General features: G+C 42.9%; 1 protein-coding gene and 1 long non-coding RNA gene across 2 annotated transcripts; one reads left to right on the top strand and one right to left on the bottom strand.

Moving 5' to 3' along the window:
- Nucleotides 1–49,280: 49,280 nt before the first annotated feature.
- Nucleotides 49,281–272,351, top strand: slc6a11b (solute carrier family 6 member 11b). The gene is made up of 15 exons (XM_063068174.1): nucleotides 49,281–50,015; nucleotides 50,279–50,514; nucleotides 50,725–50,859; nucleotides 50,952–51,092; nucleotides 51,231–51,321; nucleotides 79,632–79,764; nucleotides 146,863–146,997; nucleotides 214,220–214,323; nucleotides 228,068–228,192; nucleotides 233,572–233,684; nucleotides 243,740–243,877; nucleotides 255,172–255,274; nucleotides 257,653–257,753; nucleotides 260,351–260,521; nucleotides 271,255–272,351. Exons 2-15 carry the CDS (start codon nucleotides 50,295–50,297, stop codon nucleotides 271,411–271,413), a joined length of 1,869 nt encoding a protein of 622 aa, XP_062924244.1. The 5' UTR covers nucleotides 49,281–50,015; nucleotides 50,279–50,294; the 3' UTR covers nucleotides 271,414–272,351.
- Nucleotides 79,931–118,269, bottom strand: LOC134356923 (uncharacterized). The gene is made up of 3 exons (XR_010020464.1): nucleotides 115,315–118,269; nucleotides 102,363–102,525; nucleotides 79,931–83,099 (listed from the first exon to the last, which is right to left on the bottom strand). It is a non-coding gene; the product is annotated as an uncharacterized LOC134356923 (long non-coding RNA).
- Nucleotides 272,352–288,358: the final 16,007 nt, after the last annotated feature.

Here is a 288,358-nt window from a genome sequence, read left to right as displayed (position 1 = left end):
TAAATAGTCATCACTTGTAACCACAGCTGGCAATTGGCCAGCTGGCAAGACAGGACCATTGAGAAATCTGAGTTTCACACTCACAGCGATGCCATTCATAACATGGCCTGGCTGAGTCGTAATCTTCAATCCAAGTTCCACCACTGAGGTATTATATTCCTTTGTGGGGACTACCACTGCTGTAAACATTGGCATTTGAGAATCCCAATTAATTTTTAAAACAATAATTTTCAGAGTCAAAGATAAAATTATCTATTTCTAATGACAGGTAGATACACACAATTTCTGCATTTTATATGTACCTTGTGCTAGGTGTGATCTAGATGATTGATTTGCACCCAGTAGTACAGTATAAACAACAAGTTACATTTGATGCAAGAGGGCTGCAGTAGGTAATGCTATCCAGAAACACGTCTTACTTGTTGGGTGTTAACCGTTAATCCAAACACTGAGATAACTGCTGCAGCCTTGTTAATGTCAACCACAGGTTTCAATTGAATCTTGTGAAGGAGCCAAACGGAGGACTAATTACTCAGCCCCTATTTTGTGTGAATGACATTCAATGAAATTCAACCCCTTTGTATTCAACTGGAATGAGCAGCATACTCCTCTGAGCCGCAGCATTGGAGTAGATCATTCATCCTATCAAGTCTATCCCAGTTCTATGTGCAAGTAACTGAACTGCCATCTCCAAATAGTCCATATGAGATCAATTGATTTTGTTTGTAACTATATTTATTATTTTATAAATAAACTTTTAAAGATGAAACTATAAGCTGGCAGGTTTATGGGTTGGGCATTCTGGGTTGAGAAATTATTGTCACCTGACCTCTTCCCTTGTCCCTCTGTGATCTATTGGTTGCTCTACTTCAGGATGCTGCTTGAGATTTGCTTTAATCCATGGAATGGAAATGCTATTTCACCAGATTTTACCAAAAAGAGAATGCTACATTCAGTTATGATAGATCAGTAGTTTTTAGCTTACCTGCCCCTGGGCTCCCAGAACACATCCCCACTGACCCTCCCTCCCTCTCCTGCCATTACATAAAACTATAAAAACTTTGATTTACGATGCACAGTGATAGAAAATAGGAACAGTAAATTCAAAGCAGTGACAAACAATTGGAAAAATAATTCACAAACACAAGGAAATCTGCAGATGCTGGAATTTCAAGCAACACACATAAAAGTTGCTGATGAACGCAGCAGACCAGGCAGCATCTCTAGGAAGGGGTACAGTCGACGTTTTGGGCCGAGACCCTTCGTCAGGACTAACTGAGAGAAGAGCTAGTAAGAGATTTGAAAGTGGAATGGGGAGGGGGAGAACCAAAATGATAGGAGAAGACAGGAGGGGGAGGGATGGAGCCAAGAGCTGGACAGGTGATTGGCAAAAGGGATATGAGAGGATATGGGACAGGAGACCGAGGGAGAAAGAAAGGGGGAGGGGTGAAGCCCAGAGGATGGGCAAGGAGTATAGTGAGAGGGACAGAGGGAGAAAAAGGAGAGAGAGAAAAAAAAACGGATGGGGTATGAGGGGGAGGTGGGGCATTAACGGAAGTTAGAGAAGTCAATGTTCATGCCATCAGGTTGGAATCTACCCAGACGGAATATAAGGTGTTGTTCCTCCAACCTGAGTGTGGCTTCATCTTTACAGTAGAGGAGGCCGTGGTTAGACATATCAGAATGGGAATGGGACGTGGAATTAAAATGTGTGGCCATACAATTCAAATCTCTTTAAAGCTACAAATAAAATTATTTCTTTATTTAAATACAGTTAAAACAGTTTTCATGAACAATTTTAGAGCATACATTAGTAGTCCAACTATTAACTACTTCATTGCTTTTTCACTTTCAGCGAGGTGGATGTGCTTGGGGCAACGTTATCATCTTCTCAACATCAGGCTGAATGTCCGTCAGGAGTCTCAAATCTCCACGTTCAGTATTTTGCAGACTATTTTGTTGCTTTGAAAGATGTTGGGCGACTGCACTGAAACCGTGCTAGAGTAAATATTGGAAAGGCAATGAAGAACATTTTGACCTTCTTCCACAGTGCAGGATAGCATTCAACAATTTCTTTCAGCAGACAAAAGCCTAGATATGATTATTTTGAACCTCGGCTTCATTTTGTAGCGAGGTCAGTTCTTCCTTCATCGTGCCTGTTAATTTCTCATTGCAGGTGTTCAGGAATTGACTCATTATCCAATCTGGAATTTGGATCAAGAGAAGACCCTGAAATCTCTCTGACATGCCTTTATGCAGCTTACCAAGGTGGTCACAATATACTTGAAGATCATCAAAGGTCACGATGGCCAATGTTTCACTTAAATAGGGTTAATTTGGACGAAATGTGGAGACAACTGATTTCACTTTGATAAGAGTCTCATAATTTCCTTGTAATCAAGGATTGATTTCATTAAACTTTGCAAATAATTCTGGCAAATAAACAATGTCATGCCTAATATTCTTGAGTTGATTACCAAATGAAGCATTCGCATCTTCAAAGAATTTAATCACACAGTTTCAAAAAAAGCGTAAAAGCATCTCAGCGACGCACACAAAATGCTGGAGGAACTCAGCAGGCCAGGCAGCATCTATGGAAAAGAGTACAGTCAACGTTTCAGGCTGAGACCCTTTAGCAGGACTGGAGAGAAAAAGATGAGGAGTCAGAATAAGAAGGTGGGGGGAGGGCAGGAAGAAACACAAGGTGAAAGGTGAAACTGGGAGAGGGGAGGAGTGAGGTAAAGAACTGGGAGGTTGATTGGTGAAAGAGATATAGGGCTGGAGAAGGGGGAATCTAATAGGAGAGGACAGAAGGCCATAGAATTAAAAGAAAAGGGAAGGAGCACCAAAGGGAGGCAATGGGCAGGCAAGGAGATAAGGTGAGAGAAGGAAAAGAGAACGGGGGGCGGGGGGGTGCAATACTAGAAGTTCAAAAAATCAAATTTCATGCCATCAGGTTGGAGACTACTCAGACAGAATATAAGCTGTTTCTCCTCCAACCTCAGTGTGACCTCATCGTTACAGTAGAGGAGGTCATGGATGGACATGTTGTAATGGGAATGGGAAGTGGAATTAAAATGGGTGGCTACTGGGAGATCCCACTTTTTCTGGAGGATGGAGCGTAGGTGCTTGTCAAAGAGGTCTCCCAATCTACGTCAGGTCTACAAGAGGCCACACTGGGAGCACTGGATACAATGAAGTGTCGCCTCACCTGGAAGGACTGTTTGTGGCCCTGAATGGTAGTGAGGGAGGAGGTGTAGGGGCAGGTGTACTACTTGTTCTGCTTGCAAGGAGAAGTGCCAGGAGGGAGAGTGCAGGCTACCCCAAAAATAAGCCTAGTATAGCAATAAAGCCCCTTGTTAGTGTTTATGGTGAGAACCACTTTGGATTCTTCTTCCATCTCCATCTGGAGGGAGGCCTTAGCTAAGTATGCTTTTCTACAATGTATCCATCCAGAAAGGTTTGCAAAGATATCCTCTATCCTGGTCAGAGGGTCTAAGTTTACTTTCAGTACTGGGTTAATGGTGATCTTAAAATCATCACAGATCATGACAGATCCATTCGTCTTGGCCACTGGGATCACTGGTGGTGCCCATGGGCTTCACTCAACCTTGGAAAGAATTCCTTCAGCCTCCATGCCATCTAGTTCATTGGCTACATTAACACAGGTGGTAGAAGCAACCAGGTGGGCTTTGTAAAGCTTGAGTGTAGCATTTTCATTAACACTATTTTACCTTTGAAATATCTGAGTTTTCCAATGCCATCCTTGAACACTTCTGTAGGATCATCCAATACCTTTCATAATTTGTGTTCATTTGACTCTGTTGCAGGTGATATGGCATGCAAACGGTGGATGGATCTCCAATCAAGTTGTAATTGTCTCAGCCAATCACGACGAGGCTTGTTGGCCATTGTGTTTCACTGTTATGAATGACATTCCCACATGAGTTATCTTTTTTTCCATCATAGAGTTTTAGTTGGATATTTAGAGGTTTCATTTCAGAAAAGCCATTCACTTTTGGTGTAAGCCATATTGCTTGTTTCCCAGGATCTCCCAGTGGCCACACATTTTAATTCCACATCCCATTCCCATTCTGATATGTCTATCCATGGCCTACTCTACTGCAAGGATGAAGCCACAATCAGGTTGGAGGAACAACACCTTATATTCCGTCTGGGTAACCTCCAACCTGATGGCATGAACATTGACTTCTCTAACTTCTGCTAATGCCCCACCTTTCCCTAGTACCCCATCCGTTATTTATTTATATACACACATTCTTTCTCTCTCTCCTTTTTCTCCCTCTGTCCCTCTCACTATACCCCTTGCCCATCCTCTGGGTTTTCCCCCCCCTCCCCCTTTTCCTTCTCCCTGGGCCTCCTGTCCCATGATCCTCTCATATCCCTTTTGCCAATCACCTGACCAGCTCTTGGCTCCATCCCTCCCCCTTCTGTCTTCTTCTATCATTTTGGATCTCCCCCTCCCCCTCACACTTTCAAATCTCTTACTAGCTCTTCCTTCAGTTAGTCCTGACGAAGGGTCTCGGCCCAAAACGTCGACTGCACCTCTTCCTAGAGATGCTGCCTGGCCTGCTGCGTTCACCAGCAACTTTGATGTGTGTTGCTTGAATTTCCAGCATCTGCAGAATTCCTCGTGTTTGCTTGTTTATTGTTAGTTTTCACATTGTAAATCATTATGTCACTCTCATCAACATTATCAGATTTTTCATCGAAAGCATTCAGATTAGTGCTCTTTTTGAAACTGCAGCTTGATTTTTTATCCTTTTCTCTTCCCTGTGCAGTCCATTTATTTTTTGTCTGCCTGATATGCTCTTCATATGTGTCCCACTTTGCTACACTTTCTCCAGGTTTTCCCTTTAAATCTGCATTGGTCTGGTGTATGAGTCGAGCCCTTGCCATAAAGGTAACACAATTTGTTCAGCCAGGCAGATTTCTGTATAGATGTAATTTTTATTCAAGCTCTCTTTCATTCCTGACTGCAACTCAATTGTGTCTCTGTCTGCTGTTTCATTGATACAATAATTTCAACTGTACTTTTAGATGCCAGCTGTGCTTCAGTTAGGACCCATTTTTAAATGGTTTCCTGTGAGATTCCACAAACTAAACCATCTCACAGTATATCATTAGACCCATTACTGAGCCGACAATGCTCAAACAAACACTTCAATTCAGCCATGTAAACTGAAATGGACTCTCCTTCCTCTAGATTCTGCTTATGAAACCTAAAGTGTTTTGCAATCAACAATGGTTTCAGTTCTAAATGTTCCTGCATTACTTTCATGATATCAGCAAAGCTCATTTCAGCTGGTTTAATTGTTGCATTTAAACTTCTAAGCAAACTATATGCTTTTCCACCTAATGCACTCAGGAAAAATGGTACTGGTTTCTCATTGGCTATTTCATTTGCTCTATAAAATGGCTCAATTTGCTCAATATAAATATTCCATTTATCTTTTGTGCAATTGAATTGATGTAGCCAGCCATTTCTGCTTTAAAAATTGATTATTATCACCCAGTATCACTGTTTACGAACCCATGAGTTTAGACCATTCTCTACGGCTCTGTCCTCTTGCAAAGGAGCACATGCTGCACTGCTTTTTTTTAAGACTCAAATGCCTTGCGACACATTAACAGGTAGGTAGTGGTCTCGGGTTCATTTGAAACGGCCTCGTTGCCACTGTTATATTTTGTAACTCCAAACCATTAAACCAATTGAAAGGAAACATGGAGACAGGACATAACGCATTTAACTTTGTTTTTTTTTCTTCAGGCAACATCTGCGCATATGACATGGTGGTGTAATTACGTATTCCATTCACGTACTTTTACATATAATGTGTAATGAATTATTTAAACAGCAAAGAATGCTTATACAATATACTTACAGTACTACTCAAATATTACTGAAATATTAAATCACATCAATAAAGTCATGACATTTTTCCTTTTCAAGCTCATTCCAAACTGTCTAAACGGACATCAGCAGAATCACACTGCATGACTGATGAAACCTACTGTAGCCAATCTAGATGCATTGTTCCCAAAGGACTATATTGTTTCTCTCAGCCTCTTGCCTTAATCCTGATCTCAAACTAAACTCCCAGAGGCACAACATAATAAATGATCTGTGCCTTTACCCTGGAAGTTACCAGCCACTGCAACAGCCAGCATGTACTCGAGCAAACGAACAAGCACTTTGCAAGCGTTTTATGGTCAGTTTGAGCATTCACTTTTTGCAAAAGAAAACATAACATGAGATTCAGTAATAAATGAGATTGAAGTGAGCACAGTTTGCATGCATTTTGAGGACCTAACTTGTAACCTCAGAAATGAATTAGCAGGGGTGAGAGGAAACATTCTGAGACTTGTACAATCTGATCACTTATTTTTTTTAAGTGAAGTGTTGGCTAGCCTTAATTTGGCAGACTTACGGAGGCTATTATTTTTTCACATTGGCTCCCACACCCTTTGCCACAACATTTAATCTCTCTGCTTTTTGCTGCCAAGCGGAGGGTCCAGTTCTACTGTGGAGAGAGAGCCTGGATCCTCAAGCACGACAAATATCTTTTGCTGAAGCAGTTCTTGCAGGGATTTTATGTAAGAATAGAGCTGTTCTCCATCATTGAACAGCCCCATTACACTTCGTTCCCAGCATATTTTTAAAGGACCAGTAGCTGTGGTGTGCAACATTTTAAACCGCTTTCCCTTGAATACCCCCTGCCTCACTGACAATAAGTCCCTGGAATAGACCTGTAATGGGTAAGCACTTTCTAAATTGGGACTACAACCAGTTTAGGAATATCCTACAAAGCTGTCCCTGCATCGACAATGCCAGCCTTGCTGATCCATTAAGTACAACTATTCTTTAATGTTGTGTTTGCTGCTGATTCCACCAGTAATTTTGCTTTGAACTAATCCGGTCCTGCTTCATTAAGATTATTGATTGGACAATAGGTGGACTATTTTATATTGATGCTGCTAGGGAAAATGGAAGTTTTATTATAATGACTTCAAAGTTCAATGTTCACTACTACCTGAAGGAGGAGTATGTGGGATGGTGTGGTGTGGGGGGTGGGGGATGGTGGTGGTGGTAATAGGTAGTATTTGGTTTAGGGCTGGATGCTGCTGCTTATTCATCCTAGTGGGCTGCAATTTGGAACAGGCCAGTTACATTGGATTCAAACCAAGCTCTAAATTCCTCAACTAGAAATGCATTTGATATTTACTGTGTTATTAATCCAAACCCCTGATATAGTGTTGAAATAACTGTATTCTATATCCAGGTCATTAATAAAGGTTATGAAGAAGTCCCAGCATTAATCCCCAGTCAACAATGAGCATCACCAAGGTGACAAATTAATTATAAAAGGGAATGACAGAACAAAACAAAGTCTCTGGCTAGTAAGTTGTGATGAATATTTGCTTCCTAGGTTAGGGGCCTCATGTTTAGCCAAGCCCAGCTTTCTAAAAACAGAAGCTGCCATTTCTAAGATCAAATAGTATAAGTTAAATTTCCTACTACATAGCTATATTTAGCTTCTGGTTGTAAATGAGAAGCAGTTTTAAGTTTTTAAAATTGAGATGGAAAACAGTAATCAGCATGAAGTTCAAAACAGTTATGTAAACAAGCTCTGTCTATGGAGCAGACTGCCATCCCATAATACCTGGTTTATTGTTGCTCAAGAGGTGCAGTATAAGACAATGGGTTATTTAATTTGACTTGTTTCAAAACTGACAAGCTGGCTATGTTGCTTAATTTAAGAATGCTTACAGACCAGATGGAAACAAGCACTTAGCACATCACTTAGCATAACAGATCTATTAATAACTTGGGAGTTTTATGTCCTGAGAGAAGTGAGTATTACAGCATTAATTGTGAGTACCTGAGGTCTGTCTCTCCAAGAAGTTTTTAGACTGTGTAAAACGAACATCTGAGGAAATATATTCGTATGTAATGTTGAATTTGTATAAGGCATTGGTAAGGCCAAATCTGGAATATTGTGTACAGTTCTGGTCACCGAATTATAGGAAAGTTGTCAATAAAATTGAGAGAGTACAGAGGAGGTTTACTACAAGTGTTTGTAAAATGTTGCCTGGGTTTCATCTCCTAAGTTACAGAGAAAGGTTGAACAAGTTAGGTCTTTATTCTTCGGAGCGTAGAAGGTTGAGGGGGGACTTGATAGAGGTATTTAAGATTATGAGGGGGATTGATAGAGTTGACGTGGTTAGACTTTTCCATTGAGAGAGGGGAAGATTCAAACAAGAGGACATGGGTTGAGAATTAGAGGACAAAAGTTTAGGGGTAACATGAGGGGGAACTTCTTTACTCAGAAAGTGTCGTTTAAAGTTAAATTGGATAGATATATGGACAGGAAAGGAATGGAGAGTTATGGGCTGAGAGCAGCCAGTGGGACTAGGATAGGGTAAGAGTTCGGCATGGACTAGAAGGGCCCAGATGGCCTGTTTCCGTGCTGTAATTGTTATATAGTTATACGGAAATCACCTAAGTGGCAGAAAAAGGGGTGTGAATGGAGAGAGCAGTTCAGGCTTATTAGAGAAAACCAGCAGATGCTAGAAATCTAATCAACACATACAAAATGCTAGAGGAAATCAGCTGGCCAGGCAGCCTCTATGGAAAAGAGTACAGTCAACGTTTCAGGCAGGACTGAGAGCCGAGTCACAGGCTTATTAGGAATGGATTTAGGAACATCATGAAACATGAAAGAAACAATAAGTGAGCTAGAATCCATTCAAAATGTGACGGACGATTCATTACTCTGCATCATTGATATATTATCTAAGTTTATAGGAATTGTCCTTATGTTTTGGAAATCCTTTCTATTTTAGAAATGCTTTGTGATTTGAAAATGTTTAATATAGAAATCTTAATGAGTTTTAAATGTGTTTTAAGAACATTGTTTGGATATAGATGTGTATCATTGAAAATAAAACTGTGTTTTAACTTCTCCTTGGCAGGGAAGACGGATCCACCACTCAATTAATGGGTACTGGCAGTTAAACTCGCTGTGGAGAATAGCAGGGAAATGAACTAGTCTTTGAAGAATGGGTAGTCATAGTATAACTTCCCTTTAGCGAAAGTAATTGCAGCTATTTATATCCAATAAGTCTAAGGTGTTGCAGTTTAGAACTTGGCGGTCAGCAAAGCCAAAACCATCACAAAGTACTTTTTCACGTCATTTTGATTCTCTCGACCAACATTTGATATTTAGCTTTCCTAGCCCAATGGACAGAGCATTCGTTTTAGATGCTCTGACTGTTTTAAGGGCGCTTTTTTGATTGAGGAGTGGCATTGTGGCACAGCAGCTGGCATAGCTGCCTTACAGCTCCAATGCCCAGACTTTGATCCTGATCTCTGGTACTGTCTGTGTGGAGTTTGCACACTGCCTGTGACCACTAGGGCTTCTGCCAGATGCTCCAGATTCCTCGTTCATCCCAAAAGTGCACTGGTAGATTAGCTGCTTACTGTGAAGGGAAAATGATGGGCATGCAAGCGAGAAACCAAATTTAAGACTACAGAAAATTATGGAAAGGGGATGAAATGAGACTGCCAGGATTACTCTGTTGGAATCAGCATGGACCTGATAAACCAAATGGCCTCCTTTTCTGTCATAATGGGAAAGATGTCATGAAATCTTTTTCACTCAGATGGGGGTGAGCATATGGAATGAGCTGCCAAAAGAGATGTTAGAGACAGGTATCATTTAAGAAGCACTTGACGGGTATGTGGAGGGGTGGTGCTCAGAGGGACATGGTCCGAACACTGGAAATTGGGGTGAGTTGGGTGGGTATTGTGGTTAGAATCACCTCATTGGGCCAAAGGGTCTATATCCATGCTGTATTGTTCTATAACTTTTAGATCTTTCTAACGCTCTATGCCCCTGAAGTCAGCATTCTCTTCACAAAGTGCTGCTTTCAGTCTTACACTTGCTTACTGGCAGTGCACCTCTTGCTGCCCCTGGCTCATCAAATGATCCCCAGTGTTTCTATGCAAATGCAATAGCCATCCATCAGCTTATCTTTTACAGAGCAGGCTCCCAGACATCCAGGCCTGAGACTGAGTTAGCGAGATTGCGAATTAAGTGTCTGTCTGAATGCAGCTGGAGAACAACTCCCCACTTCGATAAAGGCAAATGGAAAAGTACAAACAAACTTTCTAAGAATTCTTGCTGAGAAACTTATTTTCTTACCAGTAAGACTTCAATAAATGTGATCATCTTCAGGGATGCACAAAGAGCACCAAATAAACAAATGTTCAAATCACCGAACATATACCAAATGTTAAAGTCAATAGTCATTAACTTCTGGTTAAGAAAACTATACCACTCTTTAATTTAGAAATAGTATGGGCAACAAAGTGATTTGTTTTGTGAGCATAAAGTACCATGAAGCATAACTATTATGTTTAAACTGATATCATAATCAATTAAAAATATTCCTGTTGAAAGAAACACACACTTAAAACTGATCCCCTTACAGTTGTTATGAGGTGTCAACTTCAATACCAAGGGATTTATACTGACAGCATGAACATTGCTGAGTGACATTTTCACACATGCAGTGATAAAGTGTTTTGAAAATGAGATATGTGTACAAAATAAGTGCCAATATTTGGGCCACAATAACGCTGGAACAGAACACAGCACAAACACAGTGCGTTGCAAGTAAAACATGAAACAAAATGAAATGGGGAAAATTAGTTGCATTTTAATATCTTTCCTGGCTCGAAGTGCTGGAGGGCTAACTCCATGCTGTCTTTTTAAATAATTAAAAAATAAAAAGAATATTGCTGTTTTAAACTGTTAACATTTGGCAATACAAAAATGTATCTTATATTAATTGTGTTGTATTTAAGTGGGCTTTAGTGAGAGGTATGATTAAAATAGTCTAAACTCAAATTAGCTCATAAAACAAAAAAAAATACTGAAGGAATTCAGCAAGTTAGGCTGCATTGATGGAAAGGAATGAAGGGTCAATGTTTTGGACCGAGACCCAGCATATATGGAAAGGAGTAAAGAGTTGACATTTCGGGCTGATGCCTGATGAAGGTTTCTGGCCCCAAACATCGACTCTTTATTCCTTTCCGTAGATATTACCTGACCTGCTGAGTTCCACCAGAATCTGGCATGTGTTACTCTGGATTTCCAGCATCTGCAGAATCTCTTGTGTTTATGATTAGCTCATAAAAGACTCATAAATAAAATTAATGAATGCTTTACCAAAGGGAATAAAGCAGAATGGAAGGGATTTTTTTTAAAATGCTGATTAATTGGTATATTCCAGACAAGAGGAATATTTTTCACCATTTGCGTCAGGACTGCTAACTTTATCAATAAAACTATTCTCTGTTTAGGCACGAAGGTGCAATCTCAAAATGAGCACCAGAAACAAAAATTGTGAAGCATGGGCAATTCAGAAAGAATGAAAATGAGTGCAGGTAATAGACAAGTAGAAAATATATAAATACATATAGATTTACATTTCAAGTGTAAGACAGAAGAGATGAACCAGAAAGGAAGGGATCTCTGATACATAAGTCTTCAGAAGCTTTCAAAAAAATCTGAGGTCTTAGGTTTTATATGTTAAAACACTGGAGAGAAATTCCTGTAAAATACTCCCCAATCTGTTTCCATAACCAGCAGGTGGTGAAGATCCTCAAGAAACCAAATTATTTTTCTGGGGTTTCATTACAAGGTGACAGTGGGGGATCAGAATCAGGTTTATTATTGAGAGAACACCATCAGAAATTCACAAAGATTGGGTACAAAAGGACATTCCTAAAACCTTTGACCTACTTGGTTGGGCCCTAAATAAAATATTGGGTCCACAATGGACAGTTGCAACAAAGTCATTGTGAGGTCATTGAAGAGAATTTGCAACTGGGTTCCAAATGTGCCATACATTGGTTGCAAGAAGAGGTTAGAAAAATGTTTATTTCAACGAAGAGAATGTTTCATAAAATTATGCTAAATCAGGAGGAGCTATGATTGAGGGATAATTCATTAGCGAATTAGATACTTTCCAAATTTTTTTTTGTATCGGAAGTCATTGTGGAGGAGTCCCTTCCAGCTCTTTAAGCCACACTTCCCAGCAATCCTATGATTTAATCCTAGCCTAATCATGGGACAATTACAATGACTATCAATTGGTACATATGTCTTTGGACTGTGGGAGGAAACTGGAGCACCAGGAGGAAACCCATGAGGTCATGGGGAGAATGTGCAACCTCCTCAAAGGCAGGAGCAGGAGTTACATCCGTGTCGCTGGGACGGTAAAGTGCTGTGCTAACCATTACGCCACCATGCACCCCGGATTTAAGCATACGATCTTTAAATACTTGAGTGTTCCATGTCTAAAGAATGGAAGTAGAGGTTACAACGTTTATTTGTGAAGTTTCCTGTTAGCAATGTTTCCTCTAATTTGCACAGACCAAGCATTGTTCTGAGTGGAAAGTTTTTATATGGCCTGAAAACTGTGTGGTACTTTAAATTAACATTATATAAAAGAAAATTCCAGCTGCAAGGCAACAAGGGCTATGTGCATGGGAATATTTCACTTACTGAGCAGTCCTGCACCCATGAAGCTTAGAGAGAACTGTGCCTGTTAGAAACAATGGCGCAGGTAGGATTCATATCACTATCACCATTATGTGTCATGTTATATGATGTAGGCAATCGTGGTCTTGACCATGGTTGTTCTTGGCAAATTTTTCTACATTAGTGGTTTGCCATTGCCTTCTTCTGGGCAGTGTCTTTTCAAGACCCTGTCCATTATCATCATCAATTGTCTGCCTGGTGACAATGGTCGCATAACCAAGGCTTGTGATATGCACCAGCTGCTCTTGCAGTCCATCACCTGCTCCCATGGCTTCGCATGACCCTGATTTGGGGGGTGGGGGTGGGGTTCGCTGGTTTGCTAAGCAGGTACTACACCTTGCCCAAGAGTGACTTGCAAGGCTAGTGGAGGGAAACAGCACCTTACATCTCCTTTGATAGAGACATATTTCCACCCCGCCACCCTAGAATCCAGAACAACTGTTAAAAAGGAACCAGGAAAATTACTACAAAAATATATGTGTTTGGGAGAACATTAGAGAGAAATGGCTTATCCTTTTGAGTTGCTAAGGTACAGTGGGAAAATATAAGCAGGAATAGATCACTTGGCCATCTGCCTCAATAAGATAAAGGCTCATCTGCTTTCCTGTTTACTCAGAGTAACAATACACCCTCACACTTTTGAGGTAATTGTCTACCTCTATCTTAATAAAATTCCAAGACTGTGCTGACACTATCCTTTGAGGAAGAGTTCCAATGGCTCATGACACAGAGAAGACAAAAATTAACTTCATCTCTGTTTTATATCTCAGCTTCATCTCTACTCCATACTTGCTTAATTATTGCACATTGACATTTAGAGCAGCAATGCAGATCCTCCATCTCTGTCTGCATAGAAGAATTCTTCATTGCTGTTTTTCCACCTGTAACGGTTGTTAGCCCTGAGTTGAACCTTCGAACCTAGAGGACAGGTGGACCACTCTTCTTCTGGCCTTTACCCTTTGACCTGTTTGACCTGGGTGACTCTATCAGAGCCAAAGCATAAGGCCCTGCCTCTAGCCGACAGAGCTCTCCAGGTCACTGAGGCACACAAGCCTCCAAACTGCTATGACAAGGTACTGGTCCGCTGCATGATCCCATACTTCCCCTGCACTAATTATTTTGTTTCTATTATGTTCAAGAAAGAGAAACACATTCTTACTAAGATATGAGTGGCATGGTAGCGTAGAAGTTAGCACACACAACACTTTACAAGACCATCAACCTGGGTTCAATTCCTGCCGCTGACTGTAAGGAATTTGTACATTTTCCCTGTCACTGCATTGATTTCCTCCAGGTCCTCCGGTTTCCTGCCACTGTCGAGAGATATACCAGTGGGTAGTTAATTAGTTATCATAAATTGCCCTGTGATTAGGCTAGCATTAAATCAGAGGATTGCTGGGCGGAGCAGCTTGAATAGCCAGAGGGATCTTTTCCACGCTGTATGTCAATAAATAAATTAATTTATTAAACTTAGTATACTAATCATCATTTAGCTTGAGGAAGGAATGAGAAACAAGCTGAGTTTGAAGATTTTGAAAAAATCATTTATGGTATAGCAACACACATCAAAGTTGCTGGTGAACGCAGCAGACCAGGCAGCATCTCTAGGAAGAGGCGCAGTCGACGTTTCAGGCCGAGACCCTTCGTCAGGACTAACTGAAGGAAGAGTGAGTAAGGGATTTGAAAGTTGGAGGGGGAGGGGGAGATCCAAAATGATAGGAGAAGACAGGAGGGGGAGGGATAGAGCCAAGAACTGGACAGGTGATAGGCAAAAGGGGATACGAGAGGATCATGGGACAGGAGGTCCGGGAAGAAAGACAAGGTGGTGGGGGGGAACCCAGAGGATGGGCAAGGGGCATATTCAGAGGGACAGAGGGAGAAAAAGGAGAGTGAGAGAAAGAATGTGTGTATAAAAATAAGTAACAGATGGGGTACGAGGGGGAGGTGGGGCATTAGCGGAAGTTAGAGAAGTCGATGTTCATGCCATCAGGTTGGAGGCTACCCAGACAGAATATAAGGTGCTGTTCCTCCAACCTGAGTGTGGCTTCATCTTTACAGTAGAGGAGGCCGTGGATAGATGTGTCAGAATGGGAATGGGATGTGGAATTAAAATGTGTGGCCACTGGGAGATCCTGCTTTCTCTGGCAGACAGAGCGTAGGTGTTCAGCAAAGCGGTCTCCTAGTCTGCGTCAGGTCTCGCCAATATATAAAAGGCCACATCGGGAGCACCGGACGCAGTATATCACCCCAGCCAACTCACAGGTGAAGTGTTGCCTCACCTGGAAGGACTGTTTGGGGCCCTGAATGGTGATAAGGGAGGAAGTGTAAGGGCATGTGTAGCACTTGTTCCGCTTACACGGGTAAGTGCCAGGAGGGAGATCAGTGGGGAGGGATAGGGGGGACGAATGGACAAGGGAGTCACGTAGGAAGCGATCCCTGCGGAATGCAGAGAGAGTGGGGGAGGGAAAGATGTGCTTAGTGGTGGGATCCCGTTGGAGGTGGCGGAAGTTACGGAGAATAATATGTTGGACCCGGAGGCTGGTGGGGTGGTAGGTGAGGACCAGGGGAACCCTATGCCTAGTGGGGTGGCAGGAGGATGGAGTGAGAGCAGATGTACGTGAAATGGGGGAGATGCGTTTAAGAGCAGAGTTGATAGTGGAGGAAAGGAAGCCCCTTTCTTTAAAAAAAGAAGACATCTCCCTCATCCTAGAATGAAAAGCCTCATCCTGAGAGCAGATGCGGCGGAGACGGAGGAATTGCGAGAAGGGGATGGCGTTTTTGCAAGAGACAGGGTGAGAAAAGGAATAGTCCAGATAGCTGTGAGAGTCAGTAGGCTTATAGTAGACATCAGTGGATAAGCTGTCTCCAGAGACAGAGACAGACATAAAGATCTAGAAAGGGGAGGGAGGTGTCGGAAATGGACCAGGTAAACTTGAGGGTAGGGTGAAAGTTGGAGGCAAAGTTAATAAAGTCAACGAGTTCTGCATGAGTGCAGGAAGCAGCGCCAATGCAGTCGTCGATGTAGCGAAGGAAAAGTGGGGGACAGATACCAGAATGGGCACGGAACATAGATTGTTCCACAAAACCAACAAAAAGGCAGGCATAGCTAGGACCCATACGGGTGCCCATAGCTACACCTTTAGTTTGGAGGAAGTGGGAGGAGCCACTGTTGTTTGTATTTGCATTTATCGTATATACTACTCTCACTCATTCTCAACTCATCAGAAAGATTCCAGCATCAAACTATAAATTTCCTCAATGATTTCATGCTATTTATGTAAGGGGTTTCTTCTTTTATGTTATTGCTAAGGCTAATAAAATGGCTTCTTTGTTATCTTAAAAATAAAATGGCTTCTCTGTGATGTTAACTGCTGAGACAGTGGTTCTCTCTCTAGCAGCTTGTTTGGGTTATATTACTAATAACGAGAATTGTATTCATTTGCTAACCAATTGGGATAGGTGTTATCCTTTCTTGTGTGTCTGTAAGCTATTGTTTTCATGGGCTTTGGGGGAGAAGGCGAGATAGGGACAGAGAGAGGAGACATGATGCTGTAAGCTGGGCGACGGAATGGACCCCGAGCAGGAGACCGAGGCCCAGGGTCTTCGGCGAGGAGAGGAGACGAGGACAGAATCGTGTGGAGCATCTGGTCGACCACCGTGGTTGCTCCCAGGCAGTGGGTCCAGGAGGTCGGAGGGGATCGAATGGTGGAAAGAAGACTCTGTTAATTGACCCCCAACGGTTGTGCACGAAGTGGTTGAACTTTGATAAGTTTGGCACTTTTTACTTTCGTTTTATATTTTATCTCTATTAATTACATAGTTCCAGTAAGATCTATAAAGTGTGATCATTTAATTGCATATGGTGTATTGTCTGTTATTTGGCAGGGTAATCCACACAAACTTGATTACCCAGTTTGGCGGGCTGAAGGCTGCTCCCCCTAGACGAAAGCAAGCTGAGTGAGCCTGAGGCTTACCAGGGGGCTACATTTAGAAGAAGTATCACTTTTTCATTAACAAGAGTTCCTGACAGCAACTCTAAATTTATCAGAATGCAATATTTATTGAGCGTTTTACAACTGTGAAACACAACAACACCATTGCATGAAATTACTCGGCTACTTTAATAATATAAATCAGTTTATCTTAAATTGGCTAATTCCTTTATAAGAAAAAAACAAAAGTCTCTGGAAAATCAACCATTTCATTACAGCTGTGACCCATGATGCCACAGATTAGCCTTGTGACGCCTCCCCACATTTCCAGACATGAATGGCTCCTTTGTGCCTGAGTGACCCGATTGGGCATGTTACTTGAGCAAAATCTCCTCCTCTGCATGTTGTTACTGAATCATTTACATTCAACTAAAAAAATTCTTATTCACCCGTCATAGTGAAATACAGTGATTTAAAACTGCAGCACAAATTCAATACACATACTTTGGTAATTTCATTTAAAATTCCTTCTATTTGTGGACGGCACTAACCAATTCTGGCCGTGTTGTCCATCCATTGTTGCCCGGGAACAATGGGCCAGATAGGGCTGACTCCAAACCATTGACTCCACTCACGTTTTCCCTGGCACATCCAGCCCATCTGCACCTTGGCTCATGGCTAATCAATTACATTCGGGGCAGAGATTCTAACATGTGCAGCTTAAGACAGCAGCCAATGCACAGCAACTTCCCAAACTTAAAAGAGCAAAGAATGATTGGTTATGTGGAACTGACTGAGAGAAGAATATCAGTGGAAGCATCAGCTGAGCATTGCCAGAGTATCTCACAAAATCCATAAGAACCTGCAGACAGGGCCTTGGTGTAATGCCCCCTCAGAAGGGCAGTGCCAGAAACCTTGGATGAATTACGAGGTCAAGTCCCTTTTAAAGGCTAGAGCTGCGGCTTTTAGGTCCGGGTCACTACACGGAATCCAGGTGTGAACTCCGGAAAGCCATTAAGGATACCAAGAGGCAATATCGAGCCAAGTTGGAAGCCCAGGCTAACCAGGGAGATGCCAGTAGACTACGGCAGGGTCTAAATGAGATCACTGGGCGCAAAGAAAAGGCTGGGAATATCAATAACTGTGGCGCTTCTCTTTCTGAGGAACTTAACGTATTCTACACAAGATTCGAACAGAAGAGGAGCGTCCCACTCCCTCCGGATGAACCGGACCTGGTGTCATCGAGATTCATCGTCACCGAGGAGGACTTTAGAAGGGCCTTCCTGAAGATAAATCCAAGGAAGACGACGGGCCCAGATGGCATCCCGGGACGGGTTCTCCAGACCTGTGCAAGTGAGCTAGCTGGAGTGTTTGCTGACATCTTCAACTGCTCCTTGCTTCAGTCTAAGATCCCCTCGTGTTTTAAGAAGGCAACGATAATCCCAGTGCCGAAGAAGAGCAAGGTGGCATGCCTGAATGACTATCGACCTGTGGCTCTGACATCAATTGCTATGAAGTGCTTCGAGAGATTGGTTATGGCACACATCAACCACAGCCTACTGGTCAACCTCGACGCTTTGCAACTCGCCTACCGGAGCAACAGGTCAATGGCAGATGCCATCTCTCTGGCCCTACGTTCCTCCTTAGAACACCTGGAGAATAAAGACGCATACGTAAGGCTCCTTTTCATTGACTACAGCTCTGCCTTTAATACCATCATTCCAAATAAACTGATTCCTAAGCTCTGGAACCTGGGCCTTAGCACTCAGAACTGCAGCTGGATCTTCAACTTCCTCACAGACAGGACCCAGGCTGTAAAAATAGGGGACAAGCTCTCCTCTACAATCACTCTGAGCACCGGTGCCCCAAAAGGCTGTGTACTCAGCCCCCTGCTGTACTCACTGTACACCCATGATTGTGTAGCTAAGTTTCCACCAAACTCAATATATAAGTTTGCTGATGACACAACAATTGTAGGCCATATCTCGGGTAATGATGAGTTTGAGTACAGAGAGGAAATTAAGAACCTGGTGGCAGGGTGCGAAGACAATAACCTATCCCTCAACGTCAGCAAGACGAAGGAATTGGTTGTTGACTTCAGAAGGAGTAGCGGACCACATGACCCAATTTACATCGGTGGTGCGCAAGTAGAACAGGTCAAAAGTTTTAAGTTCCTCGGGGTCAATATGACAAATGACCTGACTTGGTCCAACCAAGCAGAGTCCACTGCCAAGAAGGCCCACCAGCGCCTTTACTTCCTGAGGATGCTGAAGAAATTTGGCCTGCCCCCTAAAACCCTCACTAATTTTTATAGATGCACTGTAGAAAGCATTCTTCTAGGGTGCATCACAACCTGGTATGGAAGTTGTCCTGTCCAAGACCGGAAGAAGCTGCAGAAAATCTTGAACACGGCGCAGCACATCACACAAACCAATCTTCCATCCTTGGACTCACTTTACACCGCACGCTGTCGGAGCAGTGCTGCCAGGATAATCAAGGACATGACCCACCCAGCCAACACACTTTTCGTCCCTCTTCCCTCCGGGAGAAGGCTCAGGAGCTTGAAGAATCGTACGGCTAGATTTGGGAACAGCTTCTTTCCAACTGTGATAAGACTGCTGAATGGATCCTGACCCGGATCTGGGCCGTACCCTCCAAATATCCGGACCTGCCTCTCGGTTTTTTTGCACTACCTTACTTTCCATTTTTCTATTTTCTATTTATGATTTATAATTTAAATTTTTAATATTTACTATCGATTTGTATTCCAGGGAGCGTGAAGCGCAGAATCAAATATCGCTGTGATGATTGCATGTTCTAGTATCAATTGTTTGGCGACAATAAAGTATAAAGTATTGTACTGTTGTAATCCCAACACTTACTCTTGTCTGCACTGCTCCAGAATATGTGAATCCTGCATCAGCATCCATAGCCACCTGAGGGCGCACCAATACACAACCCCTTAAGGCTGATTTATACTTGTGCGTCAAATGTCTGCCGTAGGTAGGGCGCACCCTACGCTGTAGCCTAACGCGCACCTCTCCCAAAATGTAACTATGTGTCGCGGCAACGCAGACCGAACAACTGTGATTGGTCCGCTTGGTAGCATCGCATTTCCTCCTACGCTGCAATAGCTTCCCATTGGGCGACTGAAGGGCAGGGAAGGAACTCTGGCTGCAATGCTTCCCATAAAGCTTTACAGACCTCCGAAATTATGAAGGACTCTGTGCTTGACGCCAGTTTGTAGCTAGCTGCTACAGCCTGTTGACTTCCTCCTGAAGCTAAAACTCGAATGGTGATTGCCAGTCTCAGAGTATACTGTGCGTACACTGATGCAAAATAAATGGTTGGAGACGATGAACCAAATCGTCAAATCTACCTGCCGACATCCGAAAATATTTGAAATGCATTTCCTCGTCTATGTCTCTCAGTGGCCGGACAAGCACAGAAAATTCACCCTCCTTCAGTTTCAGTCGCCATTGTCTGAAGTTTGAGTTTCTTCATGTTGAGTTTCAACATGAAGAAACTCAACACAGTGGCATAGAAACCCCACCGCCAACTAGCGTTTTGGCAGTGAATTGCAGAGTGACGCGGACACACAAACGCACAAGTATAAATGCTCACAACGGCGTAGCCCACTTGCGTACGCTGCAGCGTAAACTAGTACGCACAAGTATACATCAGTTTTAAGGAGAACATCATACTCCACTCAAGTGATCACACTTACTATTGTAATCACTGAAGTTGCAACCGGAGATTTGCATAAGCTAACACCTCTTTGTCAGTGGTGGAGTGCTACCCATCAGCAAACCGGAAGCATCATCAATTGCATTTCTGTTACAAGAGATAATTCTCCTTCTGTTCATTATTTTTTTCAGTTCTACTATTGTCAACTCAAATGTCCATTTCTAACTTAGCCCGTTCTTAAAACATCAACCATTTTTTAATTTCTTTGTTTTAACTCCCATGTTTTCTTTTTAGCCAGTTTATGTTTTTCCGCAAGCTAGACCATGTCCTTTTCCTTGTGACTGATGATGGGTTGACTTCCAGTGAATCTGCTGACTCCTACAATTTGACTTTTGCTTCTCGGAGCGCTCCGAGTTTCTGCCGTAGGCTTCTAAGCACCTTTTATGTGCCCTTGACGGGACTGTTATCCAATTACACGGCTGTTCAGTCTGATGTTACCATAAGTTTTAGGATGTCATCAGGATTAAACGGTGACAGGATTTTCCTGAATGTGCAGCATTTTAAGTCTGTCAAAGTGGTGTCAGTTAACAAAAGATTCCTCCACTCCAGATTGTACAGGAATGCTGAACTGTTGTGCCCATCGACATATGGTCCAGTGAATGGTTACAAAGTTGAAACAGATCTGTATAAAACATTCAACACAGTTTTTCTCAGTGCCAAGGAACATAAATGGGATTAAGATTTACTATAGGTATCTGCAAAGACAAACAATCTTAAATTGGAATCTCATTCTCAGAATGGAAGACAGATAATTTTAGTATGTAAAATTGATACAATATATAAACAATGCAAGGATGATTGGTAAAACACTATGGAGACTATTTTTAGAGTATCAGGTGCAAAGACACTGTTTCAAACTATGAAAAAAACTCTACAGGGGTGTTTCCCAACTTTTTTTTAAGCACAGTGCCCCCTTAAAGCACAATATACTTTCCGGTACCTCCAGAGTGTAAAAACATGTTTACCAAATGCTAATATGAGAAAAGTGATTCTGCTTTCAACTTTTGTTTGCCTTTAAAACTAGCTTACACAGTACCTGTGTGCTGTACACCAGCTTCCATATCAATGTAATCCTTGAGCTTGAAAATTTTTAGCATGAGTTGAAATATCTGATTCAAGTTGTGACAGCGAAAGCCTTAAGTCCCCATGCATAACAATGTCCAAGCAGTTTCTGTTTTTCATGAGTGTGTGATTCATTGCACTGAAGCCTCTTTCAACAAGGTAGGAGGATGGAAGTGAAATGAAGAGCAGTTCGGTTCTTCTCCAAAGACCTGGAAACTTCATATGACAATGTAGCCACACACCACAAAAGCTGGCTTTTTTGAAAAGCATTTTGGCTTCTTTATCATTGTGAATTTTGATAACTTTTTCCTGCAAGCTCTTTTCCTGTTCCTCCATCCTACAAAGAAATGGGTTAATTACCTAGTCCAGAATTTCCAGATTGAATCAATTCTGAAAATCCTCCTTCAATGTTTGCAGGTGTAAGCAGTACTCTTGCAAATCATCGTCTGTGAAAGTAAGTGCCATACTTTCCATGTAGGGAAACTGTGAGAACATTCTTCTCCCAATGTTTTGCTTCTATATTTCCAAATTTCTGATAAAAGTGGACACTGCACTTTTGGCCTGGATTAAATTGAAATTCTCAGCCTGCAGTTTCATATTTAGAATGTTCATTTTGTCAGCTAGGTATGCCACATCTCCACGGAGAAGTTCAATCTTGTTTCCCAAGCTCTTGTTGACTTTGAGTAAAAATTCAACCAGTGTCAAAAAGATCAAAGAAACATTTTAAGCAGCCGCCTTTTGACAGCCAACATACTTTAGTGTGAAGAAACAAATGTTTCAACTCTTCATTCTCATCTTGGCATAACAGGCAAAAGATTCTGCTATTTAATGGATGAGCTTTAATTTTACTGATAGCAGATATTACAAGAGTCAACCTTGCAAAAAGTCGCTGGCTGAGGTTTTCGGCTGTGAGACATTGACAACAAATTACACAATGGAGTGCAAACAGACTTGAACTTTCTTTTTTCTTAATTGCCACTAAACCAGCATGGCAACCTGTCATATATGGTGCTCTACCTGTTGCACAAGAAATCATGTTCCTAATTGGCATTCTTGTATCATCAATATATATCTTGAGCTAGATTGATTCTCCGTTGGTATTTGTTTTAAACTTTTTACAAAAGTGAGTCTCTTCATAAACTTTTCCATTTTTGATCAGCCATACTTATGCCATTAGCAAAGCCTTGTTTTCTCACATAGTTGACTCATCCATTTGTATCCCAAATTTTGTTTTTTTGGTAGCTCTGTGCATAGTTGATACTTAATGCCTTCACTCATTTTGCCAATATGGCAGGTTACAGAGTTATAACTCTGAGGAATTGACTTTAACATACTGGTATCCATATTGAGGACTGTGGTGAGCATTTTTGATACAGCAGGCATTATTAATCATTCACCAATTGTATGAGATTTATCACACTTTGCTATCATTTTGGAAACGTTATAAGAAGCAATGAAACCACTATCAAGGTCATTTTTAGCTTTCTTGGCAAATGACTTGAGTGCACAATGCTTTTCAAATGCTTCCTTCATCTTCTGGAACTGAGTAATACCCTAAGGAGCCTTTTCATGGTGTTTTTCACAGAAGTGTTTCTGCAAACTTGACACTTTCATGGCTTCATTAGACAGGACAGTATTGCAAATAAGACACTTGGGCTGTCGCTGATCTGATGGGAACAGAATAAAGCCATACTCCAGGTATGTAACATTGTATTGTCACACTTTCTGTAGTTTTTGTTTCTTAGCAGGATTGGAATACAAGACTTCGCTGCCTTCAGACTCATAGAGATTGCACCGTCCGTATTTATCCATCATTAACGGGGCTAAATTGAAATAAAAAAATTAACACAAACTGGGAATGCCTATGGGATGTTGACAACAGTGGTGAGTTGACACGGATGGGACGATGGTAGCGGAACGCAAAGGTGAAGTGAGGCGAAGATGAAGATGATCACAATAGCGAAAATTACATTGATAAGGACTCAGACTGGAATCTGAATGTTAGTCAGGGTAGAGCTGGTGTTCGGCAAGCTACCTTTATACTATTCCTGTAAGTGCGATTGCCCAATCATGTAAGGTCTCATAATCCCCAAAGATGGTTCCTGACCACATATAAAGCCAAGATCACTTTGAGCGTCTCAAGAGGAATCCTCGGGGTCGGCAGGTTCACTGATTGGCTCCATTTCGCCATTAGGTTCCGGCCAGTGCTGTATCGTTATGCGACCTGTTTTCCATAGATCTGCAGAGAAGTTGAGAGGGTGTACTTGACCTACCAACTATTAAATTGCATGAAGTTGTTCTGTTCCACAAGTCAAGGGGAACTGTTGGGCACCCTGATGCTAATTTATGCATCCTCAATAATATCTGTTTGGTTGCTAAGGTCGGATGAGATTGCCAAGTTTCAGATGCATAGTGACAATGAGTGCTCACTGCCTGCAGAGTTATGCTTCTTCCTGTGTTCCAGGGTCTCATCCTTTTACCTGGAAGTGCCTGCAATGCTAACGGTCGGTCTGATCTCGTGCCTCACGTTAGGGTGCCATTTCCCACCCCACTTCCAAGTATCTTGAATGCTCCCTGACGACTTCTTTCTCCCTTAATGCCTCCTTAGGACACATACTGCCCCCGTTGGGAATCACTGGTCTACACTGTTTCTGGCTTCCCTATATCTTGATACACTATGGTGAATTTAAGCTCTCCACCAGTTGGAAAGTAGCACACGATGTCACTGGCCAGGCTTCAGAGAGCTTTAAGAAATTGCACTGCAATACTGAGAGCAGAAGTGATCATTAAAAATAGAATTTTCAAAGCAATTGTGGGAGCAGCCAGAGAGTGGTAGTAGGGGTTTGCCTCTCTGACTCGAGGTTATGCCACAGGGATCAGTGCCGGGTCCATTGTTATTCGTCATCTATGTCAACAATCTAGATGATAATGTGGTTAACTGGATCAGCAAATTTGCGGATGACACCAAGATTGGGGGTGTGGTGGACAGCAAGGAAGGTTATCGTGGCTTGCAGAGGGAACTGGACCAGCTGGAACAATGGGCTGAAAAATGGCATCTGGAATTTAATGCCGACAAGTGCAAGGTGCTGCCCTTTGGAAGGACCAGCCAGGGTAGGTCTTACACAGTGAATGCTGGGGCACTGAGGAGGGCGGCAGAGCAGAGCGGTCATTGAAAGTGGCGCTGCAGGTAGATAGGGTTGTACAGAAAGCTTTGGGCACATTGGCCTTCATAAATCAAAGTATTGTGTACGGGAGAAGGGATGTTATGATGAAGTTGTATAAGGCATTGCTGAGGTCTTATTTGGAGTATTGTGTGCAGTTTTAGTGACCTACCTAAATGAAAGATGTACGTAAGGTTGAAAGAATACAGAGAAAATTTACAAGAATGTCGCCATGTCTAGAGGATCGGAATTATAAGGAAAGATGGAATAGGTTAGGACATTATTCCTTGGAATGTAGAAGATCGAGAGGAGATTTGATAGAAGTATACAAAAGAATGAGGGGTATAGATACCATAGGGTAAATGCAAGCAGACTTTTTTCACTGAGATTGGGTGGGACTACAACTAGAGGTCATGCATTAAGGGTGAAAGCAGGAAAGTTTGAGGAGGACATGAGGGGAAACTTCTTCACCTCAGAGGGTCAAGTGCAGAACAAGCTGCCAACGCGTGGTACATGCAAGATTTATCTCAAAGTCTAAGCGAAGTTTGGATAGGTACATGGATGGTAGGGGTATAGAAGGCTATGGCCCGGTTGTGGGTCGATGGAAGTAAGCAGTCTCAATGGGTCAGCATGGACTGGAAGGGCTGAAGGGCCTGTTTCTGTGCTGTACTTTTTTATGACTCTATGACTGTGTGGCTCCAAGTTCTATCCAGGAGAAGAATTGGATAGTCTTTGGCAATTTGCATCATTTTAGCAGATTCGAAGAAAAACTCTTGACTAGCTGGGAGGAAATTATCTTCTGTACGGTGGCCAGTGCAAGGATTAGAGACACATTTAGCCTTGTGTTATCCATGGTTATCAATCAAGATTTTGACAGCCCTTATTGGACCTTTGAGAATCTCATGCCAGGGCCTAAAGGCTGTCTTTGCACCAAACACTGCAAGCTCACACAAGCCTTATAGTTCCCAAGAAAACGCCATATCTTGCCTGGTGAGGGCCCTTAATAATGGATGACGTCTTCGAGAGCCACCAGCTTTGGCAGCTGTTCTCGGTGGTGGTGAGGCTAGTGCCCATGATGGGGCCTGAAGACAGCTATTTACCCTGTGCCATCAGATTTCTGAATAGTCCATGCACACTACTTTACTATTCCTCTTTTGGTGGGGTGGAGATACAGATACATCTCTAGCAAAGAAGGTGTAAGATGCTCCTTCCCTTTGCTAGCCTGCAGGTCAATCTTGAGCAAGGACTAGCATCTGCTTATCCCCGGATTAGGGTCATGTGAAGCCACGGGAACAGGTGTTGGATGGTCGTATGGGCAGCTGGTGCATATCAAGTCCTAGTTATGTGACAGCCCTCTGAAGCCTTAATATCCTAAATGTTGGTGCCTCCATGCAACCAGTCAAGAATGCTCTCCACCGCCCATCTGTAGAAATTTACTAGTCTTTGGTGACGTATCAGAACTCCTCAAACTCCCAATGTAGTAAAGCCGCTAGTGTTTCTTTCATTATGGTTGAATCAATACGTTGAGCCCAGGGTAGATCGTCTGAGATCTTGTTACCCAGGAACTTGAAGCTGTCACCATTTCCACTGTTGACACCTCAATGAAGGCTGGTGTTTGTTCTTCCAAATTCCCCTTCTTGAATAAACTCCTTGGTCTTCCTGACATTGAATACAAGTTGCTGTGACAGTCATAGTTGTAAAGAGAGCAGAGGGAATACAGCAGTAATATTATTATTGAGGATTCTTAATGAAAGTTGTGAACTTTATTTTCCAAATGGCAAGTCCTTGACTCTCACTCAGAAATTCAGTTGGATTAGACCAAAAAAAAAGAGGGTTCTACTAGGCTCTGATCAAAAGTCTTGTGAAGTAACCAAATGCGAGTTAGCTAACCTAGATACAGAGACAGAGGTTGGGTGACCTTCAGACCTTGGGATCTTTGACCACCTTGCAGCTTTGCTATTTAAAATAGCTGGGGAGTGCTTCTGTTAAAATGTCCCCCTGTTCTTCCCTGTGTCTGATTTGCAAACATTGTTACTACTGTCAGTTAGCATGAAAATTCAGCACATAGGATCAGAACTCAGGAACTTAGTGAGCTCGGGATATTGCACCATTGTGTCTATGCATCTAAGGGAATATTCCTCATGCCCTCGACAAACAGTTGCATCATTGGATTTTGATGTTTGGAGTTTGACTGAGCTTTTAATCAGTTTTAATAACTAACTGAAACAGATTATGACAATCTTTAAATCTCTGTTGAAACCCAGAAGCTTAAAATAGTCCATTCACAGCTAAGTCTGCTGGTCAAAAGAATTTTAAGCTTTTCTGCTTGTGGTTATATTTCTAAATAAGTCTGGAAATAGACGTGAAATTGCAGGGGAAGGCAGGGGTGCTGAACTTGCACAGTGTTCAGTTAATTGGCCGGTTTGTTACCAGCATGCCTGATAGTACTGTCTACACATACTGTACACTCAGGCTGAGTGGGACTTCTCTTCTTTTCCCCGAGCCAGTCCCACTTGCTCTGGATATCAGCTCTCCAGAGAAAAATAAGTTTCATAAGGTTGTTACAACCGGGAAAGGTGGTGGAAATCAGCTCCCACTACCTAATAAATGATCCCAATGGTGTATATCTCAAACAGCCTCTGACAATCAAGTCCAGCTCCTGGCTTTTGTGTGTGGCTTAGCTACTAGTTCGGTGGAACCATTTCTACTGACAGGAGACGGGGCAAAGGTGTGTTACTGATGCCTTAAAACTGGTTGCTTTGGGCATATGGGGCTCATCAGCCATGGTTGGCAGCTCATCTAGAATGAAAAAGTTCCAAATTAGTTGAAAGGCGTGGAGAGAGTGGATGTGGCAAAATTGTTTCCCATGGTGGGTGAGTCTAGTACGTGAGGGCATGACTTAAGGATTGAAGGGCACCCATTCAGAACAGAGATGCGAAGAAATTTTTTTAGCCAGAGGGTGGTGAATCTGTGGAATTTGTTGCCACGGGCGGCAGTGGAGGCCAAGTCATTGGGTGTATTTAAGGCGGAGATTGATAGGTATCTGAGTAGCCAGGTCAACAAAGGTTATGGTGAGAAAGTGGGGGAGTGGGACGAAATGGATCAGCTCATGATAAAATGGTGGAGCAGACTCGATGGGCCGAATAGCCAACTTCTGCTCCTTTGTCTTATAGTCTTATAGTCATGTGTGTGTGTGTGTATATATATATATATATATATTCTGGTTAAATGGGAGACATGGGGACCGGTACATATTGACCTAATTAAGTGGCTGCCCCAATTAGCAAATCATGGAAATAGCTAAAAAAGTAAAAAGAATACAACCTACCATTTGTCCTAGCATGCGAGGTCAGATCCGGAGAATTGGACAGACAAGCTCAACAATGAGATCCAACAGGCAAGAAGGCAGTTCTGTGACGCTTTGAGGCGAGCGAAGGGCATAATACAGCACAGAAGTAGTCGTGGTTATCCACTGTAACCAAGGAAGACTCCAGTTTGTGATGACTACTCATACCACTGGACCCAGACTTCTGAGACAGAGAGAGTGGAATTGTCCCAGCGTCATAGCTTTTCCATTTTAAAAACACTCCCACACAGGTTTCACTGTCATCATCAGATATGACAGACAACCAACATGCTACCATGTTCTTTTTTTAGTGTAAATAAACATGAAAATAAGTGTAGACACCCAGTGACAATAACGGACTGCCTTCATACAATGCTTTTGATGATTGCATCCTTCATATCTTCATTTTTGTTGTAACATTCAAGATGATTGTTGCTGCCTTCAAAGTCTTTGTAGTGCCTAATTTGTAACTTGTACAAATTTTGTAATTTTGTAAGTTTTTGTAACTTGTACACTTTCTTTGTACGTAGTGCCTAACATTTTCACTCATGGCCGTTTTAGGCATCTTCAAGCCCGATTGCTTGATACCACAGTGAGCAAACCAATTGTGAAATTCGCACCGACAGTCAGTGACAAAAATCACTGATTTTTGAACACAACACATGCAACTGACCGTCATTTAAAAAATGCAAACAACAGGAATTCTGCAGATGCTGGAAATTCAAGCAACACACATCAAAGTTGCTGGTGAACGCAGCAGGCCAGGCAGCATCTCTAGGAAGAGGTACAGTCGACGTTTCATCAAACAAAACTTTCCATAAGATGTACTTTCAAATCTCTTACTAACTCTTCCTTCAGTTAGTCCTGACGAAGGGTCTCGGCCTGAAACGTCGACTGTACCTCTTCCTAGAGATGCTGCCTGCCTGCGTTCACCAGCAACTTTGATGTGTGTCATTTAAAAAATGTTCACTCAAAGCATGGTGTAGTGTCTGATGGCCACACAAGTGCACGTGATTGACATGAGTTAGAAACTGTTTGGCAACAGTCTCCTGTTCCAATTGAGCAGCATAGTGTCGCAAATAAACAAAGGGAATCCTGGCTATTTCCTCAATTAGTTTTTGTTCTTTAAGAGTTGGCCCAAATGAGTGGATGCCTTGATTAACTGATGGTGCAATTAACTGGAATCCACTGTATATACATATTTCTTTTCTCCATTTGTAAGGGGTTTGGGAAAATGCATTGTTTAGAGAATTGCCACAATGCATCCAAGTCAAGGAACAATGCAGAATGTTGTGCCCAGGTCTCTATGAATAAGCCAATTTCCTAATGGGGCCTTAAACTGGAAGCTACGTCTCTCGGGAGATTCATGACCCAATGCCTTATGATCCTTGAACCAGATTGTTTGGCGACAATAAAGTATAAAGTATAAAGATAACAGAAATCATCGATAGGCAATAAATAAATTTTGCAAATGTCTTTAATGTCTGGGAATGGACCCACAAAATGGGCAGTTCTGGCCTCTGTTTCCCACTCACTGAATAAATGCAACAATCTCCACTGTCCATGCTAAACTGGTTCTATCTTCCAGCACCAGTTAAACATCACGTTGTTGGGCATTTTCCAGGAATTAGATTTTGGCCAAAGAACAAACATACTGTAATCTTATATAGAAAAATCGATGGCTATGTGGGAGGGAAGTCTTAGATTGATCTTAGATTTCATATTTCAGCACAACATTGTGGGCTGAAGGGCCTGTACTGAGTCATTATATTCTACGCTATGATATATCCCCAAACATAAGCATGTGGGCGATTATGTACATTAAGCAGAGACTTCCTTTAAACTTAAAATGTGCAATATACTGTATAATCAGTGGATTAAAACATTTAATGAATTACCTGAATCTCCTAAAAAATCTATAAACTTGTTGCCAACTATTTTTGATAATAATCCATGTTTAATAACATACAGTAGGAAATTCCTTGCATTTAAGATATGATAAAACCTTATTTATCACAAAAGAAATTATTCTTGCAGGGTTGCTTAGTCAGAAATATATACTTTATAAAATAAAATGTAAGCATTGAGGTGCGAAAAAGAATACAAACTATATGATATATATGTACGGTATCTGAAATACATCTTATGGAAAGTTTTGTTTGATGATGAACTTGAATAAAAAATAAATTACGAAAAAAAGAAAAAAGTAATAGTGCAAAATACAGATGAGAAATAGAACTACAAGGGGTGATTGATAAGTTCATGGCCTAAGGTAGAAGGAAACAATTTTAGAAAACCTAGCACATTTATTTTTCCTACATTTACACACATAGCCCAGTGGTCATGGAGCATACGGATCCCTTCTTTATAGAAGTCAGCGTCATGGACCTCCAGAAAATGGTCCACAGCAGGGGTGATTGATAGGTTCAGGGCCTAAGGTAGAAAGAAATGAGTTATTAACTTCAAACTTTCTGCATTTTCACTCAAAGAGTTGAACTGCACGTGCATGTAACAAGAGCTGTATAACTCATCTCCTTCTACCTAAGGCCATGAGCATCAATCACCCCTGCTGTGGACCACCTGGAGGTCCAAGACACTCTCGTTACATGCACGTGCAGTTCAACTCTTTGAGTGATAATGCAGAAAGTTTGAAGTTAATAACTCATCTCCTTCTACCTTAGGCCACAAGCTTATCAATCACCCCTGCTGTGGACCACTTCTACAAAGAAAGGATCCGAATGCTCCACGACCGCTGGACTAAGTGTGTACATGTAGGAGGGGACTATGTTGAAAAAAAAAATGTGCTAGGTTTTCTAAAACTGACTCCTTCTAGCTTAGGCCATGAACTTATCAATCACCCCTCGTATATACAGTACTTATACTGCATATTTAAGGAGGAGGAGTTGTAGTGTCATATAGCTACAAGGAGAAATGATCTCCTGTGGTGTTCAGTGGTGTACCTAGGTGGATCCAGTCTGTTATTAAAATTGCTCATCTGCTTGTCCAGTATGTCATTGAGAGGGCGAGAGGGATTGTCCATTGTCCAGTTCTGGTCGCCTCACTATAGGAAGGATGTGGAAGCATTGGAAAGGGTACAGAGGAGATTTACCAGGATGCTGCCTGGTTTAGAGAGTATGCATTATGATCAGAGATTAAGTGAGCTAGGGCTTTACTCTTTGGAGAGAAGGAGGATGAGAGGAGACATGGTGTACAAGATAATAAGAGGAATAGATAGAGTGGATAGCCAGCGCCTCTCCCCAGGGCACCACTGCTCAATACAAGAGGACATGGCTTTAAGGTAAGGGGTGGGAAGTTCAAGGGGGATATTAGAGGTTTTTTACTCAGAGAGTGGTTGGTGCGTGGAATGCACTGCCTGAGTCAGTGGTGGAGGCAGATACACTCGTGAAGTTTAAGAGACTACTAGACAGGCATATGGAGGAATTTTAGGTGGGGGCTTATTTGCGAGGCAGGGTTTGAGGGTCAGCACAACATTGTGGGCCGAAGGGCCTGTACTGTGCGGTACTATTCTATGATCTATGATCTATAATGCTGTGTAGCTTCCGCAGCATCGTCCTCCAAGAGACAACCACCAGGGAATCCAGTTCCACCCCCAGAACAGAACCAGCCTTCCTGACGAGCTTATCGATCTTCTTGGTGTCAGCTGCTCTCACCCTGCTGCCCCAGCCGACTACAGTGCGCAATAGAATGCTGGCCTCCACTGAGTCGTAGAACATCTGCAGCACAGTACCGCAGACCTTGAATGACCGGAGCCGCCTCAGGAAGTACAGTCGGCTCTGTCCCTTCTTGTACAGAGCCCCTGTATTTTGAGTCCAGTTCATTGCCCAGGTGAGTTCCCAGGTATTTTTTCAGCATCTCTTCCTGATAGCCTAAAAGCTATCCCTCTGAAAATGAATGACAACTAATAAATGGATTCACCTTTCAGAAACTACTTATACTGTAGTTCAAGCATAAATTCACTGGTAAATTATGTACCTACTGTTAACTGCCCTACAGTGTGTTAGTAGCCCAAATGTGTTTCCTCCTGCTTTTGAAATTAATTCTGAGAAAAGAATTTCACATTGCTTCAACAGATGAAACTCCTGAGAACTGAGGCAATAGAAAGCTTTGCTTTCCTCTCTCTACTGGACGGTAACAGCGTTGTCTTTGCTATCATTTTCAGGTCACTTCTGAGCTCACCTGGCCTTTCAGTCTCATCACAACCACCACTGAAAGCAGATTGAATAAAGCCAGAAGATAGGGGCCGAATTTGGCTAATCAGCTCATCAAGTCTGCTCCACCAATCCACCATGGCTTTCTAATCTATTCTCCCGTCTTCTCCCCATCTTTGACACCCTGACTAATACCTCCGCCTTAAGTATACCCAATGACTTGGCCTCCGTAGCATCCATGGCAAATAATTCCACAAATTCACCATGCTGTAGCAAAAGAAAGTCCTCCTTATCTCTGTTCTAAAGGTACATCCATGTATTATGAGGCTGTGTCCTCTGGTCCTAGATTCCCCCACTACAGGAAACATCCTCTCCATGTCCACTCGATTTAGGCCTTTCAATATTTGATAGAATCCTTTCTGCTCTATGTGTAAGGCTCAGGGCTATCGGCTCGTGTTTGTCCAGGGGAAACCCCCGTCTGCCTGCCAAACCATGTCTTGTGTTTGCATAGTTGCCATGTAATGCACCCTGGATCAAACTCACATATCAAATATCAGACAGCACACAATGTATGATTTAGAGATTACACTTTATAGATCTTACTGGAAGTATGTAATTAATAGATATACAATATAAAAGGAAAGTAAAAGGCGCCAAACTTATCAGAGTCCAACCACTTCGTGCACAACCCTTGGAGCTCAATTAATGGGGTCTTCTGTCCACCAGTCGAGTTCCTCCGACCTGCTCAACCCGCCGCCTGGGATCACCCACGGTGGTCGACCAGAGCGTGTCCTGCACGTCCTTCCTCTTCGGATCTCCTCCCGAAAAACCCATGCACTCACCCAGGTTCCCACACATACAGATAGAATAACATAGCTTCCATTGGTTAGTTCCTCTGTTATCCATAACTATAACCCAAATATTTCAGCTACAGAGAACATTACCTCATAGTTAACCTTGCAAAGAAGCCATTTTATAATTAGCAGTTATCAGTTAACATTACAGTTAATATTACTGAGAACCCTACATATGTTTTGTTAATGTCTCCATCTCCCTGACCTTACTTACCCAATGTGAAGCAGTCATTGCAGAATAATACAATGAAGGGAGACATACTGTCAGTTTGAGGGCCACTTCACAAAAATATACTGATTGGATTGACTGCTTTCAGGTTAGCTATACCTATCAGTAGCTCAAGTCTGCTTGAAGTATCAAGAGTAGAAAATCTTCTCTTGGCTCCTAAAACCCCACCCCAGCTTCCCAGCAGTCATTCTCAGGGAGGAATCTGAATGGTTGACAAAGGTAGCCTGTTGCCAAACATCTTGCCAAGATAGGAAGTCCTACTTCAAATCAGATTCGGGGGCTTCTGTCACATACACTATACCGCTTCCCTAAAATGGCTCAAAAGAAATATGCACCCCTTACCTATCACAATGACAGACATCCCACCTCTGCCGGAAGTTCCGGGAGTCTCCCGCATATTAATAGCTGCTCCTTGATGTCCACAAATTATATACAATATCCCGGAAATGAGAGGGAGAGCAGGAGTGGGAGTGAGCATCCTGATTGGTCTCTCTTTGTGCTAAGTAGACCTATCAGTTTTCTCTGTGGGCGGGCTTTACAGTCCACCTCTGTCCCTCCATCAGTCCAGTTTAGTGTCCTGCACTGCCATGGCAGAGTGTTTCAAAAAAAGAAAATATAAAACGCATTTCACCCCAGACTACACTAAAGTGTACCCCTGCCTAATAGGGGTCAAAAATAATGACAGTGTTGCTCGCTGCACTGTTTGCAACAGTGACTTTTCTATTGCCCATGGTGGGTTAGGACGGTAAAAGACATGTTGAGGTGAGTTTAACATGTGTGGTCTGCTAAGGAGCTACTCTATTGATGTCCTACGTGATGAGGCCAAACTCCCTGTTGACTTGCTTAAAGTTGTAATAGAATTAAAAATGACTCCATGATAACATATAAGTACTTATTTTAATGTCATATTTTCTGCATATACCTAGTTTACAGATTACAGATTGGTTTACAGATTAGGCAAAATCACTAAACGAAGTATTACATAAGACAATATAATAAGGATACACCTTATGCTTTTATTTCTTTTAGGGACCACAACATATTAGGGAGGCTAATCGCAGGGAAGACTGCTCAAGTATTTCACAGTTCTTTTCAGCAGAGCCACATCACAGTACAAGGAAAGTTTGCAAAAGAAATAGAAAAGCTATTTGTATTAGCAGTGAGATTGCCAACAAAATACTCAACAAGGAATATATATATATATGTGTGTGTGTGTGTGTGTGTGTGTGTGTGTGTGTGTGCGTGTGTAAATAGTTTCAATATGTGTCAAATAAATTGTTCTGCTCTTTCATAATCAAACGTCCCGTATATGCGCCCTTGGAGGTCGACCAGGGGTGGGGGTGCTACCTCCCTGAAATGGTGGTGCGACCTCCCTGAAATAAGTTTTTGCGGGGTGGGATGTCTGCAATGAGGAGCAATCTGTTCTACAAAATTGGTCAATGAATAATCTTGGCTGGGGTACTGAGGAGAACACTTCTGCTCTTCTTTGAGTGCTGTCAAAGATCATTTACATCCATCATAGAGCACAGATACTACATCTGATTAACACAGAATCTGACAGACCCTCTGACATTGTAGCAACTGCTCTATGCTGCACTGAAAATGTCACACTTGACTTTTGCCCAATTCTGTGAAGCAAGACTCAAACCCGTGGTCTTCAAAGATGAGAATGGTAGCTCTGAGACATGATTGTAATTCTGAAAAAGAAATGGGTTTATTCATATTTATTATCTAAATTCAGTCATTGAAACTGGGATTTAGGCAGACAAGGCTTCCCAAAGGGTTTCAGCCCAAAATGGGACTGCCCTTTTTTCCAAAATGCTGCCTGGCCTGCTGAGTTTCTCCAGCATTTCGTGTGTGTGGCTCGGATTTCCAGCATCTACAGATTTTCCCTTGTTTAAGGCTTAACTGAATTCTACTTCAAAGTCAGTTTCTTTATAATTGGTATAATTTTACTCTATTACTACATAAGCACAGATATAAATGTAAGAAATCCTACAGATGCTGGAAATCCATTGCAACACATAAAATGCAGGATGAACTTAGTAGGCCAGGCAGCATTTATGCAAGGAAATAAACAAGTTAATGTTTTAAGCACAGATATTGTCCTTTAGATATTATTTATGATTTATCTGAGTGATGAGGTGGAGATACGTCTGTAGCAAAGGAGGTGTAAGGCGCTCCTTACTTCCAGTAATCTGCAGGTCACCCTTGGGCAAGGTGTAGCACCTGCTTAGCCCCCCCAGTCAGAGTCACGTGAAGTCGAGGGAGCGGGTGGTGGATGGTCGTACCAGCAGCTGGTTCATTTCACAAGTCCTGGTTATGCGACCACTGACGCCAGGCAGACAATCTCCGAAGAGTATTGATAATGGCTGGGGTCATCCGTCTTGTAAAGACACTGCCCAGAAGAAGGCAATGGCCAACCTCTTCTGCAGAAAAACTTGCCAGAACAATCATGGTCATGGAAAGACCATGATCGCTTATGTCATACAACACATAATGATGACGCTGATGATGAACGGTCTGGAGGAGTATGCACTTAAAATTTAAAAATCTGTAAGTACATTGTACCTACTAACAATTTATTTGTCTAGCTTGCACTAATTTTGTCAAATTAAAATGTAATTATTTATTTATTTTAGAAGACTAATGCATTAAGAAATGATAATCATATTGTTCCATTGGCTGTTTGGTAGGAATGATGACAGTTCTTCCTGTCAGTAAATAACACTCACATTCTGCCTCTGCTATTTATACACAGGGCTTTTAGACAACCTGGTAAGTGTTGATTTTCTCGAGCAGGTGGAGCATCTGTCATTGGCGCATACACCTGGAGGACTGCCAACAGATTCCAGCAAGATAAAGTTTCTTCATATCAGATTGCCACTAGGCCCTTATTTAGACCTACCCTCAGAAGTCCAAATCAATCACCTTGCCCAACAATGAAGGATATTTTTAGTGATTCATCTTTAGTGAAATATCATCTAAAACACTATCTTAACAAAAGATTTAAAGCGAACACTGCTGCATCTGGAGTTTAACATAGTACTCTTTCTAGCTACCACTCCCCAAAATTTTTTCCAATTGCTTACAGGTAATTCTCTCATTAGAATGACTTAGAAGTCTTCTTTCCGAAAAAAAAACAATATTCTTTCAAAAAACTGTGAAGGTGTCCCATTATGAAAGGTCAACATCAAAATGACAAAATTAGTTTCCAAGATATAAGATACAACTGTACAACTGGGCATTAATGCAATTATCTAATCAGACAATAACGTGCAGGAATTCTATGCATAAAAGCATGCAGACATCGTCAAGAGGTTCAATTGTTGTTTAGGCAAACATCAGAATAGGGAAGAAAAGTGATTTAAGTGAAATGATGGTTTGTGCTGGACGGGGCAGTTTGAAACTCCCGATCTCCTGGGATTTTCACGCACAACAGACCCTAGAGTTTACAGAGAATGGTGTGGTAAAACAACAAAACAAAAATCCAGTGAGCAGCAGCACTGTGTTCAAAGACCCATTGTTACTCAGAGATGTCAGAGAAGAACAGCCACACTGGTTTGAGCTATGAAGAAAGATTGAGCCTAAGCAGACCTAGAATGAGAGAAGGCATGATAGAAGCATTCAAAATCGTTAAGGGCATAAATAAAGTGGATGCAAGCTGGTACTTCAAAATTAATCAATCATCAAGGACACGGGGCCACAGGTGGAGAACGGTTCAAGGGAGATTTCAGACTATCATCAGGAAGCATTTATTTAGATAGAGAGATATACTTTATTGATCCCGAGGGAAATTGGGTAAAAAACCCAAATAAAACTCTCTCTACCAGCATGTTAGAGAGAGTGCAGCTTCGACGTGTTACCGTGAAAAAAAATACAAAAAATAACGTAAGTTAAAAAGTAAGAAGAAAAAAGTAAGAATCTGATCGGAATGGCTGTATCAGGCTGCATGCGAGTTGTGGACACATGGAACAAACTACCTAAATGAGTAGTTGAGAGTAGCACCTGAGAGACGTTCAAATCTAAACCCAGTAGTTATTTCAGCTCACTATGTGAATAAGAATTTGGTAAGCTTTGCTGAGCCAAACGACCTGCTTTGGCCAAAACACTTACTAATGTTTTAAGTGTTCTGACAGGAAGGTAACAGTAACACAAATAACTACGTGTAACAATAGTGGTGTGCAGAGGGGCATTTCTGAATGCACATGTCAAACCTTAAAGTGGACGGGCTGCCGCAGCAGAAGGTCATGAACATACACTCAGTGGCCACTTTATTAGGTACAAGAGGTACCAAACAAAGTGGCCACCAAGTGTATGTTTCACATGCCCATCTCCTCAGTGTGGAGAAAAACTCAGGGAGGGTGGTTGTTCTGCTCAGATTCAACCTTCAGCAAATTGGTACTTTAATCTGAGATTAAACAGTGGAAAAATACAATTTAGAAAGAAACATCAGTGGTTTGTAAATGAATGTTGCTCAGAACAATTTAATGTGTGATTTTTCTGTGGATCTGTGTGTCTTTAGCCAAGGCTTCAGAAAATGGGCAAATTTCAGGCAGAGTTCAACAACTGATAGAGTTCTGTCATTCTGAACACGTAAGAAACAAGATGCAGTTTTGTTGGCATGTTTCTGTAGATCATTTTTGTTGTGATTTACATGTAACGAGACTGTAAGGTTTTTCATTAGGAACAGGTCCACAATTTTGTTGTCTGCACAGTGTTGAGAAAAATTCTCAACCCTTACTGGCAATGGGAATGGAAAACTGCTCGGACTAGATGCTAAAATACACTTAAGTGATTTAGTGTCCTCAGGAAGCTTCACTCTACTGTGCCATAGTCCAAAAGTTTGAATAATCTTGTTGCATGAGGACCATAAGTTATAGTAGCAGAATTAGGTCATTCAGCCCATTAAGCCTGCAGTGCCACTCCATCATGGCAGATCCCAGATCCTACTCGATCTCATAAACCTGCCATCTCGCCATATCCTTTGATGCCCTGACCAATCAGGAAATGATTAACTTCCACTGTAAATAAACCCACAGACTTGGCCTCCGCCGCAGTTTGTGGCAGAGCATTCCATAAATTCACTACTCTCTGGCTAAAAAAATTCCTCCTTACCTCTGTTCCAAAAGGTCACCCCTCAGTTTTGAGACTTCTGGCTACCCCTACCATAGGAAACATCCTCTTCACATCTGCCTTATCTAGTCCTTTCAACATTCGGTAGGTTTCAATGAGATCCCCCAGCATTCTTCTAAACTCTAGCGAGTACAGGCCCAGAGCTGCTAAACACTCCTCACATGTTAAGGCTTTCATTCCTGGAATCATACTTATGATCCTCCTCTGGACTCTGTCCAATTACAACACAACAGCTCTGAGGTATAGGGCCCAAAACTGCTGACAATACTCCAGCTGTGGCCTGACCAGTACCTTATAAAGGCTCAGTATTATCTTCTTGCTTTTATATTTTCAAAAGGCTTTTGACAAGGTCCCACACAGGAGATTAGTGTGCAAACTTAAAGCACACAGTATTGGGGGTAAGGTATTGGTGTGGGTGGAGAATTGGTTAGCAGACAGGAAGCAAAGAGTGGGAATAAACGGGACCTTTTCAGAATGGCAGGCGGTGACTAGTGGGGTACCGCAAGGCTCAGTGCTGGGACCCCAGTTGTTTACAATATATATTAATGACTTGGATGAGGGAATTAAATGCAGCATCTCCAAGTTTGCGGATGACACGAAGCTGGGTGGCATTGTTAGCTGTGAGGAGGATGCTAAGAGGATGCAGGGTGACTTGGATAGGTTGGGTGAGTGGGCAAATTCATGGCAGATGCAATTTAATGTGGATAAATGTGAAGTTATCCACTTTGGTGGCAAAAATAGGAAAACAGATTATTATCTGAATGGTGGCCGATTAGGAAAAGGGGAGGTGCAACGAGACCTGGGTGTCATTATACACCAGTCATTGAAAGTGGGCATGCAGGTGCAGCAGGCGGTGAAAAAGGCGAATGGTATGCTGGCATTTATAGCGAGAGGATTCAAGTACAGGAGCAGGGAGGTACTACTGCAGTTGTACAAGGCCTTGGTGAGACCACACCTGGAGTATTGTGTGCAGTTTTGGTCCCCTAATCTGAGGAAAGACATCTTTGCCATAGAGGGAGTACAAAGAAGGTTCACCAGATTGATTCCTGGGATGGCAGGACTTTCATATGAAGAAAGTCTGGATGAACCGGGCTTGTACTCGTTGGAATTTAGAAGATTGAGGGGGGATCTGATTGAAACGTATAAGATCCTAAAGGGATTGGACAGGCTAGATGCAGGAAGATTGTTCCCGATGTTGGGGAAGTCCAGAACGAGGGGCCACAGTTTGAGGATAGAGGGGCAGCCTTTTAGGACCGAGATTAGGAAAAACTTCTTCACACAGAGAGTGGTGAATCTGTGGAATTCTCTGCCACAGGAAACTGTTGAGGCCAGTTCATTGGCTATATTTAAGAGGGAGTTAGATATGGCCCTTGTGGCTACGGGGGTCAGGGGGTATGGAGGGAAGGCTGGGGCGGGGTTCTGAGTTGGATGATCAGCCATGATCATAATAAATGGCGGTGCAGGCTCGAAGGGCCGAATGGCCTACTCCTGCACCTATTTTCTATGTTTCTATATTTTATTCCCCTTGAAATAAATGCCAACACTGCATTTACCTTATTTACAACAGACTCAACCTGTAAATTGACCTTCTGGGAATCTTGCATGGGGACCCCTAAGTCCCTTTTCACCTATGATATTTAATTTTTCTCCCCATTTAGATACTAATCTGCACTATTGTTCCTTTTACCAAAATGCATTATCATACATTTCCCAACACCGTATTTCATCTGTCATTTTTTTGCCCATTCTTCCAATTTATCTAAGTCCTGCTGCAATTGCATTGCTTCCTCAGCACTACCTACCCCTTCTCCTATCTTTGTATCATCTGCAAACTTTGCCACAAAGCCATCAATTCCATTATCTAAATCATTGACAAACAATGTGAAAAGCAGTGGTCCCAATACTGACCCCTGAGGAACATCACTAGTCACTGGCAGCCAACCAGAAAAGGCCCCTTTTCTTCCCACTCACTGCCTCCTGCCTGTCAGCCATCCTGCTATCCACGCCAGTGTCTTTCCTGTAATGCCATAGGATTTCATCCTGTTCAGCAGCCTCACATGTGGCACCTTATCAAGTGCCTTCTGAAAATCCAAGTAAATGACATCCACTGCCTCTCCTTTCCCCATCCTGCTTCTTACTTCCTCAAAGAGCTCTAACAGATTTGCCAGTCAACATTTCCCTTGACAGAAACCATGCTGACTTTGACTTATTTTATCATTTGACTCCAAGTACCCCAAAACCTCATCCTTAATAATACAGTCCTAGACTTTCCCAACCACTGAGGTTAGGCTAACTAGCCTATAATTTCCTTTCTTTTGCCTTCTTTCCTTCTTAAAGAGTTGAGTGACATTTGCAATTTTCCAGTCCTCCAGGACTATGCCAGAATCAAGTGATTCTTGAACGATCATGACTAATGCATCTATTATCTCTTCAGCAACCTCTCTCAGGATTCTGGGATGTAGTCCATCTGATCCAAATGACTTATCCCCCTTAAGAGCTTTGAGTTTGCCTGGCATTTTTTCCTTTGTAATCGTAATAGGAGTCACTCCTGCTCCCTGACACTCACAGATCTCTGGCACGCTGCTAGTGTCTTCCACAGTGAAGACTGATGCAAAGTGCTCATTAAGTTCATCTGCCATTTTTTTTGTCCACCATTACTACCTCACCAGCATCATTGTCCAGTGGTTCAATATCAATTCTCATCTCCCCTTTAATCATTATATTGGATAGACCATATAAACTGGGTGTTAACTGTGCTAGATACAATGCTGGGCTTTTACGAAGTTAAGATACATGGAAGAACACATTGGCAAAAAATTTCCTAGAAATTGACACTGGGTTCTCTCAAATGAGTTTCATGCCACAGGCAGCCTTGTTACACAGGTCTTTTGAGGGGAAGCAACACACACAAAATGCTAGAGGAACTCAAGAAGTCAGACAGTGGAAATGGATAAATAGCTGAAATTTGGGCCAACACCCTTCTTCAGGAGTGGAAAGGAAGGGGGAAGATGCCAGTATAAAAAGGTGGGAGGAAGGGGAGTAGGGCAACTAGAAGGAGATAGGTGAAGCCAGATTGGTAGGAAAGGTAAAGGGTTGGAGAGGAATGCATCTGATTGGAGAGAAGAGTGGACCATAAGAGAAAAGGAAGGAAGAGGGGACCCGTGAGGAGATGATAGGTATGTGAGAACACATAAGAGGACGGACCTGGGGAATAGAAGCGGGGAAGGGGTTTTTTTTTTGATGAAAGGAGAAATCAATATTCATGCCATCAGGTTGGAGGCTACCCAGATCGAATAAGAGGTGTTGCTCCTTCACTCTGAGGGTGGTCTTGATAAGATGAGGCCGTGGACTGGTATGTTGGAATGGGAATGAGACTTAAAATATCTGGCCACCTGGAATTTCTGCTTTTGGCGAATGAAGAGGAGATGCTCGATGAAGCGGTCCCCCAATTTACAACTTTGGAGGTGGATCCTCATTCATGGGGCCAAAGCAGTTCGGGAATGCATTGTGGCTTTGGGTAAAAGTGCCTGGCAGAAACAATCCTGCTCTTGTTGGCCCACAAGCAATGATGTAATAACTTAATCTCATGAACTCATCTCTGTTTACAACTGCTGGCCTGGCAAACCTGGCCCCAGTGGCAGAAAATAGCATAGTTAAACTGAAGGCAAATAGCTTTATCACAGTTATTCCTCTGAGTGAAATTGGCTACCTGCCCTTCCGTCTGCCTCTACCACCTTGTCTGGCACCCTTAAATCCTGGTGGAGTCGTCGGGGCGCCGTCATGACACGCTTTGCACCAGTCTGTTCCATCTGTCGCGGTCGTTGTCCATCCATGTTTTCCTCTGTCTACCTCTCCTTCTTTTCCCCTCCACAGTTCCTTGTAGAACAGTCTTTCCAATGCCACTGGATCTTGTTACGTGGCCATACCATCTCAGCTTTCTTTTCTTCACTGTTGTGAGAAGGTCTTCATGGGGGCCAACGTGGTGCTGGATGGTCTTGCGGACCTGCTCGTTTGTGATGTGGTCCAAGTATGAGATGCCCAAGATGTTACGATGGCATCTCATTTCCAATGCCTGTCTCTTCCTCTGTAGCTCTGCTGTGTACAGGAAGATGGAGAATTCCAATGTGTACAGGAAGATGGAGAATACCAGTGCACGCAGGAGTCTGATCTTGTACTTCATGGTGATGTTGCTGTCCCTCCATATTGTCCTGAGTTTGGACAGTGCAGTCATTGTCTGTGCGGTTCTTGCCAGGACTTCTGGTCCTGATCCTTCATCACTGATGATTACCCCCAGGTATTTGAACTGCTGCACTGTCTTAAGTTTCTGACCATGGACTGAGATGTCTGTTGTGATGGCACCGTTGGCATTTGCCATGAGCTTGGTTTTCTCGGCACTTATTTCCATTCCAAACTTTGTGGAGGCTCTGTCAAGATGGCTGACCAGGTTGGCCAGTTCATCCTCTTTTCCTGCAAGTCCATCAATGTCATGAGCAAATCTTAGGTTTGTGATGTTCCTCCCTCCGATGCTGACTGTGCCCACATGATCTTCAAGGGTAACACTCATAATCCATTCCAGGAAGACGTTGAAGAGAGTGGGGGAGAGGAGGCAGCCCTGATGGATTCCTACAGAGGTATGGAACCACTCCCCGATGGTGCCCTGAGTGAGCACTGCACTGGTTGCCTTGGAGTACAGCTGATGGATTGTATGAATCAGCTTCTGCCCCAAGTTGAATTTCTTCATGGTGGCCCATAAGGCATTACGCTAGACTCTGTCAAATGCCTTCTTGAAGTCTATGAAGACATGGTAGAACTCTCTCTGGTGCTGAATGAAGATGGACCTGGCATACCCCCAGTGGTCAACATCACCCGACTGACTACATCCTAGTGCAAAGACAGCACAACTCTGGTGTGAACAGACCGAAGACCAGAACATTCCCCGGAGCAGACGTGGGCAGTGACCATGACCTTGTCATCATGAACATCAGAGTGCGCTTGAGGAGAATCAACAAGCCTCTACCACATCGAAACATAATAAAGCTACAGGCCATCTGGCCCACCTTCAAGCCTCCTCCTATCTTTGCAAATCAGAAGTAGAAAGGCCGGCTCTCGTTCCAGATATTTTTCCACCTCAACCCACCTATTTTTTTTCTCTATTAAGAATCCATTAAGATTCATCCTTAAGTCACCTTTGAGAATAGTTTTGCTATTTCCAAGGATGATTTGTGACGCTTCAATCAAATTTCTTCTGGAAAGAAATAACTTGCATATATTAGGCATTCCAAAGAGCTTTACAGCAGACAAGGTATTTCTGTCTGACCTCTGCTATCACTCTGCACACAGCAAGAACCCACTCACAGCAACATGATTAAGATGAGGAAATGTTTGGCAACAGGACAATTACTGATGTGCACCTTAGATCAATTATCAAAATAAGGTAGTAGTATCTTTAGTGTGCATTTCAAAGGAAGCGGGAACTTATCATTGCAACTAAAAAGAACAGCTTTTCTTTTTCAATCATAAAAAATTCTCATGTTCATTGGCCTGCAGTAGTTTGAACGTAAACGGAGAGAGTTTGTAAAAATTTCTACTCATCCCTATTAGCAAAATTGTAAAAAACATTCTTAAAGATTTACAGTATCATTCAAAAAAGCAAATAGAAGAGACATTTACAATGTTGCTATATACAGTACAGCAACCAAAGGGATTCTGAAATGTCAACTGTTTACTCTTTTCTATAGATGCCTGGCCTGCCGAGTTCCTTCAGCACTATGTGTGTGTTGCTCCTCAACATCTGGTTGAGTTACTGAATATCAAGAAGCTCACAGAAGGGCCACCAAAGACTGTCATTGAGGACAAGGGAAAATTACACGGAATTAGATAAAAAAAGACCATTTCAGAGAAAAAGGCTAACAGGAGATAACATATCACCAGAAATGTGGCAACCTAAAAGTTAAGTTCTCAAAACTAATCTCCAGTTCACCAGTCAAAATAATTGAATGGTGGGGGTGGGGTAGGTTCAGATAAATTGTATTAATGCAAAAGTCACTGATTGTTCCAAGTGCTTTTTCATCTGTGGTTTGCATTGGTTAAATCAACTGGTTATTGGTTTAAGTGTAACCAGTTAAAACACACACACACACACACACACACACACACACACAATAGCGTCATCTCACTGTAGTTATAGTAACAGTGTGGAATTCTTTGTTTTCCTGTGGTACTCACCCAAGATTGGGCCCAAGTGAACAAGTGAAAGTCAGAATCTTCCGTGAGAATAAAGATTCTTGCCTTCTGGAATTCAGGCCTAGGCATTCCTTTTCTAGGAGTCTAATTGTTGACTTAAAGTTCTTCGACCATGCTGGGATTGATCATTTGTTCCAGGCCCTATTACACCATACTCATTAATAATTAACTTTATGATACTTCTGTCCAGCCCTCCCATTTGGTTAATACTAAGTTTCTGATTATGGGAGCAACTTCTGGGGCTGATGTAATTGTGGTTTCAGACGAAAACATCTCCCATTCTGCTATGCCTAGTCTGATTTGTTATTGAAGCAGTAAGAAGCTGTTTCGCCTAGACCTGGCCTGCAAGACTAAGATCGAAATTAATCTGTTCTGAACTGTAAAGGTTTAAAACCATTCTGAAGATCTAAAGTAAGATGCACTTGCGAATCATCATTTTTAGGTTTCTGGTAAAACAATATTCTGCATTCTGTTTGATAGACCACTTGTAGTCAACCCAATGCCCAGCCTATAGCTGAAATGCCATTCGTACTGCCAACGTGTTTGTATGCACTTCAATATACAGGGCAGATTCCCAAACTGTTATTGCTCTGCTTTGCTTAAGGGAGATCTGTTTCTTTTGGTTACCGCTCCCCTCCACATCACAACCATCGCAACTATTAATTAACTAATTAATTTTATTATTAGTGATTCAGCACAGTAACAGGCCCTACTAACTGGTACATCTTTGGAATGTGGGAGGAAACTGGAGCACCCGGAGGAAACCCACACCATCACGGAGAGGATGTACAAACTCCTTACACACTGCGGCAGAGTTACACCTGAGCTGCTGGCACTGTAAAAGTGTTACACTAGCCACCATGCTGCTGTGCTTCCCCTAAACTAGGGGTTCACGACCTTTTTTATGCCATGGACCCCTACCATTAACCGAGGGGTCTGTGGACCTCATGTTGGGAACCCCTGTCCTAAACACTAACCAAAATTATTCATTTTTATATTTTTCCCCCTAACTTTGCAATGCCCTCCGGTTTTAATAATTAGAATCTATACCAACTATCAACAATTGGTTTCTAGGTCATAAAATCTTCAGTTCAAAAATAGATTATAAAATAAGGTTTTGTCCAATTTGACACACCAACCCAAGCCTATGCATTCTGGCTGCCGTATGTCTTACTTGAAGAATATGTTTCCCTCCAATTTTAATAGGCTGATAAATAGATTTGAGAGGCAATGATGTGAGAGTAATCAAAAATTCATTTTAAATAATTGGATGATAGAGCACCTGAAGGTTTTTCAAAACATCTCTTTATAATTCATCATTATATTTCTAGTCTAAAGATCCAACAAAGTATTGGTTTGAGGGTCTTCTGGCCATTGTACATGATACTATTATTTCTTTGGAATTTAGTGATACTGTTTTGGAAGTCTTGTGAAAACTGTGTTAACTTCATGATTACATGCAGCTGGGGACTTCCTGCATGTTTACACATTGCATTTGGATACATGGTAATAAAAGCATAATTATGCCTTGAATCGACTGACAAAGTCATTTATGATCTGAAGAACACAGACACTTTTTGTCTTGTCTTTAAAGATCTGAAATTAATTCCACAACCTATGCAGGTAAAAAGTGAATCAGTTTGCTGCTTCTGTGAGGATGCAGGGAAATCCCTAGCCAAATGGGCTTTCCATAGCGCCCAATTAGTCAATATGAAGGTAACTTTGGCCCTCAACTCTTTCTACTCATTCACTAGAGTAATGCTAATAACAATAATAGATGGGGTATTGGACTTCACCAACAACTCTGTGGTCACCAACTGATTTGCTTCTCTGAGGTGAAAAGCCGAAGTATATTTATCAATGCAAAGTGATTCTATTTGCTAAATGCAGATTAGTTAAAGCAAATGGTATTGGTATATTTAAGGAGAGGATGAAACATCCATAAAGACAAAGGAATAGAATCTTGCAAGGTCAGGGATGTAAGAAACAGCAAGGAACCATCTTTACAAGGAGACTAAGGGAGACTGCATGTTTGGTGGTCCAACTCAGAAGAAAATGCAGGTACACGCAAACATCTATAATGCAGAAGGGGCTGTCAACCTCTGTTCGTAACATTATTTGTATAGTAATTTACAGTTCCTTATGAGGAAAATATCAGATACCTGTGCATTGCTACTGAATGCAAGCTACTGACCCCTCATCTGAAACAGATGCTTGGTGGCTATGTACACATGCTGACATGTACTATGACTCCAACATACAGCTTTACTTTCACAAGCTCCACATTGCGTCAACTTGTATCATGGCACAACTTACTGTTGGCATTCAGGCCATCCTGGGTTAGAAACATCTAACTTATGGACACCCTTACATCTGAACAAGCTCCCATTATATCATTAAATTGAAAAGTCTACTGTATGTATACACCGTATGTTCGCTCCTGTAAATGGCAGATGTAGTTTCCTCTCTCTCTGTCTGTCCACTTTTAATAACTCTTCTTTCTTATCAGTGGCTTGTGCTTTTAATGCTATTCATCACACACTGAGGGGGCATAGTTGCCAAATCAAGTGATGATCTTCTGTATTTTCTGACTTACAGACCAAACCAACTGATGGTCGTCTACAAGAATGGAACCTCTTCGTTACCCAGTTTGGCCTGTATGTGACTATCTGCCTCTGCTATACCTAAAGGGTATGCACTGAAACAAAATTCAAAGCAACAATATTTTTGAATTCTTCTATCAGGGCTTTTTTTGTGATTGTGCCCTAGGTTAGCTGGGCACTGGGCTTGGGTTGGTTCCAAAGAACTTTGTAACAGCAACAACAGAATCTATGAGAAGATGTCCCATTGTGCCTTAGCCTAAAATACTGGGGCCCAGGTAGAATGTTTCCCATGTTCCCATGTATTCTATTGCAGACGTGCGCACACACCATAGCTCTATAACTATGCTCACAGAAACTAATATTAATGCCCCCTTGTGCTACCCTTTAAATGGTGAAAGCTCGTCTATATCTGCATCTACATTAAACTGGACCTCAGTAATGCAAATTTAGTCACACTGAGATCTCTTCTCACAAATCACATTGTTGCCGTTATAAATGCCTTGGAGACCAAAGTGCTCATATAGACTATGACAGCAGATGGCTCAAACAGAAGAATTCCATCTCTTTAGTATGTGTATTATCTTCCTAAAGCTGTGTCTTTCAACACACTTCTAGGGCCTGGAACTGCAAGATGTTACATGGTTTTATATCAACACAACTCAAACAACATTAGTTTCTTGACAGTATCCTGAATGGTTCTTATTTTTTGATACTATTATATAACCCACTTATAGCTTGGAAATGTTTTGTTTTTACTTTTTCTCAGTGGCTGTACATTGCAAATAAAGATCGCCATGGCCATGAAACTTGTGGCTCAATCAATTAATCCCGTTGATGCACACACAGTGGCCACTTTAATAGGTATAGCTATACACCCGCTCATTAATGCAAACATCTAATCAGCCAATCATTTGGCAGCAACTCAATGCATAAAGCATGCAAACATGGTCAAGAGGTTCAGTTGTCATTCAGACCAAATATCAGAATGGGGACAAAATATGATCAAAGTGACTTTGACTGTGGAATGATTGTTGGTGCCATGTGGGATGGATTCAGTATCTCAGAAATTGCTGATCCCGAGGGATTTCTACACACAACAGTCTCTAGAGTTTACAGAGAACTGTGCGAAAAGCAAAACAAAACATCCAGAGAGCCATAATTCTGTGGCTGAAGACAATTCGTTAATGAGAGAGGTCAGAAGACAATGGCCAGACTGGTTCACACTGACAGGAATTATCACGTGTTACAACAATGGTGTGCGGAAGAGCATCGCTTAATGCACAACACGTTCCTCCAGCATTTTGCATTGCTTTCATTTCCAGCAATCTGCAGATTTTCCCTCGTTTGTGGCACAGCGTGTTGAACCTTGAAGTGGGTGGGCTACAGCAGCAGAAGGCCATGAACATACACTCAGTGGCCACTCAGGACGTACCTGTACTTAATAGTGAGTAACTTGACTGGAGGTACATTAGCAACTCGGATCAAATAATCAAGACCAGTGCTGCCCAGCAACACACATCAAAGTTGCAGGTGAACGCAGCAGGCCAGGCAGCATCTGTAGGAAGAGGTACAGTCCACGTTTCAGGCCGAGACCCTTTGTCAGGACTAACTGAAGGAAGAGTTAGTAAGAGATTTGAAAGTGGGAGGGGGAGGGGGAGATCCAAAATGATAGGAGAAGACAGGAGGGGGAGGGATGGAGCCAAGAGCTGGACAGGTGATTGGCAAAAGGGATATGAGAGGATCATGGGACAGGAGGTCCGGGGAGAAAGACGGGGGGCGGACCCAGAGGCAAGGGGTATATTCAGAGGGACAGAGGGAGAAAAGGGAGAGTGAGAGTGCTGCCCATGAGTTTCAGTTAATTTGAATTTGGAAAATAAATGTGGAAACTCATTACTTCCTTAAAGTTTTTCATACGTTAATAAGAAGCAACCTAATTTGGAACCAAACAATAATTAAACCATTTTCAACAATCCCGATTCATTACAGCATTGTACAATCAAGCACCTGAACTCTGTGTCCTTAATCTTAACAACGGTGCAAACACTCTTCTGGTAAATGGTGAGATAAAGTAATTACACTTAATTAAGTGCTTGTGAAACTGGAAATAATTCAGCTGTTAGCAACTGCCATGACTGACTTCGCTGCATTTGCCACAAGCCCTCTCTAAGATATGGGGGTGCTGTGAGCTGAGGCGGCTTTGCAGAAAGAGTGAAAAGAAAAATCAATCTCCCTTTTTGTTTTGATGCAGGATTTGAATCTATCCCGCTCTCTTACCGACACCCCCCGCCCCGAACACAACATCCCACACTCCCTCCTTCCCCCCGCCTCCCCGGCGCTTCAGTGGAGAATGTGTCTATGGTCACCTCCACGGAGCTGCCGACCGGACTCCGCTCCGGAGTTCCACGTTCCATCACATTCAGAAGTGCTACTTTGCTGATAGCTACATTTTTTTTTATTAGCAGTGGCATTGCTCCTCACGCCCTCTCCATTCCCCACACCCCCGCCTCTCTACGCTTTTTAATCGGCCAACCGGCAATCCAGCCTCGCAGCCCGTGTCCACGACGAAGATGCAACAAATGCCTTTGAAGCTTTCCTCACCAACTTCACCCACGGTGTTGCGCCATTAATTGATACAATCTGTACGGCAAGCTAGAGGGCTCAGTTAGCAGCACATGGCTCGGATCCAGTGCAGCAGCATCTGAGAAAAGAGTGCGTTTGCTTTCTCAAGTCATTCGTTTCGCTGAAGGCATCAGCGGAGGACCAAGTGCATCTGGACCGATCCACGCACCGAGCAAGAACGCCACTGCGGAACTCCCTCGGCGAGACATCAGTGCAGTTACGATCTCACTGCTAGTGGAGAAATCCAGGCAGCCGGGTGAACGGCGAAACTCTCACCGTGTGAGTAATTGACCGTCTTGTCATTTTCAGCAATCGGTTGCACCATGGGCAGATCTCATTAATTTATCGGATGTAAAAATCTAAATAAACTCCACGCACGCCTTTTCCATTTCATTGCTTGAGCCGTTCTCAGTTTAATTGTCTTTGCCCACTCGGACATTCATCAATTTGCGCGGCTTTAAGATCTGGAAGTTTTGGAAGAGGCACGGAATAAATAGCGAAAATCAATGGTCGGCGTCCAAACTTTCCGCTCTCCTTTGCAGGTGGCCTTAGAACGTCATGAGAGCGGAGAAAGCTATTCCGATGATCAATGGGAAGCCCGAAGATACGATGGACATCGAAGCTTCCAACGTCAATTTAGTCCGTACCAACGACAAGAACGTGTCAGAAAGAGGCCACTGGAATAATAAAATCGAATTTGTCTTGTCTGTGGCGGGGGAGATCATTGGATTAGGGAACGTGTGGCGGTTTCCCTACCTCTGTTACAAGAACGGAGGCGGTACAGTTATATCGTTTTTTTAATCTAAGTATTTTAAAATAATACAGTTAAAACCATTCATCGAGATTTCCTTATGATTAAATGAGCAAAATGTGCAATTTCAGGAAAGTACCCTTACTTTCGGGGTAAACGAGGGGAGATGCGTTAACTTTGTCTTCGAATCTTCCTGTCCAGTTCTCAGTTAAAATTATTGCTCTCGTTCACTTTCAGGGGCTTTCCTCATCCCATATGTGATTTTTTTCGTCGGGTGTGGTATACCCGTGTTCTTCCTAGAGACTGCCCTGGGCCAGTACACCAGTGAAGGGGGGATTACGTGTTGGAGGAAAATTTGCCCCCTCTTTGAAGGTAACTGTGAAACCTTAGTCCCATTTTTCCAAAACATTATCAGTGAATGAGAAAGTTTACACATAACTAACAGCAAGTGTATTCATTGCCAGGTATAGGATATGCCACCCAGGTGATTGAGGCTCATTTAAATGTGTTTTACATCATTGTTTTGGCCTGGGCCATATTCTACCTGTTCAACTGCTTTACAACAGAACTCCCTTGGGCCACCTGTGGACATTCATGGAACACAGGTAAGATGTGACTCTGTCACTCTCCTCTCTTATCACTGGTTAAAGAAAGCATTAAATGGTCATAAGTCTAATGTATATGCATCAACCTTCACATAATTACTGTTTTAATCACGGATTGTTTCTTTAATCCCCTTGAAGAAAACTGTTCAGAATTTGTGAAGACGAATTCTACAAATAGCAATCATACAGCCCCACCAAATGCAACTTCGCCTGTCATTGAGTTCTGGGAGTAAGTATAGGACAACCTGATTAAAAAGTGAATACAATCTACTATGTGGTAACATAAATAATTTCATGTGAAGTATAAACTTGGATTTTTTTTTGCATGTTTAGATGAAAGTATGTATATATTAAACATATTAATAAATTATATTTTCTTTGTAATTCTAAATGAAATTGGCAAACTGCATTGTTTTTCTAGAATCATAGAGGTCTGAAGCAGGGATGGTTGGCTAATGTTTCAGTTAATAATGGGTGTTCTTGTACATAGAAGTTTACTCAGTGCTGTTTCCACATTGTTTTATGGACTTAAGTTAAAATGACTAGTATAGATATGGAGACCAATAATATTTAAGCTAGTTTTGGCTAATTCCAAACTTTTATAAAGGACTTATACCCAATCAGGGCATTTGTACTCATTATTATATATTGGAATAGATAGTAGAAACATCTCCATTACTTCATTGCTAATACGTTCTATGGTTTTCCCTGGAAAATGTAAACTTTATGACAAAATTATGAAAATTCACATCAGGAAAAGAGTTATATGAAATTATCGAGGCTAAAGCAAACAGAAACGTGCACATCTGTGATTAAGCTTTAACCGTTTATTTTTTCAGTAAGTCATTTATAAGGTAATCCTGTTTAGGGAGAAATTGCTGCCACTAAACATTGGGCCAGATTATGCTTAACTCATCAGTCTTCATGTTGGCTCCACCTTCTGCCACTACCCCCCGGCATGATCCCTAAGGTTCTCTGACCCCATCGATTGAATTGAACTCAAAATCTTGATGCATGTCTGTTTTGCGAAGCAGAGCATTTCCAGGCAGCTATTTGTTCACATCCAGGTGAAAGCAGAGGTCCAGCTCTGCTCCACCTCGTTATTTCACATATTCAAAAACAGTAGGATGAATTTCAATGATTTTAATAAGTTAGAACATATAAAAATAGAAAATAATTTATTTTGAAACACTTTTAATTGTTGTGAATTAATTAATACATAAAGATGACAGTACTTACCTTCTCCATCCATATAAGCTTGTGTCTGAAGATTCAGTGCTAAATCCAGAGACAGAGATGGAGGTCAAACGTGCTGGAATTCGACCTTCAGCTCTTTCTGTATCTTTTGCTCCATAGTGCACAGATATCAAAGGCAAAGATTTGCTCAGCAGCTCTGGGGGGAGGAAGTACGTTGAGCAGCATTGCCATCACGCCGTTCAGAGAACGATGCAAGCCAGTCAAATAACCAGTTTGTTCCCTTCTGTATTTTCTTTTGATATTCTGCTCATGTCATTGTCATTGTCTAAACTTACTGGTGAAGCAGGCTCACTGGTGGAAGTGCTAAAGAGGTCTTGGTGGCATTGTCAGGTACTGCAGACTGGAGTTGGCACTTTCAGAAGAGGCGGGAGAAAAAAATTAACATTGTTTTGAAGGATTCAGAACCAGGCTTGTTTATTGCTCAAAATTTACAGCAAGCAAAGTATGGTACTGTCAAAGAAATTCAGAAGGACTTGTCGTGTAAGTTGAAACTATTGGACAACTTTCATTGTTGTATTGGTGGTGCTGTTTCATATGAAATATTTTAGCTTAATGTTTTCTGAATAATAATTCTCTTAAATGTGACAAGTAATATTTAGGTAAATTAAACCTTGTCTTGCTAATAGAATGCTTCAGCGTGGTGACAAAGGTTCCACGTGAGGTAGGATGAAAAGGATGAATGATTAGGGTGCCCAAATTTGAAATTGAATCTTTTTAACATTTGCATTAGGGATGGTTTGTCCATGTTGCATTCTCGGGAGGAATCGAAAATCTGTTTTCATTCTTTCTCGTATTGCAAAAGCAGCCTTTGGTTTATTAACCAAAAAGTAGCATTAACGTGTGATGATACTAGATTTGCTGAGTTGTAAACTCTAACAAAGATCTTAAGCCCTGTCTGATATAGATAGCTATGGGTAACCTCACTAAAGGGACATTATGTTGTAACTACCTAGTCTTCAAAGATAAGTTCACTTCCCTGTTTATTCTTCACAGTGAGGTTAGTTGTCAATACCCATTACTTGAGAAGTACTCCCTCTCTACCAAGGGGAAGATACTTCCAGCTAACAAAGTAGTTTAAACAAAGTACATTTATCTTTAGTGATAGACGTTTAAATTTAGATAAAATCATTAAAATATGTTTAAAGCTCACAGAGGATTTCTATCTTTTAAAAGATTTCCAAATTACAATCGATTTCTAAAACATAAAGGATTCCTAAAATGTAGGTACTGTTCCTATAATCTAAAAGGACATACCATTGAGTTGCAGACGAACGAGTCATCTGACACAGAAATCGACGGCAGGGGAATTGATTCTAGTCACCCGTCTTTCTGTCATTCTTCTTGTTGTTCCTTGATCATTCCTAACAAGTGTGTCTGTTCTCTTACATTTATACTTTTTTTTTAAACTTGAGTAAGTTCATACACGTGAAAAATTTTTGGATAGCTTTTCACATAGATGGTCTAAAAGCATCTGAGGACAGGGTTAACAGATATCCATAATTAATTTGGTGAAAGGACACTGTCTTCCAACTATTGAAAGATCAGCTATTTGATTATGTAAATCTGGTCTGCAAGCTTCCTGGAACTAAATAACTTAGCCAGTGTTGTCTGGTTCGATTAAAATTAACATCACCCCATTGTCTTACTCTGAATCTCTTGAGCAACTAGCCCTTTGCTGTGGGCCAACATCCTGTGCTTTTATAAACAGTGCTGTTTGTTTGCAAAGCTGTGGTTTTAACTTCAGACTGATTACTGCTTTCCATTTACATTAAGAACTGAAGGTTGGTTCCTGTTTACGACAGGAATCTGAACAAAGAATATTAGTTGGATGTTTAACTTACTCAAAAACAGCTCTTTGATCTCTAGAAGCTCACAGCTGAGCTTGACAAAAGTATCCATTGCAAATACAGCTGGTTGAGAATAGTTAATTAATGAAGAAAATGTGTATATTGGAGGTTGGGACTTGGGATTGAAAGACTTGTCATATGAAGAGCATTTGACAGTTCTGGGCATGTATTCACTGGAATTCAGAAGAATTGAAACCTATCTGATGTTGAAGGGCATCAAATGGATGTGGAAAGGATGTTTCCTATGGTGGGAGAGTCTAGGATCAGAGGACACAACCTCTGAATAGAGGGACATTCTTTTAGAATGGAAGTGAGAAGGATTTTCTTTAGCCAGAGAGTGGTGAATCTGTGGAATTCTTTGCCACAGGCAAGTGTAGAGGCCAAGTCACTGGGCATATTTAAGGCAGGTGTTGATAGATTCTTGCTTGGTCAGGGCATGAAAGGATATGGGGAGAAGGCAGGAGATTGAGGTTGAGGCGAAAGTTGGATCAGCCAATGGCAGAGCTCACTTAAAGGGCAAAATGGTTTAATTCTTTAACGGCCACAACAAGCCTTAAGTTGTGACCGTCAGGAGCAGTGAGTTATTGTGCCTTTCACAAGTGTGCCATTTATTCTACGGCACTTAATTTACCCCTCAGTGGGTTCTAAATGCAATGGAACAGGTTGTAGACTACAGCTCCTTTGTATGATTAATTAACCACTGCTCATCATGATCTTATTTCCCAGCAAGTGCAGTTTTCAGTGCAGCTAATTATTGCATGACTCTCAGAATGGCCACCAATGTAAAAAAAAATTATAGTGGTGTGAATGGTTATATGCATTATTTCAATAATGATATATTAGGTGGCTTTTCATTCATGATATATTAATGATTTCATTCATTACATATGAAGTGGTTTTCAGTATGTAATATATTAATCCACGTATGTCATCTTAAAACTAATTTTGATGTAAGAGATTATTGATCCCATCTAGTGCATCCTTACAGTAAAACGGTGCAAATCTTGAAGGTGATTTTCTAATTTAGTGGCATTCTTTCAGAATCCAATTTAGCCCAATGTTATCAAGGGCACACTATTGACATTGAACATGGCCCCAGTGACAGAACACATCCTAATTACAATGAACTGAATGACAGTAATAGATATCCACTGTACTGTCTGCCATTCAGTTTGTTTGTGAATTAACAAAAGTTACTATGAAAGTTGTTTGATGTCATTAGCAGTTTAGTGGTAGATTCATTGACTAAGGGAGGAGAGGAGGTTGAAGTCCCAATGTCTATGAGGCTGAGAGTTGGGGGGCAAGGACTATATTGAGGAAACAGGTAGAATGCAGAAGGACTTAGACAGATTAGGAGAATGGGCAAGATAGTGGCAAATGAAATGCAATGTTGGAAAATGCGTGGCCATGCACTTTGGTAGTAGAAATGTGCGGACTATTTTCTAAACAGGGAGAAAATCCAGGAATCTGAGATGCATAGGGACTTGGGAGTCCTTGTGCAGACCACCCTGAAGGCTAACTTGCAGGTTGAGTCGGTGGTGAGGAAGGCAAATGCCATGTTAACATTCATATCAAGAGGTCTAAAATACAAGAGCAAGGATGTGATGCTGAGGCTTTATAAGGCACTGGTGAGGCTTCACCTTGAATATTGTGAACAGTTTTGGGCAGCTCATCTTAGAAAATATGTGCCGACATTGGAGAGGGTCCAGAGGAGGTTCATAAGGATGATTCCAAGAATGAAAGGGTTTTCATACGTGGAACGTTTGATGTCTCTGGGTCTGCACTTGCTGGAATTCAGAAGGATGAGGGGGGATCTCATTGAAACCTTTGGAATGTTGAAAGGCCTAGACACAGTAGATGTGGAAAGGATGTTTCCCATGGTGGGAGAGTCTAGGACAAGAGGGCAGAGCCTCAAGAAAGAGGGGCACCCTTTCAAAACAGAGACGCAGACAAATTTCTTTAGCCATAGGGTGGTGAACTTGTGGAATTTGTTGCCACTTGCAGCTGTGGAGGCCAGGTTATTGGGTGTATTTAAGGCAGAGATTGATAGGTTCTTGATTGGACATGGCATCAAAGGTTATGGGGAGAAGGTTGGGAACTGGGGTTGAGGAGGAGAAAAAAAAGGATCAGCCATGATTGAATGGCGGAGCAGACTCGATGGGCCAGATGGCCTAATTCTGCTCCTATGTCTTATGGTCTTTCAGAACCTTCTGTGCTTTCTTTGTATTTTAAATGTGTTTCTGGCACTGTTAGAGTCTGTGACATACAGTTTGAAGATTGATTGGGCGATCTGGTGCTTTGCTGTCTCAGAGAGCATTCCAGAGGGCGAGCGGCCACTTGGCCCAGAAGCTTAGAGATGAGGTGCAAGCCCATGATTGACTCCATTTTTCGCCGATCTCACTGATTAAAGCGTAGAGGAAGATTGAGACACCGAGGCGAGTGAGTATTCAGTGTTGTCTGCCAGTCCCTTGCTTTTTTACTACGCGAGGAAGCTGTCTGCATGTGACAGTCTTTCACCTGCTGCTCCCGGGGGAAGGCCCCTGCATCCAGATGGCCTCCTTCTCCTGCAGTGCTGTTGGAGGATGTTACTGAAGTTCTGGGTCTCTGATTTATGGATTAGACTGGTTCTCTTGGACTTTACCAGTTTTGTGTCTTATATTCTGTTTTATCATCCTTTTTTTTTGTTGCTGCTTGTGTGATTCCTTTGTTCTTTGGCATGGGGGGTTGTTGGGGTTCGATGGTCTTTTTGCAGTTTGCGAGATTTTTTTGCGTGGGAGTTCGGGGTTTAATGTTCTTGCTGTTCGTATGATCTTTTTGTGCACAGGGGTTGATGTTTTTGTTGTCATTTGCGATATTTGTATTTTGTTTTGTGAGGAAGGCTTTGATGGTTTTCTTTGTTTCATGCCGATCTGGAGAAGACGAATCTCAGAGTTGTATACTGCATGCATACTTTGATAATAAATGTACCTTGAACTTTGAGCCTAGGTAAGAAGGCTGGAATCATGGACTGTCCTTGGGTTTGGTCATATCAGGCTAGTGGACTCAAGCCATTACTGAAAGCAAATCTGATAATCTAAATGAAGACTTTAAGGCTTAGCAGTCACTATAGTCTATACTGAATGCTGGAGCTTCAGTGCCAGTCCATTTTCAATTGCTCATGTCTGTATTGCAATGGTGCTAATGCTTGGTTCCAGCTAAGTATTGCATTGAAATCACCACTAAAACATTGGGTGCCAATAAGGAAGAGAAAGATCTTGCTACGAGGAAGATCTTGTTATACTTGTGAGTTTTATGTTCACAGAGCTTGGACACTAACACAGTGTTCACCAAACATCTCTAGCACAGCTGAAATACTATGAATTTATAGATGCTTTCAGTGTGGTGAAAGACACGGAAAGGAGAATCTATCTGCAGTTGGTGTGTTGACCTAGTTATCCTCATTCTCATCATCAATATGAGGCTGGATCAATTCCCAGTGCCTCCTTTTCCTTGTCAGGAAGGACAAGTAGACGGTAGGGCAAAGTCGTAGTCAATGGGATGAGTTCCAGTGCAACATGGGGACAACTTCGAAAAGGGTGATAAACACAGGTGTGAAGGTGTTATATTTGAACGCACACAGTATATGGCATAAGGTAGATAATTTTGTACCACGTTTAGAGATTGGCAGGTATGACGTTGCAGGCATCACTGAGTTGTGACTGAAAGGAGATTATATTTGGGAGCTTAATGTACAAGGATATGCATTGTGTTGAAAGAACAGGCAGATAGGCAGGGGGTTGGTGTGGCTCTGTTGATCAAAAATGAAATCAAATCATTAGAAAAAGGTGATAAAGGACTGGAAGATACAGAATACTTGTGGGTAGAGCTAAGAAAAGGGAAGGGTAAAAAGATGCTGATGGGAGATATATACGGGTCTCTGAACAGTAGTTAGGATGTGGGCTACAGATTACAATGGGAGATAGAAAAAGCTCATCAATGTTATGACAGTCATGAGGGATTTCAATATTCACATAGATTAGGAGAATCAGGTTGGTGCTAGATCATAAGGGAGGGAATTTGTAGAATACCTACAAGGTGGATTTTGTACAGAATATTGTGGTTAAGCCCAGGGAGCTGAACAGCTATTCTGGATTGGGTTTTGTGCAATGAACTGGATTTGATTCGTGAGCTTAAGGTAAAGAAGCCCTTAGGAGAAAGTGATCACAGTATGTTAGAATTCACCCTGAAATTTGAGAAGGAGAAGCTGAAGTTAGATGTATCAGTATTACAGTAGAGTAAAAGAAATTGTAGAAGCAACACAGAGGAGCTGGCTGAAGTTGATTACAAGGAGACGCTAGTAGAGATTATGGCTGGACAGCAAAGGCTAGAATTTCTGGGAACAATTCGGAAGGTGCAGGAAAGATACATCTCACAAAAAAAAGACATATTTTAAAGGCAGGATGATGTAAGTGTGACTGGCAAGGGGAGTCAATGACAAGATAAAAGCAAAAGAGAGGGTATATAATAGAGAAAAAATAGTGGGAAATTAGAGGATTGGGACGATTTAAAAAACCAACAGAAGACAACTATAAAAGACATAAGGAGGGAAAAGATGAAATATAAAGGTAAGTTAGCCAATAACATCAAACAGAATACCAAAAGTATTTTCAAATATATAAAGAGTAAAAGAGAGGTGAGAGTATATTGGGCCACTAGAAAATGACGGTAGTAATGGAGGAAAAGGAAATGGCAGACAAACTGAATAAGTATTTTACATCAGTCTTCACTGTAGAAGACAGTAGCAGCATGCTGCAAGTTTGAGAGTGTCAGGGAGTAGAAGTGAATGCAGTTGCTATTACTAGAAAGAAGGTGCTTGGGAACCTGAAAGGTCTGAAGGTAGATAAGTCACCTGGTCCAGATGGACTACACCCAGGGTTCTGAAAGAGGCAGCTGAAGAGATTGTGGAGATTTGAAAATCAATAGATTCTGGCATGGTTATGGAGGATTGGAAAATTGCAAATCTTACTCCACTCTCCAAGAAGGGAGGGAGGCAGAAGAAAAGAAATTAAAGGCCAGTTAGCCTGACCTCAGTAGTTGGGAAGATGGTCAAATCAATTATTAAAGATAAGATCGCAGTTTACTTGGAGGCACTTGTTAAAGTAGGCCAAAGCCAGCATGGTTTCCTCAAGGAAAAATCTTGCCTGACAAATCTTTTGGAATTCTTTGAGGAAATAACAAGCAGGATAGACGAAGGATAATCAATGGATGTTGTATACTTGGATTTTCAGAAGGCTTTGACAAGGTGCCACACATGAGGCTTCTTGACAAGATAAGATCTCTTGGTATTACAGGAATGATACTATCATGGATAGTGGATTTGCTTATTGGCAGGAGGTAAAGAGTGGGAATAAAGAAAGCGTTTTCTGGTTGGCTGCCAGTGTCTAGTGGTGATCTGCAGGGGTTGGTGTTGGGATCACTTCTTTTCATGTTATATGTCAATAATTTGGTCGACGGAATTGATGGCTTTGTGGATGATATGAAGATAGGCGGAAGGGCTGGTAGTGTTGAGGAAGCGGAGGCTGCAAAAGAACTTTGACAGATTAGGAGAATGCGCAAAGAAGTGGAATACTGTCGGGAAGTGTATGGCCATGCACTTTGGTAGAAAGCGTAGACTATTTTCTAATTGGGGAGAAAATTCAACAATCTAATATACAAAGGGACTTGGGAGCCTTCATGCAGAACTTATGAAAGGTTAACTTGCAGGTTGAGTCAGTGGTAAAGAAGGCAAACGCAATGTTAGCATTCATTTCAAGAGGTCTAGACTACAAAAGCAAAAATGTAATGCTGACAACAGGAATTCTGCAGATGCTGGAAATTCAAGCAACACACATCAAAGTTGCTGGTGAACGCAGCAGGCCAGGCAGCATCTATAGGAAGAGGCGAAGTCGACGTTTCAGGCCGAGACCCTTCGTCAGGACTAACTGAAGGAAGAGTGAGTAAGGGATTTGAAAGCTGGAGGGGGAGGGGGAGATGCAAAATGATAGGAGAAGACAGGAGGGGGAGGGATGGAGCCGAGAGCTGGACAGGTGACAGGTGACCACCCCCCCCCCGTCTTTCTTCCCGGACCTCCTGTCCCATGATCCTCTCGTATCCCCCTCTGCCTATCACCTGTCCAGCTCTCGGCTCCATCCCTCCCCCCTCCTGTCTTCTCCTATCATTTTGCATCTCCCCTCCCCCTCCAGCTTTCAAATCCCTTACTCACTCTTCCTTCAGTTAGTCCTGACGAAGGGTCTCGGCCTGAAACGTCGACTGCCCCTCTTCCTATAGATGCTGCCTGGCCTGCTGCGTTCACCAGCAACTTTGATGTGTGTTGAATGTAATGCTGAGTCTTTATAAGGCATCGGTGAGGCCTCACTTGGAATATTGTGAGCACTTTTGGGCCCCTTATTTAAGAAAGGATGTGCTGACATTGAAGAGTGTTCAGAAAAGGTTCATGAGAATGATTCTGGGAATGAAGGATTTATTGTATGGGGAGCAATTGATAGATCTGGGCCTATACTCATTAGAATTTAGAAGAATGAAGGGAGATCTCATTGAAACCTATGAATGTTGAAAGGCTGAGGTAGACTGGATGTGGAAAGGATGTTTCCCTTAGTGGTAGAGTCTAACCAGCGGGAATATCCTCAGAATAGAGGGATGTCCATTTAGAACAGAGATGAGGAGGAATTTTTTTTTACCCAATGGGTGGTGAATCTGTGGAATTCATTGCCACAGGTGGCTGTGGAGGCCAGGTCATTGGGTGAATTTAGAGTGGAGTTTAATAGGTTCTTGAATAGTCAGGGTGTGAAAGGTTACTAGGAGAAGGCAAGAGAGTGGGGCTGAGAGGGAAAATGGATCAGCCATGAAATGGCAGAGCAGACTCATTGGTCTGAGTGGCCTAATTCTGCTCATAGCTTATGGTCTTATGGTCTTTTCCCCGTACTCTTGGTAATTTTCCTTTTCTTTCTGGGCCGTTTTTAAATTTCTGCAGTGGGTCAGCAGGAAAGAAAGTGTAGAAGAAGTGGGGTAAGCATTCCTTTCTGAAGCTTAAGGAAATTTCCAAAGTGTATTTGCATTCGAAGAATGTATAAATTATACAACCTTGAGATTTGTTTGCTTACAGTTGCAAACAAAGCAAGAAACCTGAAAGCCCACTTCCAAAGCCCATAGAGAAAGAGAAAAAAAAACATGAATCAAATCATATAAAGAATAGAAGCGAGCAATAACAACAGAAATCCAAACCAAATTGAGTCCTTAGATCCAAACCCGCCGCCCCCTGGATCAATCATATTACAAGGGTGATTTGTTGCAAAGCTCGCAGATACAAGGCACAGCTACCGGGGGCAGCCTCACAGCCTTAGCGTCGTGGAGAAAGAAGCCCCCAGACTGTTTGGGGTGGCGTTTAAATTGTCTGGACCTTGCACTATGACCCAGCTCTGCTACTGGAGAATCACTCCGGGTCTAGAGTTTGCTGTCGAAGAGACCGTTCTTGACCTCTCCAAATCATCTTGGCACCCTGAGCGATCTAACCTTACCCGACTCTCAGCACCCTGCCTTTCCAGTCTGTGTGGGCTGGCATTTAGATTGTCCAAACAGAAGAATGTACCCTGCATTGGGACCTGGGCCTTGCCGGGGCGAGACACTCCAGACTTTCAACATACCGCCCGGCGATTCGCTTTGGACCTGGATTTCGCTGCCAAAGGAGGCGTTCTTGACCACGCCAATTCGGTCCAACGCCCAGAGCAACCCACCCTCATACCCGGATTTGTTGGATGGGCATCGGAACTCCTCTGTCCCGTCTTCTCCCCTCCAAATTGTTCACTCCAACCAGCTTGGCTCCAACTCCAAATGCGTTGATTTTGCAGCGCACCAACCGGGCACATCCTGTGAATTCACTTTGTCTTCGCTTAATTCTTCATTGTTTGCGATGATAGTTTACCACGATTTCCTTTAAAAAGTGTCATTAATAATTCTTTTAATCAAATTCCTTTGTTTTCGAACTACCAGTAAGCTGCCACACGTCTTCAGTAGCACCATCTTAAACCTGGAGATTTGTGAGCTTCAGAGAAATCATGGGATGATGGCATCAATGCCCCTTTGCTAAACCAGCCTGAAAAACTTGCAGCTGACAACAGGCTAAATGGGTTAACAGCTGAGGGACCCAGGGAAGAAGGCATAGGTTAAAATGGAGGCAGTTGCTATAGCAACGGGCCCACCCATTGTATGCGTGAGTGCCTTGCAAAATCTTAAGCAAATCACCCTAAAATATTTTTTTTGTATGAAGGACTTTTGGAGAACTGAGTCAGATACATGAGGGCATGAGAATGTCAGAATGGGGGAAGAGATCCTGTGGTCACAAGAACATGCTTCAAAGGTTGGTGGGCAGGTAGAGCATGTGACAACAAATGATGAAGGGTCTCGGCCCAAAAATATCAACTGCTTATTCTCCTCCGTAGATGCTGCTGAGTTCCTCCAGCATTTTGTGTGTTGCTCTGGAACAAGTATCTGCAGAACCTCTTGTGTTTATGTGACAAAAGGTTCAGCCTATTCTGCAGTGTGAAGTGTAGTTCATGGAAACGTTTTTTTAATATGGAGAGCGATCCGCCCGTTAATGAAATGATGTGAGCCAACTATGCCAAGTTGCCAGTCCAGGTGAGGTTGCTAAACGTCCAATGAAACTATTTAATTTTTATTTTTATTGAGATACAGTGTGGGATAAGCCCTCCTGACTCTTTGAGCCTCTCCACCCCACACCCCCCCGACTTAATTCTAGCCTAATGATGGGACAGTTTACAATGACTAATTAACTTACCAATCGGTACTTCTTTGGACTGTGGGGAGAAACCGGAGTACCCAGAGGAAACCCACAAGGTCAAGCTCCTTATAGGCAGCTGCGGGAACAGAACCTGGATGGGTGGTACTGTAAAGCAGTGGTCCCCAACCTCTGGGCTGCGGACCGATACATTGTCGCGAAGCATGCAGTGGCGCAGCGGTGGCCGGAATGCACCCAGCGCATCTTTAAGAAAAAAAAAACAAAATAAACAAGCTAATTAATTAGGTGCCGCCCGGCACGTAAATGCCAGCCCAGATCAGAGGTGATTGCCGATTGCGTCGCCTCTGATCTGGGCCGACATTTACGTGCTGGGTGGCACCTAATTAATTAGCTTGTTTGTTTCGGCTTTTTTTTTAAAGATGTGCTGGGTGCGTTCCGGTCACCGCTGCATTGCTGCATTCTTCGCGGCCCGGTATCAGTCCGCGGCCCGGAGGTTGGGGACCACCGCTGTAAAGCGTTGTGCTAACCATCACGCTACTGTGTCGCCCCATCAGAACTAGGATAAGAAAAGTAGTACTCGTTTGTTGGGTCAGGTTCCTACAGGTGCATTCCCAGCTGGCTTGTTGGCACTTACACCAAGGCTACTGCCTTTCGCTTCCATCTTGGACATCTGAATTGCTGAGGCTCTGCTGTCTTTCTCGCTGATCCACAGTCATGGCATAGACTCAGATGGGGTTGTCCAGGGACTGTCCCGGACAAGTAAAGTATTAAATGGTGCCAGGTCAAATACTGAAAATCACTGAAAATGGAATGGAAGGCCTGATCATTTTTCCCTCTCTTCCCAGTCTGCCTCCTCTCTCCTTCCTCGACCCCAAATGGGTTAAAAATGTTAACTTTCGAAAGGGAAGTGGTGTCTGACTGAGTGTGCAGCAGGAGTTAAGGGAATAGGTTAAGGATTGTTTGCAGGATGTATGAAAGTTTCACATCATCCAATTTACATTGCATTTCACAGATACCCTGTCAAAGGGAGTGAAATGGTCAGAACCATCACCTCACCAGGAGCCATCATCTGGGACCATTTTAAAAAAATCTGTAGACTATTTAACTGATTTTACAAAAGTAGGAGTCCATATTTTTTGTCCACTTCAATTCGATCAGTGCGGTTTTAGTATTAGCAAACAAACTGAATTTATGATGACATTTCAGATTTATTGTGATCTATCCCAGAAGTGCCTAACTCTAGTTTTACATAACATCCCAAGGTAAAACTCTGCAGTATTTTTCAGGCTGACATAATAGGAAAGCTGATTAGAACAAAGTAAGTAAAGCATCAGCCACTTTAAGAATTAACAAAGGAGTGACTGACAGTTCAATTGTGAAAGACTTCCTTTGAACACCATGGAAACACGGTCTGCAAGTGTGGAAGTGCTCCACCGAGGATAAAATATCGACTTCTCATCCTTTCAATGGTTCTTCAGTACCTATTTGGTGGACAGGATTAATGTTTTAGTCCTCATTCAGGAAGGTAGTGTGTTGAAAGTCCTCAACATCAGTTCCAGGATTCAGGAGTATCCTGACAGCAGACAAAGGCAATGAAACCTACTCATGTCTATCTTCTGGTGTCATTCAGCTGAAGTGTCTTTGCTGTGGCATATTGATTACCACTTGGGAGAAGCAATGATAAGTAGCGAGGGCAAATGAATGCATTTTGGGCTCACAAGAAAACAAATTCTCCCATTTATATACCATCTTTAACGAAAACAGTTTGTCAGAGAATGCTGGGGCAGTCACTGTGGTAACGTAGTAGATGACCAGATAATATACTGTGCTTCAGCAACTTGAGAGGATTTGAAATCTTACCCAAGACCTTGAGGAGAAATGGTTGACTTTCGAAAAGGAAGTGGTGCCTGAGGGACAGAGGTAAACTTACATGAGGTGATCCTCACCAGCGTAGCTTTCTCAAGTGCATGTGTCTATGGCACTGTCAGTGCCAGTGCCAATGCCAATGCCTACTCTGGTGATGTGTGTTGCACTAACAGAATCAAAAGACAGATGGAAAATATTGGAACTTAAGAACTAGAAGGAAGGAATATGCCATTGTATCTGCTCTAACATTCAACAGGGACATTGATGAACTTTAACCCCAGTGCTACTTCCCTGCACTAATCACATATTTCTTAATATCTACAAATCCAGTAGTCTCTTCCTTAACATACTCAGTGCTTGTGTCACGACACCCACCTGACCACGCCGGCCTCCGGGGTTTAGATGCTCCAGCTCTTTGCAGTATGGCTAGTTGGTGTGTTCCCTTTAAAAATTCAGGCCCGCCCCAGTAATTGGCAGCCATGCTTTGACGCCAGGATTTTAATATTTAAAGTCCACATGAACTGAGGTTCAGTGCTCAATCGTCGGTTCAACTTTGGATTCTCGTCTAGCATCTAGTTTAGAATCCTGTCTTCATTTCAGTCTTGTATCGTGCCTCGAGTCTAGTCTCGGATGCTCCAGGACTTCGGTCCTAACCATCCTCACCTAGGTCTCTTGTCGCAACCCGAGGCACCACGACCATTCTGGGGGCAAGAATTTGAAAGGTGTACTGGCCTTTGCAAAAATAAATCTCTTCTTAGTTTTGACTTACCACAGTCAAGGGACATATCATCAACGACTTTAGAGATCAATTTTTAAAAAATGAAACAGTGTACAGGCCCAGTTTACTTAAGTTCTCCTCATACAACAAACCCACCTTCCTCATAATTAATCTAGCGAATGTTCACTGCATTCCATGATCACAAGTACATCCCTGTTTGGATAGGACAAGGGCACCTAAATCTATCAACACCTTTCCCTGCTTTTAACCAAACTTTCTCCACATTCTATTCTATCTTTATGTATTTGCTTATTCAAAAATCCATTTATATTTTCCTGAAACATCTCTACATCTGCCTCACAACCGACTAGATTAGTATTGTCAGCAAATGTGGATTATAACTTGGTAGGTGCCTGGATTGTATTGTCAGAGGTAATAGTGGAAACAAATACTATACGGGCATTCAAGATGCTTTAAGATATGTATTATGTGTGGGCAGAAATGTTTAGTTAAATTTGACATCATGTTTGGCAAAGACATCATGGGATGAATGGTCTGATCTTATGCTGTTCTGTGTTCATGATACACTGTGAACCAGGCTTTTGATGTAGACTGCAAATAGCTTGAATCCTAGCACTGATTCCTGTGGTGCCTCCACATCCAAAGCACCTTGTTATTCTTATGTATCGGTTTCTCCCTCGTAACCAATCTTCGTTCATGTCAGTCTGCAATCCTTAGGTCCATTAATTTTTCCAGTATCACGTGCCCTAATCTTGTTTATGGTATTATGGGTGGTGGGATGGAGATACATCGCTACTGAAGGAGGTGTAAAATGGTCTTTCCCTTTGTTAAACCATAAGACCATAGGACATAGGAGCAGAATTAGGCTATTTGGCCCATGAGTTTGCTCTGCCATTCAGTCACGGCTGATCCTTTTTTTCCTCCTCAGCCCCACCCCCTGGCCTTCTCCCCGTAACCTTTGATGCCATTTCCAATCAATAGCCTATCGAGCTCTGCCTTAAATACACCCTATGACCTGGCCTCTACAGCTGCCTGTGGTAACAAATTCCACAAATTCACCACCCCTCGGCTAAAGAAATTTCTCCACATCTGTTTTAAATTGACGTTCCTCTGTCCTGAAGCTTTGCCCTCTTGTCCTAGTCTCCCTCACCATGGGAAACATCCTTTCTACATCTACTCTTGTCTAAGCTCTTCAACATTCGAAAGATTTCAATTATATCCCCCCAATCCTTCTAAACTGCAGTGAGTGCAGGCCTAGAACTATCAAACATTCCTTGTACGATAACCCTTTCATTCCCAGAATCATCCTTGGGAACCTCCTCTGAACACTTTCCAATGCCAGCACATCTTTTCTTAGATGAGGTGCCCAAGATTGTCCACAATACACAAGGTGAGGCCTCGCCAGTGCTTTATAAAGCCTCAGCTCACATCCCCGCTCTAGTATCCTAGACCTCTTGAAATGAATGCTAACATTGCATTTGCCTTCGTCACCACCTACTCTGCCTTGCAAGTTAACCTTTAGGTTCCCAAGTCCCTTTGTATCTTAGATTTTTGGATTTTCTCCCCATTTAGAGAATAGTCTGCACATTTATTTCTACTACCAAAGTGCATGCCCATGCATTTTCCAACATTGTATTTCATTTGCAACTTACTTGTCCAATCTCCTAAGCTCCTTCTGCAGCCTACCTGTTTCCTTAACACTACCTGCCCCACCACCAATTTTCATATCATCTGAAAACTTGGCAACAAAGCCATCTATTCCATCATCTATATAATTGATATACAGCATAAAAAGAAGCAGTCCCATCACTGACCCCTGTGGAACACCACTAGTCACTGGCAGCCAACCAGGAAAGGATCCTTTCATTCCCACTCGCTGCCTCCTACCAATCATCCAGTGCTCTAAACATGCCAGTAACTTTCCTGTAATACCATGAGCTTTTAACTTGGTAAGCAGCCTCATGTGTGGCACCTTGTCAAAGGCCTTCTGAAAGTCCAAATTTACAACATCCACTGCATCCCCTTTATCTATCCTACTTGTAATCTCCTCAAAGAATTTCAACAGGTTTGTCAGGCAGGATTTTTCCTGTTGGAAACCAGGCTGACTTTGTACTCCCTTGTCCTGTGTCACCAAGTTCTCCATCACCTCATCCTTAACAATTGACTCTTAACATCTTCCCAACCACTGAAGTCAGGCTAACTGGCCTATAATTTCCTTTACTCCGCCTCCCTCCTTTCTTGGAAAGTGGAGTAACATTTGCAATTTTCATTGGACTCTGGCACCATGCCAGAGTCCAATGATTTCTCAGAGATCATTACTGCAATCTCTACTGCTACCTCTTTCAGAACCCTAGGGTGCAGTTCAACTGCTCTGGGTGACTTACCCTTTGGTCTTTCAGCTTTTTGAGCACCCTCTCCCTTGCAATAGTAACTGCACTCACTTCTCTTCCCTCACACCCTTCAACATCTAGCACACTGCTAGTGTCATCCATAGTGAAAACTGATGCAAAATACTCATTTAGTTCATCTGCCATCTCCTTGACCCCTGTTACTATTTCTCTGGCCTCATTTTCTAGCTGTCCTATATCCACTCTCATCTCTCTTTATCTTTTGCATACTTGAAAAAGATCTTACAATCCACTTTGATATTGTTTGCTCGCTTGCTTTCATATTTCATCTTTTCCCTTCTAATGATTCGTCTAGTTGCTCTCTGTAGGTTTTTAAAAGCTTCCTAATCCTCTGTCTTCCTACTAATTTTTGTTTTGTTGTATGCTCTCTTTTACTTTTACATTAGCATTGACTTCCCTTGTCAGCCAAGGTTGTACTATTTTGCCATTTGAGTACTTCGGTGTTTTTGGAATACATCTATCCTGCATCTTCCTCATTTTTTTCTAGAAACTCAAGCCATTGCTGCTCTGTTGTCATCCTTGCCAGCATTTCCTTCCAGTTTACTTTGGCCAACTCCTCTCTCATACCACTGTAATTTCCTTTACTCCACTGAAATACTGCTATGTCAGACTTTACTTTCTCCCTATCAAATTTCAAGTTGAACTCAATCATAATGTGATCACTGCCTCCTAAGGATTCTTTTACCTTGAGCTTCCTGATCACCTCTGGTTCATTACATAGCGCCCAATACAGTATAGCTGATCCCCTAGTAGGGTCAACAACAAACCGCTCTAAAAAGCCATCTCATAGGCATTCAACAAATTCACTCTCTTGGGATCCATTTCCTAATCAACCTGCATGTTGAAATCTCCCATGACTATCATAACATCGCCCTTTTGACACGTATTTTCTATTTCCTGCTGTAATCTGTGTTCCACCTCCCAGCTACAGTTGGGAGGCCTCTATATAACTGCCATAAGGGTCCTTTTACCCTTGTAGTTTCTTGACTCAACCCACAAGGATTCAACATCTTCTGATCCCATGTCACTTCTTTCTACTGATTTGATGCCATTCATTACCAGTAGAGCCACACCATCCCCTCTGCCCACCTTCCTATACCTCCAATAAAACGTGTAACCTTGGACATTCAGCTCCCAGCTACAACCATCCTTCAGCAACAGTTCATACCTGGCAATCTGTAATATTGCAACAAGATCATCCACCTTATTTCTTACACTATATGCATTTAGATACAACACCTTGAGTACTGTATTTGTTATACTTTCTGATTTTGCATCCCTAATGTTTTGATACTCAGCCTGTAAGCTGCAACTCAGTCCCATCACCTGCCTACCCTTCCTGACAGTCTGACTGCATACTATCTTTGCTTTTGTACTATCTGTTCTATCCTGAGTCCCTTCACTGCAGTTCCCACCCACTTGGAAAATTGATTTTAAACCCTCACCATCAGCTGTAACAAAGTGGCCCACAAGAATATTGGTCCCCCTTGGGTTCAGGTGCAACGTGTCACTTTCATTCAGGTCATATCTCCCCCTGAAGAGATCGCGATGATCCAAGAACCTGAAGCCCCACCAGCTGCTCAGCCATGCATTACTCTGCCAAATCATCCTGTTTCTACCCTCACTGCAGATCATCCTTGGGCAAGGTGTTGCACCTACTTAACCCCACTCACCCCAATCGCCATGGAGCAGGTCGTCTGAGCAGCTGGTGCATATCACAAGTCCTGGTTATGCAACCGCTGATGCCATGCAGGCTATCTCTGAAGGGTATTGATAATGGCTGGGGTCATTTGTCTCGTAAAGACACTGCCCTGAAGAAGGCATTGGCAAACTACTTTTGTAGAAGAATTTGCCAGGAACAATCATGGTCATGAGATCATTACTGTATCACCCACGTCATGTGACATGGCACATAATAATGATGTCATATGTCATGGCACATGATGATGATGATGAATCTTGGCTTTTGTGTGTCACCTTATCAAACACTTTCAAAGATTCAAATATACCAGTTCTACTTGTTTCCCCTTATGTTCTACTAATTATGAAGTCAAAAATTCCAACTGATTGGTCAAGCTTGGCTTTCTTTTCATAAATCCAAGATTACTTAATCATAATTTTATTTACAGAGTGTCCTGTTTCTATGCATTAATAATAGATTCCAAACTTTTCTTGACCACTGTCAACCGGCTAACGGGTTTTCTCCCTCCTTTATTAATCAGTGGAGCTACAATTGCTAGCTTCCTGCTGCTGCCTATAAGGAGATTATACGTTCTCCCCATGACCATGCAAGCTTCCCCTGGGTGCTCCGGTTTCCCACAGCCCAAAGATTAGTAGATTAGGTTAGGATTAGATTGGGAGATTGCTGGGTGGCGCCACTTGAAGGGCCGGAAGAGCTTCCTCCACTCTGTATCCCAGTAAATAAATAAATGCTATGATCTATAGAAATATTCAAGTTGACAGTCAGTGCATCCAGTATCCAGGGATGCAGGAAATAATTCTGATATTTTCCTAATCCTCAGGCTTACTGCATTTTGGGAGCGTTGTACTTCTTCTCGGCCCAAAACATTGACTGTACCTCTTCCTAGAGATGCTGCCTGGCCTGCTGCGTTCACCAGCAACTTTTGTGTGTGTTGCTTATCCTTAACTTCTCTTTTTGGCCATGTTGGTTCACTTGTACTGTTGTGTTACTGTACCTGGAAGGGACATACACTCAGCGCCCACTTTATTTGGTACCTTCTGAAACTGATAAAGTGGTACTGAGTGTATGTTCGTGGTTGTCTCTTACTGTAGCCCATCCACTTCAACTTTTGACTTGTTGTGCATTCAGAGATGCCCTCCTATACACCATTGTTGTAATGTGTGGTTATTTGAGTTACTGTCACCTTCCTGTCAGCTTGAACCAGTCTGGCCATTCTCCTTTGACCTCTCTCATTAACAAAGCATTTTCCCCCACAGAACTGCTGCTCACTGGATGTTTTTTTTCTTTATTTCACACCATTCTCTGTAAACTCTAGAGACTGTTGGTGGTGAAAATCCCAGGAGATCAGCAGTTTCTGAGATACTCAAACCACTCCATCTGGCACAAACAGTCATACAATGGTCAAAGTCACTTAGATCACATCTTTTCCATTCTGATATTTGGTCTGAACAACAGCTGAACCTCTTGACCATCTCTGCATGCTTTATGCTTTAAGTTGCTACCACATGATTGATTGATTAGATGTTTACTTTGTTGTCGTTGTTGTTCGTCCTTCGTAGTCGAAGATGACCATGGCTTCAAAGCCAAATGGGAGATTGGTGGCTGTGGGTCCGGAGGTGACTGATGAGGCCAATCCGGGCCCTGAAGGCTTGCCCACATGTGGGACACAAGTGGGTGGGTGCTGTCGTGGCAGTGGATGCTGCTCGGGCCTTGCGCACAGCTTTCGGTGCGCCTCGATGATGCGCCTGACTTCAGCTGCACGGGCTCCTGTGGTGATCTTGCTGCGCCAAGCTGGACGATCGAGGGCAAGCGTCTCCCACGTGTTGATGTTGACACCCAGGCCTTTGAGGGACGCTTTGAGGCAGTCTTTGTAACGTTTCTTCTGCCCCCTGACTGAGCCCAGCTTGTTCCAGGATTTCCGTGTCGGGGACTTTGTCCTGCCACCTGATGTGGAGGAGTCTGCGGAGACAGCTCAGGTGAAAATGGTTGAGCTGTTTGGCGTGTCTGCTGTAGACAGTCCAGGTCTCGCTGGCGTAAAGGAGGGTGGTAAGGACCACTGCACAGTAGACCTTCAGCTTGGTGGTAAGGCTGAGTCCTCTCCATTCCCAGACGTTCTCACGGAGTCTCCCAAAGGCGGCGCTGGCTTTGGCAATCCTGTTGTTGACCTCAGCGTCTATATTCACTGCGCGAGAGAGTATGCTGCCCAGGTAGGTGAAGTTGTCGGCTGCCTGGAGGTTCTGGCCCGTTACCGTCATGCGCGGCTCCTGGTATGGTTTTCCTGGGGCAGGCTGGTACATAACTTCGGTCTTTTTGGTGCTGATAGTGAGACCGAAGTTGTCGCAGGCTTGTGAGAAGCAGTCCATTTCACGCTGCATCTCCTGCTCTGTGCTGGCGTTGAGTGCGCAGTCATCAGCAAACAACAAGTCTCTGATGACAGTCTCTCACACCTTTGTAACTGCCTGCAGGCGCCTAAGGTTGAACAACCTGCCGTCAGTCCTGTATCTGACGTGGATTCCTTCTTCGTAGTTATGGAAGGCATCTGTCAGCATGGCAGAGAATACCATACTGAACAGAGTCGGGGCAAGAACGCAGCCTTGTTTGACGCCATTTGTCACTGGGAAGGCCTGCGACTCGTCGCCGTCATCCAGAACTTTCACCATCATACCGTCATGGAACTGCCGGACGATTGTGATGAACTTGCTGGGGCAGCCAAACTTCTCCATGATCTTTCACAAGCCTTCTCTGCTGACCGTATCGAAAGCCTTGGTTAGATCGACAAAGGTCACGAAGAGGTCGCTGTGTTGCTCCTGGCATTTTTCTTGGAGTTGGCGCGCAGCAAAAATCATGTCCGCGGTCCCACGTTCAGCACGGAAGCCGCACTGGCTTTCTGGGAGCAGACCTTGCTCAAGATGTTGGAGAAGGCGGTTGAGCAGGACGCGGGCCAGAATCTTCCCCGCAATGGACAAGAGGGAGATGCCTCGGTGGTTGTCGCAAGACTGGCGGTTGCCTTTCCTCTTGTAGATGTGGACTATGCTGGCATCTTTCAGCTGTTGCGGGACCTGTCCCTTTTTCCACATGGACTGGAAGAGTACAGTCAGCTTTTGCATCATGACAGGGCCTCCTGCTTTGTATACCTCAGCAGGGATTGCATCGGGTCCTGGCGCTTTGCCACAGGAGAGTTGCTTCACTGCCTTCCTGACTTCATCTACTGTGGGAAGGGTGTCGAGGTTCTTGTTGATCTCTACCTGGAGCAGGCGGACGATGGCCTCGTCGTTGATGTCGGCAGGGCGGTTAAGGACGTTGTTAAAGTGCTCAGCCCACCGATCCAGAATTTGCTTCTTCTCCGTCAGCAACTGCGTCTCATCTGTGTTGAGGCGGGGTGAGGAGCCTGAGGACTGGGGTCCGTATACAGCCTTAAGCGCATCATAGAAGTGCTTTATGTCGTGGTTGTCTGCATAGCCCTGGATTTCATCAGCCTTCTTGCTGAACCAGCTGTCCTGCATCTCGCAAAGTTTTTTCTGCACCTTTCTTCTTGCGTTGGTAAAGGCATCTTTCTTGGTTAGCGACGTGGGGTCGTTCTGATGCGCTCTGTAATGTTGATGTTTCTCCGTTAGTAGTGCCTGTATTTCTTCATCATTCTCATCGAACCAGTCTTGGTTTCTTCGGGTTGCTGGTCCGAGATGTTCGAGGGCGGTAGTGTAGACAGCGTCTCTGAAGGCCGTCCACTGTTCCTCAATGCTGGTCCCGTCTTCCTGTGGTGTGTCTGGCAGTCTGCCTTCAAGGGCATCGACGAATTCTTCTGCAACCCTGCTGCTTTTCAGCTTGGAGACATTCAACCTCTTTGCAGTCTTCTGCCCTTGGGGTCTTCTCATGGGCAGAATGCGAAGCCTGAACTTGGACACAATGAGGCGGTGGTCGGTCCAGCAGTCGGCACCACACATGGCTCTCGTCACTCTGACATCCATCCTGTTCCTCTTCCTGGTGATGATGTAGTCAATCAGATCCCAGTGCTTCGAGCGTGGGTGCATCCATGACGTCTTCTTACGGGTGGGTAGGCGGAACAGGGTGTTGGTGATGACAAGGTTGTGTGTGGCACATGTCTTGAGGAGCAGAAGGCCGTTGCTGTTACACTTGCCAGTGCCGTGTCTTCCAATGATCCCTTCCCAGGTTTGGTAGTCTGTCCCTACTCTGACATTGAAATCCCCGAGAATGATGAGCTTCTCTGACTGTGGGATTGCTGAGATGAGGGCGTCGAGTTCTTCATAGAACTTGTCTTTAATGCCATCTGGGTTGGTCATGGTGGGAGCGTAGGCACTAATCAGCGTAGCACTCTTCTTGTTTGCAAGTGGGAGCTGAAGTGTCATCAGGCGGTCGTTGCTGCTCTCTGGGTGCTTGGTGAGTTTACGGGCGAGGTTAGAATTGATGGCAAATCCCACGCCTGCTTCTCGTCGTTCAGCGCTGCTGCGACCGCTCCAGAAGAACGTGTATACACAACTACGTTCTGTCAGCTGGTCCTTGTCTGCTAGGCGCGTTTCGCTGAGAGCTCCTATGTCCACGTTGTAGCGAGCTAGCACTTTTGCAACCAGTGCAGTTCTTCTCTCTGGTCTGTCAGCCTTGATGTTATCTCGCAGAATTCTCACGTTCCATGTGCCAAGGTTGAGCACCATCACTTTCTTCTGCACTGTTGTAGGTCCAGTAGAGAGTGACCCTATGCCCTGGGCCACCTGTGTGCAGGTTTGTGACTACAGCTTCCAGTGTATCCGTACCTGCTGCTTCGCCACTCCCCCATCGCCACAGGACTTTAGGTTGCGCGTTGGGTTTGAAGTCATGACTTGCGCTTGACTTGGATTAAAGTGAGGGAGAGTTGCGCAGGTCGTCAGCCTCACTGTCTCGTCCCGGCCTATCTGGACCCAGTGGCAAGACATAGTCGAGACGGCTGGAGATAGGTCAGGATGCAGTGGATGGCCAGCAGTGTTCTGTGTGTCTCACTGTGCCCTCTTAGCGCTCCACGACGCATTGCTGGGAATCGCCTTTCTGCCCGTTGAACCAGTGATGGTTTCTTCCACGCAGTCCGCTGAATCCAGGCTTCACACGCTAGGTAGACAAGCCCTGAGTGTTGTGGGTCTACGGCGGTTCTTGCGGCGTGCTCGCAAGCCTCCCTACCCATTGTTGGACATCCTCATCCGCCTTTGCAGCCGTTGGGAGATGTCTCCTCTTCCGCCTGCTCCGCCGTTGGGATGATCACCTAGTGGTGTGGTAATGACACCACCCCCTCACTTGTTTTCGCCCGCTAGCTGCTCCACCTTCGCTGGGTCCTGCAGCTGCTCCCAACCGTACCAGGCGGAGGGGGCGGGTGGTGGCGGTCGCGACAAGCGGCAGGCTAGCTCCACACCTCGGGCCTCGACCCCTCCGCCCGCCGCCGCCTCGCCTTATACCTGTATAATAGGTCCAGTGTCAGTTCGGCGGCCTCGTACAGGAGTCTCAGCACTCACGACCCAGTGTCGGCTCGACCTCGGCGCTCACGGCCCGGTGTCGGCTCGACCTCGGCCGGGTGTCTCGGCACTCACAACCCAGTGTCGGCTCGACCTCGGCCGGGTGTCTCGGCGCTCACAGCCCGGTGTCAGCACGACCTCGGCCGGGTGTCTCGGCACTGACGGCCCGGTGTCGGCTCGACTTCGGCCAGGTGTCTTGGCGCTTACGGCCCGGTGTCGGCTCGACCTCGGCCGGGTGTCTTGGCGCTCACGACCCAGTGTCGGCTCGACCTCGGCCGGGTGTCTTGGCGCTCACGACCCAGTGTCGGCTCGACCTTGGCCGGGTGTCTCGGCGCTGACGGCCCGGTGTCGGCTCGACCTCAGCCGGGTGTCTTGGCGCTCACGGCCCGGTGTCGGCTCGACCTCGGCCGGGTGTCTTGGCGCTCACGACCCAGTGTCGGCTCGACCTTGGCCGGGTGTCTCGGCGCTGACGGCCCGGTGTCGGCTCGACCTCAGCCGGGTGTCTCGGCGCTGACGGCCCGGTGTCGGCTCGACCTCGGCCCGGTGTCTCGGCGCTGACGGCCCGGTGTCGACTCGACAGCCGGCCGAGGTTGAGTCAGATGTTTACATTAACAAGTAGGTGTACAGGTGTACCTAATAAAGTGGCCACTGAATTTATAGCATGTGAATTATAAGCTATGTATTTCATCCTTAAATTTAACGTTGACACCTACATAGGGTTAGAGAAGCATGTTGAGGAAAGCGGCAAAGAAATTAAATAAATACTTGCTTTCACAGAAGAAGAATGCTTGAATGCTTGTCAAATTTTCTAATGTAGCTTCCCAAACTACCATAACCAATTTACAGCTCATGCCTTGGTAGTTTGCTTTATTCAGATCTCAGGTGTGAACCAAATTACTTGCAAATTTTATTTGACCCTTAACGTCTATTTCAGCTGCGTATAAGCACTCCAATTAAATCTGTTCCCTTCCCTCTTCCCCTAACCCTGCATATTCTGTCCTTTCAAATATCAATCCTACTCTCCTATAAGTGCTACAAACTGCTTCAACTTCTGCGTTTGCTGTAAAAATAATTTTCTTCATGCCAGTTTTGGCTCTTTTACCTTTATTCCAAACCTAGTTTTTCCAAAGGAAGCGATTTCACTCTTCCAGCACCATTAATGATTTTATTTTGCTGTCAGGTATTCTGAAGCATAGGAACAGCTCTACAACTGAGCTCACACCTACCATCAAGTGGCCATTTACCCTAATTTCATATTTGCCCTCTTTGATTCTGCTGATACAACATCTCCAGAGGTAGCATGGTAGTGTAGTGGTTAGCACAACGCGTTACAGTACAGGCAACCCGGGCTCAATTCCTGCTGGCGCTTGTAAGAAGTTGGTATATTGTTGGTTTCCATCAGATGCCCTGGTTTTCTCCCACAGTCCAAAGAGATACTGGTTAGTAGGTTAATTGGTCATTGTAAATTGTCCTGTGACTTCTGGGCAGTACAGCTTGAAGGGCTGGAAGGGCTGTATGTCAATGAATTTTTTTAAAAATCTATCTGTCACTAAGGGGCTATTTGCAGCATTGATAGTTCTTGATTAGTAAGGGTGTCAAAGGTTATCGGAAGAAGGCAGGAGAATGGGGTTGAGGAGGATAATGAGTCAGTCATGGTGGAATGGCGGAGTCACCTGGTTACAGAGAAAATGTTTTATTTCCACGTGGACAGCACCAGAAGTCAATATTGAACCCTGTTTGCTGGATTTGTGAGACAGCAGCAATATTAACTCTGCCAACAGACCACTCATCTCCTTTGTTCCTAGCAGCACTAAATGAGGTAGGTTTAGAATATAAATGTTAGCTCAAAAAACTATGCCTCTTCAGCAGAGCACAGCATATCCCTCCTTATACCACTATCATTAAAATAAGCAACGGGTTCAAGGGGAGTGTAAAAGATCATGAGTGGAGCTCTACAAGGCTTGTCGGAACAGGTGATCCCACCTTGGTGAAGCTACAACACAGGACTAAAAGTGCACTAAGCAACCAAAGCACAAAGTTCTTTAAATAGTTAAGGGATGTCACAAACGATGTACCAGATCAAAGTTACACAGTTCTGTCATATCCTGCCAGGAATGGACCATTCAGATCAGAGCAGGATGAGGCCCCATGATCGTCCCAATCCCTGACGAGTAAACCCAGCTGGAGAGTACACAAGTAGGTTGAAATGAAGACTTTGGGCCCTGACAATATCTCATCAATAGTTTTCTTTGAGAGTGTTAGGGCATTTTCTAGATATATAATAAATATTAAGTTTAACAGCAGCCAATCTTCAGACATGAAGGTGAATGTTAGATTAAATTTGAAATTTAGATTAAATGTGAACACTAGTTGATTGAAAACCAGATTATGCTGATTAATATTCATTTTGGGTGCCTGGAGTGTGGGTGCAAAGAAGGAGGTGTGTGAAAAATATATGTAATTTAAAGGAAGCATTATAACTAGAATTGTCTTGCTGTTATCTTTGATCTTTAGCCTGTAAAATGTCTTGTAAGATTGGGTCAAGCAGGCTTCTTCCTCTGAGAGTGTCTCATTTTTTGAATAAAGTACTTCTGTATCCACTGGTTTTAGTGTCTCTCTGGTGACTTTGTTCACATTATAATAGAGGGCATACTCTGGAACTACCCACACCTCCAGCCATTATGCTGCAGTACAACCGTGCAATGTGGACAATTGTCAACTATTTCAACCATCAAGCAAGTGTTAGAAAGTGACTGAAATGCAAGAAACAGCAGGTTCCAAAAATAAAAACAGAAAATGCTCAACACGCAGTAGGACAGGAAGCATCTGCTGGAAGAGTAACAGTGATACCCGGACCAGATGAACTGCACCCTAGCGTCCTGAAGGAGATAGTGGTAGAGTTTGTGGAGGCATTAGTGTGATCTTTCAAGAATCATTGGACTCTGGCATAGTTCTGTAGGACTGGAAAATTGCAAATGTCACCCCACTTTAAGAAAGGAAATTATGGACTAGTTAGCCTGACCACAGTGGTTGGGAAGATGTTGGAGTCAGTTATTAAGGAGAGTACTTGGTGACATGGGACAAAGTCAACATGGTTTCCTTAAGGGAGAATCTTGCCTGATGAACCTATTGGAATTCTTTGAGGAGATTACAAGTAGGATAGATAAAGGGGATGTAGTGGATGCTGTATGTTTGGATTTTCAGAAGGCCTTTGACTAGGTGCCACATATGAGGCTCTAATTGGTGTTGGAGGTGACACATAATACACACATGAGCAAAAATTATGCAATAATCTTCAAATAGCAATGATGAATCTTTGACCAGAGGAACAAGATAATGAATTGTACTTTCCTTGGAAAAATTCTCATGTTTCTTCAAACATAAGAATTTTGCTCTTTGTCAAGTTTTTCAGGTGTGCATGTATCTCAGATAAACTTAACTTTGATAAACTTACAGTCATTAGTCCCCAACACTCTGGCATCCTTGGATTAATAAATAGTTGAACATGGTTGAAACATTGGAGAGTTTCAACCAATTCTGACCATCAAATTTAGAAAATATATGAAAGTCGTAGAGTGTAAAGAATACCAAAATGGTTCTATGGATGAGGGATTTCCACTAGAATGACTGAGTAGAGAAACGGGGATTCTCCTCGGAGCAAGGAAAATGAGAGAAAATTTCATAACAATATCCAAGGATATTACTGACTTGGACTACATGCAGACCCTTCCTTAAGGCAACCTAAATTTTATATTAATATGCTAAAGTCCTACATTTAAAAGCTATAAAACCTATATTGCATTTAGAATCAAGATTGCAGCTGGAGTTTAGAATCATCAAATTCAGTATCATATTATAGAAATCTATATTATATAAAATATTTAATATAGAATTATTGTAGAATAATAGATACATTATTATTATAAATAAACTTGTTACTTACTACATACACCAGATAGGGTGCAATCTGCAGTTACCTTATGAGGTAACCGTAGCCTTCAGCCAGGAGCAGATGTCATCAGGCGGTTCCCAACCTTCACCGAGTGTTTTGACCCTTAACCAAGACACTCTCCAGTTAGCGGGCCAGCAGTGGTGGCCAAATCACTGCCCATGGCTTCCAGCTTCCCTCCTCTCGCCTACTCGAAATCCAACAAGAGGCTCGTTCTGCCTCTTCTCCCATCCTACGAGCTGCTTGTTTTTTGCTCCTTTCATCCAGGCCCAGATCTGACAACAACCACCATTTAGGGTGTATTAACTTCATCGAATAAGTCACACCAATTAAGTGTATTTATAGAGATGTTATATATACTGTTTTCAGTTATAATTTCTGGCTAAAAATGACAGTTGCCAAATTGTTATCTGGTACTTTTTACAGCAGTTTATGAAAAATATATTTAAATATGTTTTTTTTGATAAAATGTTCTTGATAATTCTTAGACGTAGAGTGCTTGGATTATCAAAAGGAATTGAATATATTGGACACGTACGATGGGAACTGGCTCTGTGTCTTCTTGCTGCTTGGATAATTTGTTATTTCTGCATTTGGAAAGGACCAAAGTCCACTGGAAAGGTAAGCTTGAACCTTCATATTTAGTCCTATTAAAAACTTGAGACTGAACTACAGGCATCGTTCAATGCTGCTTTAAAAAGTAGATTGGAGAATCCAGTTCTCTGATAGGAATATGCGTTGGCTTCTTAGCAATGGTATTTAATAAAGTTTGACATCACTGAATCTAATTCTACTGCAAAATTAGTTATTTATTTTAGTTTGGATTAAAACTAATAAATGATATGCATTGCTTCCAAGTAAACACAATAGGAATATGCTAAGCTACTATCCGCCTACCTTATAAAATTGTACAACTTATGCAGAAATAACTGATTTTGTCTTTAAAACTATTTTCTTTTATACCTACCTCATTATTACTAGTTTTTAATCTGAAAGGTGATGGGTTATGTACAGTTTTCTCAGAGACTGGCATCTCTTATATTTAGTTTTGTTACTGTATTTGGTAGGCCCCACAATGCTATTATTCACTGCCATACTCCCCTCTTTAGGTGAAAATGAAGAATTACCACAACTGAGCATTTATTCATTGCTGTAATAAAAATAATCAATGGTTACAAATTTAATAGAGTAAACGGGTGTTCCCCATTTGCCAATTGAGGAACATCCCATTTTGTGCCTCGTTCCCTCTGGAGGCATATTAAGCACCAAGAAAACACATTCAATCGGAGAATTCTTGGCTAAAGTTGAAATATAATTGTCTAACTTATTGCTGTCATTGGTTGTTGGCCACTAAATTTAAATGGAAAGCTGTACATGTAACACAAAGTATTATGGATAAATATTTTTACAAGATGTATAGACATCAGGGAGGAGGTATAGGAACCCGAGAACATTTGCAGATGCGGAAAATCCAAAGCAACACCCACAAAATGCTGGAGGAACTTGGTAGGTCAGGCAGCATCTATGGAAAAGTGTAAACAGTTGATGTTTCAGGCTAAAACCCTTCAAGACCCTTCTTTGAGTCCTGAAGGAGATACAGGAGCCTGAAGGCACACTCTCAAAGATTCAGGAACAGCTTCTTCCCCTCTGCCATCAGATTTCTGAATGGACATTGAACCCATAAAGACTACCTCAATACTTTATTGCACTAATGTACTGCTGCTATACAACAACAAATTTCACAACAATTGCTGTTGATATTAAGCCTGATTCTGGTAATAATAATCAGAGTAGTGATAAAGCCAGTACCAAATTATAGCAATGTTATACTTGCTCAGGATCTCCAGCATCTCTTGTGTTTATGAGCAAATTTATTATTTGCTTCTGAATTCACAACAAATAATTGAGATGGGATGGTGTCTTAAATCAGAAACTTTTACAGCATTCGTAGTCAATGTCGAAGTAAATTTTATTATCAAAGTACATGTATGTCACCACTTACAACCCTGAGATTCTTTTTCCTGCGGGTATACTCTGCAAATCTATGGAATAGTGACTATAGCAGGGTCAATGAAATATCAACCAGAGTGCAGAACACAACTGTGCAAATGCAAATATAAACAAGTAGCAATAAATAATGAGAACATGAGATGACAAGGTAAAAATTCCTTTAAGTGAGATCCTTGGTCGTGGGAACATCTCAATGGATGGGCACTGAGAGTAGTTATCCCCATTTTGTTCAAGATCCTGATGGTTGAAGAGTAGTAACTGTTCTTGAACTTGGTGGTGCAGGTCCTGAGACTCTTGTGTCTTCTTAATAGGCAGTAAAGGAAGTTTATAATAATTAGCTGAAACCTCTTTGGTAGCACATTTAGAAATGAGTGTAAAGACACTCAGTCATCATACCTGTATAGAGGAGTGCATAAACCTTAGTTTAAGATAATTCCCCCTGTGTGTTTATAAGCACAACCCAGTCTGTGTTCCACATGGGATGTGCTGTGCTTTTTTTAAACAGTGGAAAAAAACAGGTTATGCTTGTCAAGCCTTTGGAATAAATAAGTTTGTTTGAATACTTTTGTAAGAATAATAGCAAAATGTGCAAACCAAGCAGACGTTATTTTTGGGCTGGCCTCATCTTCCTTACATTAACGCTAATTAAGTTGCTACTTTATCCATAAAATGGCACGCTCATTGGAGGGGGACAAATATCCTAGCAAGGAAATTTGCTTTTGCTGCAGGGAGGTCTTACAGTAGTTTTGACACAGGAGTGAGACCCGAGAAAGCAAAGTCAGTGAGAAGACAGAGGTGTAACGGCTAAAGAATGTAAGCATAGCTATCAGAATAACCATGTTTACAGTAAAAGGGTACAGAGTCATAGAAAAGTACAACACCAAAACAGGCCCTTTGGCCCATCTAGTCCATGCTGAGCCATTTATAATATAAGGCCACTGCTTTATAAGGCCACTGCTTTATAAGGCCACTGCTTTATAATACCACTGCTTTAAATTTCATTTATTTCAACGTATGCAGCTTAACAGGTACAGCAGATGAACCGAGAGTGTGGAATTCTTCTAGCGACTGGGGTATTGTGGCCATGAGAAAAAGGTGGCCGACAGAAGGGGAGGCTCAATTTTCTGGGATATCGATGTTCTGGGCATGACAGAAGGACTGATAGGAGTGGAGGGGTGTTGCCTTTTTGATAAGGAAAGACATAACTGTAGTGCTTACAGAAGATTCTCTTGAGGGATCATTGAAGGAGAATGTAGAAATAAGGGGATGGTCACCTTTGCAGGGCTATGTTATAGACACCACCCCAATAATCAGTGGGATCTTGAGAAGCACGTATATCAGGGAATTTGCATGAAATAGCTTCTGACAACCAGGCCCAGCCCCTAGCCTTCAAGTGTGGCTTAGCTAGTAGAGACAATTCTCCTTTTGTTAATTTTTTTTTTCATTTCTACTATTGTCAACTCAAACATCCATTTCTAACATACCCCGTTCTTAAAACATCAATCATTCTTTAATTTCTTTGTTTTAACTCCCATGTTTTCTTTTTAGCCAGTTTATGTCTTTTCCCCCCTTTCCACAAGCTAGACCATGTCCTTATCCTTGTGACAGATGATGGGTTGATTCCCAGTGAATCTGCTGACTCCTACAATTTGACTTTTGCTTCTCGGAGTGCACCGAGTTTCTGCCGTAGGCTTCTAAGCATCTTTTGTGTGCCCTTGACGGGACTGTTATCCAATTACACGGCTGTTCAGTCTGATGTTACCATAAGTTTTAGGATGTCATCAGGATTAAACGGTGACAGGATTTTCCTGAATGTGCAGCATTTTAAGTCTGTCAAAGTGGTGTCAGTTAACAAAAGATTCCTCCACTTCAGATCGTACAGGAATGCTGAACTGTTGTGCCCATTGACATATGGTCCCGTGAATGGTTACAAAGTTGAAACAGATCTGTATAAGACATTCAACACAGTTTTTATCAGTGCCAAGGAACATGAGTGGGATTAATATCATGTTGAACAAACAGATTTACAATAGGTATCTACAAAGACAAACAATCTTAAATTAGAATCTTATTCTCAGAATGGAAGATATATCATTTTAGTATGTAAAATTTATAAAATATATAAATGTGCAAGGATGGTTGGTAAAGAGACCATGGAGGCCATTTTTAGAGTATCAACTGCAAAGACACTGTTTCAAACTATGAAAATACTCTACACCAGTGTTTCCCAACTTTTTTTGCCCAACACCCCCCAAAGCTTTCATACTTGCCAAAGCCCTCTCTAAAGCACCTTCATACTTGCCAATGCCCCTCTTAGGCACAATATACTTTCCGGCATCTCCATAGTGTAAAAACATGTCTGCCAATTGCTAACATGAGAAAAATGATTCTGCTTTAAATTGTTACTTGTCTTTAAACCTAGCTTACACAGTACCTGTACGCTTTACAGCAGCTTCAATGTCAATGTGATCCATGAGTTTGATGGTTTTAGCAAGAATTGAAATATTTGATTCAAGTTGTGACAGCAAAAGTTTTGTCCCCACATGTAACAATGTCCAAGCGGTTTCTGTTTGTGAGTATGTGACTCACTGTACTGAAGCCTCTTTCAATAAGGTAGGAAGATGGAAAGGCAATGAAGAGCAGTTTAGCTCTTCTCCAAAGACCAGGAAACTTCATATGACAGTGCTGCCACACATCACAAAAACCACCATTTATGAAAAGCATTTTTGCTTCTTCATCATTCTGAATTTCAATGATTTCTTCTTGCAAGCTCTGTTCCTGTTCTTCCACTTTACAAAGAAATTGGTTTAATACCCAGCCCAGAATTTCCAGATCATTCAAATCCTTGAACATCCTTCTTCAGTAACTGCAGGTGTAAGCAGTACTCTTGCAAATCATCGTCTGTGAATGAAAGTGCCATACTTTACATGCAGGGAAACAATGTGTACATTTTCCCTCCAAAGTTTTGCTTATATATTTCCAATTTTCCCATAAAAGTGGACGTTGCACTTTTTCCCTGGATTCAATACAAATTCTCACCCTGCAGTTTCATGTTCATTTTGTTAAACAGATTGGCTAGGTATGCTCCATTTCCATGTAGAATATCAATCTTATTTCCCAAGCTGTTTTGGTGACTTTGAGCAAAAAATCAATCAGTGTCAAAAAGATCAAAGCAACATTTTAAGACAACCAACACACTTCAGTGTGAAGAAGCAAGCATTCAAACTCTTCTTTGTTATCTTGGCATAACTGGCAAAATATTCTGTTATTTAATGGATGAGCTTTAATTTTGTGGATATCAGATATTACATGAGTCATGCTTGAAATAAGTCACTGGCTGAGGTTCTTGGCTGTGAGATGTTGATGATCAACTGCACAATGGATTGCAAGGAGACTTGGGTGACCTGTTATATATGGCACTTCACCTAATGGAAAATAAATCACGCTCCTAAGTGGAATACTTTTATCCTCAACATACATTCTTAGCTCATCCTTGATTGATTCTCTGTTGATATTTGCTTAACTTTTTGCAAAAGAGAATCTCTTACATAAACGTTTCCGTTTTTGATCAACAATACTTATGCCATTAGCAAAGCCTTGTTTTCTTGCATAGTTGACTCATCCATTTGTATCCCAAGTTTTGTTTTTTGGTAGCTCTGTGCATACTCTTCACTTATTTCATCAGTATGATGTGCTACAGAGTTATTACTCAGAGGAATTGATTTTAACATACTCATATCCATATGGAGAACAGTGGTGACCATTTCTGATACACCAGGCATTATTAATCTTCAGCAACTGTGTGAGATTTTCCACACTTTGCTATCATTTTGGAAATGTCATAAGAAGCAATGGGACCACTATCAAGATCATTTTTAGCTTTCTTGGCAAATGACTCGTGTTTGCAATGCTTTTCAAATGCTTCTTTCATCTTCTCGAACTGAATAATAACATAAGGAGCCTTTTCAGGGTGTCTTTTACGGAAATGTTCCTGCAGTCCTAATGGTTTCTTGGTTTCATTAGACAGTACAGTATTACAAAACAAGACAAATGGAGCATCGCTGATCTGATGGAAATGGAATAAAACTATATTCCAGGTATGTAACATTGTACTGGCGTGCTTTCTGCAGTTTCTGTTTCCTAGTAGGGTTAGAATTCAAGGCTTCACCACCTTCACACTCATAGAGACTGCGCTGTATGTATTTATCCATCATTAAGAGGGTTAAAATAAAATGAAAAGCCTATCGGATATTGACGAAAAAATGAGTTGACACGGATGGAACGATGATAGCGGCACGCAAAAGAAGGGCAAGGCGAAGATGAAGACGGCCACAACAGTGAAAATTACGTTGACAAGGATTCAAATTGGAATCTGAGTGTTAGTTGGGATAGAGCTGGTGTTCGGCAGGCTACCTTTATACTCTTCCAGTTAGCATGATTGACCAATCTCTTAAGGTCTCATAATCTCCAAAAATGGTTCTTGACCGCACATATGATGCTGAAGTCGCTTTGAAATCCCTGGTGTTGGCAGGTTCACTGGTGGCCTCTATTTCACTATTTCGTTCTGGCCTAAGTTGTATCAGTGTGCGACCTGTTTTCCATAGATCTGTAGAGAACGTTGAGAGGGTGTACTTACCAACTGTTAAATTGCATGAACTCGTCAAGGGGAACTGTTGGGCACCTTGGTTGCTAATATATGCATCCCCAATAATGTCTGTTTGGTTGGTAAGGTCGGATGAGATTGCTGAGTTTCAGACTTGTTGTGATGATGAGTACTCACTGCCTGCAAATCTATAGTTCTTCCTGTATTCCAGCTCATTGTTCTTTTTTTCTGGAAGTGCCTGCTTTACTTATGGTTGGTCAGCTCTCATGTCTCAAGTTAGGGTGCTGCATACTGCTCCCCCAAGAAACTTGGACGCCTCCTGATGCCTTTTATTTACCCTAATGTCCCATTAGGACACATAACCGCTCCCTTGGGGGTGGTACCGTTCCCTTTGGGAATCACTAATGTCGAGGAATCTACTCAGGAAAAAGAAAAGCTGGATTTAGTGAACGAAGTGGGCCAACTAACTGAAGAAGAAGCTGGGGAACACTTTAGATCCAATAATCACGATTTTATTAGTTTTGTATTGATTATTATCATCATCATCATAATCATTATGTGCCATGTTATATGATGTGAGCGATCATGGTCTCATGGCCATGATGGTTCTTGTGCAAATTTTTCTACAGAAGTGGTTTGCCATTGCCTTCTGGACAGTATCTTTACAAAACTGGTGATCCCGGCCATTATCAATACTCTTCAGAGATTGTCTGCCTGGTGTCAGTGGTCACATAACCAGGACTTGTGATCTGCACCAGCTGCACACAGGAACCCAATTCACATGGCCCTGATTGTGTGGGGGGTGGGGTGGTGGTGTTAAGCTTGAGCTACAGTGCTAGCGAAATAAATTTTCTAATGTGGCATAAATAGGGCATGTAAATCAGACATGGACTGCGAAGTAAAGGTAGCTTTAGTCATGATATTGTGGGGAGTGGAACTCCAAATAATACGGAGAGCACAGTTCCGTATATACATATACAGATTGATTGGCAATGCAAAGGCTGTTCGATTAACGTTATGAATTACAGAAGCTAAGCTGGGTTCATATGCAGTTCACTTGTGATAAGCTATACTCTTAGTAAGAGGCAAAGTTAAAAATTCAGTCCTGTTTACAGCTTTGTATTAACAGAGAGTTTGTCTTATATCCTTGAGGTTAATTCTTACGAGATAAGCAACTGCAAGCATTTTTTCTAGGAACTGTCTTGGCTAAAAGCTAAGGCCATATCTCCCACAAACTAAGCTGCAAACTGGTTTCCGTACTCAAAAAAGCCAATATTAACCCTTTGTCTATCAAAATCTTTAACTCACACTATTTTCCTCCACAATCCCCTCCTTTTTGATCGCAAGTTGAGCCGTAAATATCAAGAGTTAGTGAATGGGGCCTCATAACCTGGTGGTAGGGGTCTCATTTTTAAACATCCCTCTTCATTATATTCCGTGTCAGACGTTTCAGCGTTAACATGAGGGAACATGGAAACAGGGTGATTAATCAAAGGGGGTATGGTTGCACATATGAGTCGAGTGGCTAAAACATATACTATTACTTTTTTCCTTCTTTCCCAATACACTGTCGGACTCCGCAAGAGAGGGCTGATCCAGCTTACTTAGTTCCGTGCACCCAGCCGGCTTTGCCTTGAACTTTACCTCCGTTAGTAGCACTTTGTAGGGTCCCTTCCAACTAGGAGAGAAGGAGTCTTTTCCAGTGATTTAATATATACATAATCACCTGGCTTAAATGGATGTGCATTTCCCTAACCAGGTTTGGGCAGGGTCGCCGTCACTTTTCCTTGAACAATAGCTTCACCTAGAGCTTTTGCTGTTTCCAGGTTTGTCTTATCAATCCACCAAAAGGGCCAATTTGGTGGTCCTGTTAACATGATTTCTCAAGGTATGTAGAGCGATCAGGCCATTTCAATCCTGCCTCCTGGCATACTTTGGCCAGAGTGTCTTTCAGTACACCACTCATCCTTGCCACCAATCCCAATGATTGTGGTTGGTAGAACACAAGCCACTCCCAGGAGAAATCCCCAGGCTTGCTTTAGTTAATTTCCTTGTAAAGTGTGTTCCTCCATCACTATTAAGCTTACAAGCAATTCCAAGTCAAGGAATAATTTCCTTCATCAGTAATATAATGTCTGTACTGGTGTTATCCTTTCATGTGGGAAAGGCCTCTATCCTTTTAGAAAACATGTCTACTATTACTAGCAGGTATTTATATCCCCCACTTCGTGCTGGCTGGTACAAAGTCTCTCTGCAGATTCATAAATGGTGTAGATGCAAGCTCCAGTGAGTGCAGATATCTCAGCGGCTTGGCGGATGTTCCAGGAGGGAAGGAGCGCACTTCCACTACCTCATGAGGAGTCACCACGGCACATTCAGCCAGTGTCTCAAGATCATTGGGTAGAAACGATGAACCATCAGTGAAAAGAATCAGATCTGGGTTATCTAAAGGGGTAGAACTCAAATCAGGACGAGCGGAAGTAGTGGCTTCTACAGTCAACGTACAATCATGCCATAGGATGTAACTGTGAATGGGAACAAGGGTGGCCAGATTAAGGGCGCGTGCTCTTTTAAAATCAAATTTGGCTTTGATAATAGCATGGTCTCATACCCTGCTCACCTCTCTGCTGCGAAGCATTGTGTTGCCGCTGAATTGAGGAGTAGCATTATTGTGTGAGGAGTCGATACACTGGAGGAGTGTCCCAATATTATAGGCATTGCCTTTTCGACCATTGCTGCTGTCGCCACCAGAGCTCGTGGGCAGCCACGCAGACCACGCACCACGGGCAGTATTGAGTGGAGTGATATGCCACTGGCCTTTACAAGCTACACACATCAAAGTTGCTGGTGAACGCTGCAGGCCAGGCAGCATCTCTAGGAAGAGGCGCAGTCGACGTTTCAGGCCGAGACCCTTCGTCAGGACTAACTGAAGGAAGAGTGAGTAAGGGATTTGAAAGTTGGAGGGGGAGGGGGAGATCCAAAATGATAGGAGAAGACAGGAGGGGGAGGGATGGAGCCGAGAGCTGGACAGGTGATTGGCAAAAGGGATACGAGAGGATCATGGGACAGGAGGTCCGGGAAGAAAGACAAGGCCAGGGGGGGACCCAGAGGATGGGCAAGAGGTATATTCAGGAGACAGAGGGAGAAAAAGGGGAGTGAGAGAAAGAATGTCTGCATAAAAATAAGTAACAGATGGGGTACGAGGGGGAGGTGGGGCCTTAGCGGAAGTTAGAGAAGTCGATGTTCATGCCATCAGGTTGGAGGCTACCCAGACGGAATATAAGGTGTTGTTCCTCCAACCTGAGTGTGGCTTCATTTTTACAGTAGAGGAGGCCGTGGATAGACGTGTCAGAATGGGAATGGGATGTGGAATTAAAATGTGTGGCCACTGGGAGATCCTGCTTTCTCTGGCGGACAGAGCGTAGATGTTCAGCAAAGCGGGTCTCCCAGTCTGCGTCGGGTCTCGCCAATATATAAAAGGCCACATCGGGAATACCGGACGCAGTATATCACCCCATTCGACTCACAGGTGAAGTGTTGCCTCACCTGGAAGGACTGTTTGGGGCCCTGAATGGTGGTAAGGGAGGAAGTGTAAGGGCATGTGTAGCACTTGTTCCGCTTACACGGATAAGTGCCAGGAAGGAGATCAGTGGGGAGGGATGGGGGGGACGAATGGATAAGGGAGTTGTGTAGGGAGCGATCCCTGCGGAATGCAGAGAGAGTGGGGGAGGGAAAGATGTGCTTAGTGGTGGGATCCCGTTGGAGGTGGCGGAAGTTACGGAGAATAATATGTTGGACCCGGAGGCTGGTGGGGTGGTAGGTGAGGACCAGGGGAACCCTATTCCTAGTGGGGTGGCGGGAGGATGGAGTGAGAGCAGGTGTGCGTGAAATGGGGGAGATGCGTTTAAGAGCTGAGTTGATAGTGGAGGAAGGGAAGCCCCTTTCTTTAAAAAAGGAAGACATCTCCCTCATCCTAGAATGAAAAGCTTCATCCTGAGAGCAGATGTGGTGGAGACGGAGGAATTGCGAGAAGGGGATGGCGTTTTTGCAAGAGACAGGGTGAGAAGAGGAATAGTCCAGATAGCTGTGAGAGTCAGAAGGCTTATAGTAAACATCAGTGGATAAACTGTCTCCAGAGACAGAGACAGACAGAAAGATCTAGAAAGGGGAGGGAGGTGTCAGAAATGGACCAGGTAAACTTGAGGGCAGGGTGAAAGTTGGAGGCAAAGTTAATAAAGTCAACGAGTTCTGCATGCGTGCAGGAAGCAGCGCCAATGCAGTCGTCGATGTAGCGAAGGAAAAGTGGGGGACAGATACCAGAATAGGCACGGAACATAGATTGTTCCACAAAACCAACAAAAAGGCAGGCATGGCTAGGACCCATATGGGTGCCCATAGCTACACCGTTAGTTTGGAGGAAGTGGGAGGAGCCAAAGGAGAAATTATTAAGAGTAAGGACTAATTCCACTAGACGGAGCAGAGTGGTGGTAGAGGGGAACTGATTAGGTCTGGAATCCAAAAAGAAGCGTAGAGCTTTGAGACCTTCCTGATGGGGGATGGAAGTATATAAGGACTGGACATCCATGGTGAAAATAAAGCGGTGGGGGCCAGGGAACTTAAAATCATCGAAAAGTTTAAGAGCGTGAGAAGTGTCACGAACATAGGTCGGAAGGGATTGAGCAGTGCTACACATGCCGACTCCCTTACCACCATTCAGGGCCCCAAACAGTCCTTCCAGGTGAGGCAACACTTCACCTGTGAGTCGACTGGGGTGATATACTGCATCCGGTGCTCCTGATGTGGCCTTTTATATATTGGCGAGACCCGACACAGACTGGGAGACCGCTTTGCTGAACATCTACGCTCTGTCCGCCAGAGAAAGCAGGATCTCCCAGTGGCCACACATTTTAATTCCACATCCCATTCCCATTCTGACATGTCTATCCACGGCCTCCTCTACTGTAAAAATGAAGCCACACTCAGGTTGGAGGAACAACACCTTATATTCCATCTGGGTAGCCTCCAACCTGATGGCATGAACATCGACTTCTCTAACTTCCGCTAATGCCCCACCTCCCCCTCGTACCCCATCTGTTACTTATTTTTATGCACACATTCTTTCTCTCACTCTCCTTTTTCTCCCTCTGTCCCTCTGAATATACCCCTTGCCCATCCTCTGAGTCCTCCTCCCTCTGTCTTTCTTCCCGGACCTCCTGTCCCATGATCCTCTTGTATCCCCTTTTGCCTATCACCTGTCCAGCTCTCGGCTCTATCCCTCCCCCTCCTGTCTTCTCCTATCATTTTGGATCTCCCCCTCCCCCTCCAACTTTCAAATCCCTTACTCACTCTTCCTTCAGTTAGTCCTGACGAAGGGTCTCGGCCTGAAATGTCGACTGCACCTCTTCCTAGAGATGCTGCCTGGCCTGCTGCGTTCACCAGCAACTTTGATGTGTGTTACTTGAATTTCCAGCATCTGCAGAATTCCTGTTGTTGGCCTTTACAAGCTTCCGTGTTCCTGAGTCTGCATGGCGCTCGCAAATTCCTCCTTTTCATTAGTATATAACTGGAAGGATTTTGAGCAGTCAAGAATGCCTAAGGAGCTGTTTTTTCCAGAGCCTCAAATGCCTTCTACATTTCAGGGGCCCATTGCATCTGCAGAATATAGCCAAATAGGTGACAGTTGTTTGGCAGAACTGTGACTTACGTAATGAGACTTGCTGTCCATGGACCGTCAGGTGGTTTAACAGTGTCAAGGTTCGGGCTTTGTTTTGTTGTCAAAGTATGCATGTGCATTACAACTCTGATACTTGTCTTCTCCGGATAGCCATGAAATGCACATGAAAAAGTAAAAGAAGCAAAATTCACAGACCCCAGAATCCCTATCCCCCTCCCCACAGAGAAAGAACAGTGACAATAACAATCTCCGACCTCCTCCTCTGTAGAAAAAAGCAGCAACAATACAATCCTCGACCCTTTCCCCCCAGAAAAAAAACAACAGCAGTACAATCCTTGACCCCTTCACTTGCAGAGAAAAAAAACAGCGACAATAGCAACACGTCCCCAACCCCTCCCACGCAGAAAAGAATCAACGATCAACCCCCTCACTCGCAAAAAAACAGCAACAGTAGCATCAAGAACCCCCTATCCCCCTCCCACCCACACACAAAGAACTTACACAGATCACCCACCCGCCAATCGGCCACAAGAAAGAAAATGCTGAGAAACTGAAGGAGACCAATATAAAGTACAGTCCAATCACGTAAATCTCAAGAGTATGGAACAGTTCTCGCGCCTGGACCGAACGGCGCCCACCATTGGGAGCGATCATTAACACTCTGGCCTCCATTGAGAGAGATTGCTGGCCAGGTCTGAGCACCTTCACCTCGGCTCTTCTGTCTTCCCCACTGCTTCGAGATGGAGTCGTTCATGACCTCATCTTCATTTTTTTTTCCCACGAGTCAGCTTGTGTGGTTCGGTCCTTTTCGAGTCCTCGACTCTGATCACCACCAGGCAGCTCTCTGAACATACCACAGCACTGGATCCTTTGATTGAAATCCAAACCGTATAGCACAGACTCCAGCAGTTTTTGTAACACAAGCAATACAAAAATAACAAGTAGAAGATATAGAAAAAGTGAAATAATTTAAAAGATTTGCTGCCTGGAGGATGTCACCCGAGGAATCATTGTTCGCTGGTGCCATCTTGACCGGTCTTTCTGGCAATCAGCCAGTATCTTGGACGCCAGCAACAGATCATCATCATATTATAAAATGACACTAGAGCCTGGCAACAGGAATGTACTCAAATCGTCTCGTACAGGAGCTGCATATACAGCTGGACTCTCAGTATTGCCCTGAGGCAACCTTGTCCAGGGGTACCGTTGTGCATTATACGTCAAGGCAAATGGGTATTGACTATCTCATGCAGTGGGACCCAGAAGAAGGCAGAGCAGAGGTCAGTCACTGTGTACCATCGAGATTCCAATGGTATAGAGGCTAAAATGACAATTGTGTCCAGTACAACCAGGAAAATGGGCTGTACTACCTGGTTGACAGCCTGCAAATCTTGCATAAACTACCATTCATCCTGCTTGCCTGGTCTTGGGATTGGCAATGCCCACAAAGATGGTCCATCACTTTCAGTCGTAGTGGGGGTCTTCCCTGTCTAAGGATACAAGAGATCCTGATAAGGAGAGTCTTAAGCGGATTTATCACTATCTCTCCAGTATCTGGACAAAATAGATTACACCAATCAGAAGGGTGCCCTGAATTTGCTCTTTTAACCATTTCACCATCAGATCCAGATCTTTGGGCTTAGTGGGGGCTTCATTCCCAGGGATAGGTGAGGTATGGAGTGGTCTCCTTCCAGGAGGTAACTTATCTGAGAAGGGTACAGCTTTATTTTGGCAACTGTCCCTTCAGGGCTAAAAAATATTTGGCCCTTAAAGCACACATTACAACAGTCTTCGTCTTGAGCCTCAGCTTTTCATAATATCCATCAGCAACCTGAAAGAGTGTGATACTTCAGGTCGCAAACAATTTTTTTAAAAGCTTGCACTCCTAAAGATCCATTCTGTTCCACTTATATTCCTGCACTCTTTTCCCACGCATCTTTAAATCGGGAAATGAAATCTGCCACAGACTCACCCTTTTTTTTTGTTGGCATCTTGTGACCTATGCTGTCTGCCCCTGCTAGGATTGTTTCTTTGGTCTGTTCTAACCATGTCTGTCAGCATACTGGGGTTGCCTTCATCTCCATGTGCATTCGGTACCCAATCATCACCTCCTACTATTGTTCAGGGTACCTGCGTATGGATTGTACTATCAGGCAGCTCACTTTCCCTGTGGCTATCGCTAGGTCCTGCTATAGAGGGAATGCAGAGGAGATTTACAAAGATGTTGCCTGGATTGGAGAAGGTGCTTTATGAGAACATGTTGAGTGAACTTGTCCCTTTCTCCTTGGAGGGACAGAGGATGAGAGGTGACCTGATAAGAGGTTTATAAGATGATGAGGGGCATTGATCCTGTGGATAATCAGAGGCTTTTTCCCAGGGTTGAAATGGCTAACACAAGGGGGCTTAGATTTAAGGTGCTTGGAAGTAGGTACAGGGAGGATGTCAGAGGTAGGTTTTTCACACAGGGGAGTGCTGGGTGCGTGGAATGCACTGCCAACGACGGTGGTGGAGGCCCATACAATAGGGTCTTTTAAGAGACTCTTAGATAGGTACATGGAGCTTAGAAAAATAGAGGGCTATGCGGTACGGAAATTCTAGGCAGTTTCTAGAGTAGATTTCTTGGTGAGCACAACATTGCGGGCTGAAGAGCCTGTAATATGCTCTAGATTTCTATGTTCTTATGTTCTATGTTCTATGTATCTCCACTTTGCCACCCAATAGTTATAATAGTTAATAAAAAGATCCATCAGGTCCACAGGTTAAAGTCTGACCTGGAGCAAGGCCAACTTTGAGGACGGTAGAAAGGATCCAGCTGGGGTCAACTGGGTGACTCTATTTAAAGGTAATGAATGAGTTGGCAACTGGGGGGCTTTTACAAGGGTGATACCAAGAGATCAGGAGCGGCATTTCCCTGTAAGACTCGAGTAGACAGGCCACATATATGAAACCTTGACTAACGAGATACCAAGGCGGTGGTCAAGCGCACATTGCTTTTAGGCAGCTGGGTATGAATGAATCACTCGATGATTATAGAAAGTTTAAGAGCAGGCTCAAGAGGGAAATCAGGAGAACAAAGAGAGTGTAGGATGGATTTGGCAGGTAGATTTAAAGATAGTCCCAAGAGTTTCTTCAGTTACCGTAGCAGTTAAAGGATGATTAAAGGGAATATAGTTTCTCTTAAAGACAGTCAAGGCTGCCTTTGTGTAGAACCACAGGAGGTGTCTGAGATTTTTAATATTTATTTCTCCTTGGGGTTACTAAGGTGAATATCACAGATGCTGAAGAAATTGGGGTAATAAGTAAAGAGTCTTGGATCATATATATGTTATGGGGAAGGATGTATTTGCAGCTGTGAAGTGCATTAAGGTGGGAAAATCTCAGGGCCTAACCAAATGCACCACTGCACTTTATGGGAGGCCAGGGAAGAAAGCATGGAGCCACTTGTAGAGATATTTGCTTTGTCGTTAGCCACTCACAAATTTCCAGAAGACCGGGGGTGGCGAATGTTCCATTGTTCAAGAAAGCGAGCGAGGGCAGGCCGGGGAAGTGCAGGCTTGTGAGCCTGACTCCAGTTGTCGGGAAGTTACTGGAGAGAATTTTGAGAGGGCAAGATCTGCCATCACTTGGATAGTTGAGGCCAGATCAGGAAGAGTCAGCATGGGTTTCTGTGTGGGATGTCATGTCTGACAAGTCCTTTGGTGTTTTAGAAGAGAGAATAGATGAAGGTAGGGTAGTTGACGTTGTCTGTGTGGTTTACCCAACCTTTGGCAAGGTCCCACATGGAAGGCTGATCTGCAAGGTTAGGTCACATGGGTGTATTCAAAATTGGATTGAAGATAGGAAGCGGAGAGTGATGGTTGAAGGTCGATTCTCTGTCTGGAGGCCTGTGGCTTGCCCCACAAATCAATGCTGAGGCCTCTGTTGTTCATTATTTATGTAAATAACTTGGATGTGAATCTATTTGGCATGATTTAGCAAGTTTGCTGACGCTGCGTCAGAAAAATGAACAGCTTCACATAGCTTCAAATTGCCAGTAATTTTTTAAAGTCGCTGATATTGTGAACTTTCAGAATTAATTTATAATACATTATTATACATTAATACTTCACATGCTCTTGATCTCCTCACCAATTTTCACTTCCCTGACCCTGATCACCTCATTTTCATCAAGGATGTCTAGTTCCTATACACTTGTATCCTCCATCAAAAAGGCCTTAACTTCTTTCTCAACAAAAGGCCCAGCCAGTTTCCCTCAAACATCACCCTCCTCCGTCTGGCAGATCAGGTTCTCACTCTCAACATTATCTCCTTCGGCTCCTCCCACTTTCTCCAGACTCAAGTGGTAACCATGGACTCTAGCTATGCCTGCCATTTTTTTTTTAGAAAAGTCCATGTTCCAAGCCTTCCATGTTAATGCTCCCCAACTCTTCATGTGCCACATTGACAACTGCATTGGTGCTGCTTCATGAGCCCATGCTGAGCTCGTCAATTTCATAAACTTTGCTTCCAACTTCCTCCCTGCCCTTAGATTCACTTGGTCCATTTCAGACATCTCTCTCCCCTTTCTTAATCTCTCTGTCTCCATCTATAGAGGGAAACTGTCTACCATCATTTTTTATAAAGCTACCAATTCCTGCAGCTATCTTGACCATACATCTTCCCATCCTGTCCCCTGTTAAAATGCTATTCCCATTTCTCTGTTCCTTCATCTCCAAAATATCCGTTCCCAGGATGAGTCTTTCCTTTCCAAGAAATCAAAGGTGTGCTCCTTTTTCAAAGAATGGGATTTCCCTTCCTCCACCATTGATGCATTGACCTGTATCTCCTCCATTTCCTGGACAATTGTGCTCACCTCATCTTCTAGCTGCCTTAACAGGGATAGAGTTCCTCTTGTCCTCACCTACCACCCATGGGCCTCCACATCTAACACATCAGTCTCTGCAACTTCCATCATCTTCAATGGTATCCTATCACCAAACACATCCTTACCTACCCCTCCACCCGACTCTCTGCTTTTGACAGGGATCGCTCCTTTCATGTTTCCCACGTCCATTCGTCCCTCCCCACTAGTCCCCTCCTGCAAGCGACAGAAGTGCTGAGGCTGTCCATTTACCTCCTCCCTTACGTACATTGAAGGCCCCAAACAGTTCTTCCAGGTGAGGCAACACTTCACCTACAAATCTGTGGGGCTGTCTATTGTGTCTGGTGCTCCCCATGTGGCTTCTTCTTTATTGCGGAGACCCGACATAAATTGAGGGGCTGCTTTGTGGAGAATCTCTGCTCTGTCCACCAAAAGTTCAATTTCCTTGTGGTCAGCCATTTTAATTCCTATCCCGACTTGTCGGTCCATGGCCTCCTCCTTTGCTACTTTGAGGCCACTTTCAGTGTGTAGGAGCAACACTTCATCTTCTGTCTAGGTAGCCTTCAACATGATGGCATGAATATCGGCTTCTCCTTCCACATATTTTTCCCTCTTCCTTCCCATTGCTTTTATTCCCCACTCTGGCCTCTTACCTCTTCTCCTCATCTACTTATCTCCTCCCCCGGTACCCCTCCTTCTTCCTTTTATCCCATGGTCCACTCTCCTTTCCTATCAGATCTCTCCTTCTTCTGCCCTTTATCTTTTTTAGCTACCTGTCTTCATCTATCACCTTCTAGCTAGTCCTCTTTCCCCTCTCCCTACCTTTTCATTCTGGCACTTAGAAACCATAGAAAAACTACAGCACAGAAACAGGCCTTTTGGCCCTTCTTGGCTGTGCCGAACCATTTTCTGCCTAGTCCCACTGACCTGCACACGGACCATTTCCCTCCATACACCTCCCATCCATGTATCTGTCCAATTTATTCTTAAACGTTAAAAAAGAACCCGCGTTTACTACCTCGTCTGGCAGCTCATTCCACACTCCCACCACTCTCTGTGTGAAGAAGCCCCCCCAATGTTCCCTTTAAACTTTTCCCCCTTCACCCTTAACCCATGTCCTCTGGTTTTTTTTCTCCCCTTGCCTCAGTGGAAAAAGCCTGCTTGCATTCACTCTATCTATACCCATCATAATTTTATATACCTCTACCAAATCTCCCCTCATTCTTCTACGTTCCAGGGAATAAAGTCCGAACCTATTCTTGTCGTGAGAGGCCCCTTGGGTAAGAGTGACCATAATATGGTGGAATTCTTCATTAAGATGGAGAGTGACATAGTTAATTCAAAAACAAAGGTTCTGAACTTAAAGAAGGGTAACTTTGAAGGTATGAGACGTGAATTAACTAAGATAGACTGGCAAATGACACTTAAAGGGTTGACGGTGGATATGCAGTGGCTAGCATTTAAAGATCGCAAATCAAGGAAGGTAGTGCACCTGTGGCTGACAAGGGAAATTAGGGATAGTATCAATTCCAAAGAAGAAGCATACAAATTAGCCAGAAAAAGTGGCTCACCTGAGGACTGGGAGAAATTCAGAGTTCAGCAGAGGAGGACAAAGGGCTTAATTAGGAAGGGGAAAAAAGATTATGAGAGAAAACTGGCAGGGAACATAAAAACTGACTGTAAAAGCTTTTATAGTTATGTGAAAAGAAAAAGATTGGTTAAGACAAATATAGGTCCCCTCCAGACAGGAACAGGTGAATTGATTATGGGGAGCAAGGACATGGCAGACCAATTCAATAATTACTTTGGTTCTGTCTTCACTAAGGAGGACATAAATAATCTTCCGGAAATAGTAGGGGACAGAGGGTCCAGTGAGATGGAGGAACTGAGGGAAATACATGTTAGTAGGGAAGTGGTGTGAGGTAAATTGAAGGGATTAAAGGCAGGTAAATCCCCAGGGCCAGATGGTCTGCATCCCAGAGTGCTTAAGGAAGTAGCCCAAGAAATAGTGGATGCATTAGTGATAATTTTTCAAAACTCTTTAGATTCTGGACTAGTTCCTGAGGATTGGAGGGTGGCTAATGTAACCCCACTTTTTAAAAAAGGAGGGAGAGAGAAGCCAGGGAATTATAGACCGGTTAGCCTAACATCGGTGGTGGGGAAACTGCTAGAGTCATTTATCAAAGATGTGATAACAGCACATTTGGAAAGCGGTGAAATCATCGGACAAAGTCAGCATGGATTTGTGAAAGGAAAATCATGTCTGACGAATCTCATAGAATTTTTTGAGGATGTAACTAGTAGAGTGGATAGGGGAGAACCAGTGGATGTGGTATATTTGGATTTTCAAAAGGCTTTTGACAAGGTCCCACACAGGAGATTAGTGTGCACACTTAAAGCACACGGTATTGGGGGTAAGGTATTGATGTGGATAGAGAATTGGTTGGCAGACAGGAAGCAAAGAGTGGGAATAAACGGGACCTTTTCAGAATGGAAGGCAGTGACTAGTGGGGTACCGCAAGGCTCAGTGCTGGGACCCCAGTTGTTTACAATATATATTAATGACTTGGATGAGGGAATTAAATGCAGCATCTCCAAGTTTGCGGATGACACGAAGCTGGGCGGCAGTGTTAGCTGTGAGGAGGATGCTAAGAGGATGCAGGGTGACTTGGATAGGTTAGGTGAGTGGGCAAATTTATGGCAGATGCAATTTAATGTGGATAAATGTGAAGTTATCCACTTTGGTGGCAAAAACAGGAAAACAGATTATTATCTGAATGGTGGCCGATTAGGAAAAGGGGAGGTGCAACGAGTCCTGGGTGTCATTATACACCAGTCATTGAAAGAGGGCATGCAGGTACAGCAGGCGGTGAAAAAGGCAAATGGTATGCTGGCCTTTATAGCAAGAGGATTCGAGTACAAGAGCTGGGAGGTACTACTGCAGTTGTACAAGGCCTTGGTGAGACCACACCTGGAGTATTGTGTGCAGTTTTGGTCCCCTAATCTGAGGAAAGACATCCTTGCCATAGAGGGAGTACAAAGAAGGTTCACCAGATTGATTCCTGGGATGGCAGGACTTTCATATGATGAAAGACTGGATGAACTAGGCTTATACTCGTTGGAATTCAGAAGATTGAGGGGGGATCTGATTGAAACGTATAAAATCCTAAAGGGATTGGACAGGCTAGATGCAGGAAGATTGTTCCCGATGTTGGGGAAGTCCAGAACGAGGGGTCACACTTTGAGGATAAAGGGGAAGCCTTTTAGGACCGAGATTAGGAAGAACTTCTTCACACAGAGAGTGGTGAATCTGTGGAATTCTCTGCCACAGGAAACAGTTGAGGCCAGTTCATTGGCTATATTTAAGAGGGAGTTAGATATGGCCCTTGTGGCTAAAGGGATCAGAGGGTATGGAGGGAAGGCTGGTGCAGAGTTGGATGATCAGCCATGATCATACTGAATGGTGGTGCAGGCTCGAAGGGCCGAATGGCCTACTCCTGCACCTATTTTCTTTGTTTCTATTCAACCTTTCTCTGTAACTGAGTTTCTTAAGTCCCAGCAACATCCTTGTAAACCTTCTCTGCACTCTTTCAACCTTATTAATATCCTTCCTGTAATTTGGTGACCAAAACTGAACACAACTGAAAGACATCCTTGCCATAGAGGGAGTACAAAGAAGGTTCACCAGATTGATTCCTGGGATGGCAGGACTTTCATATGATGGAAGACTGGATGAACTCGGCTTATACTCGTTGGAAGTTAGAAGATTGAGTGGGGATCTTATTGAAACTTATAAAATCCTAAAGGGATTGGACAGGCTAGATGCAGGAAGATTGTTCCCGATGTTGGGGAAGTCCAGAACGAGGGGTCACAGTTTGAGGATAAAGAGGAAGCCTTTTAGGACTGAGATTAGGAAAAACTTCTTCACACAGAGAGTGGTGAATCTGTGGAATTCTCTGCCACAGGAAACAGTTGAGGCCAGTTCATTGGCTATATTTAAGAGGGAGTTAGATATGGCCCTTGTTGCTAAAGGGATCAGGGGGTATGGGGGGAAGGCTGGTTCAGGGTTCTGAGTTGGATGATCAGCCATGATCATACTGAATGGAGGTGCAGGCTCGAAGGGCTGAATGGCCTACTCCTGCACCTATTTTCTATGTTTCTACAATACTCAAGATTCGGCCTCACCAATACCTTATACAACCTCATCATAACATTCCAGCTCTTATACTCAATACTTTGATCAATAAAGGCCAATGTACCAAAAGCTCTCTGTATGACCCTATCTATGTGTGACGCCACTTTTAGGGAATGTTGTATCTGTATTCCCAGATCCCTCTGTTTTACTGCACCCCGTCCTTTCTGGTCCTGATGAAGAGTTGGCCCAAAACGCCGACTGTTTATTCATTTCCAGAGATGCTGCCTGACCTGCTGAGTTCCTACAGCATTTTGTGTGCCTTCCATCTGCAGAGTCTGTCGTGTTCAGAATTAATACTTGCCTTGTATTTAGGATTGGTTGACGTGGTGATGCAGCTGTTAGTGTTCTGACCTGTTGGTTTGTGAGACCCTGGTTCAGTCCTGTCCTTGGCTATGTGGAGTTTCCACATTCTGCCTGTGACTGTGGATTCCTGGTAGGTGCTCCTGTTCCGTCCTCTGTGCGGGTGTGTTAGTGGTTTAATGTAAATCACCCTTCAGTGAGGTTAAGTGCCAAAATGAGTTGAAGGGCATGGGAGAGATATTAAGGTTCAGAGAAATAAGGAGAAGGGAGCATGGGGCTTATGGGATTGTCCTGCTGGGAGTCCATCCTAATGGGCTGAATGTCGGTCTTCTGTCTCCTCACCTGTATGTAAAGTATCACTGCCCCAAGTATAACCCACGTGGTTTTGAACAGCAAACCACAGTGAAAACTGAACTCCAGCTGTCGATTCCTTCTACCTTTATATTTGTCCTGTTTCTCCCACATCAGAAGAAACCTTCCCTGCCTTGATGCCAGCAGCTGAGATTGGCTGCGTTCTGAAGGGTTTTAGAAAACACACCATAATGAGCCTGATGGATTCAATGAGGCATAAAGGAACACTGAAGAAAGGGAAAGAGATGTGTGAAAAAAAGGAAAGAGCTACATTGCAATGGCCGAGGAAAAGGAGCTCGGCAGCAATGATTATATCTCCTGAAGTGTCTTTTGTTTCAGTGTGCAGTAACAGCAAAGAATGGCCCTTCAGGGAGAGCCATTAATAGTAGGGCAAAGATTGATCTCTGCATTCACAGGAGGGAAGAAGGAGGCTCATGAGATGCATGCAGAGTTCCTGCACTCCAACCTCCCCTGTGTGAGGAATTAAAGCAGCCAGTGAAAGTACTTTCTCTCTCTCTCTCTCTCTCTCTCTCTCTCTCTCTCTCTCTCTCTCTCTCTGCTGAGATCCAAATATTCAAGGCAGTACCCAGGCAGTTTGCTGGACGTCTTTGTATTTGTGGTTGGAAAGGCTTTGCATATTTGTTGACTGAGGAGTAACTGCTAATCTGAAGCAAATAACTCGAGGGTTTAGCAGAATATTAGTCTAAAATAGAATGATATAGTAGCATCATTCTGATTACAGGGGATGTGATGAAAAGCTGTTTTGCACCGGGAGTGGCTTTGATCATTCCTCTAAATTGGTGGAAGCAAAGTCAATCAGCACCTTCATTGCTAATTGGAGGAGAGTTTTGCAGGATTGCAGAGAAGAGGGGTTGGGAATTGGGGCCGGCTGGAATGCAACACGAGCTGGCATTAACTCAGTGGGTTGAATGGCCTACTTTTCTGCATCAATGAATCTAAACAGGGCTCTGAAAACATGGGTAATAATTATTTTCTAACGTAAAGAAGTTATGAAAACAGAACAATGTAGACTATAAAACTGTAACATTCCATATAATGGTGAACTAAAAGTGCAGATTTTTAATAATTTAATTTACTATGTCTCTAAAAGAAAGGAAAGTTACTCAATTAAGTATATTTGAAAGAGGGAGCGGTAAGGGATTATGCAGCTGCTTGATGCCTTCTCTGCCATTTGATTGACGCGGATGCAGAGCCCCAGGCTCACCTTGTTTTCTGATCCCCAAGTCCACGATTTCTTTAACAACCACACTCCATCGATCTCAGTTTCGAGTGACTTGATGGTTAATCATTCGCAGCTGTCTGAGGTGTAGAATTCCAAAGGCCTCCAAGAAAGTCTTTGTTTGTATTACAGTATGAAATGGCAGGTCCTAGAGATGGATGCCTATTGGTTATCATCTTGATTTCAGACAAAGCAACACAAGTTAGAGTCACAAGAAAGTTCAAGAAAAGTTTTACTATGACAACCTGATTAGAGGTATTCCATCTTTGGCAATGCATAGCAATGAAATGCTTGATCTCTGAAAATATTAGGGTTCTTGATTGTGATTGATTAGAATAGTAATATTTTGTTGCTTTGCAAGTCAATTTATGATGGAAGGTGGAAGGCCAAGTGAAGGAGCTCATTAGATATTGTTAGTGAAGTTCACAAAGCTGGTTTAGAAGGGATTACCTCAGTTAATGCAGCCTTCTGTAATGCTCAGTAATGTATATTCTATATAAACAAGAATATTTGTGATCACCCATCCAACAGCTGAGGATTAGTTTTCAAACTTCAAAGTAAATTTTATTACTAAAGTACATATATGTCAAAATATACAACCCAGAGATTCATTTTCTTGTGAGTATACTCAAAAAGTCTATAGAATGGTAACTATAACAGGATCAATGAAAAATCAACCGGAGTGCAGAAGACAACAAACTGTGCAAGTGCAAATATAAGTAAATAGCAAGAAATAATGAGGACATGTGATGAAATACCTTAAAATGAGATCATTGGTTGTGAGAACATTTCAATGATGGGGCAAGTGAAGTTGACTGTAGTTATCCCTTTTTTTTCCCCAAGAGCCTGATGGTTGACGGGCAGTAACTGTCCTTGAACTTGATGGTATGAGTCCTGAGGCTCTTGTACCTTCTACCCAATGGCAGCAGCGTGACCTGGGTGGCGAGGAGCCCTGATGACGGATGCTGCCTTCCCATGATGCCGTTTCATATAGGTGTGCTCAATACTTGGGAGGGCTTTACCCATGACGTACTGGGCCGAATCCACTACTTTTTGTAGGATTTCCCATTTAAAGGCATTGGTGTCTTGATACACCATACAAATTCAAAGGTGATATGCAGTTCCACGCACTATGACAGAAAGCTGTTTGTATCAGACAGTTACAAGATGGGACAGATTGAGGTCTTTTTCTACCTCTGAAGACTTGGTGTATCTTTCATTCTCACTTCATTGATGAGGATTTGCCAAACTCATTTGTGATTTGTGAATTCAGTCCATAGCTATATGAGGGTACGAAGATTATACAGCACAGAATCAGGCTGTTTGACCCACCAAGTCAACAATACCCATCAACCACACTAATCCCACCTTATTCTTCCAGAAGTTCAATCAGCTGTCCACACCAGGTTTTATGCTCACCTAAACATCAGGAGCATGTTACAACAGCCGATTACCCCAGCAGCCCACATGTCTTTGGGAGGTGGAAGGGAACTAGAGTATCCAGAAATCCATATAGTTAGTGGGAGAGTGTGCAAACTGCACCTAAGGTCAGGGTGCAACTGCGAGACAGAATCGCCATTAATTACACTTGAATCTGACACCAGGCAAGCCTGACACTGTCAATTCAGTGGTCCCCTGTTATAACACTCTTGCAGGAAATTCACCATCATAATAGTCCCCATTCTCAGATATACTGCTAATAGGTCCTTACTGGGTGTAAACTGAGTGCAAACACACAGGAGAAACGGTCTTGTCTAGTAAAGTGAAGACAACACATATAATATGCAATCAAAAGGAAGAACTACCATAAACAGGATAAAATCTGTAGATGCTGGAAATCCAAAGCTGGGAGGATGCTGGGAGGAACTCAGCAGGCCAAGTAGCATCTATGGAAAAGAGTGAACAGTTGACATTTCAGGCCGAGACCCTTCATCATGACTGGAAAGGAAATGGATAAGTCAGAGTAAGACGGTGGCGAGGGGAAGGGAGGAAGACGTACAGGGTAGTAGGTGTCAGGTGAAACCAGGAGAGGGAGAGCAGGTGAAATAAAGAGCTGGGAAGTTGATTGGGGAAAGAGATAGTGGGCTGGAGAAAGGGGAATCTTATTGGAGAGGGCCGAAGACCATGGAAGAAAGGGAAGGGGAAGGAGCACCAGAGGGAGGTGGCCAGCAGGTGGGAAGAGAAGGTGTGAAAGGGAAACAAGAATGGGGAATGTTTCACTTCATCCCCCTCCCCCTCTCCCAGTTCTACCTCTCACCTGCCACCTTGTACTTTTTCCTCCACTCCTCCACCTTCTTAGAAGATGCGCGGCAGCTGTACCGGCTGCCTGTGTTTCCTCTTTCATGTAGTGACAATTGCCGTACCAGACTGAGATGCAATTAGTGAGTATGCTCTCAATGATACAGTGGTAAACGTCTGTCAGTATCCTGGGACAGAGGTGAGCTTTCTTGATGCTTCGCAGGAAATAAAGGCTCTGTTGTGCCTTTTTGATCAGGATGGAGGAGTTCAGGGACCAGGTGAGATCCTTGGAAATGTGGACACCAAGGAATTTGAAGCTTGATAACATGCTCCACTACAGCTCCGTTGATGTAGATGGGGACGTGAGTGTGGCTCCTAGCATGCCTGAAGTCCACAATGATCTCCTTGGTCTTCTGGGTGTTAAGGCTGTTAAGAACTTCCACCATCTCCAACAGGATCCCATCACCAAGCGCATCTTTCCCTCCCCCCTCACTTCTGCTTTCCATAGGGATTGCTCCCCACACAACTCCCTTGTCTATTTGTCCCTCCATACTGATCTCCCTCCCGGCACATATCCTTGCAAGCTAAGTAAGTGCCACACCTGTGCCTACATCTCCTTCCTCACTACCGTTCAGGGCCCCAAGCAGTCCTTCCAGATGAGGTGACACTTCACGTGTGAGTTTGTTGGGGTCATCTACTGCATCCAGTGCTCCCTGTGTGGCCTCCTGTATATCGATGAGACCCGAAGCAGATTGGGAAACCGCTTCACTGAGTACCTATGCTCTGTCTTCCAGAAAAAGCAGGACCTCCTGGTAGCACCCATTTTAATTCTACTTCCCATTCCCATTCCAACATGTCAGTCTATGGCCTCCTCTGCTGCTGCGACAAGGCCACACTCAGGTTGGAGGAGCAATACCTTATATTCCATCTGGGTAATTTCCAACCTGATGGCATGAGTGTTGATTTCTCAAATTTCCAGTAATTGCCCCCTCTCCTCACCATTATCTCCTTACCTGCCCATCACCTCCCTCTCCCCTTTCTACCATGGCTATCTGTCCTCTCCTATCAATTCCCTCCTTCTCCAGCCCTTTAACTCTTTCACCAATCGACTTCCCAGCTCTTTATTTCACCCATCCTTCACTCCCAGTTTCACCTTCTACTGCCTACTGCAGTTTCACCTATCACCTACTGCCTCGTTCTTCTTCCTCCCCTCCCCCCACCTTCTTACACTGACTTCTCAACTTTTCTCCAGTCCTGATGAAGAGTCTCGGCCCGAAACATCGAGTTTTTGCTCTTTTCTATTGATGTTACCTGGCCTGCTGAGTTCCTCCAGCATTTCGTGTGTGTGTGTTGCTTTGATTTCCAGCATCCACAGAATTTCTCTTGTTTATGATTCAAGGAGCAATGCAGATCTGGTCACAACTATTCAGTATTAAAGCTATAAAATTAAACTTTTAACAGACCGGGTGAACTTTTGTTTGCTGTGAGATTGTTCAAGATCACTGGCAAACAGCTCTCAATAGTGGAAAATCGTTAGACTATGAAATTCTATTGAATGAAATGGAGTCTTCTTACTGGGTGATGTGACACCAACCTGTACCTTATCCACAATGAATGGAGGTTGAAGATGTCATCAAAGACTCTAAATAATGTTATATAATTCCTTAGAAATAAATCTATTTCTGATTCAATTCACCACCTTCCTATTGTCTGGTAACCAGAACTACACACAATACTCCAAGGACTGTTGGACTAAGATTTTATATAACAATTACATGACAACCCAACTTTTGTACTCTGTGTTACAGCTGATAAAGGTTAGGATGCCACATAATCTTCCTCACCACCCTATTTATTTGTGTGGCCTAGGGGTACAGGAGCTATAGTATGTACTTGTAACCCAAGTCCACTCTGTTCAACTACACCTCAGTGAAAATGATGCACACTGCAAAACAGGTGACACTGCAGAGAGAAGGTGCTAAAACTTGTAGAGGGACCTTGCTCGGCCAGGTAAGTGGGCCAAGGGATGGCATGTAGAGTTTAATTCAGAATGAGGTGCCATGTTCCATTTTGGATAATCAAATCAAGGTAGGTTTTTCGTAACGAATGGTAGGGCCCTAGGGTGTGCTGATAGACCGGGAAGTACGGGAGCATCGTTCCGCGAATGGGGCAGCATCGTAACGTAGTGGTGAGCACAGCACTTTACAGTACCAGCGACCCGGGTACATTTCCTGCCACTGTCGGTAAGGAGTGTGTACGTTCTCCCCATGACTGCGTGGGTTTCCTCAGTTTTCTCCAAAGACTTACCAGTTGTTGGTTTATTTGGCTACTGTAAATTGTCCCGTGATTCAGCTGGGGTTAAATCGGGTTGTTAGGTGGCGCAGCTTGAAAGGCCATCAGGGCTGTATCTCAATAAATAATAAAAAAAAAATGAAAGAGGCATCACAGGTAGGTAAGGTGGTGAAAAATGCTTTAGGCATGCTAGACTTCATCAGTCAGGGCATTGCGCCTGGAAGCTGGGAGCGTACAAGACAATGGCAAGGCCATAACTTGGAGTATTGTGTTTGGTTTTGGCCACCCTGACATAGGAAAAATGACATCAGGCTGGAAAGAGTACTGAAAAGATTTATGTGGATGTTGACAAGGTTTGAGAAATTGAGTTATAGGGAGAGATTGGGCAGGCCTGGACTTTATTCCTTGCAACATCAGAGACTGAGGGATAATCTTATAGAGGTGTATAAAATCATGAAGGTCTCAGAGAGGGTCTTTTTCCCAGGCTTGGGGTATCATGAACCAAAGGGCATGGCTTAAGCTGAGAAGAGAGAGATTGAGTAGGAACTGAGGGGAAGTTTCTTCACTCAGGGTGTGGTACTTGTATGGATTGTGCTGTCCGAGGAAGTACTTGAGACAAGGTAGTAAGAATATTTAAAAGACATTTGGACAGGTACATGGATAGGAAAGGTTTAGAGTCTCGAAGGTGGGCAAATGGGACTAGCTTAAATAGGTGTTTGATCTGCGTGGATGAGTTGGGCCAAAGGCCCTGTCCTCCATCTGTATGACTTCATGACTCTCACACCCTGCAAGGCCCTGGCATTCACTGTGCAAGTCCTGAACTAGCTTAACTTCCCAGACTGCCACACTTCACACTGGTCTAAGGTACATTCCATCTGCCATTCCCCTGCCCACTTTCCCAGCTGATCAATATCCTGCTGTGACTCAGAGGGTTGTGGATCTGTGGAATGCTCTGCCTCAGAATGCAGTGGAGGCCAATTCTCTGGATTCTTTCAAAAAAGAGTTAGATAGAGCTCTTAAAGATAGTGCAGTGAAGGGATATGGGGAGAAGGCAGGAAAAGGGTACTGATTGTGGATGATCAGCCATGATCACAGTGCTGGCTCGAAGGGCTGAATGGCCTACTCCTGCACCTATTGTCTATTGTGACCTTAGATGACCTTCTTCACTGTCCATCCTACCACCAGTTTTGGGATCTAGTGTAAACTTTTATTAGAAACATATTGGTTTATCTGCAAAAATAGAGTCATACAGTACAGAGCCTCTTCAGCCCATCTAGTCAATGCTAAATTGTTATTCTGCCTAGTCCCATTGACCTGCATTTACATAGAAACATAGAAACATAGAAAATAGGTGCAGGAGTAGGCCATTCGGCCCTTCGAGCCTGCACCGCCATTTATTATGATCATGGCTGATCATCCAACTCAGAACCCAGCCTTCCCTCCATACCCCCTGACCCCTGTAGCCACAAGGGCCATATCTAACTTCCTTTTAAACATAGCTAATGAACTGGCCTCAACAGTTTGCTGTGGCAGAGAATTCCACAGATTCACCACTCTCTGTGCGAAGAAGTTTTTCCTAACCTCGGTCCTAAAAGGCTTCCCCTCTATCCTCAAACTGTGACCCCTCGTTCTAGACCTCCCCAACATCGGGAACAATCTTCCTGCATCTAGCCTGTCCAATCCCTTTAGGATCTTATACGTTTCAATCAGATCCCCCCTCAATCTTCTAAATTCCAACGAGTACAAGCCCAGTTCATCCAGTCTTTCTTCATATGAAAGACCTGCCATCCCAGGAATCAATCTGGTGAACCTTCTTTGTACTCCCTCTATGGCAAAGATGTCTTTCCTCAGATTAGGGGACCAAAACTGCACACAATACTCCAGGTGTGGTCTCACCAAGGCCTTGTACAACTGCAGTAGTACCTCCCTGCTCCTGTACTCGAATCCTCTCGCTATAAATGCCAGCATACCGTTCGCCTTTTTCACCGCCTGCTGTACCTGCATGCCCACTTTCAATGACTGGTGTATAATGACACCCAGGTCTCGTTGCACCTCCCCTTTTCCTAATCGGCCACCATTCAGATAATAATCTGTTTTCCTATTTTTGCCACCAAAGTGGATAACTTCACATTTATCCACATTAAATTGCATCTGCCATGAGTTTGCCCACTCACCCAACCTATCCAAGTCACCCTGCATCCTCTTAGCATCCTCCTCACTGCTAACACTGCCACCCAGCTTCGTGTCATCCGCAAACTTGGAGATGCTGCATTTAATTCCCTCATCCAAGTCATTAATATATATTGTAAACAACTGGGGTCCCAGCACTGAGCCTTGCGGTACCCCACTAGTCACCGCCTGCCATTCTGAAAAGGTCCCGTTTATTCCCACTCTTTGCTTCCTGTCTGCTAACCAATTCTCCACCCACACCAATACCTTACCCCCAATACCGTGTGCTTTAAGTTTGCACACTAATCTCCTATGTGGGACCTTGTCAAAAGCCTTTTGAAAATCCAAATATACCACATCCACTGGTTCTCCCCTATCCACTCTACTAGTTACATCCTCAAAAAATTCTATGAGATTCGTCAGACATGATTTTCCTTTCACAAATCCATGCTGACTTTGTCCGATCATTTCACCGCTTTCCAAATGTGCTGTTATCACATCCTTGATAACTGACTCCAGCAGTTTCCCCACCACCGACGTTAGGCTAACCGGCCTATAATTCCCCGGTTTCTCTCTCCCTCCTTTTTTAAAAAGTGGGGTTACATTAGCCACCCTCCAATCCTCAGGAACTAGTCCAGAATCTAACGAGTTTTGAAAAATTATCACTAATGCATCCACTATTTCTTGGGCCACTTCCTTAAGCACTCTGGGATGCAGACCATCTGGCCCTGGGGATTTATCTGCCTTCAATCCCTTCAATTTACCTAACACCACTTCCCTACTAACATGTATTTCGCTCAGTTCCTCCATCTCACTGGACCCTCTGTCCCTTACTATTTCTGGAAGATTATTTATGTCCTCCTTAGTGAAGACAGAACCAAAGTAATTATTCAATTGGTCTGCCATGTCCTTGCTCCCCATAATCAATTCACCTGTTTCTGTTTGCAGGGGACCTACATTTGTCTTTATCAGTCTTTTCCTTTTTACATATCTATAAAAGCTTTTACAGTCCGTTTTTATGTTCTCTGCCAGTTTTCTCTCATAATCTTTTTTCCCCTTCCTAATTAAGCCCTTTGTCCTCCTCTGCTGAACTCTGAATTTCTCCCAGTCCTCAGGTGAGCCACTTTCTCTGGCTAATTTGTATGCTACTTCTTTGGAATTGATACTATCCCTAATTTCTCTTGTCAGCCACGGGTGCACTACCTTCCTTGATTTATTCTTTTGCCAAACTGGGATGAACAATTGTTGTAGTTCATCCATGCAACCTTTAAATGCCTGCCATTGCATATCCACCGTCAATCCTTGAAGTGTCATTTGCCAGTCTATCTTAGCTAATTCATGTCTCATACCTTCAAAGTTACCCCTCTTTAAGTTCAGAACCTTTGTTTCTGAATTAACTACGTCACTCTCCATGTTAATGAAGAATTCCACCATATTATGGTCACTCTTACCCAAGGGGCCTCTCACGACAAGATCGCTAATTAACCCTTCCTCATTGCTCAAAACCCAGTCCAGAATAGCCTGCTCTCTAGTCGGTTCCTCGACATGTTGGTTCAAAAAACCATCCCGCATACATTCCAAGAAATCCTCTTCCTCAGCACCTTTACCAATTTGGTTCACCCAGTCTACATGTAGATTGAAGTCACCCATTATAACTGCTGTTCCTTTATTGCACACATTTCTAATTTCCTGTTTAATACCATCTCCGACCTCACTACTACTGTTAGGTGGCCTGTACACAACTCCCACCAGCGTCTTCTGCCCCTTAGTGTTACGCAGCTCTACCCATATCGATTCCACATCTTCCCGGCTTATGTCCTTCCTTTCTACATCCCTCCACATCCCTCCATATCCCTCCTATCCATGTATTTATCCAAACTTCCCTCCATATCCCTCCTATCCATGTATTTATCCAAACTTCTCCTAAATGTTGAAATTGGACCTGCATCCGCCACTTCCTCTGGCAGCTTCTTCCACACTTGCACCTCCGTCTAGCTGAAGAAACTCCCTCCAGGTTCCCCTTGGCAGGACTCTTTCAGAGCTCGGGGCATTCCTGACTTCCGAGTCCAATTCTGGCACCGTTGGTACGTCCTCCCTGTGGAATGCATAAGTTTTCCCCGGCGCTCCGGTTTCTTCCCACAGTTCAAAGGCGTACCAGGTAGGTTAATTGGCCGTTGTAAATTGTCCTGTGATTAGGTTAGGGTTAATTGGGTTTGTCAGGGGTTGCTGGGACAGTGCGTTTCAAAGGGCTGAAATGGCCTATTGCACACTGTATTACTAAATAAATAAATATTTCACATCACTCCTAAGCTATGACCCCCAATTTTAGTTTCACCCAACCTCAGTGGAAAAAGCCAGCTGGCATTAACCCTATGTATGTCCCTCATAATTTTACACGTCCCTATCAAATATCCCCTCACTCTCCTACATACACTCTGGGAAGTAACGTCCCAAACTATTCAACCTTCTCCTCTAACTCAGGTTCTTAAGTACTGGGCACATCCTTGTAATCAATGATTTTAAAGAAATAATTGATTTTAACACATTTTTATGCATGATAGCATTTGTGAATGAAGAAACATCGGCAGAAATACCAGCAGGTGTTATGTCGTAGTAGCCACAGGGCGCTCATAATGTCTGTTTCATACTGTTGGAAAGTTTTAGTCTTCCAGTTCTGCCTCCCGTATTTGATAAATCAACATATTCCATAATAGTTGCGGTATCTTTTTGAAGTTCATCAACTATCACAATAGTTTGTTAGAATGATCTTGGTAGTGTAGTGGTTAGCACAACGCTTTATAGTACCAGTGACTGGGGTTCAATTCCTGTCACTGCCTCTAAGGAGTTTGTACATTCTCCCTGTGGCTCTCGTCCAGGTGCTCTGGTTTCCTCTCAGATTCAAGAGACGTACTGATTGGGAGGTTAATTGGTCATTGTAAATTGTCCTGTGATTAGGCTGGGATTAAATCGGGGGTTGCTAGCAGTTTGGCTTGAAAGGGGCAGTGGGGCTTTCTCTGTGCTGTTTCTCAATAACTATATAAATAGGTACATATACATAACTGTCAGCAGATCTAAGAGTCATTAAAATTAATAATTAAAAACCTGTTAGTTGCAGCAAAACTGTCATGAAATAAATTGCAAGACCAACAGTTTGTTACCTGAAACAGATTAATTGTGCTGCACTTGGATATTGTCATTGGGTTATTGAACTTGGTAATCAATAATTAAGAGGTGCATTTTATTTTGTACAACATCAAGCAGTGTGACTTGATATATGGCGCCAGAAGGCAGCGTAATAAATTATATCACTGTGTTTACCTTCTTTAATCTCAGTCAGTACTAAAAATATTAACTATGATTACAAACTCATTGTAAACCCTCCACTAAGAATATATATCTATGTTTGCAACTGAGCAACATTTTTCATGGGCAATTTTAATCATGATTTAATCCTGGGGGAGTCTAGCACCAGAATGCATAGCCTCAGAATAGATTACAGGGGCTTCCATCTTGGGTCCACAGACCCTTTGGTTAATGGGCGAGGTACATAGCATAAAAACAAGAATGGACACCGTTGGAGAAGGACATCCCTTTAGAACAGAGATGAGGAGGAATTTCTTTAGCCTGAGGGTGGTGAATCTGTGGAATTCATTGAAATAGATGGTGTGGAGGCCAAATCATTCAGTGTATCTAGAGAAGAGATTGATAGGTTCTTGATTAATCAGTGCATCAAACATTACCAGGAGAAGGAAGGAGACTGGGTTTGAGAGGGATAATAATTCAACCATGATCGAATGGTGGAGTATACTTGGTGGGGCAAATGGCCTAATTCTGCTCCAATGTCTTATGGTCTTACGATTGGTAAGGTTGTTAGCAGTGAGCAGTTTCTGATACACACAAGATTGTGGGATATCAGATTTGGCTGTGGGGATTGTCTTATATAGAGACCAAAAATTGGTCCTAAAGTGAAACTCTGAAGGTTCACTATCTGATTCTTTGGAAAAGCTGGCAGTTCAGAAATTGGATCACCAGGTTAGAAATGGAATTGGAAGTGGACTTGGTTAATTATTGTCGCATGTACCGAGGAACAGTGGAAAGCACGTCTTGATACTGCTCACACAGATCACAGTGCACTGAGGTAGTACAAGGTAAAACAAGGCACAGGTGCTGATTCCCTTTATAAAAGTGGAGCACTAATTCCTTCATTCCCTTTAATACACCAGGGACTTAATTCCTACAAAGAAAATTTATTATCAGTGTACATATATATCACCGTATGCAACCCTGAGATTTATTTTCTTGTGGTCATACTCAATAAATATATAGAATAATAACCATAACAGGATCAATTAAAGACTGTCTTCTGCACTAGGGCATTGAGCCAGAGTGCAGAAGACAGCGAACTCTGCAAAAGCAGAAAGAAGGAATAATACTAATATTAATAAACAAATAAGTAATAAATATCAAGAACATGAGATGAAGAGTCCTTGAAAGTGAGTCCATTGGTTATAGGAACATTTCAATAATGGGCAAGTGGAGTGAAGTTATCCACTTTGGATCAAGAGCCTGATGGTAGAGGGGTAGCAACTGTTCTTGAACCTGGTGCTGTGAGTCCTGATGCTCCTGTACTTCCTTCCTGATGGCAGCAGCTCTGGTTCCTACACTTCCTTTACACCCACAAAGTGTTGTTTCCACACTCCCTTTACTTAACCTTACCAGGGCCCCGTTTCCCACGGTTCCTTGAAACCTCTGCGTTTGCTGTAAAATTTATTACACTGATGTGCAATGTGTAAAATGAAGCAAGTGAAAAGGAATTACATCCAATAGTCCAGAAAATCTGCAAATTTGCCTCCAGCTCCTAAGAAGCTTGAATAAAGCAAGACTTCCCCCCCACCCCCACCATGTTAACTGCATTGTACAGGAGCACCATTGAGAGCTTCCTGACAGTTGCATCTCCTTCTGTTATGGGAGCAGTTGAGCATCGGACCTACGAAGGACTCAAAGGACTGTGAAAACAACTGAGAGGATCATGGGGCTCTTTCTGCCACCCATCGGGGACATTTATCAGGAGCGCTGCTTATGCAGGGCCCTTAGCGTTATTAAGGATCCATCCAACATCCTCTTTGACCTTCTACCATCAGGCAAGAGACTACGATGCATAAAAACAAGAATAGTCAGGATGAGAAACACCTCTCCCAGGCCATTAGACTTCTGAACTCCCGGTCACATCGTATTTGAAGTGTCGTTGGTTAATCTGTTCTGTACCTTACAATATTTAATATTTATGCACTTTAGTTTGTTATTTATGTGAGATTCAACTATAGATTTTGTCCTTACATTCGTAAGTTATCGTGTGTTATTTGTACTCCTGTGCTGTACACCCTGGTTCAGGAAATGTTGTCTATATATATGGTTATATGTGTTATATACATGTAGATAGATAGATACATACATATATACTTTATTGATCCCAAAGGAAATTACAGTGTTACAGTAGCATTATACGTTCACAGATATACAATTATTAGAAGAGAAGTAAGAAAAAATAAAAAACTACCTCAAACAGTGTAACAGGAGAGGGTCATCACTTCCCCCGGCTATAGGTTGACTCATTACAGAGCCTAATTGCCGAGGGTAAGAATGGCCTCATTTTGCGCTCTTTGGAGCAGCACGGTTGTCTTAGTCTATCACTAAAATGCTCCTCTGTTCAGCCAAGGTGGAATGAAGAGGGTGAGAAACATTGTCCAGTATTGCCAAGATTTTCCGTAGGGTCCTTTGTTCTACCACAGCCTCCCGTGTATCCAGTTTGACTCCTGTAACAGGGCCAGCCTTTCTGATCAGTTTACTGAGCCTGTTGGCTTCACCCGTGTTGATGCCATTGCCTCAACACACCACCACATAGAAGGTTGTACTGGCGACAACAGACTGATAGAATATGTGAAGGAGAGGCCTGCATAGTTAAATGACAATAAACTTGACTTGATATGGCTTAACTTGAAATGCAATACTGCCAAAGTCCTGATCCTGCTGGATTAACAAAGTTTAACTGGAACTTGATTTGCATATAATTTGTCCCTTTCATAACAATACTCTGCACAGAATAGTACATAGCTGGCATTTTGTAAAACATCAAATTTGTTGTATGTTTTTAAAAGTCTTTCAAGATAGTAAAAAAGGAAATCATTGCCGAAGATATCAGCAGCTGAATGATTTGTTGACCTTTTTATTAAATACTCACCTCCGCAGGTCACTTTGCTGGAATTTGCATTTCTCCCAGGCTTTTGTTGGTGCGGGCAGAGATTAATTTGAGTAAACCATTCCCCCACTCTGCTTAGTGGGTGTTCTCGAGCAGTGTCTTTCTCGAATTGAATGGTTTATGATTTGTTTTCCTTTCTTCACAAATTTGGACAGCAGCCATAACTAGACCATAAAGCAGTGCTTTCATCAGCGGGAAAGGGTAGCGTTTTTTTAATGGGACATCCTTAATTATATTTTGCATTGTGGGTTTCACATTAAGATAGTACAACTCAGTAAGGCTTCCTCTCAGGTATTAATTAGGTTACGATTTTGGATTTCTACCTTCAGATGAGAGGAACTTGTTATCGTAGTAGAGCAGACAAGTACTGTCGTTTTGTTCTCCTCTCCATGACAGAGTACGGGCTTAGCTTGGAACTCTAATCCTTGCAATCAAAGGAAAGGGGTTTCTTCTCACATAGCTCTTAAAACTTGTTGGGCTGTAGCGGGAGTTCTTGTGGTTGCCTGGGACTTTTAATATCCAGTGATGTACATGTCCTGTGACTGTATTCATCAGGGACAATGCCAGTACTCATTGTCATTCAGGTAAAGGTCAAATTGCAGCCTGTAATTTCCATTTTGATTATGTGGTTTTGGGCTGACTGAGTGATCCGGTGCTCTCCTGTCGCCTGCGGAATTTGACAAGGTCGAGAGGGGAGGGTGCGGCCGTCACGTCCGAATGGCGGAATGTGAACCAGTGGTTGACTCCATTACTCCTCGATGATTAAAGCTCTGTGCAAGACTGAAATCAGTGGGGACAAGAGCAGAAGGCGATCAAATGTTCAGTGAGGTCTGCCTGCGTTTTACCGGTTTCCCTCTCGCTGCTGCCGGAAGAAGGTGTAGATTCCATCACCTCGCCATGGTTTGTGGCTGTGGGACTCATCTTTTGGGGGGACTTTGTGGTTTGATGTTTAATAGCCTCAGCAATGAACGCACTCTACAGTTTTGGACTTGTTCTTGGAGGACTCTGCAGTCAATGCTCATGTGTTTCTGGTTACTCATTTTTGCTATTTGCGCTATTTGATCGAGACACTTTGGAGCGGAACTGATTCTGCAGTTGAGGCCGGCAGTCATGATAGAGAGGAGACATGATAGAGGTGTACAAGATAATAAGAGGAATAGATAGAGTGGATAGCCAGCGCCTCTTCCCCAGGGCACCACTGCTCAATACAAGAGGACATGGCTTTAAGGTAAGGGGTGGGAAGTTCAAGGGGGATATTAGAGGAAGGTTTTTTACTCAGAGAGTGGTTGGTGCGTGGAATGCACTGCTTGAGTCAGTGGTGGAGGCAGATACACTAGTGAAGATTAAGAGACTACTAGACAGGTATGTGGAGGAATTTAAGGTGGGGACTTATATGGGAGGCAGGGTTTGAGGGTCGGCACAACATTGTGGGCGGAAAGGCCTGTACTGTGCTGTACTATTCAGTTGTTCATTGACACAGCGCTAAGCTGAACTGACTCGGTGGCTATGGCTCCTGGGCCATTTCAGGGACTCCGCAATTTGAAAAATTTGAAATTTACTATTCTGTGTGATATTTGCTCGCTCTTTGCTGTTTGCACAATTTGTTCTTCTTTTTCGCGCACTGGGTGTTTGATGTTTTCTTTAAATGGGCTCCATGGTGTTTCTTTGTTTCATGGCTGCCTGTGGGAGGACAGATCTCAGGGTTGTATACTGTACACATACAATACTTTGATAATAAGTGTAGTTTGAAACTTTGAAACGTTGGTAGGTTTGGAGTTGCAGACAGATCTTTCAGGGTAATGCAAATGATAAACATGAGGAAGCCTGCAGATGCTGGAAATCCAAAGCAACGCACACGAAATGCTAGAGGAACTTAGCAGGTCAGGCAGTATCTTTGGAAAAGAGTAACAGTCGATGTTTTGGGCCGACACCCTTCTTCAGGGCTGAGAAGGAAGGGAGAAGATGTCAGAATAAAAAAGATTGGCGGGGGGAGTGTGATACTTGCAGTATTGTGTTCAGTTCTAGTCACCTCATTATAGGAAGGGTGAGGAAGCTTTAGAGATGGCGCAGAAGAGGTTTACCAGGATGCTCTCTGAATATCGTTGTCGTCCATCGTTGACGTCGATGAGGACCTCGACACCATTATGATGGTGTCGAGACTAGCGCGTGATTTGGATTTAAGTGAGGGAGAGTTGCGCAGCGTCAGCCTCACTCTCTCTTCCCAATTCCCATCTGGATCCAGTGGCAAGACAGAGTCTAGACGGCTGGAGATGGGACTAGGCGCAGTGGATGACCAGGACATCTTCTGTGTCTTGTCCTGCTCTACACGTTCCACAACGCTTGCAGAGACCGCCTTCTTGACCGTTGGACCTTCCATAGGTCTTGTCCGCTCAATCCGCCAGAGTCTGTCTTCACATACTGGGATAGACAACTCCCTATCACACCGAGGGTTTGAGACCCGTCGGCTACCCTCACCTGGTTTAGCTGGCTTGTCGAAGCTGTTGCCCGGGGTGTGGCCGCTGTCACATGCAAACAGCTACGGGGAGCCACAGGTGAGAGCTGAGTGCCAGGTGGGGACCAAAGGTAGACTAACCGCCCTGAAAAGGACGTGACATGTTCCCCCACCAGAGATGCTACCCCTCCCTGACACCCCATACACCCCTCTCTGAATATATGTTTCTGAGGAAAGGTTGAGTGAGCTTGGGCTTTCCTTTTCGAAACGAGGGAAGGTGAGAGGCAACTTGATAGAGGTGTATAGGTTTATAAGAGGCACCAATAGAGTGAACAGTCAGCACCTTATTCCCAGAGTAGCAGAGGACATGCACTTAAGATGACTGGAGGAACATGTAGGGGATATGTCAGAGGTAGTTTCTTTCACACAGGGCGTGGTAGGTGTCTGAAATACAATACCAGGGGCAGTTGAGAGGATGATACAGTAGGGACATTTAAGAGACCCTTAAATAGGTACATGGATGTAAGAAAAATGGGGGGGGGGAGCAGTTATGGGCTATGTAGGAGGGAAGAGATACTTTGATCATGGAGTAGGTTTATATAGGTTGGCACAACATTGCAGGCCAATGGATTCTGCTGTCTTAGAAACATAGAAACATAAGTCTTGTACTGCTCTTTGTTCTGTGCAAGGAGAACAGTTGTTCTTCCCTGAAGGAAGGGCAGTGATGAATCGCGGTTGGTCCAACTCACACTACTTATACCAACACACATTAATTTTAATTACAATTATTCGAATTTAAATTTTCCAGCTGCCTCAGTGGGAGTTGAACTCACATCTTTGAATCAGTTAAACATTCCTTGGGATGCTACTCTAGAAAGCTAACCACTATGCTACCAATCCCCTTTCATGTACAGTTTTCACTCCTTGCCTAATTAAATGATTCAATTGACCAGACGGTTATGGAATTTCGAAGCAGAGGCACAGCCAATGATAAAAATAGATTTGAGTTCAGGTACACAAACACAGAATCAGTTACATCAATGAATTTTTTTGTATATGATGCAAGTCCATGTTGAATTGCCATGTCATGCTTGTCACAGACCAGTTGTTAAAGTGCGTAGGGGTTTTCTAAACCACCTCCATATTCCACAATGATAGCAGTCAGCAAATGTCAATGCTTAACCCTGGTGGTGCAACAATTTGTTGTAAAATCAGAAAATAAGACCAAAAGACACAGGGGCAGAATTAGGCCATTCACCCCTTTGGGTCTACTCCGCTTTTCTGATTTATTATTCCTTTCGACTCCCATTCTCCTGCCTTCTCCCTGTAACCTTTGACAAGAAAATACTGCGATACCCAGCCTCTGTGGAGAGAGAAACAGAATTAAATGTTCACCTCAAAAGTTAACCCTGTTTCTCTTGTCTGACCTGTTTCCAACATTTTCCTATTTTTCAGTTTCAAGAATCTGCAGTTTTACACGCATTTGTAACTCTTTGTTAGTCATTCACTATAGCATTAGATAAAATTAAATGAAGTAATAATCTTCGCTATCTTCAGGAGTATCTAGGCCAGTGCTGTTCGCTAATGCAGTGGCTGCCCCATTTCATTTGAGTATCAGATCACCACAGGTAAGAGAGGTGTGTCCTTCTGATGAAGAAGACATGCCACTAACAGATTGGCCTGTTTTATGGTCTTACCATGATCAAGAGCCAGCTGTGCCTCATTTGGTAACCCAGATGCCTCTAACTCAGAAGTCTCTGGGCTCAAATTTCCCCCCACAGACAGAAAAGTCCAGACTGTGAGAATCCTGCACTTTGCACAGTGCTGTCTTACACAAGGTCTTGTCCATTCTCCGGGATGATCAAGGGGGTATGGCATGCATTGTCTCAGAGAGAAGCAAGGGATTATTCCATGTCATCCTGGCCAAGACTTATCCCGTAGCTACCATGATAAGAAAACTAAGAATAAGAATATGGTAGCATAGTGGTTACCACAATGCTTTACAGTACAGGCGACTGGGGTTCAATTCCGGCTGTGCCTGTAAGGAGTTTGTACGTTCTCCCCGTAACTGTGTGGGTTTCTTGTGGGTGCTCTGGTTGCCTCCCACAGTCCAAAGATGTACCAGACGGTAGGTTAATTGGTCACTGTAAATTGTCCCATGATTAGGCTCGGATTAAATCGGGGGATTGCTGGACACGTGGCTCAACAGGGCTGGGAGGGCCTACTCTGCGCTGTATCTCAAAAAATAACTAAATAATAAATAAGAGAAAAGGATTATCACATTGCTGTTTGTAGGAGCTTGCTGAGTACAAATCAGCTGTTGTGTGTTCCACACTGCGGATGTGGTTACACTTTTTAAAAAAAAATTCAGAGGTCTGTAAAGCAGGTTGGGCCATTGCAGGAGGCGCCATAGAAACACAAAGTCATCCTTTCCTTTCAAGGTAATTGAATGAAATTGCCACCTTAGTCTATTCAGCTAAAGAATAACACTATTCCCTGAGCTGAAGGGCCTGGATTGGGGCTCACAACATATTAAGGTTTTTGTTCAGTTCAGTGGTACTTTCATTTCAAAGATGATAAGTCCTTTAAGTTTGATGAAAGAATTTTCCTTCACCTTGTATTTCTGAAGAGCTCCATTCCTCCCTGGGACCAAGGTCCAAGGGCAGTGTTTGTCCCTTCCCTCACCTAATGATGATGAATGAGGTTTGGCTAATTTTGCTTACTTCATTTTACACTGATGAGAAAATTAATTTGCAATTCCACAGCCATGGAAAGATTAAATACTTGTTGCCTGGCAACCGCAAAAATAAATCATGTGGGTATTTGCAATTTTTCTGTCTTATGTCCTTGCTTATACATTCAAATATTCTCGGCATAAGCACTCCAACCTGGACCTGTTTATTAATATTAAATGTAATTTTCACAATCAAGCTGTGCTATAGCTTTGAGATTGTAGGGTAATTAAATGAGAGCGCAGACACTATGAATCATGCAAGGAAAGTTATAGAAAAAGACAGGTTCACTTCAGGTAAAGGTACTTCAGCCAGTAACTTACTTGAGACACAACCAGAGACAGCTAGAGAGGGAATGGGAAGGAGATTCTCTAGGATAAGCAACATACACACAAAATGCTGAAGGAACTCAGCAGGTCAGGCAGCATCTGTGGAAAAGAACAAACAGGCGACGTTTTCGGCCGAGACCCTTCATCAGGAACTTTAGTTCTGGGGAGAGATTGACTGGGCTTGTTTCCCCTGGAGTGAATGAGGCTGAACAATGGCCCGATAGAAGCGTATTGGATGATGAGAGGTATAGGTGGGTAGGATAGTGAAAATATCCTACCCTACCCAAAGTAGGGGTATGACAGCAACATTGTGATAGATTTAAGTTGTGAGGAGGGAGATTTAAGGAAGATCTGAGGAGGGAGTTTCTTATACAGAGAATGTTGCTAGCTGGCATGCACTGCCAGAAGAAGTGGTGCTATCAGGTACAATTACAATATTTAAGGGGCATGTAGACAAACACTAAGTAGGAAAGGTAGAGAAAGATACAGCCCTAATATAGACAGATAAGATTAGTGTTGATGGACAAAATGGAGGACATTGAAATTGTAGGCCAAAGGATTCATTTCTGTGCTGCACAACTCTGTGGGTGGTGGAGTGGAGATACGTCTCTACCAAAGGAGGTGTAAGGCGCTCATTTCCTCCACTAGCCTGCAAGTCACCTTTGGGCAAGGTGTAGTAACTGCTTATCCCCTCCCCACCCGATCAGGGTCACATGAAACCATGGCAGCAATGGTGGTTGGTCACATGAGCAGCTGGAGCACATCACAAGCTCTGGTTATGCGACCACTGATGCCAGGCAGACAATCTCTGAAGAGTATTGGTAATGACTGAAGTCACCCATCTTGTAAAGATACCACCCGGAAGAAGGCAATGGCAAACAACTTATGTAGAAAAATTTGCCAAGAGCGATCGTGGTCATAGGCCATGATCGTCTACATCATACAACACGGCACATAATGATGACGGTGGTAACTCTGTGAAGTGAACTGATAGGTCAGATTGAACTGGTTTGACGCAGGTTTCTCCTGCTACTGCACATTTCAGCTGTGCTCTGCAGGCCCAGTCAAAGTAAAAGCCTGGCTTTCACACCGTCCCTGCAAAGTGGGCGTTGTAACCAAGGCTCAGGCAGCGGATTGTCAGACCTTACCTCTGACATTGCGGCATCTGGCTGCTGTCTGAGGCTTTTAAGCTGTTTTTTTAAAGTGTATCTGATAAGCAGAAAAAATGAGAAGAAAATGCATCAGAATAATAAAAAGTATAAATGTACTTTCTGCTGTTTAGTCACAGATTCAGATAAATTTATCACATGTACTCTACATCAGAGCACACAGTGAAATGCGTCATTTGCGTTAACAACAAACCCAGTTTAGGAATTTACTGTGGGCAGCCTGCAAGTTCAAAGTTCAAAGTACATATAAGTCATCATATATCACCTTGAGATTCATTTTCTTGCAGGCATTTACAGGAAAATAAAGAAATACTGTAGAATTTATGAAAAATACCCAACATTGCAAAAGAGGACAGATCATGTAAATAATAAATTGAAAAGTAGATAAATAATTCTGAGATACTGTATGCAGGTTGTGGAGTCAGTTTGATATTGAGGTGAATGAAGTTATCCATGCCAGTTGATGGTTGTAGGGTAATAACTGTTCCTGAACCTGGAGGCGTGAAACCTAAGGCTCCCGTATCTCCTGGCCGATGGCAGCAGCAAGGAGAGAGCATAGCCTGGATAATGGAGGTCCTCGATGATGGATGCTGTTTTTCCTGGTGCCAAAGAGCAAGAAGTTAAATGTATAGTCGACGTTTCGGGCTGAGACTCTTCATCAGGACTGGAGAAAAAAAGTTGTGGAGTCAGAGTTAGAAAGTTGGGGGAAGGGAGTCCTGATGAAATGTCTTGGCCCGAAATGTCGACTATTTTCTTTTCCATTGTCGCTGCCTGGCCTGCTGAGTTCCTCCAGCATTTTGTGTGTGTTGCTTGGGTTTCCAGCATCTGCAGGTTTTCTCTTGGAAGTTAAATACATTGCTATCTGATGTCCAATTTGTTCTCGATGTCTGTGTTGCAATGCTGTTGAAATCATGCTACAGGTGGCCAGTGAGGAGTTCATAACCAGTGGCTCTCTGCTGTGCTACCAGGCACAAGTGAGGAAGTTTTAGCACAATGTTTAATAATACATGTTTGTATGAATGAACTGAATTACTGCAAGAAGCTGGTTACAGCAACTTGAATTTCCATCGGTATCTATTGCATTTTTAATATCAATGCTATAAGGCCCTGATTTGACTTGACAGAATGTTCCTGAAGCTGTGGTGGGTGCATGTGAGCTGTAGCCCACCATTAGTATTTCTCTGACTGATAGCTGATCCTTGTACACAACAAGGGATAGCTATAAAATAAAAATTTACAGCCCAATTTTGACAGGGGCTTCACATTCTTTTCTTACTTTTTACATAGAACTTAGAACAGAAATCTACAGCACATTACAGGCCCTTCAGCCCACAATGTTGTGCTGATCATGTAACCTACTCTAGAAATGGCTTATCCGTGTAAGCGGAACAAGTGCTACACATGCCCTTACACTTCCTCCCTTACCACCATTCAGGGCCCCAAACAGTCCTTCCAGGTGAGGCATCACTTCACCTGTGAGTCGGCTGGGGTGATATACTGCGTCCGGTGCTCCCGATGTGGCCTTTTATATATTGGTGAGACCCGACACAGACTGGGAGACCGCTTTGCTGAACATCTACGCTCTGTCCGCCAGAGAAAGCAGGATCTCCCAGTGGCCACACATTTTAATTCCACATCCCATTCCCATTCTGACATGTCTATCCACGGCCTCCTCTACTGTAAAGATGAAGCCACACTCAGGTTGCAGGAACAACACCTTATATTCCATCTGGGTAGCCTCCAACCTGATGGCATGAACATTGACTTCTCTAACTTCCGCTAAGGCCCCACCTCCCCCTCGTACCCCATCTGTTACTCATTTTTATGCACACATTCTTTCTCTCACTCTCCTTTTTCTCCCTCTGTCCCTCTGAATATACCTCTTGCCCATCCTCTGGGTCACCTCCCCCCCTTGTCTTTCTTCCCGGACCTCCTGTCCCATGATCCTCTCATATCCCCTTTTGCCTATCACCTGTCCAGCTCTCGGCTCTATCCCTCCCCCTCCTGTCTTCTTCTATCATTTTGCATCTCCCCCTCCCCCTCTAGCTTTCAAATCCCTTACTTACTCTTCCTTCAGTTAGTCCTGACAAAGGGTCTCGGCCTGAAACGTCGACTGCGCCTCTTCCTATAGATGCTGCTTGGCCTGCTGCATTCACCAGCAACTTTGATGTATGTTGCTAGAAATGGCCCAGTGTTTCTCTACTGCATATCCCTCTATTTTTCTAAGCTTCATGTGCCTGTCTAAGAGTCTCTTAAAAACCCTATTGTATCTGCCTCCACCACCGTCGCTGGCAGTGCATTCCACGCACCTACCACTCTCTGTGTGAAAAACTTACCTCTCACATTCCCCTCGACCTACTTCCAAGCACCTTAAAACTATGCCCTCTCGTGTTAGCCATTTCAGCCCAGGGACTTAGCCTCCAGCTATCCACACGATCGATGCCCCTTATCATCTTATACACCTCTATCAGATCACAGCTCATCCTCCATCGCTCCAAGGAGAAAAGACCAAGCTCATACAAGCTGTTCTCATAAGGTACGCTCTCTAATCCAGGAAACATCCCTGCTTTTTGTCACAAAAATCATTCTCCTGCTGCTCTTCTGGAGCCATTTTTTTGAAAATTATCATCTTTACATCGAGCTTAGAAAAATAAAGGGCTATGGGTAATCCTAGGTAGTTCTAAGGTAAGGACATGTTCGGCACTGCTTTGTGGGCTGAAGGGCCTGTATTGTGCTGTAGGTTTTCTATATTTCTATCTCTCATCAGCTTTTAGAAGCAATATTTCATCTTCCGTTGGTACAAATGGTACAATCTGCTGAATTCGAGTAAGATTGCTCCATCGATGGATCGCTTAGAATTACAGACGTGGAAATGAGATCCCTACGTAAGGCCTACTCACCATAAGACCTGGATTTTTGTGACATGCGCACTTCAGGAGGCGCGCTGTGCGTTTAGAGAATTTCATTCGAAATGCCAAATTCGTGATCTTAAAAGCAGTCAAGTGTCTGTAACGTGTTAGTTGTATGTGCCATGAAGTAGACACGTTATAGATATAGTCACAGTGTTGTGAGACAGGTGGCCAGAACTTAATCACACAACACTGTCAGCTCACTAGCTGGCCAACTGGAGACCTAATTAACAGTGACAAATTAAAGTATTCAGATTCAGAATCAGAGTCAGGTTTAATATTACCGGCATATGTCATGAAATTAGTTGTCATTGCTTCAGCAGTATGATGCAATGCATAATAGAAAAAAAACATGAATTACAGTAAGCATATATATATTAAATAGTTAAATTAAATTAGTAGTTTAAAAATAGAAATAAAGAAGTAATGAGGCAGTACTCATGGGTTCAATGTCCATTCAGAAATCGGATGACAGAGGGGAATAAGCTGTTCCTGAATCTCGAATGTGTTCCCTCAGGTTCCTATACCTCCTCCCTTATGGTAGCAATGAGAATGAGGCAATACATGGGAGACGGGGGTCCTTAATGATGGATGCTTCCTTTTTGAGAAATCACTCCTTGATAATGTCCTGGAATACCTCAGAGCCTAGTTCCCATGATGGAGCTGACTAAGTTTACAATTCTCTGCATCCATAACTATATGGCAATATTGTAACATAGCCGAGACTGTGCAAAATGTGAATGTCCTGGTACATAATTAGAACTCATGACTGAATTTTGTTGAAATGTAGTAAACTGTACGAAGATTTGCCAGCCAGGAGTTGGAGTTCTGACTGGCTGCATCACCGTCTGGTGGGGGGAGGCGGGGGCTACTGCACAGGATCGAAGTAAGTTGCAGAAAGTTGTAAAATTAGTTAGCTCCATTACGGGTTCTAGCCGCCTTGGAATCCAAGACATCTTCACGGAGCGGTGCCTCAGAAAGGCGGCATCCGTCATTAAGTACCCCTGTTACCCAGGACATGCTCTCTTCTCATTGTTACCATCAGGAAAGAGGTACAGTAGCCTGAAGGCACATAGGCAGTGATTCAGGAACAGCTTCTTCCCCTCTGCCATCCGATTTCTGGGTGGACATGGAACCCATGAACAAAACCTCACTATTTTTCTACAATTTATTTCTGTTTTTGCACTACTTATTTTAACTTAGACCCGGCTGGTGGCGTAGTGACATCAGTGCCGGACTTCGGGACGAAAGGTCCCGAGTTCGAATCCAGCCGGCTCCCCTGCACGCTTTCCATCCGTGCTGGATCTCTTTGGAAACTCACCTGGCAGAAGGCAATGGCGAACCACTGCTGTAACTTGCCTCGTACGCAGTTCCCCACTACGTCAGAGAGGTGTGGAGGGAAATCGCCCGCTAACCGGAGAAACTCCGAATGTGACGTACCTTTCCTTTATTTTAACTTAAGTATTTAATATAAATGCATATAGCAACTGTAATTCAGTTTTTTCTATAGTTATCATGTATTTCATTGTACTGCTGCCGTCAAATTAATAAATTTCATGACATATGTTGCTGATATTAAACCTGATTCTGATGAAGGATCTCAGCCCAAAGTGTCAACAGCTTACTCTTTTCTGTAGATGCTGCCTGACCTGCTGAGTTCCTTCAGCATTTTGTGTGTGTTGCTTAAGATTTGCGAACCTTTCAGTCTAGCTTTTCAAACCAGGCTGGTTGGAAGATTGTGTGGGTGGGACTGGGAACAGCTCCTTACATTATGACACAGAAAGTAGTCACTGGGCTATCAGGTCCATCCTGGCCCTCAGTACAGCAACACCATCTGCCCCTTGCCCTTTCTTATTTCTCTGTAACTCTGCAACGTATTCTTGGTCTCACATCAGCATCAAGTCCCCTTTGATTCTTATCTGCACTAAAAATTAATGTACAGCTAGTTAACCTACCAGCACGTCATTGGGATATGGAGGGATATCAGAATTCCTGCTGGCTCTCGATGAAACCCATGCAGCCACAGGGAGAACGTGTGAATTCCACTAAGGCATCATGTCTGGTTGGTACAGCCACAAGGCAGCAACACTAAATTCTGCTCCATCAGACCACCCTTATGGATCTCCCAGCCTTCCTAACATACTTGGTGATTCAGCGAGTGTTTGACTAATTATCATCAACACTGTGCAAAGAGAGCTCTTATGGGATGTCCTCCTCAGGTTTGGCTGTCCCAATAAATTTATTAACATCCTCCACCAGTTCCACGGTGGGATGACTGCTCGGGTGACCATAGGACAAGAGTCCGAGCCCTTCCTTGTACGCACAGGGGTGAGGCAGGGGTGTGTACTAGCACCAATGCTCTGTAACATCTTCCCCTTGTGTGTTACCAAGCTTCTCCACAACGAGATTGAACACAGCAGCGATGTGGCAGTGGACGTCAGATTAGATGGCAACCTCTTTGACATCAGGAGGCTCCACGCAACCACCAAACTCCGTTGAGAGTGGGTCCTGGAGCTGCAGTATGCAGACGACTGTGCTCTTGTGGCCCATATGCTGGAAGATTTTCAGACTGTCCTTGCTGTGGCAGTGAGTGCGTACAGCAGGATGGGGCTGACTGTCAATACCACCAAGACAGAAGTGGTTTGCCAATGGAGTACCAGTGTCCCACCCACTCTACCTGCCTTCACTGTTGGTGATGAAAAGCTGTCAGTAGTGCCATCTTTCAAATATCTGGGGAGCATTCTCTCTGAGGATAGCGGCACTGACAACGACATCCAGAGCCGCATTAAACAGGCATCAGCTGCCTTTGGGAGACTTCGGCGTAGAGTCTTTCAGAACAGGAGCCTTTGTCCCTCCATAAAGGTCGCCGTATACCAAGCAGTCTGTGTCACCAGCCTCCTTTATAGCTGTGAAGCTTGGGTAACCTACAGCCGTCACATCAAGTCCTTGGAACGCTTCCACATAAGCTGCCTCCAGCGCATCCTGGGAATTACCTGGCGTGAGCGGGTGCCTCACACTGAAATACTTGTAAAGACCAACTGCAGGAGTATTGAGGCCATGATCACCCAGCATCAGCTGCAGTGGCTGGGGCACGTGATAAGGATGCCCCCATGTCGGCTACCCCGCAGAGTGTTGTACGGCCAGCTACATCATGGTCGACACTCAGCTGGAAGGCTGAAGAAGCGCTATAAGGATCAGATGAAGAATGCTTTAAGGAAGTGCAAGATCAGACCCGAGGACCTGGAGGATGTTGCTGCTGACCGTACCACTTGGTGACAGCTGTGTAGGGACAGGGTTCATATTCTGGAGATGGAAAGAACAACCAGAAGACAGCAGAAGGGAGCCAGGAGAAATGCAGCCATGGTTGCCACCACTACTACATATACATGTCCCACCTGCAATAGAGCTTGTGGGTCCAGGATAGGACTGTATAGTCATCAAAGATCTCACCGTTAAAGGAGTGGATGTCAGCATTGGATTTCAATGGACAACTGAAGAAGAAGATCATCTACATAATCTGTTTCTGACCCCTGTTCCGTGACACCTAGACCTATCAAAAATCAAACTTGGTCTTGAAAAGTTTAAATTAACTCATCATCTTACTTGGCCTAAACCTGCTGCCCTTCTAGAATAAAGGTATCACAGTTGCTCTCCTCCAGTCATCCGGCACCTTACCAATGGCCAGCAAAGAATTTAAAACCTGTGTCATGGCCCCAGCAATATCTTTCCTTGCTCTCCATATCAGCTAATTAAATGTCATGCCAGGTAATAATTGAACAGCTAGTCGATTAAAGGAGTGCTGATTTCTCTCCATGCAGCAGTGTTTTTTTTAAAATTTTCTAGGAATTTAAACTCCATGTGATTCTGACTTTTGTTACGATTGAATCCCCCACCAGTCTCCTGGTTTCATCTCTCACCCCACTTCCTGTGCTGCCAAGCCAGCTTGGTGCCACATAGTCGGATTTTGCTGCTATCCCGTGGGACATACCACCCCTTCCCCAGCATGGCGTATCTGTCTGAGAGGAGGAAGGTCGCTGGGGATGTCCTACCTGTCCCTGCTGCTTCGTCTAGTGGTCACCTGGTAATACAGATGTATAATTCCTTGAAAGTGGCATCAAAGGTAGGTGCGGTCATAAAGAGAGCTGTAGGCACATTGGCCTTCATAAATCAAAGGCCCAAGTACATGAGTTTGCATGTTTTGTTGAAGTTGGTGAGGCTTAATTTGGAGTACCGTGTACAGCTCTGGTCACCTGCCTACAGGAAAGATATCAAAAAGATCGAAAGAGTACAGAGAAAACTTACAATGATGTTTCTGCGACATGAAAACCTGAGTTATAGAACTTGGTTGAATATCTGAGGACTTTATTCCCTGGAGTGTAGGAAAATGAGTGGAGTTTTGATTGAGGTGTTAAAATTATGAGGGGTATAGATAGGGAAAATGCCAGCAGGCTTTTTCCACTGAGGTTCAGTGAGACAAGAGCTAGAGGTCAAAACTTTTCCATGGATGGCTTCCAGACTGTTCGGGCTGACCGGAGGTGCACTGAGAGCGGTAAGCGAAAAGGAGTTGGGGGCTTACTGTGCTGGTTAACACGGAGGCCGTGGATAGATATGTCAGAATGGGATTGGGATGTGGAATTAAAATGTGTGGCCACTGGGAGATCCACGGCCTCCTCTACTGTACCCGTTCTGACATGTTTATCCATGGCCTCCTCTACTGTAAAGATGAAGCCACACTCAGGTTGGAGGAACAACACCTTATATTCCGTCTGGGTAGCCTCCAACCTGATGGCATGAACATCGACTTCTCTAACTTCCGCTAATGCCCCAACTCCCCCTCGTATCCCATCCGTTATTTATTTATATACACACATTCTTTCTCTCACTCTCCTTTTTCTCCCTTTGTCCCTCTGACTATACCCCTTGCCCATCCTCTGGGTTTTTCCCCCCCCCCTCCCCCTTTTCCATCTCCCTGGGCCTCCTGTCCCATGATCCTCTCATATCCCTTTTGCCAATCACCTGTCCAGCTCTTGGCTCCATCCCTCCCCCTCCTGTCTTCTCCTATCATTTTGGATCTCCCCCTCCCCCTCCCACTTTCAAATCTCTTACTAACTCTTCCTTCAGTTAGTCCTGACGAAGGGTCTCGGCCCGAAACGTCGACTGTACCTCTTCCTAGAGATGCTGCCTGGCCTGCTGTGTTCACCAGCAACTTTGATGTATGTTGTTTGAATTTCCAGCATCTACAGAATTCCTCGTACTCACTTAGCAGGTTATTTCTGACTTCCCATGCACAGCGAAACATTGAAGCATGCAGTGAAGTGCATCATCTGCATCAAATCCAATCAGTGAGGATTGTGCTGGGGGCAGCCCACAAATGTCACCAGACGTCCAGTGCCAACATAGCCTGCCCACAACTCACTAACCCTCACCGTATATCTTTGGACTGTGGGAGGAAACCGGAGCACCTTGAGCAAACGCACACAGTCACGGAGCGAATGTACAAACTCTTACAGGAATCCGGCGGGAATCGAACCCGGATTGGTGATTGCTGCCACTGTAAAGCTGAGGGGTGGATGGTGTAAAGGTTTGCATGGAAGCTGGAGTGAGTTTAGTCTATTTTTATCTAAAGTGGAAGATGTTGGCAGTCTAATGAAATGTCATTAGCAACTTTATAATCCTTACAAATAATTCTCACATTATTAGTTTGCAAAACAGAAAAGAAAACACTCACAGATAAGTGTTTGTTACTTTCTTACATCTCTGGTTTGGTCCCGCAGTGTCTAATTTTTCCTCTCAATCGACGTACTGTTAAGTAATTGTGTGGAAAGGAAAGAGCTTTATTCAATTACATAGTCGAGTTACTCTAAAGTAAAGAAGTCAACTGATGTGCAGTGTTTTGTTGTTAAATAATTTCTCATAAGTTTCATGCCAAGCATGCAGTGCTGATAAATAATTAAATATGATGAAGCCAGAACCATACAGATTAAAATTTGCCAAAAGCTTAAAGAACACTATCGCCTGAGAAAGTGAACTCTCATTTAATTCTCTGCTGTCCATCGTCACTCAACTATTATCTTGCATGGCTTTTAATTTAGATGTTTGTATATTTTTTGGATTTTGTTTAGCATACTGGAATTAGAGTGAGAGGCTGTTTTCAAATCAAATCAAGTTTAATTATCATTCAGCCATACTTGGATACAGCCAAACGAAACAGTGTTCCTCTGGGGTCAAGGTGCGAGACTCAAAATAGCGAGCGAAGAAAACATATTCCCATCAAAAAAAGCATATATAGTCCAAGACACTGAGTGACATATTGATGGTACAATTTCCTGGCAACGCGCAGATGCAGGCAGTCCAGCCTGTCATTTCACCGATCGAACATGGGAGAACAGCACCCAGCCGGGCGCGTATGCCACACTGCACCGCCTCCAGCATCTCCTCACTTGATCTGCAGCAGCAGGCAAGCCCGCGGCTTGAGGCCCAGTACTAGCTACTGCCGAGGCTACATGGCTCCCATGTCGTCTGCCACGCCACCAAACTCGGGTACCAGGCCTTTAGCATCTTACATTAACACTGTCCAAAATCTGTTGGAGTTTTTCGAGGAGGTTACCAGGAAAGTGGATGAAGGGAAGGCAGTGGATATTGTCTACATGGACTTCAGTAAGGCCTTTGACAAGGTCCCGCATGGGAGGTTAGTTAGGAAAATTCAGTCGCTAGGTATACATGGAGAGGTGGTAAATTGGATTAGACATTGGCTCGATGGAAGAAGCCAGAGAGTGGTGGTAGAGAATTGCTTCTCTGAGTGGAGGCCTGTGACTAGTGGTGTGCCACAGGGATCAGTGCTGGGTCCATTGTTATTTGTCATCTATATCAATGATCTGGATGATAATGTGGTAAATTGGATCAGCAAGTTTGCTGATGATACAAAGATTGGAGGTGTAGTAGACAGTGAGGAAGGTTTTCAGAGCCTGCAGAGGGACTTGGACCAGCTGGAAAAATGGGCTGAAAAATGGCAGATGGAGTTTAATACTGACAAGTGTGAGGTATTGCACGTTGGAAGGACAAACCAATGTAGAACATACAGGGTTAATGGTAAGGCACTGAGGAGTGCAGTGGAACAGAGGGATCTGGGAATACAGATTCAAAATTCCCTAAAAGTGTCGTCACAGGTAGATAGGGTCGTAAAGAGAGCTTTTGGTACATTGGCCTTTATTAATCGAAGTATTGAGTATAAGAGCAGGAATATTATGATGAGGTTGTATAAGGCATTGGTGAGGCCGAATCTGGAGTATTGTGTTCAGTTTTGGTCACCAAATTACAGGAAGGATATGAATAAGGTTGAAAGAGTGCAGAGAAGGTTTACAAGGATGTTGCCAGGACTTGAGAAACTCAGTTACAGAAAAAGGTTGAATAGGTTGGGACTTTATTTCCTAGAGCGTAGAAGAATGAGGGGAGATTTGATAGAGGTATATAAAATTATGATGGGTATAGATAGAGTGAATGCAAGCAGGCTTTTTCCACTGAGGCAAGGGGAGAAAAAAACCAGAGGACATGGGTTAAGGGTGAGGGGGGAAAAGTTTAAAGAGAACATTAGGGGGGCCTTCCTCACACAGAGAGTGGTGGGAGTATGGAATGAGCTGCCAGACGAGGTGGTAAATGCGGGTTCTTTTTTAACATTTAAGAATAAATTGGACAGATACATGGATGGGAGGTGTATGGAGGGATATGGTCCGTGTGCAGGTCAGTGGGACTAGGCAGAAAATGGTTCGGCACAGCCAAGAAGGGCCAAAGGGCCTGTTTCTGTGCTGTAGTTTCTGTGGTTTCTATGGTTCTATACAAAAGAGTCTTGCAATCACAAGTGAAACATTCAAGACAATCATCCACAGTCGTATAGTTACATTCCTCAGCGAGGATGAAGCATAAGCTCCCTTGCATGAAGCATGCTCCCTTACCTATAAGTAGTTCAAATCTGCTAGCTAATTCAAAAATGTTTTCCTGCCTCATAATCAGCATAACACAAACTGGAAAGTAGCTTTAAGTGGTCAGTGGATGTATTATCAGTTTTGAAATCTTTTGCTATCAGTCTCACTGGAGTTCCGTAGCTAGAAACTGTATTCAGACACTTGCTTACCTGCACGGTGAATATGACGTTATTGTATGGGGTGCAGCAGACAGGTTGCAGACAGAAGGCAGCTGCTGCAGCTATTTGTTCCTCTGAGTTAACCCATTATTTTGAGTATTTTTCCAGCTGTTGCTGAAACTGAAAAGATAAATTCTCCTAGGAGGGTGCAGCAGTGAAGAAATATTTCTGTATATACCCAACAGCTATAAAAACACATAGCTGCCATTCAAGGCCAGGAGAATTTTATTTTGTTCATCCCATTCACAAGGGAAAAGCAGGAATGAGTAGTAATTCCTCTGCCTTTTGATGAGCTGTAGGGTTTATACAGTTGTCTTCAATAATAATTAAGGTTACTTCCTGGTCCGGCAGAAAACCAGAATGAAAACTTGCCAAGGGCCTTCACAGCACTCTGCTCGTTCTTCTTCCATTTTAGCCCAGGGCTGGCAGTCTTCAACTTGGCTTTCCTGCTGTGGTTCATCTATAGCTCAACTGCATCCCCCTTCCCTCTGAGCGAGTAGATTGTAAGCTGAAGTCCCAGCTGAGCATAAAAAATGTGTTCACCTAATCTTCCAGTGCTGTCTTGTTAGAAATGTTGTAAAATTAATGGTGATTCAATTCTGGCTGCTGTCTGGAAGGAGTTTGTACATTCTCCCTGTGACCGTGATTTCCTCTGGGTGCGTCCTCATTCAAAAGACAAATGGGTTGGGGTTAGTAGGTTGTAGGCATGTTGTGCTGGAGCCAGAAACATGGCAACGGTTTGCGGGCTGCCCCTATCACATTCTCAGATGTGTTGGTCGTTGAAATACAATACATTTCACAATGTTTCGATGATTACCTGTACTAACAGTTCCTCATTCCATCAACTGGGAAGTGCCACACGTGTACAAATGTGATAGCACGGCTTTGCAAATATATTTACAAAATGCAGACAATTCCTGGCTTCTTTTTCTTAAAGTCTAGGTTAGTGATAAGGCTTTTATTAACTGGATATGTATGGAGGAAAATGTACACTTTGTTAATGTTGTAATTTTGAAGCAGCTTAGCTGGAGTTGAAACAAGTTCCTGGCTGTTAGATCTGGAGACGAAGTTGGTAATGGTGTTGGTGTTGGTTTATTATTGTCACATGTACAAAGATACTGTGAAGAGTTTGTCTTGCAGATAGAGATCAAATTGTTACACAGTGTATTGACAAGGTGAAAAAAGAACAATGCAAAATAAAGTTCAGGGCTAACAACCCCAGCTGGTCAAACAAACTGTTGCAGAAACAAGAGCGAAGGAAACCTACACGCAGTGGTATTCTGGAGTCTCCAGCCGGGACTTACATAGCGGAGACTAGTGAAAACCATGAGGAAGCTACTGGCATCCTGAGCACCACCAAGATGGCCAAGGACAGACAGAGATGGAGGACCTTCATTGCTGCCCTGTAATCCAGCAGGTGTAATGTGCAGTGAGTCAGTCAGAATAAAGTGTAAAATCCACACCGGAAGTGCAGTGCAGGTCAACCAGAACGGTTCCTTGGAAGTCAAGAATGAAGTGAAAAGCTTACGGTTACAGCCGTCTTGTTGGATGTTCGTGATAGTACAGGTCAGACAGGGTCAACCTGTACCAGCAAATAAGGCAAGTAAAAAAGTTACAAAGGAACTTTAGCACATGATTTCTTTTTGTACTGCAAACTGCTTTGAACCGGTTTACCTAAGGCAGTGCTCCCCAACCACTGGGCCGTGAGCATTTGCTACTGGGCCGCGCGGAAGCGATATCATTTGGCGATATGAAACAATATGAGTCAGCTGCACCTTTCCTCATTCCCTGTCACGCCCGCTGTTGAACTCGAACCCCGCCCCCCCATCGGCCGGTCCGCAAGAATATCGTCAATATTAAACTGGTCCGCGGTGCGCAAAAGGTTGGGGACTCCTGACCTAAGGAATCTGTGAACACGTACTGATTCACACTTCCATCTTTGCAGACAAAGGAACTGCAGAGGTATAGAATCAAATATAATACAATTCACTTAAAGTTTCCATATACTGTAAACAGATGACTATAGAGACATGCACTCATTGGCCACTTTATTAGGTATACCTGCTCATTAATGCAAATACTAGCCAATCATGTAGCAGCAACTCAATGCATCAATGCAGGCGTAGTCAAAAGGTTCAGTTGTTGTTAAGAGAAAACATCAGAATGGGGAATAAATGTGATCTCAGTGACTTCAACTATGGAATGATTGTTGGTGCCAGACGAGGTGGTTTGAATATCTTAGACACTGCTGATCGCATGGGATTTTTATGCACAACTGTCCCTAGAGTTTACAGAGAATGGTGCAAAAAAAACATAAAAAATATTCAGTGAGCTGTAATTCTGCGAGCGAAAGTGCCTTATTAATGAGAGAGGTCAGAGGAAAATGGTCAGACTGGTTCAAGCTGACAGGAAAGTGACAGTAACTCAAATAACACACATTACAACAGAGGTGTTCCAAAGAACATCTCTGAAGATTCACTTCAAGGTTGAACCATAATAAAAGCAACAATCTGGATGTTGATTCAATGTGACATTGTTGTTCAGCACTGAAGTTGAGTTGGTAGCACTTCACCATTCCACCGCACTAACCTATTCTTTTGAAGTAAACAGAGAGATACAAGTTCCCTTTGCAAATATAGAGAATTCCGGTTAGTGGGCCATGGGATAATCGGGGCAGCTGCTTATTTGGGACAACTCTTAAAGAAGAAAAACTAACTGAGAAAATAGCCCCGATTCCCTTAATTTATTTGGGACACTATGCCACTTAATCGGGACTGGAGACTGTTGCCGAACAGTTTCTAATTCACGTCAGTGGCATGCACTTGTGTGGCCATTAAATACTACACTGTGCTTAAAGCGAACACTTTTTAAATAGCATCAGTTGCGTGTGTTTGTGTTCAAAAAGCAGTGATTTTTGTCACTGATAGTTGGCGAGAAATAAGCTGTAAGACAATTCAGAATTGTTTTGCTCACTGCGCTTTCAAGCATTCAGGCTTGGAGATGCCAGTAATGGCTGGGAGTGAAAATGAAACGATTTCACAACTTCAGCAATTTAGGAACTACAAAGAGTTTGAAAGTATCAGCAATTATCTTGAATGTTTCAATGAAAATGAAGATCTGGCAGATGCAGCCATTGAAATTATTGTATGTGGGCAGTCCATTATCTGCACAACAGTCTGCACTGATTTTGTTCATTTATGGTCAATGTAAAGTACACGGCAGCATACACTGAATGAGTTCCTCTGTCAATAACTATTAGGAACTAATACATAATTTTTAGTACTGTAGTGGCATTGACAGTATTCTAATTTATTCTGATAGATAGATAGATAAATAGGTAGATATACTTTACTGATCCCGAGGGAAGTTGGGTTTCGTTACAGCCGCACCAACCAAGAATAGAGCATAAATATAGCAATACATAAACCACAAACAATCAAACAACAATATGCAAACTATGCCAGATGGAAATAAGTCCAGGACCAGCCTATTGGCTCAGGGTGTCTGACCCTCCACGGGAGGAGCTGCAAAGTTCGATGGCCACAGGCAGGAACAACCTCCCGTGACGTGCAGTGTTGTATCTCGGTGGAAGATGGCCGAAGTCCAACAGTAGAAAGTTCAATATCCAGTCTACAAACATGTTCCTCGATCGTAATATGACCCAGATTGCACCATCTGTTGTTAACCAGGACAGTAAGCACCGAACTCCTTTACGCTTACCCCTCATTCTGTATTTCATTTTAAACATATACAGTAATTTTTTACTCAGTTATACATTGGTTTGTCTTTTTATATGTTTTTAACTATTTCCAGGAAACTTCAGCTAATTGGGTCAAAATGTACTGGCCCCGAAGTGTTCCAATTTACAAGAATTCACCTCATTACATCGGTTATTTGGTCATCGGTTCTTTACAGGGAATAGCCCTTTAAATATGCCCTTATGTCCTGGTGGATTATTTCCAGCAGAGTAAATGAGAAATGTGTGTTCAAATAGTACCTCAAAACAAATGACAGTGCTGATAATTCTGCACTAGTTGGCACTTCATTGTCAGTCTTCCGCACGGAAGCTATAAAAACTCGTGGCTGGAAAGTTTTGCTGGAGTGGGCAGATTTAATTTTGAAGGTGGCTTGAGGGAAGTGAGACCTGATAACAGGGTAACAGGGCATCTGGGTGAACAATGAATCAGCAATGCACTTTTCAAAAGAAGAGTAAATTGGAGTGTATAAAGCCAATATTAAATAGGGTGTGTAAAAAAAAGGATGTTTGGGATAACTGGATTAATTGAGAAGGAAAAGAATTTAGAAAGCAAAATATAAAAATACAATGTACTATATAGTATGCGGTGGTGTAAATGGACTTTGATAATAAAATTTACTTTGAACTTTTGAACTTCAGATAAATTTCCATTACATTTGCAGTTTTTTTTTGGAATTCAGCAACTATCACGATAATTGGTTGTTAGAATGATCTCTGTATTTTCTAAATATAACTGCCAATTGATATAAATGTCATTAAAATTAATAATTAATCTGTTAATTGGAGCAAAACTGTCATGAAATAAATTGCAAGACCAACAGTTTGTTATCAGAAACAGATTAATTGTGCTGCACTTGGATATTGTCATTGGGTTGTTGAACTTGGTAATCAATAGTCCAAAGCCTGTTTATCATTTAATTAAGAGGTACATTTTATTTTGTACAACATCGAGCAGTGTGACTTGATATGTGGTGCCAGAAGACAGTTTAATAAATTGTATCACTGTGTTTGCTTTCTTGCTTACTCTCAATCAGTAATAAAAATATTAACCATGATTACAAATCATTGTAAACTCTTCATTCAGAATATATAATCTATGTTTGCGTAAGCCAATTTTAATCATGTCATGATTTAATTGCGGGAATCTAGGACCAGAGGGAACAGCCTCAGAATATAAGGACATTCCTTTAGAACAGAGATGAGGAGGAATTTCTTTAGCCAGAAGGTGGTGAATCTGTGGAATTCATTGCCACAGGCAGCTGTGGAGGCCATGTCATTGGATATATTTATAGAGCTGGTTGATTGGTTCTTAGAGTCATAGTATCATTGAGGTACAGCACAGAAACAGACCCTTCAGCCCATCTAGTCCATGCCAAAACCATTTAAACTGCCTACTCCCATCAACCTGCACTGGGACCATAGCCCTCCATACTCCTACCATCCATGTACATATCCAAAGTTCTCTTAAACATTGTATTCAAGCTTGTGTGAACCACTTGTGCTGGCAGTTCTTTCCACACTCTCATAACCCACTGAGTAAAGAAGTTAACCTCTCATTTTCCCCTTAAACTTCTCACCTTTCACCCTTAACCAAGGAAGGTGACGGGCCCAGATGGCATCCCGGGATGGGTTCTCCGGGCCTGTGCAAGTGAGCTAGCTGGAGTGTTTGCTGACATCTTCAACTGCTCCTTGCTTCAGTCTAAGATGCCCTTGTGTTTTAAGAAGGCAACGATAATCCCAGTGCCGAAGAAGAGCAAGGTGGCATGCCTGAATGATTATCGACCTGTGGCTCTGACATCAATTGCTATGAAGTGCTTCGAGAGATTGGTTATGGCACACATCAACCACAGCCTACCAGTCAACCTCGACGCTTTGCAATTCACCTACCGGAGCAACAGGTCAATGACAGATGCCATCTCTCTGGCCCTACGTTCCTCCTTAGAACACCTGGAGAATAAATACACATACGTAAGACTCCTTGACTACAGCTCTGCCTTTAATACCATCATTCCAAATAAACTGATTCCTAAGCTCCGGAACCTGGGCCTCAGCACTCAGATCTGCAGCTGGATCTTCAACTTCCTCACAGACAGGACCCAGGCTGTAAAAATAGGGGACAAGCTCTCCTCTATAATCACCCTGAGCACTGGTGCCCCACAAGGCTGTGTACTCAGCCCTCTGCTGTACTCACTGTACACCCATGATTGTGTAGCCAAGTTTCCATCCAACTCAATATATAAATTTGCTGATGATACAGCAACTGTAGGCCATGTCTCGGGTAATGATGAGTTTGAGTACAGAGAGGAAATTAAGAACCTGGTGGCAGGGTGCGAAGACAATAACCTATCCCTCAACATCAGCAAGACAAAGGAATTGGTTGTTGACTTCAGAAGGAGTAACGGACCGCACGACCCAATTTACATCGGTGGTGCGCAAGTGGAACAGGTCAAAAGCTTTAAGTTCCTCGGGGTCAATATCACAAATGACCTGACTTGGTCCAACCAAGCAGAGGCCACTGCCAAGAAAGCCCACCAGCGCCTTCACTTCCTGAGAAAACTAAAGAAATTTGGCCTGTCCCCTAAAACCCTACTAATTTGTATAGATGCACCATAGAAAGCATTCTTCTAGGGTGCATCACAACCTGGTATGGAAGTTGTCCTGTCCAAGACCGGAAGAAGCTGCAGAAGATCGTGAACACGGCCCAGCACATCACACAAACCAATCTTCTGTCCTTGGACTCACTTTACACCGCACGCTGTCGGAGCAGTGCTGCCAGGATGATCAAGGACACGACCCACCCAGCCAACACACTTTTCGTCCCTCTTCCCTCTGGGAGTAGGCTCAGGAGCTTGAAGACTCGTACTTCCAGATTTGGTAACAGCTTCTTTCCAACTGTGATAAGACTGCTGAACGGATCCTGACCTGGATCTGGGCTGTACCCTCCAAATATCTGGACCTGCATCTCGGTTTTTTTGCACTACCTTACTTTCCATTTTTCTATTTCCTCTCTATGCTTTATAATTTAAATTTTCAATATTTACTATTGGTTTGTAATCCAGGAAGCGGGAAGCGCAGAATTAGATATCGCTTTGATGATTGTACGTTCTAGTATCAATTGTTTGGTGATAATAAAGTAAAGTAAGTAACCCACAACCTCTGGTTATAGTCCCACCCAATTTCAGTGGAAAAAACCTGCTTGCACTTACCCTATCTATACCTCTCATAATTTTGTATACCTTGATCAAATCTCATCTCAATCTTTCTAACCTATTCAGTCTTTCCTTATAACTCAGGTCCTCTGGATCCAGCAACATCCTTGTAAATTTTCTCTTTCATCCTTGTTCACAGCTTTGCTGTAGTAAGTGACCAAAACTACACAGAACACTCTTAATAAGGCCTCACCAACATCTTATACTACTTCAACATAAAATACCATCTCCTGTACTCAGTACGTTGACTTATGAAGGCCAATGTGGCAAAAGCTTTCTGTAGGACCCCATCTACCTGTGATGCCACTTTCAACGAATTATGGATCTGTATTCCCAAATTTGTTCTACCATATTCCTTAGTACCCTACCGTTCACCGTGAAAGACCTACCCTGGTTGGTACTGCCGAAGTGTAGAACCCGGAACTTGTCTGCATCAAATTCCGTCTGCCATTTTTTTCGGCCATTTTTCCAGCTGAAGCAGATCCCTCTGCAAGCCATGATAGCCTTCCTCTCTGTGGACAAATGTCACACCCCCAATCTTGGTGACATTTGCAAATTTGCTGATCCAGTTAACCACGCAGTTGGCAATCAGTGATGGACCCTGTACTGATCCCTGCAGCACACCACTAGTCACAGGTCTCCAGTAAGAGAGGCAACCATCTACTACCACTCCCTGGCTTCTCCCGCTAAGCTAATGTTTACAACCTCATCTTGAGTGCTGAGCTACTGAGCCTTTTTGACCAACCTTCCATGCAGGACCTTGTCAAATGCCTTGCTAAAGTCCATGTAGACAACATCCACTACTTTGCCCTTTGCCTTCATCCACTTTCCTGGTAACTTCCTCGAAAAACTCTATAAGATTTGTTGGGCATGACCTAACATGCATGAACCCATCATTAATCAGTCCATGTCTATCCAAATACTTATATATCCAGTCCCTTAGAATGCCTTCCAGTAACTTTCCTACAATTGACGTAAGACTCACCAGCCTATAATTTCCTGGTTTATGTTTAGAGCATTTTTTAAACAGTGGAATAACATCGACTATCCTCCAATCCTCTCTTAACTCTCTTGTCGTTAAGGATGATTTAAGTATCTCTTAAAGCCCCGGCAATTTCCGCATTTGCCTCCTGCTGAGTCTGAGGGAACACCCTGGGGTTTTATCCACCCTGATTTGCCTCAGGGTAGCAATTGCCTCCTCCTCTGTACAGGACCCATGAAGTTGATGCCACCTTGCCTCACTTCTATAGCCTCTGTGACCATCTCCTGAGTAAATACAGCTGCAAAGGAAATAATTTAAGATCTTCCCCATCTGTTTTGGCTCCATACACAGATTACCATTCTGATCTGCCAGAAGGCCAATTTTTTGTCCCTTGCAATCATTTTGTTCTTAACGGATCTGCAGAATCCCTTAGGATTCTCCTTCATCTTGGATGCTAGAGCAACTTCATGCCTTCTTTTAGCCCTCCAAAATTCCTTCTTACGTGTCCTCTCGCATTTCGTCTACTCCATAAGCACCTCATTCTTCATTAGAAAGTGCATCAAGAAGGCAGGAGAATAGGTTTGAGAGGGGAAATGAATCAACCATGATCAAATGGTGGAGGAAACTTGGTGGGCCGATTGGCTTAATTCTGCTCCAATGTCTTATGGGTTTATAATGTTTTACACTTCTTAAATCTTCTAAAGCAATTAATACCTTAATGAATCAGATCAGTGCTTATATTTGTTTACCTCCTGAGCAAGTGAGATTGAGCAGCAGTCACCAACATTCAAAATGTTTAAGAAAGTACCGATATTACTATTACTAAATGTTATTATTTGGGAAATATTGGAAACATGCTGCCAGTACCAGAGGACACCAGTTTAAGTTGAGTGGAGGAAAGTTTAGGGAGATGTCAGTGGTGGGTCCCTGGAATGCACTGCTGAGAGTGGTGGTAGAGACTGATACAATAGGGACATTTAATAGACTTCTAGATAGGCACATGGATGTAGAAAAAGTGCGAGGAGAGGGGGTTTGGGGTTGATGTTCTTGTTCCGATATGTATGGGTGAAGAGGAGTTTAGGGGTTGACGATCAGGACGCTGTTGGCTTTTGTGCGGGGGTTGGGTTTGATGTTTTTCTCTGAACATTTTTAATGTTCTTTCTTTGTTTTGTGGCTATCTGGAGAAGATGAATCTCAGAGTTGTATATGGATACGTACTTCAATAATAAATGAACCTTTGGATTACAGGCTATGTAGGAGGGGAAAGTTAGATCATGGTTTTGGTTTATATACATTGGCAGAACGTCCTGGACTGAGAGATCTGTATTGTGCCATATAGTTTTATGCTGTACATCTGGCTGAAGGACTAAGATTGGAAACATGAGCAAAAAAGTGGCAAATAAATTATAGTGTAGGGAAGTGGATAGTCATGCACTTTGGTATAAGGAATAAAAGCATAGACTACTTTCTAAATGGGGAGAAAATTCAGAAATCAGAGATGTAAAGGGACTGGGGAGTCCTTGTGCAGGATTCCTGAAAACCTAACTGGCAGGTTGAGTCAGTGGTAAGAAAGGCAAATGCAATGTTAGCATTCATTTCTAGTGAACTGGAATATAAAAGCAAGTATGCGACACTGAGTAACACACACAAAATGCTGGGGGAACGCAGCAGGCCAGGCAGTATCTATGGAAAAAAGTAGAGTCAGCGTTTTGGGCCAAGACCCTTCATCAGGACTGATCAGATTTTCTCGTCTTTATGTAATACTGAGGCTTTATAAGACATTGGCCAGACCACACCTGGAGTACTGTAAGCAGTTTTGCATCTTATGACCCAAGGGTGTGCTGCAATGATGTACTGGCTTTGGAGAGGATCCAGAGGAAGTTCACAAGAATGATTCCAGGAATGAAATGGTTAATGTCTGAGGAGCGTTTGATGGCTCTGGGCCTATACACGCTGGAGTTTAGGAGAATGAGGAGGGATCTCATTGAAACTTATTGAAGATTTTAAGGGCTAGATAGAGTGGATGTGGAGAGAATTTTTCTATAGTGGGTGAGTCTAGGACCAGAGGGAACAGCCTCTGAATAGAAGCAAGTCCCTTTAGAACAGAAATGAAGAGGAATTTCTTTAGCCGGAGGGTGGTGAATCTGTGGAATTCATTGCCACAAATGGCTGTGGAGGCCATGTCTTTGGGTATATTTAAAGCAGAAGTTTACTAAGGATGTTAGTAAGGGAGAAGGCAGGTGAATGGGATTGAGAGGGATAATAAATCAGCCATGGCAGAATGGCAGAGCAGAATCGATGGGAAGAATGGCCAAATTTGCTCCTTATGGTCTTATGTTCTAAAATATAGTATCTGTTACGAAATTGACTGTAAGTTCTGGAGTACAAATGGAAATATGGAAATTGTGAAGCTGTTGCTAGTGGCTGCCTGATTCTCCGCTACTGTGCTGAGTGTCAGGACGATCCCCACGTTTTCTCTCCCAGAGCTGTAGCACAGATCGGTGACAAGTATTGGTCTAATTTGCCGTATAATAAACTACTACTATTTTTGCCTCAGCCACGTCCTGCCTTATAGCATTAGACACTCCTGCAGCCTGACCTGGGAAAGGAATTTCACCTAATTCAGAGTTCAGGGGAAAAACTCTCTAAATGATAACTGGATGAGTATGTAAGATTTTCTGTTATTAATATTTTCTGGTACTGATATGGAGGGAAATTGCATTAAAATTCATTTCTCAATGAGTGGTCCCATAACCAGTCTACATGTATGAGCACAGTAGAATTTATACTGATTAATATGCTATTGGTGCAATATAATTGTACTCTGCCTCCCAAGTTCAAGGACAAGCTTATTGTCATTCAACCCATATACATGTATACTGCCAAACGAAACAACCTTCCTCTGGACCAAGGTGCAAAATACAGTACACATAACTCATACACAACACAAGAGTAATTTTACCACAAGTCACCATCATTATCATTATGTGCTGTGCTGTGTGACGTAGGTGATCATGGTCTTTCCATGACCATGGTTGTTCTTGGCAAATGTTTCTACAGAAGTGTCCAGTGTCTTCTCCTGGACGGTGTCTTTACAAGACAGGTAATCCCAGCCATTATAAATACTCCTTGGAGATGGTCTGCCTGGCGTCAGTGGTCACATAACCAGGACTTGTGGTATGTACCAGCTGCTCATACGACCATCCGCCACCTGCTCCCATGGCTTCACGTGACCCTGATTTGGGGGGGGGGGGTGTTTATGCAGTTGCTACACCTTGCCTGAGGGTGACCTGCAGACTAGTGGAGGGATGGGGTACCGTACACCCCTTCTGGTCGCGAAGTCCCTCCACCCTGCCACCAAAATTACCACAAATAAATTAACAAATAGTAAGGTGCATTTATGACTTACAACTGAATCTATTGAATTCATTGGGACTGGATTTAGAAGGAGGAGTATAAAGTTTAGTGCCATAGGTGATTTTCTCTTTGGCAATGGACTCTGGCTAAAAGGGAAAGTCAGCAAAATTGTGCAAATTTGAAATCTGATTCCCTATTGTTACGCATTTCTGAATAGTAATGGAATGTCATTACACGTGCAGTGGAATTTTATTTCAATATAGAGGAATTTCTATCAACTTACACAACAGTTGCAGTTTTTGAATTGGGAGCAATGTAAAGTTGTCTTTTTAAAGTAAAGTACTTCGACTTTAATTTTGTCTGCTAACAAATAATGCAGATCATGTGTGAGGTAGAACAATCAGCAGGCTGGCTCCCACCTAATTGGGCACAACCTCAGACGAGAGATATCCATTTAGAATGGAAATGAGGAGGTATTTCTTTAGCCAGAGAGTAGTGAATTTGTGGAACTCTTTGACACAATTCTCAAAAAATTGTCAGCATTTGGGGCCCCTTATCTCAGAAAGGACATATTATCATTGGAGCGAGTCGAGAGGAAGTTCACAAGGATGATTCTGTGAATGAAGGGGTTAATATATGAGGAGTGTTTGGCAGCTTTGGGCCTGTGCTCACTGGAATTTGGAAGAATATGTGAGGATCTCATTGAAACCTACTGAATGTTGAAAGGCAAACAACAGGAATTCTGCAGATGCTGGAAATTCAAGCAACACACATAAAAGTTGCTGGTGAACGCAGCAGGCCAGGCAGCATCTCTAGGAAGAGGTGCTGCCTGGCCTGCTGCGTTCACCAGCAACTTTTATGTGTGTTGAATGTTGAAAGGACTCGATAAGCTGAACGTGGAGAGGATGTTTCCTGTAGTGAGGGAATCCAGAACTAGAGAGCACAGCCTCAAAATTAATGGGCGACCTTTTAGAACAGAAGTAAGGAGGAATTTTTTTCTGGCCAAAGACTGGTGAATCTGTGGACTGCTCTGCCACGGACTGCTGTTGAGTCCAAGTCCGTGGGTATATTTAAAGTGGAAGCTGACAGATTCTTGATCGGTCGGGGCATGAGAGGATATGGTGAGAGGGCAGGTGTATGGGGTTGAATGGGATCCGGGATCAACCATGATGAAATGGTGGAGCAGGCTTGATGGGCTGAATGGCCTAATTCTGCTTCTATATCTTATGGTCTAATGGACACAGGCAGCTGAGGAGGCCAGGTCATTGGGTATATTTAGGGAAGAGGTTGATAGATTCCTTATAAGTTAGCATGAAAGGTTACAGGGAGAAGGCAGGAGAATGGGTTTGAGAGGGAAATGGATCAGCTGTGATAAAATGGCACAGCAGACTCATTTGGATGACTGGCCTAATTCTGCTCCTATGTTTTATGGTCTTAATGTCAAGTGCAGAAATCCAAAACCTGCTGAAGGTTGTGTCTGATTGACCGCGAGACTCGAGACACTGCAGATGCTGGGACCCTGAAGCAACACCCGTTGAGCTGGAGGGAATGGGCAGTTCATGCAGCATTTGTCCTAGTGCAGGGTGTGAACTCCAAACTGCAACAATTTCCCTCCTGCCCACATGACCCATTAAAGTCTTCCTGCATGTTGTTTGATGCACCAGGCTATTCTACTGCTGGACTCACCATTGTGTCCAGTGATGGGGCAGTGATTACTTGAGGGGATGGTAGGGGGGGGGACCTTGGCACATTTTGCCCCCATCTTTCACTTTCAGGGCAGGCAGAAATGGCATAATCATGGAGTCTCCATTAGTTTGAATGGTGTTGCCAACTCCGTGGAAAAGGTTTAGTAGGTACATATGTGTGTTATTTATATTTAAGCATGTTATTATTCATTTTACTTTATTTTCTTATTTTCAATGAATTAAATCTAATAGCTTTCAAGTTTATCAGAGATACGTTAAAACATCTGTGACAAACAGCAAGCTGTTGAAGGCTGTTAGGACCTCTTTGGGTATTAGGATATACAAACTGAGGCTCACTCAGAGTAGAGAGCTCACTCTACCTCAAGGGGCACCTATCAAGTGTAGACAGTTCTATTGTTCATCCTACTCAGGCAGTGAGCAATGGGGACTGAAGATCTTTATTTTTAATTGAGATACAGCATGGAATAGGCCCTTCCGGGCCTTTGAGCCAAGCTGCCCAACAATCCTACAGTTTAATCCTAGCCTAATCACTGGACAATTTACAATGGCCAATTAACCTGTCAACTGGTACGTCTTTGGACTGTGGGAGGAAACCCACATGGAAACGGGGAGAACATACAAACTCCTTACAAGCAGTGGCTGGAATTGAACCCGGGTCCCTGGGACTGTAAAGCGTGGTGTTAACCACAACGCTACCGTGCGGTGAGCCTGGCTCAGAATGTCAGTCCGTTTTGCTCTTTCTGGACAATGGTGCAAACACAGAGCTCATATGTTGTACCTTCTATTCCTAGGTGGTGTACGTAACAGCGACATTCCCCTATCTGATGCTGCTGGTTTTGTTGATTCGGGGAGTGACCCTTCCTGGAGCTGCAGAGGGAATAAAGTTTTACCTTTATCCGGACATCTCACGTCTGTCAGATCCTCAGGTAGGACAGACAAGCTCAAACATTATTTGTCAGTTCCCACTTTCAATCTGCAAGTAATGAACAGAGGGTAATACAGCCCTATTATTAGGTTGCAGAACTGATGACACAAATATCGTAAGTAATGTTTACTGAATGCACAATAGAATCAAAATGACAGGCAATTAATCACTTTTTTACAGGGTTATCATTATTAGCACAAAGCCTAGCTACAGAGGAGCATAATTCAACATAATTTTTATAAATTGTTCATAGTAAGTTCCTGACAAGTGGATCCATTAATTCTCATTAAGATTCTTGGTCAGTTAGGAATTTTCTCTGACAGGATTCTTTTGTTACTCTTAACTGTGACTCGCTATTCTGTTATGATTCTTGGAGATGTAAGTATTTTGTCTTTGTTGATGGTTTTAATTGAGTCTTAATTAGTTCGTTCCTTCATTACGTGCTGTGTCATATGACGTGGGCGATCACAGTCTTTCCATAACCATGATAGATCTTGGCAAATTTTTGTACAGAAGTGGTTTGCCATTGCTTTCTTTCTTTCTTTCTTTTTATTAAGTTTCAAAATTAAACATAACAATAATAGTAAGGGTACATAGAGCATTGCCTTCTTTCTGAGCAGTGTCTTTACAAGACGGGTGAGCCCAACCATTATCAATACCCTTCAGAGATTGTCTGCCTGATGTCAGTGGTCACATAAACAGGACTTGTGATACGCACCGGCTGCTCATACGACCATCCACCATCTGCTCCCGTGACCTCAGGTGACCCTGATCAGGTCGGGTCAGGGCGGGGGGGGGGGGTTGCTAAGCAGGTGCTACTCCTTTCTCAAGGATGACCTGCAGGTAAGTGGAGGGAAGGAGCATTCTATACCTCCTTTGGTAGAGACATAACTCCACTCCGTCACCTACTTAATTAGATCATTTAAATGGAAGAACCAGAGAGCCACTGGCAGGTAAAATCTGTGCTTTGGCTCAGTGTAGGTTGTAGCCTGGTCAAAGACAAAGTACAATCTGATGAAATAATCCAATGAACTAAAGAAACAATTGTTCTTAAACAGGCATTTAATGGCTCAAGTTCAAGTTTATTGTCATTCAACCATATAAACGTATACCGCCAAATGAAACAATGTTCCTCTGGATCAAGGTGCACAACACAGTACATATAACACATACGTAACACATAAGGTAATATTACCACAAACAACTTAACAAAGAATGTGCAATTATGATTATGATTATGAGGACACGCAGTCCCCTTTTATTGTCATTTAGTAATGCATGCATTAAGAAATGATAAAATGTTTTTCCAGAATGATATCACAAAAACACATGACAAACCGACTTAAAAACTAACAAAAACCACATAATTATAACATATAGTTACAACAGTGCAAAGCAATACCGTAATTTGATAAGAACAGACCATGGGCACGGTAAAAGTCTCAAAGTCTCTGGAAAGTCCCATCATCTCACACAGACGGTGAACCTCCAGCGCCGCCAACTTGCTGGTGCAGCATCCTGGAAGCATTTGACCACAGTCCGACTCCGAGTCCGTCCGAAAAACTCCAAGCCTCCGACCAGCTCTCCGACACCGAGCACCGAGCACCATCTCTGCCGAGCGCTTCGACCCCAGCCCCGGCAACAGGCAATAGGCAAAGCCGAGGATTTGGGGCCTTCCCCTCCGGAGATTCTTGATCGCACAGTAGCAGCAGCAACAAAGCAGGCATTTCAGAATTTTCTCCAGATGTTCCTCTGAGCTTCTCACGGCTGTCTCCACCAAATCCAGATTGTGCACGGCCCCTAATTACACATAATCGATACTTATTCGGAACGGCTGCGCGGGCTGCGTCATGCCGCCATCTTCTCCTCCCTCCAGTTATGACACATATTAAAAAGTAAACAGTATGACATGCTGAAATCTGGGTGGTGGTGGGGCGTTCAGTAATCTAGCGGCATGAGGGATGAAGCTGTTTCCTATCCTAAGATTCCTTGTGCCTAATGCTACGGTACCTCCTATCTGATGGTGGGGGGGGGGTGGTCAGAGAGATTGTTGGACAGGTGGGAGGGATCACTGATAAAGCTATGGGCTCTGCATATGCAGCACTCTTGAAAAATATGTCAGGTGGGAGGAAGAGATACCCCAGTGGTCCTCTCAGAAGTCCTCACAATGCTTTGCAGGGCCTTGCTGTCAGATGCCCTGCGAATCCCATTCTCGACGGTGATGCAGCTGGTCAGGACACTCTCAGTGGTTCTCCTGTAAAAATGGCTAGAATTGGGGGGGGGGGGCTTTGCTCACCTCAATCTCCTCAAGAAGTGGAGACGCTTCTGTGGCTTCTTGACTGAAGAGATGGTGTTGAAGGACTAGATGAGATTGTCTGTTATGTGCACTCCCAGAAACTTGGCGCTCCTAACTCTTCCCACATTGGAGCCGTGTATGTGCGGTGACGAGTGATCAGCACTAAAGTCTACACTCATGTCCTTAGTCTTGTCCACAATGGGACTCAAGTTGGTGTCCTTGCACCATTCTACCAGCCGCTTTGCCTCCTCTCTACACCATCTCATCGGCATTATTGATGATACTGTAGTATCATCAGTGAATTTGATGCAAACAACAGGAATTCTGCAGATGCTGGAAATTCAAGCAACACACATCAAAGTTGCTGGTGAACGCAGCAGGCCAGGCAGCATCTGTAGGAAGAGGTGCAGTCGACGTTTCAGGCCGAGACCCTTCATCAGGACTAACTGAAGGAAGAGTGAGTAAGGGATTTGAAAGTTGGAGGGGGAGGGGGAGATCCAAAATGATAGGAGAAGACAGGAGGGGGAGGGATAGAGCCAAGAATTGGACAGGTGATAGGCAAAAGGGGATACAAGAGGATCATGGGACAGGAGGTCCGGGAAGAAAGACGGGGGGGGGGACCCAGAGGATGGGCAAGAGGTATATTCAGAGGGACAGAGGGAGAAAAAGGAGAGTGAGAGAAAGAATGTGTGCATAAAAATAAGTAACAGATGGGGTACGAGGGGGAGGTGGGGCCTTAGCGGAAGTTAGAGAAGTCGATGTTCATGCCATCAGGTTGGAGGCTACCCAGACGGAATATAAGGTGTTGTTCCTCCAACCTGAGTGTGGCTTCATCTTTACAGTAGAGGAGGCCGTGGATAGACATGTCAGAATGGGAATGGGATGTGGAATTAAAATGTGTGGCCACTGGGAGATCCTGCTTTCTCTGGCGGATAGAGCGTAGATGTTCAGCAAAGCAGCCTTCCAGTCTGCGTCGGGTCTCGCCAATATATAAAAGGCCACATCGGGAGCACCGGACGCAGTATATCACCCCAGCCGACTCACAGGTGAAGTGTTGCCTCACCTGGAAGGACTGTTTGGGGCTCTGAATGGTGGTAAGGGAGGAAGTGTAAGGGCATGTGTAGCACTTGTTCCGCTTACACGGATAAGTGCCAGGAGGGAGATCAGTGGGGAGGGATGGGGGGGGCGAATGGACAAGGGAGTTGCGTAGGGAGCGATCCCTGCGGAATGCGGGGGGGGGGGAGGGAAAGATGTGCTTAGTGGTGGGATCCCGTTGGAGGTGGCGGAAGTTACGGAGAATAATATGTTGGACCGGAGGCTGGTGGGGTGGTAGGTGAGGACCAGGGGAACCCTATTCCTAGTGGGGTGGCGGGAGGATGGAGTGAGAGCAGATGTATGTGAAATGGGGGAGATGCGTTTAAGAGCAGAGTTGATAGTGGAGGAAGGGAAGCCCCTTTCTTTAAAAAAGGAAGACATCTCCCTCGTCCTAGAATGAAAAGCCTCATCCTGAGAGCAGATGCGGCGGAGACGGAGGAATTGCGAGAAGGGGATGGCATTTTTGCAAGAGACAGGGTGAGAAGAGGAATAGTCCAGATAGCTGTGAGAGTCAGTAGGCTTATAGTAGACATCAGTGAGTTTGATGATTGGGTTTGAACTGGATCTAGCAGTACGGTCATACATCAGCAGTGGGCTGAGCACACAGCCCTGGGGAGTGGGGTGGAGGGCACCTGTGCTCAGTGTGATGGAGCTGGAGATGTTGCCGCCAGCACAGACTGACGGTGGTCTTTCTGTCAAGAAGTCCAAGATCCGGTTACAGCGAAAGGTGTTGAGATCCAACAGGGACAGTTTAACCACCAGCTTCTGAGGGATGATCCTCTTGTCTATGATATGTTTTTACCAAATGAATTAATTCTTGATGATGTTAGTTAATAATTGTAATTCCTTGGGTAACTTTGGTGGAATACATCTTTATGTTTCAACTATGCTTAATTTGTGTGGCACGTGGCCAAGTGGTTAGGGCGTTGGACTAGCGATCTGAAGGTCGTGGGTTCAAGCCTTGGCCGAGGTGGCGTGTGTGACCTTGAGCAAGGCACTTAACCACACAGTGCTCCAGTCTGCCCAGCTGAGAATGGGTACCGGCAAAAATGCTGGGGGTTAACTTCGCGATAGACTGGCATCCTATCCGGCGGGGGGGTGGGGGGGAGTCTCGTACTCTCAGTCGCTTCACTCCACGGAAACTGGCATAAGCACCAGCCTGATGGGCCACAAGGCTCGTGACAGCCTTTAATTTTGCCTAATTTGCAGATTCCTTTCTATTGGTATTGTTACTAGAATTGGTTTATTATTGTCACATCTACCACAATACAGTGAAGAGCTTGCCATATAGATCAAATCATTACACAGTGCATTGAGGTAGAACAAGATAAAACAATGCAAAATGAAGTGTAAAAATGACAGAGAAAGTGCAGTGCAGATAAACAATGAAGTGCAAGATTATAATGAGGTAGATGTGAGGTCAAGATCCAGTTTTTGCACAAGAGACTCTCTTGACCAATAATAGCCATATAGAGATTGGATGATCTTTTACCAGGTCTCTCTTGCTGTCATATAGAAAAGCATGCAACTTATCATCTGAAGTTCCCTTCTTTTTGTGGTGATTTCTGATTTCTCTTTGGTGACATTGCTTGTCAGGAGAGTCAAGGTCAGGAGCTGAGGGCCGCAGACTATCACTGTCACTGTGGGTGAGTCAGGGTTGTGCAGAGGGTAAATTGAAAATAAATCTGGACAGGAAGCAAATGCTTTCTCAAACCGTGTCTTCTGGAAGTGACTGGAGGGCTGATTGGCTAATCTGCCTGTGGACCTTGGGTTAGTCTTCAAACATTAAAACAAGGCTCCAGACTTCTTTTTAATGAGTCCATTTTTAACTGCAGACAGCTGGGTCTCCCTGGGACTTGGCAGCTGAAACCATGAGGTAAAAATATTTATCTATTAGCAGAGTGGCCCCAGCGGGTTTCTCAGCACACTCACCTCCACCCCGTTGATCTCTCTACTCCCTTCCCCCAGAACAAATATTCAGTTTCATACCCCCGCTTAGTGAGAGATTTCCGAGAGGAAGCATCGGTACCACACCCATCTGTTCCTTCTTCATGCCCACCCTCGCACCACATCTGACGCAGAGGTTGATAGATTCTTGATTAGTCAGGGTTGCGGGGAGAAGGCTGGAGATTGGGGCTGAGGGGAAAAATGGACCGGACGTGATGAAATGGCACAGCAGTATCAATGGGCCAAATGACCTTATGCTGCTCTGTGCAAACCCTGACAACATCCACAACCTCTCTTACTTCTACCCATCTGCTGTTCTGGGCTTCAGGCTTTTGTTAAAACAAGCTACTGTTCACATCTCTGAGCCGTTTTCTCTGCCTGTTATTAAGACTTAGGAAGACTTAGTTTTCATAAAGCCTCTATGAATTACTTGAAAGAGCCTTTAAACAATAAACTCTGTAATTTATTCAGAGTACTTATTGTTATATAGTGTGTTTTACGTAAATGTGTGCAAAATTCAGATATTGAGAAGAATGTCTTAAGGGGACCTCCAAGCCACAATTCCTGTAGATGGAGGAAATGAAAACACTTGTAACGGTCAAATGGCAAAAGTTTAAGACTGTAATACTCCAACACTGTCATTAAGATTCAAAGATTCAAAGTATATGTATTATCAAAGTATATATCCAGTATGCAGCTCTGAAATTCATCTTCTCCACAGACAATCATGCAGTAAAGAACCATTTAACTAACCCGCTCAAAAGACATCAAACATCAAACCCCCTTCCCCCACATGTGCAAAACATCTGCACAAATGGCAACAAAAAATGATGGAAAATACAGAATATAAAAGACAAAAATCAAAAGGCATATTTCAGTACAGTTCAGCTCAGTGTTCATTATCTGCAGACTGTCCCGATTCAAAAATCGCCCAGTAGTAGTAATAAAAAAAGGAGAGAGCAGAACAAGAAATAGAAACTAGAACATATCATAAAAGCTCATCTTGAAAACCGAATTAGAGTCCAAATCTACAATCTGCGTCAGTCAAATCTTGCTCCAGCACCATCTGCCGACAGCATCGAGGGAGAGAGAGATTGTTCAGATACAAGGACCTCAGCTCAGGAGCAGTGAGCGAGGAGAGCGCGAGACAGCCACACGCTGACGCTCTCCTCTGGCAGCAGCGAGCAAGAGGCCGGAGGACGGCGCTGAACACTCACTCGCCTTCTGCAACAGCTTCAATGGTTTCAATCTTCCTCAAAGATTGAACCGGCGAGATTGGCCAGAGGTGGAGTCGATCGTGGGCTCACGCCCTGTCTCGTGGCCTTCTGACCTCCGTGTCGCATGCCTGGCTCACAACCTCATGGTGCCCTCTTGGAGACAGCAAAGTGCCAGATCGCCCGATTGACCCAAAATCAAAACTGCCAGAATGTAGATTTAGATTAGATTAGATTATGAGGATACGCAGTCCTCTTTTATTGTTATTTAGTAATGCTTGCATTATCACACCTCCAGTGTGATATCACAGAAACACAAGACAGACCAAGACTGAAAAACTGACAAAAACCACATAATTATAACATATAGTTACAACAGTGCAAGCAATACCATAACCTGATGAAGAACAGGCCATGGGCATGGTAAAAAAAAAGTTCAAAGTCTCTTGAAAGTCCCATCATCTCACGCAGACGGTTGAAGGAAGAAAACTCTCCCTGCCATGAGCTTCCAGCGCCGCAAACTTGCCGATGCAGTATCCTGGAAGTACCTGACCACGGTCCAACTCTGAGTCTGTCCGAAAACTTTGAGCCTCCGACCAGCCCTCCGACACCGAGCGTCATCTCTCCTGAGCCCTTTGACCCCAGCCCTGACCACCAGCAACAGGCAAAGCCGAGGATTTGGGGCCTACCCGCCGGAGATTCTCGATCGCACAGTAGCAGCGGCAGCAAGGCGGACATTTTAGAAATTTCTCCAGATGTTCCTCCGTGCTTCTCACATCTGTCTCCATCAAATCAGAATTGTGTATGGCTCCCTATTTAACAAATACGATGTAATTTCACCGGAGAGGCCGCGCATGCTGTGCCGCACCGGCATCTTCTCCTCCCTCCTCAGGCATATCTGAAATAAAAAGTAGATGTCAAAGAAGCAAAGAGAATTGCTTCATGAACCACCTTGTGGATATCGCCTTTGATTGTGTAGTTCGCTGGTGCGATTAGCTCTGAAAAGAGGAGGGCAGCATGGATACCTGAGAAGATGGAGTGTAGTAAATGGTGATTTACACAAGACCAGTGATAGATATGAACCTTTGAAAGCATTGAAGTGGAATGTATTGAAATGGACAATTTATCGGCAAGCTATTGCATCACAAAAACAAACTAAGAAGCAGTTAGTTAAAATCCCACTACATGTCTGTGCAAGAATGGTCTTCTATGATCCAGTAGCGTAGCTGTTCTCTAAGGAGTCTATGTAATCCTCCCCGTAGAATGCATGGGTTCTCACTGCCTTCTTCGGTTTCCTCCCAAATTCCGAAGGCGCACACACAACACACACAGAATGCTGGAGGAACCCAGCAAGTCAGACAGTGTCTATGGAGGGGAATAAACAGTCAATAGTTTGAGCCAGGACCCTTCATTGGGACTGCACAAGTGTTCTGGCAGGAAGCTCTGCTGGCCTAGCACCAATTTCATGTTAGTGCATGTAACAACGTGTAGAATTAGTTTATTCATCTACAGTACTATGCAAACAGGGCAGGAGCGCTGGACCAGATGGGATACCACCAGATGCCCTGAAGAACTGTGACCTGGACAACATCTTGCTGGACATATGTAATACGGCCTTGATGAAAGGCGACAAACCAGAACAGTGGTCACTCTCAAACATTATCCCAGTCTCCAAGTCTGGATCCCTCACAAAGATAGATAACTACCGTGGTATCAGCTTGACCTGCATCTTGGCAAAGTTGTACAATCGAATGATCTTGAACAGGATTCGCACCACCATTGACCCTAAGCTAAGATTCAATCAGAATTGTTTTCGGCAGAAGTGCACAACAGTAATGCAAATACTTGCTCTCCGTAGGATCATCGAGGAAGTCAAGAAGAACAACCTACCAGCCGTGCTTACTTACATCGATTTTCACAAAGCTTTTGACTCCATTCACTGAGGTAAAATGCTGAAGGTCCTGAAAGCTTACGCAGTGCCAGACCATCTACTGAGAGCAATAGAGTCCAGCTATACCAAAACGATGGCGAAAGTTGTATCACCAGACGGAGAAACAGCAGTTTTCGAGCTCCTAGCTGGTGTGCTGCAAGGAGACACTCTGGCACCCTACATCTTTATAATCATCCTTGATTACGCTCTGCGTCAAGCTACCAAAGATCATGACAACATACATCAAAGTTGCTGGTGAACACAGCAGGCCAAGCAGCATCTATAGGAAGAGGCGCAGTCGACATTTCAGGCCGAGACCCTTCGTCAGGACAAGATCATGACAAGCTTGGTTTTACCATAAAACCAGGGCGAACCAAAAGGGTCCAGACCAGTTACGCTCACAGATCTCGATTTTGCAGATGACGTAGTCCTGCTCTCTGACCAGATGGAGGAAGCGCAGCAGCTACTGACAAAAGTGGAAACTGAGTGCAATAAAGTTGGACTTCACCTAAATGCTAAAAAGACAGAATACATGGCGTTTAACTGCGACGAAGATACTCTCAAGACCGTAGAGAATGATACCATTAAAAAAGTCTTTGACTACAAGTACCTAGGGTCAAGAATGATGAGTTCGGAGAAGGACGTAAAGATATGGAAGGCGCTGGCGTGGAGGGCGATGAACGACATGAAGGAAATCTGGAAGTCGAAACTGACGAGAGGGCTCAAAAAGAGGATTTTCATAGCACTCATAGAGTCTATTCTCACGTACGGATGTGAGACGTGGACACTCACCAAGACGATGCGAAAGTCTCTAGATGGTTGCTATACATGAATGCTCTGGATGGCTCTTGACGTGTGTTGGCAACAGCACATGATGAACGTCGAGCTCTATAACAACCTACCGATGCTCACCACTAAAATCGAGGCGAGAAGACTGCAACTAGCAGGGCACTGTCTACGCCACCCCGAGCTGCCTGCCAGCCTAGTCATCATATGGGAGTCCAAGCATGGGAGGATGAACCCTGGGCGCCCTCCCAAGACCATGGTCAACGCGCTCCTAGAAGACAGTGGCGTGGCTAATGTAGATGAACTGAACAGACTGATGAGAGAGAGGGAGAAGTGGAGAGTCTGTCATCGTGCCCGATGCCAGCCCCCTCGGCCTGAGTCGACGTAGTAGTAGTAAACACAGAGACATAGAAAATAGGTGCAGGAGTAGGCCATTCGGCCCTTGGAGGCTGCACCGCCATTCAGTACGATCATGGCTGATCATCCAACTCAGAACCCTGTACCAGCCTTCCCTCCGTACCCCCTGCTCCCTTTAGCCACAAGGGCCATATCTAACTCCCTCTTAAATATAGCCAATGAACTGGCCTCAACTGTTTCCTGTGGCAGAGAATTCCACAGATTCACCACTCTCTGTGTGAAGAAGTTTTTCCTCATCTCGGTCCTAAAAGGCTTCCCCTCTATCCTCAAACTGTGACCCCTTGTTCTGGACTTCCCCAACATCGGGAACAATCTTCCTACATCTAGCCTGTCCAATCCCTTTAGGATTTTATACGTTTCAATAAGATCCCCACTCAATCTTCTAAATTCCAACGAGTATAAGCCTAGTTAATCCAGTCTTTCATCATATGAAAGTCCTGCCATCCCAGGAATCAATCTGGTGAACCTTCTTTGTACTCCCTCTATGGCAAGAATGTCTTTCCTCAGATTAGGGGACCAGAACTGCACACAATACTCCAGGTGTTGTCTCACCAAGGCCTTGTACAACTGCAGTAGTACCTCCCTGCTCCTGTACTCGAATCCTCTTGCTATGAATGCCAGCATACCATTCGCCTTTTTCACCGTATGGTCCATAAGTCTTGGGCACATACAAAATATAGGCCAGGGTGCCTGAAAGCTTTGCACAGTACTGTATTTGTCAACGTGGAGTGGAGAGCGTGGTTGTAAATCTGGCGGGAGCAAAGGATGTTGGCAGTGTCGAGGGTGGAGCACCATACGGGAGAGGTGTGAGACAGGTGCCAGGGTCAGAGGGTGGTGCGGGTGCAGGCACACCCGGTCCTGAAACACCAGGCAAGGTCATTTGATTCTAAACAATTGGCTTATTACCATTACAGAATGTCACTCTGGTGCTTCCACTCCCGTCCCTTCCTGTTTTTCTAATCATGATTCCCCTCTTTGTGCCCCCTTCCCACTCTTAGTCCATATCAGAATCAGGTTTATCATATATATCATGAAATTTATTTTTTTTTGTGGCAGTAGTACAGTGTAGTACATTATGTGATTACAGTGCAGAGCAGAAGTCTTAGGGACCCTAGCTGTATACAGTACTGTGCGAAAGTCTTAGACCCATACAGTAGATACAGCAAGACTGCCAAAGACTTTTGCACAGTACTGTGTAAGAAAGTCAACATTCCTTGTTCTCCTGGCTTGACCTCAGAAAGGCAGTTGTTGCTTTTCTCTAACTACTGAAGTCTTTATCATCAAAGAGCTCCTTGAGTGTTGTTAAGTTCCAGGATTTAGTCCCAACAATGATGGAGGAAGAGTGATTTGTTTCTTAATCAAAGCATGTGCCTTGAAGTGGATGTGCAGATGGTGTCCTTACTGCATCTCTTCTTGTTAGTGGAAGTCACAAATGTGGGAGATGCAGTTCAGTAGCCTTGGCAAATGGTTGCATTGCATTTTGTTAGTGGTGCACAGTGCAGCCATGGGATATCAGAAAGGAATGATCACGGTGAGCGGACTATATGTGAAGGCAGCACAAATTTAAAAGTGAAACACACATTTGAACTATGAGCTGTAAGTATACACAATAATTTACCGCTAACATTCCATTCTGACTGAAACCACATACTCAGAATTGAGATTTGGTCTAGGTGTTTGGCTGAACCATGTTGAATAAATTTAAATTTAATGAAGACATTTCTTGCTAATTGTAGAATGATTTACCACTGTGTAGTCATGCTTAGTGTCTCTACAAAACATGGACATAACCTTTTTCTTGGTACTATGGTACAGCTGAATCTTTTGGTCAATAAATTGTCTTCTGTTCATTCATTATATTATTTAATGCACAAAATAGGTTTATTTTTATCACATCATGAGGTAAACCATTTGATTTTGTCCCAGACTACAATTAAGTTTGCTGTATGTTGTTCTCACCTTGAGACAGTAACTGAAATTGAAAACAGTTGTGAGGACCATGTCAGGAATACATTTCTTCTAAATTTAAAATGATATACCTTTCAGATGAAGACAATTAAGATAGAAGATCGTCCATACTTGGACATCTTTGGAAAGGGATAAGTGGGCTTGTGTTTATCCACTTATAATTTCCACTTAGTACTATTATGCTTGTCAGTAAATGATTTTAAAATTCAAAGAAAACTTTGATTTTATTAACGGTTGGCAAACTCTTTGAGAAAGAAGTGGCTCTAGATTTTACGTTTCAATGATTTTGTTACAGTGCACACTTGAACTCACTGCAGGCATGCTCCGGACTTAGCTGCAACCACTCCTATTTGGTCTCATCCACACAATAAAATGGGGTGGTGATGTAGTGTCAGGGTTAATGTAACACTTCAAAGTGCAGGCAGTAAGATTGGAGTTCAGATCCCACCACTGTCTGTGAGGAGTTTCTATGTTTCCCCATGACCCCATGTTTTCCTCTGGTGCTCCAGTTTGCTCCCACATTGCAAAGGCGTACAGTTAGGTTGGGTGAGTTGTGGGCATGCTATGTTGGCACTGGAAGTGTGGCGACACTTGTGGGCTGCCCCCAGCACAATCCTCACTTGCTTCCTCACAATGCTTCGTCGAGCACCTCCGCTCCGTCTGCCACAACAGACAGGATCTCCTGGTAGCCACCCACTTCAGCTCTGCTTCCCACTCCCATTCGGACATGGCCTCCTCTACTGCCATGATGAGGCTAAACTCAGGTTGGAGGAGCAGCACCTCATATACTGTCTGGGTAGTCTCCAGCCCCTTGGTATGAACATAGAATTCTCCAACTTCCGGTAATTCCCTCCCCTTCCCTTCCCCTATCCCTATTTCACTCTGCCCTCTCCCCCAGCTGCCTATCGCCTCCCTCATGGTTCCGCCTCCTTCTACTGCCCATTGTGTTTTCCCTTATTCCTTCTTCACCTTTCCTGCCTATCCCCTCCCTGCCTCCCCTCCCCCACCCCTTTATCTTTCCCCTTACTGGTTTTTCACCTGGAACCAACCAGCCTTCTCCTTCCCACCCTCCCCCCACCTTCTTTATAGGGCCTCTGCCCCTTCCCTCTACAGTCCTGACGAAGGGTTCCGGCCCGAAACGTTGACTGATCGTTTCCACGGATGCTGCCCGACCTGCTGAGTTCCTCCAGCGTGTTGTGAACGTTGCTCTGACCCCAGCATCTGCAGAGTATTTTGTATTTACAATCCTCACTGATTTGACTTGACACAAACAATGCATTTCACTGTATGTTTTGTTGTGACAAATAAAGCTAATCATGTATTTTAAAAAGGAAATGAAGGCTGTGATTTAAGAAAGCCTAACATGCAGCCTTTGTGCATTTGGGTGTTTGACAGCCCTCTTTTTTTAATGGGATCTATTAGGTTGCTTTCTCTTGTGGCTAACTGTAAGGAGACAAATCTCAAGGTTGTATTTAGTGTAGATACTTTACTCATAATTGGAACATTAATTCACAAGTAGTCAGACAGTGACTTCCTGAGCTTACAGGGCATGTGCATGGTGACAGTTGTATTGATCTTAATTTCCCATCTTTTCATAGTTTCTTTTTGTCTCCATAACGACCTGACCCAGTCGTTGCGTTCAGTCTGCCATCTTGATGCCTTACTGACTTCCTGATGGGTAGTGGAAGTTTGCAGGGAAAATCCTAATGCACATAAATGAATGAGTTTTGCTTTGGTCCTGTACTGGAATTTCTGGTGAATATCACTTGAATCACAAAGGGCCAGATAAAAACACAAGTGGTAGCTTCAAGGTGCATTTGGCGGGACTTGAACACCCAGATTGTGGGCCATCAACTATATACACCACAGCTCCTTCTGGGTGGGAAGTAGACAAGCAAAGTTTTGAAATGCAAAGCTGGAGTATATTGGTAGAACATAGAGAGTGTAGAATTAGAATCACGGGTAAAAGTCTTGGAGGGGATCTGAAGGTGACTTTTCACCACCAGACACAGGTACCTTGAACACACCGGTCGGGAGAGGAATTGGCAGATGTAGCTAGTGACAAGCACTGGACTTCCCCAAGGCAGGGGTTCCCAACCTTTCTCTATGCCATGGATCTCTACCACTAACCGAAGAGCTGGTGGACCCTAGAATGGAAACCCCCAGCCTCAGACATAGAAGGTTACCAGACAAGTGTTGAAAGATAGGATGAATACAGATGTGTGCCCACTGGTCAGCATAGACATGCTAAGCTGAATAATCTGTTTCTCTGCCGTATGACTCCGTGACTCCATCACCCACAAGGGCAATTGAGAGAACTGCCCAAGCCCAGGACAATCTTTCAGTGCAAATGCAGTTTACTAGGAATGGATTTATGCCAAATGATTGAAGAAAGACTTTTTAAGCTCTACTCAGGGCCACTTCAACCAGAAAAGTGAAATTCATTCCAGCTGACTTTCCTCTCCTTCCTTGATAACATTTTTGGTCTTCAGAAACATCTTCTAGTAGGAGTTTATGAATTCATTTTCACTTAGTCCAGTGTAGGCTCTTACCCGTCTCTGAGCCACACCTCCCCATCGACCCCACAACCTATGTTCCCTCTAAGCTGTGCGCGTGCGCATGCACGTTTTCAACCAGCGCACTAAGGAAATTAATGTGTGCACAAAAGGTTAGTTACCTAAAATAATGCAGTAATTAATAATTATTCTTATTGATAATAATCTTTTAGCTAGATATGTATATATTTAGTATATACATTTAGTTTATATTTAGTTAAATATATATGTTCTTTTGTTATTCTGTGCAGTTTTATGTCAAATATTTTGTAAACCTACATAAACTGTGCCATGTGTGCATTCAGGGCGCACGTACTTTTGTCACAGGAAAAATATTTGCACAACATAAGACTTTTGCGCACACTGACTACTAAAAATTAGAGGGAACATTGCCCACAACCCCGATTAACCCCAACCTAATCACGGGACAATTTACAATAACCAGTTAACCTACCTGGTACATCTTTGGAGTGTGGGGAAAAAACTGGAGCACCTGGGGAAAACCGATGCATTCCATGTGGACACCTTACAGAACAATGCCGGAATCGAACTCCAAACTCCGGAACGCCCTGAACTGTACAATCATCGCTCTAACTGCTACACTAATTGAGATGATTTTTCTTTTCATGGGAATGAAGAGAATATTCCCATAAAAGTTTTATAGATAATTGGGGCTCTTTAGAATAATCCAGTGTGGAGCTACTGTTTCGTATGCTCAGTAGACTAAATAATTCTCAATGGCTCTGGAATGTCCATAGTTGCAGTATAAGGAGGTCAGGTTGCTGCACTTTAGACTTTAGACTTGAGACAGATGGGAAAAGTTAAAGATTGCCTACTGATATGATTTTTATCATAATTTGTTAAAGTATGTATACCTAGCTTATTAAGTTTAAAGGAGCATATAAAAACAGCTGTTGTTCTTATTTCTTTTTGATTTGTTTCTGTTGGCTGGAAGATACAATACATGTGGTAACACTGCTTATCAATTTTACAACTTGGTCCTGATTTTAACCTAACTTTTCAGCACAACATAGAAGTGACCATTTTATGCCTAAACCAAACTGTAGATTGAAGGCATTCTGGTAAATGTTTTGCTATCCGCACAAAATGCTGGAGGAACTCAGCAGGCCAGGCAGCATCTGTGGAAAAGAGTGCAGTCAACGTTTCGGGCTGAAACCTGCTGAAGGGGTTTGGCCCAAAACATCGACTGTACAATTTTTCCTAGACGCTGCCCGGCCTCCTGAGTTCCTGCAGCATTTTGTGTGTGTTGTTTGGATTTCCAACAACTGCAGGTTTTCTTCTCCTGGCGGGAGGAGAAGATGGCGGCGCGACGCAGCACACGCAGCCTCTCCGGTGAAATGATATCATATTTGTTAAATAGGGGGCCGTGCACAATTCTGATTTGATGAAGACAGACGTGAGAAGCACGGAGGAACATCTGGAGAAACTTCTGAAATGCCCGGTTCACTGCCACTGCTACTGTGCGATCGAGACTCTCCGGAGGGAAGGCCCCAAATCCTCGGCTTTGCCTGTTGCTGGCAGCCGGGGCTGGGGTCGAAGCACTCGGCAGAGATGGTGCCCGGTGCTTGGTGTCGGAGGGCTGGTTGGAGGCTCGAAGTTTTTGGACGACTCAGGCTCGGACTGTGGTCGGGTGCTTCCAGGGTGCTGCATTGGCAAGTTTGCGGCGCTGGAAGCTCATGGCAGGGAGAGTTTTCTTCCTTCAACCGTCTGCGTGAGATGATGGGACTTCCGAGAGACTTTGGACTTCTTTTACCGTGCCCATGGCCTGTTCTTCATCAAGTTATGGTATTGCTTGCACTGTTGTAACTATATGTTATAATTAAGTGGTTTTTGTCAGTTTTTCAGTCTTGGTCTGTCTTGTGTTTCTGTGATATCACACCGGAGGAATATTGTATCATTTCTTAATGCATGCATTGCTAAATGACAATAAAAGAGGACTGAGTGTCCTCATAATCTAATCTAATCTAAATGTTTTGCTATGGTCTTTCCTATCGTGGGGGACTGTAGGACCAGAGGGCACAGCCTATGGATACAAGGACTCCACTTTAGAACAGAGATAAGGAGGTATTTCTTTAGCCAGAGGGTAGGTGAATCTGTTGAAATCATTGCCAAGAGATGGCTATGGAGGCAAGTCATTGGGCATATTTAAAGTGGAGGTTAGGTTCTTGATGATTAAGTGGTCAAAAGTTGTGGGGAGGAGGCAGGAGAATGGGGTCGCTGTCGTAAGAAAGACCCTCACCACCCAGCCATGCTCTTTTCTTGCTGCTGCCATCAGGTAGGAAGTACAAGAGTCTCTGGACTCGCACCTTCAGGCTCAAGAACAGTTACTACCCCTCAACTATCAGGCTCTGGAAAAAAAGAGGGTAACTACGCTCATCTATTGAGATGTTCCCACAACCAATGATCTCACTTTAAGGACACTTTATCTTGTTATTTCATGCTCTTGGTTTTTTTTGCTATTTACTTATATGGGTTTCCCCCGCCATCCGAAAGTAGAGCTCCTATGAAACCTCTTGGAAGCTGAAATGGCGTAAAGCAAAGAAGCATTTACCATTAATTCATATGGGAAAAATTTTTGAGCGTTCCCAGACCCAAAAAATAACCTACCAAATCATACCAAATAACACATAAAACCAAAAGTAACACTAACATATAGTACGACTGGTGGACGCAGGCAAGTTCAACACACACGCAATGTCTTTATCTCGTTCACCACGATCGAAGCGCTTAATTACATCCAGTTTTACGCTAAGTGTAACACCCTTACGAGCTCTCTTGGGTTTTTCTGATACCTTAGGACACATCTTGCTAACGGATGCACAAAATAAATCGAGATAAAGCACAGATGCTCACAGACACAGTTCAAAGCTGCGGTGGCTGATGCTGAGTGTAGTTCCCGGGGAAGGAGCTTGGCGGTGCACTGCCTCTTTAACGGCTCGCTGCAAAACAAACGCTCGACGCTATTTTCGCTTTTCGCCTTTTTTCATAAAAGGAAAAATCCTCTTCGGACTTCTTTCGGTTAGCGAAAACAGGTACTAATTTAGGTCTTTTGTAAAAGCGAAGTGGCGTAAAGTGAACTTTCGAAAAGCGGGGGATACCTGTATTTGCATTGGTGCAGCTTGTTGTCTTCTATGCTGTTGCTCTTTCATTGATCCTGTTTGCAGTTACTATTCTATAGATTTGCTGAGTATGCCCGCAGGAGAGTGAGTCTCAGGGTTGTATGTGGTGACATGTATGTACTCCAATAATGAAATTAACTTTGAACTTTGAATTTGAAATCAGCAGAATAGCCTAATTAGCCAAATAGCCTAATTCTCTTATGGTCTTATCCTACAGCACTTGACAAAAACAAAACTGCAAAATTTCTTTTACTGGTATTCTGATAGTGATATAAAATAAGTTGCTGTTGTTTGGGCCGGCTGGTGGCGCAACGACATCGGCGCCAGACCCGGGAGCGGAGGTTCCCGGGTTCAAAACCAGTCGGGTCCGCCCCCGAGCAGGCTTTCCATCCGTGCCGGGTTGAGTGCCGAGATCGCAATTCGAGCTCGTAAAATAAAGGGAAAACACTGTGAAAATGTCTGTGTGAGGAGTGGTGCCCCACACAGTCTCTCTCTCACTCCGCGCTCTGTAAGAAACCCATGAAAAAGACATCATCACGGACGCACGCACGGTCGCGCACGCACGCAGGCACACACCAAAAAAAAAAGTTGCTGTTGCAAGTCAGGTATCCTGTGCCCGATTTAACAGATTCAGATCTGCGGGGCTCACTGAGTCCCTTTGGCAGATTGTTGCTCTTGATCCCAGCATCCGTGGTTGCTTGTGACTTCTAAAAGACTTTGGACACAGAGTTTCAAGCAGCAGAAGTGAAATGAGATATCAGCGAGGTCCAGAGAGTTTTCAGTCAATTGGTGCAAATTCCCTTGGCCTGTCTGTATCAATACTGTGTCATGATACTTTGTACTGGTGCAGAAACGACTTGGTTTATATGATGTTACTGGAGTGAACTCCCTCTCCCTTGCTGGTGAGAGTGAGCCTGCCTGAGGTACCAAAGTGCTGGGTATGGACTCTAGATCAAGTGGTAGCTTTTGCTACTACTTGCACGGCAGGGAGGGGGAGGGTCAATACTTCTGCTACTACTTGTGCATGGGGGAGGGAGTTTGGGATTCTGATGTTTCTATCATTCATTCTTTGGGGAGTATTATTTCGTGGGTGTCTGCGAAGAGTAAGAATTTCAGGTTGTAAAATGATATTCTCTGATGTTAATTTGAACCATTTTTTTAGATTATTTAGATTATGAGGACAGGCTGTCCTCTTTTATTGTCATTTAGTAATGCATGCATTAAGAACTGATACAATATTTCCTCCGGTGTGATATCACAAAACACAGGACAGACCAAGACTGAAAAAACTAACGAAACCACATAATTCTAACATATAGTTACAACAGTGAAACAATACCATAACTTGATGAAGAAGTCCATGAGCGCAGTAAAAGTTCAAAGTCTCTCAGATGTCCCACATCTCACGCAGGCGGGAGAAGGAAGAAAAACTCTCCCTGCCATACCCGACCACGATCCGACTCTGAGTCATCCGAAAACTTCGAGCTCTGATCAGCTCTCCGACACCGAGTACTGAGCGCCATCTCTATCCGAGCGATTCGACCTCCATCTCGGTCACCAACAGCAGGCAAAGCCGGGGATTTTGAGGCCTTCCCTCCGAAGGATTCCCGACCATGCAGTAATGACAGCAGCAAACGAGCGTTTCAGAAATATTTCCAGATGTTCCTCTGTGCTTTCACGTCTGTCTCCATCAAATCAGAATTGTCCACGGCCCCTATTTAATGGATACGATATCATTTTTCACCGGAGGGCTGCGCACGCGCGGTGCGCTGCTCTCTCTCCTCCTGCCATTTGAATTATTTGTGAATATTCCTTTTGTACTCCAACCAGAGTTGTCATTCAAGTTACAAGAACTGCATTTCTGGCATGGTTATAGTACAAATATTAGCTGCAAACTACATTTGGTGGCCTCAGATTAATGACACAAGGCCACACGTAAACAGCTGCAAAATGCTTGGGTCACACAAAAATATCCCTCTGTTGCTCACCTCCATACTTGGAACTGGACATGAAAACTATGGCAAAGTTCAACTCAGTTTAAAGACAGACTGATTTATCCTGCTGTTATTAATCATTCTTTTTGATGTTTGCCGTGTTCTCAGTTTCAGTTGCAAAACCCATAGGGATCAAAGTGAAAACCCAGAGGGATCTGGCTGAAAATTTTGGCAAGGTTATTGCCTTAACTATGATGGGAGTTTCCCCGAAAATCATCAGCAGGAACATTTTGAGGATGAAATTGGCTGCTTGCCTACCTAAAGAAATGATCCCATCCTTTGCTTATATCTGAAGGACATTGTAACGTTCTTAATACTAAGTGGTGCTACATACCTTGAAACTACCCTTCGCTGCACTGTAGGCCCTGTGACGTTTACTCCGCTATGTGCCGAACTGAGGCCGAGGCTGTGGCCTGTTCCATCTGCGCTCCAGGCTGCGTGTCTGAAGACTCACTTTCATTCCAAATACTATTTGATTACTTCTATTCTCATTCATATTCTCTCTCTCTCTCTCTCTCTCTCTCTCTCTCTCTCCATCTCTCTCTCTCTCCATCTCTCTCTCTCTCCATCTCTCTCTCTCTCCATCTCTCCATCTCTCCATCTCTCCATCTCTCCATCTCTCCATCCAGTAGGTGTTTGTCAGGTTTTTATATGGGTTCTTATGTTTTTTGTTCCACGGCTGCCTCAAGGTTGTATAATCTATACATACTTTGACAATAAATTTCCTTTAAACTTTATCCTTCAACACTGGGTGAAAATATCAAATTGTTGGAGACATTTGCAACACAAATCTTCTGAATAATTACTGAAGAATTTAGTTATGAATTAATTCACATTTTAACTCGCTAAATAACAAGGAATAGAAGCAAATTGTGTAAAGTGCTGGATACACTGGGGAATGGATGAGAATTCGGACTGTTAGAATTTTTTCAAAATTTTTTTGGCCCCAGCGATCAGGAATCTTAAGAGAGGAGAGTGAAATTGTGATGCCGGCCGGTTTAGTGAGCAGAGTGGCGGACACCCCTGCTGAAATCTGGAGGAAAACGCACAGAGGATGCAGGGGGGGATCATAAAGGTGAGGAAAGAGAACCGGGTCGAGACAACAGAGACTTATGGAGAAGAGGAGTTCGGTGGGTAATAAAATGGGCGAGTTGACGGCGCTAGCCAGGCATCAGAGAACATTTCGGGAGTGCAGTGTTATGTGTTTTACTGGGGCTGCACGAGGACATACCCGATCAAAACTTCTCCATGGAGGGCTTCCAGACCGTTCGGACTGACCGGAAGTGCACTGAGAGCGGTAAGCGTAAAGGAGTTGGGGCTTACTGTTCTGGTTAACAACGGATGGTGTAATCCGGGTCATATTACGATGGAGGAACGTGCTTGTAGACCGGATATTGAACTTTTTGCCGTTGGAGCCCGGCCATATTCCACCGAGATACAACACTGGGCGTCACGGGAGGTCGTTCCTGCCTGTGGCCATCGAACTTTGCAGCTCCTCCCGTGGAGGGTCAGACACCCTGAGCCAATAGGCTGGTCCTGGACGTATTTCCATCTGGCATAGTTTGCATTTTGTTGTTTGATTGTTTGTGGTTTTTGTATTGCTATATTTATGCTCTATTCTTGGTTGGTGCAGCTGTAACGAAACCCAATTTCCCTCGGGATCAATAAAGTATATCTATCTATCTATCTATCTATCTATCTATCTATATATCTATTTTGTTTAAACAAGAGTTAATTATGATTAAGAGATTTTATTTTTTACTCCAGAAAAATGTAATGTAATTTGTAGGCAAAGAACAGGGAAAACTTGTCCTGTTTAAAAATAATATTGCATAACTATTGCACAACAGTTTTTAAAATGTTTTTACAAATGTGTTTGGGTGTTCGCTTAGTTCAGCACATCTGTATAAAGCAATTACGGAGGCAGAGTGGAGATCATGTAATAGCTACAGTAGGAAGCAATGGCTGTAGGCAGAAACAATCAAGAGAACTGGTTTCACAAGAAACAGGAATGGTGGAAATCTGGAACAATGCACTAAAGGCATTCGTATTCCATCTTAGGAGTCTGCAACCTGAAAACACAGACATCGATTTCACTGACTTCCAGTAACCACCTATCAGTAATCAGCCTAGCTCTGTTCCCTCCACCATCTTCGCCATCTTTCATTAACCCACACATTCCTCCTACTGGTTCCCCTCCCCACCTCCTTCCCTTTATTGCATGGTCCACTGTCCTCTCCTATTAGATTCTATCTTCTTAAACCCTCTATCACTTCCACCTATCACCTCCCAGCTTCTTACACCATTCCACTCTCCCGCCTCCCCCCACCTGCCAATCACCCCTTCACCTGGATCCACTTATCATCCGGCACCTCTCCTGTCCTTTTTATAATGGCTATCTCCCCTCTTTAATTCCAATGCTGCTGAAGGGTCTCAATCAGAAGTATTGAGGGTCCATTTCCCTCCATAGATGTTATCAGTTAATGTTCTTAAACAAGAAACATCCTATTCAATAATACGTTTTGACATGGCGAAGGCATGAAGTAACAGCTGTACGAGGAAGGACCATAAGACATAGGAACAGAATTAGACTATTTGGCACATTGAGTATACTCCACCATTCCATCATGGCTGATTTATGCAACACACATCAAAGTTGCTGGTGAACGCAGCAGGCCAGGCAGCATCTCTAGGAAGAGGTACAGTCGACGTTTCGGGCCGAGACCAAGGGTGTACCTCTTCCTAGAGATGCTGCCTGGCCTGCTGTGTTCACCAGCAACTTTGATGTGTGTTGCTTGAATTACCAGCATCTGCAGAATTCCTCGTGTTATGGCTGATTTATTATTCCTTTCAAACCCATTCTCTTGCCTTCTTCCCATAACTTTTGATGCTCTTATTAATCAAGAACCTCTGTTATAAATAAACTCAATGACTTGTCCTCAATAGCTGTCTGTGACAATTAATTCCACAGATCCATCAACCTCTGACTAAAGAAGTTAGTTTGTCCTTCTATTCTGAGTCTGTGCCCTCTGGTCCCAGACTCCCCACCTATAGGAAATACCCTCCCCACATCCAATCTATCTAGGCCTTTCAATATTCAATAGCTTTCAATGAGATCCCCGCCTCATTCTTCTAAAGCCAAGCGGGTACAGTCCCAAAGCTACAAAGTGGTCCATGTACATTAACCCATTAAAATTGAACAAAGTGCTTGAGATTGAAGCACTAGGTAGTTCATTGCACATTCCGAGGAGATTAAATACGTACTGGAAACTAAGGAAGGAACAGGAGAAAAAGCAGGCACTTGGGCCCCGACTTCCATTACTGCATTTAAAAGCAATTCATTTTAACAGTGCTTGAATCATTCTGACATGACAACATAACATAATTATCCAGGGTTAAAAGAAAGAGGAAGGTAGGAGCAATTTAGAGCACGTGTAGGCTCCATTGTCCCTCTGGGTGGCATCTTGGGGGAGCCAGCTGTCCATCAGTACTTTTTTTAAGTGTACGAACTCAGAGAAATTGAATATTGGATTCTCAAGAAATATTGTTTATACCACCCAGAAAGAAAAGTGCTTTACTATTGAGTGGAGTAAAGCTTTGATATTCTAAAATGCAAACTAGATTATCTAATAGTATTCAGAAGTTGAGAATGTTTTGCCTCTAACCTCCTTAGAACTAGCCATCCTCTTGAATTCAGAATCAGGTTTGACCAGCAACTCCTTCAAATTACTATTTTCCTCACATTTCTCTAGTAGGAAGCATATTAATAATTAACTATGGAAAATAATCACAGCATTTAGCAGAAAAAATATTGCTGTTTGTAGAAGAGGGAATCATATTGTTGTAATTAAAGTGTCAGAAACTGGAGGCTGGAAGCAATGCTGATAATGCTTGGTTTGGATTAATTCTGACACTTTAATTACATTTTCACTAATAGCGATGTTTGGATATGGCCAATTTTACTTTTCTGTGTGACGTAGGCTGCATGCTCCCGGTAGATGAAGTTGGTTTGAGGTTTCATCAATAATTGCATTCGTTTTGTTGTTTGTTGCACGGGGCGACTGAGGAGAACCCAAGCGCGGGACACCGGCACGTCGACTGAGTTGGGGACGCTGGTGTAGACGTGAACGTAGAACAGCAAACCGGAGGAATCTTGACAAGGAGACGGGATCTACAGGGACTATCCTGAAACTAGAGCAGAACTTGGAACTAAATTTAGAACTAACGGTTCTAAGCGGACGAGAGAACGAAGTATCACACAAGAATGGACCAACAAACTGGCGACCTGTGTAGTGACACCATCATGCTTATTTCACAGTCTCTGACGCAAACCAAGTGTACCGTAATTAAGTAAACTAGCAGCAATTGGAAATCTAATGGCTGAAATTAGGGCATAATCAGGGAGAAAGGAGCGTTAAAGGGGAACAACCAAACAGAACCAAGACAGTTGTTTGGTCCCTTTGGGTTAAGGTACGACTTTTTGCTCAAACATCTTGGATTAGGGAGAGAAAATGGTCACCTTGAATTCCAGCTTGTAACCACCTATGCTTACCACAAGCAAGAGAAAATCTGCAGATGCTGAAAATCGAAGTAGTACACACAAAACGCTGGAGGAACTCGCTGGAGGCCAGATGGCATCTACGGAAAAGAGTGAACAGTTGACGTTTCGGGCCAAGAATCTTCATCAGGACTGGGGGAGAAAAGATGAGAAGTCAGAGTAAGAAGGTGGGGGGAGGGGAGGAAGAAGTACAAGGTAGTAGATGATAGGCGAAGCTGGGAGGGGTGCTGGGAAGTCAATTGGTGAAAGGGATAAGGGTTGGAGAAGGAAAAATCTGATAGGATTGAGGGCCATGGAAGAATAGGAAGGCAGAGGAGCACCAGAGCGATAGGCAAGTAAGGAGGTAAGGTAAGACAGGGAAATAGGAATGGCGATTGGTGAACTGGGGGCAGTTACCAGAAGTTGGAGAAATCGATGGTCATGCCGTCAGGTTGGAAGCCTCATCGCGGAGGTAGAGGAGGCCATGGTCTGAAATGTTGGAACGGAAATTGCTTAGCAAGTGGTTGCCTAAGAATGTCAGGCAATCATCAACTGGCTCAGCGGTGAGTCCTTCCATTGCTGAATAGCTCATTGACTCCAGTGGCTGACTTTCCTTCTGAATCATTCTCTGTTATTCCATCTGTCGAGGATCATTACATAATCTTAGGTTCAATGGTTCAATTCAATATCAGAGAATGTATACAGTATACAACCTGAAATTCTTACTCTTCTCAGACATCCATGACAACAGAATAAAAACCCGAAAGAGAGAATGATTGGAAAACGATAGAACCTCCAAAGCCCCCTCCCCCATCCCACACACATGCCGCAGCAAAACATCAGGCCTCCCCCCACCTACCTCAGCAAAAGCATCATCTCCCAGCAGCCAACGTACAAGGTGTAGCCAAGTCCCCAAAGAGACCCTGATACCCTGATCTAAAGTCCATCAAACACCACTGTTCATCCCAACAGTTTGACATGCCACAGGCGCGCGCGCGCACGCTCTCTCTCTCTCCCCCTCCCTCCCTCCGTGTCTCTCTCTCTCTCTCCCCCTCCCTCCCTCCGTCTCTCTCTCTCTCTCTCTCCCTCCCTCCCTCCGTCTCTCTCTCTCTCTCTCCCGCTCTCTCTCTCTCCCTCTCTCTCTCTCTCTCTCCCTCTCTCTGTCTCCCTCTCCCTCTCCCCCTCTCTCCCTCTCCCTCTCCCCCTCTCTCCCTCTCCCTCTCCCCCTCTCTCCCTCTCCCTCTCCCCCTCTCTCCCTCTCCCTCTCCCCCTCCAGCAAGAGAGAGAGAAGTATCACTTCTGCCATGGCGCAGAGGAAACTAACAGCTTGCTGACCTCACAATGGAATTTGCAAATGGATATTACAATTAAATAAATTTTTATATTATAAAGAGAAGTGGCAATGAAAGCTAGTAAGTGGAACATTCAATGGCGAGGAGACATCGTTGGATTAATGGAGTGGGAAAAATGGAAAAAACATGTGGGAAATGGACTTCAATGTAAAGCAAAGACAAGCCAGCCACTGAGAAGCTAAAAAGAACAGAACAGAGTACAATCACCAGGTGCAAAGCTGGAAGCTGTAGCGTCCCTCTGGAATCATTATGAAAGACTGTTAGAATGTTATGGGAAATACAATGACAGAGACTAATTAAATGCAGTCTTCGATACCTTGAAGTCCAGAATACCAAGGCCTCTCCTGGAAACAGGTGTGTGTGTCACAACTTAGCAAAGTTTGTGCAGATGTGCACAATCTATATTATGTTTATCCAGATGATTACTGGGGGCAGGATGTATGTGGTCTTCCTTATTCTCACCTACTCACATCCCTGACATGGTGATAGAAATGCATGTAAATACAGTTCTGTGCAAAAATCTTAGGCCCCCATACTGTATGTATAGCTAGGGCACTGTTAATGTGCCATATCCTATGATGTAGGTGATTGTGGCCTCTTCATGGGAAATTTTTCTACAAATGTGACTACAGACATTATCAATTCTCTTCAGAGGTTGTCTGCCTGACGTCAGTGGTCACATGACCCGTACTTGCAATATGTACCAGCTGCTCATTCAGCACCGGCTCCCATGGCTTCATGTGACCCTGATCGGGTGGGGGGGTGGGTGTGGGCTACCTTGCCCGGGGTGACCTGCAGGCTAGAGGAGAGAAGGAGCATCTTACACCTCCTTTGGTAGAAATATATCTCCACCCTGCCACCCAATAAACACAGTACTGTGCAGAGTCTTAGGCACACATGTATATAGTGAGGGTGCCCAAGACTTTTGCACAGTACTGTACATTGGTTACAATAGGATAGTGGCTGGAAAATGGAAATAAGAGTACTTTGCTTTGTATTAGCTCAGTAGTATTAAGTGCTATTTGGTAACTAGAAAGACATAATATACAATACTGTGCAAAATCCTTCAGCACCCTAGGTGTGAATAAATAAGCGCCTAAGACTTGTGTGGGCACGTGGCCAAGTGGTTAAGGCATTGGACTAGCGACCTGAAGGTCGTGAGTTCGAGCCCCAGCCGAGGGAACGTGTTGTGTCCTTGAGCAAGGCACTTAACCACACATTGCTCTGCGACGACACTGGTGCCAAGCTGTATGGGCCCTAATGCCCCTCCCTTGCACAACATTGGTGTCGTGGAGAGGGGAGACTTGCAGCATGGGCAACTGCTGGTCTTCCATACAACCTTGCCCAGGCCTACGCCCTGGAGAGTGAAGACTTTCCAGGCGCAGATTCATGGTCTCGCAAGACTAATGGATGCCTTTTTTAAGACTTTTGCACTGTACTGTAGATGAAAAGAGGACAGTACTCTGCTCAAGCCTGAGTAAACAAACTATTCATGTTTGCTTCAAAGACTGTGCCAAATCAAATTCTACCAAGTACAAAGGTATTTTGGAAATGATGTAGCGTCTGCCAAGATGGGCTAGTCATTCATTTTTCAAAAAGATTATGAACCTGTCATAAATTCTTAGGCCATTTCAGAATGAATGAAGGTCGGGTATGAAAAAGTGCTGAATGGAGAATAAAGCTGGGCTTCAGTATATCTTGCAGAACTTACCACTGCAAAAGAAAATCAACATGATTTGTGGCTACATTCTGAGTCTTTAAGACCAATGTGTATGTCTTTTTTTTTTCTTACCAACTCCTGTGGTAATTAAAGTGAGTCAAAAGCAATCCCTTAAGAAGATCTGGTTGTGATTTTGGACTCCTACTGCTCATAAGGCAGCGTTGATGTGTTTAAACAGGTCTTGCTGAAAGCCATCATTGAGCTCGGCTTGTTTTGATTTAAGTGCCTTTGAGTTAAGCTACTTGACCTATGCTCTTGACACTCTTTTATATGCGATTCATGGCAGATGAAACATTTACATTAGGAAAATGATCTTCTAAAGATACCGATTGATCATACTTGACTCAACAATTCCAGATCTTACCAAGCATTAAGAAGTCTTTAAGAGGTCACTTTAAAAAAAAGCTGAAAAGGAACACTAATATAAAGATTTAAAGAATAAAGTTTCAATAAAAAAAGGCATCCGTTAGTCTTGCGAGACCATGGATCTGCACCTGGAAAGTCTTCACTCTCCAGGGCGCAGACCTGGGCAAGGTTGTATGGAAGACCAGCAGTTGCAAGTCTCCCCTCTCCACGACACCGATGTTGTCCAAGGGAAGGGCATTAGGACCCATACAGCTTGGCACCAGTGTCGTCGCAGAGCAATGTGTGATTAAGTGCCTTGCTCAAGGACACAACACGTTGCCTTGGCTGGGGCTTGAACTCACGACCTTCAGGTCGCTAGTCCAATGCCTTAACCACTTGGCCACGTGCCCACAAAGCTCAAAGATTCAAAGTACATTTATTATCAAAGTATATATACAGTATACAACCCTGAGATTCGTCTTCCCACAGACAGGCACGAAACAAAGAAAGAAAAACCATGGAACCTGTTCAAAGAAAAACATCAAAACCCCAAAGCACAAAAACAACCCATCACGCAAACAGGGGAAAAAAATGAGTGAAAAGCACAGTGTATAAAACATCAAACCACAAATCATTCAACCAGTCCAGGCACATTCAGTTCAGAAACAAGAGAAAATCTGCAGGTGCTGGAAATCCGAGCAACACACACAAAATTCTGGAGGAACTCAGCAGGCCAGGCAGCATCTGTGGGAAAAAGTATTGTTGATGTTTCAGTCCGAGGTCCTGCCAAAGGGTTTCGGCCTGAAACGTCGACTGTACTTTTTTCCATAGATGTTGGCTGGCCTGCTGAGCTCCTCCTGCATTTTGCAAATTCAGTTCAGTTCAATCTAGCTCTGCGTTATTCAGTATATTAGGCTGGAGAGCTTCTCCCTTCCAATCAAAAACGCACAAAATGGGAACAAAAAAAAAAGCAGCCAGAAACCAGGATTACACCATAACGGGAGCCATGGAGTCCAATCCACATGTATGACAAGTAAGATTAGCTTCATTTGTCATGTGCATATCAAAACGTACAGTGAAACGCATTATTTTGCATCAATGACCAACACAACGCCTGTCAGAGCATTCACAGGTAGTGAGACTGGGCCCTCACCTGTCCTCCACTACTATCCTGAACACTGGTACACCACAAGCTTGTGTATTGAGTCCCATACTCTACTCCCTCTTCACTTACGACTGTGTACCTGCATTTAACACCAGTACCATTATCAAATTTGCAGACGACACAACAGTGTTCGGGTTGATCTCCAACAGAGACGAATCAGCGTACAGAGCGGAGGTACAGAGCTTTGTGAACTGGTGCTCAGAGAACAACCTGTCTCTCAATACAGCAAAGACTAAGGAGCTAATTATCAGTTTTGGAAAGTCATGCTCCAGTCTACATTAACAGAGACATAGTGTCCTGTTTCAGGTTTCTGGGAATACATATCTCAGAAGACCTTACATGGTCCACTAACAACACTACAATAGTTAAGAAAGCACAGCAATGCTTGATTTTCCTCAGGACGCTGAAGAAGGCTTGTCTACCTGAACAGGTGGACCTTTTACCGCTGCACCATAGAGAGCATCTTAACACACTGCATCTCTGTGTGGTATCTCGGTTGTACAGCAGCTGATAGGAAAGCACTTCAGCAGGTCGTCTCTAGCGCACAGAAGATCGTCGGGACACAGCTCCCAGCCATGGAGGACACCTACAGCTCTCGCTGCCTAAGGGAAGCTACATGCATCTGTAAGGGCGATGCACACCCATGCAATCATCTGTTTGAACTCCTTCCATCTGGCAGACGTTATAAGATTTTCTATGCCCGCACTTCCAGACGGAAAAATAGCTTTTTCCCCAGAGCTATAATTGCTCTGAACCAATTGATCAAGCATCATCCATAAATGTGTTATATTGCTACTTTAATACCGGTTTTATGGCTGTCATGCACCTGAGTTGTGCTTTTGTATTGCTGGACATTGCTTGTACTGGCTGGTTACTCGATTTTATTTATTGTTTATTTATTTTATTTGTTGTTTTATAGCATTGAGTAGGAGAATTGCAAACTCATTTTCACTGTATTGGTGCATGACGAATTGTACTATGCAATGACAATGAAGATTTCATTTCATTTCAATTTGAAGATGTGCTAGGGCCGCCTCTAAGCATGGAAGGAAACTGGAGCACCTGGCAGAAATCCGCACGATCACAGGAAGAACATATAAACTTCTTACAGACAGTGTCGGGAATGAAACCCCAATTGGTGATTCTTGGTGCTGTAAAGCGTTACACTAACCGCTATGCTACCGTGCTGCCCTATAGTATCGTAGAATGCTGTATAAAGCAATAAATATACATACGTGAAACCATAGAAAAACTACAGCACAGAAACAGGCCTTTTGGCCCTTCTTGGCTGTACCGAACCATTTTCTGCCTAGTCCCACTGACCTGCACACGGACCATATCCCTCCATACACCTCCCATCTATGTATCTGTCCAATTTATTCTTAAATGTCAAAAAAGTAGCTATATTTAAAATGCAAGGATTACACTGTCAAGTATTTGAGGTGAAGTTCACTGAATGTTTGTAATTTATTATAGCCAGTGTACATAATGCAGAGCAAGGTACCTTCATTTGAATATTATATACATATATGTACATTAGAGACCAGTGCCTCTTGTGTAGCTGCTCTTTAATAAAAGCATTCCATCTAGCACTTGAGTTCAAATTTATCAAGATTTGGTACAGATTTTAGTATCTACAGTGAAATTCACGATACCAAAGCTTGAGAAGAAAAACATTGGCATGAAATGCTGCCATATTCTGAGTTCTTAAATACAAACACGAAGTTACTTCCCTTAACCCATGTGGCTGATTATCACCTCCACCCATTAACCCACCTCCCACCAGTGCTTAATCATTTCATGTCTGTCAGCTTATATACAGATACCAGTGTTCCAAGTGTCACTTTATGTACATACAGTCTATGTATATTAGCTATATGTATTTATATTTATCGCAAACAAGATAAATATTTATATTTTTTGTGCTTTTATTGTGTTCTTTACGCTTACTGTGTCCTTTATGCTGCCTCAGATCTAGAGTAACAATCACTTTGTTCTCCTTTACACTTTTGTGAAGAACGACAATAAACAGCGTTGAGTCTTGAAACTTGAAATTTCTTTTCCTCCTGCTTTGTAATCACCCAAGTCCTGTGGTATTTAAAATAACAAATTGTGGGAATCAGAGCCAATCCCCTTGGAAAATCTCCCCGTGCGGAGAGGGGGACGTTGCTTTTACAGGATAAGCACGCTGGACGTATGGATGCTGCTGAAGTGACAGTCACCTTCTACAAATGGCAGCTATGTATGAATAATTACTTTTTATCCAGCAGGTACAATGCATGCCTTACCTCAATGTGTGGCACGTTTGGGCTCCCAACAAATTGCCTGAAATCAGACTACGCACACCAAATGCTGGAGGAACTCAGTAGGTCAGGTAGTGTCTATGGAAGTGAATAAGCAGTCGGTGTTTTGGGCTGGCACCCTTGTTTAGGACTGGTAAGGAAGGTGTAGAAGCCAGAATATGAAGCGGAGGGAGGGGAAAGAGTGCAAGCTGGCAGGTGAAAGGTCGAGAGCAGGTGAGGAGGAAGGTATGTAGGTAGAGGGGGGATGAAGTAAGAAACTGGGTGGAAGAAATAAAGCACTGAAGGAGAAGGAAACTGACAGGCGGGGTTGGTGGACCATGGAAGAAAGGGAAGGAGGAGGGAAACCAAAGGGAGGTGACGGGCAGGTGAGGAGAGGAGAAGAGAAGAGGTGACAGTGCAGCTGGAATGGGGAATAGATAAGGGGAGAGGGAGAGATTACCAGAAACTGGAGAAAACAAGTGAAATTACTAAACAGCACCAAGCTTGAGCATCAGTGTATATCCCTAAGCAATGGCATTTCATTTAAAGACAGAAACCTTTCAACTCAAGTACTGTGAAAGTTTCAACAAAGGTTTCTCGGAGGCAGTTCAAAATATCTGAATATGATCCAGTTTATTTCGGGGCGGGGGGGAATTAAAAAGATCCTTTCAATTTTGAAATGATGACAGCAGCTGTTTTAAGACAAATTATTTTTGCTGAGCAATCAGATGTCTAGTGCTCAGTGTGACATTCATGCTTTTTGCTTTTTAATATGAAATAAAGTGCATATCAATGTACAATTAATATGTTAATTGGAGTGAATATAATATAAACAAGAGACCCGTCCTGAAGAAGGGTCTCAGTCTGAAATGGCGACTGTTTACTCTTTTCCATAGGTGCTGCTTGGAATTTTGTGGGTTATACAATATACAATTATAACATATTATGTATTTATATAATATATAAAATATTCAGACATTATTTGTAACAAATTAAATGAACAAAACAGTTTTATGATGAGACAGAATGAGGCCATGCTACCCATTAGGCCTATGCCAGCTCACAGGGAACCATGTGATCAGACTCATTCTCCCTCTCCCTTCTCCCCTGTGTCCGTGAACCTCATCAAATCCCCGTTGATTCTTTCTGCTGTTAACCTTCACAAATGGGTAACTTACAGTGGCTAATTAACCTACAGTCACATCTTTACAGCCAGGAGAAAAAAAAAGTAAAAATCTGAACAACTAGATCACCCAAAGATCAACATGGAAGCTGGGTGCCTGAAGTTGTCAGGTGGCAGCACTATACCACTGTCAACGTCAGTTTGAAACACTCTTCATTCCTGTCACAACACTAATTTGATTCTTATTCAGTTTCGGAAAATAATTAGCACAAAGGCAATATGTGGCAGCCTGATTTTTGGCTCTAACTGTGGATATATTTGCACCATTTTTGTCTTTAATCTGCTGATGCAAAGTACTTAAATACTTGGTCCCTTGTCATTTTTGTCACACTTTAATTGTACTGGCCAATCTCCATCAACACTTATGGATGAAATCTAATTTGTGAACTAGATACTTATCTCAGCTTCTGGAAAATAACTCGGAGTGCAGGGCAATTTTGACATTTTCTGTTATTTTTTTCCTGATGATTGAACGAATATTGAGATTGAACTGAACTGAATATGCCTGGATGATTGTGGTTTGGTGTTATATAATCTGTGTTTTTCAGTTTTTTACCATTTCTGAGATTTGGCCTTTTTTTGCGCTTTGATGGGGTTTGAGGTTTTACTTTGAAAGAGTTCCATGGTTTTTTTCTCTTTGTTTTCAGGCAGACAAACCTCAGGGTTGTATATTGCACACAATCTTTGATGATAAATCTACTTTGAATCTTTGAGTTTTATTACTTCAGGAAGTGTGGTTTCAATCCAAAGCAAGCAGGCATTGTCTTAGATGCACAACTCGTGAGCTTGAAAGGTTTTATGCATTCTTTTGAAACAAGAATCAGAATTAGAAATCAGGATCAGAATTAGGTTTAATATCACTGACATATGTTGTGAAATTTGCTAACTTTATGGCAGCAGTACAATACAATACATGATAAATAAATATAGAGAAAAAAGCTGAGTTACATTAAGTATATATATGTCTATTAAATAGTTCAGTTAAAATAAGTGCAAAAAACAGAAGTAAAAAAGTGGTGAGGTATTGTTCATGGGTTCAATGTTCATTTAGAAATCAGATGGCAGAGGGGAAGAAGCTGTTCCTGAATTGCTGAGTGTGTGCCTTCAGGCTTCTGTACCTCCATGGTAACAATGAGAAGGCTGTTGAAAACTTCCCTCCATCTGTCTAATTTCAGCCTTACCCCTTCAGACACACAGTCACGTTCCTGGCTGTCATTTCATTGCTTCTCATTCTGGTATAAAACAAGGAATGAGTAGAGAATCTTTCAGTCCACTGAAATTTGCAGATGAATTGAAAAACAGTACAGTAATGTACCAGGTGTGCCGTAGACTGGGGTTTTATTTTGGGGGATGTGGCTATGCTGGGAGATGCAAAGTAGCAGGGAGACAGGAGGACTGTAGGTTCACTTTCTGACAAAATATAGCCTAAATGGTTGTATTCCAACAAGCATTGGTTCCATACTCTTATAAGGTAAGCTTGCACTTTAATAAATCTTCATTTCCCAAAGGATTTTACAGGCGAAGAAATATAATTGTAGCATCCTACTTCAATAGCCTTTCTCCTACAGACAGACTTACCCTCCTCTCCACTACAGCATCAACTCAGGTGCTCACTGTACTGTTAGTCCAGTTTAACACTTTGACTAACAACAGTGTAATGGGAAATTTCTTCAGTTACCAGCCAATGCTATGTCCAAGATCAAAGTTTAAGGCAAATTTATATCTATGCATTATTCAACCTTGAGGTTCGTCTCTTCACAGACAGCCACAAAACAAAGAAACCCTGAAGAACCCATAAAAAAAGACCGTCAAATACCCATTGTGCAGAGAGGGGAGAAAAAGCAAATGGTGCAAACAATAAATGCAAGCAAATACCATATATGAGAATGGACTTAAAATTTATGGCAATCATAGTTAACCTAAGTGGGCCCAACATTGCCTTAGTTTACAACGGTAGGCAACTCTTAGCACAGGGGTTCCCAAACTGGGGTCCACAGACCTTTTAGTCAATAGTAGGGGTCCATGGCATAAAAAAAGTTGGGAACCCTGTCTTGGTGGCTTGTCTTTGCTGTCATTTAACATATGATGGTTAACCAGCTATAGAGGACACAACTTCTATCTCCTAGTTCAGGTCATTCATTGAACTGGTAAGGGTGGGTTAACATACACACAGCAATTTCAATTATAAAGTGAATAAATGAATAGAAAGTGGAGATCAGTGGCACAGATGTAAAACGAGTTCCCAGAAGATGGAACATCTGGACTCTGTGATGTTGGCACCACTGCCCTTTAGGGGCACAGTTGTCCTCACCTCAAGTGCTTTAAGTACTAAAAGCATTTAAGTTAAGCTGTGGAATATTCTGTCTTTTAGAACAGTATTGTGTTAACTTAGTCTTTGTTTTGGGCCCAACTGAATTTGAAATTCCTGATAAATCATATATTTGAAGACTAAAATATCTATACGGGAATTACAATACTCTGCAGTGCATAAATTGACAAAAGACATTTCCACTTCTTTATGTTAAATATTCCACTAGATTAGAGTTCCCAACTTTTTTTATGCCATGGACCAATACCATTAAGAAAGGGGTCTGTGGACCCCAGTTTGGGAACTCCTGCTCCAGATTAACAGTGATATCTCTACTCTCTGTTATGCAGTACATCATGAAGGCTATAATAGTTTGGTGAAAATTACTTTTATTAAAAACTGATTGTTCTTGAATGTTTCTATAATTAAAGCTTGGCTGGCTTATTTGTGCAAATGATTGGCTTTGAAGGATGACACAGTTTTAAACATTGGCTTCCAATTTTAGATTCAGATTTTCTTTTACAAACATTAAAAGTAAATGCCAGAATCCTACTCCAGACATAAAGTTTCTACAAAAATGTAACTGCAGTTAACTGAGGTGGGTTTTTTCCCTCACTTTGAAATGGTGTTTGAGTTTTAGTTGGATGTGGCTGCAAAAATCATTAGAGCTCTTTATCTGAATCATGCAATTTGGATTTGACATTTTCGTAACAGCATCTTCTTTGTACGGTGTTCTGAATAAACAACGAAAACGTGTTCCAAGGTGAAAAACAATTAATAAGGCGACAGTCATAAGACCACAGTTGCTAATCGCATTTGTGTTTGTGTGTGTGTGGGGGGGGGGGAGGGTGGAGTTGCAGTTAAATACCTAAATTAAATTCCAAATTGCTATTGTACATTGAAGATTACAGTTCATCTTAGAACAAGATTGGAACTTAGAATAAGTGCAAGAGTTTCCAGTAGAGCCAAGAGTTGAGGGTGATTTTACTTCATGAACCTCGGTCACTCAGGAGGAAGTGACAGATTTGCAAATAAACCTACCATCTTATGATTCACCTATGGTTCACTCTTCTTTCCTATCAGATTCTTTCTTCTCCAGCCCTTGACCTTTCCCACCCATCCGACTTCACCTATCACGTTCTGGCTACCCTCTTTTCCCTCCCCCTGCCTTGTTATCCTGGTGTCTTCCCCTTCCTTCTCAGTTCCACCCAAAATGTCGACTGTTTACTCTTTTGCTAAGATGAGTTTATTTTGACCTGCTGAGTTCCTCCATCATTTTGTGTGTGTTGCTCAGGTTTCCAGCATCTGCTGATTTTCTCGTTTGTTCCAGAATATCTTTCTAAGGTTCAGTGGGAGCAACATTTAAAACGAGCAGTCTCTGGCTAATTGCCACATCGTCCTAATTTTGGTTGTGTGCTGATGATGGAAGAGGGTTGAACTTGCCCTCTTCGCTCACACGCCATTTCAGTGCTACAGTTGATGGTTGTTGTGGAGTTCATAACGTACCCATGGCGCTCATTTCCAAGGCTACCAGTCTTCATCAAAATGCACTGTAAAACTCAATTATACTTGCATCTCATCTTCAGTTGAAGGGTTGTGAATAAGAGATTTGAGAGAATTTGTTTAGTCTGCTAATTCTGATACATACACAGCATCTACCCATAAAAGAATGGTGAGAAATTGTCCAGCTCTCTGCTCTTGTCAGGTGAGAGAGTAAATTAAGTCAAAAGTGGACTCTTTGGCCTCTTTAGGGACTGTTAGTCCAGTGTTTCAAATGGGCAGAGTGCGTCTGCTACCCATTAGTACTTCACAGTTGTAGTCCTGTTCTTATCCCCTCCCCTCTCCCTCCAATGGTACTGGAGCCTGACATTTAAATGTTTGGGTGAGCAGTATATCTATTTATCAGCCTTGATCTGTTTCAGGTGAACCTTAGGTACTCCTTTAGCGATTGACATTTACATCACACCCCAACCCACCCCATGACCCCGATCCCCAATTCTCCTTTTTATTTATTTTTTACTATTTAGGGCGATACAGTGCCGCCCAGCAATCTTCCGATTTAATCGTAGCCTCGTCACGGGACAATTTACGGTGACCAGTTAACATAGCAACCAGTACGTCTTTGGACTGTGGGAGGGAGCCAGAGCACGATAACGTTAACAAGGAGACTGTACAAACTCCTTACCAGCAGTGGCAGGAATTAAACCCGGGTCGCTGGTCCTGAAAAATGTTGTGCTGACCTACCTATCTATCAGTAAAAGTAATCTGCAGTAACCCTAAATCCATTGCAGTTCCGTTACTGTTTATTTCAGACGTGCAGAGGTAACTAATCCCCCTGAACCGTACATCAGTAAACGCTGACTGCCCTTTTTAATTACCATGGGCAAATTTCGTTTGCTGGCAGTTCCATTCTAAGTTTTGTGTACTTTACTGAATGCACATTCCTGTAGGATCCAGGGCATTTCTTTAGGACACTTACTTTACCCTGCCAAACTTTTAAAAGTATGAAACCACTACTTATAGATTAATATAAATAGTTAGTAATGACCGTGTAAATACTTTGCTTTGGTTTATTCCGTTGTTGTGTTTCAGCTTGTGGAAGAAATAAATCAGTGTCAGTAGAAAAGTGGTCATCTTGGCTCAGTGTATTAGAAAGAGTGTGAGCCTGTTTCGTTTTGGACTACCTTACAAAGTCTGTTTCCTCATCTGTGAAGCAACTTTTCTTTATAATCAGCATTCACTATTTAAAGGCAAATAATTCCAATTAAACTGAATTCAATTGACAAAGGATTGCACATTTCTATATGCTCACCCCTCTAGCTGTAAAATGCCCCCAATACCTCTTTCCTGTAATGGTCTCACCCTTGACTTCAGTGGTTGACCTGTCCTACTTTGACCTTTGCCTTTTACAATTTGATTGACTATCCTGCAGTATCCTACCCTGGCACCATCCACTTTCCCTCTCTCTCGGCTCTTTGCATTCCAGTGCACGACAGGATGTCCTCACCAGCAGGCAGACGTTCAGTCAGTGTAAAAGCCTTCAAAAGGTTCGTTTCGTTATCAAAGTTTGTATGCAGTATACAGCTCTGAGATTCTTCTCCAGATAGCCACGAAAGATAGAAAACCATGGAAGTCAGTTCAAAGAGAAACAGCAAACCTATTCCCCCCCCCACACAAAAAAGGAATGGCAACAAGATCATCAATCCCCACCCCCCCAATACCTTCCCCCCCCGTACAAAGCACAAGAACATTAGCCCCCAATTTCCCCTCATCTGCATAAAATGCAACAAGAACATCGACATCCAAGTGTACCTCCCCCGCACAAAAAAAGCTAACAAAAGCATTAAGCCCCCCAACTCTTCCCCTGCACAAAAAAACGAGAAAAAAATGGGCGACAACACAGAATATAAAACCTTAAGCCTGAAAAAAAATCTAGAGTCCATAGTCCAAATCCAAGAAACACAGAAACTGGGTAATATCCTCCAACATCATTGAAAGAGAGATGCACTAACTGAATGCAGAGGCCTACTCTCCCAGGCACAGCGATAGGCCTCACAGGCTCCTTCTCCAACAACAGAGCATCCAGTGGGAAACCTGTAAACATATTTAAAGGGCTCAATATCAGGACGGTTTGGGGGCCCTTACAGTAGTGTAGCCCTCCAGAACTCCTAAGTAACATCAGCTCCATGCATAGATCAGGAAAAGTGTTGAGAAGCGTTGAGTGTGGAGAATCTGTGGGATTCAGTGTTATAGGCCACGCCATTGGGTATATTTAAACTGGAGATTGATAGACTCTTTATTAGCAAGGGTGTCAAAGGTTACTTGGAAAAGGCAGGAGAATGGGGTTGAGAGGGATGGTAAATCAGCCGTGATGGAATGGCAGAACAGAATCAATGGGCTGAATGGCCTAAATCTGCTCCTATGTCTTTTGGTCTTATGGGTTCAATGTTTATTTGTAATAAGAATCATTTGACTCACATACCACAAATTCTGAAAGGCAGACACACTGTCCAGATAAGACTTGAGTTGGTTAATTAGCTGCAAAATAGCTTTGTCCGTCTTTTTCCAAAGGAACATTGAACGATTTATAAACACAAGAGATTCAGTAGATGCTGTAAATCCAGAAACACACACATAAAATGCTGGAGGAACTCGGCAGGTCGGGCAGCATCCGTGGAAATAAATTAACAGTTGACATTTCCAGCTGAGACCCTTCTTCAGGACTAGAAAGAAAGGGGGAGATGCCGGAATAAGAAGGAGGGGAAGGGTAAGGAAGACTAGCTGGAAGATGAAGATGAAGCCAGGTGGGTGGGAAAGGTAAAGGGCTGAAGAAGAAGGAATCTGAGGGAGGAGGTGCACCAGGGGGAGTTGGTAGGTAGGTGAGGAGAAGAGGTAAGATGCTAGAGTGGGGAATAGATAGAGAGAAGTGGATGGAGAAAAAATTACCAGAAGGAGAAATCAATGATCATGCCATCAGGTAGGAGGCTACCCAGATGGAATATAAGGTGTTGCTCCTCCACTTTGAGGTTGGCCTATGCATGACGTAAGAGGAGGCCATGGACTGACATATTGGAACAGAAATGTGGATAGGAATTAAAATGGTGCCCCCCAGGAGATTCTGCTTTCGGTGGGTGGAGCAGAGATGTTTGACAGAATAGTCCCCCAATTTATGACAGGTTTCACCCATGTAGAGAAAGCCACATTGGAGCACCAGCTACAACAGACCAATTGAATAGAATCGCAGCTGAAGAGCTGCCTCACCTGGAAGGACTGAACAACTTGGGTTATAGATAGGTAGACAAGTTTCATTTGTCGTATGAAATTCGAAACGTACAGTAAAAATGTGTCATTTCACATTAAATCAAATCAGCGAGGGTTGTGCGGGGTAGCCTGCAAGTGTGGCCATGCTACCGGCAACATATAGCTTACCCACAACTCACTAACCCTAACCCATATGTTTTTGGAATGTGGGAGGAAACCAGAGCACCTGGAGGAAACTCATGTTCATAAGACAGTCATAGGCTAGAACAGTGCTACACTAACCACTATGCTATGTAGTATGTTAAAGCAGGATTACCAGAAATAAATTGCTATTTTTTATTAATTATTAGTTGACAAATAATGAACAACTAACAACTAATAATATTAATGGGACGGCACAAGAGCACAGTCCCCCTCACTGTCTGTAAGGAGTTTGTACGTTCTCCCCACGACCAGGTCTCCTCGAGGTGCTCTGGATTCCCCCCACATTGCAAAGATGTACGGTTAGGGTGACTGAGTTGTGTGCACGCTATGGTGGCACCAGAAACATGGCAAAACTTGCAGGCTGCCCTGCATCATCCTCGCTGATTTGATCTGGTGTAAATAAATCCACTTCCCTGTGTATTTTGATGCTTTGATGTAGAATGACAAATGAAGCTAATCTCTCATGGCATACTACACAATTTCAGCAAATTTACAGAGCAATTGCATAACTAGGATAACTTGCATAACATTTAGACCTTGAACAGTTTCTTTTAATTTCCAGGTCAGCGGGTGACAAGTGAACCCAACTTACTCTGACTTCCGAGGAGGGGGAGATCACAGTGATGTGTGAGCATCATTGCTGACATTAATGCTGAAGGAGCAAGGCATTATTTAGAGCTTGGCACCAACCTTTATGAAAATTTATATGTACTATATGTTGTATAGTGGCTTCTGGCCAATGAGTTAGCCTCTGTGGCCTCTTGACTCTGTCTGCACATGAGGAGCACATTGGCTAATACGGTATATAAATGAAGTAAAAGTGGATATGTGCTTCACTTCAGCGGTGCATGGAGTATTTTGAAAAGACGTTGCAGGAAAGCCTGAAGGCACATTGACTATAACCATTGCAGGCAGAGCCTTCCTTTTCTTGGAAGTTTTCCATATCAATCTTGCAGCAGAGAGTGCAGCCATGTGATAATCTACAGTATCTGGTGAACCCTCTTTTGATGTGCCTGAGCAACTGTGGAGAGGCTGTATGAAGGCAGGTTCCAAATAGTTGAAAGAATCTGAATCCCACCTCGATGCAGGTGGTCCCAGATGGGCACTTCGTTGTTATCTCAAATATCAGCCTGGTTGAGAATCAAGCAAGTAAATTTCCTCATGGAAACGCAGAGCAACGCTACACGCAAAATGCTGGAGGAACTCAGCAGGTTAGGCAGCATTTATGGAGAGGAATAAGTGTTACGTTTTGTGACTTCAAAATAGTAAACTAACTCGAAGACATGAGACTCTGAAATGTGAGTCTCAATACAGGTTTACTTTAAGTGAGGCATATATCACGTGGTAGTGTGATAACGTATGCAATTCACGTATTTGTATATATATCCCATGTTGAATTATTTAAAGAACAAGAATGCTTCATCAACCAACGTATTCAAGAGTACTTGAATATGGAAAGGAAAGGTACGTCGCCTCCGGGGTTTCTCCGGTTAGTGGACGATTTCCCTCCACGCCTCTCTGACGTAGTGGGGAACCGCGTACGAGGCAAGTTACAGCAGTGGTTTGCCATTGCCTTCTGCCGGGTGAGTTTCCAAAGAGATCACCAGCTCGTAACCCAGCACGGATGGAAAGTGTGCAGGGGAGCCGACTGGCTAGATTCGAACTCGGAACCTTTCATCCCGAAATTCGGCACTGATGCCACTATGCCACCACTGAAATATTAAACACGCAACAGTAAACAGTCAACGTTTTGAGACGAGACCCTTCATCAGGACTGGAAGAAGCCAGAATAAGAAGGTGGGTGGAGAGGGCAAGGAATATAAACTTTTGCACAATTTTCATGTGGAAGACTTTGCAATGTGTTTCTTAAAGACAGTAAAAATAAACAGTATACATCTGGTTTGGGGTGATTTCAAGGTATTGGTGGGCTATGAGTCATCCTTGACTTGATGAGCTAAATGGCCTTCTTCTGTGCTATAAAGATTCTACAATTATCACGATAAGTTTGGTATCTGATGAGCTGCCTATTCGCTTGATGGGGCCAACTCTCAGGAAATACCCATGATAATAAGGTTTCATGCAGGTATTCTCAAAACTACATCTTTGGCCCAGGTACTGCAATCAGGAGTTGCCTGTCAGAAATATGATTTATTCATTTTCTTTTTAGGCAAGGGCCAAAGTGAAAAGATTAGCAGCACCACTGAGGCCTTCGAATGCCTGCAGAGGGGGCTCACGGTTTGAGGAATCAACTGCACTCGGCTGTATGTGAAACTTCTCCACCCCTTCCCACTTTTTGTGATACTCTAGGAAACAACTGGAGCCACAAATTGTTTCCCCCAACATAAACGCAGCCCTTGGCACTGATAACCTTACTCCCCAAAGCTTTTTTTTAAACAAACGTGGACGTCCAGAAACACAGGGATCATTATGTGCTCTGCGGTCTTGGGGATTTGTGCGGTGATTATACAAATACACTTGTTCGTAAATCGCGTTTAGTTATGTGATTTATGGTTTAAGATAGGTTCAAAGTAAGGGCACTGAGAATCGCCAGGGGATGAACAAGGGGTGACTGTACTCTCCCAGTTCTTGGTAACGAACACATTCATTAGTGTTGATAGCCAGTTAAAGTAGAAACAGAAAAAAAAACACAACTGCCTAGCAACCTAAATAAATCTGATAATGGCTCGTAAAAGAAGCCACTTACATGTAAAGGACCCATTTTAAGAATGCAGCAAGTGTATAGGATAAAAGAAGCTGTTCCTTTATTGGCCCTGATATATTTCTAGTTCCATTCAACCGCTTTCTCAACTTAGGTCCACTCGTCAAAGAGCTCAATATCGGCTCTAAGTCTATAAATGATCAACATGAAGGTTATTAAGGGAAGCCTGCTTAAACCACCTCCAAGCCCCTCCATCTGCAGCTCAGTTTTTAGGGTAAGGGGGAATATTATAGTTCAGTTTTCCCAGCTGAGAGTTTTGTGTAATGGGAATAAGAATCTGCCATTTATCCAGCCTGACTCTTCATCTATTCAATTCACCATCCATTCATTTTGACTATGCAGAGTAAAGTTGAGTGACCTCCATATCTAAATCCCCAGTAAATTATTTTCTTACTTGAAATCCTGCAATGGAGGAACTAAAGTCTATGTAGAATTGCCCCAATGCATTCCAAATCCATCTGCATTACCATAAGACCATAATGACACAAGAGCCAGAGTTAAGGCATTCAGCCCATCGAGTCTGCTGTGCCATTCCATCATGGCTGATCTCAGATCCCACTCAACCTCATATATCTGCCTTCTCACTATATCCTTTGATGCCTTGACCAATCAGGAAATGATCAACTTCCACTTTAAATCTACCCACGGACTTGGCCTTTACTGCAGTCTGAGAGAATTCCACAGATTCACTACTCTCTGACTAAAAAAATTCCTCCTTAGTTCCGCTCAAAAATCTTACCCCTCAGTTTTGAGGCTGTGGCCTCTAGTTCTGGATACGCCCACCATATCCTCTCCAGATCCACCCTATCTAGTCCTTTCAACATTCTGCAGGTTTCAATGAGATTCCATCCCCCCCCCCCACCCCCAGTGTGTATAGGGCCAAAGCTGCCAAACACTCCTCATATGTTAACTGCTTCATTCCCAGAATCATCCTCGTGAACCTCCTCTGGACTCTCTCCAATGACAACACATCTTTTCTGAGATATGGGGCCCAAAGCTGTTGACAATACTCCAAGTGCAGCCTGAGTAGTGTCATATAAAGGCTCAGCATTATCTCCTTGCTTTTATATTCTATTCCCCTTGAAATAAATGCCAACATTGCATTTGCCTTCTTTATCACAGACTTGACCTGTAAATCAACTTTCTGGGAGTCTTGCACAAGGACTTCTGCACTTCTGATGTTTGAATCTTCTCCCCATTTATTTAATAGTCTGCCCTATTGTTCCTTTTACCAAAATATGTTATCATACATTTCCCAACACTGTATTCCATCTGCCACTTTTTTGCCCATTGTTCCAATTTGTCTAAGTCCTGCTGCAATTGCATTGCTTCCTCAGCATTACCTACCCTCCTCCTACTTCGTATCATCCACAAACTTTCCCACAAAACCATCAATTCCATTAACCAAATTGTTGACAAACAATGTGAAAATTAGCAGTCCCAATACTGACCCCTGAGGAACACCACTTGTAACTGGCAACCAACCAGAAAAGGCCCCTTTTATTCCCACTCGCTGCCTCCTGCCTGTCAGCCATTCCGCCATTCATGCCAATATCTTTCCTGTAACATCATAGGATTTTATCTTTGTAACATCATAGGATTTTATCTTTCTAATGTGTAAGCAGCTTGATATCGCAGCCTTATCAAGCGCCTTCTAAAAACATCTGAGCAAATGACATCCACTGGCTCTCCTTTGTCCACCCTGCTTGTTACTTCCTCAAAGAACTCTAACAGCTTTGTCAGACAAGATTTCCCTTTACAGAAACTATGCTGACTTTGACTTATTTTCTCATTAGTCTCCAAGTACCCCGAAACTTCATCCTTAATAATTGTCTCCAACACTCCAGGTGACTAATCCATCTTGAGACCTTTTAGATTGCCTAACACTTTTTCCTTTGTAATAGCAATGGCACTCACTCTTGCTCCAAGACATTTACTGACCTCTGGCACACGACTAGTGTCTTCCACAGTGAAGGCTGATGCAAAGCACTCATTAAGTTCATCTTCTATTTCTTTGTCCCCAGTTACCACCTCTCCAGCATCATTTTCCAGTGGTCCAATATCAACTCTCACCTCCCTTTTACTCTTTATATAACTGGAAAAACTTCTGGTATCCTGCTTTATATTATTGGCTAGTTTGCATACTTATTCCATCTTTTCCCTTCTTATAGCTTGTTTAGTTGCCTTTTGTTGGATTTTAAAAGCTTCCCAACCATCCAACTTCCCACTCACTTTTGCTCCCTTATATGCTCTTTTCCTTGGCTGTTATACAGTCTTTAACTTCCCTTGTCAGCCACGATTGCCTACCCCTGCCATTTGAGAACAAATTCTTCAGTGGGACATATCTATTCTGCGCCTTGTGAACTATTCCCAGAAACTTCAGCCGCCTCGGCTCTGCTGTCATCCCCGCCAGTATATTCCTCCAACACACCTGGGCAAGCTCCTCTGTCATCCCCGCCAGTATATTCCTCCAACACACCTGGGCAAGCTCCTCTCTCATCCCCGCCAGTATATTCCTCCAGCACACCTGGGCAAGCTCCTCTCTCATCCCCGCCAGTATATTCCTCCAGCACACCTGGGCAAGCTCCTCTCTCATCCCCGCCAGTATATTCCTCCAGCACACCTGGGCAAGCTCCTCTCTCATCCCCGCCAGTATATTCCTCCAGCACACCTGGGCAAGCTCCTCTCTCATCCCCGCCAGTATATTCCTCCAGCACACCTGGGCAAGCTCCTCTCTCATCCCCGCCAGTATATTCCTCCAGCACACCTGGGCAAGCTCCTCTCTCATCCCCGCCAGTATATTCCTCCAGCACACCTGGGCAAGCTCCTCTCTCATCCCCGCCAGTATATTCCTCCAGCACACCTGGGCAAGCTCCTCTCTCATCCCCGCCAGTATATTCCTCCAGCACACCTGGGCAAGCTCCTCTCTCATCCCCGCCAGTATATTCCTCCAGCACACCTGGGCAAGCTCCTCTCTCATCCCCGCCAGTATATTCCTCCAACACACCTGGGCAAGCTCCTCTCTCATCCCCGCCAGTATATTCCTCCAGCACACCTGGGCAAGCTCCTCTGTCATCCCCGCCAGTATATTCCTCCAACACACCTGGGCAAGCTCCTCTCTCATCCCCGCCAGTATATTCCTCCAGCACACCTGGGCAAGCTCCTCTGTCATCCCCGCCAGTATATTCCTCCAGCACACCTGGGCAAGCTCCTCTCTCATGCTCTATACTTCCCTTTATTCCACTGCGATACTAATACAAGTGACGTGCTTCTTCCTCTAAAATTGCAGTATGAATTCAGTCATATTATGACCACTGTCTCCTAAGGGTTCCTTTACATTAAGCTCCCTGATAAGACCTAGGTTATTACACAACCACAATCTAAGATAGCCTTTCCCCGAGTAGGCTCAAGCACAAGCTGCTCTAAAAACCCATCTCATAGGCGTTCAACAAATTCCCTCTCTTGCGATCTGACACCAACCTGATTTTCCCAATCCCCTTGCATATTGAAGTCCCCCCAGTACATTTGTGATATTACACTTATGATATGCCCTTTCCAGCTCCTTTTGCAAACTCAACCCCACAACTTGGCTACTAGTTGGAGGCCTATATATGATTCCAATAATGTTTTTTTTTTACCCTTGCAGTCTTTTAACTCCACCCACAAGGATTGAACATTCTCTGACCCTATGTCACCTCTTTCTAAAGATGCAATTCCATCTCTTTCCAACAGAGCCGCACTACCGCCTATGCCTTCCTGCCTGTCCTTTCTATACAAATTATATCTTTTGATGTTAAGCTCCCAACTATGGCTTCTTTCAGCCACTACTAAGTGATGCCCACAACGTCATACCGACCAATCTCTAATAGCATCACAAGTTTATCCACCTTATTCTGAATGCTATGTGCACTTAAATACAGCGCCTTCTGTTCTGCATTCTTCACCCTTTTGAATTTTGCCTCTGTGGAACAATTTAACTCTTTGCTCTGTCTGCATTTGTACCCAATCATTGACTCGTCCTTCCTCACATTCATGTTACACCCATCATCTACTTGTAAACCTGCTGGCTCATCCTCAGCTCTATCGTACTGCTTCCCATCCCTCTGCCATATTAGCTTAAACCACTCGCAACAGCTTCAGCAAACCTGTCCCCAAGGATATTGGTCTCCCTCGGATTCAAGTGCCACTCGTCCCTTTTGCACAGGTCTCACCTGCCCCAGAAGAGGTCCCAATGATCCGGGAACCTGAATCCCTGCCCCCCTACTCCAATTCTTGAGCAACGCATTTATCTGCCACCTCATTCTATTCTTATCCTCACTGTTGCATGGCACAGGCAGCAGTCCCGAGATTACTACCCTTGAGGTCCTGCTTCTCAGCTTCCTTCCAAACTCTGTATTCTTTTTTCAGGACCTCCTCCCTTTTTCTAGCCATGTCATTGGTACCAAAATATACTGCGACTTCTGGCTGCTCACCCTCCCTTTTCAGAATAGTGTGGACGCGTTTGGAAACATCGCAGACCCTGGCACCTGGGAGCCACCTACCATCCTTGTTTCCTTTTTGTGTCCACAGAATCGCCTATATGCCCCCCAATTACTGCTGCCATTCTCTTCAGTTCCTACCCTTCTGAGCTACAGGACCAGAGTCACCGTTGCTTTCCCTAGGTAGGCACCCCCCCCCAACAGTACTCAAAATGAAGTACTTATTGTTGAGGAGGATGGCCACGGGGTGCTTTCTGCTACCTGATGCTCTTCCTTCACTCTCCTGACCCTCACCCGGTTATCTGTCTCCTGTTGCCTCCCAGTAGCTCCTGTCTACCACTGCTTCACTTTCCCCAACGAGCCAAAGGTCATCGAGCTGAAACTCCAGTTCCCCAACAGGTCTGGTCTCTAAGAAGCTGCATCTCGATGCACCTGGTGTAGATGTGGCCATCGGGGAGGCTGGGAGTCTCTTGGAATCCACATCTGACACCAGAACAGAGCACTGGCTCTGTAGACATACCCCCTGTTCTCTCAAGAATTATTTTGTGAATATGACTGGTGGATTTTCCTTGGTTATAAAAGGCACTTTTGGCCAAAGAATATTAAAGAAGCCAATCTTGAAGATTTTAGTATTACTAGGCTTTTGTTTCATTGTTACTCAAGACTAAGAACAAAGTTCAGTATACTTGAAGGTATTTGACGTCGACATGTTCTTGAAGATGATGATTCATGCTTGAGTTCTGCAGAGGAAGATCTCATCAGCTCCACAAATCATGGCCCTTTACCATTGATCTCAGGGGATCTGGTTTTCAAAATGGCAGCTTGTTTACCTCTGAGTTATTGTTCTAATGCCCTACTCTTATGGGGGATTGCAACACAGTTGGGGGCATCTTTTGACAAGGACCTGCCCCCCCCACCAATAACCAGAATACATCCTTTGTACTGTTGAGGGTGAAATTCTGATGTTCTCTGGTACCAACATTTACTTCTCCCCAAGTATGATACTTTGCTACACGCAGGTAGGCTGGAGAATTTGGCTAGTAACAACACTCAGGACAATTCATTGTGAAGCACTCAGTTATTACTTGAGAACATCAGCTACCTCTTCCAAGGTGGGCTTTTCCTCCATGCCTTGTTCCCATTATTTTGCTGCCTGGTTGATTGCAGTGAAACAAAGAACTGTGGTTCAGTTTGAAAAATGATAAGAACTATGTTCACATTTAAACATGTAAAATTAAATTGAAGTGTATGTGTGATATAGTCTGTTTTGTATATTATTCTTGGTTAATGGACATAAATTTATAGGAACAATGAAACACCTCTGGATATTAGCTGAAATTGTTTTTTTATATCAATCATACCTTTAGAATGGCATCAACTCTGTTGTAGCTCTATTTATTCATCAGTAGTCCTGTTTAAGATGGCACAGGTGAAGTCTAGTAACTACTTATCGGTTGTAACAAAACAAAGAAAACTACTAAGTTCCTTATTAATTACACTTTGCTAACGACGGAGAGGCAAGACAAGAAGAAGTTGGGGTGGAGACAAGACTGAGTTGCGGCATCCCCAGGAACAAAGACCTAATGATTGATTGATATAAGTGCCGGACTGAATTGGTAAGGTCGGGTACGAGCCAAATTGTGGCATTGGGGTCCAGGCCTCACAGCGGTTCAAGAGCGAAGAAAGACCCAATGTTTGATCAATTTAAGCGCCCGGCAGAACTGGAAAGGTCGGGTCTGGGCCGAATTGTGGAGGTGGGGTCCAGGCCCCAGAGCAATTCAAGAGCAAGGAATGACCTGATGTTTGGACGGTTGATTGAGAAGGTCAGGGTGTCATGAGGGATGGGCCAGTTCTGCTTGGTTCTGTTCACTAATCTGCGATGTTTACTCAGCACTGCACTGAACTGAGACTGCGGCCTGCTGGGGCTGCAGTGATGTCTGGCTTCGTGTCTTTCATAAAACTTCAGTTCTGAATACTATTTCCTTACCTTTATTGTTTTATTTTTTTTCTCTCTGTGAATTGGGTGTGTAAGAGTCTTTTTTTTTTAATGGGCTTTATTGGATTCCTTTGTTTTGTGGCTGTCCTGTAAGGAGATGAATCTCAAGGTCCTGTAATGTATACATACTTTGATAATAAATGTACTTTGAGCTGTGAGCATGGCAATGTTGATATTTAACCAACATCTCTAACATTTTACGTATTATCAAGCTTCTGTTGCGTTCAGACTCAACGTTAAGTATAATTATCAGTTCACTTGAGTCCTCTATACATTCTGGGAGAAGTAGCAGCAGTGGTAGAGGAGTACAAATATTTGGGTGTTTACCTCAACAACAGAAAACCAGCAACAAGGGTGTTTACAAGAAGGGGATGAGCAGACTCTATTTTCTAAGAAAGCTGGGGTCGTTCAATGTGTGCAGCAGGATGTTGGAGATCTTTTACCAGTCTGTTGTAGCAAGTACAGTCTTCTTTGCAGCTTTATGTTGGGGGAGTAGCATTGGTGCTGGTGATGCGAAAAGCCTAAATAAACTTATCAAAAAGGCTGGATCTGTCCTTGGCAACAACCAAGGTTGTAGTGGAGAGGAGGTCACTAAACAAACTGTTATCCATTATGGACAATCTGGCACGTCCTCTCCATGACCTACTGACGAAGCAGCTGAGCATCTTTTCGAATAGACTCATTCAGCTCCGCTGACACAAGGATCATTACAGAAAATCTTTCCTACCAAATGCTATAAGCATATACAACAGTTCATCTCTGCGCGACAGGAGAACACACATCATAGTATAATAGTCTCTGTTTTATTATTTTGTACATTATTTTTGTACTTTATTGCACATTATCGTACATTATTTCATTATTATTCTGTGCCTTATTATTCTGTACTTTATTGTTCGTTAAGTGTGCACACTGCTAAGTGTGCTTTTAAATGTTACTGCTGTAAAGAAAGAACTTCCCACTTGTGATCAATAAAGTACTTATTATTATCATTAGGAAGTGATCATCTTTTTTCCATATTCTCAAGTGGGACAACATCTGCATTATATATTTCATAATACGCACCATTTGAAACCAACAAGCTTTAGAGCCTGTGGAACACCACTGCTGTTGTCCAGAGATTGCTTACTGGAATTTTGGATGTCCTCTGCTTTATTGCCCTTGTAACTCCATATTCAGTACCTTCCCAAGTGGAAAGCCAAGGGGAATTTGAATGGAATTCCAGATTTGGCTTGCTGCAGACACCTCAGCACGGGGAATGGACACAAGAACACAGAAACCTGCCCTTGTATTTTTAAGTTAGTCTTTAAATATCAGAATCAGGTTTAATATCACTGCCGTATGTTGTGAAATTTGTTGTTTTATGGCGACAGTATATTGCAATACATAGTAATAAAAATCTTGAATTATAACAAGTGTATATGAAAAAAATAAATCAAATTAGTAGTGCAAAAATACTGAAGTAGTGTTCATGGATTCATTGTTCATCCAAAAATCTGATGGCAGAGGGGAAGATGTGTTCCTGAAATGTTGAGTGTATACCTTCTGGCTTCTGTACCTCCTCCTTGATGGTAGCAATGAGAAGATGGTATGTTCTGGGTGACGGGGGTCCTTAATGATGAATGCTGCCTTTTTGAGGCATCACTCTTTGAAGATGTCCTAGATGCTGGAGAGGCTGGTGCCCATAATGGAGTTGGCTGAGTTTACAGCTTTCTGCAACATTTTTATGATTCTGTGCAGTGGCCCCTCCATACCAGACAGTGATGCAACCCGTTAGTATACCCTCCACAGTACATCTGTAGAAACTTGCGAGTGTCTTTGGTGACATACCAAATCTCCTAATGAAATGTAGCGGCTGTTGTGCCTTCTTTGTAATTGCATCAATATGTTGGGCCCAGGATAGATCCTCAGAGATGTTGACATCAATATATTAACATCAATTTATAAGCTAAATAAAGATTACATAATCACGATTGCAAAAATGACATATGTTAATGCTGCATGCAGCTGTAGATTTCTGACTATCTGGATCTCACTCAGAAGGACTGGTTCGGTCTACTTGTAAGAAAGTGGATGATATAATCAGTAGCAATGGTTAAATCAATATTGCTGGCAATGTGAGATGGCAGAAAGAACTTTAAAGCAAAACACTCCAAATGCTAGAAGAATTCAGCAGATTAGGCAGCATCAATGGAAATGAATAGATACTATTTATTCATTTCCGTAGATACTGCCTGACCTGCTGAGTTCCTCCAGCATTTTGTGTGTGTTGCTTTGGATTTCCAGCATCTGCAGACTTTCTTGTGTTTATAATAAGAACTTTAATTCACATTCATGCCTGTCTCATGTTAGCTCATAACCCTATAATCAGCTTTTATTTCTGTTTTATAAAACAGTGCGAGATCTGTACTTAGAAAAGTTAAGTTGTATGTTGAGGAGCTGGAGAAGATGCAAATGGCGACTAATGAGACCAAGCATGCAAGCTGATTGTAGAAGAAGCCTTTTAAGGATAATGTAACTGCATCTGTGCAATTTATTAAGGATTGCCTCAAGTCAGTATAGTGTTTGAGATAAAATTATAATTATAATTCAGCATTAAGGCAGAAGGACTGGTCTACAAAAATATAAGCAATATGTCAGATTGCTCAGATGTATTTAAATATGTCACAAGATTGACGTGAATTATGATAACTTAACAGTTAAAATACTGAATTAGTCTCTACAAGACGCAAAGATTATTAGTCTGGAGATACGTTCAATCTCAGCACAATGGCTGGGGGAAATAGTTGAAGTAATTAAATACAACTGGGATAAAATGTAATATCAGTAATGGTGACTATTATCTTACTGAATTGCCTAAAACGTCCATTGGTTTTCCTGTTCTAATATACACGTAACCCCAGATCAAACAATTCGGACCTAACTGAAATGGTTTGACAAGTCATTCAAGTGCCAATGATATCAGCTCCTCTTAAATGAGTAAATTTGGAAAAAAATTACTGAGCAGCAATACAGAACAGGTAAGTAAGAATTATTTGGCACTTAAGAAAGAGGAGGACTGTAACCTAATGCAATTCGGATGGAATTATTTTATCTTATTGAGATCCAGTGCCCTTTCAGCCACACCACCCAGTAACCCCCCAATTTAACCCTAGCCTAATCATGCGACAGTTTACAATGACTGGTTAACCTACCAATCGGTACGTCTTTAGACTGTGGGAGGAAACCAGAGCACCCGGAGGAAACCCATACGTTCACAGGGTGAACCTGCAACCCCTTACAGGCAGCAATATGAAATGAACCCTGGTTGACTGTACTTTAAAGCGTTTGTTAGTTAAATCGGGTAAGCATTGTTTCTTGAGCTTGCTTTGAAAAAAAACTTTTGGACTTAGAAAGGCATTTCCACAACATTTTTTTCTTAAAAAATAGTAATCCTTTTCCCTAAGGATTTATCATTCTGCTATGGTGGAGGAAGACAATACGGCCAGGGTAATTGTTCCTGTCAGCCCCCACCTCTTTAGATAATGAAGGAGCATCCTTGGCCTCAGCTTTACAACTTGGGCTTTGAAACATGGTGCAAAGTTTGGAGTTTCTTGATTATGTGAACTCAGAAGAATGATTAAGTTTAGAATTATGATTAAAATTATTATTACAGTACATGGTGCAAGTTACAATAATAACCTGTTTATAGAACACTTTTCATATATGCAGTTCAGAGTGCTTTATAATGAGAAAAAGAGCAAACATAAAAATAAATGAGAAAATGATTTTACTTAAAAGCATGGTTAAATAAGTAGGTTTTGAGCTGGTGAATAAAGCATCAACTAAGTCTGCACCCTTTATAGATTGGTATTGAGTTCCACAGTTTAGCAGCGTAGTTAAAAAAAAACTGACCTGGCAAATTTAGTTTGAGGGTGATTGTTTAAAATTTGAGCGACCAGTAAAAGAAGACTTGAGGGCTTGAGCAGGATTATAAAACAAAAGTGGATCTGTGATATACTCCGGTCCCAGACAACTTAGAGTTGTAGGAGGATCCAGTTAATAACTGCAATAACTGAGCTTCAGGTTGTAAGGTTCAGATGGCAAATACATCAATTATTTATTGTTTAAGGCTGCTAAGTTCTCGTTTTAGCTAACAATTGTGTTTTTAATAACTTAAGAAGCAGGATTATTGTTAAATGACAATTTAAGGTAAAATGACAAATTATTTTTGATGAACTAATCATCCAGTGAAAAGGGCTGATTTAGAAATTAACCCTCAGCCCTATTTGCTGATTTTATCCTTGTTGCTTTCCTACACTTACTTGCCTATTTTATTTCAAGAAAACTGTGGAGTTAAGATAGACGGTGCAAAATAAGGTTGTTGCCATAGCAACACTGGTATTTCAATATCGACCCAGCAGAGAAACAATTTTCTCTCAGTTGGTTCTGATAAATTCACCTGGGAGCAGGGAGTGCAGACACTTTAGACTTTCTCGTCTTTCTCTGATGACAGCTCAATCCTGTGGCTGTTGAAACTTTGAGAATGCAAGAGTAATAGTTTTCCCCTGGAACTCCTTGTATTTTCTGCAGAATATGTCTAAGGCCCAGGCAATTTAAGAGTAGAAATGTGGCAGAAAGAATAAAGAATTCCTTGAGGAAATACCATAACCTTCATTGATTTCCAGCTGAACAAAAGCCAACTTAACAGTATGCACATTTCTTTGCTGATATCTCTCTGGATTAAGCAGTTAGTGATATCAAAGCCTACTATATGGCATTTGCAGAACAAATGAAAGATTAAAGTAACGGAAGGACTTAACATAAGACATAAGAAATTGGAGCAACAATTGACCATCCATTCCCTCAGGCCTTCTCCACCATTCGTCAAGATCACAATGATCTTTACCTCTATCCACACCATTTTCCTGCACTATCTCCTGATTCCCTGAACATTCAGCAAACCGTCAAAAACGTCAACTCTTTATTCCTTTTCCATAGAAGTCTCCTGACCTGCTGAGTTCTTCTTTGTATGTGTTACAATTGTTATCGCCGCCTGGATAGTACTGAGGCACGCTGCGGAAAACAACACCGCAGGTGTTCGAACTGCTGAGTCTGAATTCAACCCATTGTGTTGTTGTTCAGAACCTCTGAGCCACAACATCAAGACCAGTCTGTGGACAGAGGCTAAGGAGTTCATGTATTATAATGTGGTAGGTACTATGTGACAGAAGATTCTTCACAATTATAATCTAGGGAAATCCAATCAAATCCTATCTACAGCCATTATAGGAATATCTCAATAATGGAATTCATAACAATGACAATTTGATAATGCATTTTTCAGTAAGATATTCCCCAATGTCATAAACACACCTGGACAATACAAACACCCATGTCAGGATGCTGTTCGTTGACTATAGCTCAGCATTTAACACTATCATTCCCATTGACCTGATTGATAAACTACAGAACCTGGGGCCTCTTTACCTCCTTCTACAGTTGGATCCTTGACTTCCTAACAGGAAGACCACAGTCTGTGCGGATTGATGATAATATCTCCGCTTCGCTGATGATCAGCACTGGCGCTCCACAGGCATGAGTGCTTAGCGCATTGCTCTACTCCCTCCGTACCAATGACTGTACAGCTGGGTATAGCTCCAATACCACCTATAAATTTGCTGATGATACGATCATTGTTGGTAGCTTCTCTGATGAAGGTGAGAGGGCGTGCAGGAGTGAGATATACCAGCTAGTCGAGTGGTGTGGCAGCAACAACCTTGCACTCTTTGTCAGTTAGACCAAAGAGCTGATTGCGGGCTTCAGGAAGGGTAAGACGAAGGAACACAAACCAATCCTCAGAGAGGGGTCAGAAACGGAGAAAGTGAGTAATTTCGAGTTCTGGGTGTCAAGATTTCTGAGGATCTAACCTGGTCCCAATATATTAATGTAGCTATAAAGAAGGCAAGATAGTGGCTATATTTCATTAGGAACTTGAAGAGATTTGGCTTGTCAACTAAAACACTCGAGAACTTCTGTAGATGTGGAGAGCATTCTGACAGGCTGCGTCACTGTCTGATTTGGGGAGACTACTGCCACGACCGAAAGAAGCTACAGAATATTGTAAAATTAGTCAGCTCTACCTTGGGTACTAGCCTCCATATTACCCAAAACATCTTCAAGGAGCAGTGCTTCAGAAAGGTGGCATCCGTTATTAAGGGCCTCCATCACCTTGGGCTTGCCCTCTTCTCACTGTTACCATCAGGAAGGAGGCACAGAAGCCTAATGGCAGAGACTCTGCGTTCTAGGAACAGCTTCTTCCCCTCTGCCATCCAATTTCTAAATGGACACTGAACCCATGAACACTACCTCACATTTTTAAAAAAATATATATATTATTTCTGTTTTTGCACTATTTTAACCTATTCAATATTCATATATTCACTTACTATAACTGATTTACCAATTAGTTTTTCCTTTCTAAGTTATCATGTATTCCATTGAACTGCTGCTGCTAAGTATAAAGTATAAAGTTAATAAATTTCATGACACATGCCAGTGATCAGAAACGTGATTCTGATTCTGACATCCACGAGTCAAGTACCAATTACCAGCTGTAATTGTGGAAGTTACAGTAAGGCAAGGGTTAAGCTAATGTCCTGGCAGGAGTAGATTACATATAGTGTGCAGTCAACCCAAGCAAGGGAGGTCTTTTAAGAAACATCAGAAGAGCTTCCTTTTACACAGCAGGGGGCGGGAGCCATTTGGCACTCAGAGATCAGATAAGGATGCAAACAGAGAGTTGACTCTTACTATTGGTCAGTTATTTTACCAATTCTGAAGTGTTGTGGAGATTTTATTGGCTACCTGTATTATCATACTGAGATTGCGGATTGATCATGCAAATAAAGGAACACACACAAGTGTAGCAGCACAAATTGATCCAAAATCAAAACAAAACAATTGCTGCCTGCATGTGACCCTACGGGGTTGTTATACTTGTGTGACACGCCCACAGCTCCAAAGACTGCTCCGAAGAGTCGAATTCGCTATTTCAATCCTTTATTAGCAATTTGCAAACATACAATTAAGTATTATTGAGCATTCTTTCAGCAGCCAGCAAAGATATGACCTCCTCGGCCCCAAGGCATGAAAATAAGCATGAATACATAATTTTTCCCCCTTCACTTTTACCACATCCCCACCCATAATGAACATAATAAATGCACTGCGCAGAATATATGGCTCCAACAACAAGGATCCCAATTGGTCAGTACCTGTATCCAACTAGTCCATTCTGTATAAGAATGGCATTTCTTTGTTCCAACTTCAGAGCAGTGTGGCAACAGAGGCCATGTACACAAGTAAATAAAGTGTGAGTGAGCAGAGGGCATAAGTTTTCAGACTCCAGTTAATTGACGACGACGTAATGATATCCTCATAACGTTGGATTATCTTCACTTTCGATGACAGCAGCAAAAGGGTTAAATATTTTTGTGACTGCCTTTCACAGAATGTGCACTTGTAGATGAGGAATATTTATTTTGAGCATTATTTCAGCAAGTTATATAAATACAACATTTTCATCAAAGAACATGATTCCTTAGCATGATCTGTTTATCGGCAAATTAAGCACATAGTTGGATAACTGTGTCACATAAAGTTTCCCTGAAGACTAGAGCACAGTTCATCTGTCTTTGGAACTGCATTGAATAAATAAAGTATGTTTTTTATTTGAATTAGCAATATCAATTATAGCTAAATTAATTACACAAATAACAGATTTTTAAACCAAAAGACTTTTCACTCCATTTATGGACCCAGCATGCAAGTGCAATTAGGAAGAAATCATGGCAGCATCTCTACTTCCTCAGGAGTCTGTGGAGAATCAGCATGACATCTAAAACTTTGACAAACTTCTATAGATGTGTAGTGGAGAGTATATTGACTGGCTGGTATAGAAATACCAATGCCTTTGAACAGAAAATCCAACAAAAAAAAATAGTGGGTTCGGACCAGTACGTCATGGGTACAGTCCTCCCAACCACTGAGCACACCTGTATGAAACGCTGTGTTAGGAAAGCGGCATTCATCATTAGAGATCCCCACCACACTGGTCATGCTCTCTTCTCCCTGCTGTCAGCAGGTAGAAGGTACAGGAGTCTCAAGTCTCACAGCACCAGGTTCAAGAACAGTTACTACCCCTCAACCATCAGACTCTGAATAAAAGGGGATAACTATACTCACTTGCCCCATCATTGAAGTTTTCCTACAATCTATGATCTTACTCTAAGGACTCTTTATCTCATTATCTTATGTTCTTGAGATATATTGCTGTTTATTTTTATTTGTATTTGTACTGTTAGTTGCCTTCTGTACTCTGGATGATCTTTCGTTAATCCTGTTATAGTTACTATTCTATAGATTTGCTGAGAATACCTGCAGGAAATAAACCTCAGGGTTGTAAATGGTGACATATTGTACTTTGATAATAAATTTACTTTGAACTTTGATTGGATTTAGCATACTGCCTTTTTAAAAAAGTAATGCAGATATCAAAATATAATTGACATGGAAATTAAATAAGGAAGCTCATTATTTCTCAAATATTGATTTGTAATGTTGTGAGTGTCACTCACAATTCTTTCCTTGTGTTCTTAAATCTGTATTTCCTTTCACACTCTAAAGAAGAGCAGAAATTTGTTTAACTCCCCTTTCCCAGATCCATAACTCTGAAAAGTTATCTTGGAGAGAAGCCCAAATGTGAAACACATTAACCAAGCTACTGTGCTTCAGGGATTATGTTTCTATACTCACATTGAAATGACCCAAATGTATATTCTTGTTTAAATTTGCAAAGCAATACTTGCAGCAATAATTTGCATTTGTATGTTGGCATTATTGAGAGATTACATCCAGGTAGTCCATAGAAATACTGTCTGGTCAAGCTGCATCTTCAGACCCAGGTGCAGGATTGCACAGACACTCAGAAGAGTTGAACAGAACTAGAAATTTTATTGACAAAACAGTTGAACTTACAAAGTCTTAGATAACTCAGCCAGAACTAAACAAGAATCAAGACAACTGAGCAATGAGGTTCTTCTTCCGCTTTTCACTTTCAATGGCAGTTGGCAGTCCAACTTAAAGGTGCATTACCACCACCGACTGGAGTGGATGCAGAGAATTGGGGGAAGAAACCTTACTACTACTCTTTCAAATGAAAGCTGAATTACCCCAAAAAGCCCTGTAGATTGTAAGTAATGAAAGACAATACTGTGAATTAAATTAGCAGTCACTCCCATGACATAAAAGTTTTAAATGAAATCTATCAACCCCCAAAGGTTGTTATGAAGCCTGCGTTTGATTTTTTTTTAACCTTAAATGCTTCACTCTGAAATAACACAAGATTCAACTATTTCATAATGATGACAAAACCTACACAACCAAGAATAATGCTTTGTCCAATTGTAAATCATGTCAAAATAATTCCTTCCCTTCCTATTTTACCTCTTTCTCCCATAAACCCAGCAGTTTTATGTATTCTATAAAGGAGCCTCCCCTTTGCCTATTATGCCATAACCCCCCCTAATTCTTAACCCTACCCTAGCTTCTGATTTTGCTAAGTGAAAGGTCTAGATCCACTGTTGAACTTCTAACAGTTTTTTTTTAATTCATAACTAAATAATCAACCTACTCATTCTGAGCAATGAGGTGTTAGCGCTGCCCCTTAAAATACATTCCCAGGACATGAAAGAATCTGTGCCCAGCTGATAGAACACCAGACTAACAAATAATGATTTTAATAAGAAACAAATGTCCAAGGATTCTTAATTGGATACAAGCGAAATCTCAGGGAATTAATTGGAAGTAATCAAGGACAATTGCAACTTAAATGTAAACTAGAGAAGACCTAACAAAAACGCTTAAATTAATAAAACACAGAGAATACAAAAAACAGCAAAAAATTCAGAGCCCTCAGAATACCAACAACACAAGGTCATGAAAATATGACAAGCCCTATGTTCATTACTATTGATATTCTTGTATGATGTTTGTAAAAGAATTGCTTGATATCAAGCTACCTTTCCTTACTTCATTTACCATGCAATATGCACAACTATTTGGCAATCATTAATTAATGGAAAACAGTGTGTTCCTGAGATGATACCAATGACAAGGAGGAGGTAGATTCTGAAGACTGTAGAAGCAAGGTGCAGGTTAAGTATTGAAAACTATCTCCATGCATTGGAATGTATGTCAGTCTCTAGGTTTGACTCATTATTGGACTCGTCACCTTATAATTATGACAAATCGATGCTTTTATTTCTTGCTGCTATTTATAAGAAAAAGAAGCAGGGCCAAACATAAATCTGATATTCAAAATAGCACTGGTGTTGCCATAGAAATGGAGTATGTATGTGATCTGTAATTAATTCTCGACCACTGCTGCATTCTCAGATTTCAACATCTGTAACTCCAGCTGTCTCTTCACCCCACGGAGCATGCATATTAATGATTGGACATATCAGCTACCAAGCAATATAACCTAGAGTTATGTCTATGACTGACCTTTGGCTTTCTCATCTACAAGGTTTTCCATCACTGCCAAACCATGGGGTCCTGATCCTGATTTGCATCTTAGCCTGAAACCTTTCTGTTCCATTTGTTTGATACATTATGTACTTTGCATTTAGTATTAACTTTCCTAAAAAGCATAATGAATAGCTGACTTTATTCTGTTTTGTTTTATTCTTTAATTCTACTTGATCTCTGCCTTTAGTAGTTACTAATATTAGTAGTAATATTAGTTTCCTAACATCATGGCAAGTTATTGATGATCAATTTGCTTCTCAAGCTATTACTGAAAGGCCACCATAATCTCTTGAAAGAACTGACAACTTGTGGGCAGGATTTTTTGAAGTATGCAGTTTGTGTAGCCCCCCCCCCCCCCCCGGTCACTCGGTGCAGTTTATTGTGGGCTGTGTGGTCATCTTGAAGATGTGATCATTCCAAGTGCATCCAAGAAAAACATAAGTTATTATCACAGCAATTTTCATTAGTGAGCCAAGAACAACATTTGGATTCAATCACCCTACTTAATGCAAATACGGATACTTGGTAGTTGATGATAGATACATCCAACAATTTTAGTGTCGATTAGTTTCAGAGGCAATAGATTATGCATCATTAATCTTCTGGATTTGTGAGTGTTTAATCAGAAGATGTTAGAAATGCATTGCTCTCTCCCAGGACAGTGACGGGTATGGTTTTTAGTACCATAATCTTTACATACAGTACTTTATCAGCACTGTTGAGAAAGGTGCAAGAATTCAATTCATGCAGTTATTTTGGGCATTATTAAATGATTCAAGTTCATTGAACTAATGTGAATAAAGGTGATGGGCAGAATGCTGTAGGATTGTTTTATTCTGTAATCTTTACACTTCATCACCACTATTCAGCAGATCACTTAATATTCAGATTTCAGTATCTTGAACATAGAATGTTTGAATTAATATCCCATAATCAGACTGAATTTGTGTATTGTTATTTTATACTTCTGGATTGTGGTGTTCTAAAATTAATTTATACCTAGATTATTTTGTACTGATAGGTGCATCATAATATTCTATCATTGTGTATCCTTCTATTAGTGGGCGTATGGTATTTATAAGTAGGCAGAATGAAATGTTTGAACTTGTTCACTTAGATTGTAACGTAATTAACTAAGTTGATTTAATTATATTGTACTTGGATTATGAAAGATTTGAAGAATACATATTTTATTTTAAGGTATCTTGTACATAGATTTACATATGTGAAATCTTAGGTGTTTGTTAACAGGTCTGTTAAGTAGCAAATATAATATATGGGCCAGATTATGTTGATGGTTAACCAATAGTTTCAAAAAATCACCAATTAACTCCAATCGTGTGCTTTATCATTTTCTAGTTTTATGTGCCTATACACGCAGTATGGTTCAATTGGATTTCTGAGATTAGATTAAAATTCAGCTTTGGAGTTATAATTCAATTTTTGAACAATAATTATCAATTACTTTAAAATCTTTTGAAGTTACTATGTTTTCTTTCTATTCGAGCTAGCAACGAGCTATTTACTGCCCACCCCTAGCTATGCTAGAGAAGGTGATGATGAGCTGCCTTCATAATCTGCTGCTATTTTACTAGAATGATAAAAGCAGGCCATTCAGCCCATCTAATCAATACTATTATTCTGCACAGTCCTATCACCCTGCATCTGAAACATAGCCCTCCATACTTCTCTCATCCATGTACTTATCTAAGTTTCTCTTAAATGTTGAAACCGAATGACAAGCACCACTTCCACTGGGAGCTCATTCCACACTCTTGCCACCTTTGAGTGCAGAAGTTCCCCCTCAAGTTCTCCGTAAACTTTCCACCTTTCACCCTAACCTATGACCTCTAGTTCTAGTCTTACTTAATCTCAGTGGAGAAAGCCTGTTTGCAATTACCCTATCTATACCCCTCATAATTTTGTATACCTCACTGGTCTACAGTAAAGAGAATAAAGTCCTAACCAATTCAATCTTTCCCTATAACTCAGGTTCTCAAGTGCCAATAGCATGATTGGAAAATTTCTCTGTATCTTTTCAAACTTATTGATATCTTTCCTTGGTGAAAATGGTTTCATAGTATTCTTAGGGGAGGAGTCCTAGCAGTCAGAGCCAATCATGATGAAGAAACAGAAATATATTTCCAAGCACAGCACCGTTACTATGGGCTAGAGGTGAAGGGAATGAATACTGAAGGTGATTGATGGAATTCAAATTAAGCAGGCATTTCCTTGTTAAATTATATTTCCCAGGTGAGAAAAATTACTGGACAATGATATCTTCTTCAGTGTATTACTTATAAATTATTCATAATACGTGAGTACATTATTATATCAAAGATTCAAAGGTTCACAGTCCATTTATTATCAAAGTATGTATGCAGTATACAACCCTGAGATTCATCTTCCCCACTGACAGCCAGAAAAGAAAACCATCAACTTCCACCCACCCCGCCAATGCGCAAAGATCGCCCAGATGGCAACAAAAAAAGGAGTGAGAAACATAGAGTATAAAACACAAAATCAAAATGGCGTAGGCATATTCAGTTCAGCTCAGTGTTCGTTATCTGCTGGTCACTTGAATTCAAAATCGCCCAGAATAGCGACAAAATAAGGAGCGTACAGAAATCAGAATCTGCAGAGCCCTGTCCACAAACCGTGTCGGTCAAACCTTGCACCATCCTCCATCAGCACCAGCGGAGAGTGAGCAAGAATGCAGGGACTTTTGGGAACGGTGAGGGAGAGAGAGAGAGACACACACAGGCACCTTCCTCCGGCAGCATCGAGCTAGAGGGAGGGACAGATTATCCAAGCACAGGCACCCTCCTCCAGCAACAGTGAGCAAGCAGCTGGTAGGTGATGCTCAACACCACCTCAGCTGGCGCACTGGCCTCCATGATTTCAATCTCCCTCAGCACCTTGATCGGCGCGAGCCGCGAGAACATTATCATCGTATGCGGTAAATAGGTAACAATGAACATTAGAGTATGCTTGTCTGTGCTTGTCTTAGTGGTCAGTTCTGAGTCAGTCTTAGCGGTATTCCACATAGGCACAATTCCAGCAGATTATTGGACAACAAGCACAGAGGCTGTGATTATAATGATATTCCCTTCTCTAATGCTGAGCACATTGCAAAAGTGACGCTGCTGCCTACAGGACTGAGGTAGATCAGCTGGTTGAGAGATATCACAACAGCAACCTTCCACTCAACATCATTAAGACCAAGGAATTCATTGTATACTTCAGGAAGGGGAACTTGAGGGAACACATACCTGTCCTCACTGAGGGATCAGCAGTGGAAACGCTGAACAGTTTCAAGTTTCTGGGTGTCAGCAGTTCTGAAGGTCTGTCCTGGGCCCAATATATTGATGCAGTTATGGAGAAGCAATGGGAGTGGCTATATTTCATTGGGAGTTTCAGGAGATTTGATATGTCATCAAAGACTCTAGCAAATTTCTACAGGAGTATCGTGGAGAGCATTTTGACTGGATGCGTCACCCTCTGGCATGATGGGTCCACTACAGAGGGTTGTAAACTCAGCCAGATCCATCATGGGCACAGGTCTCCCCAGCCTTGCGGAGCAGCGCGCGCAGCTGTCCGGTGAAGTGATATCGTATCTGTTAAATAGGGGCCGTGGCCAATTCTGATTTGATGAAGACAGACGTGAGAAGCAGAGGAACATCTGGAGAAATTTCTGAAATGCCTGGTTTCGTTGCCGTTGTTACTGTGCGATCGAGAATCTCCGGAGGGTAGGCCCCAAAATCCCCGGCTTTGCCTGTTGCTGGTGACCGAGGCTGAGGTCGAAACGTTCGGATAGAGATGGTGCTCGGTACTCGGTGTCGGAGGGCTGATCAGAGCTCGAAGTTTTCGGACAATTCAGAGTCAGACTGTGATCGGGCATGGCAGGGAGAGTTTTCTTCCTTCTCCCGTCTGCGTGAGATGTGGGACTTCCGAGAAACTTTGAACTTTTTTATTGTGCCATAGACTGTTCTTCATCAAGTTATGGTATTGTTGCACTGTTGTAACTATATGTTATAATTATGTGGTTTTTGTTAGTTTTTTTCCGTTTTGGTCTGTCCTGTGTTTTTGTGATATCACACCGGAGGAATATTGTATCATTTCTTAATGCATGCATTACTAAATGACAATAAAAGAGGACTGCGTGTCGTCATAATCTAAGCTTCAAAAGACAATGCCTGACAAAGGTGGCATCCATCATTAAGTACCTCCAATACCCAGGACATGCCCTCTTCTCATTACTAACATCAGTGCAGAGGTGCAGGAGCCTGAAGACACACACTCAATGTTTCAGGAACAGCTTCTTCTCTCCACCCTCAGGTTTCTGAACGGATAATGCACCCATGAACACTACCTTATATTTTTGCACTACTTATTAATTTAATCCTTTATATATTTCTTATAATATATTTTATGTATTGTACTGTACTGCTGCTGCAAAACAACAAATTTCACAATATAGGTCAGTGATAACAAATCCGATTCTGATTACTACTTCTGTGTAAATAAGTTACCTAATTTCTGACCTTCCTATACAGCTAAGCTGCTCGGTGTACAGCAGGAGGAGAATGGAAACAATTGTAATTATTAGAGATCTTTGCAGCTTTGAAATTATGTAGTTTAAACGCTCTGACAAAACAGACCAGTGGTGGAGGTCTTGTCAGTGTTAACAGGGATATAATCTATGATAATATGTGTAAATTAATGCATATTGGAACATGGAACAAGCATACAAAGTTCAAAGTACAAAGTGAAATTTATTATCAGACTACATACATGTCACCACAAACAACCCTGAGGTTATTTTTCCTGTTAGTATGTTCAGGAAATCTATAGAACAGTAACTAAACAGGATCAATGGACAACATACTGTGTAAACTCAAATATAAATAAATAGCAATAAGTATGAAGTAACAAGATAAAGAGTCTTTAAAGTGAGACCATCGGTTGTGGGAACACCAGAAATAGAATGAGTGTAGTTATTCCCTTTTATTCAAGGGCCTGACTGGTTTTGAACCTGGTGGTGCGAGTTCTGGGGCTCCTGTACCTTCTACCTGGTGGCAGCAGTGAGAAAAGAACATGGTCTGTGTGGTGAGGATCTTTGATGATGGATGCTGCTTTTCTGCAGCAACGTTTCATGTAGATGTACTCAGTGGTTGCGAGGGCTTTACCCATGATCTGCAGGGACAAATCCACTACCTTTTGTAGGATCTTCTGCTCAAAGGCATTGATGTTCCCATAACAGGCCACAAAGTAGCCAGTCAGCACACTTTCCACCACACATCTATAGAAGTTTGCCAAGGTTTTTGATGACACACTGAATCTCCGCAGAAGAGGTAGGGGCACTGTCATGCTTTCTTTGTGTAGCCCCCCACCCCCCCCCCGCCAGCCTCAGGGTCGCTCGGCTCGCTGTCGTCTAGGGAAACAGCCCTCGGCCCCGGCAAACTGGGTAATTAGTTTGTGTGGATGCTGTGTGATGTACCCCACCCCGCCCAAATAACAGACAATACACCAGATACGATTGAATGATTTACAGTTTGTAGATATTACTGGAACTATATAATTAATAGAGAATAAAATATAAAAGGAAAATAAAGGGCTCCACACTTATCAAAGTTCAATCTCTTTGTGCATAAACAGTTGGAGCTCAGGACCCTTCTTCACACTGCGACCCCTCGGACCACTTCGACCGGCCGCCTGGGACCAACGGTGGTCGACCAGACGCTCACACGAGTCCGTCTCCGTCTCCTCTCCTCACCGAACGCCCCGCTCGGGGTCCGACCCCGTTAGCGGACTCACAGCACCTGGCCCATCCTCTGTCTCTCTCTGTCCCACCTTCTGCCCCAAAACCCCGCGCATACAATATCTTCAAATACACCAAAAACATAACAATTATCCCAAATTGGTTCATAACATATTCTTATCACACTCTAACCCAAAACAAGCTGCTAGCGCAAGAACTTTCTCAGCGTTTAACATAACAAAGAAGCATTCCCAAGTATAACATAACAAAGAAGCCATTTTAATTAGCCTACGCGGTAACATAAAAGATGAAACTCCCTTACATTTGCAATTATATTTATATGATTAGTCCAGGACAGGTATGCAATACCTGTTGGTAAAGTGGGAAACAGGAAAAGATTTTGTATTAACATAAATAACTTAATAATAGACCCAATCTATTTTAATAGCAATGATACAAGAAATAATAGGATTTAACAAGTAGTTAAATGTTAATATCAATTATGTACAACTTTTGGCCTCTTATGAAACTGTTATAGAAAAATAACCAATTTTTTAAAGAATATAACTGTATAAGGAGCCCTGAATGAATACTATGGTAGTATCAATAGCCCTATGGGAATATAAGGTGAACATTCTGAATGAATACATTTCTCATCAGTCTAAATAAATGATTCCTTATTGTGAAGCCCTGACTTTTATTCCAGGCCTCTCGACCTTGAAGTGATTAGATTGGGAAATGTAAAGGTCGAAGGGTAAATAAACATGTGGAGATCAAATTGGTTGCTGTTTTGTTGAAACTGGGAATATCGCATTTGGAACACAGCGGGACATGACTGCTTATGATACGATATGGTAGAATTACTTACGCTTTGGGGTCGGGGGAGAATTCTGTTTTCTCTTGGAAAATTTACGAGTAGATATTTAACTTCCACTTAGATTATATGAATCGACAAATGTCCATGATATAGAAAACTAGTTATTCAATAGTTAGAAGAATAGAGAGGAGATTCTGTGGACATGATGGCATGTTGTTTCACAATTCCCCCCCCCCCCACCCCTGCCAGGTGCCAGGGTTGGAGACACCTTAGATCAGATTCACAGCATTCTTAAAGGGGAGGAAGAGCAGGGAAAAGTCATGGTACACATGGATACCAACAGCACAGGTAAATATATTGGGGACATTTAAGAGTCTCTTGAATAGGCACAAGGAATGAAGGAAAAAATGGACAGTTATGTGGGACGGAAGGGTTAGATTGAACTTGGAATAGGTTAAAAGGTTGACACAACATCGTGGGCCAAAGGGCCTGTGAACAGGAGAAATGACTTTTTCCAGATCCATGATTTCTAGCTTCACATTTTATTTAAGTTCGTAATTTTGGTATGGTACACACGAAGACTTTTCATTTCCGTGCAACGAAGCGGCAATTGCGAAAGTGTGGATCTCTTCACTGGGCTCAGGCCTTCTTTGTCAGGGTGCAACTCTCAGAATCAGATGTCAGAGGGCAATGTGCACTTTCACAAATGTGCAGCTATTGCAGTCAATGTGTGAAACATCAGGATCAGAAGTGTATAGATCTGTGACAAAGAATATCAGTATTGTATCATGAATAATATGAGGAGCATATTATGAGTTCCAAGAGAAACAAACTCTACATATTTTTCATAAAAAGCACAATTACTTATTATTGTTTGTCTAATCTGATGGCATTATTTTTATTTAATGCTTTATGCAAAATTTTGGATCTGATATTAATGGGGTAGATAATAGCTCAACATGGGTGGAGATACGTCTCTACCAAAGAAGGTGTAAGGCATTCCTTCCCTCCGCTAGCCTGCAGGTCACCCTTGGGCACTCTTGCACCTGCTTAGCCCCCCTCACCGATCAGGGTCATGTGAAGCCAAGGGAGCAGGTGGTGGATGGTTGTATGAGCAGCTGGTGCATATCACAAGTCCTCCTTATGTGACCACTGACGCCAGGCAGACAATCTCTGAAGTGTATTGATAATGGCTGGGGTCATCCATCTTGTAAAGGCATTGGCCAGAAGAAGGCAATGGCAAACCACTTCTGCAGAAAAATTTGCCAAGAACAATCTCTTGATCATGTTCGGCCATGTCATATGACATGGCATGTAATGATGATGTTGATAAATAGCTCAGAAAACGAAGTATCGATTATCTTAACTCATAAACTTCATTTACTTTTTGCTGACTGAGTTTCCACCAAAACAGACAAGATACTGTGGAAAATCATGCATCCCGGATTCTGCGGTGAGCGTCTGGGGCCAGGATGTGGTAGTCATTGATGAGTGCAATGCCTTGATGTTTTTTATGTACTCAGAGGGCCTCTGGTGCTCTATGGGGCTTTATTTCTTTTATAGTTTAATATTCAAATGCAGTCTAGTTGAGTTGCTAATGATCCTCTTTCTTGCAGTTTTGTTTCAGCGACAAAATTTATCTGTTATTGATATAATTAACAAGTTTTCTATTTATTTTCAGGTGTGGCTGGATGCTGGCACCCAGATATTCTTCTCTTATGCAATTTGTCTTGGATGTCTAACTGCGTTAGGAAGCTACAACCCCTATCATAACAACTGCTACAGGTAAAAGAGTAACGCTTTCAGTTGATTGCTGATCGTTCTAGGTACTGGCAATTTCTCAATAATTATTATATTCATTGGCCTAGAAAATAGCCAGACGGTACCTACTTCAACAGCTCTCCCTGCTTTTAGCGGCAGTGTATGCAATGGTATTGTTGTTTTTCTTAGCGCATGAAAAATGTTTTTTTTTGTAAAGCTGTACTGTCTCTCAATATCCCCTCAGTGAGTACCACTTGGTTATTGAAGCACTTTAAGTACTGGATCATAAATTAGTCATAGAATTATACAGCAAACCCTTTGACCTACCGTATCTATGCTAAAAATGTTGTCTGTCAATATTAGTGTCACTTATTGGCGTTAATTCCATAACCCTCTGTCTGGGATTCCCAAATTGGGGTCCATGGGCCACTTGGTATTGGTCCATGGCATGAAAAGTTTAGGAATCCCTGCTGTATGCCTTGGTTATTCAAGTATCTACCAAAATGCCTTGTAAATGCTATTGCTCCTGCCTCTACCACCTCCTCTGGCATTTCAATAAAGATACCAACTACTGCTCATGTTCTGTCCTCGCTCGATAGTTTCCCATTTTCTTAAGCTAGGCAGATAAACTCCAGTCCTGGTGTGGTTGTAGTTTGAAGGTGGTTTTATTGTTCACCAACGTGTTACAGTACGCAAGGACCTGAGTGAAAAGACAATGCTTCTCGGCGTTCTCATGAAAGGTCGATTCAAATATTGATTAAAATTCCTTCAACTTCTAACAAAGTGCTTCTAACTAATCGCGACTAAAGGAAATGTACAAATGATATAAAATGGCCAGCCTGATGATGAAAGCTAATTGCTTACAACACGATAATAAGTAATCAAACAACTTCTGTGAACTTACAAGTAAGCAGTGAGATTTAGTCATTAGAAATGAAATAACAACCCAGTCAGGAAGGACGTAACAGTTCATGCAAAAGGATTCCTGCCCAGATCTCCCTCTCATCCTAAATCCATGCCTTCCAGTTTGAGCCATTACTACTATAGGAAATAGACGTTGGCCTTCTACCCTATCCAATTCTACCTTATCAGCCTCCTTCATAACAGAGAAAACAAACCTAACCTATTCAGTCTCTTCTGATAACCCAAGCCCTCCAGCCCAGGAGGCCTGTAAAGCTTTCCTGCACCTTTTCCGAGTAAATTATGACCTATCTATGGTATTGTTACCAGAGCTGCACACATTACTCCCAGTGCAGCCTAAGAAAGTTTGTACAACTGTATTAAGACATCCCAACTTTTATCTTCAATGCCTCAGCCAATGAAGGGACACATGTGATACACATTCCTTACCACCCTATCTATTTGTGTTCCCGTTTTCAGGGAACTGTATACTTGTAACCCGAAGTCTCTCAGTTGAGTGGCACTCCCCAGGTACTGCCACTTACTGTGTTTGTCCTACCCCGATTTAACTTCAGAATGCATCAGTTCAAACTTGTCCGAGTTAAATTCCACCTGCCACGTCTTGCCTATTTTCCCATTTTTCTATATCCTGTTGTAACCTTGGACAACCTTCTTCATTGTCCTCCGTACCACCAATTTTGGTGTTATCTGTACATAGGATCTCGCCTTCTGGACTAGTTCAGTTCTGTCAATTACAAGTAGGGTCATTATTAAGTATTGATTCATTCGTTAGGTGCCATGTTGTATAACGTGGTTGTTCATGGTCTTTCTATGGCCACGATTGTTCGCGGCAAATTTTACTACAGAAATTGTTTGCCATTGCTTTCTTCTGGGCAGTGTCTTTACAAGACAGGTGACTCCAGTCATTATCAATACTCTTCAGAGATTGGCTACCTGGCATCAGTGGTCACATAATCAGGACTGTGATCTGCACCAGCTGCTCATACGACCATCCACTGCCACGGCTTCATGTGACCCTGACCCTGATAGCGAGGGGGCTAAGCAGGTGCTACAATACATTGAGGTAGAACAAGGTTAAACAACAACAATGCAGAATAAAATCTAACAAATATGGCGAAAGGGCAGTGCAAGTAAACAAAGTGCTAAATAATAGTAAGATAAATTGTGACAGCAAGAGTCCATCTTACTGTACAAGACATCTTTCAAGGGTCTGATGACAGTGGGATAGAAACTGTGCTTGAGCTTGATAGTATCTGTTTTCAGGATTTTGTATCTTCTGCATGATTGGAGAGGAAAAGATCATAAGGTAGAATTAGGACAATCATTCCATCTGGTCCACTACTACTACTACGTCGACTCAGGCCTAGGGGGCCGGCGTCAGGCACGATGACGGACTCTCCACTTCTCCCTCTCCCTCATCAGTGTGTTCAGTTCATCTACATTAGCCACACCGCTGTCTTCTAGGAGCGTGTTGACCATAGTCTTGGGAGGGCGCCCAGGGTTCATCCTCCCGTGCTTGGGCTCCCATATGATGACTAGGCTGGCAGGCAGCTCGGGGTGGCATAGACAGTGCCCCGCTAGCTGCAGTCTTCTCGCCTCGATTTTAGTGGTGAGCATCAGTAGGTTGTTATAGAGCTCACCGTTCGTCATGTGTTGTTGCCAACTCACATCAAGAGGCAACTGGAGCATTCGTGTATAGCAACCATCTAGAGACTTCCGCATCATCTTGGTGAGTGTCTACGTCTCACATCCATACGTGAGAATGGACTCTATGACTGCTATGAAAATCCTCTTTTTAAGCCCTCTGGTCAGGTCCGACTGCTCCACTACTCCATCATGGCTGATAAATTACACTCTCAACCTCATACTCCTGCCTTCTCCCCATAACCATAAAGCTCTTGAACAAAAGGGGATACAGTAATTACATTCATCTATTAAGATGTTCCCAAGTATCTTGCTTTAGGAAGTCTTTATCTTGCTATCTCAGGTTCTCCTTATTTATTGCTATTTATTTCTATTTGCATTTGCATAGTTTGTTATCTTCTGTGCTCTATCGGATCTTTCACTGAGTCTGTTACAGTTACTGTTCTATAGATTTGCTGAATATGCCCCAAAGAAAAAGAATATTAGGGTTGTATGTGGTGACATGTATGTACCCTAATTATACAATTTACTTTAGACACTGAACCTTTGACACCCTGACTACTCAAGAACCTACAAACCTCCACTTTAAATATACCCAATGAGTTGTCGTCCACAGATGTCTCTAGCTATGAATTCCACAGGTTCATCGGTCTCCAGCTAAAGAACTTCCTCCTCTTCTCTGTTCTAAATCGACATCCCTCTATTCTGAGGTGGTGCCCTGTGGTCCTAGACTCACCCAGCATAGGAAACATTCTTCTCATCTGCTGTATCTCGGCCTTTCAATATTTGATAGGTTTCAATGAGATACCACATCATTCTTGTAAACTCCAGTGAGTACAAGCCCAGAGACATCAGCAGCTCCTCATATGTTAACCTTTTTGTTCCCAAAATCATTCGCATGGATCCTCTGCAGTACCGGCATATCTTTTCACAGATAAGGGGCCCAAAACTGCTCACGGTACTCCAAATGTGGTCTGACCAATGTGTTGTAAAGCCTTGGCATTAGATTATGAGAACACTCAGTCCTCTTTTATTGTCATTTGCATCCTTGCATCACATCCTTGCTTTTATATTCTACTCCTCTTGAAATGAATGCTAACATAGTATTTGCCTTCCTTACAAGTGACTTAACCTGCAAGTTAACCTGCTAGTGTCTCCTTCTAATCAACTTTGGCCAACTCCTCTCTCATGCCTCTATAATTCCTTTTACTCTACTTTACTGATACATCTAACTTTAACTCCTCCCTCTCAAACTGCAGCGTGAACTCTATAATTTTATGCTAACTGCCTCCTAAGTGTTCCTTTATCTTAAGCTCTCTAATAAAATATGGTTCATCGTACACACCCAGTGCAGAATTGCCTTTCCCCTACTGGGCACAGCTAAAAGGACATCTCGTATGAATTTTACAAATTCCCTCTCTTGGAATCCAACACCAACCTGACTTTCCCAATCCACCTGCATATTAAAATCCCCCATGACTATCATAAGATTGTCCTTTTTACATGCAAGAGAAATCTGCAGATGCTGGAAATCCAAGCAGCATACACAAAACTCAGCAGGCCAGGCAACATCTATGGAAAAGAATGCAGTCGACGTTTCGGGCCGAGACCCTGCAGCAGAACCTTTTCTGTTTCTCGTTGTAATTTGTACCCCACAGGGAGAATGTCCGGGGTGGGTGGGGCCTTTGATTGTGCAGTCTGCTTTACTGAGTCGGTACCACCCACACCACCAGTGTTCTCCTCCCACACACTCTCACCTGGTTTCCTTCTCCCTTTATTCACCTCTCACAGCCCCCTTCCCCATCTGGTACCAGAACCTCCAACTGCTTTTCCGACTCATTTCACCTATCACCTCTTTCCCATCTCCTGCCCCACCTGGCTCCATCTGCCCATCATCCCCTCCCCATCTGGTTCCACCAATCACCTACCAACCTCTATCCCACCCCAGCCTCATAGCGCTATACGCTGGCAAATTTCCCTCCTTTTCTTGGTCCTGGTGCAGGATCTCAACCAGAAATTTTGCCTTAACATCTTTTGCTTCCACTGAAGCTGCTTTACTGCTGATTTAGTCCAGCATCATGATTTTTTTTTTGTTTCGGTCATCAAACGTTGTTTATTTAGTTCTCCTATCTACTCTGAAAATTATAAAGGTGTGTTGAAAGGCCTAGACAGAGTAGGTGTGGAAAGGATGTTTCCCATGTTGGGGTGTCTGGGACAAGAGGGCACAACCTCAGGATAGAGGGGCACCCTTTCCAAACAGAGATGCAGAGAAATTTCTTTAGCCAAAGGGTGGTGAATTTGTGGAATCTGTTGCCACGTGCAGCTGTGGAGGCCAGGTCATTGGGTGTATTTAAGGCAGAGATTGGTAGGATATGGATTGGACATGGCATCAAAGGTTATGGGGAGAAGGCTGGGAACTGGGGCTGAGGAGGAGATAGAAAAAAGGATCAGCCATAATTGAATGGCGGAGCAGACTCGATGGGCCAGATGGCCTAATTCTGTTCTTATGTCTTATGGTCTTATGGTCTAAATTATCTGGAAACCCATTAGCTGGTGCCTCAAGCAAAGTGGTTAACCAAATTACATATGCTAGCAGGATCATATCCGTTTTAGGTTGTTTGGAATTTTTGGCTCATTCCAGAGATGCATACCTTTAACATTGGAGTGGTTTCAATTATAGAACACAGCAGGGGGATCAGCCGAAATGGCAGGGAGGTGTCTGTGGCATCCATCTTAAGAATGAGTATACAGCCCTCATTGACGGTGGTGATGTTGGTTGACAGCCCATCAAGACAGTTATCACCAGGGGTTTGACAGAGAATCAGAGAATAATACCTTTTGTCTCTTTGGAAATTGACACACTCCAGGAGGTTGTGTGGAATAGTGAGACAGAAGGAAGTTCTTTAAGGCAGTCAGTTTAGTAAAAGTATCTTAACTAAGGAAAGGACAGAGATTGTGGAACTTAGTTTAAACATTAGGAGTAGTAACAAAATTCTCTCTGAGAATGATGTCCTGTTTATTTCTGCAATAGATACACAGTAAAACTATTTTAGTTCACTTTGGGCTTTGTCTTGCCCAGGTTATTAGTGATGGCATGATGGTATAAATATCGATTTCTCCTTTCAGTAAAAAAATTACTCCCATTCCTCTCTTCCCCACTCTGACCTTTTACTTCTCACCTGCCTATAACTTCCCCCGGGTTCCACTCCCCCACTCCCCCCCCCATTCCCTTTTTCCTGTGGTCCACTCCCCTCTCCTATCAGATTCTTTCTTCTCCAACCCTTGACCTTTCCCACCACCTGGCTTCGCCTATCACTTTCCAGCTAGCCACTTTCCCCCTCAACCACCTTTTTATTCTGGCGTCTTTCCCTGTCCTTCTCAGTCCTGAAGAAGGGTCTCGGCCCGAAACATGGACTCTTTATTCATTTCCATAGATGCTGCCTGACCTGCTGAGTTCTTTCAGCATTTTGTGTGTGCTGCTTTAGGTTTCCAGCATCTGCAGATTTTCTCAAGGAAAAGAACTGGGACAAATTGTTAATAATCACGGCATTCCCTGCACACAATAGAGGATTTTATTTTGATCCCTAGCTATGCTATTGTAATAAAGGGATTGGTATATGGCACGCATCCAAAATTTTCAATACTGCTCAAACAGTAGAAATTGCACCGGTGACAGAAGTAAAGAGAATAGTATCTCACAGACACCTAGAACTGTAGAACAGAACACAAAAGGAGGCCACACCATCTGTCAATTTGTGTAGGGCAAACTCCTCTGCCTCATTCCCCAGGGTCTATAAGACCATAAGACGTAGATTTGCCACCCTCTGGCTAAAGAAGTTCCTCCTCTGTTCTAAAGGGACATCCTTGCTATTCTGAGTCTGTGCCCTCTGGCCCTAGACCCCACAAGTCCTGCAAACTATTTTACCTACAAATATTTATCTGATTCCATTTGACAGCTGCAATTGTATCTTCACCACTCTTAAGGACGTAAATAGGGACACATCATTGACACAAGTCGAAGTGTCAGCCCAATACTAGGGAACTAGGTCCCTTCCTTTTAATAGTAGTCAATTTCCTCTGGGATAGATCACCCTTTGCTGAAGGTTTGGCACAGACACATGCCTGCTCTCCACTCTTAGCTAAGGACAAGATAATCGGTAGAATTCCCAGCAGCACTAACCCCAGCCCCTGGCCCAGTTCTCTCTACTTCTTTTTAAATTCAGTGCACTGTAGGGTCAATAGGCTGATTAGGTTTCCTAATTGCTTTCTGTAGGAAATTAGTCTCCAAACTGAGGGTATGAGATGACAAGATCTTTCTATTATCCCGAGACTCTAGAATGTTGGATAGCCAAAGAACAAGTTTTCTGTGTAAAGCTAAAGACTTCCAGTTGATTCTTGAACCTGTGCAGAATTCCTAGGCATATACAGTGTAATGATGAACAATGATTTTAAAAGAAGTACAAAGCTACTGATTACTGTTTAGAATTGAAATGTTTCTTTACAGTTCCAAATTAATAAAACCATTTTGTGAACCCAAGACTAAGCAACAATTTCAAGAGATTTTGTTTTATCTGCTTATAGAAGTTTGGGAGATTATGTCATCCATATAATGTCCCAGGATTTCTTCGGAGGGGGAGGATTCTAAAACTTGTCACTTTTCTGCCTACTAGCCTTCCACAAAACCAGAGTAGATCCTCCAGGTGCAGCTTCCTAAATGAAGCTGAATCTGGCCAGATGGATGAGGCCTTGTGAAGGCAGGACCTTTCAATATTTACCAGACAAAAATATTTTGGCAGCTGATTAAGCATCTTGCTTATAAAGAACCTTCTGACAAAACTATCAAACAGCTCGAATCTCTACGGTTTGATGCTTAATATTCTGTGTGTTTTTTGCTCATGTTTTGCCGTTTGTGTGATTTGCTCTTTTTTTTGCATATTGGATGTCTGATGTTTTCTTTGAATGGGATCCATGGTGTTTCATTTGTTTTGTGACTATCTGCAGGAAGACGAATCACAGGATTGTTTACTGTATATATACTTCGATAATAAATGCACTTTGACTTTGAAAGTTTGTGAATTATTTCTGGCTTTTATAAACACTCAAAACCTATTAAAATATAATCACACTATTAAACTTCCTTAAATATAAAATAATTAAATATAATTAAATTAATTCTATTCCTCATGAATTTTAAAGTTCAAAGTATACATATTATCAAAGTATGTATACGTTATACATCTTGAGATTTGTCTCCTTACTGGCAGCCACAGAACAAAGAATGGGGGTCGGTGGGGTGGGGAGGCTAAGCAGGTGCTACACCTTGCCCAAGGGAGACCTGCAGGTTAGCAGAGGGAAGGCATGCCCTACACCTCCTTTGGTAGAGACGTATCTCCACCATGCTGAGCTATAACCTACCCCATTAATGTCAGATCCAAAATCCTTTGGCAGAGACACAACTCCACTTTGTTACCCACTGGTTATATTAAATTTATAAATTTCGATTTGCGGCGTCTACCAGTTTGTATAAGTAACAATATTAAATTGGTCTTGGTTACTTTATTTGGGAGTTCCCATGTGAAGAACCTTCCAAACCTTTGCTAATATCTATCTATCTATCTATTGATCTATCTACATGTGTGTGTGTATGCTGTTTCCCTGAGTTTGTGCAAAATGGGAGATTGTTAGAAATCTGTCAACTTAAGGCATTTGTATGTCACAACCAGAGGGGTCATTTTTTAAAACAAAAGGAAATATTTTTTTTCAGTTAGCCTGTGAATTGTATTTTCTTTGTGTAACTTCATGAGTATGTAGTGTCCTTGGGTTATTTCCCTTTTATATCTAATTCTTTGTCTTTGAACTCGCTCTGGGGTTTCACCTTGTGTTGCAGGCTTCTCATTTGGGATCATGGCGATTAATAAACTCTCTTTGTATTTACCACTTTTATTCAATTTGGGGCAATTGAATTACCACGGAATTTTCAATGTCTTGCACTGTGGTTGTTGTTTTTGGGCGTTACTGCTTCATCTGGACACTGGGGCTGTCTGATAGCTCCCGAAATCCTGCCTGTTCCAGGGTGTGTTTCAGAGGGGCATGCCAACCCCTCTTTGCTCGGTTGTTGTGGATCCTTGTCTGGTGAAACGCTGACCAAGTTCTGTGTATTGTGAGTGATTTCACTTCTGAAACATTTTGTGTCGTTTGCCTGAGTTCTTGTTGGTTTAACTGGTCAATTTTTGCAATTAGTCTTTCGTTTGAATTGTCCAAGTCTCTGGGATTCCTGCACTTGTGTTCACGAGTTACCCTGACAATGTACTGGAATGCGAGGTGCTATGATGAATCTGCAGTTAGTAAGACATATCGGAAGATTTATTATTGCCACTGTACAGTTTTGTTTGGCTATAATCCTTGTTTTACTAACAGCTTGAGAGGCTTTGTACAAACTGCTTTTGCATTTCAGAATTGGGTTTAATATCACTGACATATGTCGTGAAATTTGTTAACTTTACAGCAGCAGTACAATGCAGTACATGATACATGTATATAACATATAACCATAGAATGTATATAGAAACCAGACAACGTTTCTTCAAACTAGATTGTAAAGCACATAACACACATAGCACACGATAACTTATGAAGGTAAGAATAAAATCTACAGATGAATCACACATAAATAACAAACTAAAGTGTGTTAATATTAAATATTGTAAGGTACGGAACAGATTAACCAGACACACTTCGAATACGATGCAGCCGGGAGTTGCAAATTCTAATAGCCTGGGGGAAGAAACTGTTTCTCATCCTGACCATTCTTGTTTTTATGCATTGGAATCTCCTGCCTGATGATAGGAAGTTAAAGAGGATGCTGGATGGATGGGTGGGATCCTTAATAACACTCAGGGCCCCTGACAAAAGCCCCAATGGATGGTAGGGAGAACCCTATGATTCTATCAGGTGCTCTCACAGTCCTTTGCTGAACTGCTCCCATACCAGATGGAGATGCAACTTGTCTGGACCCTCACTGGTGCTCCTGTAAAACATGGTTAAGATCTTGGGGGTGGGGGTGAGCCAATTGCAGAGGGATTTGCTGAGGATCTCAGCGGGTCGGGCAGCATCTACGGACCAGTCCCGATAAGTCCATAAGACATAGGACATAGGAGCAGAAGTAGATTGTTCAGCCCATCGAGTCTGCTCCACCAGTCCATCATAGCTGACCCTGAATCCCACTCAACCCCATACAGCTGCCTCTGGCCATATCCTTTGATGCCCTGTCTGATCAGGAAACGATCAACTTCTGCGTTAAATATCCGCACGGACTTGCCCTCTGTGGCAGGGCATTCCACAGATTTACTACTTTCTGGCTAAAAAGAGTCCTCCTTTCCTCTGTTCTAAAAGGTCACCCCTCAATTTTGAGGTTTGAGGCTGTGCCCTCTAATTCTGGATACCCCCGCCATAGGAAGCACCCTCTTCACATCCACCCTATCTAGTCTTTTCAATGAGATCCTCCCACATTCTTCTAAACTCCTGTGAGTGCAGACTCAAAGCTGCCAAATGCTCCTCATATGTTAACCCTTTCATTCCCAGAACCATCCTCATGAACCTGCATCACCTTCGACGCCCTTACTAATCAAGAATCTAACATAGCAGTTAGCTCAAAGCTATTATAGCTCAGAGTGTTCTGGAGCTCGGAGTTCAATTACAGCGCCAGTTTGTACGGAGTGTCTGTACGTCTTCGCTGTGGAATGGGTGGATTTTACTGGGAACTTCTGATTTCCTTTCCACAGTCCAAAGACATACCTGGTAGGTCGATAGGGTCATTGTAAGCTGTCTAGTGATTAGGTTTGGACTAATCGGGTTGTTTGCTGGGGTGGCGTAGCTCGAAAGGGCCAGAAGGATGTACTCCATGATGTATAACTAAATACATAATCTATCACCCCCTGCTTTAAATACACACAATGAACTAGCCTCCGCAGCCATGTGTAGCAATGAATTCCACGGATTCACTACCCACTGATGAAGAAATTCCTCCTCATCTCTGCTCCAAAGAAACATCCTTATATTCTGAGAATGTTTTTCTGGTCCGAGACTCCCAAACTGTTAGAAGTAGCCTCTCCACGTCTATTCTATCTAGGTTTTTCAATATTTGGTTTGCTTCTCCCCTTATTCTTCTAAACTCTAGTGAGTACAAGCCCAGAGCCATCAATTGCCCCTCATGAATTAATGCTTACATTCCCAGGATCATTCTAGAAAATCTCCTCTGGACCCTCTCCAATGCCAGCACATCCTTTCATAGTATAGGGCTCAAAATACCATGAGCAGTTTTGGGCCCCATATCTAAGAAATATACAATACAAATGTGGTTTGACCAATCTATTAGAGCCATAGAAAAGTACAGCACAGAAACAGGCCCTTTGGCCCATCTAGCCTATGCCAAACCATTTAAACTGCCTACTCCCATTGTGAAGTGCCAATTGATGTTTGCTAAATTGAAGACATTATATGAAGTTGCTGTTGTTGCTGATGATTAAGGTAGGTTGGTGAATAACCAGAAGGTGAAAGTCAACATGAGCCTCTGGTGTGCACAAATTCATTGCTGTGTTTTTTCTACACCATAATAGTAACTATCTTTTGACATAATTAACCTACTGTGAAGTAGTTTGGGACATTCAGGAGCTTCTTAAGTGGATATCTTCCTTTAAGAGTCATAGCATCATATAGCTCCGGAACAGGGCCTCTGGCCTACCCTGTCCTTGCCAACCGGCAAGTACCAATCGGTACTAATCACATTAACCTGCACTTGGCCCGTAACTCTCTCTGCTTTGACAATTAGAGTCGTAAAAAAGTACAGCACAAAAACAGGCCCTTTGGTCTATCTAGTCTGTGTCGAACCATTCAACCTGCCTACTCCCATCAACCTGCACCGAGACCATAGTCCTCCATACCCTCTACCATCTACGTACCTGTCCAAGCTTCCCTTAAACATTGATATTGAGCTCTCATGCACCAGTTGCACTGGAAGTTTGTTCCATATTCTCATGGCCCTTCGAGTGTAAAGGTTTCCCCTCATGTTTCCCTTAAACTTTTCACCTTTCACCCTTAACCCATGACCTTGTGTTATAGTCCCGCCCAACCTCAGTGGAAAATGCTTGCTTGCATTGACCCTACCTACACCCCTCCATAATTTTATATAACTCTATCAACTCTTCCCTCAATCTCCTATGTTCCAAGGAATAAAGTCCTAACCTATTCAATCTTTCCATATAACTCAGGTTCTCCAGACCCAGCAACATGCTTGTAAATTTTCTCTGTACAGTTTCAACCTTATTTACATCTTTCCTGTAGTGTGGTAATCTACATACCCCTGATTGATGAGCTCCTCATGGATGTAATAGTAATTATAATTTTCTCTGCTTCATTCACAGATTCATTTTATGATTATGGCTGTTTCCTCTCCTCCTGTATGCACTGTTAACTGTGTGAACTCATACTAACTTAGGCAGCCACGTCAAAACCCAACATCTCCAATCGTATTAAATCTTTATGGGAATGGCTGCTGAATGTTCAAAGATCAAAGTACATTTATTTTCCATGGTGTTGTGGTTGTCTGTGGGAAGATAAATCCCAGGATTGTTTACTGTATATATACTTCAATAATAAATGCACTTCGACTCTGAATGTTTGCAAATTATTTCTTTTATATATAGGCATCCGTTAGTCTCATGAGACCATGAATTTGCGCCTTGGAAAGTTTCCAGGGTGCAGGCCTGGGCAAGGTTGTATGGAAGACCGGCAGTTGCCCATGCTGCAAGTCTCCCCTCTCCACGACACCGACGTTGTCCAAGGGAAGGGCATTAGGACCCATACAGCTTGGCACCGGTGTCGTCGCGGAGCAATGTGTGGTTAAAAGAAGTAAACATTCAACAGTTATTAAAATATAATCACACTATTAATTTTCCTTAAATATTAAAATAATTAAATTAATTCTAAAGTTCAAACTTCAAATGTCAAGGTGCATTTATATTCAAAGTATGTACATTATACAACCTTGTGATTTGTCTCCTAACAGGAAGCTGCAAAACAAAGAAACACAAAAAAAAACACAAAAAAAGACCACAAAACACCCCAATGTGCAGAGAGAGAGAAAAACAAACCACGCAAACAATAAGTGCAAGCAAATAGCATTCTGAACTGGAGTCTGCAATGCTGGGCGATTATGAATGAAATCTGCCCTTACCCAATGTAGATACTTTTACAGCATGCTTGGTTTTCCTCTCCTCATGCCGGAAATTCGGCTGGTGTATATCATGCAATCATTAGTTGTTGGTGCTAACAATGACAGACTCAGCTAGAGTACCAGAACAATATGTAAAGGTTATGTTATATATAATATTATATAATATTTAAAATATATATAATATAATATTTGTAATTATTATATAATCACATAATACTGACATGGCAGTATAGTGGTTCGCACAACACTTTACAGTACCAGTGACCCATTTTCAATTCCCATCACTGCTTGTAAGGAGTTTGTACATTCTCCCTATGACTATGTGGGTTTCCTCTGGGTGCTCTGGTTTCCTCCCACAGTCCAAAGACTTACCAGTCGGTAGGTTAATTAGTGATTGTAAATTGTCCTGTGATTGGGCTAGGGTTAAATCACGGGATCGCTGGGCGACATGGCTTGAAGGGCCAGAAAGGCCTATTCCGCACTGTATCTCAATAAGTAAATAAATATTATACTATTTCTTATATTATTATTTCATGTTATTGGCTGAGGTGATCTTATTTTAGAAATAAGTCCGTGGCACTGTTTCAGGCTAAAAGTTGTGCAAGATAATTTGGGAGTTTATTAGAGGGGAGACAATCAATATGGAATCACCTTGACTTTGAAGAGATGGAAACCATGCTCTTCTATTCAAACTCAGAATCATTATCACTGGCGTATATCATGAAACTGCTGTTTTGCAGCATGTTACAGTACAAGACAAGAATTACAATAAGTTACAAAATAAATAAATATGCAGAGGTTGAAGAATAAGGTGGACCGTTCAGAAACTCTTGCCCATGAATTATTATAACTTTGTGTCTAATAGAGCTTTCTTTAATACTGAACATTTTCTGCACTGTTGCTAGGTTACTCGACTAGTTAACGCAGAAACTGTTATGAGCATTAAGGAGACTTTTTTTTGTTGTTTTGTAGGGATTGCTTAATGCTTTGCTGCCTGAACAGTGGTACCAGCTTTATTGCGGGCTTTGCAATCTTCTCTGTGTTAGGATTCATGGCTTTGGAGCAAGGAGTGCCAATAGAAGAAGTCGCAGAATCAGGTGGGTTGCAAGCAAGTGTGGATATTGAAAATGACCTAAAGCTCAAGTGTGTTGTTGTGACTATGACAAACCAGTCAAAGTTGAAGGCAGATCAGGGCATCTGCTGATCTTTACGTCCATCCTTAGTGCCTGTCCTGGCTCATAGAGTAATCAGCTGTACTGAATTGAACATTCTTTGCAGTCCTATGGACTATTCAGTTCACTTCACTTCAATGGAACTAGAGATCTTGCCAGGCCGAGAGAAATTGGCCGGATTAACATTTCTCAGTGTTCATGCCACTCTATCACATGACATTTAATGTATCACCTTTAATTTTTCTCCCCTAATCTGCGTTCATACGTGGGCTGCTTAACCCGATTTGAAAAGTTCCACAAAGCCATCGATGTTACCCTGTGAGCTGCTGGCAAGGGGTGACCTTCTGTAACGCAGTTTGAGCCCAGAATTTCTTGGTGCATGAAAGGACGTGAGGGCAAAGTTTGGTCTGAAGTCAGCAGTAAAATAAATAATGCTGGGAGAATCAGGGAGAGATGTCTCAATTCAACTGCTTACGTTTCACATTTTCAGCATTTGCAGGATTTCAGGTAGCAATGAGGATGGCGAAAGGAAACTGAAAGCTAAAACTAGAAATTTGCCACCTAATTAATGGAAATCTAATGCACTTCCCACCCCCCCCCCAACATCTGAGGTGACTGATGCAAATATCTAAAATAATTCTTAACCTCCTGAGTGGATTTCCTTCCTGCCAGGCCTAACAACAGTGAATTTTATTCCAGCACCCGAAGTTCAACTGGAAGACATTATGCTACTTAGGCTACCAGATTCTCATTGTCCATTGCGATGTGGTGTTAAGAGAATAGGGTGGAGACCCGTTCTACCAAACCAGCATCAGCAACAGGCCTGGCAGTACCACAGAGCTGCACTGTCCAGCAGTGGCTTAGCTCAGTTTCACAGACCTGAGTCCATCAGTGCGGCATTCTAAGCTGGCTTTTGGACTTTATCAGGAAGAAATGCATTTCACAAATTACAAAGGCTAATCTGCTCCATTTTCAATTCAATTCATTTTCCTGTGGGCATACTCAGAAAATCTATGGAATAGTCATAGTCATACTTTATTGATCCCGGGGGAAATTGGTTTTCGTTACAGTTGCACCATAAATAATTAAATAGTAATAAAACCATAAATAGTTAAATAGTAATATGTAGATTATGCCAGGAAATAAGTCCAGGACCAGCCTATTGGCTCAGGGTGTCTGACCCTCCAAGGGAGGAGTTGTAAAGTTTGATGGCCACAGGCAGGAATGACTTCCTATGATGCTCTGTGTTGCATCTCGGTGGAATGAGTCTCTGGCTGAATGTACTCCTGTGCCCAACCAGTACATTATGTAGTGGATGGGAGACATTGTCCAAGATGGCATGCAACTTAGACAGCATCCTCTTTTCAGACACTACCGTCAGAGAGTCCAGTTCCATCCCCACAACATCACTGGCCTTATGAATGAGTTTGTTGATTCTGTTGGTGTCTGCTACCCTCAGCCTGCTGCCCCAGCACACAACAGCAAACATGATAGCACTGGCCACCACAGACTGGTAGAACATCCTCAGCATCATCCGACAGATGTTAAAGGACCTCAGTCTCCTCAGGAAATAGAGACGGCTCTGACCCTTCTTGTAGACAGCCTCAGTGTTCTTTGACCAGTCCAGTTTATTGTCAATTCGTATCCCCAGGTATTTGTAATCCTCCACCATGTCCACACTGACCTCTTGGATGGAAACAGGGGTCGCCGGTACCTTAGCTCTCCTCAGGTCTACCACCAGCTCCTTAGTCTTTTTCACATTAAGCTGCAGATAATTCTGCTCACACCATGTGACAAAGTTTCCTCCCGTAGCCCTGTACTCAGCCTCATCTCCCTTGCTGATGCATCCAACTAAGGCAGAGTCATCAGAAAACTTCTGAAGATGACAAGACTCTGTGCAGTAGTTGAAGTCCGAGGTGTAAATGGTGAAGAGAAAGGGAGACAAGACAGTCCCCTGTGGATCCCTGCTGATCACTCTGTCGGACACACAGTGTTGCAAGCACACGTACTGTGGTCTGTCAGTCAGGTAATGAAGAATCCATGACACCAAGAAAGCATCCACCTGCATCACTGTCAGCTTCTCCCCCAGCAGAGCAGGGCGGATGGTGTTGAACGCACTGGAGAAGTCAAAAAACATGACCCTCAAAGTGCTCGCTGGCTTGTCCAGGTGGGCGTGGACACGGTTCAGCAGGTAGACGGTGGCATCCTCAACTCCTAGTCGGGGCTGGTAGGTAAACTGGAGGGGATCTAAGTGTAGCCTGACCATAGGCCGGAGCAGCTCCAGAACAAGTCTCTCCAAGGTCTTCATGAATTGGGAGGTCAATGCCACCGGTCTGTAGTCATTGAGGCTGCTGGGGTGCGGCGTCTTTGGCACAGGGATGAGGCAGGACGTTTTCCACAGTACAGGAACCCTCCGGAGCCTCAGGCTCAGGTTGAATACATGGCGAAGTACTCCACATAGCTGAGGGGCACAGGCTTTGAGCACCCTGGTACTGACACCATCCGGTCCTGCAGCCTTGCTTGGGTTGAGACGTTTCAGCTGTCTTCTCACCTGTTCAGCTGTGAAGCCCACCGTGGTGGTTTTGTGTGGGGAAGGGGTATAGTCATGAGAGCAGGGTGGGGGACTGTGAGGAGGGTAGGAGGGGAGAGTGGAATATGTGTTGGTTGGGGGCTGACAACAGATGACTCGTGGGGGATGGGCAGGGGGCACAATGTCAAATCTGTTAAAGAACAGGTTAGAACAGGAATAGTAACTGCAACAACAAGATCAGTGAAAGATCAAGCAGAGTGCAGAACACAACAAACTGTGCAAATACTAATATGAATAAATAGCAATAAATAATGAATACATGAGATAGTGAAATATAGAGACCTTGAAAGTGTGATCAGTGGTTGGGGGAATATTTCCACGACCTTTTCTAATCATTCTGCTTCCAGAGGAACACACACAAAATGTTTCATGTTTCGGCCCGAAATGTTGATTGTCTGCTCATTTCCATAGATGCTGTCTCACCTGCTGAATTCCTCCAGCTTTTTGTGTGTGATGCTCTGGATTTCCAGCATTTGCAGAATCCCTTGTGTTTATGTTCTGTCTGCAGTCCCCCCCCCACCCCCGCCCCAATATGAACATTCTCAGTGCTTTCAAATAATTTTCTTTATTCCCTTTGGTTTACTTACACCTTCTTCCTTCCTGTGTCCTCTCCCCTGTTGATCACATCTCTATTCATTCTGCAAGAGAGATCAGGGCTCTATAAGGAAATGGAAAAGACCTTGAGAGAAGAGGAATGGGGTTGAATGTGATCCAGAATAGTTTGTTTTCTGCGTTTCAGCTCAGTTAAGCTGGGATACAGCAACAGCAATAAAGCTTCAATGGCAGGTTCATAGCCGCATACTTACACGTCGAAACGTTGCACCATCAAGTGGCAGCAGCGAGGAACTCCTCTGTGCAAAGCAGTAAAGAAGGCATGTTTCCATGGAAACCGTGTATTACATGTTATAGCTTGCCAATTAACAGCTGTTTGGAATTGAAAATAATAAAGTAGCCCAGCTCTGTATCCCGTACTTGAGAATGCCAAATAAAAAAATATTTCTACCATTCATTCTAAGTGAAAACAATATATCCAACATTAAATGTACATATGCAGTAGTGCCGGTATAGTTCGTGCAATGCCATTACAGCTCGGGGCATCAGAATTTGGAGTTCAGTTTCGGTATCCTCTTTACGGAGTCTGTGTAAGTCTTCCCTGTGGAATGCATGGTGTTTTCTCCAGGTGCTCTGGTTTCCTCCCACAATCCAAAGACTTGCCGGGGGAGGTGAATTGGACATTTTGAGTTGTCTCATTATTAGGTTAGGGTTAATCGGGTTTGTTGGGGGTTGCTGGGGCAGCACGGGCCGGAAGGGCCTACTCTGTGCTGGATTGCCAAATAATAACAAATAAATAAATGGATTTAGATAGATATAACTGAGTTAACAAGGATTCAAATTCTCCTCTTTGCAAATTGACAGAAAAAAGGTGGGTGTAAGTTAATAAGAAGCCTTCAGAGGAGGCAACAATGTATGTTTTTATTCAGCGCTGTCCCCTGAATCTAGAGTGTGTTATATAATGTATTCCATTGGAATTATCACACAAAACTGAACTCAGTTGCCAAATACTTCAGGTAGCCTGTTAAGGACAAGTCAGTATTCATTCATAAGGAAGTATGTATCCATACGTAAATGGAAAGTGTTGTGAGAGGATCAGTGAAATCTGCACCACACTGATGAAGATATAATCCCTGTTTTTTTCTTTCTTTCTCGCGCTCTCTTTCTCCCTCTCACTCTCCCTCTCCCTCTCTTTCTTGAGCTCTCTCTCTCTCACTCTCACAATCTGTCTCTCACTCATTCTTTCTCACTCTGTTTCTCCCCCCTAGAGACTGGGGCACTTGGATGCCAGAGCAAACCAAAAGATCAGCTACTAGGATGATTTTCACAAAAAGTAGCCATATTTCATCATTTTTACCATAAAAACTCAGGAAGTACCCATTGTACTTTTCCAGGGGTTATGGGTTTAATGGAGGGGATGCAACACCCTTTTTCCTGCCCCCAGACATTGAAAGAAAGGAAGATAACAATATAATCAGCAATAGTGGTCTGATGCTGAAGGGAACAAGAGTAAAGCTGGTATGTTTTTGGACCAGAAATCCAGACGCCTGGACCAATGATTCAGAGACATGAGTTTCGAATCCCACTGTAGCAGTAGTGGTTATAAAATGGTTGTGGTAATTGTGTCTGGATTGTTGAATAAATTTAGCTTGAATCACAAATGGCCTTTAGCGACGGATATCATTGCCCTTCCCCCAGCCCAATCCAAGGCTCAGTATTGGCTCTTCGGTGCCCTCTGACCAGTAGTTATAAATGGGTAATAAGTTGTAGGGGTTTAATGGGATAATTTACATGGGAGTTGGCGTGGACCCAAAGGGCAAATTAGATGACTACTATGTCAGTTTAAGTTTTAATATATGATGAGAATAAATTGCTGACCATACAATAAAGATATGGCATGAGAAAGATAACGGGGGGTTGACATTTCATGTTGAAGCTTTCTCGGAGACCTCAAATATTAACTCTGGTTATTTTTCCAAGTGTTTTTTGGTTTATATTCCAGCTTATTGATTCCGTTTGTCTCAGTAAGTGAATTGTAATCCGGCGTCACTCTGCTTTAGAATTAGAAAGATTTGAAAGAAAAATTATCCGGCTGCTTTAAAGTAGGCCTCAATTCTGGCAATACTGGATCTCATCATTAACACCCTTGTGTTTATCCACAGGTCCTGGGCTGACATTCATTGCCTATCCGAAAGCCGTCACAATGATGCCTCTTGCACCATTATGGGCAGTCCTATTCTTTTTGATGCTTATTTTCCTCGGACTGGACAGTCAGGTAAAATAATCATGGAAATTATTTGGCATTCATGAATGAAGACATTTGATGAACCGGCAAAGCTCAGCTAGAGTTTGGTCTGTGGTACCTTCAGAGTCTGCAAAGTGTTATCAATTGTACCGATGGATGCACTGGTTGGAGAGTTTATCTGTGGTTCTTTAAATATCTTTGTGTAATTTCTAATTACTATTTGGTATTAATGCCAGAAAATTCCTTGATATAGTTTGTTAAAATGGGGTTAACTGTTTCACTTTGGGAGTGCAAACCAGAGTAGAACTTTTATTTTAGATTATGAGGACACGCAGTCCTCTTTTATTGTAATTTAGTAAGGCATGCATTAAGAAATGTTACAATGTTTCTCCAGAATGATATCACAGAAACACAAGACAAACCAAGGCAAAAAAAACTGACAAAAACCACATAATTATAACATATAGTTGCAACAGTGCAAAGCAATACCGCAATTTGATGAAGAACAGACCATGGGCACGGTAAAAAAAAGTCTCAAGGTCTCTCGAAAGTCCCATCATCTCACGCAGGTGGTAGAAGGAAGAGAAACTCTCTTCCTGACATGAGCTTCCAGCACCGCAAACTTGCCGATGCAGCATCCTAGAAGCACCCGACCACAGCCGACTCTTGAATCCGTCCGAAAACTTCGAGCCTCTGACCAGCCCTCCGACACCGAGCACCGAGCACCATCTCTGCTGAGCACTTCGACCCCGGTCCCGGCAACAGGCAATAGGCAAAGTCAAGGATTTGGGGCCTTCCCCTCCAGAGATTCTCGATCGCACAGTAGCAGCGGCAGCGAAGCAGGCATTTCAGAAGTTTCTCCAGGTGTTCCTCCATGCTTCTCACGTCTGTCTCCATCAAATCAGGATTGTACATGGCATCCTACTTAACAACTACGATATCATTTCAGAGTGGCCGCAGTGAACTTACGCAGTGAACAGTAGGCATTGAGGAGTGCTACAGAACAGAAGGATCTGGGAATGCAGATCGATAATTTATTGAAAGTAGTGTCACAGATAGATAGTGTCATAAAGAGAGCTTTTAGCAGATTGGCCTTCATAAATCAAAGTATTCAGTACAGGAGTTGGGATGTTATGTTGAAGTTGTATAGGATCATTGATGAGAGCTAAGTTATTATTATGTGCAGTTCTGGTTACCTTCTGACAGGGACGATAGCAATAAGATTGAAAGAGAAATTTTACTCCCATGTTGCCAGGACTTGAGTTATAGGGAAAGGTTGAATAGGTTAGGATTTTTTACCCAGGAGCATAGGAGATGAGGGAAGATTTGATGGAGGTGCACAAAATTATGAGGTATATAGATGAGGTAAATGCAAGCAGGTTGTTTCCACTAAGGTTGGGTCATAGATTAAGGTTGAAAGGTAAAACAATTAAGGGGAACTGTTGGGGGGAACGTCTTCACTCAGAGCACAGTGAGAGTGTAGAACAAGCTGCTAGCGGAAGTGTTGGTTGCAGGTTCGATTTCCACACGTAGCAGTAATTTGGATAGGTACATGGATGGGAGGGGTTGGAGATCTACATTCCTTGTGGATGTCAATGGGACTAGGCAGAATAACAGTTCGGTATGGGCTAGTTGGGCCCAAGGACCTGCTACTGTGCTGTAGTGTTCTATAACTCTATGAAGAGTTCAAACAATGTCTAATGTTTTAACAAGGAAGTTTAACCATAGTTGTTAGAATGCCAATGTCAATTTTATGTCAAAATTTACAAAGCTTTACTTGTAAAATAAATAAATATTGCTCCCGGCTTGTGGTTTTGATAATTCCTTTGTGCAAAAGGCTATTAATGAAGGAAATCATAGATTCAAACTTATCCAGGGCTTTATTTTCTTGCTATGAATGGAACTCAATAGTGGTTTCAATGGATGCAGCAATGGAAAATCCAGAAATTATCTCTTCTCACAAGTGAAGCAACTCTGATATAAATCAACTTTACAGAATGCAGGATGAGGGAAGTGGGCAGGGAAGTGACAAAACTGATTCAAAGAGTTTAAGGAATTTTATTGATCACAGTAGCTGTTAGACACACAGTGGTGAATCTGCGGATTGGGCAGGGCAGAGAGAAGTTGTAGTCCCTGAAAAAGAGAGTCAGTGGTTCCCACGGGAGCTGCTCTGAAGATTGAGAGATACAAGTTCTGGCCTCTACTCTCTTGTCCCAGAATAGCACCTGGTTCCTCAGGGTCCTGCAGATGGTGATCATACAGCACTTCATTAGATCAGTGTAATCCCCCACACTATCAGACCATGGACCAGCCAAGAGATGAAAAATGAAAAAGCCCTCATAGCAATTACATTTAAGGCATCTTCTTAACTGACTGCTCTATTTGAGATTGCCACTCCTTGGTGGTGGCATCTGGATTAGTCAGTATGCAGGGAGCTGGGCCATTGAGATCCAGGTACCTCACTATATATCTGACACAAACTCTACCAGCCAATGTCACATCACTCTCTGCTTTCCCCTGAACTAGTTCAGAGCCCTTCTCTTCCCTCCAGCAGCAATATCCCAAAATCAGTCCCATTGCAGTATCTCTGACTCCTTTGTTGTGGCTTGCATAAGCAAGTAATCATATGTAGACATAAACACCCACATTTGAAGGCAGTGTTGGCAAATGGTGGGGCTGCATACTCAGTGAGTATGAACTATACGCATACAATCAGTCAATGTACATCAGCTATTCTTATGTACATTGTAAAGAGTTACTTTGTACATTCTGTTTAGGATTGCTTTTATACTTATATTTATTTTAATGCTTATTGTGTTTTGTTATGCTGCATTTAATCTGGAATAACAATCATTTCAATTTCCTTTATACTCATGAACTGAAAAATAACGACAAACCATCTTGTATCTTGAAACACTAATCTGGAGACTTGACTATAAATTCTACCATGAAATTTAATTTCAATTAATAATATAGAATAACCTCTCCTGTGACCACTGTGAAATGACATTTCTTGTGATCAGTTTCATGACTATAGGAATTGCGGCTTGGCCGACTGACTGTGCTGGAGGTCTGTGTTAAGTCAGTCAGTCAGTTTCTTGATTACAGGAATTGCGGTTTGGCTGACTGACCATGCTGGAGGTCTGTGTTATATCAGAGCTGGTCAGTTTCATTACTACAGGAATTGTGATTTGGCCAACTGACTGTGTTGGAGGGCCGTGTTAAATGAGAGCTGGTCAGTTTCGTGACTACAGGAATTGCCTCTCGGCTGACTGACTGTGCTGGAGGCCCGTGTTAAATCAGAGCTGCTGCAGGTGTTGCTGCTTCCTGTTGTGTTCATTCCTTCAGCCAGTTGATGATACAAATTCCCAGGCTCCCTGTTAGTAGAGCTTTCTCTAGGGTCCGTTCCTCAAAGCACCAGATAGTTTTTCATTCATTCATAACCTTGAGGGATCCTTTACTGGTGGGAATATGGTTGAGTCATGTGAGACAGTTTGGCCTGTGTTGTCATGTGAATAAAGTCATCGGAGAGAATTGGCTGGTGGATCTGAAGCCGTGTCTTTATTCAACAAAATGAGACACAGCAGGCCCTGTTGAAGGTGGAGACCTGCTCAAACCAATGCTACACAACATTTTATATACTAAAGATCAAAGGGAAATTCCATATTTACGATTAATCCATATTGTTTCCTTTGAACTACACACGACCTTCAAAACCACTCTACAGACACCTAAATGCACTTTAATCAGCATTGTCTCATCTTCCATTCACGGCTTTTAGGAACCCATTGTTCACAGCGGTATTTTAAATTTATCTGCAGTCCATATTCAGATTTGAAGATTGGTGGCTGAGGTTATTTGCTATTTGTGCTAACCTCAAAAATGCCCTAACAGTCTGAACCTGTAATGCAGATTAGGAACACAGTCGAACCTTTGAACCTTTATTAGATTTTGAGAAAAGATGGGGCTCATTTGCTCATTATTATCATTTGAGTTCATTGATCTAATAGTAAATTTTTCAGTATATTTTCTTTTCTTGCTAGCGGTTTGATATTTATTTTTAGAAGCTTTTTGTATGACGCATGACTCCGGGGTTGTACACCTAATGGGTTCTTTTTTTTCTCACTTTTCTGCTTAGTAGGTTTTTTTTGTTATCACAAGATTTTTTTCAATCTTTAAGATAATGTCTTTTTTGAGACATTGTAAGTGTTGTTACTTCAATGTACTCATGTTATTTTTCCTGTATAATATAACAATGGAAAGATTTGAAAAGAAAGAAAGAAAGGAACACAGAGCTCTTTTATGTCGTGGGTTCTGCTCAGTAACCTGGTAGAGATGAAGATAAGCGCATCTTACTTATGCCACTGACGTTTAGGGCAGCAATGAATGTCCTCCATCTCCATTGTATGCCTGTGTAGAAAGATTCTTCATTGCTGTTTCCATAGCTATTGTTTTTTGACCAGTCAGGGTTGTTGGCCCTGAGCTGAACCCCTGAACCTGGAGGACCGGTGGACCACTCTTTGTCTGGCCTCTACCCTTTAACCTGCTTGGCATGGGTGACCCTACCAAGAGCCAGAGCACAAGAATCCAGCCAACATAGCTCTCTGGGTCACTGAGGCACGCAAGCCTCCAAATCACAAGGTTGTGGTCCTCTTGGAGGTTAAACACATCTAGCAAATATTAAAATTACAGCACTGTGCAAAAGTCTTAGGCATATATACATATATAGCTAGGATGCCTAAGATTTTTGCACAGTACTTTTGTATATTATGCCTTTCCAGTTACCAAATAACACTTAATACTACTGTGCTAATACAAAACTAGGTAGTCTTATTTCTGTTTCCCAGCCACCTTCCTGTGTATAATACTTTAACTAATATACATTACTGTGCAAAAGTCTTAGGCACCCTAGCTATATATATGTGCTATAGAAATGCTAGAGACACTCAACAGGTTGGACACCTTCAGTGGAAAGAGAAAAAGAGTTAATATTTCAGGTCAAATTCCTCCTGGCAGAACTATCAATGTGCAATGGAGAGTAGTTGGCCTGTACCTTTCTGAAGTCCATAATCATCTCTTGTCCACGTTAAAACTCAAGGAGTTGTTCTCACATGTTTTGACAAGCCTCTCTACCTCCTTTCTGTATGTGGACTCATTATTGTTGTTAATGAGGCCAACCACTTATGTATCCTCAGCATACTTGATGCGGTTTAAACTGCATCTGGCAGTGCAGTCATAAGACAGCAGTTTGGACATCAGTGGACGAGTATGCAGTCTGGTGGGGGGGTGGGGATACACACCACTGCACAGCTTGATGGAGCTTGAGATGATGCTGCCAATTGACATGGATCACAGAAACAGAAATGAGGCTATTCAGCCCTTTATACCTTGATTTCCATGCTTTTGAACCATGGCTGATCTCTTCAATTGCTGCCCTATGTCCCTTAATACTGCCACTTAGCAAAAGCAATTGAACCACCCATCTTAGATGAGACTAAGCTTGATGGATTTATTGGGAGTGCAAAGAATAATTTATGGTTACAGGGTGAGTCTTGGTGAAGGGTCTCGACCTGAAACCTCGACTCTTTATTCCTCTCCATAGATGCTGCCTGACCAGCTGAGTTCCTCCAGCATTTTGTGAGTATTACTCAGAGTAATAACGGTGTGTTGCTGAAATGGGCTAAGAAATCGCAGATGGGGTCCAGTCTGGACAGTATGGCGTGATGCATTTAGGAAGAACTAATGGTATTAGGATCAGTGACTAGCTACAATGGAAAATGCATTGAGGACGTTACTGTGATTAAACACAGGGGTAAACCAGAAACCATGGCTGATTGCAGAGGTTCATGTGCTGCTTAGGCTTCAGGACTTTGCCTTCATGTCAGGGATAGGATGGCTCTAAAGTCAGCAAGAGCCGCACTCTCACATGCCATCAGGAAGGCAAAGCGAGAGCACTCATAGAAAATTACAGACTTCTTTGTGACACCACGGGCAGGCAGTGCATACGGCAAGGTATATAAACCACAGCTGATTGTTATTGCTACAGTACCCCCTTCATAATAGGTTGAATGTTTTCTATGCACAATTTGATGCAATGAATGGTATGATATCTCGGAAAGCCTCCTCACCCCCTGAGGAACAGGCACCTTGTCTGGCCGAAGCCAAGGTGAGGAGGGTCTTAGCCAGAGTAAATCATGGAAAGCATACCTGGTTTGGGTGCTGAGGGATTGTGTGTCAGCTTAAGCGGGTCCTTATGGACACCTTTAATATCTTTTTGCAACAGTCCACTGTCCCTGCAGGCTTCAAGGCAGCCACAATTATTCTAGTGCCCAAGAGAGTGGCAATAACTGCCCTAAATGAATACTGCTCAGTGGCAATAACCTCAACAATCGTGAAGTGCTTTGAGCGGCTGGTAAAGGATTGTATAAAATCCCACCTTCCAGCTACTTGGGGCCCTTTCCAGTTTGCCTACCACTCAAACCAGTACACTGATGATCCCGTATCCTCAACCCTCCACTCCGTCCTGTCCCACCTAGAAAACAATGCCTCAAATGCCAGGTTGTCGTTTATCAACATCAGCTCGACATTTGACGCGATCATCCCTCAGAGGCTGGTGGGTAAATTGCCCTCGTTAGGATTGAACACCTCTCAGTAACTGGATCTTGGTCTTCTTGATGGAAAGTCCCCAGTTAGACCAAACTGGCAGCAGCATCTCAAGCTCCATCACGCTGAGCACTGGTGCCTCCAATGTTGTGTGCTCAGCCCACTGGTGACTCACGACTGCACTGACAGATCCAGCTCAAACCACATCATCGAGTTCACCGATGATACAAGAGTGGTTGGCCTCATCGGCGACAATGACGAGTCGGCATGCGGAGAGGAGGTAGGGAGGCCTGTCAAATGGTGTGAGAACAACTACCTGAGTCTCACTGTGGAAAAGACAAAAGAGATGATTGTGGAGTTCAGGAAGGCACAGAGCCACCACTCTCCAGTGTACATTAATGACTCTGCTGTGGAGGGAGTGAAGAGCACAAAGTTCCTTGATGTGCACATAACAGATGATCTAAACTGGACCCTCAACTTCTTCTCATTCGTTAAGAAGCCACAGAAGCATCTACAATTTTTGGGGCGATTGACGTGTGCAAGTTTCCCTGTGCCCTTTCAAACAACTTTCTACAGGAGCACCGGCGAGAGTGCCCTGTCTGGCTGAATCATTGTGTGGTGCGGAAGCTGCAAGGCATCGGACCACAAGGCCCTACAGAGAATAGAAAAACTGCCGATAAGATCACCAGGATTTCTATCCCCCCTATTTGTGACATTAAAACAAAACATAGAATAGTACAGCACAGTACAGGCCCTTTGGCCCACAATGTTGTGCTGACCCTCAAACCCTGCATCCCATATAACCCCCCACCTTAAATTCCTCCATATTTACTGGGAGCATTTTATATGACGGGCCCAAAGCATTGTTGAGGGTCTCTACCATCCATCCCACAATCTCTTTGTCACACTACCATCAGGAAGAAAGTGCACAGACATCAGGAGTAGGATTGCCAGATTGGGTAACAGCTTCTTCCCTCAGGCTGTGATACCCTGCCACCACCAAGGTCTCGTCACTAGGACAGCGAATGGTTTACTGTTTACCTGTGCTACACCATACATGCTCTTTGAATTATATATTTATTAACTTATTTGTAGTAATATTTTATTTTCTGTGCTGTGTGTGATATTTGTTTTGTGGGTGCACCGTGGTCCAGAGGAGCTTTGTTTCGTTTGGTTGTACATATGCCAATAAACTTGAACTTGAGGGTGCAGACAATTGAATAATACATTCCAATGGATTATTAAGGAACAGAGGGACAGTGGCATGCAAGTTCAAAGATTTTTGAAGATGGCAGTGCAGGTAAATGACATGGTTAAGAACGTGTATGGGATGCGAGTCTTCGGGGGAGAAATGCTCCACGCCAGAGAAAATGCTTCCTGAAGGGACCTACGCAAATAAGCAAGAGTACCAATGCAAGTGGTTAAGTAACTTGTAAACAAGAGAGATTCTTCAGGTTCTGGAGGTCTTGAGCAACACACAACAAAATACTGGAGGAACTCAGCAAGTCAGGCAGCATCCAAGGAGGGGAATAAACGGTAAACATTTTGACCTTTCATCAGGACCGGAAAGGAAGGGAGCAGAAGAGAGTTATGGGGCGAGATGAAAGAAGTACAAGCTGGCAGGTGTTAAGCGAAACCAAATGGTGGGTGAGTGGGGGAAGAGGGAATGAAGTGAAAAGCTGGAGGGAGATGGGTGGAAGAGGTAAAGTGCTGAAGAAGAAAGAATCCGATAGGAGAGAACAGTGAACCGTGAAAAAAAGGGAAGGGGGAAACCAGAAGTTGGTCATAAGCAGGTAAGGAGAAGAATGGTGAGAAGGTAACCAGAATGGGGAATGAAAATAGAGAGAAGGTGGGGAGGGGAGAGAGGGGAGAAATTAATGGAAGTTAGAGAAAAACAATGTTCATGCCCTGCTATAATTACCCTTTGCCAGATGATCCTTTACTGTGTGATCATTAATTAATCCCATCTTGTTATACAATACCAGATCTAAAGTAGCCTGCTTCCTGGTTGGTGCCTCAGTGTATTGTTGTAACAAATCATCATACGGACACTCTGTAAGCTCATCCACAAGCATACCCTTGATTAGTCTAATCGGTACGTTGATTAAAATCACCAATGGTTATTACAGTGATTTCATACATACCTTCATTATTTCTACATTTATTCTGTTCTACAGCACCACTATGGTTATAAAATCCATATATTACATTCACCAGTTTACTTTATTGTTGGGTGTCTCCACTCCAGCAGACACTACATGCAGAGCTTCTGAGCAGGGCCGGACTTTAGGCAGGCCTAGGCTGGGCTGCAGCCCAGGGGCCCGAGCTGCAGAGGGGCCCAAAATAAGTAGCTATCATCATGGCAGACAAAAAAAAATACGGGAATGGAGCACAGAAAAGAAAAAAGAAATGAGAAAAAGAGGATCGTGAGAAAAGAAACATTTAAAAAGACATCGAAATTGACAGAATTTTTTAAACCTGTTCTCAATGATGCAGCAGTACCATCGCTCTTGTCACCAGTTGTCAAATGGAGACTTGTTCAACAGCTAGTGCTAGCACCAGCGTTAGCACAGGACCACCGTCCTTGCCACAGTCAGCAGCTAATGTTGAAGAGGCAGAGAGCATGACTTTGGGATTCCTGACCACAGAGGCCTCCGAACAACCAAGTCGGGCCGCCATTAATGTTAACGTTACCGCTACTGAGGATCCTTACAGCACTGATCCTGCTCGCTGGGGAAGGGAAACATTAGATGATTCAGTCAGAGCGTACTGACCCTCAGTATCTCAGAAAGGCAGCATCTATTATCTCCAGCACCCAGGGCATGCTCTTTTCTCACTGTTAACATCAGGTAGGAGGCACAGAGGCCTGAAGGCACATACCCAGCGATTCAGGAACAGCTTCTTCCCCTCTGCCATCCCATTCCTAAATGGACATTGAACCATTGGACGCTACCTCACCATTTTTTAATATACAGTATTTCTGTTATTTTGCACATTTTTAAATCTATTTAATATATGTATACTGTAATTGATTTACTTATTTAATTATTATTATTTTTATTTCATTTATTTTTTATATATATATACATATATTGTATTGAACTGCTGTTGCTAAGCTAACAAATTTCACGTCACATGCCGGTGATAATAAATCTGATTCTGATTCTGAAGTGTGTTTTGACAAAATGTCTTCTGGCATAGCATTTTATACCCTCTGTTTCTCTGTCCACAGATGTGCTGAACCTGCGGACTGTTAGCAACACTTTTTGTTCTGACTGCCTTCACTCTTATATTAAACAGCTTTGCCAAAATGTAAATCCTTCAGTTTTCCAAATTGAACAGAGATTAGTTAAGAACTGTTGGATAAGTAGCTGTGCTTTGTGTCCTGGAGATTTCTCCTGGCCTTAATCCTCCCTTCACATAAATTCACATTTGAAAATATGGCTTCAATATTTCAACATGGCTTGTGTTTTTCTTTGCAGTTTGTTTGTATGGAAAGCCTCGTGACCGCTATAATAGATATGTATCCCAACGTGTTCCGAAGAGGATACAGAAGGGAGCAGTTAATATTTGTTATTGCACTTGCATCGTACTTGTTTGGATTAGTAATGGTAACGGAGGTAAGATCATGAAAATGAAAGTTCTTGTTTATATTACAAATGTATACAAAGTTGAATGATCTATGTCCTGGAGAATTATCGAAGAGTATACTGTAGAACAGGTAGCAGAAAGGTACAGGCTGTTCAGTCAACGATGACTGTGCTAACCCTGATGCCAATTTTAACTAATGGCATCTGACCATGTATGTTATACATCCCGTTTTCTCTTTTTCTCTTGTTTGTGATTGGATGCCCCCCTCTCCTTCACTATTCCCCATTCCCATTTCCCTCTGTCACCTTATCTCCTTACCTGCCCACCACCTCCCTCTGGTGTTCCGACTCTTTTTCTTTCTTCCATGGCCTTCTGTCCTCTCCTAACAGGTACCCCCCTCCCACCCCACATACTCCAGCCCTGTATTTCTTTTGCTAATCAACTTCCCAGCTCTTTACTTCCCCCTTCCCCCCTCCCCTCCTGGTTTCACCAATCACCTTGTGGCTCTTCCTCCCCTCCCCCCCCCACTTTCTTACTCTGACTCTTCATCTCTTTTCCAGTCCTCGTTCGTCACTTTCTCCAGTCAACTTTACTTCATCCCCCTCGCCTCTCCAGGTTTCACCTATCACCTGGAGTCTCTCTCTCCCCTCCCCCCACCTTTCAAATCTACTCCTCAGATTTTTTTTCTCCAGTCCTGCCGAAGGGTTTTAGCCCAAAACGTCGACTGTACTCGTTTCCATTGATGCTCCCTGGCCTGCTGAGTTCCTCCAGCATTTTGTGTGTGTTGCTTGGATTTCCAGCACCCGCAGATTTTCTCTTGTTTATATATCCCTTAATTCTGTTCCCCCTCCCCACACACCTCTATCATGTACCTGTTTAAAATGCCTCTTCAACTTTTCTATTGTATCTATATCCACAACTTCTCTTGGCAATGTGTTCTTGGCACCTACTACACTGTGTAAAATAAACTTGCCTTGTAAATCTTCTTAAATCTTTTCCCCTCTCATATGAAAGATATGCCCTCTAGCATAAGACATTCCACCCTGAGAAAAAGACTGATCACATTCTTAGGGCGCACGTTCGCGTACTGGTTAGCACAACGCTTTACAGTATGGGCAACCCAAGTGCAATTCCCGCTGCTGTCTGCAAGGGGTTTGTATATCCTCCCCGTGACCACATGGGCTTCCTCCCACAGTCCAGAGATGTACCGGATGGTAGGTTGATGGGTCATTGCAAATTTTCCTGTGATAGGCGAGAGTTAAATTGCGGTGTTGCTTGGCGATGCGGCTCAAAGGGCGTGGAAGGACCTATTCTGCGCTGTATCTCAATGAAATAAAATTAAAAAATAAAAATACCCTATCTATGCCCTGCGTAAATTCATATACTCCTACCAGGTCACCCTTCAGTCTCTGAGAACAATCCTAGTTTGTACAAACATTTTTTTAATCGCCAATGCACTTTAATCCAGGCAACATCCTCTCCAAAGCCTCCACATCCTTCCTATAAGACAGCAACCAAAACTGCACATAATATTCCAAATGTAGCCGAATCAAAGTTTCCTCCAGCTGCAGTCCTCACATTATCACTTCACAGCCCTACAAATAAAGTCAAGTATTCCTATGCCTTCTTTACCATCCCATCTGCTTCTGTTAACAACTTTCATCAAGCTGTGGACTTGTTCCCCAAGATTCAACAGTATATTTATGTTCCTTAGGGTCCTGGTATATACAGTATATTTTCCTCTTATATTTGACCTTCCAAAGTGCAACGCCTCACATTTCCCTGGATTAAACTTCATCTGCCCTTTCGGTCCACATTTTGACAACCTTTGTCACTATTTACAACTTCAACTTTTGTTTCTTGGGCAAAGCCTCTCATCAGCCCACCCACATTTTCATCAAAAGAGGTCCCAGGACTGATCAATGCAGAACACACCTGGACATAGACCTCCATTCAAAATAATACCTTTCTACCACGGCCCTCTGGTGTTCTATGGCCAAGCCAGTTTTAGAATCCAATCTACCAAGTCTCAATGGATCCTGTGTGCCTTAACCTTCTTGATCAACCTATCATGAGAGGCCTTGTTGAAACGTCTAGTAAAATCCATGTATCCTACATCTATTCCCTTCCCTCATTAATTATCTTCATCATCTTCTCAAAAAACATAATCAAATTTGTAAGACATGACCACCCCTGCACTAAGCCATGTTGACTACCCCTGATAATCCTATGCTTTTCCAGATCCTATCTCTAAGAATCTTCATCAATTTTTTCCAACTTCTGACATAAGGCTCACCAGCCTATAATTTCCTGATTTATCTCCATTACCCTCCTTAAACAGTGGAACAACATTCTGGAACCTTGCCTGTGACTAAAGAGGATGCAAAGATCTCTATCAAGGCCCTAGCAATCTCCACAACACACATCAAAGTTGCTGGTGAACGCAGCAGGCCAGGCAGCATCTCTAGGAAGAGGTACAGTCGACGTTTGAGGCCGAGACCCTTCGTCAGGACTAACTGAAGGAAGAGTTAGTAAGAGATTTGGAAGTGGGAGGGGGAGGGGGAGGGGGAGAACCAGAGAAAGCAGGAACTCCCAGTGGCCACACATTTTAATTCCACATCCCATTCCCATTCTGACATGTCTATCCACGACCTCCTCTACTGTAAAGATGAAGCCACACTCTGGTTGGAGGAACAACACCTTATATTCCGTCTGGGTAGCCTCCAACCTGATGGCATGAACATTGACTTCTCTAACTTCCACTAATGCCCCACCTCCCCCTTGTACCCCATCCGTTATTTATTTTTATACACACATTCTTTCTCTCACTCTCCTTTTTCTCCCTCTGTCCCTCTGACTATACCCCTTGCCCATCCTCTGGGTTTTCCACCTTGTCTTTCTCCCCGGGCCTCCTGTCCCATGATCCTCTCATATCCCCTTTGCCAATCACCTGTCCAGCTCTTGGCTCCATCCCTCCCCCTCCTGTCTTCTCCTATCATTTTGGATCTCCCCCTCACCCTCCCACTTTCAAATCTCTTACTAACTCTTCCTTCAGTTAGTCCTGACGAAGGGTCTCGGCCTGAAACGTCGACTGTACCTCTTCCTAGAGATGCTGCCTGGCCTGCTGCATTCACCAGCAACTTTGATGTGTGGTGCTTGAATTTCCAGCATCTGCGGACTTCCTGTTGTTAGCAATCTCCACACTTGCCTGTCTCAGTGATATGGATAGATACATCCGGCCTGAGGACCTATCTGCCTTAATGAACTTCAAGAGCCTCAATGCCTCCTCCTTCTTGATACCAACATCTCCCAGAATATCAACATCCCCCTCCCTGATCTCACTAACTTCCATGTCCTTCTCCTGGATGAACACTGATGTGAAATAATTGATTTGTACCTTGCCCACATTCTCTGGCTCGAGGTATAATATTCCTCCTTTGTCTTTGATTGGTCCTATGCTCTCCCTAGAGCATATTTCAAATAATGCCAAGATTTTCAAATAAAAACATATACATCAATAAACCACATTTAATATCTAATATAAGAATAGCAATTTACTTTTATGAAGCAGTTTTTAACAGGAAAAAAAATCACAGTGGTAAAACCAAGAGTAAGTGGACACCAAGCTAAATGAGGAAGACTGGGAGGACAAGGAGATAGGTCTTCAAACAGGCTTTATAGGAGCTGAACAGTCTTGAAGCCTTAGGGGAGAAATCCAGAGCATGAGATGAAAATGGAATCATGGAATCATCAAAAAAACAGGACAAAGCCATTTGGCTAATGGAATCCATGTTAGCTGCTTATACGACACTCCTCCACTCTTTCTCTTGTTTTCTCCTAACGTTTTTAACGTTTTATTTTATTGAGATACAGTGCAGAAAAAGTGCTTCCGGCACTTCGAGGTACACCACCTGGCAATCTCCGAATTTCATCCTGGTCCAATCAGGGGACAATTTACAATGACCAACCGGTATGTCTTTAGACTGTGGGAGGAAACCGGAGCACCTGGAGGAAGACTACATGGTCACAGGGAGAACATACAAACTCCTTACAGGCAAGCGGCGGGAATGAAACCCACGTCGCCTGTACTATAAAGAGTTGCGCTAACCACAACGCTACCATGCCGCCCCGCAACATTTCGATCTAGTTTCCTTCTGATTGATTGAGCTTCCACTGTCTTTACGTTGAGTTGCGGGTCATTACCGTGCTGTGCATAAAGAGGTTTCTCTAACTTTGATGTGAGGGATAAAGTTGCTTTACACAGAGTGTGGTGGAATGTGCTGCCAGGGGTGGTGGTAGAGGCAGGTACATTAGGGACTTTTAAGAGATTTTTAGATAGGCACATGAATGTGAGGTAAAAAGCGAGGCATGGACATTGTGCAGGCAGAGGAGATTAGTTGGCTCTTTGATCACTAATTGGCACAACATTATGGGCCGAATGGCCTGTTCCTATGCTGATTTGATCTCTGTTCTATATGATCTTATGTCTTTTACATCTGTCTCTTTGTTCTCAAACTATACTTCATTAGGAATGACTTCACCTTATTTACACAATCTAAACCCTCATGACATTGTCCACCTCTATGAAATGTCTTTTTAACTTTTTAATTTGCTGCAAGGCGAACAAGCCCTACTTCACTCGTCTAATCTTGTGGCCCATTTCGCTGGGTTCTGGAACCATTCCAGCTCAGATAAAGCCACAAGCACTCCAAGAAGAGGTAGCAAATGACACCAAAGACAGGGGGTAGAAGCTTGCCGAGGGAGGGGAGTTGATACAGCATCTCAGGTTTTGTGGAGATAGGAAGGCTATAATAAGACCAATGAATTTAGAACCTGATGTAGTGATTGGGTTCATGTCAAATGAATGGGCACTCTGTGCAGAGCTCAGGGGATGAAACGTGAATGGACCCCACAACTAGAATTATTGGATGGATCTTGGGTTATATATAGACGATTATTTATTTATTTATTGTGATAGAGCAGAATAGGCCCCGATTTCACTTCGACCTGCACTACCCAGCACCCTGATTTGTCCCTCACCTAATCACGGGACAAATGACAATGACCAATTAACCTATCAACCAGTTTGTCTTTGGACTGTGGGAGGAAACCAGAGTACCCAGAGGAAGCCTGCACAGTCACAGCAATGTACACGGCAGGAACTGAACCCGGGTCGCCTGTACTATAAAGCGTGTGCTAACCATTACAGTACCAGGACTTTAAATGAACACGCAGAAGGGTGGAACAAATTCTAAAAGTCTGCGAGTGTAGCAGAGCATTGCAGGAGAAGGAATCGGTTGTACTTTAACGAGAAGGACCATGCTCCAACCTTCAGGGTTTTGGTAGAACAGGTGGTGGAAGGAATAGCCAGGTGAAAGAACTTCGATATCGGATGCAATGTGCAAGCTAAGTTTTATTCAAGCCAGGATGTCAGATACATCCTCATTAAGGACCCTGCTTGCAAGTACAAGACAGGTGAAAGCAGCCTGCACTGTGTATGGTGGTGCATGATGACCAGTGCTAAACACAAAAAGTATTGCAGGGGATGGTATTTGGTGCCTTAATGGGCTATTCCGAGAATGCCAAGTCAAGTACACAGGGGGAAGTGGACAAGACATAAAGGAAGGTCAATAATTGCTTGGGACATGGATTTGGGGGAACAAAATTTGCTAGGAGAAGAAAGATGGATGTAAATAAAGATTTTAGAAAGAGCATTAGATTGCAGTAAGTAATGAGCTCACCCCCAATGCTGTTGCTTAAATTGCATGACACTGGACAAATTAGATAACAGATTATGAGGGGAGTGTTTTGGTTGTAAACTAGACAGGATAGAAATAGTAGTATGAGCTGAAGAAGTTCTGATGTTCCAGGGCGTAGTTCTGATCTTATGTAATGTGTTTTATGGTCTTATCCCATTAAGGGTGAAGAATTTGCCAAAACCCATTAAGGATTAATCACATAGACATGCAAAGTTAGTTTCAGATCTGTACCAACAGATTAAGATTCACTAGGATGATTCTGGGAATGAGAGGGTTAACATATGAGGAACGTTTGTCCGCTCTTGGACTGTATTCCTTGGAGTTTAGAAGAATGAGGGGAGACCTCATAGAAACATTTTGAATGTTGAAAGGCATGGACAGAGTGGATGTGGCAAAGTTGTTTCCCATGATGGGGGAGTCTAGTACGAGAGGGCATGACTTAAGGATTGAAGGGCGCCCATTCAGAACAGAAATGCGAAGAAATTTTTTTAGCCAAAGGGTGGTGAATCTATGGAATTTGTTGCCATGGGCGGCAGTGGAGGCCAGGTCATTGGGTGTATTTAAGGCAAAGATTGATAGATATCTGAGTAACCAGGGCATCAAAGGTGATGGTGAGAAGGCGGGGGAGTGAGACTAAATGGGAGAATGGATCAGCTCATGATGGAATGGCGGAGCAGACTCGATGGGCCGAATGGCCGACCTGCTCCTTTGTCTTATGGTCTTATGGTCTAAGTGGACATTCAAAGGTGAGGAACAATGTCTGAACAGAATTAGCCATCTAGATAAACGCACTGGACTAGTGTAGATAAGGGAAGTCATCCGAGGAGCAGTCCTTAGGAGTGAGGCACATTTAAATGATCAGAATTCTAAGCTCATAACTTAACTTCTTGGAGACGTAACAAGCTACACTTTTTGAAGAGAGCATGTACAACATTGTAAGTAAATTGTGTGATCTGTTCATCGCTACTGGACCATTGACTTGACATGAGTTAAATTGAAAGAAATTCAGCTGAGCACATTCGAACAGCAATAAAGGCAATGATATTTTGAAATATAATGAGTAAATCTTAATAATCTCCTGGAAGTCATTCTAAAGCTCTAACTGCACAAATTGGAATAGATTTAATTAAGTGCTTTTAATTAACAACTCTGTTGACTGAGAATTATAAAGCTTAATGTATTCACATTTTATAGTTAAAATTAAGCATGGTCCATCTCCAAATTTTTTGTCATACAACGTTTTTGGCATATGTAAAAATGGTATTGTACTATTTTAAAATATAAATGTAAAAAGAATACCAAAAGTAACGATATGCTGTTAAATCAGAATCAGAATCAGGTTTATTATCACCGGCATGTGATGTGAAATTTGTTAACTTAGCAGCAGCAGTTCAATGTAATACATAATATAGAAGAAAAAAAAGCAAAATAAAATAACAATAATAAATAGCTAAATAAATTACAGTATACCTATATTGAATAGATTAAAAATTGTACAAAAAAAACAGAAATACTATACATTAAAAAAGTGAGGTAGTGTCCAAGGGTTCAATGTCCATTTAGGAATCGGATGGCAGAGGGGAAGAAGCTGTTCCTGAAGAAGAGGGCATGCCCTGGGTGCTGGAGGTCCTTAAGAATGGACGCTGCCTTTCTGAGACACTGCTCCTTGAAGATATCCTGGGAACTTTGTAGGCTAGTATCCAAGATGAAGCTGATTAGATTTACAACCCTCTGCAGCTTCTTTCGTTCCTGTGCAGTAGACCCTCCCCTCCCATACCCGACAGTGATGTACCCTGTCAGAATGCTCTCCACGGTACATCTATAGAGGTTTTTGAGTGTATTTGTTGACATACCAAATCTCTTCAGACTCCTAATGAATTATAGTCGCTGTCTTGCCTTCTTTATAACTGCATCGATATTTTGGAAACAGGTTAGATCCTCAGAGATCTTGACACCCAGAAACTTGAAACTGCTCACTCTCTCCACTTCTGATCCTGCTATGAGGATTAGTATGTGTTCCTTCATCTTACTCTTCCTGAAGTTCACAATCAGCTCTTTCATCTTACTGAAACTAGAAGTTTCAAAATGTTAGCCAAGAAACGGGTTTCTATTGGACATAGAATGTGTGCCAGCACTTATATGGTCAGGCCAATGGGGTGCATGATATCAGTCCTGTTGCCATAGAGCCAAATCATTAATATTCTCAGGTAGCACTCTAAGAATGACACTCAGAATTAACCTATTGTGGAATCTGCAACATCCCTTGGATCAGCCTTTGTTGGGGTCAAAGAAAGTGGTAAGAGGTGTTTGGGGTGGAAGGAAGTTGAAGAGGGACTGAGAACAGTTTGGAAGGAAGAACAATTCAGTGGTAAGTGCAGCAGTTTCCAACTGATGTGGGACAGTTAAGGATGGGTTACTAGGATCTGGGAGGACAGAAGCAAAGAGAGTTGGGAGGCTGTGATTAGTGGGGAGGTACACTGAGGTGCAAAGGGTCAAGATCTCAATCAGGGTAGATAGTGATGGAGTAGTATTTGAATGTGGACCAGTGGAGAAATGCTGCTCCTCCTCATCCAGCAGGTGTTTGCAGAAGCCGTTCTGAAGACTATCTTAGATGGCAGGTAGACCTGACATTCGTGAGCATTTACTACAAAGCATCATCTGCATTTGGAGCAAGTCAAATCTATTGAGGGGCTTGCATAGGCAATGACCTCGTATGCTTCTTACTCTGCCATAGACGCTCAATTATTTTGCCTACCCCAGTATATTAGCTGATAGATTTGTAAACGTATGTTCCCCACCTGCCTTTGAAGCTTAGAAGACTATATGAGGTCTTCCAATCACAAACAAGAGAAAATCTGCACATGCTGGAAATCCAAGCAACACATAAAAGATGCTGAAGGAACTCAGCAGGTCCTACTGAAGGGTCTCGGCCTGAAAAGTAAACTGTACTCTTTTCCGTAGATGCTGCCTGGCCTGCTGAGTTCCTCCAGCATCTTGTGTGTGCTGTTTATTTTAGGTCTTCGTGTTTACTAAGAGGTACAGTTTATGTGCAGTGCTTGCTTCTGGTCTGTATTGTAAAGTTAGATCCCTATGGAGGCAAACAATTTATCCTGCACATCAGGGCAGCCCTTTTCACATAAGTTTATAAACTCATTAATGGATATCGCTGTCAAAGCTGGCATCCTTTAAGGTGAGGTTTATTACTGTTGCATTCTCTTGGTCGTGACATAAGAAGTCATTTTGCTAGCCGTACTCCCAACGGGCAATTCAAAAGAAAATGTGTTAACCATACATATACTGTCTACAACTCACAGTGCTGAAGGATTTAGTTAATCAACTTGAAATAAAATGAGTTAGACTGCATGGGCACATTATAATTAATTTAACACAATTAATCTGCAAGGAGTCCAAAAGTCTTCATTTATTCTAAAACAATTGCTTTTTCTATCACAGAATACATTATACTCCACTCCTCTTAGATTCTCTCTGGAAAGGCTACCACAGGGAAAAGTAAGGTAATATTTTGGGAATGTCACCGGACGGGCTACATCTTATTCCAAAGGTCACTGTCAGATCTAGAAGCCATAGAAATGTCTAAGTCTCTTTCTACAGAAACAGATATGACAAGGAATAAGGGAAGTCTAAAAAAAGAGAGCTAATCAAGCAAAATAACTGACCCTGAAAGCAAACATGCATTTTAATTTGGGCCGATATTAATCTCTCTGATAATCCATGCCTAATTTTAATACTTAACCATTGAAGGCCATGCTTTCAACTATCAAAAATCCCAGCTCTGGAATTTCCTCTTTAAAGCTATCCACATCTCTCTGACATCAGTTAAAGAAATTCCTTCTAAGCTGCTTCTTTGACCAAGCTTCTAGTCCACTGCCCTGCTGTCTCCTGCTGTGCTTAGTGTCAGTCACTCTTTGGTACTGTTTCTGTGAAACAACCTTCTATATTGTGTCGTGTTGAAGGCATGCTAATAAATGTAAACGAGAGAAAATTGGCAGATGCTGGAAATCCAAGACCAAGCACACAAAATGCTCGAGGAACTCAGCAGGTCAAGCAGCGTCTATGGAAATGAATAAACAGTCAACGTTTCGGGCCGGGATCCTTCATCAGGAGGCCCAAAAGATCGATTGTTTATTCATTTCTATAGATGCTGTCTGACCTACTGAGTTCCTCCAGCATTTCGTGTGTTTTGCCACTAATAAATACAGGTCGTTGTTTCTGCTCAGTTTATTTTGTGTACAAGACAGTACTAAGAGGAAGAATTGTCCCCCTTTCACTGCACAACATCATGGTGGAAAGGGACTGAAAAAATACTTTGCAGAACTGTAACCATCCAGTTATAGCTATGATATTTCTGGAAATTGCAAGGAAATAGGCAGGTTGATACTACAGTCTGGAACCACCAATAGCTTTATTACTTAAATCACAGCAAAGTCCAAAGACATCCAATGCTGCAGACTTTAAAGCCAGTTTAGCATCCAAGTGGGCTGCAAGCACACTGTGCTGATTCCCACTAGGTTCCCCTGACATTGAGCAGCCTTACAGCTGTCCTGAAAGAGACTGTCGGGTGACCCAGCCACCGTGCTTGAGTTAAGTTCTCTTAATGGTTTTCTTTTGTGACAAGGGAAGAGTGCAAATACACCAACAAATCATCTTCTTAGGTGAAGCCTGATTGAGATTGATGCTACCTTAAGGCTGATTTATACTTGTGCGTCAACTCAACACCGTAGGTACGGCGTCGCCGTGAACCCTACGTGGATCCCTATGCCGTAGTCTGACGCGCACCTCTCCCAAAATGTAACTACGCGTCGCAGCAACGCAGACTGCAACAACTGTGATTGGTCCGCTTGGTAGCATCACACTTCCTCCTACGCTGCAATAGCTTCCCATTGGGCAACTGAAGTGCAGGGAAGGAACTCTGGCTGCAATGCTTTCCATAAAGCTTTACAGACCTCCGAAATTATGGAGGACACATTTTGCTTTTAGGAAAAAAGATGCTCGCTTTAAACTTGTTTACTCTGAGAAAGACTACCATGACCATGAAGCCTTGCATGGGCAGGTGTGTGCACATGCGCGACATGCACGAATTGCAGAGCGACGCAGACACACCAACGCACAAGTATAAGTGCTCACAACGCGCGTAGGCCACTTGTGTAGGTTACGGCTTCGAGTTGACGCACAAGTATAAATCAGCCTTTAGTGTGGCCAAATCAGGATTCAACTCAATATTAGGAGGAATTAGCTTCTTCCCTCTTCGTTTCCAGTCCTGATGAGGGGTGTCAGCCTGAAATGTCAGCTCGTTATTCCTCTTCATAGATGCTGCCTGACGTGCTGAGTTCCTCCAACATTTTGTGTGTGCTATTTGACTCTATCCCTTTAGCCCTTTCTCGTAAAATATGAAGAATCTTGCCAGCTGATGTTGAGTGCTGTGATTTATGGTTTCTTGTTTTCCGAACTAGGTACAATGCTTTGTGAACCATTTTTTAAAATGTATTTGCAGAAGTTATAACAACACTTTATGAAATATGTATTTTATTTCTTTATATTGAAAGGGAGGAATGTACGTTTTCCAGCTGTTCGACGCCTACGCTTCGAGTGGCATGTGTCTACTGTTTGTGGCCATTTTCGAGTGTATTTGTATAGGCTGGGCCTATGGTAAGTCATTTACAGTTTCTTTTGTATTTACTTTCTGAGGCAGAGTTTATCATGAATTACAGAGTGTAAAATAAATTTAGAGGTATTTAGACATCTGCATTTCATTTATTGAGTTGGATCATACTTAAAGTTTGATAAAAGAATAATATTTCTCAGCTGAAAAGTCAGAAGTTCTGTAACTGGAAGCAAAGAAGTCAGCAATAGAAATATAAACATTTTAATCATGCATCCTCCTTTGTGAAACACTAAATTGTTTGGGGCATAGCCACAAATAAAGTTCAAATTTCAAGGTCAATTGTGTTATCAAAGTACATATACATCACCATCTTTTCAGACACCACCGTCTTTGAAGAAGTAACAAGCAGGATGGATGAAGGAGAATTAGTTGATGTTGTATACTTGGATTTTCAGAAGTCCATTGACAAGGTGCCACACATGAGGCTGCCCGTGATATTACCAGAAAGATTCCAGCATGGATAAAGCAGTGGCTGATTGGCAGGAGGCAAAGCGTGGGAATCAAGAAAGTTTTTTTCTGGCTGGCTGCTGGTGACTAGTGGTGTTCCACAGGGGTCTGTGTTGGGACCGATTCTTTTTACGTTATATGTCAATGATTTGGATGATGGAATTGATGGCTTTTTGTTGCAAAGTTTGCAGAGGATATGAAGGTAGGTGGAGGGGCAGGTAGTTTTGAAGAGGTAGAGATACTACAGAAGGACTTAGACAGATTAGCAGAATGGGCAAAGAAATGGCAGGTGGAATACAGTGCTGGGATGTGTATGGTCGTGCACTTTGGTAGGAGAAATGAAACAGTTGACTATTTTCTGAATGGAGAGAAAATACAAAAAACTGAAATGTAACGGGACTTGGGAGTCCTTGGGCAGGATTCCCTGAAGGTTAATTTTTTGGTTGAGTTTGTGGTGAGGAAGACAAATGCAATGTTAGCATTCATTTTAAGAGGACTAGAATATAAAAGCAAGGATGGAATGTTGAGACTTTATAAAGCACTGGTGAGGCCTCACTTGGAGTATTGTGAGCAGGTTTGGGCCCTTTATCTTAGAGAGGATGTGCCGTAACTAAAGAGGGTTCAGAAGGGGTTCACGAGGAGCATTTGATGGCTCTGGGTACGTACTCGCTGGAGTTTAGAAGAATGTTGGGGGGGGAATCTCATTAAAACTTATCAAATATTGGAAAGTCCAGATAGAGTGGATATGAGGAGAATGTTTCCTATAATGGTGGTGTCTAGGATAAGAGGGAACAGCCTCAGAATAGAGGGACATCCATTTAGGACAGAGTTGAGGAGGAATTTCTTTTTCCAAAATGTAATGAATCTGTGAAATTCATTGCTACAGGTGGCTGTGGAGGCCAAGTTATTGAGTGTATATAAAGTGGAGTCTGCTGGGTTCTTGATTAGTCAGGGTGTCAAAGGTTACAGGGAGAAGGCAGGAGAATTGGGTTGAGAGGGATAATAAATGAGCCATGATGCAGAGAAGACTCGATGGGCTGAATGGCCTAATTATGCTCCTATGTCTCATGGTCTTATGGTCTTATAATCACATATTGTTATCCAATGCCCAATTACAAGAGTCTGTGCTCAAAAGCTCTGAGGTATTAACATGAGCTGAGAGAACCTTCCATGTTAGAGGACTGTAGGTGGCATTATTGCAAGCCAAACTACATTTTTCTTACCTTTTAATATACGTGACAGGGAAATGAAAAGCCCCTGTGCTTTGTATTCATACATCTGAGATTTGTTTAACTTCAAATCACTGATTTATTTTTAAATTGCTTTGTTAAATTACAGCTCCCTCTGCTCTAGGGAAACTAGCTTTTCCCTGGAAACGAACGACTGATCGTTTTGGTCATGAAGCCTATTCCCAGCCTCACTCAGTGTCACTAGTGTTTATTTTCTGTAGCCGGTCTCTTTGGGTAGCTTAAGAATGATGAGTACAGGAGTAAATTACCTCAGGCCAGCAATGCTGTGCACAAGAGATAAAAATGGATTTCAAGAGGAAGATCCTGAATATTTTATTTCTCTCCCATTCACAGCGCTTATTCTTCCTGATGTAGATTGCTGTATAGATTGCACTTAACTGCAAGGCTAGACTATGAAGGAAATTAATCACGTTATTTCGATAAGCATCATATTATCAAAAATCTCCTTCATATATTTGTTATGAATCTTGCCTCACCTTCAACAGAGGTTAAATTTTTTTCTATAAAATTCAAGAAAAATTACCAAACAAATGCTTTATTCTTGTAGGCCAGACAAAACTTACAGTAAAATACTACAATTAAAAAAATCATGGCGATAATAATTTGATGTTATTTTATGTAAAATGAAATAACTGATAGTATTTTGAGCTCTCTTGTGTTCACAGGAAGCGATCGTTTTTATAATAATATTGAAGACATGATTGGGTACAGACCTTTCATTCTGATTAAATGGTGCTGGGTATTCATTACCCCTGGTATATGTGCAGTAAGTTTTTAATCCACTACTATCTCTTTTGATAACTACTTCTCTTTTTCATACTATTAAGAAAACTATTAATTATACATATTATCCTCAGAATTAAGTAAAATGGCAAAACATCAGATTACCTATTGCTTGAATTGCCAGCATCTGCAGAATTCCTTGTGTTTGCGATTACCTATTGGAAGTTGTTTGTGCACTACTTTCAAAATGAAGTTTCTTCTCTGTGTTACGTACCCCGTAACTGGGTTGCCAAACCAGCAGAAATGGACCACTTTGTTGAAGTCTGGATTACTGGAACTAAGAAAGTTTTATTAAAGAAATAAGTAACACAGTACTCTAATCGTAAGGATATAAATGCAACAGGTTAGCAATGATAAAACACGCAGGTACACAGAACTAGGATAATAGGAATCATTCAAGCTCTATCACAGTCTAGGGGTAAAAATGATCAGTCTCAAGTGACGCAGAGTTCAGTTCAGCTGAGTACAGTTCGCAGTAATCGCTGTTGTGCCGTTGGAGAGAGAGAGAGAGCGTGTGAATGCAAATTTCGTTTCACAGACCTTTGATGTTCCTCGCAGTTAGCTTTCGACGCGAGCCCTTTTAATGTCTTCTGAGGTCACCGACTGTGACCCCCTCCGTTCCGCATACGACCGTTCTTCCGTGGTGAACCCGGCACCCAGGCAAGGGCGAACACACACACCAGGTTCCCGCCGATCGTACCTTTTCACCCTGTGCGTCTATGGTCGGACCTGCGATCAGACCTCCAAAACACTCACCAACTTGTGGGGGCACACCGCATTTCCAGGGTCTCGTTATCTCGTGATCTCGTGGTGTGTGTCTTGCCTAAGCGAACCTGTTCCTTTTATCCCCCTGCTGGGGTATCGCCTGTCCATCAAACTTCAAACAGTTCAGGTTCAAAGCAACTGGTCTTACAATACTCAGAACTGTGTCTCTTTTCGTTAATCTCTCTCCTCTCTCATTAACATTTCCGAATGCTGCTCCATTGTCTCACTTATCTCTCTCATTAGCATCAATCTTCTGATAACTTGGTCTATCGTCACATCTGTTATTTAAATTCTATTATTTAAGCACCTTTTCCAATCGAGTTATCAGTCATCATCAGTGAGACCTAATCTAGAGTATTGTGTGTAGTTTTGGTACCTACCTACAGGAAAGTTGTAAATAATTTTGAAAGAGTACAGAGAAAATGTATAATGATGTTGCCCGGACTGGAGAATCTGATTTATAAGGAAAGATTGAAAAGAGTGGGACTTTATTCCATGGAACGTAGAAGACTGAGGGCAAATTTGACAGAAGTGTGCAAAATTATGAGGAGTATAGATGGGGTAAATACAAACAGCCTTTTTCCTCTGAAGTTGGGTGGGACTACACCTAGAGGTCATGGGTTAAGGGTGAAAAGTCAAAAGTATAAGGGGAACATGAGGGGAAACTTCTTCACTCAGAGGGTCATGAGAGCTTCTAGCGCAAGTAGTGCATGTGAGCTCAATTTCAATATTTAAGGGCAGTTTGGATAGGTACGTAGATGGTAGGGGTATGGAGAGTATTGTCCCGGTGCAGGTGAATGGGAGTAGGCAGTTTAAATGATTTGCCATGGACTAGATGGGCCGACTTTTCTATGATTCTATGACTATCTGCTGTTCCTATTTTCGTTTAAATTGTGCACCTTTCCAGGTTTTAAAATTAGGTACTTATTCAATGTGTTCACTCCGGTGTTATTTTTAATTATTACCATGATATGGTCACCGATCTGGTTTTATTAAGAAAGGAATGTAAGAAGGGCAAACTATAAAAGTTGCAAAAGCAACATACTATGGAAATCTACAATAAAAGCAGAAAATCCTCTTCAGTTTAGATATAGCATAAGGAGAATTGATAGTTCAGGTGAAGGGTCTCCGTCCAGATTAAATATAACACAACCAAGTATAATTGCAAATCATAGCCAGCAAAGGCCCAATGAAGGTTGGAAATTGAGGTGACAGAGCATGTTACAATCACTCCATTCAAGAGTAAATTTTGAACAATCTTTTTCTCAAACTACTGTGAACAAATGCATTGAAAATATAATGTGGCACTGGACAAGAGTCTTACTGCATTGGGTAATAACTTTTCCAATGCAACCCAACATTAGTTTTGACCACAAAGTAATGCTGTTACCTATTGTTTAGCACAACATTTTACAGTACCAGCGATACAGGTTCAATTCCCGCTGCTGCCTGGCAGGAGTTTGTATGTTCTCCCCATGACCGCATGGGTTTCTTCCAGGTTCTCCGGTTTCCTCCCACATTCCAAAGACGTACCGGTTGGTAGGTTAATTGGTTGTTGTAAATTGTCCCATGATTAGGCTAGAGTTAAATCAGGGGTTGCTGGGCAACGCTGCTCGATGTGCCGGAAGGGCCTACTCCATGCTGTTTGTCAATAAATAAACAAACAAACAAACATATCTAAAAATGTTGAGCACTGATTTGAAGTAATTGGACCTTAAATGAAATGTTTGTGAACCAATTGAAAATGCTTTACATGAGTACATTGGAATATTTGAAATAATTGACATTTATGTTGATAAATTATTCTTCTTTCAGGCAATTTTCATTTTCTTCATTGTGAAATATAAACCACTCAAGTACAACAATGTTTATGTGTATCCTGACTGGGGTTATGCTGTTGGTTGGGCACTGGCTCTATCTTCTATGGTCTGCATACCTCTGGGATTTATCATCAAAATATGGACTACTGAAGGAACATTTTTAGAGGTAATTGAAAGCAGATATTTTATTATTAATAATGTTTTTAATTTTCATTTCTCAATGCTTATCTCTGTAGGAACTCAAGCTTATCATTTCACTCAAGTTTCACTCTTCGGCGTGATGCCTTTGTAGCAGGTATTTCTTGAGTGAATTGTGACACTGACTATTTGTGCCATGTTGAGATAATGTTGCTCTGGAAGCTTGTCTAATCGTTTCTGGGTCCGAGTCACCCCTGTGTCACGTGTAGTTTTGTTCCAGGGCATGTGGGATAACGTCACTCCCAATTTTGAATGCTACTTCTGGGGTATTGGGGTTCAATCAGACCTTCCCAAAGCTGGAATGGGTTTACTGTCAGGTAAATCCCTCATTGACAATTCATCCTTCTGCCCCACACTACAGCAACTGCTCCCACCTCACTTCACCACTTCCATATTTTGACTTTACTCGATAACCCAGCGGATTATCGGCACCCAGTTGCCCACCATTGAGAACATCTACCATAAACGCTGCCTGAGTAGGGCAAAAAGCATTATCAGGGACGCATCTCACCCTAACCATGGACTTTTAACTCTCCTCCCATCCTGTAGGCGCTACAGGAGCCTCCGCTCCCGCACCAGCAGGCACAGGAAGAGCTTCTTGCATGAGGCTGTGAGACTGCTGAACCTCTCATCACAGCGCTAAGCAGTATTGCATCCATATTGTACTCAGTACTTTTATATTTGTGTGCTCTAACACCTTTTTTATTCGCAGTTATTTTATAGATAACACTATTCTTTGCATTTCTGGTCAGATGCTAAATGCATTTCATTGGCTTTGTATCTGTACTTGGTGCAATGACAATGAAGTTGAATCTAATCTAACCTAATTTAATTCTGGGCCTCTTTGCCTGGAGCCCCATCCACTGCTAGACCTTAGAAATCTACTGGTGCTTTAAAGCCAGTGATCACCCAAGGCTCCCCATCCACCCCTCTTTTCCATGCTGGACATGCCCAACAGCTTAGCTATTAACAACATGTTACACAGACAAAGAAGTTTAATCTGATCTGTCATAATAAGTCATCTGGTCTATCCTACCAGAGATATTTTCCCTTTGTTCTTCTCAGCCCTCACCTGCCTTCTTTGCTGCATAACTGGAACTTGTTTTAGCCAGAATCTGTGGAATTCGTTGCCACAGGCAGCTGTGGAGGCCAAGTCTTTACATATACTTAAGGCAGAGCTTGACAGATTCTTGATTGGGCAGGGCACGAAGAGATAACGGGGAGAAGGCAGGAGATTGGGATTGAGAGAGGAGATAGATCAGACATGATGAAATGGCGGAACAGACTCCGTGGGCCAAATGGCCTAATTCTGCTCCGATATCTTAGGTTCTCCCTCTTTCTCAGATCTGATCAAGATCCAAACCTGAAATATGAATGGGTTCTCTTTCCACAGATGCCATTTGATCTGCTTAGTGCTTTCAGTATTTTCAAATTTTATCTCAGATCTGCAGATTTTTTTTTCATTTGATATCATTATCAACCACATTAGTGTTTCTTTTAAATTAGTATTCATGAAACATGTATTTCGTCCAAAATCACATTAGAACTTTCACAATCAGCTGGATATAGTGATAAAAGTACAAGGGGAGTGGAATTGCAAGTGTAACATGCTTCTGCTTGACAGCAGTACAAACCAAAGAGAGGACTTAACGTGAGAATCCTGCCATATTCTGTTGTGTAGTTTGCCTTGATCTTATTTGTTTCAGGAACAGGGGTTTCCTTGATTGTTCCTTCAGTGGAATGGATTAAGCTGAACTGTACACACAGATCTGTGAGCACTGTGGCATCCTGAAGTCTTTGGAAGTGAAAGACTTAACATTTTAACAGCTTCAGCCACTGTCCGGAGCCCAAAGCACTTTATAGATCCAAAAGACAAAAGTTATTATTCTCTGAACACAGCACTAAATGGCTGATCGTATGAAGTAACGTCTCATGGTCAGTGCCGTGTGTCTAAACAGCTGAAATGTCACCTGTTTTAAGATGGTTAGGGATGAGATTACGGAGTACCTGGAGGCACATGACAAGATAGACCAAAGCCAGCATGGTTTCCTGAAAGGAAAATCATGCCTGACTAATCTACTGCAAATTTTTGAGGAAATTACAAACAGGGTAGACAAAGGAGATGCAGTAGATGTAGTGTACTTGGATTTTCAGAAGGCCTTTGACAAGGTGCTGCACATGAAGCTGCTTTACAAGATAAGAGCTCATGGTATTACAAGGGAGTTACTAGTATGGGTGGAGCATTGGCTGGTCGGCAGAAAACAAGGAGTGGGAATAAAAGGATCTTATTCTGGCTGGCTGCCAGTTACCAGTGGAGTTCCACAGGGGTCGGCATTGGGAGCACTGCTTTTTACAATATATGTCAATGATTGGACTATGGCATTAATAGATTTGTGGCTAAATTTGCCGATGATACAAAAATAGGTGGAGGAGCAGGTAGTGTTGAGGAAATAGAGAGCCTGCAGAGAGACTTAGATAGTTTAGGGGAATGGGCAAAGTGGCAAATGAAATACAATGTTGGAAAGTGTATGGTCAAGCACTTTGGTGGAAGAAATAAAGGGCCAGACTTTTATTTAGATGGAGAGAGAAGTCAAAATGCAGAGATGCAAAGGGACTTGCGAGTCCGTTGTGGGATACCCTAAAGGTTAACCTCCAGGTTGAGTCAGTGGTGAAGAAGGCGAATGCAATGTTGGCATTCATTTCTAGAGGTATAGAATATAAGAGCAGAGATGTGATGTTGAGGCTCTATAAGGCACTCATGAGACCACACTTGGAGTATTGTGTGCAGTTTTGGGCTCCTTATTTTAGAAGGGTTATACTGACTGTGGAGAGGGTTTAGAGAAGATTCACGAGAATAATTCCAGGAATGAAAGAGTTACCATATGAGGAACGTATGGCAGCTCTTGGGCTGTATTCCCTAGATTTCAGAAGAATGAGGGGGGATCGAAACATAGAAAACACACAGCACAATACAGGTCCTTCGGCCCACAAAGCTGTGCCGAACATATCCTTACCTTAGAACTACCTAGGCTTTACCCATTGCCCTCTATTTTTCTAAGCTCCATGTAGCCATCCAGGAGTCTCTTAAAAAACCCTATGGTTTCTGCCTCCACCACCACCAGCCCATTCCACGCACTCACCACCCTCTGCGTAAAAATCTGTCCTCTGTACTTACTTCCAAGCACCTTAAAACTATGCCCTCTTGTGCTAGCCAATTCAACCCTGGGGTAAAGCCTGTGACTATCCACACGATCAATGCCTCTCATTATCTTGTACACCTCTATCAAGTCTCCTCTCATCCTCCATCGCTCCAAGGAGAAAAGGCCGAGTTCACTCAAACTATTCTCAAAAGGCATGCTCCCCAATCCAGGCAACATCTTGTAGATCTCCTCTGCACTCTTTCTATGGTTTCCACGTCCTTCCTATAGTGAGGCGACCAGAATTGAGCACAGTACTCCAAGTGGTGTTTGACCAGGGTCCTATATAGCAGTAACATTACCTCTCGGCTCTTAAACTCAATCCCATGATTGATGAAGGCCAGTGCACCATTTGCCTTCTTAACCACAGAGTCAAACTGCGTAGCAGCTTTGAGTGTCCTTTGGACTCGGACCCCAAGATCCATCTGATCCTCCACACTGCCAAGAGTTTTACCATTAATACAAAATTCTGCCATCATATTTGACCGAGCAAAATGAAACACCTCACACTTAACTGGGTTGAACTCCATCTGCCACTTCTCAGCCCAGTTTTGCATCCTATCAATGTCCCATTGTAACCTCTGACAGCCCTCCACACTATCCACAACACCCCCAATCTTTGTGTCATCAGCAAATTTACTAACCCAACCCTCCATTTCCTCATTCAGGTCATTTATAAAAATCACAAAGAGTAGGATCTCATAGAAACATTCTGAATGTTAAAGGCTGAAACAGATTAGATATGGCAAAGTTATTTCCCATGATAGGGGACTCTAGGACAAGAGGGCATGACTTCAGGATTGAAGGATATCCATTTAGAATGGAGATGTGGAGAAATTACTTTAGTCAGAGGCTGGTAAGTCTGGAATTTGTTGCCACAAACAGCTGTGGAGGCCAAGTCATTGGATGCATTTAAGGCAGAGATAGATAGGTTCTTGATTAGCCAGGGCATCAAAGGGTATGGGGAGAAGGCAGGGGAGTGGAAATGATTGGAGGAATTGGATCAGCCCATGACTGAATGGCGAAGCAGAATCGATGGGCCGAAAGGCCTGTTTCTCTTTCTCTATCTTATGGTCTTTGGTCTTATAGTTCACTTTCCTGCCATACTAAATGGTCACATACTGGATCTTGAGAGCAAGAACTCTTCACTCTTCATTACTGCTTGTGCACCTGACCAGGTTTAAAGCTTTAAGTTTTAAAATTTCGAAGTAAATTGATTCTCAAATTACGTACTTGTTACAATTTACTATCTTGAGATTCATTTTCTTGTAGGCATTTACAGGAAGAAAAGAAATACAATATGATTTATGAAAAATTATGCATAAACATAATTTTTAAAATATTCCAGTGAGGGTAAGAATGGGGTGATCTGGCAGATGAACGCATGGCTGAAGAGTTGGTACGTGATGCACACTTTAAGGTTTTTGGATCATTGTTACCTCTTCTGGAGAAGCTATGACCTGTACAAAAAGGACAGGTTACAGCTGAACCCAAGGGGGACTGATATGCTTGCAAGCAGGTTTGCTAGAGATGTTGAGAAGGGTGTAAACTAATTTGGCAGAGGGCTGGGACACAGAGTGATAGTGCTGAGGATGGGGCATTTGATATACAGTACAACTAGTTGCAATGTGTAGTGAGACTGTGAGGTAGATAATAGGACAAAATTGCAGTCAATAGGATGAATTAAAGTTTAACAGTGGGCCAAAATTGAAAAGGGTGGAAGTGATGCTGATGAGGCCTCCGTCGGTCAAGGTCGACCATGGATGATGCATCCTAGCTATCTGCATACGCAAGCCAGGGCAGTGCAATATGGAGAGCAAGCTGGTGCCCATGTGGCATGCTCCCCCTCTTCACGCATCAGATGAACCCAAAGGAACGGCAGAGACCAATCAAGCAGCATCGCAGGAGTTGCCAGTTAGCATTGAATTTAACTTGGGGACCCCGACTATGGATTTTACCCTCGTGGTTTACTCCCGAAGCCTTCTCAATGAGTGGATATAGCTGTGAGGCAGTGGAGGTTTGAGATCAGACTTTGCTTTCTTCTAGATGAGCTGCCAACCACAGCTGACGAGCCCCATCTGCCCAATGTGACTGGTTTTAAGGCACCAGTAGCCTGCCTTCACCCCTTCTCCTGTCAATAGAAACAGTTCCACTGGGCTTAGTAGCTAAGCCACACGTGAAGGCTAGGAGCTGTACTTGGTGATCAGAGGCTATTTGAGTTGCAAGCCATTTAATAGGTAGTGGGAGCTTGTCCCCACTACCACTCCCAGCTATAGCAACCTTATGAAACTAAAGGGTGATGAATACAGGACTGAAGGTGTTATAGGCCAATTCACCTGACTTCAATGGTTGGTAAAATGTTGGAGCCATTAAATGGGCCAAAGTCAGCAAGGTTTCCTTAAAGGGAAAACTTGCCGGACAAATCTACTGGAATTCTTTGAGGAAATAACAGGCAGGATAGACAAAGGAGATTCACAGTGTGTTGTTTATTTGGATATTCAGAATTTATTGCTTGGGGATTGAATACCAAAGCAAAGATGTTATGTTTCACTTCTAAATGGCCTTTGGTTAAACTTCAACTCGAGAAGTTTTTTTTTGTAAGAAGGAATATGTTGGAAGATGTTTAGAGGAAAATTAATACCTGAAATGGATGGATAATCTTGTGGCAAAAGGCAAGAGGGGTTCTGCTCACCTCCCCTCAATGCCCTCTCGATTGATATTTGATATTTGATTTGACTGGATGACCTGAATTATAAGGAAAGATTCAATGGGTTGGGTCTTTATTCCCTGTAATGTGGAAGATTGAGAGTAGATTTGATCAAGGCATACAAAGTTATGAGGGGTATTGATAGGGCAAAGGCAGGCAGGTTTTTTTTTCACTGAGATTGGGTGAGACTACAACTAGAGGTTATGGGTTAAGGGTGAAAGATGAAATGTTTTAGGGGGGACATCTTCACTCAGACGGTGGTGAGAGTGTGGAACAACCTGCTAGTGGAAGTGGTGGATACGAATTTGATTTCAAAAATTAAAAAAAATTTGGATAGGTACATGGATGGGAGGGATATGAAGGGCTATGGTCCGAGTGCAGGTCATTGGGACTAGGGAGTGTAAATGGATCGCCATAGAATAGATGGGCCAAAGGGCCTGTTTCTGTGTGGTAGTGTTCTATGACTCTAGGACTATCTACCAAAAATGAGAATATGTGATATTCTGTGCAATTTGAATACAAATATAGTTAGTGTTAGATAGTTGACAGCCTTTTAGATGTAACCATGATTGGTTTGGTGAGAATGATGGACAGGTGACAACCTGGGACATCCCATAATCCCATCCATAAATTGAGACAAAAAGCATCAGTTCCAGTGCTCCCGGTGTGGCCTCCTGTATATCGGTGAGACCCAACCTAGATTGGGAGACTGCTTCGGTGAGCACCTGTGCTCTGTCCGCCAGAAAAAGCCAGATCTCACAGTGGCCACCCATTTTAATTCCACTTCCTATTCCCATTCCGATATGTCTATCCATGGCCTCCTCCACTGTCGTGATGAGGCCACACTTAGAGTGGAGGAACAACACCTTATATTCCTCTTGGGTAGACTCCAACCTAATGGCGTGAACATTGATTTCCCAAACTTCCGGTAATGGCCCCCCCCCTTCAACATTTCCTATCCCCTATTCCCTCTCTCACCTCATCTCCTTGTCCACCCATCGCCTCTCTCTGGTGCTCCACCCCCTCTTCTTTCTTCCATAACCTTCTGTCTCCTTCACCAATCAACTTCCCAACTTTTTACTTCATCTCTCCCCCTTCAGGTTTCACCTATCACCTGGTGTTTCTCTCTCCCCTCCCTCCACCTTTTAAACCTACTCCTCAGCGTTTTTCTCTCCAGTCCTGCCGAAGGGTTTCGGCCCGAAACATCAACTGTACTCTTTTCCATAGATGCTTGCCTGGCCGGCTGAGTTCCTCCAGCATTTTCTGTGTGTTGCTTGGATTTCCAGCATCTGCAGATTTTCTCTTGTTTGTGAAAGCATCAGTTGTTAGAATTGTCCCAGTTGTCTCCATTGTCGACATCTCTACATGCATTGTCTGTCTGATGCCTGGTCCATTCACACCATGTCTGCTTTCTGTTGATGGCTGCTCTTTATCATCTGATTGACTCTACACCAGGGGTTCTCAACCTTTTTATATGCCATGGATCCCTACCATTAACGAGGGGTCCCAGATTGGCAACCCCTACTCTTCATGTATTTACCATCATTAAGCTGGCATTTGCTTATCTGCTCCAGCGTTCACTCACAGAGTTTGACTTCCTCCCTGTGACCACGTTCTGTAGCTTTCCTCCAGGTTTTCCGGTTTCCTCCTACTTTTCACTTGGTAGATCAGTGGTCCCCAACCACCGGGCCACGGACCGGTACTGGGCCACAAAGCATGTGCTACCGGCCCGCGAGGAAACAATTTGATTTGGCGATATGAGTCAGCTGCACCTTTCCTCATTCCCTGTCATACCCACTGTTGATTTTGAATGCACGCGAGGTCATTACACACGCGTCATCCATGTCAGCACGGGAAGAAGAGCAACTCCTCGAGCTTGCAAATGATGGCGGGCTGAAAAGTATGTTTGACATAACATCTCTGCTGGCATTCCGGATCAAAGTCAAGGCTAAATATCCCGAGATAGCCTCGAAAGCACTGAAAACGTTGCTTCCATTTCCAACATATCTCTGCGAAGCAGGGTTTTCTGCAATGAATGCAACGAAAACTAAATCGCAGAATAGACTGGACATAAGGAACCCCCTTCGAGTATCGCTGTCTCCCATCACCCCTGGATAGGACCGTGTTGTTGCAGGAAAACAAGCCCAGGGCTCCCACTGATTCAGCGATATTGGTGTGTTGCAGTATGTTCATACATATATGTGTTTTATATGTTCATATAAGGAAAATACGTGCTGTGTGTTTAATATCCGAACGTTACTTAAAATGTTATGATGCTATTGACTTATAAGTGACTTATAATTGACTTATCACTATATTCATGCAAGGAAAATATGTGCTGTGTGTTTCATATTACAATTGTTAGATAAACCCTTTTAGAAACGAAACTGACTGTATTAGCCACTTATAAGTGACTTATAGTTGACTTATCACCTATATTCCGGTCGTGATTAACACCACCCCCCCCCCCCGGAAAGGTTGCCAACTGTCCCGTATTTGCCAGGATATCCTGTATATTGGGCTAAATTGGTTTGTCCCATACGGGACCGCCCTTGTCCTGTATTTCCTCCGCTAAGCTAGAGTGTTCCTATGAAACCTTTCGTGCCGAAATGGCGTAAAGCGAAGAAGCAATTACCATTAATTTATATGGGAAAAATTTTTGAGCGTTCCCAGACCCAAAAAATAACCTACCAAATAACACATAAAACCGAAAATAACACTAACATATAGTAAAAGCAGGAATAATATGATAAATACACAGCCTATTTAAAGTAGAAATAATTTACATACAGTGTACTTTCACTGAGCAGAATCGCCAAAAACGATCTGTAGAAAAAAAATCAGCACGTACACGCATGTGCACACAGGTGCCCGCGCAAGGCTTCCTGGTAGTCTGTCTCGGGGTGAACACAGTGAGAAAGTTGGCAACCCTACACCGCCCCCCCCAGGTCAGCTGGCCGGTCCGCAAGAATATTGTCGATATTAAACCAGTCCGCGGTACAAAAAAGGTTGGGGACCCCTGTGGTAGATTATTTGGCCACTGAAAATTGCCCCCAGAATTTAGGTGAGTGGTAGTTTCTTGGAAAAATCAATAGGAATGTGTGCAGAATAAAATGTGATTAGTGAAGGAATGAATCTCAGGTAGGGTTGTATGTGGTGACATAAATGTACTTCGATAATAAATTTACTTTGAACTTTGATTAGTGTAAGTGGCACTCAATGGTTAGCACAGATTCAAATGGGCAGAAGGTCCTGCCTCCTGAGGTATTACTATGTGACTGTGCAACTCTTAACACATCAATGTTCCTTCATCTCAGTGTGTCTGTATGTATAAAACAATCTACTCCACAGACGCCCTGCAAGAGGACCATAACATTGTTGTAGTTTGGAGGCTTGCATGCCTCAGTGACCCAGAGAGCTACAGTATATTGGCTGGAGTCGGGGATTTACGTTTTGGCTCTTTATCGGTTCACCAGTGCCAAGCAGGCCAAAGGGTAGAGGTCAGACTAAGAGTGTTCCACTGCCCAGGTTCAGGGATTTAGCTCAGGGCGAACAACCCAGACTGGTAAAGCAAAACTGTTACAGAAACAACAGTGATGAACCCTTCTACATCCGAGCGCGCCAATATTCCTGAGTCTCCACCCGGAACTTGCATGACTGACAGTAGTGAAAATCGAGCCACTGGCACGATGAAGGAAGCCCTGAACACTGCCAGAAATGGAAGACCTTCATTGACAGTGGCATAATGGGTAGTAGTGAGACTCCACAGTAACAGCCCACTTCAGTAATAACACCTTGTTTCAGTGCAGCTGTCAGCATAGTTGATAGTGATCCCTGGTTCTGCAGTTGTAATCTTATTTACTGTGGCTGATGTAATGTCAATGAGGTTTACTACGGTAATGAAAAGGATTAAAGGCCGCAGTCTTATTAATAGTCCCTAGTGCCTCTCCTTCTAAACTATAGCTGCAGACTGGATGTTCTCTGTGCTCCTAACACTCTGGGCTAATTCTGCTGCCTTGTACATGAAAGCATGTCCTCAAGGTCAGTGCCTCGATGAAAGCCGGAAGGTGCTTTGTTGGGCCACCTATGAAAGGGTGAAAGTACATCCAACCTGCAGAAATGAGAACCTTTTTACACAGAATGAACGTTCAGCTTGTTCCGCAACCTAACCCCACCTTCTCAAGCCCTAAAAAGGAAGCTGTCAAAATTGACTTGTGTGGGCTTCGGCAGTGAAGACTCACCAGCCCTGAAAATCCTGCTTGGTGTTCAGTCAAGAGCCTTGCTGTCTGCTTGCTGACATTATTGCTGTATTTGTCCGCCAGTACGTACTCTGGTGGTCATACATTGAGTCTCTTCAATCCGTCCCTCGTTGCTAGGAATCAAATGTTGACTTTGTTTCTTGTTTTCACATGAAGGAGAAAATGAGCAGGCAAATAATGATGAGGGGCATTGATCGTGTGGATAGTCAGAGGCTTTTTCCCAAAGCTGAAATGGCTGCTACAAGAGGGCACAGGTTTAAGGTGCTTGGGAGTAGATACAGAGGAGATATCAGGGGTAAGTTTTTTTACACAGGGAGTGGTGAGTGCGTGGAATAGGCTGCCGGCAATGGGTCTTTTAAGAGACTTTTGGATAGGTACATGGAGCTTAGAAAAATAGAGGGCTATGGGTAACCCTAGTAATTTCTAAGGTAGGAACATGTTGGGCACAACTTTGTGGGCCGAAGGACCTGTATTATGCTGTAGGTTTTCCATGTTTCTAAATCTCCTCTTAATAACATCATATTTCAAACCCTTTCAGAAAATTAAGAAGCTTACCACACCCAGTCCCAACCTGCGACGGAAAGGAGTGAAAATATCAGATATGGATGTGTGCTGCAGCACAATCAGTGCCTGTGATGGCAAACTTAAAGGTGATGGGAACATTCCTACCATCACGGAGAAAGAGACACACTTCTGAACAAATCCCTCAGTCTGTTTTGTAAAACAACAGCAAAAACAAAATGCTGTCACTTAATTATAGAGGCCTGCTTGTTTTGCACAAACTTTATTATTAACTTGTTAATTCAAAATTAAGCATTATATACTTGTTTAAAAAGTGACTTTTTAATGATTATATAAATAACTGAATATATATATAGTGCTTGATATTAGAGAGCTCATGCAATAATGTGACACTGGTAAATGTTCTATAGGAAGGTTAGTGTGCAATCAATACCTAATGTGATGTAAAACTTTTATAATTGGAACTCTTTTTCATTATGGAAGGCACAGTTTTTAATGGACAATTTTGCTCATCTGTAAGTTCGTTAAAGACCATTCCAAGTCACAGTGCATGTTTGTGGAGTCATCAAGCCTTCCTATCTATGTCCACAAGGGTAGGTACAACAAAGGTCTCTGATGTTAAGGAGAAAAATTAAATAGACTTCCTGAGTTGTAACTTCTGAATTATTTTTGATGGAATTTTGTTATTTAAGGGCTTTTAAATCGACAATATTTCTATGGGTATGACTTTCCTCTGTATATTTTCCCTAACCAAAGCCCCATAAACATACATATATGATTGGTGTGGTCCAAAATGTTCTATTAGTAAAGTGCTCTGCTTGTAAATGTATGCCATGGACATAAAATAACCCATTACTGATATTTTTTACAACTTTCCTACATTTGTTATTATCTGGGACAAATATTCAAGAAATTGTGGGGGAAACGTTATTTTTAGTTTCTGTGTAAAAGAAAAAACATACTTGGTACATAGTAAGGCCAAGTAATCTGCCCTTTTTAAAGGGATCTGCAACAGTAGATGTGGTGCCACGTTTCACGCACTGGAGAGTCTTGTGGCACAAGGTTCTGTCTGCTTACTCATCATTTTTAAAGATAAATAAAGTTATCGATTTACTTCACGGCTGCCTGTTACTTTTTTTTTGCAGTGAAAAGCAAAAATAAAGATGCTTTCTCTTGGTATTCCAAGCATCCAACAGGTTAGGAGTGCTTCTTGTCCGGCATTCCAGGGAGGTGACCCTGATGTTGAATGGCATCTTCCCTCCACCCTCCCCGCAGACTGGCCACCATTGCTGTAATGGGTTACTAGACCAGACGAGATAATTCACCCACATCTGTAAACTTGTAGATGCTGAGCATCCAAAGCAACACACACAAAATGCTGGAGGAACTCAGTAGGCCAGAGAGCATCTACGGAAAAGAGTGGAGAGTTGACGTTTTGGGCTGAGACCCTACATCAGGACTGGAAAGGAAAGGGAGAAGGAGTCAGAGGAAGAAAGTTGGGGGGGGGCAGAGGGGAGGAAGAAGCACAAGGTGGCAGGTGATCGGTAAAACCAGGAGGAGGTTGGTGAAGTAAAGAGCTGGGATGAAAGAGATAAAGGGTTGGAGAAGTGAGAATCTGATAGGAGAGGACAGAAGACTATGGGAGAAAGGGAAGGGAGAGGAGCACCAGAGGGAGTTGATGGGCAGATAGGAAGAGAAGATATGAGAGGGAAATAAGAAGGATGAAGGGGGTGGGGTGGATAGATCAAGTACTGGAGTTCGCGAAATCAGCGTTTTTGCCATCAGCTTGGAGGTTACCCAACAGAGTATAAGGTGTTGCTCCCCCAACCTGAGTGTGGCCACATCGCAGCAGTAGAGGGTGCCGTGGACTGACAAGGCAGAATGTGATTGGGAAGTAGAATTGAAATGGATGGTCACCAGGAAATCTTGCTTTGTGTGGTGGATGGAGCAAAGGTGGTTGACGAAGCGGTCTCCCAATTTATGTCGGGTCTCACCGATATCTCACTCATTTTCCAATATCCTCCCCAGAATCTCATATTCACCGCTGCTTTTCAAAGTAATGCTTAAAAAATCTAAATAAAAACACAAAATGCTGGAAAAGCTCGGGGAGTCAGGCAGCATCTGAGGATTTAATGTTTCAATCACTGGTCTTTCTTCATAACTTCCTGATATTTAGCCGTGGAGCAGAGGTGCCATTTTAGAAGCCTTCAGCTGATCTGATTTTCTCTAAAGAGGTGAGTGAAGGCCAACTTTCAATAAATGATTAACTTCTAATTCATGGAGCATATACGATCAGTATATTTTGAAATTAGGAGTGTGTGTTATGAGACGTAAATCAATCATTGTAATCTGGGATTTTGATAATGTCAGTCCATAGGAATGGGGAGAAAAATAAAAAGTACTGAGAATATGCAACCAGCTTCAGTGAAAATTTTGCAAAAAGAAACACTATACCTGTTTCTCTTTTTATACATCTTGTCTAAGTTTCTCAACATGTTTCAGTTTTTATTTCAGAACTACAGTATCTGTAGTATTTTATTTTTACAGAGGAATAAATTATATGGTCAGTCAACAGCTCATTTCAATTCCAACTATGGCACGATTTGGAGCAACACACGCAAAAAGTGCTAGAGGAAATAGCAGGCCAGGCAGTATCTATGGAAAAGAGTAAACAGTTGAGGTTTCAGGCCGAGACCCTACTTCAGGCCTGGAAAGGAAGGGGAGAAAGCATTTGCTTAATTTGTAACTTAAACCAATTAACTTGTGCCCTTTTCCTTGTGCTCGTTCCCAATTTTTTTTTTCTTGTTGCTTCTCTATCACATCCATTTCTACAGTAAGGTGGACTGAAATAAGCAGTTTTGGATAAAGGCAATCCAGAACTAGCACAATGAAGGTCCTGAAAATTGGAATTCATTTGGGAAGTAGGTAACAAAAAAGGCACGAGTTATCACCTCAGAGTCCAGCAGAGCTAATTGGATTGAGGGGATGAAGTCTTAGAATAACAGTGTCCCTTGACACTAATAGAATTTCATAACTAATGAGTAAGCCTGACCAACTTCATAGAAGGTTTTCAAAACAATTTTAGCAATCTTATTTGAAAGTCAGAAGAACTGCTGATGTGGGAATCCTGAAGTAAAAATAATGCTTGAAACACTCAGCATGTCAGGCGGCATCTGTGGAAAGAGAAACACACTTAATATCTCAGATTGAAGACAGTTTGTTTTCAGTATTTTCTATTTACACAACAACCTTATTTTACTATCCTAATACACTGAATCTAATGAGCTATGCTGCCTGTATTTTGTCTACCTTCCACATAACCATGAAGGGTAAGTAGGGCAAAAGGGAAATGTCAGAAATTACAATACTTGAGGAACGAGAACAGCATAGGAGCTAAGGTACATCTGTGGAGGTATTTGGGCGATTAGCTCTTGAGCCTGTTCTGCCATCTAACAAAATCATGGCTGATTTGTAAGCTAATTTCAGAAGCCACATATTCCCTGAATCCTTTAAGAGCTTTGGAGAACATCTGTGAAACTCATTTAAATTTACCTGTTGCGGTATCCACGTTTGTTTACAGAGTTGAATTCTGAATTTTTACCATCCTTTGGGTGTAAAGCTGTTTCCTTAGCTGCAGTCTAAGTACCTCAACCAGCACAGTATCAGCTCGCACAAACTCTGCTCCCCACTGTCCAGTGACCAAAAGCCAAAGGGAAAGGGAATGAATGGAAGTGCTATCCAACTGCACCGGACTGTAGAACTATTAGACTCAGGAACTCTGTATCAGTTAATCCCAGCAGCACCCGCAAATTATAAATCTCAGTGCAAGCCACGTTGTGCCCTTTGTGAAAAGGAGTAAGAGAGCTAATCCCACACAATTGCTTACTCTGGAGTGGGAGACTGCTGGGGGTTACTAGTAGCTTAGCAAGGGCCAATAAAAAGAATGAGGTGCAAACAGAGTGGCCAGTGTTAGAGTGGTCAGGCTTGGGCAAGAACAAGCAGATGCATGGCAGATGCAGTTTAATGTGGATAAACGTGAGGTTATCCACTTCGGTGGCAAGAACAGGAAGGCAGATTACTATCTGAATGGTGTCAAGTTAGGAAAAGGGGAAGTACAATGAGATCTAGGTGTCCTTGTTCATCAGTCACCGAAAGTAAGCATGCAGGTACAGCAGGCAGTGAAGAAAGCTAATGGCATGCTGGCCTTCATAACAAAGGGAATTGAGTATAGGAGCAAAGAGGTCCTTCTGCAGCTGTACAGGGCCCTGGTGAGACGACACCTGGAGTACTGTGTGCAGTTTTGGTCTCCAAATTTGAGGAAGGACATTCTAGCTATTGAGGGAGTGCAACGTAGGTTCACGAGGTTAATTCCTAGGATGGCGGGACTGTCATATGTCGAAAGATTGGAGCGACTGGGCTTGTATACACTGGAATTCAGAAGGATGAGAGGGGATCTGATTGAAACATGTAAGATTATTAAGGGATTGGACATGCTAGAGGCAGGAAACATGTTCTCGATGTTGGGGGAGTCCAGAACCAGAGGCCACAGTTTAAGAACAAGGGGTAGACAATTTAGAATAGAGTTGAGGAAAAACTTTTTCACAGAGGGTTGTGGTTCTGTGGAATGCTCTGCCTCAGAAGGCAGTGGAGGCCAATTCTCTGGATTCTTTCAAAAAAGAGTTAGATAGAGCTCTTAGAGATAGCGGAGTGAAGGGATATGGGGAGAAGGCAGGAAAAGGGTACTGATTGTGGATGATCAGCCATGATCACAGTGAATGGTGGTGCTGGCTCGAAGGGCTGAATGGCCTATTCCTGCACCTATTGTCTATTGTCATAGGCAAGAATTTCAGCTTGAGAAGTTAAGGGCAGAACAATTATAGGCAGGATGGTAGTTCAGGCAGTGGAATGCTCCTCCTGTGAGATGTGGGATGTCAGGGACCCTTACAATCTCTCTGATGACTACATCTGCAGGAAGTACATCCAACTGCAACTCCTGACTGACAAGGACAAGGTACTGGAGCTGGACGTACGTGGGATCGTCTGGGGGGCTGAGAAACGTCATGGATGGGACTTTTTCTGAGGTGGTCACACCCACAGTGCAGACTCCAGATAGTAGAAGGGTGACTACCAAATGACCTATCAGGGCACAGCAGCAGCAGGAAGATGCTTGGCACTCTGGCTGGCTCTGACGCTCAGCAAGAAAGGGTGAAATGTAAGACAGCGACAGTGATAGGAGTCTCGATGGTTAGAGGGACAGACAGAAGATGCTGTGGCCGCGAAAGAGAAGCCAAGGTGGTGTGTTATCTCCCAGATGCTAGGGTCTAGGATGCCTCAGAGTGGCTGCAGAAAATTCTCAAGAGGGAGGATGACCAGCCAGAGGTCATGGCGCACATTAGCCCCAATGACAGAGGTAGAAAGAGAAAACAGCATAACCTCCAAGATAGTAACCTCTACATTACCCCCAGTACCACGTGCTAGTTAGGGCAAGAATAGGGTGATAGTACAGATGAGTGAATGGCTGAGACAGTTGTGCATTGGGCAGAGTTCAGATTTTTAGATAATTGGGATCTCTTCTAGGGAGGCTATGACCTGTACAAAAGGATAGGTTGCATCTGAATTCAAGAGGGACGAATATCCTTGTGGGAAGGTTTATTAGAGCTTTTAGGGAGGGTATAGACTAATTAGGCAAGGGGATGGGAACCAGAGTGATAGGGCTGAGAGTGGGGCAGATGGTCTACAAGTCGATGCAGTGTGTAGTGAGACTGTGAGGAAGGACAGGAAGATGATAGAGAAAAATTGCAGATAGTGAGATGAGTATACCGCTGGGGGAAAGATTGAAAAGGGTGATGGATACAGGACTGAAGACGTTATATTTGAATTCATGCACTATATGGAATAAGGTAGATGACCTTGTAGCACAGAGATTGGCAGATATGACAATGTAGGTATCACTGTGTCATGGCATCACAAGAAAGGCAGCGTCCATTATTAAGGACCTCCAGCACCCAGGGCATGCCCTTTTCTCACTGTTACCATCAGGTAGGCGATACAGAAGCCTGAAGGCACACACTCAGCGATTCAGGAATAGCTTCTTCCTCTCTGCCATCCAATTCCTGAACGGACATTGAATCTTTGGACACTACCTCACTTTTTTTTAATATATAGTATTTCTGTTTTGCACCTTTTTTAATCGATACAATATACGTAATTGATTTACTTGTTTTTTTTCTCTGCTAGATTATGTATTGCATTGAACTGCTGCTGCTAAGTTAACAAATTTCCCGTCACATGCCAGTGATAATAAACCTGATTCTGATTCACCCTTACAAAGAAGTGACGTAGGATCAAAAGATGTAGAATCCTTGTGGGTAGAATTAAGAAACTGCAAGGGTAAAAAGATCCTGATGGGAGTTAGATTTCAGGCCTCTGAATGGTAGCCAAGATATGGGGCATAAATTACAATGGGAGATAGAAAAGGCATATGATAAGGACAATGTTATGATAGTAATGGAGATTTCTATATGCAGGTAGATTGGGAAAATTAGGTTGGTGCTGGATCCCAAAAGAGGGAATTTGTAGAGTACCTACGAGATGGCTTTTTAGAGCAGCTTGTGGTTGTGCCTGCTAGGGGAAGTGCAATTCTGGATTGGGTGTTGTGTATTGAACCAGATTTGATTAGGGTAAAGGAACTTTAGGAGGCAGTGATCATAATAGAGTACAGTGTAAACGTATTAGGCACATACTGTATATGTGCCAAAGACCTTTGCACAGTACCGTATGATAGAATACACTCTGCATTTTTTGAGAGGGAGAAGAGAAAGTCAGATATTTCAGTATTAACGCAACATACATCAAAGTTGCTGGTGAACGCAGCAGGCCAAGCAGCATCTATAGGAAGAGGTGCAGTCGACGTTTCAGCTTTCAAATCCCTTACTCACTCTTCCTTCAGTTAGTCCTGACGAAGGGTCTCGGCCTGAAACGTCGACTGCACCTCTTCCTAGAGATTCTGCCTGGCCTGCTGCGTTCACCAGCAACTTTGATGTATGTTGCTTGAATTTCCAGCATCTGCAGAATTCCTGTTGTTTGTGTTTCAGTATTACATTGGAGTAAAGGGAATTACAGACGCATGAGAGAGGAGCTGCCCAAAGATGGTTGGAAAGGGATACCAGCAGGAATGAAGCAGGAACAGCAAGGGCTGAAGTTTCTGAGCGATATTTGGAAGGCATAGGATAGATATATCCCAAAAATGAAGAAGTATTTTAAAGGGTGGATGAGGCAACCGTGACTCAAAATGAAAGTCAAAGACAGCGTACCCCTCGTACCCCATCCGTTATTTATCTATTTATATACACACATTCTTTTTCTCTCTCTCCTTTTTCTCCCTCTGTCCCTCTCACTATACCCCTTGCTCATCCTCCGGGCTTCTCCTTCCTCCCCCTCCCTGATGAAGGGTCTCGGCCCGAAACATCGACTGTACCTCTTCCTAGAGATGCTGCCTGACCTGCTGCATTCACCAGCAACTTTGATGTGTGTTGCTTGAAATTCCAGCATCTGCAGAATTCCTCGTGTTTACGTAATGCTGAGGCTTTGTAAGGCATTTGTCAGACCACACTTGGAGTACACTGAGCAGTTTTGGGCCCCTTACCTAAGAAAAGATGTTCTTGCATTAGAGATGGGCCAGAGGAGGTTCATAAGATTGATTCCAGGGATGAAAGATTTAACGTATGTGGAGCAGTTGATGGTTCTGGGCCTGTACTCGCTAGAGTTTAGAAGAATAAGGCAGGATCTCATTGAAGTCTATTGAATATTGAAATACCTAGAAAGTTGATATGGACAGGATGTTTTCTATAGTGGAGGGGTCTATGACCAGAAGGGAGAGCCTCAGAATAAAAGGACAGAGATAAGAAGGAATATCTTTTGTTGGAAGGTGATAAATCTGTGGAATTTATTGCCACTGATCGCTGTGGATGCCAAGGCATTGGGTATATTTAAAGTAGAGGTTGATTAGTCAGGGCATCAAAGGTTACAGGGAGAAGGCAGGAGAATGGGTTTCTGAGGGATAACAAATCATCCATGATGGAATGCTGGAGCAGATTTGATGGGTTGATTGGCCTAATTCTGCTCCTATTCCTATGGTCCTATGGTCTCATGGATGGAGAGGTCTAGGGAGAAGATGGTTACTCTAGAGAATCCACTGGAAAGCAAAAAATAATTATGATCAATTTTTTTATTTTTTATGTATCAAAATAAACCCGGCTGGTGGCGTAGTGGCATCAGCATCAGACTTCGGGACGAAAGGTCCCGAGTTCGAATCCAGCCGGCTCCCCTGCATGTTTTACATCCGTGCAGGGTTATGAGCTGGTGATCTCTTTGGAAACTCACCCGGCAGAAAGCAATGGCAAACCACTGCTGTAACTTGCCTCGTACATGGTTCCCACTATGTCAGAGGCATGGAAGGAAATCGCCCGCTAACCGAAGAAACTCCGGATGCGACATACCTTTATATATCAAAATAAACTTTATTCATAATAAAGGATTTTTACAAGAATGAACCATGCAATGGCCTCAAATGAGACAAGAACTAGAGGTTAATAGGTTAAGGGTTAAAGGTGAATGTTTAAGGAGAACATGAGGGAGAATTCTTTCACTCACAGGGTGGTAGGAGTGTGGAATGAGCAGAAGTGGTGGACGTGGGTTCGACTTCAAAGCTCAACATAACATTGATTTCAACAATTAAGAGAAATTTGGATAAGTATGTGGATGGGAGGGGCATTGAGGGCTATCCAAGCACAAGTCAATGGATCCAGGCAGGATAATCGTTCAGCATTTTCTAGACAGGCCAAAAGGACGGTTTCTGTGCTGTAGTGCTTTTTGACTCTATAACTCAAATACCTTTTCATTCTTATTTTCATAGACAATAGGTTCAGTAGTGGTCTGTTATAGTTCTTAAAACCAGACTTATGTGGCCCCCTGAGGTTAGGAGAAGTGGTGACTCAACCTCAGGCCTAAAAGTTCCCCTGTCCACTTCACATCGCACTAATGGAAGTTCAGCCATTGACAGATCATGTCAGCCAATGTCCTGGATGTGGGCTGGGACTCAGATTTAAGCACATAGAAAATAGTAGTGGGTACATCAGCAGCATCAATTCATTCAGGAATCACTTTTAGTTGAAAAAGAAACAGAATTTATTTATTTAGCGATATAGTACGGAGTAGGAATTCCTGGTCCTTCAAGCCGCATTGCCCCAGTAGCCCCCTACAAACCCGATTAACCCAGACCTAATCACAGGAAAATTTACAGTGACCAATTAACCTACTCGGTACATCTTTGGACTGTAGGAATAAGGTGAAAGACCCGGAGAAAACCCACGCAGTCCATGAGGAGGACGTACAGAGACTCCTTACAGAACAGCATTAGAATTGAACTCCAAGCTCTGGAACGCCCAGAGCTGTAATAGTGTGATGCTAACCATTGCCCTAGATTAGATTAGATTAGATTACGAGGACACGCAGTCCCCTTTATTGTCATTTAGTAATGCATGCATTAAGAAATGATACAATGTTCCTCCAGAATGATATCACAGAAACACAAGACAAACCAAGACTAAAAAACTGACAAAAACCACATAATTATAACATATAGTTACAACAGTGCAAAGCAATACCGTAATTTGATAAAGAACAGACTATGGGCATGCTAAAAAAAAGTCTCAAAGTCTCTTGAAAGTCCCATCATCTCACGCAGACAGTAGAAGGAAGAGAAACTCTATTCCTGCCATGAACCTCCAGCGTCGCAAACTTGCCGATGCAGCACCCTGGAAGCACCCGACCACAGCCAACTCTTGAGTCCGTCTGAAAACTTCGAGCCTCCGACCAGCCCTCCGACACCGAGCATCGAGCACCATCTCTGCCGAGTGCTTTGACCCCGGTCCCGGCAACAGGCAATAGGCAAAGTCGAGGATTTGGAGCCTTCCCCTCCGGAGATTCTTGATCGCACAGTAGCAGCGGCAGCGAAGCAGGCATTTCAGAAGTTTCTCCAGGTGTTCCTCTGTGCTTCTCACACCTGTCTCCATCAAATCAGGATTGTGCACGGTACCTACTTAACAAATACGATATCATTTCGGAGTGGCCACGTGCGCTGCGTCGCGCCACCATCTTCTCCTCCCCACCATCCCTACAGTGGCATTATGGAAAACACTCTCATCCCAAGCTGAGAATGCTCTCCAGTAATGTAGGGATTGAAATAATTTAGTCTTATGCATACACAGCATCTCACTCCATAGACTCGACTGATTGTAGAGTTACCCAGTTCTCAGAATCAGAAGCAGCTGATGTATGTTGTGAAATTTGTTAAGTTAAATTATAATAAAAAAACATAAATAATCAGTGCAAAGGAGGAAGAGTGAGGTAGTACTCATGGGTTCATGGACCATTAAGAAATCTAATGGCAGAGGGAAAGAAGCTGTCCCTAAAGCATTGAGTGTGCATCTTCAGGCTTCTGTACCTCCTTCCTGATGGTGGTAAAGTGAAGAGGACGTGTCCCATATGGTGAGGGTCCTTAGTGATAGATTCCACCTACTTGAAGCACTGCTTTTTGAAGATATCCTCGATGTTGGGGAGGTTTGTGTCTGTGATGGAGCTGGCTAAATCTACAGCCCTCTGCAGCCTCTTTTGATCTTGAGCATTCTGACCTTCATAAAAAGTGGAGATGAAACCAGTCAGAATGATCTCCATGGAACAGCTGTAGAAATTTGCTGGAGTCTTTGGTAACATACGAAATCTCCTCAAGCTCCTAATGAAGTCGAGCTGGGGCTTGCCTTCTTCATTATTGCATCAAAATGTTGGGCCCAGGACAGATCCTCTGAGGTGTCGCTGTCTAGGAACTTGAAGCTGCTCTGCTTTCCACCGCTCAACCCTCAGTGAGGACTGCTGGGTGGTTTCCTGACTTCCCCTTCCTAAAGTCCATTGTCAATTCCTTGGTCTTGCTGTCACTGAGTACAAGGTTGTTGTTGTGACACCACTCAACCTGGCAATATATATCTACTTCCATCCACCTCCCTTCACCATCTGAGACTCTATCAACACTAGATGTGTCACTGGCAAACTTAGAGATGGTGTTTGAGCAGTGTAGAGCCACACAGTCATGAGTGTAGAGAGAATAGAGTAGTGGACTAAGCATGCATCCTTAAGGTGTGCCTGTGTTGATTGCCAGCGAGAAGGAGATGTTACTACTGAACAGCACTGACTGCAGTTTCCCGATGAAGAAGTCAAGGATCCAGTTGCAGAGGGAGGTACAGAAGCCTAGGTAATTCCACTCCTGCCAAACATTAAACTGCATTTCATGACATATACCGATGATATTAAACCTGATTCTGATTCTGAAAAGTGAAATCATTCAATTTGGCAAAAAAATCTAATTACTGAGAGTTTGCAAACTCTGAATGCAGAGGGATTTGGTTGTTTTAGTTCAGGACTTGCAAAAGAGTTGTAGCAGGAACAGAAAATAATGAGGAACTCTAACAAAATATTTTGTTTATTGGAAGAGGAATTAAATGCAAAATAAGGTAGGTTATGCTTCAGGTACACCGTAAGACATTGACGCAGCACCATTTGGAATGTTGTGTATGATATTGGTCTCTTCACATAATGAAGTTTGATGAAAGCAATTCTGAGAAGGTATGTTGAAGTGCTATGGGAAGATAGTCTAATGAGGAAAGGTTGAATAGGCCAGTCTTGAATATATTGGAGTTTAGGAAATCAAGAGGAGATTTTATTTAACTATATTAGATACTGAGGGCTCTTAACAGGGTCAGAGGACATTTCTCCTCATGGAAGAATCTAAAAATAGGCTTTGGTATTTAAAAGTAAAGAATCACCCTTTAAAGGAAAAATGAGGCAACTTTTTTTCTCTCTCTCACAGAGCCATGAGTCTTTGATACACTTTTACTGAAAGTACAGTGAAACCTGAATCCTTGAGCGTTTTAAGGCATGGGTTGATAAATGAGGATATGATAAGTAAAGCCTTGCTCTCTTCTCGCTGCTGCCATCAAGAAGAAGGTACAGGAGCCTCAGGACTCACGCCACCAGGTTTGGGAATGGTGATTATCCCTCAGCCATCAGGCTCTTGAACCAAAGGGGATAACTTCACTTGCCCCATCATGGAAATGTTCCCACAACCCATGGAATCACTTTCAAGAACTCTTCATCTCATGCCCTTAATATTTATTGCTTATTTATTGATCATTATTATTTCTTTCTTTTTGTATTTGGGCAGTTTGTTATCTTTTGCACACTGGTTGAATGCCCAAGTATGTAAGAGCAGTCTTTCATTGATTCTATTATGGATTTATTGAGCATGCCCACAAGAAAATTAATCTCAGGGTTGTATATGGTGACATTTACTTTGAACTTTGAAAAGTTACTGTGAGCAGACATGATTGCAGAATTAAGGTTACATTAAGATCAGCCAAAATTTTTTAAAAATTTGTTTGTTTGTATATTCAGATCAGCTTCCCCCTGAATTTCAGAGAAACAATGAGAAATTGTTGTCTGACGTTTACCATCTATAGGTGCTTTATGACTCCACAAAATCTGTTGTTCCAGGTATATCCCGTTCAATTCCACAGTTTAATTTAATACCAATGTGTACTGGATGGTACTGGATGGTGATCTATTAATATTTTGTGTGTAAGGGAGAGGGGTAAGTGTTGAGAGTTTGCTGCCACTGTCACTGTTCTTTTCTGTGAGTGAGGGGGTCATGGATTGTTATGTGTAGGGTGTCAGTGATTGTTATTGTGGCTGTTTATTGCTGCGGGGGAGGGGGAGATTTTGGGGTCTGCAAGTTTTGTTTCTTTTCTTTTTCATGCGGGTTTGGGGGGAGTTGTGTCTTTTCTTTCATCACGACTCATATGGTCTTTCTGTATTTAATGGCTATCTAGAAAAGACGAATATCAGAGTTGTATTGTACATGCATACTTTGACAATAAAATGAACATACAAACGTTTGAACCTTTCGAATGGTTACCATGGGGGCAAAGAATATCCTCCACAAGGCTTATGGATGGTACAAAGCAGCTAAAAGGCTTCATTTTGTTAATTTATCATACTGTGCCATGGAGAACACGTGATACATTCCTTTAGAATAATTCACCGTGGACATTCCAGTGACAGGTCTTTCTGCCATTCAGCAGCCTTTGCCAGGGTTCCTCCTCGGGATGGTGTTTGTTGAATGACATTGACTCTCTCCATTCCCCAACGCTTGACCCTTGTTGAAATTTTACAACGTGCCAACAATCCGGTATGAGAACACAATGGAGATCAATGAAAGCAATAATCAGCAAAAAAAACAAGAAAATTATGTAATTTAGGAGCAAGATAAAATGGAATTTTCAAAATCCTTCCACAGACCACGCATGGATGAAAGATACCTCTCCTCCTCTCTCGTCCCCGATAATTGTTGTAAGTTTTTTTCTCGATTTTATCAAATTCAAAGTAATTTTATTTCAAAGTGAACAGGAAGCCAGAATATCAATAAAATAAGCAAATAGGTTTTTTTTTTTGGCTGTGTTCAGATCACATTGTAAAGCCAAGGCCCACAACGTTTTGAACTGGTGTATTTATATGGCCACATCTCAGGAAGCAGAGGAACTCCACACAACAATATGGAATACAGCAGTAGGGCACAGAATACTGTCATGAGTCCTACGGGCCTCTGCAGCAAGCCATAGAGCAATGGGCTTCTAGGTTTCTCAAGCACCCATATTTACTAATTGCTGTCTTTAAGAAGTCGTTAAGCCCTTGTGCTTTCTGTTTAAGCTTGTCACGTTAATTGTGACTGGCACGGGTTTTCCACATTCCATGATTTTCTTATAGAGGAGTCCCGATTAGCGCTCTTTGTGGGGTCCTTGTGTAGAGATTGATTTGTCTTGCTGTGTCGCTCATTCATGCCACCGATTTTCTGTTGGACTTCCTATGTACAACCTCTTGTTTCTGTCTCTACATGGGAGTCTGCCGTTCCTCTGCACCTGGGTTCAGTTGTTGCCAGCGCTCAACGTGACAACTACAGCTGTGCACATCTGAGCTCTCCCATGCATTTGCATCCTTCCTTCCCTCGTAAGCTAAATGCCCCACTTCTTCCAACCTAAAGCATCTTACAACATAGTCTGTTGTTCTTTAACCAGTAATGCAAATTTATATTTAAAACAGGCTTCCAATTTTTTTTAAATAGCTGTTGTAATTACCTTTGCTGAAATATGTAAGGGTGAACCTTGTGCAGGGATTGCGTGTTATAATTTCAATAGAAGAAAAATGAAAAGTCTCTTTTTCTATGTTGGGAGAGTTTAAGGCCAGAGGATACAACCTCAGAACAAAGGGGTTTCCTTTTAGAATGGAGATGAGGAGGAATTTCTTTAGCCAGAGAGTGATGCATCTGTAAAATTCTTTGGCACAGACAACTGTGGAGGCCAAATCTTTATATATGTTTAAGGCAGAGGTTGATAAATTCTTGACTGGTCAAAGCATGAAGGGATATGGGGAGAAGGCAGGAGATCGGAGCTGAGAGGAAAATTGGATCAGCCATGACGAAATGGCAGTGCAGACTTGATGGGCCAAATGGCCTAACTCAGGTCCTATATCTTATGGTCTTATGATCTTATGGAAATAAACCTCTGTAAATTGTGCTAACCAGAGTTTATGTAATCTCTTGGGTCTCTCTACTTTCTCTCCAAAATTATGGTGGAGCATCTATAGAAATCACTCTCAAAGTTTAAAGTACATTTATTATCAAAGTATGTTTGCATTATACAGTTACAAAGCAAGAAACTCAAAAGAACTCATTTTAAAAATCTGACAAACACTCATTGTGCAGAGAGAGAAAAAAAAACAAATTGTGCAAACAATAAAAGTAAGCAAATAGCATTTAGAACAAAAGTACGTCCTCTGTCATGAAGCCTAGAACAGGTGGGGCAGGCCCACAGGCTCAGCCTCAGTTCAGCATACAGTGAAGTAATGGTTGCCGAGCCTGCAGACGTGAAGCCCAGAGCAGCCAGAGTGGGCCCACACTCTCCACTGGTGTAATGAGGTTAAATAAAACCAGAAAATGTAGAAAATACTCAGCAGTTCACCAACCAGAAACCTAAACTCTGTTCTATCTCCATAGATGCTGCCCAACCTGTTGTGCATTTCCCAAATTCGAGAATAATGCTAGAATTGTTCCATATTTCTGGCATCTAGGATTTAAAAACTTTTCAAGACTACAATATTTGTTGCTGAAAAATAATAGGACCTCCTCTGCGAATACATGGCTCCTCCATAGACAGAGTCAAGTGCACTAAGATCTTGGGAGTTCACATCATGGATCTGGTCTCTCAGTATCATCTCCATGAACAAGAAGGCACAGCAGGATCTTCACTTCCTAAGGAGACTGAGGAAAGTGAGGCTCTTTCCACACCCCCCGCCCCCCATTCTTAACTGTATTTTATAGGAGCACCATTGAGAGCATCCTGACAAGTTGCATCTCCATCTGGTATGGGAACAGCTCAGCATTGGACTGGAAGTCCCTAGAAAGGACTGTGAGAATGGCCGAGAGGATCATAGTGGTCTCCCTACCATCCATTTGGGACATTTATCAGGACATGGTGCGCTTAGTATTATTAGAATCCCATGCATCCATCCAGCATCCTCTTTGATTTTCTACCAAGGGGCAGGAGACTCCGATGCGTAGAAAGGCCAGGATGGGAAACGGTTTCTTCCCTCAGGCCATTAGGCTTCTGAACTCCCTGCCGCATCGCATTCAAAGTGTCACTGGTTAATCTGTTCTGTACCTTACAACATTTAATTCATGCTTTAGTTTGTTTATTTATGTGTAATCCATCTGTAGATTTCATCCTTACCTTCATGAGTTATTGTGTAGTACGTGTACTACAGTGCTTATACATCCTGGCTCGGAGAAACATCTTGTTTGTTGGTATACATGCATATAGTGAAAAGACAATAAACTTGACTTCTTTTGTGAGATCTTTGTAATGTACGAGTATTCTTTCATATTCTCATTTCTCCATTCATTGTCCATAACTAGATTCCTGGGACTGGATACTTCCTTGTCATGAGTCCGTAAGCACGTACGGAGAGAACCAAATATTATGCAAATAAAGACATTGCAGAATTTACTTGCATAACTGTTTTTTTTGGTGAAATGATTTCTCTTTGTTCTGATTAATGCAGCAAGCTTTGTTCACACGGATCCCTGTGCATGCAGTTGCAATTTATATGCAAATCAAGAACTACAAGTTACAGTTAATCACTGTCTAAGGCTTTTAAGTGAAAGTGAAAGCATTGCTTTTATTATGTTGGTGCAGTGGGGTATGAACATTGATATAATCTCAGCAGCATGACCAATGCCCTGCTGAGCAGTCGATGCAAGGTTCCAGCCTCCCAGCCACATCAACATTTGTTTTTTTTCTATTTAGTAGGTAAGTGGAGTTAGTATGCCTCACAGTAATGCTGACATTCCTTTGCAAAACAAATTACCATTTGCACACTATTCCAATGGGATATTTAATCATCATTGTCCATTCATTTTTTTTCCCAGTCCTTGATGTTGCAAAGGATTCTGTACTTATCTAAATATATTTATCCTTTCAGTCCTATTGCAAATTGAATGGGTGACTGTATTAAATTAAGAACGGCTGCAGCCAAAAAATTGGGAGATTTATGTTCAGAAAATTATTCCAATGGACATGCCATGTAATTATGTCAGTGCACTGTACTCCTCTTCTATGGAATGAATTTTAGAGGCTCTGTAAAATACTACTATCTAGCAAGTTCAGTACCACTGATGGGGTGTAAATTTTGTGACCTTCAAAGTGACGAGCGGCTAAAATCATTACTGAGGTAAGATAACTTACATTCGGATGGTATACTTGCAACTAGGGCATGATGTGGCAAGCAGTTCTTTCCACTGATGTTTACTGGTCCTCAATATTTCACCAGATTAATGAGGAGGATGAAAGAATAGAACAGGGGTTCCCAACCTTTTTTTAATGCCATGGACCCCTACCATTAACCAAAGGGGTCCAAGGGTCCAAGGTTGGGAACCCCCGGAATAGAGTTATAGGTTTTGG

The sequence above is a fragment of the Mobula hypostoma genome, chromosome 15, assembly GCF_963921235.1.
Source record: "Mobula hypostoma chromosome 15, sMobHyp1.1, whole genome shotgun sequence".
Taxonomy (NCBI): domain Eukaryota; kingdom Metazoa; phylum Chordata; class Chondrichthyes; order Myliobatiformes; family Myliobatidae; genus Mobula; species Mobula hypostoma.
This window is presented reverse-complemented; position numbering and strand designations above follow the sequence as displayed.

Coding starts and splice junctions, on each gene's coding strand:
- slc6a11b (XM_063068174.1), top strand. CDS start 50,295: ATGAGAGCGGAGAAAGCTATTCCGATGATCAATGGGAAGCCCGAAGAT. Junction 79,765..146,862: donor GACCAAAGTCCACTGGAAAG/GTAAGCTTGAAC, acceptor TTCTATTCCTAG/GTGGTGTACGTAACAGCGAC. Junction 243,878..255,171: donor GATTAGTAATGGTAACGGAG/GTAAGATCATGA, acceptor TTATATTGAAAG/GGAGGAATGTACGTTTTCCA.